This window comes from Sinohyriopsis cumingii, chromosome 11 (genome assembly GCF_028554795.1).
Source record: "Sinohyriopsis cumingii isolate HCF-2022 chromosome 11, ASM2855479v2, whole genome shotgun sequence".
Lineage (NCBI taxonomy): Eukaryota > Metazoa > Mollusca > Bivalvia > Unionida > Unionidae > Sinohyriopsis > Sinohyriopsis cumingii.
This window is the reverse complement of record NC_142971.1, coordinates 74,532,417-74,820,774: the sequence shown is the minus strand read 5'-3', so window position 1 is coordinate 74,820,774 and position 288,358 is coordinate 74,532,417. Positions and strand designations below refer to the sequence as shown.

The following is a 288,358-nucleotide window of genomic DNA, read 5'->3' as shown; positions in this document are numbered from 1 at the left end:
GAAAGTGGCAAATTACGAACACTTCTAACAGCTGGTATCCCATGTCCAGAGCTTTGAACAATTCTACGCTGACCCACGTCCCGGTCAAGGCCCGTTCATACTGGGTGTGATGACAAGATTGATCTTGGTTGCACGTTTAAGCACAGGTACGGCACAAAGGAAACATCAGTTTGTCTTGACAATGGTAAGGTAGTACGGGATGGTACAAGTCCGTGGGAGGCAAAACTTTACATTTGATCAAGCCTTCGTATTTTCGAATGTTTTTCAGGTCGATGTGTTCCGTCAGCAATCGCGGGTGCTCTGCAGGAAAGCGACAATATTTGCACATGTAGGGATACAGCGAACAGACGTCCAAGTATTTAATTTCTTCTCCTTTCTCTTCGTCGGCTTGGTAAAGCAAACAGGTAGCATTGGTCCTTCCTCCGTACAAACTATCCCTCGGGTTCAGGGGGTCCATGAACTGGTAACTTTCCACGAGGCGTTTAAACTCCGGATCGGTTTTCAAACGGTGATCGTATTCGTGTTCCCACATTTCCACCACTTGGTATCCTTCCTGTTAACTTTAGGCGTAGCTGACAAGTGGCCTGGTACAAGTCTTCCATTGTTCGATGTAAAAACTGATTTTTAGTGCCATTTTCAGGGTAACAGACGGGACATCCGTGAAATAAGCAACCGTTAAACTCGTACACGATCTTGGGCTTTTCTAAGCCCCAGCCATCGACCGAATACGTTCCGATTGTCTTTTCCCCCCTACTCCTTTGCGGACATTCTGAATCCATTTGTCTTCCTTGCCGCACAAGTAATGTAACCAGCGTAGGGCTTTGACCGAGTATTGACGTTTGACATAGTTGGTCGATTGAGGACTGATGACAGCCACGGTGTTTTCAGGCATGAATCGTTGGCGGTACACTAAGGAACACGCTTTGGCAATGGTGCAAGCTTCTTTCAAAGGATCGACCCCTCCGTATTCCATGAACAGTTCTCGAAATTTTCCACAGCAAAGTCATAAAATGTCCACGTCGGAACGACAATACTTTAACATTTCTTCCTGAAAGTCGAAACGGTCCGAGGCATGGATCTGGTACCAAACGTAGAAAGCTTCTCGTTGTTCGGTAGGCATGTTGTCGGGGTCATAGTCTTTAGCCTCAGGCAAATGGGGTAGAACAGCATGTTGATTGGCATCGGTATTGAAAAAGTGAGGAAAATACGCTTTAGCCATTTCTGTCATTCCAAACGTTTTAGGCATTCGACTCAAAAGCATGGCTAAGTAACTCATGGAATTTTTAAACTGTACTTGTCCCACTTGCATGAAAATGATTTTGGCTCCGTTCAAAGTCACTTTAGGACGCTCGGTGCCTTGTTCCGTATAGTATCTCAGAAGAAACTGTCCATCGTATTCTGAGAAATTGTGTGCCATGACTGTGGCATGACGATGACAATCTCCGTAACGTTCGATATCCTCTTGGCTCCACGTCTTGTCGATGGGGTCTAAGACCCAACGGGCGAAATCGGCTAGCGTGTTCGGTCCTTGAAAGATTTTTTCACTTCCTCCAGGAATCTTACTGCAGTGAGGGCAATGACTGAAGATAGGTTCTTGAATGCACTTCTCGCACGCTCGATGAGCCACGCAGAAATTAGGAATGTGAATGTCGGTCTCTTGCATGCATTTAAAATCGAAAAAGATGAAATTGCCTTTTTTATCCTTGTGACCATTCTCTTTATCTTGCTGGGGTTGGTATTTTTGCACGTAGCATTGATATTCCAAGTCCATGATGTGGTGACAAATGTGACATGTTTTCTTTCCTCGACATACGTGTGCCTTGACATTATTGGTACATAGACCTTGTCCACAGGTAGGGCACAATCTCAGGAGTTGACACGCACATTTCTTCTGTGAACCTTGCGTCTTCAAATGTTGTTGGTAACAGGCAGGGCTGACAAACGTGCGCAGACAAGCAGGACAATGCACTCGTTCTTGCCCTTCGTTCAGACAGGGTTGAGATGCCAAACATCCTGAGCATTTCGATCAGCAATGCTTGTGTTGCTATCCATTGTTATAGCCATATTCACATTTCTCACAGTAATAACTGTATCATAGGAATGCGGTGATACTGGTAATGGTAACGAAATGTTCATCGTGATGATGGAGGTGAATGTATTTTCCATCCTTAAAGTCTTTCCCTCGAAACAACAGAGGCCAGCGCACTTCTTGAGGATGCACTTTCAAGGTGTAGAGTGGAGCTAGGATATCTTGCAATTTTTGCATCTCAGGAATGCCACAGGGTGTGTCTTTGGACAGGCCAGCTTGTTGTAACAGGAGTTCTGCTTCGTTTCGTTGTTTGGCTCGGTCCGATTGTTGAATAGTTTTCCAGGCTTCTTTCCATTCTGCCGTGTTATTTTTGTTGGTATAGGTTCGTCCCACCACGAAAGCCCTGGCTAAACACATCTGGTCTTGAGAATTGTGAATTTGGACGAGGCTCTTTTTGGTGCTGCGAAGACCGTTCACCAATAACACCTTACTGCGCTGTCCGGTCCCTTGAGGAGGAGAGACGTGGGTCATGTCCAGTGTGGCTTTTCCATCGGTGATGTCAAACTGGCCATTAGATTGTTGCACGTGTTGAATCTTGTCCATGACTTTGGAAGCGGTCAATTCTGCAGGGCTGCTAAACTCGATCCAAACAGGGGATTTCAAACCGTCGTGTTGTATGGAAAGTCTCAAGCGATCGTATTCTTTGGGTTGACGTTGTCGCTTGAGTGAGGTGAGCAAAGAATCCCACATCTCGGTGATGAACCCTTCTGCTTTCTCTAACGGTACTTCGGACTTGAAATCTTTAAACTTCAACGTGTATTTGTAAGCCGTGGTTCTAAATTTCTAGAGGGACGCTTTTCCGTCTCTCTAATGGAATAGCATTTATCAGGGTTAACTAGGGGTGGTGAACTTTGTTTAGAGGAAAACTCTCTGGGTTTGGATTCTGGTTCACTCATGTCCTCTTCAAAATCACTGGCATGAATCTGTGCCAAGACTTCAGCCCTGGTACGAGGCGATAGATCACGTTTCTGCCTCTTACTTTCTTCTTCTTTCTTCTCAAATGAATTGGATCGTTTCATCTTGATAGCAAAATGTCAGATGACTAAAGTTTAAACACCATGGGTTACTTTATAGTCATGGCAGACCAGCGTATATAAAGGGTATGTGTCTTGTCCTTTCATTATTCATTTCACTCTCAAACCGAGCACAACGATGGAAGAGACTACACAGATCGAACTTTTCATCAGAGCTTTGCGAGAGATCATCCGAAAATTCTCTTCAGACCAGCCGAGGGACTACACACCCTCCTATCGAGATAAAAGTCAAGATACTTCCTATATCTGTCAGAAGAAAGGGCATTGGTCTTGAGAGTGTCCAGACCGTCAAAAAAGCAAAACAGGGGTTAAAAGAGAGAAAAGTCAAGATACCTGTTATCATTGTCAAGAAAAAGGACACTGGTCTCCAGATTGCCCTAAGAAACAAGAGGAGCAAGAAGAAGAAGAGGAGAGTGATAGAGAGGAAGAAGAGGAAGAAAGCAGACAGGTAAAGAAAAAGAAACAGGAGAAGAAAAGAAGAAGGGAAGAAAATGAGGAGGAAGAGGAGGAAAAGACTGTAACTGTGACGAAACTGAAAAAACAGAGAGAGAGTGAAAAATGAGACAGAAGAAATCTATGAACATTTTAAAGTGTTATGTTGTGAATTGTGAATTGGATTGTAAATATTTATGAAAGAATAAATTAGGTACAAAAGGTAAGTGTCTTTTGGTTTTGATTTTAAAAGAAGAACCTACACTCACGCACAAACACGTACTATAGGGTTAAATTTTCTTTTTTTTCTTTTTTTTTTTTTTAGTTATTGGCAATTGAAAGTTGAAAGTCTATCTCTTTTCGAGAGACATGGGTGGCCCTGAAAAGGTCCTTTTTGGTGTAGGGGTGAGTTTAAGCAATCAACTTTAACTGCCTTAAGCCTTTGCCACGGCCGAGGCCTATTTCTGGACTGCGTACTGTTGATGATGATGATGATTTGGTTGAAATCACTAAGGGTGGTACGGTAGGCTTAGTCACAGAGTTGGAGTGTTTAGCTTGGGAAGGTCGTATTCTCTTCGGTCGTAATAAAGAAGTTTGATACAACTGTTTCAGACTTCTTAACTCTGCTAAAATGTCTAACAGTACCGTGACCGTTTGACTTTCACATCCTTGTTTCTTTGCTGCTGTTGCTTCTTCTTGTTGTTGTTTTCTTCTTACTTCTTCTTCTTGCTGCTGTTGCTGTAGGAGAAAAGCTTGTTCCGCTTCCTTTTGCTGTTGTATAAATTTCTCCAATTCTTCTTTCTGTCTCTGTCTAAAATTCTCCACGTGCGGTAATGAAGGAGAAGGTGACGAAGGTTCCGGAACAAATTCTTGCGAGGTAAGAAAATCCACAAAATCCCAATTCACCTCTTCTGAAAGTAAGTCCGGGTTCCATTGGGTAGTCTCCACGGCTGGTGCACCCCAATTTATCGTTTTCTGAGTTTCCGTCATGTTGAAAAACTGTCACATGGATTGACTGCGCACAGGCGCTAGCGAATCTATATAGGACATGTGACGTCACAGACTGCTCTCTTCGGATTGGACGTGGACTGACTGAATTTTGTAACGCATGTTTGGATTGGTGAACTAACTCAATCCGTTTCAATCCTTCCTCTCCCTATAAATAAGCGCAGTTCACTGCATTCCTTCACCTGTTCTCGGCACTCCAACATGTGGACTACCGTGGAGTCATCAACTATCATTTCATCCATGATGTTCCGGACGGACATACCGATGTATGTCCGATCCAAGTGGACAGTTGTCCACAGGACAGACACCAGCCTGTGGATACGAAGGATACATGTGGAGAGGCAAGGATGCCTAAAGAGAGTATTAGTATATGGCCCTGCAGTCAGGCGCAGCTTGAGAAGAAGAAGATCTCACAGATGCCCTCTATGTTAATATTAAGGGTATATTAACATAAAACCAAAAGCCCTTTTCAAGGCCCCTTCATACGTCTCGAAAAGACCTTGACTTTCATTGCCTACCCCTTTTTCTTAAAAAAAAATGTCTGTTGTCTATAGTGTGTGTGTGTGTGTGCGTGTGTTCTATCCCTCTCCCCTGTTCAATTCCCTTGACGCTCAACAGGCCCACCCTGTTAAATTTCCCTTGACGCTCAACGGGCCCAAGATCTTTTTCCCATATCAAATTCCCTTGACGCTAAACAGGCCCAGGGGTTTTTGCCCATGTTAAATTTACATAGACGCTAAACAGGCCCAGGGTGGTTTGTAATGCTAATTCCCCTTGACGCTGAATCGCCCCACTTCACTACTACCAGTCTAGCATAAAAAGAGGCCAACATGGTGGTGGCAAAGCGTAGCCGCTTACCGGATGGTCTAGCCAACTTTAAACGTTAGATCGAGTGATACATGTATGAAATTGATATGAAAATTATTTGTTTTCTATGAAATTGCGAGTATTAAAATCGTTATGCCTTTAATCTGCTGAAAGACCAGGTGAAATGTGACCTGGTACTCTCGATTCGTATTGATAGTGGCACAAATCTAACAATCCACATTTTCAAATGTTGTAGAGATAAAAATATATTTAAAAATATTAAATGAAAGTCATATATTGGTTGTAATAAAAATACAAAAACGAAACGACACAAATTTTTACATTTATTTTTTCAGAGAACAACTTTTGGAGTTTTGTTATATCACGTGACTACCAAATTGACACGTGCTCTCTGCTTGATAAATCAGAATGGCCAGATTGCTGGTTTTTACAAAAAGTATTTGACTTTTATTTAATATAATTGAATTTCGATACAATAACAATACAACAGAGTGTGTTGTGTGTTGTTGATATCAGGTGACTTCCGATGTCGTTGTTTGAGATTTGAGAAGTTATGTGACTAATAGTGCAAATGGCGAGTACCGAGTAAGATTTCATCTATGCCTTAGTTTCGTCTAGACTGTCAACGGATTAAAGGCATAACGGTTACAATACTTGCCATTTCCGAGAAAATAAATAATTTTCATATCGATTTTAGTTAGGTATAAGTCGATAAAACATAAGTTTAACTTTTTAGGCCCGCTGATATACGACTATCATATGTACAAATAACAACAAACACAATTATAACAAAAAGAACCAAAAACAAAACAAAACTAAATTTGTATATAACCAATTCGTACTGATAAGAAATCATATTCTGCGACGTTGAGTTTATCATTAACTTACCCTCACTGTTACAAATGGGGTTTTCAAATAAACATTGCGACACCTACTTAAGTACTAGTAAGCTATGGATTTTTACTTCGTAAACCCCCCCCCCCCCACACACACACACACATCCACCCGCCCCCCACAGAAAACTCCAAATAAACATTTAAGTAAACTGCAATTCACCTTTGGCCCACCTTAACAATCAATAGCAACAATACCAATATTTGAAACTCTCTGCAATACAAGTTGCTACGTGTTCATGTGGTTGGTTTGTTGTTGGCGTGAGTGTCTTTTAATTTTTTTATTGTCCCATTCAGCATGCGCTCACGTGTGACGATCAGGTCAAAAGTAGTAAAGCCATGTGGTACAGAAGGAGTTGATCTAGTTCAGGTACTGAGATCTTAAAGCTCCAACTGTGTTACTACTTAGAGAATGCTAGTGTCGATAAACACTTCCCACCGTTATGCGTGATAGTATGCTTTTATCTCTGTTTTAACGTGATTATATGTGTGTGTGTGTGTGTGTGTAAGTATTCCAACACTTCTCGTTGAAAATGCACGGATGTTTGTTTGGATATTGTGTGTGTGCGTGTGTGTGTGTGTGTGTGTGTGTGTGTGTTTGGATATTAATAAAAATGTGTGTGTGTGTGTGTGTGTGTGTGTGTGTGAGGATAGTATATGTACTGTGTTGTATTGTAGGGGTGTGCGCTGGAACGTAGATACTATTTCAAAAAAAAATAAGATTAACATTCCAGTTTGAGATTATTAAACCGTTTGAAGCCATGCATTCTTAGACCTAATAGCTTTTTATGCAAGAACTTCTATTGCCTGAAACCTATGACGTAATGTTAATTTCTCGTTTGTGGCGATAAACATTAACACTTTGATGCTAAAGTAGTTTTTCATGTTAAAACTATAAACCATTTTATAAATTACCGTTCCCGTTTGAGGCCATATCGTCTACCACATGTTAACCCATTGGCGCTATATAAATATATTTTGAGGCCCAGTCACTACTTGTATGCATTATTCCGTCTCAACGTGTATTTATTAAAATACCAGATATTTGATAAACATAACATAGAAATTGTTTTGATTTAATAATGAATTTATGAAAATCATTGAGAATATCCTTTGCCAGACTTGGCTATTAAAGTTGTATATTATTCAGCTTGTTTAATAAATTCATTATTATTAAATAGCTATTCCTATGAGATCAACTATTAAAACAAAATTCTTGGTGCGTATGTTTTTGTCTCAAGCCTTTATTTATTTATATTGCATTTCAAGACATCTTGGTTTTAAACACACGATGACGACTGTTTCAGTTGTTTTTGTTTGGTATTTAAGTTTGGCGACTTTGCCAGCACCATCAGTACACAGTAGAACCTGAGTGTTTGATTATCCAGGTAGAAAAATGAGCCTACCTTTTCATTTGTGTGACAAGGACGACTCGTCAAATATCTTACGCATGCCCAACAACGTATTTTGAAAAGTCGCGTGTACATCTTCCTGTGGGACTTAAAATTACAACCAAATTGAACACTGACCTCTAACAATGTGAACCCTGATAACATTTACCAAAGAACACGTTCCTTAGTACCGTCTGCTATTGACTGTAATTTCGACATGGAAAGTGTTAAAGGAGAACAATTGTCAGATTTGTTGGAGAAAGGAGCTGAGAAAAATTATACAACGTGTCTTGTGTGCCAAAAAAGAGTTGCTGATTACAAAAGTCACAAAAGAGTCCACCTGAGAGAGACACACAAATGTGAACTCTGTAACAAAGTGTTTCTGAATTGGAGGTACCTCACCAGACACAGGGAAAGGCACTTTGGCAAAAAAGTGGCGTGCGAAATCTGCGACCCAGAAATTGCTCCAGCGTCAATTGCAAGGCATATGAGAACTCATACTGGGGAGAAGCCATACAAATGTGACATGTGTGGCAAATCATTTTCAGGTCATGCTAGTTTGAAGGGACACATTATAAGTGTACATATTGATGAAAGAGCACACAAATGTACAACATGTGACAAGACGTTCAATATGCCTTCTCACCTGCAGAGGCATATAGACAGGAAACACCCCATTGAACAATCATATAAATGCGATGAGTGTAGCAAAATGTTTGCTAGCCAAAACCTTCTTCGTACCCATATAGAAATGCATGAAAGACCATACCGATGTGATGTATGTGGTAAAAGGTTCGGCACGATGCAACGACTGAAAGTGCATGCACAGACTCATAGAAAAGAATACAAGTGTGAAGTTTGTGGTAAAGCATTCGCCGACATCTCAAAGTTGAAGGTTCATGAGATGACACATACCGGTGAAAGGCCTTTTACATGTCATGTGTGTGGACGTTCTTTTCGTTCTTTGATTAATTTAAAGATCCATGAAAAGATTCACTCAGGAGAAAAGCCATACAAATGTGAAGTTTGTGGAAAGGCATTTAGTCGTAAAGATAATCTCCATTACAAGCACATGAAAATTCACACAGGGGAAAAGCCATATGATTGTCAAGTTTGCTGTAAAACTTTCAATCGAAGTGAAAATTTAAAGTCGCATATGAAAAGGCATATTAAAAAGGACGCTAATATTTAACTGCCAAAATTTCATTCCCAATGCATTTTTTAAAATCTGCACTCCAGTCCAATTAGATACTGCAAAACAAGTGTGTCATGTTATTATGCTTCCTGATTGAAGTTTTCATTTTTTGCAGTCAATACAGAATTTGTAACTGAGCTACTGTGGTTTATGTTTTATTTACAAACATATTCAATTTAAATATTTGTAGCTTGCCTGGTTGTGAGGCAAAATGAGGTTATGCTAAGACCTTGCATCCATTGTGCTTTTAACACCTGTCAGCAATTACTTTAATCTTACTGAACAAAGTTTGACCAAATTTGGAAGAGTATTCTGAGATGAAAGGCTTTCAAAAATTTATACAAACAATTTCTATGTGCTATCAAATATGGCTGATATTACTAATACTTTTAAATTGCATCTCCAAAAGTACTTAAAAGAATTTAACAATTTAAAAATAAGAAATCAAGCATGCCGGCTTGAAGGCCTTTGAAATGTGTACATATTATGTCTCCTTACCACAAAATATTCACATTGTTAGACAGCAGTGACAATTTTCAACTTTATCTCAAATACCACTAGTTTAGTTTAAAGCAAAATTTGCACAGGACATCATGATATAAAGAAAAAAATGTTTTAAAAGATCAGCTTGCCTGTGTCCCATCCTATATTCTATCTGAGCTTGTCAAGAAAAGAAAACAACATACTCTCATAAAGAAACCTTTGAGCACACATATTAAATACAGCATTTTTGATTTGAAGTTCTTTAATGAAACTGATAAATTATTTATATTTCATCAGCAGAATTGACCCTCGACCAGTATGCATACAATACCAGTTTCCACTGATAGTTTTTACTTGATAGCATTTCCAAAACATAATTTTACATTTTTGTTCATGCTGATTTTGATTCCATTTGTGTTAAAGCTATGTTTTACTTAAAGATAATTAGAAAAATGAAATCACTTGTTCTAGTGTCATTTGATTAACAATTAACATCTGTTTGTAATTGGCATAATGTAATCCAGGTACACCAATCAGTTAGAATTAATTACAATGCACATCATCTGCTGTGGTCGTTTGAAATCACATGGCCAAATTATGTGTTGTAATGACCAAGATGGGCACTTAACCTTATTCCAGCCCTTTAAGACACCTGTAAATTATAGGGCGGAGACCAATGGCTGTGTAATTATCCATGCACAGATCAAATCAATCAAGTATAACATTAAACTCACTGTGAAGAGGATACTAGCAATAAAATCATAATACCAATGGTAATAAATGCATAGAATAACAGACATTCATTTGACCAGATTTATAGACCATGTCAATTGCTGCAGTAATGAATTACTGACTGAGGCATTATTGTCCTGATGGCAGTCTATTAAAATGGCACTGACATGCTGATCGTATTATTTAGTTAGAAAAATATGGTGCATAATAGTCAAGGGAGAAATAGGCATAGCCGCATAAATATGACCAGATTCTTTGTGTAGGAATAATCCCATGATCAGTCAGATTGTGGAAAGTTTGAAGTGAATGTGAGCCAGGCATTATACAGAAGAAACAAACAAAACACCCTCAGGTCCTGGGGTTTATTTAGCATCAACAATACAAGACAAAAGAAAAACAGGAAATAGAAAACAGACACGAAGACTAGAAACATCCAGATACCACAATTTTCTTGAATTGCATTCATCATAATAGGAATAGACACAATGAAAAATGTGTTGTTAGTCAAGAGACAACACGATGAATGCCTAGAGCATTTATTAAGTGCATGGTGCTCAATGGTATCATCCCTTTCATGTGCCTCGTGCACCGATTGATCACTCAATCATGCACTCACTCATGACAAACACGCACCTGGGTCACATGAATATTTGTTTTGCAAGGTCATAGAAAGGATCATTCTTCTAGCAGGAGTAGAAGTAGTAATTGATGCATGGACAGAAATAGGTGCTACTCACTCAACCCATAGAGATACTGACTTTAACCCGGTGTCCAGACAACTTTTAGCCCTGATGTCACTAAAACTAGCTTAGGAAAGATTAGTGGTCATACTGTTCATTAAGTTTCATAAATTCCAGATAGTCATGTGACTATTGTAGGTGAATTTTCAGTCTCTGTAGGTACATTTTGGCACTGGTGGCTGTAACTGCCACATGCAATTATTTCACATTATCTTGGTCAATTTAATAATTAGATAGGATTTCATGCATCTAAAAAAGTTTTTTATTTGGCTGCAATGTCTTGGTCAGTGCCAGCACTCAGAACTTGTGTTTCATAATCATAATTTAATGACAATTCACCTAGTTGACATTTGGGTCAGAACTATGACAAAATTGCAATGCCTTGCATTTTGATGCCCTAACAAGGCATTTTCAAAAGTCCTGTATAGTACTGCAAGCACAATTTGACATTGCAAGCAAACTTAAATACAAAACTTAACAAGAGAACAATTACAAATAGATACACCCTTGTTTAGCACTCTCTGCTGTTGAATAGAAATTCCCAAATGGAAACAACATAAGAAATGTATAGGTTTATTATACAAGAAAAGTGAAGAGAAAGTATAATATATGGTGTGCCAAAAAGAGACTTGGTGATTATAAGATTTATACAAAGTACACCAAAGAGTGATAGAAATGTGAATTTACCAAAAAAAGCCTTATTAATTGGGGTAGGGGTTAGGTTAAGATTTTTTTTTCTTTTCTTTCTACGGACCAAAGCAATAGTATTTTTTCCTAGCTCTTCGGAAGCCGGGATGTTTTTTTCTTCCAATCCCATGATCCTTCCCCCGACTCCAGTCAAGCAATTTGGACAAAAAAATGGCATGTGAAATTTGCAAGAAAAGAATTGTTCCAGTATCAATTCCAAGATACCTGGGAATTTATACTGGAGAGAAGTCATACAAATGCTACATGTGACAAGAGACACATTTTGCATACATGCCAACCATCACTCTTTTAGCGTAATCTTTGCCCTTTTTTCAGCAACTTATAATTTCCATGAGACTGGATATGGATTACACATTTTTGCTAAATTTAAAACTAAAATAAACATAAAGCAGTAAAAAGTTGTTTTTGTCATTGTTTTTATCATCTCTTTAATTCCACTCATATAAATTTGAGAATATTCTTAAAAAAGTGACTGCTGCATAAGAATAGCGTAAGAAGACTTTCCTTATTTGCTTTTTATACCAACTGTATATGACTCCATTTCCAAGAAAACAGACAGGTTTCTTCAAAAGTGCACAATGCCTAACAGATTCAATTCTATTGATAATCTAGTAAAATAGTGAAGCATTCTATATTTTTAAAGAAAATGGTGTCAGATGTTATGGTGTGAGTCATAGATGTTACCTGGAGGAAACTGATAGAGCAGATGGCTCTTTTCAAATTTTAAAACTAGTCAGATCAGAAAAAGTGACAAATCGACACCATTCTACAAACTGTAAAAGAAGAATATGTGAGTAATGTAATACAGCACTGAGCACCTGACCATGATCATAAAGAAGTCTAGTTTTCGATCATTAAACAAAAGTTGCACATGTAGAATAATAGAGGTGAGTGCCGAATATAAATAATTTTTCAGTATGTTTTGTGTTTTTATATTGGTTCTAATCCGTTTGGATTTTGCCCTATGTGACAAGAAGTTTGACCAGCTGCAGAACCAGATTCGACATAAAAATGTGTCTTTTCATACATACTGTAATTCTGGCATGTACTATATAGATTTCACTTTTAATGCCCTAATTACACTTCTTGACACTTATGATAGGAATAATTATGATTATACCTCTCAGGGGGTTGCCATGTACGATATGTTTACATATAAATGAAGAGCATACACGTTTGGAACATATTCAGGATGCCCTCTCATCCACAATGACTGCTATATAAGTAAACCAGCCACTGATAAATGTTAGAAATATATGCAAAATTGTTAATGTAGCCAAATATATGCAGAATTAGTCATAGTCGTATAGACATTCATAACAAAATAACAAAACCCATAACACCAATAAGATGTTTGATGTTTATTGTAAAAATTACAGTAGGTAATAGCATGTGCAAACTTTTGGAAACAAATAGCACTATATGTCATACGTGGTATAACATGGTAATAAACGGCACTATAGGTCATACGTGGCATAACATAGTAATGACACTGTAGGGTCTAATTGGAATGGCATTCTGGCCTAAAATAAAGTTAACATGGTGGGGCTCTTTACCACCTGGAGTGACCAACACCCACTTGTCTACTGACCTCACTGGCTAGAATGTGAAAGAAGTGGTATAAAAATAGTTACCAAATCATTTATAAACAAAACTGCCTTATCCCTCTACATCTTCCCCATTATTCCATTGTAAACATAGCATGTCTTCCGTACCGCCCTATTTTAAACAAAACTGACATCCACAGCCACCCATATAATACCTATATAACCATTACCAGTGAAAAGTAAGGAGAACAGGAAGATAGAATATACACACTCTACACACAAGCGTGCTTACACACTCTCACACATGGAATGAAAATATAGAAAAGTATAACAGTCTATAGTCATTTAACATGATGGGAAAAAACACAAGGACAGGCAGTGGTTTATGTTTATAATCGAAGCATATCCATTATTGTAAATCATACATAGATGGAAAAAGGGTCTTGAATTTGTAATACTGTCTTCATGTTTTGCCATCCTAATCATTTGAGGCGGAATTTTTGTTCTTCTTTTTGTGAAATATGTTTGATTTGCCCGCCTTGATTTAATACACTGACATACCTTCCTTGATTTAGTACACTGACAGACCTTCCTTGATTTAGTACACTGACAGACCTTTGCTTACCCAATGTTTAAAAAAGTGTTGTTTCTTTTTCTTCTGTCTGTTTTTTTAGATACATTTTTGGGGGTCATAGATTAACACAAAACCACTACCTATTAACGCTTTTCAACACACTGACTAACCTTGGCATGTTGAATGTTAGTACACTTTTTGAATGGTTTTATTTTTGTCCTAAATATTATACACAGAGTGGAAATATTACCTATGAGCTGTTGAGACGGAGTTTTTTATACTACTTATAAGATTGTGACATCAAATTACACTATGTAGCGTAATTTTTGTTCCTGGGTAGTAAGTGTTATTTCGTAATTGCTTATGCCTAAAGAGTATAGAAAATGGCTATTATTCCCCACAAACTTTGCTTTTGAGACAAGGACAGTGATATTTTAAAATGTACATATCTCCAATGAGAAAACGGCTGAATTTTGTTTTTTTCGTTCACATCAAGTCAGAAAACAAAACATATGATTCAAAATTAACATGTATTTATAATAAACTAATACAAAAAATAACCACAAAAGATATACGATTATACTGTAATCATTTTCACGAATCGGCCCCCAAATGTAGTCTCCCATCACGTTCTCATTACACTGTCCTTGGTAACGGTGTTCAAAGTCCAGCATATCCAGGTGGAAGTACTCGCCTTGCTTCTTCGAGTACGCTCCCATGTTCTCCTTGAATTTATCAAGATGAGCATCAGGGATATGGACTTCGAGGGACATCCTGCAGCTCATTCTGCCGTAGTTCTTCGCCAGAGTCTCAAGCAGCTCCACATAGTTTTCGGCCTTGTGAATGCCCAGGAAGCTCCAAACCACTGCGACAAAGCTGTTCCAAGCCGCTTTCTCCTTACTAGTGAGCTTCATGGGGAAGAAGTCTTGAAGGTGCTTGAAGGCTGCCGACTCCTTATCTAGAGCTCTGACAAACTGTTTCATAAAGCCCAATTTGATGTGTAGTATTGGCATCAGCACCTTCCAGGGGTCCACCAGTGGCTCCCACTCGAGGTTTTTCCTCCCCACAAAAAGCTCGGTCAGCTGTGGCCAGTCCCGCCTGTGGTAGTGCGCATTGGTGTCCCTGCAGTCCCAAAGGCAAAGCTAGCAGGGAAACTTGGTAAAACCGCCTTGGAGACCCATCAGCAATGCCACCATTTTGAAGTCTCCGATGACGTCTCAGCCGATCTCATCATACTTTAAGGCGTCCAACAAGGTCTTGATGCTGTTGTAATTCTCTTTGAGGTGCACGGATTGAGCCTAGGAAAGAGACGTGTACTTGTTTACGTTATGCAGCAGCACGGCTTTGAAGCTCTCGGATGAGCTGTCAATGAAAAGGAGCCACTCGTTATGGTTACAGTCGATTCCGATTGCCTCGAACAGACTGGTCACATTGTGGCAGAAGCAGAGCCCATCATGACGGGTGAAAAGGCTGGGAAAGCTTGGTGACGCTTCCTCTCGTCAGCGAATTCACACTTTCATCCTACAAGTTCCACTGCTTGAGCCTAGACGTCAAAAGCTCGGCATTGGGTTTAGTGAGACCAAGATCTCTGATTAAGTTGAGGTCTTTTTAGTTGGGTTAGTATGTGGTTCTCTCCTCAGCTCTACCTCTAAAATTAAGGGGCCCCGAGTGGCCGAGTGGTCTAAAGCGCTCTCCTTCACGGATCACTGCCATCTCACCTCTGTCTGCGTGGGTTCGAGTCTCGGATTTGGCTAATGTGGGTATGTGAGAAAGCTTGCCAGTAGCTTCTCGTGGGTCGGTGGTTCTTTCTGGGGTTTTACCATGTTCTTCCTCCACCATTAATACTGGTCGCCATGTATAGCATATCGTGTGCTGAAAATGGCGTTAAACCCTACAACAACAACAAGCTCTGAAATTGTCATCTGGATATACGTCTTCCTCGCTCTCTGACTTGCTCCTCTTTTCTAAAGACGGCTTCTCTCTCACCGGAGGAGTGGGTACGGGGAAATCAGGAAAGAGTGGCACCGGATGGATGAAGGAAGGTCCGGATACGTGATAGCAAGTGCATTCTTGCCAGTTCGACGTTTGGAATGGTCTACCATGCAGAAGTAGCAGTTGCCTGAGTACTCAGTGGGTTCCCGCCAAATTCCTCGGATAGCAAACTTATGGCTCTCTTTTCACCCTCTGTACCATCCTACAAAAATACATTTATTTCACCCATGACTAATATGTAAGAGACTCTCGCAACATTTTTCACATATATTTTTTCAATAACATTGATAATTGTAAAACATTTTAAAATTAAAAACGTTTCCAATTTTAAAAAATGTATAACATAAAATTCCGAGTAACGATTGTCCATCTTACCTTCCAGATTTTTTTTTTGCACTGCTCGTATGTGAATTGAGGTGCCCAGGGTTTGTTTTGATCCCGGACAGGCATGCCGAAATATGCCTTGTTGGCCTCACACATATTAGCAAATGCTTGCACTGAGTACTATATCGCTCTTAACTTGATGCCGTCTCAGAAAAATGCAGATACGTATCCACTTAGGCAGCTGGAACTAAACTGAATTGGTGTGCTTAAGGCCCCTGTATTTATACTACTATTTATATTACTGGAAAGTTCATGAAAGTTCTAGAAGTTACTGAGCACTGAATTTATCAGGAATGTTCTGGAAAATAAGTAAATTTCAAAATGGTACTGTCCTGGTCACAGAAGCAAAGTTTGTGGGGAATAATAGCCGTTTTCTATCCTTTTGACACATATACACTTAGGAAATAACACTTATTAACCAGGAAAATAATTGTTACACGGTGTTATGAATCATGCTTATTGAACAGGATATACGTGGTTAGAGCGTACACCTCGGATGCAGGAGGTCGCAGATTCGAACCCCAGCCGAGTCATACCAAAAACTTATCAAAATGTAACTAGCAGTTGCTTTGCTTGGTGCTCAGCATTAGGAGGCTAGTGTTAGGATTGATCAGCCTGGTTTCAAGATAATGTGACTGGGTGGAACATCATGCTTCATGTCTACGGCATGATGCCCCAGTGCTCGACATGACTATACACTGCCACACTGCAGACATCATAGCGATATGACTGGAAAATTGTTAAAGCTATTTTTAAATTATCCAAATCACACACCCAAATTCAACAATATGGAAAGAAGAACAAAGAAAGTAAAAAAGTGAGACAAAGGCTCTTTGGAGAAACCAGTAAAACCCAATGTTTTAAAATAAACTATGCCATCACACCAGTACAGTAACTTGGATGTAGAAATGTGTAAGGCAGTTATTACTAATGTTGTCAACATGGATTCAACGCTACCGGGAAATCGGGAAAAAGTCGGGAGAAATGATCACTTTTTTTGACCGTGAAAAGTCCAGGAAATTCGCAAACATTGATGAAAGTCGGGGAAAAACCGGGAATTTTCCGCCACCACTTGACGCACGAAACAATCACGTAACTGAGTCGTAACTAAACTGATCGCGAGTTAAATTTATCGAGTTCTAACCAGAATATTCGGAGTGTACAGTTTGGATCATTTGGGTACTTGCAATAAACATATATGCTGAGTCAATCCAAACGCTCAGTGGATTAGCTTCGTCTAGTAGACTTTTAGCTTCAATGTGAGCAAGATATCCATAAATTTCCTGATATGGAAGGTATGAAAACCAGTAGTAGTGAAGTGGGGCGATTCAGCGTCAAGGGGAATTAGCATTACAAGCCACCCTGGGCCTGTTTAGCGTCTATGTAAATTTAACATTAACCACCCTGGGCCTGTGAGCGTCTATGTAAATTTAACATAAGCAAAAACCCCTGGGCCTGTTTAGCGTCAAGGGAATTTAACATGGGAAAAAAAATCTTGGGCCTGTTGAGCGTCAAGCGAATTGAACAGGGGAGAGGGATATAACACACACACACACACACACACACACACACACACACACACACACGACAACAGACATCTTTTAAAATAAGGTAGGCATGAAAAGTAATGTCTTTTCGAGGCATTGAAAGGGCCCTGAAAAGGGCCTTTGGTTTCATCATCATCTTCTTCTTTTATTTCCTCCACTTCTTTAGCCATCTTCTAACTTTTGCCAGTATTCCTGTCTTCTTCTTTATTTCTGACTCAGGCATCCAGTCAGGATGACCTATCGCTCGGAATTTCTCCTGTATTCTTATCCAGTTATTGTTGAGTTTCTCAAAGCTTTCTTTTCTCTTTCTGTTTTCTTCTTCTTTTCTTTCCTTAGTCCACTTTTCTTTGATGTTCTTTACCTCTTCTGTCATCACTTTCCTCATTACTTCTTCCGTTTTTGTCAGCTGGTCGAACCCCCATTTTATGTATCGCCACTCTGTCCAATTCAATATCCTTTCTAAGAAGCACCTAATTTCGATGACATTTTCAAGTGCTTCCTTTAAACTTCCCACTCTTACATAAGGCGGGTCAATCAATCCTCTCAATCTCTTTTCCTCTTCTTCCATCATTCCTTTTACTATCTCTTTTGCTTCCTTCAGACTATTAACACAGTCAAGACACTTTTCTAACTTGAATTCTTTCTCTATCTTTTCCTTGACAAACGTAACATATATTATCCAATAACAAATACCTATCAAATGATTCAGTAACTCTGTTGCTACCACCATTTTCCTTGTCTTTATTCCGTGGAATGGGTTCTAATGGCTAACACTGTTAGTTTTATAGTTAAAGCGCGGACGTGAAGGAAAACATCCCCTAAGACCCAAAACGTATATTACCTAGATCAGCACTTAAAACGCGCGGACGTGAAGGAAAACATCCCCTACTTTTCTCTTCTCATATTATGTACTATTCACACAGTAATGACTAGACAAATAACATAACCATAATCTACTATCCACACACACACAAAGCAGCCAAATCAAACCAAAACTATACTATCCACACACGCCAAGCAACAAAAACATAACCATAATCTATTATCCACACAAACTTACTATAACGCTTACAAAATCCAATAATCTACTATCCCCACATACGTACGTGAGCTAATACACACACACACACACACACACACACACACACACACACACACACACACACACACACATAAATACATACAACCACACCAGGAAAGGAGTGAGTGTTTATTTTCACACTACTCCACATTCACACATTGGCAAATTGATTGCTATTTCTTTTCTAGAGAATTGGATAGCCCTGAAAAGGGCTGTTTGTTTGAACTCCAGATGCACCAATCTAATGCTGGCACCTTCCTGGTCTGGCACCGCACACACATCTCCAATTCCAGTCTCCATGTCAATTCACCCTTGTGACTGGAATCGCAGAAGGGGGATGATTGGCTTCAGAATCCCAGTCTTCAGTCTCTGGGGCCCTGAAGACTTCCCTCTGTCTGTGCTGAATTCGTGGATGCTGTTGTGGCTGTATCTGTGGTGGAAGAGGTTGTGCCTGTGGTTGTGGTGTAGCTACTGGCTGGGGTGATGTCCTCACCAAGGGTTTCACCTCACTTTTTAGTCTCATTATTATATGAGGCAGGATTCCTATTTTCTTTTCCTCCTCTTCCCTCTGTCTTCTCTCGTCCTCTTCCTTCTTTATCCTTCCCTCTTCTACAATGGCCTCCGCGGCCAGTTCATTAAGTAAGCGCCTGGCATATTCCAGGTGCATCTGGAGTTCTAAAAGTTTTTCAAGTCTGTTACTCATTTTTACTGTTGATCAATCAACAAGTGTAGCCAGACTGCCGAGCGATTTTCAATTTATACGAAAAGCGCGGACGTGAAGGAAAACATCCCCCTAAGACCCAAAACTTATATTACCTAGATCATGACCAAACAACGCGCGGACTTAAAGGAAACACTCACTCACTTTTTTTATACTACCCATCACTATTCTAAAACATGTTGACAAGCCACTTAAAGAAAATACTTATACTCTCTCTCTCTCTCTCTCTCTCTCTCTCTCTCACACACACACACACACACACACACACACACACACACACACACTTTCTAAGCAAGATAAAAAATTCATGTGCTTATACACACACTTGTATTTTTTTGAACTTATTATAGGCAATCGATTGTTATTTCTTTTCTAGAAGTTGGGGTAGCCCTGAAAAGGGCTGTTTTTTTGTGTGTGAACTTGAAGCTATGTCCATCTTTTAGGTTCTAAGATTACGGCCTCCTCTAACGATAGGCTTTCTCCCAGGATAAGGTCTGCTTCTTCGGAAAGAGAAGAATAACTTTTTGGTATCGATACGACAGTCGACAAAGCCTCTGTCAGGTTCAAGTTGCTGCTGCTGCTGCTGTTGTTGCTGTTTGCTGCTCTCTCTGCTGTTTCTGAAGTCTGTACTTCTCTGTCCATTCTTCTTTCTCCCTGTTAATTTCTTCTCTGAAGAGCTGTTCTATCTGGTCTTCAGTGACTTTTAACATTCTCACATTCTCTATCTCTTCTGGCTTCGGTATATGACGCTATGCAAATTTACGTAGGCTTCGTTTAGCTTAGCTAGTCTGGAGCACATCTTCGTAGGAGGATGAGTCGATAATGGATATTTAGACTGGAGATCACCCCGGTTTTAAAGTCAAAGCGCGGACGTGAAGGAAAACATCCCTACACGCTTTTCGAGTCGGACCGTTCAATGAGTGTCATGAGAGGGATAGTAAGAAGTCAAAGAGCATGAATCAAGATTCCTATAGCAAAACAAACCACAAAGACATATTTTTTCTTCAAAACACAAAATTTGTATTCAAAATTACTTGACACTAACAAGTAACTATAACATTTTAACAATAATCAAACAATATAGCATCAAACATTTTTTTTTCAAATCACAAACATTTTTTTCAACTAATACATTATTTTGGACAGGGCTGACAACGTTGTGAATGAAATTGTGATTTCCACTGCTGGAAGTCATTAGGCCATTGATGAACACTACCTTTCCTAGCTTGAGACAAAAGATAAGTATAATGGTCACAAAACCATCTATCTACTTTCACATCGTTTCTAGAAGAAGAACGAGGATCAAAATGAGTCACTAAATGTTCTAAAGAATAGCCCAGACTGCGATGATGCAGAAAATGCACACAGTACTGTCCACACACCAAGGAATCTGTGCCTTGTAATTTCACATTATTGAATCGTGTGGTCTGAGCATTTCTTCTCATAAAGTCAATGATATCGTCTTCCAAAGGAGGCAATCCATACGAATCGAAATATTCCACACATCCTTCTTGAGGAAAATAAACGGCTACCCAGTGGGTTCCTGGGAGATGACTGTCGTCCGTGTTGATAACATAAGCTTGATGGTCTTGAGGTTTGCGATGAGGGAGTTCATCTTTAGCACATACAACAGGATTCCAAGAAGCAGTATACGAACTGTGGTTCAAAAGATAATAAAGTTCCCAGGTAACCATGTTTTGTTTTCTTGGTTTTTTCTTCTTCACATTTAATGATAAGTGATCAATTCGATCCTGACTTTTTCTTCGAAAATGTCTGAGAAGTAAAAGGCGTCTAGCTCTGACTTCTTACTCTGGTCAAAGAGAGATTCGATGCGACGGATCTCCAGAGGTGTTAATGAAGGAGAAGAATGTTCATGCAAGTCTTTATACCACTGATGCAACACGTCTTCTTCCGAGATTAGACTCCAAGCTTCGACCAGATACTCGTCCAATTTTTCTTCTTGACTCAGCATCAGACATTTGTCGTGTTGAGTTTGACTGGGATGATCGTTGTGACATCCATAGCACTCTTCCTTGATCAATTCTTTCATTTTATCTGCCATGACTGTAGCAAAACAGGAGACTAAATGGGCTTCTTGTTCTAGCCATCTCGACTTCATCATGATGACTTCTTCGTCTTTATCTTGGGATTCTTCTTCTTCCACAGGCTCCTCACATTCCATGTCCAAAGTTTCTCCACTAGGTAAAGAGGGATAACAGTCTTCCATAGCTTCTAATAATCTAGAATGACTTCTCTCAAACTGTTGATTTCTATCGTATTATCAAATTCTGCATACAGGATGACGTTCACCGTCTCAGTTAGAGCTTCTGCAAACTGTAGTTCCACACGAATCTGTCCGGATTTTATAGGGTGGAAATGTCCCTCGTCACTACCTTGGTCTGGAGTGAAATCAAAAGCCCACAAAGCATAACCTCCTGCATAATATTTGTATGTAATGCCATGACTGGTGTTGGTCCCTAACTGTCCCCTGGCTTCGTACAGGGACAAGTACAACCTCAAGCAATTCTTCTTGTCAAAGTCAGGTTCGAAAGGTCGTGTACACAAGGTCTTGCCATCGCGACTGATTTCAATCTTGGACACTTTGTAATGTTTAAACTCAAAAGGATTTTGATTGTGGACTCCTTTGAAGGCTCTATTCTCGACCATACCAAGGATTAAACGTTTGGGTAACTGCCCTTGGAACAGATGATCTTCGATCATGGATCGCTGTCCAGCAGGAATGGTGAAGGTTTTCACTTCCACGCGTCGTATGGGATACTTGGCGGTCGTTCTGCTCAACGTGTGACTAATGTCGTTTCCCACTTTAGGTAATACTTCAACACGTAGTACGTAGAGTCTGGCTTCTTGGATTATGGTTTTGTAATTGTCACTATGAGCCACTAAATGGAAAGCGGCACTGCTACGATTCAGTCTCAGGCGAACATTCACCCCGTTCAGCAAATACTTTTCTTGCAACCACATGTCCAAATGTAAACGATCCATCAATTCTAAACTCTCTCCATGTTTGATTTTGTCTCTTCATTCTACAAATCCCTCATTGTGTGCTTTGGTTGTATCAATTTCGGTTTCATCAAACTCGCCTGCATCGTCAGCTTCCCATACCACACAAGCATTGAGATGAGTATTCTTGACGTCTATTCCGTACGTCAAGAGATTTTCCAGGTACGCTCGATAAGGGTAAGTATCCATGCTGCTACTGACTAGTTTGTTATTCAAGTACAAGTCCACTCCGCTAAACAAGGAATGCATGAAATTGTTGACGGGAGCTACTTGATCGTCATCTATAACACCTCCTGTTTTATCTAGAATTTTGACTTTCAGGTACAAGTAACTGCTGTTCAGATCGATGTAATCTTCGGGATGTCCTTTGATTTCAAACTCGATGGGAGTGGAATCCGTCAAAGAGGAGACAGGGTGAAATTCCACCCATTGGGATTCTTGCATGGTCATCATAGTGGGTGGCATGGCATACAGATCCAATTCCGACTTGGAACAGACGCAAGACTCTCGGTGCATAATTTTTTCTGTTTCTCAATACTTTAATAATCGAAAACGTCTAAGTCTCGAACGGTTTTTCTTTTCTTTGTCTTTCTAGCTTTAGAAGTGTGAAGTATGGTGAAAGGGTGTTTTCTTCGTCGTCTTGTTCTGCCTTGTCCTTGCTGTGGAATGCCTGATTCGGTAGCGTGCAGGGTATTTATAGGCGTTTCTCGTCGACCCAAAAGGTCTTTGCCTGTTTGTAACAATACATTTTTGCCTGCCCTCAAGAAGGCTTCTTTAGGGTTTTGTTTGTCAATGATGACATTTTGGAGAAATTCTTTGCCGTGTGTCAATGCTGCATCTTTCAAGGCGTGCAATCAGCGTGTCACCATCGGTTTCAACACGGGGGTCACCGAACGAAAGGCTGATTTTAACATATCTCCTAAACCGTGTCCTCGCTGTCGAGCAACGCCTCGGTACACTGGATACATGACTTACGAGTCGTTAGAGAACCGTTTTGGAAAATGGAGTTTCACCATGACTTTCCCTTTGGTGAATGGAATATTTTGTCCCAGATTTCCTTTTATAGCAATGTTGACCGTGTCCAAATACGACTTGCTGACGGGCAAATAGTGGGGATGTACAAATTCGCGGTGAACGTGATAAGTGTTTCCACCTTCCTCGTCAGCGAGCGTGGCAGAATCCACTTTGAAAGGAATGACACGCAGTAACGGTACGGAGGTGTGTCCCACCACGTTGTACTACATCGGTGCACACAAAGATCAAATTCAGTCCTTGGTTCAGTTCTACTGGATAACGAAATAACTTGCTAAAAGAATCGTTGTCGGAAATGACTGGTAATTCGTTTTTCTTCATCATGACCATCCTCATATCCATATCCCCGCCCAACATGTCAAACAATTCAGGACAAAATAAGAAAGACAAAATTTTGTGCCCCTCAGGAAATTTCATCGGGAAGCGACGAGCTACTTTATGGTACTCCAGGGTGACGCTTTTTCTGACATTCTCAAAAGCTTTCAGAAACACGACATTAAACCTGGAGCTAATGGTGCTGACCAAATGTTGACCACTAAAATAATACCCTGGAGGAATGATCAAGCGATAGGTCGTCTTTTGAGTTTCTGAGTCATATATTTTGTTATCATATTTGAGGTTGGTATTCATGTGCTGTTGCATTTGCTCGTCATGAACTTCCACTGAAAAAAATTTTGGGTGGGAAGGACATTGAGGACTTGGTTCGGGTGAATTATTTCTACTAAAGCCACTTCCCAATGGGCTTCGTGATCTAATTGGATGGCCTGAGGTAATTTGGCCGTGTAACAGCACAACGTGTTATTGGGAAACACCTCCATGGAACTGTCACTGGGTAAGGTTAAGTAAAATTGGTTAATGTAACTCATAATTCCAGAGTTCTGTGGCTGTCGGAGGGGTTACTGGAAGTCAGAGGAGTGTCTCCGCCCAAAATGGGGTTATTGTTGTTGTTGGAGTGGTGACTGACACTGGCACTGGACACAAGGTTCCCGTTGTTCCCGTTTGAGGTGAATTTCAGGGAGGGATTGGGAAGCAGGTAACCGATGAAACTGTTTAATAAAATGGTCCACAATTGTTTGTCTCCTTGTTGCAAACTCAAATTGGCGATGGCTGCCCCGATGACACAATACACCACGAAGATTTGGCAGAAAAAGACGATTTGCGTTTTAGGCACACGTTCTCCACACCTACAAGGGTTGTTTCCGTAAATCTTGCAGAGATGAACTGGGTGAAGGAGTGGTCGCCGTAGCTGCGTCTGTGTGAAAGGGCATGATGGTCACTTCTTTTTATAGTTGATGACTTGCGAAGCGTCGATCCAAGAATCAAAACTGGGTGGATATCCTTTCCAACGTTGTTTGACTTCTTGGACACGTCGTTTGCCCACTTTACGGGTTCTGCTTTCGAGAATGCTTTCGATGTCGTACACGTCGTCTCCCTTTAAGGTGACACGTTGTAACTCGGACAAATAAAACGTTCCTTTGAGCACTTCTCCGTTCATGTCTTATAATTTATAGACGGCAGGATCACGACCATGCACTCGTCCAGTGACACGAAACAATTCGGTGTCCAGTTAGGTAAGTAACCTTTGTCAAAATTGCGTTTGGTTTTGCCAATGCGCACCCAATCTCCTACGGCCATCACTCTACTTTTCTTGGGGACAGCCCTCGTCGGGGACGTACCAAGTAGACGATCAGACACAAGCACTAAGTTGTCGGGAGTCACATCTTCGGGGGCACGTCCAATGCTTCGATGGTAAGATTGGTTGTACGCTTGCACCAGGTGCGGTAAGATATAGATGTACCTCAGAGTATGGTAATGCGTAAAATATTTCCACATGCGTTCTTTCAAAGTGCTTTGAAAACGTTCCGCGATGCTGGCTTTGGTTTCAGGATTCTCGGTGGTAAAAAAATGAATGTCACGTTTCTTTAATTCTTTTTGGAAAGCTTGATTCAGAAATTCGGTGCCTTTGTCCGTTTGCCATCGAAGAGGGTGACGACCACCTTGTTTCAACACCCGTTGCAGAGCTCGCACTAACTCGCTGCTCGATTTGGAAGTCAAGGGCATGATCCAGGCAAATTTGGAAAAGACGTCGATGACACAAAGCAAATATTTGTAGCCGCGATTGTAGCTGGCCAAATGAGAGACATCGGCTAAATCGGCTTGCCATTGATGATCGATGCCTTCCACTCGGGTGCGACTTCTGGAAAACTTGCGTCGAATGGGTTTGTGTAAAGTGTAGGTAGCATGTTCTTGTAACCATCGTTGCACTTGAGGTAAACGGAGACTTTTCCGTCGAGTTTTGGTAGCACGATACAATTTTTGAACTCCTGCATAACCTACAGGATGGGAGGGATCGTAGTAAATGCTAGCCAACACTTTTTCCATTTTTCTGTTTGTTTGTTAATAAGGTACCCACTCTTGGAGGATGCTACTCTTTTTCTCTTGGGGTATTTTCTTGGATTGTAATGCTTTGCGTGTGCGACCAGCAATAGGTGTCGCAGAGGAGGATGTCTGAACAGAAGATATCTTTTCCTGTTTCACTTCTGTCTTCACCTACTTTTTCTCTTCTGATGTAGAAGGGGTGGTCATCATCTTTTTAATCCATCCAATTCTGGATGTAGGTGGTGTTAACTTGCGTACTTTTTCTGGTGGAGTTTGAAACCCTTCCTCTTCTTCTTCTCCTTTTTCTGTCTTGGCCACTGGAGCACATCTTCGTAGGAGGATGAGTCGATAATGGACGACCTCTTTGGAGGCCGTTTGAATGAGTTCTTTTCGCAGGGGTGGAGAAGCTCTGGACAGGACAGATAACATGTCCCCATGTTTGACTAAACGTGGAATCAGTCCTTTCCTTTTCTTTCCTTGGGGTTTAGAAGAGGAATGTTTTCTGGAGGGTGGCATCTTTGCTTGTGGGTTCCGGGAGATTCACCAAACATACACTAACGTCGATGACTTAACACACGCCCTTTTTTTGGGGGGGGGGGGCTATCGCTTTGTCATAAAGGTGACAATGTTTTCTCCAAAATCGCCAAGGAGTCCTCCCCTTTGTTGACGCCTCTTTTTCTTTGAACGAGTGTGTCTTTTCTTAGGGTAACGTCGATGCTTGGCTAAGCGCTTTGTCGGATGACGAGTCTGCCTTTGTCTCTTTCTTTTTTGACGATAGTGACTGTGTGCACTTCTTGGAGGTGACATCTTTTGGAAGTTCACTGATACCCTACTTTGTCGCAGGCCTTTTTTATACTGGAACGCGTCGCCACTGATTGTCTTTACGTCGTATCAACTTGAGGACAGGCATGACACGTCGTGCAGGGGTACGCAACGGACTAAATCGAACCATTTCTTGCTTGGACAAATCCAGTAAACTTTGTAACATGCCCGATCTCTCTTGGACTTTGATTTTGGGAGAAGGTACTTTGTGAGCAGCGGCCACTGCCGCTAAATTGGAGGGTCCTGCCACTGGGGAAGTTCTTGGGGTCATCAACGGAGAAGTTCTTGGTGTGATCAAGGTCTCCAAGTACTTTTCAGTTCTTGGTGTCATCAACGGAGAAGTGGATGAACCTGAGGATACCGGAGACGCGGTCACCGCCCCTGCAGGTCGTGGTTTGCGAGTGTAAGGTTGCGTCCTGGCCGAAGTGCCTCTCTTGCGACTAGTTTTCTGTGGGCTTTTCTTTTTCTGGGGACTTTTTCTCTGTTTCCTTTTCTGGGGCCTTTTCTTTTTCCGGGGTGGTGACTGGTAAGAGAAGGGTCCCGCCACTGGAGAAGTTCTTGGAGACACGGGTCTCCTTGGGGACCTGGTCTTGCCACCTTGGCTCTTTTTCTTCTTCTTGGAGCTTCGTTTGGCTTTTTTCTTGGGGAGAACTTTGGGAGCATTAGGATCCCATCTTAAGAGAGAGCAAATGATGACACCTCCTAGAGTACCGCTCCCTCCAGGTTTCAAAATGATTTGTTTTGTGGTTTGAGTGTCGATGCGGGGATCGGCCAGTTGGGTCAAAGCGACTTTGCTTCGATCACAAAAGCGTTTGGTTTGATGAGGAATTTGAATGATCCCTTGTAGTAATTGACGTGCTGTCACCGTGAACCATCGTAAGACTTCTTTGAGACTAGCTTCTAAGACACGAGCCCGTATTTGTGGATTTTTTTCTCGACTGATGCCATACAAGGCACGAACCAATTTGACGGGAAGATGCGACTGAAGGGACATCATGTTCAAACTGTGTGAGACAGACGAAAAGTGTTTGAGGTTTTATAGATTTTTTTGTAGGGATTCAGTCGAGGACGGAGACGTATACAGGACAGGCCCTCCGTCTTGGTACCAGTGGTGAAACAATTGGGTACGAAATCGCAAATCATCGGGAGTCGTAGGTTTCAAATCGACGAGTAAATAGGCCTGTGGAGTTTGAGTGGCATCGTCGTACGCTTGAGTCAGCCAAGGCGTTCCTAACTGTTTAGCTAAGACTTGCACTTGCGATTTATCTCGAGGGCTATTAAACAAGACCACGTCATGCGCATTGAGACTGATGGTGCGATGGGCTTTACTTTGTTGAAACAAATTTTGGGTGATGTAAATGACACTGGCATTACGATGATGCCCTTTGCGCGTGAACCAAAGTTTAATTTATTCTTCGTCTTCTCCTAACATGTCGTCGAAAATGACCAAATGGGTTTGACAGGAGCCAGAGATGATTCCGTCGTCTTATTTAGGAATGCCTTCCAGAAAAACGATGGAATCGCCTTGACTTTCTCGCAAGAGGCTGTACGCCGATTGCCACTCTTTGTAACACCACACGATGCGATGAGGTGGTCGATCGATCAAATGATGTTTATGTTCGATCAAACGTTTGACGAATTCGGTTTTGCCTGAACCGCCAGGTCCAGCAATGAGCATGTTAAAGGGATGGCGAAGACACAAAACCTCCAAACTGACAAGATCTAAGTGTTCGTCGATGACTTTGACAGTGGAGGAAGAGGGAGCAGAGACAGCAGAGGTAGCCATAGTGTTAGGAATGTCACTTGCGACACGAAAACAGACAAGACAAGAGTTTATATACTTTCTACAGGACACGTTTATTGAATGTTTTAAACATGAACACGAAAGACAAAAATACATAAAAGCCAAAGGCTTAAGTACAACGATAAAAGGCACATGAATACCATCAAGGTGGAAAAGAAACAAGTTTCTGTACAACATGTTTTGGGTAATGTTCTGACCAGTTCAACAGGAGGTAAGGTCACACAAGTGTCCTCCCGAAAGGGTCTTTCAGGAATGTCCACGACAGTCCTGTCCTGAGAGACGAGTTCTTCTTCTGGCACTGTCACTAACACAGGTTGAAAAGTAACTTTTTTCCTTGAACAACTCTCGTGCATACTGGGCCACTTCTTGGGTCCAAGCCTCAAATCCCCCTTTTTTCCAGGCACGTACATCTGTCCAATGGGGGTGTAAGTCACAAGCTACACACACATCGTCTTACACGTCTTCCGTAGCTAAAAGTTGACGAATCTTTTTTCTTGTTGAGGTCGAGAAGTATCCAGATGACAACGCAAGGCTTTGAGCAAAAGGAGTCTTTCGTGACCATTTAAGGCCATTTTGGTGGTAAGTGCTGTTCGTAAAGAGTCCACAAGAAATCGGCTGTTAACGAAATCCCAGAAAACAAGTCACTAAGACACACACCACTTGTCGACCCAAATTGAACGGAAACAGTTCTTGCAATAATTGATGGTAATGATCCACGGTTTGAATATGGTCATTGAGTTCTTTCCACGGAATCTATTCAATCACATGTGATTAAAGTCGTGGCATGGCAGCCTGTTCTATACTCTCTTTGTTTCGGAAGCAATACACGTACTTTCAACCCAGAGATCTTCGTTCTCCAGTTGGAAATTTAAATGCTCCAAACTGTAACATAAACTTCAGAGTTCGTTTAGAAGTTTCCTCTTCCGCTAAGTAGATTCCACGTAAAATATGTTGGTAATCCTTTAACTTGTCTTTCTCAATGCGTTGCACTAGGTGAATCTCGAAGTAACCAAAATCACAAACATGTCGATCATTCACTAAATCAAAGTGTTGAAAAGGTCTGACCACTGAAACAATTTCTGACGAAGCAGTTCTTTTATACCATTCAGGTACCAGTGGTTAAACATCTGGTGACGTAACGGATGCAATTGTTCTTTACGTTTGACTTGTATTTTGACCAGTTCTCGGTAAATGCGTTCTCTCAACTCCACAGGCAAAGCACGAATGTTCTCTTGTAAAGTATCCATGAATAGGTCAGTCAGTACAATTCACAATCTTCTCCTAGAGCAAAAGTAATCCACATAGTAAGTGATTTCTGACCGCTGCCATTCAGGGTAACGTCCAAGAATCTCTTTTGATGTAAACGGTCTAGAGTGATATAATAGGATGAATGCACACTTGACCCAGAGAAATCAAACACACTGGTTGACTTTTTCACTTTCCTCTTGGGAATTTCTCGGCACAAAAGTTCTACAGTTACCCATTGAGATTTCACTCTGGCAAGTCCCTGCCAAACTTCCTTGTAAATCTTCTCTTGCAGTTCTTTAGGTAATGATTCAATATCGTTTTTGAAATGGAGGTTAAATACTGGTCTCGGTGATGTCCAACATTTGACTCCTAACCAATCTGGTTTCTTCTTCAACGACATGGTAAGTTACTTCAATGTCTCGGTCCCACTAAGGGTAAGTAATGACAATTCGGTGACCATCGAGCATGTTCTAGGTAGGCCGAATCTTGTGGTTCCGAGTGGTGAAGTGACACACCGCAACTGAAGCACTTGACTTTATCCCCTTCGCCCAAGTAGAAAAATCCGGCTCTGTCTAATTCTTCGGGGGGTCGGCCCTCCCAGATACTTAGGCCATTTTCCTTTGAACAACTGAAGACGAATTTCAAAGTCACAGTATTCCGACAAACGCACAGGGAATGAATATTCGTCTTTCACAGGTTCGTTTCGATGAGGGTAGGGTGACATGGACAGGAGTTTGCCCAGGGCTGGATGACATCTGTAGGGGGGTAGACGTGAAGGTTGACATCCACATTTAAAATGAAACCCAGTAAAGTGTCCAGAGGACGATTGGCATCGCTCTCGCATCCCTCAGGTTTGACACGCACAGCATCACTTTCCTTGATAGGAGTAGTGAGAACAAAGTTCCCATGATGCTGTACGGCATCGCTAAGGTCACAACGTACAGCATCGTTCCCATCGAAGGCTCACAATCGCACTCGTCTGCAAACTCCGTTATGCAATTACAATGGTAACCGCATGTACACTTGCAGTTTCCTTCCGGACATTTTCCGTCGCAATGCATGGGTCTTATCCATCCAATATTAGTCAAACTAGGAGAAAATAAAACTTTTTTACAATCCCCAAACTGGAATGTTGTCTCTTTCAAAGGATTCATCTTGTTTGCTTGGTCTTAGTAGTCACAATGAACTATGGATCTTGGACATTGTCCCTTTTTATATACAGACCAATACCAACATGTCCATACGGCAACGTAAAGTGGTTGGGAAGCCGCACTCGCTTCTGGTACACGATTTGATAGACTTTTTCCAAGGGTCGACTGACGATGTGGTGAGTGGGTAAACGCACAATCTTGATGGGTTGATAGGTGGTCACTTTAAAGTGTTCATCTTTTCCAGATTGCAAGGCTTGTTTCAATATGCCAAAGTTCCCCACTCGACTGGTACGATAATTCAGAGTCAATCCTTTCACTTTACACTTCGTGTGCACTTCTCCTTGTTAGTCCCGGTATTCGTAGCCGTAATTTTTTGGACCGCCCCTTGCGAAACTTCGAATCTTGCCATCGGGGTGTTCGTCTGTCCAGGCTCCTAAACGGTCTCCTTCGATGTCAGGGTGCTGTTGACTCGGGTGATAGATGTAAATGCAACTATCCGTATCAAAGTACAGGACGCGTTCCCGTAACAGTTCTAAAGCTTCGTACAATTTTAAGCGAGCATGAGCTGTCACGTAAGCCGCAATGATGACATTCCAAAGGGGTCGGCTTCTACAAAGTCCAGATCTTCTTCGTAACTGACTAAGATCAAATCCTCGCGAACGACGTCCACGTGTTTCATAAATTTGGTTTTGTCGTGAATCATCTGAAAGTAGCGGGAAGGTTCTGTCAAAAATTCCGTCTTGGGTAAACACGGTCGTTGTGCCATTTTTCCTCACAAGCAATTTAACATCACTTTGGCAAACGATCGCCTGCCTTCGTTTTTCTCGATGTGATCTAAAGTAATGCCTTCTTGTGCCCAGTATTTCTCTTTGAATGTCTTTTGGTCTTCGGGAGTGTGACACCAGGACGGATAGCCACTGGCTTCTTGCTTCAGTTTCAAAAAGGCATCCACGTAGTTTGCGAAAATGCCTTTCTGACTGGGGTCACCCTTGTAGTATTGTTGTGTCTTGGGAAAGTGGCAAATTTCGTACACTTCTAACAGCTGGTATCCCATGTCCAGAGCTTTGAACAATTCTACGCTGACCCACGTCCCCGTCAAGGCCCGTTCTTCCTGGGGGTGATGACAAGGTTGATCTTGGTTGCACGTTTCAGCACACGTACGGCACAAAGGAAACATCAGTTTGCCTTGACAATGGTGAGATAACACGGGATGGTACAAGTCCGTGGGAGGTAAGACTTTGCACTTGATCAAGCCTTCGTATTGTCGAATGTTTTTCAGGTCGATGTGTTCGATGAACAATTGCGGGAGCCCTGCAGGAAAGCGACAATATTTGCACACGTAAGGATACAGCAAACACACATCCAAGTATTTGATTTCTTCTCCTTTCTCTTCGTCGGCTTGGTACAGCGAACAGGTGGCATTGGTCCTTCCTCCGTACAAACTATCCCTCGGGTTCAGGGGGTCCATGAACTGGTAACTTTCCACGAGGCGTTTAAACTCGGGATCGGTTTTCAAACGGTGATCGTATTCGTGTTCCCACATTTCCACCACTTGGTATCCTTCCTGTTCCAACTTTAGGCGTTGCTGACAAGTGTCCTGGTACAAGTCTTCCATGGTTCGTTGTAAAAACTGATTTTTAGTGCCACGGTCAGGGTAACAGACGGGACATCCGTGAAACAAGCAACCGTTAAACTCGTACACGATCTTGGGGTTTTCTAAGTCCCAGCCATCGACCGCATGCGTTCCGATGGTCTTTTCGCCCCCTCCGTTGCGGGCATGCTGAATCCATTTGTCTTCCTTGTCGCACAAGTAATGTAACCAACGTAGGGCTTTGACCGAGTATTGACGTTTGACATAGTTGGTCGTTTGAGGACTGATGACAGCCACGGTGTTTTCAGGCATGAATCGTTGCCGCTACACTAAGGAACACGCTTTGGCAATGGTGCAAGCTTCTTTCAAAGGATCGACCCCTCCGTGTTCCATGAACAGTTCTCGAAATTTTCCACAGCAACGTCGTAAAATGTCCACGTCGGAACGACAATACTTTAACATTTCTTCCTGAAAGTCGAAACGGTCCGAGGCATGGGTCTGGTAACAAGCGTAGAAAGCTTCTCGTTGTTAGGTACGCATGTTGTCGGGGTCATAGTCTTTAGCCTCAGGCAAATGGGGTAGAACAGCATGTTGATTGGCATCGGTATTGAAAAAGTGAGGAAAATACCCTTTAGCCATTTCTGTCATTCCAAACGTTTTAGGCATTCGACTCAAAGGCATGGCTAAGTAACTCATGGAATCTTTAAACTGTACTTGTCCCATTTGCATGAAAATGATTTTAGCTCCGTTCAAAGTGACTTTAGGACGCTCGGTGCCTTGTTCCGTATAGTATCTCAGAAGAAACTGTCCATCGTATCTCGAGAAATTGTGGGCCATGACTGTGGCATGACGATGACAATCTCCGTAACGTTCGATATCCTCTTGGCTCCACGTCTTGTCGATGGGGTCTAAGACCCATCGGGCGAAATCGGCTAGCGTGTTCGGTCCTTGAAAGATTTTTTCACTTCCTCCAGGAATCTTACTGCAGTGAGGGCAATGACTGAAGATAGGTTCTTGAATGCACTTCTCGCACGCTCGATGAGCCACGCAGAAATTAGGAATGTGAATGTCGGTCTCTTGCATGCATTTAAAATCGAAAAAGATGAAATTGCCTTTTTTATTCTTGTGACCATTCTCTTTCTCTTGTTGGGGTTGGTATTTTTGCACGTAGCATTGATATTCCAAGTCCACGATGTGGTGACAAATGTGACATTTTTTCTTTCCTCGACATACGTGTGCATTGACGTTATTGGTACATAGACCATGTCCACAGGTAGGGCACAATCTCAGGAGTTGACAAGCACATTTCTTCTGTGAACCTTGCGTCTTCAAATGTTGTTGGTAACAGGCAGGGCTGACAAACGTGCGCAGACAAGCAGGACAATGCACTCGTTCTTGCCCTTCTTTCAGACAGGGTTGAGATGCCAAACATCCTGAGCATTTCGATCAGCAATGCTTGTGTTGCTCTCCATTGTTATAGCCATATTCACATTTCTCACAATAATAACTGTATCATAGGAATGCGGTGATACTGGGAATGGTAACGAAATGTTCATCGTGATGATGGAGGTGAATGTATTTTCCATCCTTAAAGTCTTTCCCTCGAAACAACAGAGGCCAGCGCACTTCTTGAGGGTGCACATTCAAGGGGTAGAGTGGAGCTAGGATATCTTGCAATTTTTGCATCTCAGGAATGCCACAGGGTGTATCCTTGGACAGGCCAGCTTGTTGTAACAGGAGTTCTGCTTCGTTTCGTTGTTTGGCTCGGTCCGATTGTTGAATAGTTTTCCAGGCTCCTTTCCATTCTGCCGTGTCATTTTTGTTGGTATAGGTTCGTCCCATCACGAAAGCCCTGGCTAAACACATCTGGTCTTGAGAATTGTGAATTTGGACGAGGCTCTTTTTGGTGCTGCGAAGACCGTTCACCAATAACACCTTATTGCGCTGTCCGGTCCCTTGAGGAGGAGAGACGTGGGTCATGTCCAGTGTGGCTTTTCCATCGGTGATGTCAAACTGGCCATTAGATTGTTGCACGTGTTGAATCTTGTCCATGACTTAGGAAGCGGTCAATTCTGCAGGGCTGCTAAACTCGATCCAAACAGGGGATTTCAAACCGTCGTGTTGTATGGAAAGTCTCAAGCGATCGTATTCTTTGGGTTGACATTGTCGCTTGAGTGAGGTGAGCAAAGAATCCCACATCTCGGTGATGAACCCTTCTGCTTTCTCTAACGGTACTTCGACTTGAAATCTTTAAACTTCACCGTGTATTTGTAAGCCGTGGTTCTAAATTTTCTAGAGGGACGCTTTTCCGTCTCTCGAATGGAATAGTATTTATCAGGGTTAACTAGGGGTGGTGAACTTTGTTTAGAGGAAAACTCTCTGGGTTTGGATTCTGGTTCACTCATGTCCTCTTCAAAATCACTGGCATGAATCTGTGCCAAGACTTCAGCCCTGGTACGAGGCGATAGATCACGTTTCTGCCTCTTACTTTCTTCTTCTTTCTTCTCAAATGAATTGGATCGTTTCATCTTGATAGACAAATGTCAGATGACTAAAGTTTAAACACCATGGGTTACTTTATAGTCATGGCAGACCAGCGTATATAAAGGGTATGTGTCTTGTCCTTTCATTATACATTTCACTCTCAAACCGAGCACAACGATGGAAGAGACTACACAGATCGAACTTTTCATCAGAGCTTTGCGAGGCATTATCCGAAAATTCTCTTCAGACCAGCCGAGGGACTACTCACCCTCCTATCGAGATAAAAGTCAAGATACTTCCTATATCTGTCAGAAGAAAGGGCATTGGTCTTGAGAGTGTCCAGACCGTCAAAAAAGCAAAACAGGGGTTAAAAGAGAGAAAAGTCAAGATACCTGTTATCATTGTCAAGAAAAAGGACACTGGTCTCCAGATTGCCCTAAGAGACAAGAGGAGCAAGAAAAAGAAGAGGAGAGTTATAGAGAGGAAGAAGAGGAAGAAAGCAGACAGGTAAAGAAAAAGAAACAGGAGAAGAAAAGAAGAAGGGAAGAAAGTGAGGAGGAAGAGGAGGAAAAGACTGTAACTGTGAAGAAATTGAAAAAACAGAGTGAAAAATGAGACAGAAGAAGTCTATGAACATTTTAAAGTGTTATGTTGTGAATTGTGAATTGGATTGTAAATATTTATAAAAGAATAAATTAGGTATGAAAGGTAAGTGTCTTTGAGTTTTGATTTTAAAATAAGAACCTACACTCACGCACAAACACGTACTATAGGGTTAAATTGGATTTTTTTTTTGTTGGTTTTTTTAGTTATTGGCAATTGAAAGTCTATCTCTTTTCGAGAGACATGGGTGGCCCTGAAAAGGTCCTTTTTGGTGTAGGGGTGAGTTTAAGCAATCAACTTTAACTGCCTTAAGCCTTTGCCACGGCCAAGGCCTACCTCTGGACTGCGTACTGTTGATGATGATGATGATTTGGTTGAAATCACTAAGGGTTGTACGGTAGGCTTAGTCACGGAGTTGGAGTGTTTAGCTTGGGAAGGTCGAATTCTCTTCGGTCGTAATAAAGAAGTTTGATACATTTATTTCAGACTTCTTAACTCTGCTAAAATGTCTAACAGTACTGTGACCGTTTGACTTTCACACCCTTGTTTCTTTGCTGCTGCTGCTTCTTCTTGTTGTTGTTTTTTTTCTTACTTCTTCTTCTTGCTGCTGTTGTTGTAGGAGAAAAGCTTGTTCCGCTTCCTTTTGCTGTTGTATAAATTTCTCCAATTCTTCTTTCTGTCTCTGTCTAAAATTCTCCACGTGCGGTAATGAAGGAGAAGGTGACGAAGGTTCCGGAACAAATTCTTGCGAGGTAAGAAAATCCACAAAATCCCAATTCACCTCTTCTGAAAGTAAGTCCGGGTTCCCTTGGGTAGTCTCCACGGCTGGTGCACCCCAATTTATTGTTTTCTGACTTTCCGTCATGTTGAAAAACTGTCACATGGATTGAATGCGCACAGGCGCTAGCGAATCTATATAGGACATGTGACGTCACAGACTGCTCTCTTCGGATTGGACGTGGGCTGACTGAATTTTGTAACGCGTGTTTGGATTGGTGAACTAACTCAATCCGTTTCAATCCTTCCTCTACCTATAAATAAGCGCAGTTCACTGCATTCCTTCACCTGTTCTCGGCACTCCAATATGTGGACTACCGTGGAGTCATCAACTATCATTTCATCCATGATGTTCCGGACGGACATACCGATGTATGTAAGATCCAAGTGGACAGTTGTCCACAGGAGAGACACCACCCTGTGGATACGAAGGATATATGTTAAGAGGCAAGGATGCCTAAAGAGAGTATTAGTATATGGCCTTGCAGTCAGGCGCAGCTTAAGATCTCACAGATGCCCTCTATGTTAATATTAAGGGTATATTAACATAAAACCAAAAGCCCTTTTCAGGGCCCCTTCATAGGTCTCGAAAAGACTTTGACTTTCATTGCCTACCCCATCTTTTAAAAAAAAAAATGTCTGTTGTCTATAGTGTGTGTGTGTGTGTGTGTGTGTGTGTGTTCTATCCCTCTCCCCTGTTCAATTCCCTTGACGCTCAACAGGCCCAAGATTTTTTTTTCCCATGTCAAATTCCCTTGACGCTAAACAGGCCCAGGGGTTTTTGCCCATGTTAAATTTACATAGACGCTAAACAGGCCCAGGGTGGTTTGTAATGCTAATTCCCCTTGACGCTGAATCGTCCCACTTCACTACTACCAGTCTAGCATAAAAAGAGGCCAACATGGTGGTGGCAAAGCGTAGCCGCTTACCGGATGGTCTAGCCAACTTTAAACGTTAGATCGAGTGATACATGTACGAAATCGATATGAAAATTATTTTGTTTTCTATGAAATTGCGAGTATTAAAATCGTTATGTCTTTAATCTGCTGAAAGACCAGATGAAATGTGACCTGGTACTCTCGATTCGCATTGATAGTCGCACAAATCTAACAATCCGTATTTTCAAATGTTGTAGAGATAAAAATATATTTAAAAAATATTAAATGAAAGTCATATATTGGTTGTAATAAAAATACAAAAACGAAACGACACAAATTTTTACATTTATTTATTCTGAGAACAACTTTTGGAGTTTTGTTGTATCACGTGACTACCAAATTGACACGTGCTCTCTGCTTGATAAATCAGAATGGCCAGATTGCTGGTTTTTACAAAAAGTATTTGACTTTTATTTAATATAATTGAATTTCTGTACAATAACAATACAACGGAGTGTGTTGTTGATATCAGGTGACTTCCGATGTCGTTGTTTGAGATTTGAGAAGTTATGTGACTAATAATGCAAATGGCGAGTACCGAGTAAGATTTCATCTATGCCTTAGTTTCGTCTAGACTGTCAACGGATTAAAGGCATAACGGTTACAATACTTGCCATTTCCGAGAAAATAAATAATTTTCATATCGATTTTAGTTAGGTATAAGTCGATAAAACATAAGTTTAACTTTTCTAGGCCCGCTGATATACGACTACCATATGTACAAATAACAACAAACAAAATTATAACAAAAAGAACCAAAAACAAAACAAAACTAAATTTGTATATAACCAATTCGTACTGATAAGAAATCATTGTCTGCGACGTTGAGCTTATCATTAACTTACCCTCACTGTTACAAATGGGGTTTTCAAATAAACATTGCGACACCTACTTAAATACTAGTAAGCTATGGATTTTTACTTCGTAAACCCCCCCCCCCCCACATCCACCCAACCCCCACAGAAAACTCCAAATAAACATTTAAGTAAACTGCAATTCACCTTTGGCCCACCTTAACAATCAATAGCAACAATACCAATATTTGAAACTCTCTGCAATACAAGTTGCTACGTGTTCATGTGGTTGGTTTGTTGTTGGCGTGAGTGTCTTTTAATTTTTTTATTGTCCCATTGAGCATGCGCTCACGTGTGACGATCAGGTTAAAAGTAGTAAAGCCATGTGGTACAGAAGGAGTTGATCAAGTTCGGGTACTGAGATCTAAAAGCTCCAACTGTGTTACTACTTAGAGAATGCTAGTGTCGATAAACACTTCCCACCGTTATGCGTGATAGTATGCTTTTATCTGTTTTAACGTGATTATGTGTGTGTGCGTGTGTGTGTGTGTGTGTGTGTGTGTGTGTGTGTGTGTGTGTAAATATTCCAACACGTTTCGTTGAAAATGCACGGATGTTTGTTTGGATGTTGTGTGTATGCGTGTTTGCGTGTGTGTGTGTTTGGATAGTATATGTACTGTGTTGTATTATAGGTGTGTGCGCTGGAACGTAGATGCTATTTCAAAAAAATAAGATTAACATTCCAGTTTGGGATTATTAAACCGTTTGATTTGTGTCACGAGGACGACTCGTCAAATATCTTACGCATGCCCAACAACGTATTTTGAAAAGTCGCGTGTACATCTTCATGTGGGACTTAAAATTACAACCAAATTGAACACTGACCTCTAACAAGGTGAACCCAGATAACATTTACCAAAGAACACGTTCCTTAGTACCGTCTGCTATTGACTGTAATTTCGACATGGAAAGTGTTAAAGGAGAACAATTGTCAGACTTGTTGGAGAAAGGTGCTGAGAAAAATTATACAACGTGTCTTGTGTGCCAAAAAAGAGTTGCTGATTACAAAAGTCATCAAAGAGTACACCTGAGAGAGACACACAAATGTGAACTCTGTAACAAAGTGTTTCTGAATTGGAGGTACCTCACCAGACACAGGGAAAGGCACGTTGTCAAAAAAGTGGCGTGCGAAATCTGCGACAAAGAAATTGCTCCAGCGTCAATTGCAAGGCATATGAGAACTCATACTGGGGAGAAACCATACAAATGCGACATGTGTGGCAAATCATTTTCAGGTCATGCTAGTTTGAAGGGACACATTATAAGTGTACATATTGATGAGAGAGCACACAAATGTACAACATGTGACAAGACGTTCAATATGCCTTCTCACCTGCAGAGGCATATAGACAGGAAACACCCCATTGAACAATCATATAAATGCGATGAGTGTAGCAAAATGTTTGCTAGCCAAAACCTTCTTCGTACCCATATAGAAATGCATGAAAGACCATACCGATGTGATGTATGTGGTAAAAGGTTCGGCACGATGCAACGACTGAAAGTGCATGCACAGACTCATAGAAAAGAATACAAGTGTGAAGTTTGTGGTAAAGCATTCGCCGACATCTCGAAGTTGAAGGTTCATGAGATGACACATACCGGTGAAAGGCCTTTTACATGTCATGTGTGTGGACGTTCTTTTCGTTCTTTGATTAATTTAAAGATCCATGAAAAGATTCACACAGGAGAAAAGCCATACAAATGTGAAGTTTGTGGAAAGGCATTTAGTCGTAAAGATAATCTCCATTACAAGCACATGAAAATTCACACAGGGGAAAAGCCATATGATTGTCAAGTTTGCTGTAAAACTTTCAATCGAAGTGAAAATTTAAAGTCGCATATGAAAAGGCATATTAAAAAGGACGCTAATATTTAACTGCCAAAAGTTCATTCCTAATGCATTTTTTAAAATCTGCACTCCAGTCCAATTAGATACTGCAAAACAAGTGTGTCCTGTTATTATGCTTCCTGATTGAAGTTTTCATTTTTTGCAGTCAATACAGAATTTGTAACTGAGCTACTGTGGTTTATGTTTTATTTACAAACATATTCAATTTAAATATTTGTAGCTTGCCTGGTTGTGAGGCAAAATGAGGTTATGCTAAGACCTTGCATCCATTGTGCTTTTAACACCTGTCAGCAATTACTTTAATCTTACTGAACAAAGTTTGACCAAATTTGGAAGAGTATTCTCAGATGAAAGGCTTTCAAAAATTTATACAAACAATTTCTATGTGCTATCAAATATGGCTGATATTACTAATACTTTTAAATTGCATCTCCAAAAGTACTTAAAAGAATTTAACAATTTAAAAATAAGAAATCAAGCATCCCGGCTTGAAGGCCTTTGAAATGTGTACAGATTATGTCTCCTTACCACAAAATATTCACACTGTTAGACAGCAGTGACAATTTTCAACTTTATCTCAAATACCACTAGTTTAGTTTAAAGCAAAATTTGCACAGGACATCATGATATAAAGAAAAAAATGCTTTAAAAGATCAGCTTGCCTGTGCCCCATCCTATATTCTATCTGAGCTTGTCAAGAAAAGAAAACAACATACTCTCATAAAGAAACCTTTGAGCACACATATTAAATACAGCATTTTTGATTTGAAGTTCTTTAATGAAACTGATAAATTATTTATATTTCATCAGCAGAGTTGACCCTCGACCAGCATGCATACAATACCAGTGTCCACTGATAGTTTTTACTTGATAGCATTTCCAAAAAATAATTTTACATTTTTGTTCATGCTGATTTTGATTCCATTTGTGTTAAAGCTATGTTTTACTTAAAGATAATTAGAAAAATGAAATCACTTGTTCTAGTGTCATTTGATTAACAATTAACATCTGTTTGTAATTGGCATAATGTAATCCAGGTACACCAATCAGTTAGAATTAATTACAATGCACATCATCTGCTGTGGTCATTTGAAATCACATGGCCAAATTATGTGTTGTAATGACCAAGATGGGCACTTAACCTTATTCCAGCCCTTTAAGACACCTGTAAATTATAGGGCGGAGACCAATGGCTGCATAATTATCCATGCACAGATCAAATCAATCAAGTATAACGTTAAACTCACTGTGAAGAGGATACTAGCAATAAAATCATAATACCAATGGTAATAAATGCATAGAATAACAGACATTCATTTGACCAGATTTATAGACCATGTCAATTGCTGCAGTAATGAATTACTGACTGAGGCATTATTGTCCTGATGGCAGTCTATTAAAATGGCACTGACATGCTGATCGTATTATTTAGTTAGAAAAATATGGTGCATAATAGTCAAGGGAGAAATAGGCATAGCCGCATAAATATGACCAGATTCTTTGTGTAGGAATAATCCCATGATCAGTTAGATTGTGGAAAGTTTGAAGTGAATGTGAGCCAGGCATTATACAGAAGAAACAAACAAAACACCCTCAGGTCCTGGGGTTTATTTAGCATCAACGATACAAGACAAAAGAAAAACAGGAAATAGAAAACAGACACGAAGACTAGAAACATCCAGATACCACAATTCTCTTGAATTGCATTCATCATAATAGGAATAGACACGATGAAAAATGTGTTGTTAGTCAAGAGACAACACGATGAATGCCTAGAGCATTTATTAAGTGCATGGTGCTCAATGGTATCATCCCTTTCATGTGCCTCGTGCACCGATTGATCACTCAATCATGCACTCACTCATGACAAACACGCACCTGGGTCACATGAATATTTGTTTTGCAAGGTCATAGAAAGGATCATTCTTCTAGCAGGAGTAGAAGTAGTAATTGATGCATGGACAGAAATAGGTGCTACTCACTCAACCCATAGAGATACTGACTTTAACCCGGTGTCCAGACAACTTTTAGCCCTGATGTCACTAAAACTAGCTTAGGAAAGATTAGTGGTCATACTGTTCATTAAGTTTCATAAATTCCAGATAGTCATGTGACTATTGTAGGTGAATTTTCAGTCTCTGTAGGTACATTTTGGCACTGGTGGCTGTAACTGCCACATGCAATTATTTCACATTATCTTGGTCAATTTAATAATTAGATAGGATTTCATGCATCTAAAAAAGTTTTTTATTTGGCTGCAATGTCTTGGTCAGTGCCAGCACTCAGAACTTGTGTTTCATAATCATAATTTAATGACAATTCACCTAGTTGACATTTGGGTCAGAACTATGACAAAATTGCAATGCCTTGCATTTTGATGCCCTAACAAGGCATTTTCAAAAGTCCTGTATAGTACTGCAAGCACAATTTGACATTGCAAGCAAACTTAAATACAAAACTTAACAAGAGAACAATTACAAATAGATACACCCTTGTTTAGCACTCTCTGCTGTTGAATAGAAATTCCCAAATGGAAACAACATAAGAAATGTATAGGTTTATTATACAAGAAAAGTGAAGAGAAAGTATAATATATGGTGTGCCAAAAAGAGACTTGGTGATTATAAGATTTATACAAAGTACACCAAAGAGTGATAGAAATGTGAATTTACCAAAAAAAGCCTTATTAATTGGGGTAGGGGTTAGGTTAAGATTTTTTTTTCTTTTCTTTCTACGGACCAAAGCAATAGTATTTTTTCCTAGCTCTTCGGAAGCCGGGATGTTTTTTTCTTCCAATCCCATGATCCTTCCCCCGACTCCAGTCAAGCAATTTGGACAAACAAATGGCATGTGAAATTTGCAAGAAAAGAATTGTTCCAGTATCAGTTCCAAGATACCTGGCAATTTATACTGGAGAGAAGTCATACAAATGCTACATGTGACAAGAGACACATTTTGCATACATGCCAACCATCACTCTTTTAGCGTAATCTTTGCCCTTTTTTCAGCAACTTATATTTTCCATGAGACTGGATATGGATTACACATTTTTGCTATATTTAAAACTAAAATAAACATAAAGCAGTAAAAAGTTGTTTTTGTCATTGTTTTTATCATCTCTTTAATTCCACTCGTATAAATTTGAGAATATTCTTAAAAAAGTGACTGCTGCATAAGAATAGCGTAAGAAGACTTTCCTTATTTGCTTTTTATACCAACTGTATATGACTCCATTTCCAAGAAAACAGACAGGTTTCTTCAAAAGTGCACAATGCCTAACAGATTCAATTCTATTGATAATCTAGTAAAATAGTGAAGCATTCTATATTTTTAAAGAAAATGGTGCCAGATGTTATGGTGTGAGTCATAGATGTTACCTGGAGGAAACTGATAGAGCAGATGGCTCTTTTCAAATTTTAAAACTAGTCAGATCAGAAAAAGTGACAAATCGACACCATTCTACAAACTGTAAAAGAAGAATATGTGAGTAATGTAATACAGCACTGAGCACCTGACCATGATCATAAAGAAGTCTAGTTTTCGATCATTAAACAAAAGTTGCACATGTAGACTAATAGAGTTGAGTGCCGAATATAAATAATTTTTCAGTATGTTTTGTGTTTTTATATTGGTTCTAATCCGTTTGGATTTTGCCCTATGTGACAAGAAGTTTGACCAGCTGCAGAACCAGATTCGACATAAAAATGTGTCTTTTCATACATACTGTAATTCTGGCATGTACTATATAGATTTCACTTTTAATGCCCTAATTACACTTCTTGACACTTATGATAGGAATAATTATGATTATACCTCTCAGTGGGTTGCCATGTACGATATGTTTACATATAAATGAAGAGCATACACGTTTGGAACATATTCAGTATGCCCTCTCATCCACAATGGCTGCTATATAAGTAAACCAGCCACTGATAAATGTTAGAAATATATGCAAAATTGTTAATGTTGTCAAATATATGCAAAATTAGTCACAGTCATATAGACATTTATAACAAAATAACAAAACCCATAACACCAATAAGATGTTTGATGTTTATTGTAAAAATTACAGTAGGTAATAGCATGTGCAAACTCTTGGAAACAAATAGCACTCTATGTCATACATGGTATAACATGGGAATAAATGGCACTATAGGTCATACGTGGCATAACATAGTAATGACACTGTAGGGTCTAATTGGAATGGCATTCTGGCCTAAAATAAAGTTAACATGGTGGGGCTCTTTAGCACCTGGAGTGACCAACACCCACTTGTCTACTGACCTCACTGGCTAGAATGTGAAAGAAGTGGTATAAAAATAGTTACCAAATCATTTATAAACAAAACTGCCTTATCCCTCTACATCTTCCCCATTATTCCATTGTAAACATAGCATGTCTTCCATACCACCCTATTTTAAACAAAACTGACATCCACAGCCACCCATATAATACCTATATAACCCTTACCAGTGAAAAGTAAGGAGAACAGGAAGATAGAATATACACACTCTACACACAAGCGTGCTTACACACTCTCACACATGGAATGAAAATATAGAAAAGTATAACAGTCTATAGTCATTTAACATGATGGGAAAAAACACAAGGACAGGCAGTGGTTTATGTTTATAATCGAAGCATATCCATTATTGTAAATCATACATAGATGGAAAAAGGGTCTTGAATTTGTAATACTGTCTTCATGTTTTGCCATCCTAATCATTTGAGGCGGAATTTTTGTTCTTCTTTTTGTGAAATATGTTTGATTTGCCCGCCTTGATTTAATACACTGACATACCTTCCTTGATTTAGTACACTGACAGACCTTCCTTGATTTAGTACACTGACAGACCTTTGCTTACCCAATGTTTAAAAAAGTGTTGTTTCTTTTTCTTCTGTCTGTTTTTTTAGATACATTTTTGGGGGTCATAGATTAACACAAAACCACTACCTATTAACGCTTTTCAACACACTGACTAACCTTGGCATGTTGAATGTTAGTACACTTTTTGAATGGTTTTATTTTTGTCCTAAATATTATACACAGAGTGGAAATATTACCTATGAGCTGTTGAGACGGAGTTTTTTATACTACTTGGGCAAACTGTCAGAGTTTGCCCTGAAGCGAAAAGCATACTTATAAGATTGTGACATCAAATTACACTATGTAGCGTAATTTTTGTTCCTGGGTAGTAAGTGTTATTTCGTAATTGCTTATGCCTAAAGAGTATAGAAAATGGCTATTATTCTCCACAAACTTTGCTTTTGAGACAAGGACAGTGATATTTTAAAATGTACATATCTCCAATGAGAAAACGGCTGAATTTTGTTTTTTTCGTTCACATCAAGTCAGAAAACAAAACATATGATTCAAAATTAACATGTATTTATAATAAACTAATAGAAAAAATAACCACAAAAGATTTAGATGCAAGTAGTGTTTTGAGATATACGATTATACTGTAAATCATTTTCACGAATCGGCCCCCAAATGTAGTCTCCCATCACGTTCTCATTACACTGTCCTTGGTAACGGTGTTCAAAGTCCAGCATATCCAGGTGGAAGTGCTCGCCTTGCTTCTTCGAGTACGCTCCCATGTTCTCCTTGAATTTATCAAGATGAGCATCAGGGATATGGACTTCGAGGGACATCCTGCAGCTCATTCTGCCGTAGTTCTTCGCCAGAGTCTCAAGCAGCTCCACATAGTTTTCGGCCTTGTGAATGCCCAGGAAGCTCCAAACCACTGCGACAAAGCTGTTCCAAGCCGCTTTCTCCTTACTAGTGAGCTTCATGGGGAAGAAGTCTTGAAGGTACTTGAAGGCTGCCGACTCCTTATCTAGAGCTCTGACAAACTGTTTCATAAAACCCAATTTGATGTGTAGTGTTGGCATCAGCACCTTCCAGGGGTCCACCAGTGGCTCCCACTCGAGGTTTTTCCTCCCCACAAAAAGCTCGGTAAGCTGTGGCCAGTCCCGCCTGTGGTAGTGCGCATTGGTGTCCCTGCAGTCCCAAAGGCAAAGCTAGCAGGGAAACTTGGTAAAATCGCCTTGGAGACCCATCAGCAATGCCACCATTTTGAAGTCTCCGATGACGTCTCAGCCGATCTCATCATACTTTAAGGCGTCCAACAAGGTCTTGATGCTGTTGTAATTCTCTTTGAGGTGCACGGATTGAGCCTAGGAAAGAGACGTGTACTTGTTTACGTTATGCAGCAGCACGGCTTTGAAGCTCTCGGATGAGCTGTCAATGAAAAGGAGCCACTCGTTATGGTTACAGTCGATTCCGATTGCCTCGAACAGACTGGTCACATTGTGGCAGAAGCAGAGCCCATCATGACGGGTGAAAAGGCTGGGAAAACTTGGTGACGCTTCCTCCCGTCAGCGAATTCACACTTTCATCCTACAAGTTCCACTGCTTGAGCCTAGACGTCAAAAGCTCGGCATTGGGTTTAGTGAGACCAAGATCTCTGATTAAGTTGAGGTCTTTTTAGTTGGGTTAGTATGTGGTTCTCTCCTCAGCTCTACCTCTAAAATTAAGGGGCCCCGAGTGGCCGAGTGGTCTAAAGCGTTCTCCTTCACGGATCACTGCCATCTCACCTCTGTCTGCGTGGGTTCGAGTCTCGGATTTGGCTAATGTGGGTATGTGAGAAAGCTTGCCAGTAGATTCTCGTGGGTCGGTGGTTCTTTCCGGGGTTTTACCATGTTCTTCCTCCACCATTAATACTGGTCGCCATGTATAGCATATCGTGTGCTGAAAATGGCGTTAAACCCTACAACAACAACAAGCTCTGAAATTGTCATCTGGATATACGTCTTCCTCGCTCTCTGACTTGCTCCTCTTTTCTAAAGACGGCTTCTCTCTCACCGGAGGAGTGGGTACGGGGAAATCAGGAAAGAGTGGCACCGGATGGATGAAGGAAGGTCCGGATACGTGATAGCAAGTGCATTCTTGCCAGTTCGACGTTTGGAATGGTCTACCATGCAGAAGTAGCAGTTGCCTGAGTACTCAGTGGGTTCCCGCCAAATTCCTCGGATAGCAAACTTATGGCTCTCTTTTCACCCTCTGTACCATCCTACAAAAATACATTTATTTCACCCATGACTAATATGTAAGAGATTCTCGCAACATTTTTCACATATATTTTTTCAATAACATTGATAATTGTAAAACATTTTAAAATTAAAAACGTTTCCAATTTTAAAAAATGTATAACATAAAATTCCGAGTAACGATTGTCCATCTTACCTTCCAGATTTTTTTTTTTGCAGTGCTCGTATGTGAATTGAGGTGCCCAGGGTTTGTTTTGATCCCCGACAGGCATGCCGAAATATGCCTTGTTGGCCTCACACATATTAGCAAATGCTTGCACTGAGTACTATATCGCTCTTAACTTGATGCCGTCTCAGAAAAATGCAGATACGTATCCACTTAGGCAGCTGGAACTAAACTGAATTGGTGTGCTTAAGGCCCCTGTATTTATACTACTATTTATATTACTGGAAAGTTCATAAAAGTTCTAGAAGTTACTGAGCACTGAATTTATCAGGAATGTTCTGGAAAATAAGTAAATTTCAAAATGGTACTGTCCTGGTCACAGAAGCAAAGTTTGTGGGGAATAATAGCCGTTTTCTATCCTTTTGACACATATACACTTAGGAAATAACACTTATTAACCAGGAAAATAATTGTTACACGGTGTTATGAATCATGCTTATTGAACAGGATATACGTGGTTAGAGCGTACACCTCGGATGCAGGAGGTCGCAGATTCGAACCCCAGCCGAGTCATACCAAAAACTTATCAACATGTAACTAGCAGTTGCTTTGCTTGGTGCTCAGCATTAGGAGGCTAGTGTTAGGATTGATCAGCCTGGTTTCAAGATAATGTGACTGGGTGGAACATCATGCTTCATGTCTACGGCATGATGCCCCAGTGCTCGACATGACTATACACTGCCACACTGCAGACATCATAGCGATATGACTGGAAAATTGTTAAAGCTATTTTTAAATTATCCAAATCACACACCCAAATTCAACAATATGGAAAGAAGAACAAAGAAAGTAAAAAAGTGAGACAAAGGCTCTTTGGAGAAACCAGTAAAACCCAATGTTTTAAAATAAACCATGCCATCACACCAGTACAGTAACTTGGATGTAGAAAGGTGTAAGGCAGTTATTACTAATGTTGTCAACATGGATTCAACGCTACCGGGAAATCGGGAAAAAGTCGGGAGAAATGATCACTTTTTTTGACCGTGAAAAGTCCAGGAAATTCGCAAACATTGATGAAAGTCGGGGAAAAACCGGGAATTTTCCGCCACCACTTGACGCACGAAACAATCACGTAATTGAGTCGTAACTAAACTGATCGCGAGTTAAATTTATCGAGTTCTAACCAGAATATTCGGAGTGTACAGTTTGGATCATTTGGGTACTTGCAATAAACATATATGCTGAGTCAATCCAAACGCTCAGTGGATTAGCTTCGTCTAGTAGACTTTTAGCTTCAATGTGAGCAAGATATCCATAAATTTCCTGATATGGAAGGTATGAAAACCAGTAGTAGTGAAGTGGGGCGATTCAGCGTCAAGGGGAATTAGCATTACAAGCCACCCTGGGCCTGTTTAGCGTCTATGTAAATTTAACATTAACCACCCTGGGCCTGTTAGCGTCTATGTAAATTTAACATAAGCAAAAACCCCTGGGCCTGTTTAGCGTCAAGGGAATTTAACATGGGAAAAAAAAAATCTTTGGCCTGTTGAGCGTCAAGCGAATTGAACAGGGGAGATGGATAGAACACACACACACACACACATACACACACACGACAACAGACATTTTTTTAAAATAAGGTAGGCATGAAAAGTAATGTTTTTTCGAGGCATTGAAAGGGCCCTGAAAAGGGCCTTTGGTTTCATCATCATCTTCTTCTTTTATTTCCTCCACTTCTTTAGCCATCTTCTAACTTTTGCCAGTATTCCTGTCTTCTTCTTCTTTATTTCTGACTCAGGCATCCAGTCAGGATGACCTATCGCTCGGAATTTCTCCTGTATTCTTATCCAGTTATTGTTGAGTTTCTCAAAGCTTTCTTTTCTCGTTCTGTTTTCTTCTTCTTTTCTTTCCTTAGTCCACTTTTCTTTAATGTTCTTTACCTCTTCTGTCATCACTTTCCTCATTACTTCTTCCGTTTTTGTCAGCTGGTCGAACCCCCATTTTATGTATCGCCACTCTGTCCAATTCAATATCCTTTCTAAGAAGCACCTAATTTCGATGACATTTTCAAGTGCTTCCTTTAAACTTCCCACTCTTACATAAGGCGGGTCAATCAATCCTCTCACTCTGTTTTTCTCTTCTTCCATCATTCCTTTTACTATCTCTTTTGCTTCCTTCAGACTATTAACACAGTCAAGACACTTTTCTAACTTGAATTCTTTCTCTATCTTTTCCTTGACAAACGTAACATATATTATCCAATAACAAATACCTATCAAATGATTCAGTAACTCTGTTGCTACCACCATTTTCCTTGTCTTTATTCCGTGGAATGGGTTCTAATGGCTAACACTGTTAGTTTTATAGTTAAAGCGCGGACGTGAAGGAAAACATCCCCTAAGACCCAAAACGTATATTACCTAGATCAGCACTTAAAACGCGCGGACGTGAAGGAAAACATCCCCTACTTTTCTCTTCTCATATTATGTACTATTCACACAGTAATGACTAGACAAATAACATAACCATAATCTACTATCCACACACACACAAAGCAGCCAAATCAAACCAAAACTATACTATCCACACACGCCAAGCAACAAAAACATAACCATAATCTATTATCCACACAAGCTTACTATAACGCTTATAAAATCCAATAATCTACTATCCCCACATACGTACGTGAGCTAATACACACACACACACACACACACACACACACACACACACACACACACACACACACACACATAAACACATACAACCACACCAGGAAAGGAGTGAGTGTTTATTTTCACACTACTTCACATTCACACATTGGCAAATTGATTGCTATTTCTTTTCTAGAGTATTGGATAGCCCTGAAAAGGGCTGTTTGTTTGACCTCCAGATGCACCAATCTAATGCTGGCACCTTCCTGGTCTGGCACCGCACACACATCTCCGACTCCAGTCTCCTTGCCAATTCACCCTTGTGACTGGAATCGCAGAAGGGGGATGATTGGCTTCAGAATCCCAGTCTTCAGTCTCTGGGGCCCTGAAGACTTCCCTCTGTCTGTGCTGAATTCGTGGATGCTGTTGTGGCTGTATCTGTGGTGGAAGAGGTTGTGCCTGTGGTTGTGGTGTAGCTACTGGCTGGGGTGATGTCCTCACCAAGGGTTTCACCTCACTTTTTAGTCTCATTATTATATGAGGCAGGATTCCTATTTTCTTTTCCTCCTCTTCCCTCTGTCTTCTCTCGTCCTTTTCCTTCTTTATCCTTCCCTCTTCGACAATGGCCTCCGCGGCCAGTTCATTAAGTAAGCGCCTGGCATATTCCAGGTGCATCTGGAGTTCTAAAAGTTTTTCAAGTCTGTTACTCATTTTTACTGTTGATCAATCAACAAGTGTAGTCAGACTGCCGAGCGATTTTCAATTTATACGAAAAGCGCGGACGTGAAGGAAAACATCCCCCTAAGACCCAAAACTTATATTACCTAGATCATGACCAAACAACGCGCGGACTTAAAGGAAACACTCACTCACTTTTTTTATACTACCCATCACTATTCTAAAACATGTTGACAAGCCACTTAAAGAAAATACTTATACTCTCTCTCTCTCTCTCTCTCTCTCTCACACACACACACACACACACACAAACACACACACACACACACACACTTTCTAAGCAAGATAAAAAATTCATGTGCTTATACACACACTTGTATTTTTTTGAACTTATTATAGGCAATCGATTGTTATTTCTTTTCTAGAAGTTGGGGTAGCCCTGAAAAGGGCTGTTTTTTTGTGTGTGAACTTGAAGCTATGTCCATCTTTTAGGTTCTAAGATTACGGCCTCCTCTAACGATAGGCTTTCTCCCAGGATAAGGTCTGCTTCTTCGGAAAGAGAAGAATAACTTTTTGGTATCGATACGACAGTCGACAAAGCCTCTGTCAGGTTCAAGTTGCTGCTGCTGCTGCTGTTGTTGCTGTTTGCTGCTCTCTCTGCTGTTTCTGAAGTCTGTACTTCTCTGTCCATTCTTCTTTCTCCCTGTTAATTTCTTCTCTGAAGAGCTGTTCTATCTGGTCTTCAGTGACTTTTAACATTCTCACATTCTCTATCTCTTCTGGCTTCGGTATATGACGCTATGCAAATTTACGTAGGCTTCGTTTAGCTTAGCTAGTCTGGAGCACATCTTCGTAGGAGGATGAGTCGATAATGGATGGTTAGACTGGAGATCACCCCGGTTTTAAAGTCAAAGCGCGGACGTGAAGGAAAACATCCCTACACGCTTTTCGAGTCGGACCGTTCAATGAGTGTCATGAGAGGGATAGTAAGAAGTCAAAGAGCATGAATCAAGATTCCTATAGCAAAACAAACCACAAAGACATATTTTTTCTTCAAAACGCAAAATTTGTATTCAAAATTACTTAACACTAACAAGTAACTATAACATTTTAACAATAATCAAACAATATAACATCAAACATTTTTTTTTTCAAATCACAAACATATTTTTCAACTAATACATTATTTTGGACAGGGCTGACAACGTTGTGAATGAAATTGTGATTTCCACTGCTGGAAGTCATTAGGCCATTGATGGACACTACCTTTCCTAGCTTGAGACAAAAGATAAGTATAATGGTCACAAAACCATCGATTTACTTTCACATCGTTTCTAGAAGAAGAACGAGGATCAAAATGAGTCACTAAATGTTCTAAAGAATAGCCCAGACTGCGATGATGCAGAAAATACACACAGTACTGTCCACACACCAAGGAATCTGTGCCTTGTAATTTCACATTATTGAATCGTGTGGTCTGAGCATTTCTTCTCATAAGGTCAATGATATCGTCTTCCAAAGGAGGCAATCCATACGAATCGAAATATTCCACACATCCTTCTTGAGGAAAGTAAACGGCTACCCAGTGGGTTCCTGGGAGATGACTGTCGTCCGTGTTGATAACATAAGCTTGATGGTCTTGAGGTTTGCGATGAGGGAGTTCATCTTTAGCACATACAACAGGATTCCAAGAAGCAGTATACGAACTGTGGTTCAAAAGATAATAAAGTTCCCAGGTAACCACGTTTTGTTTTCTTGGTTTTTTCTTCTTCACATTTAATGATAAGTGATCAATTCGAACCTGACTTTTTCTTCGAAAATGTCTGAGAAGTAAAAGGCGTCTAGCTCTGACTTCTTACTCTGGTCAAAGAGAGATTCGATGCGACGGATCTCCAGAGGTGTTAATGAAGGAGAAGAATGTTCAGGCAAGTCTTCATACCACTGATGCAACACGTCTTCTTCCGAGATTAGACTCCAAGCTTCGACCAGATACTCGTCCAATTTTTCTTCTTGACTCAGCATCAGACATTTTGTCGTGTTGAGTTTGACTGGGATGATCGTTGTGACATCCATAGCACTCTTCCTTGATCAATTCTTTCATTTTATCTGCCATGACTATAGCAAAACAGGAGACTAAATGGGCTTCTTGTTCTAGCCATCTCGACTTCATCATGATGACTTCTTCGTCTTTGTCTTGGGATTCTTCTTCTTCCACAGGCTCCTCACATTCCATGTCCAAAGTTTCTCCACTAGGTAAAGAGGGATAACAGTCTTCCATAGCTTCTAATAATCTAGAATGACTTCTCTCAAACTGTTGATTTCTATCGTATTATCAAATTCTGCATACAGGATGACGTTCACCGTCTCAGTTAGAGCTTCTGCAAACTGAAGTTCCACACGAATCTGTCCGGATTTTATAGGATAGAAATGTCCCTCGTCACTATCTTGGTCTGGAGTGAAATCAAAAGCCCACAAAGCATAACCTCCTGCATAATATTTGTATGTAATGCCATGACTGGTGTTGGTCCCTAACTGTCCCCTGGCTTCGTACAGGGACAAGTACGACCTCAAGCAATTCTTCTTGTCAAAGTCAGGTTCGAAAGGTCGTGTACACAAGGTCTTGCCATCGCGACTGATTTCAATCTTGGACACTTTGTAATGTTTAAACTCAAAAGGATTTTGATTGTGGACTCCTTTGAAGGCTCTATTCTCGACCATACCAAGGATTAAACGTTTGGGTAACTGCCCTTGGAACAGATGATCTTCGATCATGGATCGCTGTCCAGCAGGAATGGTGAAGGTTTTCACTTCCACGCGTCGTATGGGATACTTGGCGGTCGTTCTGCTCAACGTGTGACTAATGTCGTTTCCCACTTTAGGTAATACTTCCACACGTAGTACGTAGAGTCTGGCTTCTTGGATTATGGTTTTGTAATTGTCACTATGAGCCACTAAATGGAAAGCGGCACTGCTACGATTCAGTCTCAGGCGAACATTCACCCCGTTCAGCAAATACTTTTCTTGCAACCACATGTCCAAATGTAAACGATCCATCAATTCTAAACTCTCTCCATGTTTGATTTTGTCTCTTCGTTCTACAAATCTCTCATTGTGTGCTTTGGTTGTATCAATTTCGGTTTCATCAAACTCGCCTGCATCGTCAGCTTCCCATACCACACAAGCATTGAGATGAGTATTCTTGACGTCTATTCCGTACGTCAAGAGATTTTCCAGGTACGCTCGATAAGGGTAAGTATCCATGCTGCTACTGACTAGTTTGTTATTCAAGTACAAGTCCACTCCGCTAAACAAGGAATGCATGAAATTGTTGACGGGAGCTACTTGTTCGTCATCTATAACACCTCCTGTTTTATCTAGAATTTTGACTTTCAGGTACAAGTAACTGCTGTTCAGATCGATGTAATCTTCGGGATGTCCTTTGATTTCAAACTCGATGGGAGCGGAATCCGTCAAAGAGGAGACAGGGTGAAATTCCACCCATTGGGATTCTTGCATGGTCATCATAGTGGGTGGCATGGCATACAGATCCAGTTCCGACTTGGAACAGGCGCAAGACTCTCGGTGCATAATTTTTTCTGTTTCTCAATACTATAATAATCGAAAACGTCTAAGTCTCGAACGGTTTTTCTTTTCTTTGTCTTTCTAGCTTTAGAAGTGTGAAGTATGGTGAAAGGGTGTTTTCTTCGTCGTCTTGTTCTGCCTTGTCCTTGCTGTGGAATGCCTGATTCGGTAGCGTGCAGGGTATTTATAGGCGTTTCTCGTCGACCCAAAAGGTCTTTGCCTGTGTGTAACAATACATTTTTGCCTGCCCTCAAGAAGGCTTCTTTAGAGTTTTGTTTGTCAATGATGACATTTTGGAGAAATTCTTTGCCGTGTGTCAATGCCGCATCTTTCAAGGCGTGCAATCAGCGTGTCACCATCGGTTTCAACACGGGGGTCACCGAACGAAAGGCTGATTTTAACATATCTCCTAAACCGTGTCCTCGCTGTCGAGCAACGCCTCGGTACACTGGATACATGACTTACGAGTCGTTAGAGAACCGTTTTGGAAAATGGAGTTTCACCATGACTTTCCCTTTGGTGAATGGAATATTTTGTCCCAGATTTCCTTTTATAGCAATGTTGACCGTGTCCAAATACGACTTGCTGACGGGCAAATAGTGAGGATATACAAATTCGCGGTGAACGTGATAAGTGTTTCCACCTTCCTCGTCAGCGAGCGTGGCAGAATCCACTTTGAAAGGAATGACACGCAGTAACGGTACGGAGGTGTGTCCCACCACGCTGTACCACATCGGAGTACACAAAGATCAAATTCAATCCTTGGTTCAGTTCTACTTAATAGCGAAATAACTTGCTAAAAGAATCGTTGTCGGAAATGACTGGTAATTCGTTTTTCTTCATCATGACCATCCTCATATCCATATCCCCGCCCAACATGTCAAACAATTCAGGACAAAATAAGAAAGACAAAATTTTGTGCCCCTCAGGAAATTTCATCGGGAAGCGACGAGCTACTTTATGGTACTCCAGGGTGACACTTTTTCTGACATTCTCAAAAGCTTTCAGAAACACGACATTAAACCTGGAGCTAAAGGTGCTGACCAAATGTTGACCACTAAAATAATACCCTGGGGGAATGATCAAGCGATAGGTCGTCTTTTGAGTTTCTGAGTCATATATTTTGTTATCATATTTGAGGTTGGTATTCATGTGCTGTTGCATTTGCTCGTCATGAACTTCCACTGAAAAAAATTTTGGGTGGGAAGGACATTGAGGACTTGGGTCGGGTGAATTATTTCTACTGAAGCCACTTCCCAATGGGCTTCGTGATCTAATGGGATGGCCTGAGGTAATTTGGCCGTGTAACAGCACAACGTGTTATTGGGAAACACCTCCATGGAACTGTCACTGGGTAAGGTTAAGTAAAATTGGTTAATGTGACTCATAATTCCAGAGTTCTGTGGCTGTCGGAGGGGCTACTGGAAGTCAGAGGAGTGTCTCCGCCCAAAATGGGGTTATTGTTGTTGTTGGAGTGGTGACTGACACTGGCACTGGACACAAGGTTCCCGTTGTTCCCGTTTGAGGTGAATTTCAGGGAGGGATTGGGAAGCAGGTAACCGATGAAACTGTTTAATAAAATGGTCCACAATTGTTTGTCTCCTTGTTGCAAACTCAAATTGGCGATGGCTGCCCCGATGACACAATACACCACGAAGATTTGGCAGAAAAAGACGATTTGCGTTTTAGGCACACGTTCTCCACACCTACAAGGGTTGTTTCCGTAAATCTTGCAGAGATGAACTGGGTGAAGGAGTGGTCGCCGTAGCTGCGTCTGTGTGAAAGGGCATGATGGTCACTTCTTTTTATAGTTGATGGCTTGCGAAGCGTGGATCCAAGAATCAAAACTGGGTGGATATCCTTTCCAACGTTGTTTGACTTCTTGGACACGTCGTTTGCCCACTTTACGGGTTCTGTTTTGGAGAATGCTTTCGATGTCGTACACGTCGTCTTCCTTTTTGGTGACACGTTGTAACTCGGGCAAATAAAACGTTCCTTTGAGCACTTCTCAGTTCATGTCTTCCAATTTATAGACGACAGGATCACGATCATGCACTCGTCCAGTGACACGAAACAATTCGGTGGTCCAATTAGGTAAGTAACCTTTGTCAAAATTTCGTTTGGTTTTGCCATTGCGCACCCAATCTCCTACGGCCAACACTCCACCTTTCTTCGGGACAGCCCTCGTCGGGGACATACCAAGTAGACGATCAGACACAAGCACTAAGTTGTCGGGAGTCACATCTTGGGGGGCACGTCCAATGCTTCGATGGTAAGATTGGTTGTACGCTTGCACCAGGTGCGGTAAGATGTCGTTTTACTTCAGAGTATGGTGATGCGTAAAATATTTCCACACGCGTTCTTTCAAAGTGCGTTGAAAACGTTCCGCGATGCTGGCTTTGGTTTCAGGATTCTCGGTGGTAAAAGAATGAATGTCACGTTTCTTTAATTCTTTTTGGAAAGCTTGATTCAGAAATTCGGTGCCTTTGTCCGTTTGCCATCGAAGAGGGTGACGACCACCTTGTTTCAACACCCGTTGCAGGGCTCGCACTAACTCGTTGCTCGATTTGGAAGTCAAGGGCATGATCCAGGCAAATTTGGAAAAGACGTCGATGACACAAAGCATATATTTGTAGCCGCGATTGTAGCTGGCCAAATGAAAGACATCGGCTAAATCGGCTTGCCATTGATGATCGTTGCCTTCCACTCGGGTGCGACTTCTGGAAAACTTGCGTCGAATGGGTTTGTGTAAAGTGTAGGTAGCTTGTTCTTGTAACCATCGTTGCACTTGAGGTAAACGGAGACTTTTCCGTCGAGTTTTGGTAGCACGATACAATTTTTGAACTCCTGCATAACCTGCAGGATGGGAGGGATCGTAGTAAATGCTAGCCAACACTTTTTCCATTTTTCTGTTTGTTTGTTAATAAGGTACCCACTCTTGGAGGATGCTACTCTTTTTCTCTTGGGGTCTTTTCTTGGATTGTAATGCTTTGCGTGTGCGACCAGCAGTAGGTGTCGCAGAGGAGGATGTCTGAACAGAGGATATCTTTTCCTGTTTCACTTCTGTCTTCACCTACTTTTTCTCTTCTGATGTAGAAGGGGTGGTCATCATCTTTTTAATCCATCCAATTCTGGATGTAGGTGGTGTTAACTTGCGTACTTTTTCTGGTGGAGTTTGAAACCCTTCCTCTTCTTCTTCTCCTTTTTCTGTCTTGGCCACTGGAGCACATCTTCGTAGGAGGATGAGTCGATAATGGACGACCTCTTTGGAGGCCGTTTGAATGAGTTTTTTTCGCAGGGGTGGAGAAGCTCTGGACAGGACAGATAACATGTCCCCATGTTTGACTAAACGTGGAATCAGTCATTTTCCTTTTCTTTCCTTGGGGTTTAGAAGAGGAATGTTTTCTGGAGGGTGGCATCTTTGCTTGTGGGTTCCGGGAGATTCACCAAACATACACTAACGTCGATGACTTAACACACGCCCTTTTTTTTTTGGGGGGGGGGGCTATCGCTTTGTCATAAAGGTGACAATGTTTTTTCCAAAATCGCCAAGGAGTCCTCCCCTTTGTTGACGCCTCTTTTTCTTTGAACGAGTGTGTCTTTTCTTAGGGTAACGTCGATGCTTGGCTAAGCGCTTTGTCGGATGACGAGTCTGCCTTTGTCTCTTTCTTTTTTGACGATAGTGACTGTGTGCACTTCTTGGAGGTGACATCTTTTGGAAGTTCACTGATACCCTACTTTGTCGCAGGCCTTTTTTATACTGGAACGCGTCGCCACTGATTGTCTTTACGTCGTATCAACTTGAGGACAGGCATGACACGTCGTGCAGGGGTACGCAACGGACTAAATCGAGCCATTTCTTGCTTGGACAAATCCAGTAAACTTTGTAACATGCCCGATCTCTCTTGGACTTTGATTTTGGGAGAAGGTACTTTGTGAGCAGCGGCCACTGCCGCTAAATTGGAGGGTCCTGCCACTGGGGAAGTTCTTGGGGTCATCATCGGAGAAGTTCTTGGTGTGATCAAGGTCTCCAAGTACTTTTCAGTTCTTGGTGTCATCAACGGAGAAGTGGATGAACCTGAGGATACCGGAGACGCGGTCACCGCCCCTGCAGGTCGTGGTTTGCGAGTGTAAGGTTGCGTCCTGGCCGAAGTGCCTCTCTTGCGACTTGTTTTCTGTGGGCTTTTCTTTTTCTGGGGACTTTTTCTCTGTTTCCTTTTCTGGGGCCTTTTCTTTTTCCGGGGTGGTGACTAGTAAGAGAAGGGTCCCGCCACTGGAGAAGTTCTTGGAGACACGGGTCTCCTTGGGGACCTGGTCTTGCCACCTTGGCTCTTTTTCTTCTTCTTGGAGCTTCGTTTGGCTTTTTTCTTGGGGAGAACTTTGGGAGCATTAGGATCCCATCTTAAGAGAGAGCAAATGATGACACCTCCTAGAGTACCGCTCCCTCCAGGTTTCAAAATGATTTGTTTCGTGGTTTGAGTGTCGATGCGGGGATCGGCCAGTTGGGTCAAAGCGACTTTGCTTCGATCACAAAAGCGTTTGGTTTGATGAGGAATTTGAATGATCCCTTGTAGTAATTGACGTGCTGTCACCGTGAACCATCGTAAGACTTCTTTGAGACTAGCTTCTAAGACACGAGCCCGTATTTGTGGATTTTTTTCTCGACTGATGCCATACAAGGCACGAACCAATTTGACGGGAAGATGCGACTGAAGGGACATCATGTTCAAACTGTGTGAGACAGACGAAAAGTGTTTGAGGTTTTATAGATTTTTTTGTAGGGATTCAGTCGAGGACGGAGACGTATACAGGACAGGCCCTCCGTCTTGGTACCAGTGGTGAAACAATTGGGTACGAAATCGCAAATCATCGGGAGTCGTAGGTTTCAAATCGACGAGTAAATAGGCCTGTGGAGTTTGAGTGGCATCGTCGTACGCCTGAGTCAGCCAAGGCGTTCCTAACTGTTTAGCTAAGACTTGCACTTGCGATTTATCTCGAGGGCTATTAAACAAGACCACGTCATGCGCATTGAGACTGATGGTGCGATGGGCTTTACTTTGTTGAAACAAATTTTGGGTGATGTAAATGACACTGGCATTACGATGATGCCCTTTGCGCGTGAACCAAAGTTTAATTTATTCTTCGTCTTCTCCTAACATGTCGTCGAAAATGACCAAATGGGTTTGACAGGAGCCAGAGATGATTCCGTCGTCTTCTTTAGGAATGCCTTCCAGAAACACGATGGAATCGCCTTGACTTTCTCGCAAGAGGCTGTACGCCGATTGCCACTCTTTGTAACACCACACGATGCGATGAGGTGGTCGATCGATCAAATGATGTTTATGTTCGATCAAACGTTTGACGAATTCGGTTTTGCCTGAACCGCCAGGTCCAGCAATGAGCATGTTAAAGGGATGGCGAAGACACAAAACCTCCAAACTGACAAGATCTAAGTGTTCGTCGATGACTTTGACAGTGGAGGAAGAGGGGGCAGAGACAGCAGAGGTAGCCATAGTGTTAGGAATGTCACTTGTGACACGAAAACAGACAAGACAAGAGTTTATATACTTTCTACAGGACACGTTTATTGAATGTTTTAAACATGAACACGAAAGACAAAAATACATAAAAGCCAAAGGCTTAAGTACAACGATAAAAGGCACATGAATACCATCAAGGTGGAAAAGAAACAAGTTTCTGTACAACATGTTTTGGGTAATGTTCTGACCAGTTCAACAGGGGGTAAGGTCACACAAGTGTCCTCCCGAAAGGGTCTTTCAGGAATGTCCACGACAGTCCTGTCCCGAGAGACGAGTTCTTCTTCTGGCACTGTCACTAACACAGGTTGAAAAGTAACTTTTTTCCTTGAACAACTCTCGTGCATACTGGGCCACTTCTTGGGTCCAAGCCTCAAATCCCCCTTTTTTTCCAGGCATGTACATCTGTCCAATGGGGGTGTAAGTCACAAGCTACACACACATCGTCATACACGTCTTCGGTAGCTAAAAGTTGACGAATCTTTTTTCTTGTTGAGGTCGAGAAGTATCCAGATGACAACGCAAGGCTTTGAGCAAAAGGAGTCTTTCGTGACCATTTAAGGCCATTTTGGTGGTAAGTGCTGTTCGTAAAGAGTCCACAAGAAATCGGCTGTTAACGAAATCCCAGAAAACAAGTCACTAAGACACACACCACTTGTCGACCCAAATTGAACGGAAACAGTTCTTGCAATAATTGATGGTAATGATCCTCGGTTTGAATATGGTCATTGAGTTCTTTCCACGGAATCTATTCAATCACATGTGATAAAAGTCGTGGCATGGCAGCCTGTTTTATACTATCTTTGTTTCGGAAGCAATACACGTACTTTCAACCCAGAGATCTTCGTTCTCCAGTTGGAAATTTAAATGCCCCAAACTGTAACATAAACTTCAGAGTTCGTTTAGAAGTTTCCTCTTCCGCTAAGTAGATTCCACGTAAAATATGTCGGTAATCCTTTAACTTGTCTTTCTCAATGCGTTGCACTAGGTGAATCTCGAAGTAACCAAAATCACAAACATGTCGATCATTCACTAAATCAAAGTGTTGAAAAGGTCTGACCACTGAAACAATTTCTGACGAAGCAGTTCTTTTATACCATTCAGGTACCAGTGGTTAAACATCTGGTGACGTAACGGATGCAATTGTTCTTTACGTTTGACTTGTATTTTGACCAGTTCTCGGTAAATGCGTTCTCTCAACTCCACAGGCAAAGCACGAATGTTCTCTTGTAAAGTATCCATGAATAGGTCAGTCAGTACAATTCACAATCTTCTCCTAGAGCAAAAGTAATCCACATAGTAAGTGATTTCTGACCGCTGCCATTCAGGGTAACGTCCAAGAATCTCTTTTGATGTAAACGGTCTAGAGTGATATAATAGGATGAATGCACACTTGACCCAGAGAAATCAAACACACTGGTTGACTTTTTCACTTTCCTCTTGGGAATTTCTCGGCACAAAAGTTCTACAGTTACCCATTGAGATTTCACTCTGGCAAGTCCCTGCCAAACTTCCTTGTAAATCTTCTCTTGCAGTTCTTTAGGTAATGATTCAATATCGTTTTTGAAATGGAGGTTAAATACTGGTCTCGGTGATGTCCAACATTTGACTCCTAACCAATCTGGTTTCTTCTTCAACGACATGGTAAGTTACTTCAATGTCTCGGTCCCACTAAGGGTAAGTAATGACAATTCGGTGACCATCGAGCATGTTCTAGGTAGGCCGAATCTTGTGGTTCCGAGTGGTGAAGTGACACACCGCAACTGAAGCACTTGACTTTATCCCCTTCGCCCAAGTAGAAAAATCCGGCTCTGTCTAATTCTTCGGGGGGTCGGCCCTCCCAGATACTTAGGCCATTTTCCTTTGAACAACTGAAGACGAATTTCAAAGTCACAGTATTCCGACAAACGCACAGGGAATGAATATTCGTCTTTCACAGGTTCGTTTCGATGAGGGTAGGGTGACATGGACAGGAGTTTGCCCAGGGCTGGATGACATCCGTAGGGGGGTAGACGTGAAGGTTGACATCCACATTTAAAATGAAACCCAGTAAAGTGTCCAGAGGACGATTGGCATCACTCTCGTATCCCTCAGGTTTGACACGCACAGCATCACTTTCCTTGATAGGAGTAGTGAGAACAAAGTTCCCATGATGCTGTACGGCATCGCTAAGGTCACAACGTACAGCATCGTTCCCATCGAAGGCTCACAATCGCACTCGTCTGCAAACTCCGTTATGCAATTACAATGGTAACCGCATGTACACTTGCAGTTTCCTTCCGGACATTTTCCGTCGCAATGCATGGGTCTTATCCATCCAATATTAGTCAAACTAGGAGAAAATAAAACTTTTTTACAATCCCCAAACTGGAATGTTGTCTCTTTCAAAGGATTCATCTTGTTTGCTTGGTCTTAGTAGTCACAATGAACTATGGATCTTGGACATTGTCCCTTTTTATATACAGACCAATACCAACATGTCCATACGGCAACGTAAAGTGGTTGGGAAGCCGCACTCGCTTCTGGTACACGATTTGATAGACTTTTTCCAAGGGTCGACTGACGATGTGGTGAGTGGGTAAACGCACAATCTTGATGGGTTGATAGGTGGTCACTTTAAAGTGTTCATCTTTTCCAGATTGCAAGGCTTGTTTCAATATGCCAAAGTTCCCCACTCGACTGGTACGATAATTCAGAGTCAATCCTTTCACTTTACACTTCGTGTGCACTTCTCCTTGTTTGTCCCGGTATTCGTAGCCGTAAGTTTTTGGACAGCCCCTTGCGAAACTTCGAATCTTGCCATCGGGGTGTTCGTCTGTCCAGGCTCCTAAACGGTCTCCTTCGGTGTCAGGGTGCTGTTGACTCGTGTGATAGATGTAAATGCAACTATCTGTATCAAAGTACAGGACGCGTTCCCCTAACAGTTCTAAAGCTTCGTACAATTTTAAGCGAGCATGAGCTGTCACGTAAGCCGCAATGATGACATTCCAAAGGGGTCGGCTTCTACAAAGTCCAGATCTTCTTCGTAACTGACTAAGATCAAATCCTCGCGAACGACGTCCACGTGTTTCATAAATTTGGTTTTGTCGTGAATCATCTGAAAGTAGCGGGAAGGTTCTGTCAAAAATTCCGTCTTGGGTAAACACGGTCGTTGTGCCATTTTTCCTCACAAGCAATTTAACATCACTTTGGCAAACGATCGCCTGCCTTCGTTTTTCTCGATGTGATCTAAAGTAATGCCTTCTTGTGCCCAGTATTTCTCTTTGAATGTCTTTTGGTCTTCGGGAGTGTGACACCAGGACGGATAGCCACTGGCTTCTTGCTTCAGTTTCAAAAAGGCATCCACGTAGTTTGCGAAAATGCCTTTCTGCGTGGGGTCACCCTTGTGGTATTGTTGTGTCTTGGGAAAGTGGCAAATTTCGTACACTTCTAACAGCTGGTATCCCATGTCCAGAGCTTTGAACAATTATACGCTGACCCACGTCCCCGTCAAGGCTCGTTCTTCCTGGGTGTGAAGACAAGGTTGATCTTGGTTGTACGTTTCAGCACAGGTACGGCACAAAGGAAACATCAGTTTGCCTTGACAATGGTGAGGTAACACGGGATGGTACAAGTCCGTGGGAGGTAAGACTTTGCACTTGATCAAGCCTTCGTATTGTCGAATGTTTTTCAGGTCGATGTGTTCGATGAACAATTGCGGGTGCCCTGCAGGAAAGCGACAATATTTGCACACGTAAGGATACAGCAAACACACATCCAAGTATTTGATTTCTTCTCCTTTCTCTTCGTCGGCTTGGTACAGCGAACAGGTGGCATTGGTCCTTCCTCCGTACAAACTATCCCTCGGGTTCAGGGGGTCCATGAACTGGTAACTTTCCACGAGGCGTTTAAACTCGGGATCGGTTTTCAAACGGTGATCGTATTCGTGTTCCCACATTTCCACCACTTGGTATCCTTCCTGTTCCAACTTTAGGCGTCGCTGACAAGTGTCCTGGTACAAGTCTTCCATGGTTCGTTGTAAAAACTGATTTTTAGTGCCACGGTCAGGGTAACAGACGGGACATCCGTGAAATAAGCAACCGTTAAACTCGTACACGATCTTGGGGTTTTCTAAGTCCCAGCCATCGACCGAATGCGTTCCGATGTCTTTTCGCCCCTTCCGTTGCGGGCATGCTGAATCCATTTGTCTTCCTTGTCGCACAAGTAATGTAACCAACGTAGGGCTTTGACCGAGTATTGACGTTTGACATAGTTGGTCGTTTGAGGACTGATGACAGCCACGGTGTTTTCAGGCATGAATCGTTGCCGGTACACTAAGGAACACGCTTTGGCAATGGTGCAAGCTTCTTTCAAAGGATCGACCCCTCCGTGTTCCATGAACAGTTCTCGAAATTTTCCACAGCAACGTCGTAAAATGTCCACGTCGGAACGACAATACTTTTACATTTCTTCCTGAAAGTCGAAACGGTCCGAGGCATGGGTCTGGTACCAAACGTAGAAAGCTTCTCGTTGTTAGGTACGCATGTTGTCGGGGTCATAGTCTTTAGCCTCAGGCAAATGGGGTAGAACAGCATGTTGATTGGCATCGGTATTGAAAAAGTGAGGAAAATACCCTTTAGCCATTTCTGTCATTCCAAACGTTTTAGGCATTCGACTCAAAGGCATGGCTAAGTAACTCATGGAATCTTTAAACTGTACTTGTCCCATTTGCATGAAAATGATTTTGGCTCCGTTCAAAGTGACTTTAGGACGCTCGGTGCCTTGTTCCGTATAGTATCTCAGAAGAAACTGTCCATCGTATCTCGAGAAATTGTGGGCCATGACCGTGGCATGACGATGACAATCTCCGTAACGTTCGATATCCTCTTGGCTCCACGTCTTGTCGATGGGGTCTAAGACCCAACGGGCGAAATCGGCTAGCGTGTTCGGTCCTTGAAAGATTTTTTCACTTCCTCCAGGAATCTTACTGCAGTGAGGGCAATGACTGAAGATAGGTTCTTGAATGCACTTCTCGCACGCTCGATGAGCCACGCAGAAATTAGGAATGTGTATGTCGGTCTCTTGCATGCATTTAAAATCGAAAAAGATGAAATTGCCTTTTTTATTCTTGTGACCATTCTCTTTCTCTTGTTGGGGTTGGTATTTTTGCACGTAGCATTGATATTCCATGTCCACGATGTGGTGACAAATGTGACATTCTTTCTTTCCTCGACATACGTGTGCCTTGACGTTATTGGTACATAGACCTTGTCCACAGGTAGGGCACAATCTCAGGAGCTGACAAGCACATTTCTTCTGTGAACCTTGCGTCTTCAAATGTTGTTGGTAACAGGCAGGGCTGACAAACGTGCGCAGACAAGCAGGACAATGCACTCGTTCTTGCCCTTCGTTCAGACAGGGTTGAGATGCCAAACATCCTGAGCATTTCGATCAGCAATGCTTGTGTTGCTCTCCATTGTTATAACCATATTCACATTTCTCACAGTAATAACTGTATCATAGGAATGCGGTGATACTGGGAATGGTAACGAAATGTTCATCGTGATGATGGAGGTGAATGTATTTTCCATCCTTAAAGTCTTTCCCTCGAAACAACAGAGGCCAGCGCACTTCTTGAGGGTGCACTTTCAAGGTGTAGAGTGGAGCTAGGATATCTTGCAATTTTTGCATCTCAGGAATGCCACAGGGTATATCCTTGGACAGGCCAGCTTGTTGTAACAGGAGTTCTACTTCGTTTCGTTGTTTGGCTCGGTCCGATTGTTGAATAGTTTTCCAGGCTCCTTTCCATTCTGCCGTGTCATTTTTGTTGGTATAGGTTCGTCCCATCACGAAAGCCCTGGCTAAACACATCTGGTCTTGAGAATTGTGAATTTGGACGAGGCTCTTTTTGGTGCTGCGAAGACCGTTCACCAATAACACCTTATTGCGCTGTCCGGTCCCTTGAGGAGGAGAGACGTGGGTCATGTCCAGTGTGGCTTTTCCATCGGTGATGTCAAACTGGCCATTAGATTGTTGCACGTGTTGAATCTTGTCCATGACTTTGGAAGGGGTTAGTTCTGCGGGTCTGCTATCGCTATGCGTGCATGACACACTAGATTGTGTTGCTTTAAAAACTGTTCCATTGTTTCAATTTATTGTGAAAATTTCTGTTAATGCAAGTAAAATGAATAAATGCTGGTTTCCCTGCGTCGGCAGACTTTATTTGAAGAAAAAAAAAAAAAAGAATCCAAAGGAACCAAACTTTACTTCCCTTTGTCGTCCGACTTCATAAGATAAAAATCGGCACATTAAAAAGATACCAAAGTCAATGTCCGATGTTGGTTGGCTTTGTAATAAAATTACCCATGTATTTTATATCCTGTCGGTAAGTTTAAACAATGCGTTTATTGCTCCCTGCCAATTGTGTTTATTAACCGGGCTTCTATTTGTTTGCCATGTGTAATCATAATTGATGTTTGCAAGGCAAATACTATACACACTAATAACTTGCTTTAATAATACTTTTGTTACCCATGCTACCAAAAAGATTATCATTTGCGCTCATGTTGAACGTATTTTAAAATGATTTTTGTATCTGAGAGATACCGTCATATAGTTAACCTGGATACAATACAATCTGAGTCAGTTTGTAATAAGTAACCTATCATGCGTAAATATCAGGTGCCTACAACCAATCGGGTGATATTTTCGTCTCATTTGCGATTTTGTTATTTGGCATAAGTGATACACACTACATTAAGGATGCATACGCAAGCCGGAATCCGCTACATATAGATATATATATATATATATATATATATATATATATATATATATATATATATATATATATATATATATATATATATATATATATAATATTCGCATGATGAAGAAAAAGGAATATATGATAACAATGCAAGGCTAATTTCTTTCATTTTATTTTCAAACAAGTGTATGTTTATCAATTTCTTTTGTGGGGGGGGGAGGGACAAAAGATCAACACAAATGTATTTCCTTTCTAACTTGTACGGAATAATGGAGCAATTATGATTGACGACATTGACCAGTAATGACAAGCTTTCAAATTTCGCGCGCACACATTAAGACAACTTGAAAAATAAAAACAATAAAATAAACTGGTAAGAGCCTCATATTACAACGACTGAATACAGACAAAATACCCAACATTATTCTCTCTCTCTCTCTCTCTCTCTCTCTCTCACGTGTAATCGATTGTGTATTATGCAACAGTGTTACAACCTGAAACCTAAAATTAAATATAGTTCTTATAGTATCTCATGTACACTACCTTTGAAGCCTAAAATGAAATATATTTTTCATAATATCTCATGTACACTACCCTTAGAAAAAATGTATACGTATTCTGTAGAATATTATATGTTAAGTAGTATTGTTTTATAGATGATTATTGATAATTTGACCCGAAGGCTTTAATTGAGAATGTCATTGTGCAGATGCATATATTTGTTAGCATAAAAAAATGTATATAAATATTGTAATTAGAACATGCAAGATATGTCAGTTTGTGTTTTCTCTCATAAATATATATGTTACGAAATATGTTTATTTTCGTTCAAAGAATATCAAAATAGTTTGCTTAAATTTAGTTATTTTCCTAAAACCTATTTTACATTGCATCTGCTTGTTTGCTGAAGAAAAAGAATATGCAAACTATTGTTAAATTTAGGCCAAATTCACTATAATCTGGCATAGACGATACAACTTTCTCATTCCTCCCCATTTCTATCCCACAGATTAAAACCACTTTTTTTCTTCTTCTGGTAAACATGGTCTTTCGGAAAAAGAAAGAACCCTTTTCCCCATCATCACTCTTTTGGTTACGTCCGTAAGCAACATAGTGCACTATATTTGCTGTACAAGGCACCATATCAAGATATATCACATAGACATTTACGTAGGGAAATTAAACACTTGAATGGCTAGGTTGAATATCAGGGATAAATGTACGTCATATCCGGTTTTGGCACGCGGAAACTACCGATTATTTACAGAGATTGCTGAATAATTTTTTCATTTCTAAAAGCGGAGTTTTAAGTCTAATTAAACATTTTTAAGGCGTGCATACATAACCAATGCGTTTTGTTTATAACTATAATAATATCACACGTTTGTACAATACATGTGGCCAGTGACCTTTAAGTACCTTGTCTACTGAACTTAGATACTACAGTACATGGGCATTCACCCCACCACAATCTCTATACCTTATTTTGCATTTACTATCAGTAGTAGTAAATGAAGAAGTTAGTACAGTAGTAATGGTAGGAGTAATACTAATAGTGATAATAGCATCATCAGCAGTGGCGCAGCAGTAGTAGTACAAAATGGGTAGCTATAGCAAAAGCAGGAGTAATGCTAATAGTAGTAATCAAAACAACACGAGTAGTAGACGAAGTAAGTAGCAGTAGTAATAGGTAAAATACCACTAGCAGAAATATCAATATCAGTAGTAATGAAACAGTAGAAAACGAAAAAACTAGTAGTAGTAATAGTACAAGGAATACTAATAGTATTAACAGCATCAGCAGTCGCAAAATACAATAAGTTAGTAGTGGTAGTAATAGTGGAATTAATTCGACTTGTGGTTGTAGTAGTAGTAGTAGTAGTAAACGTATTTTTATTGTAGGTAGTCGAGTCGAGGCAGTTAGATATGAGATTTTTCGTTCAAAGAGAGACAGTCAGATGCCAGACTTGGTATATATCTATGCATTGTTTACAGCAATTTATCTTTCATGTGTTTTCATTATTGCATGTGTTTTCATTATTGTATACTAATCAGTCTTGTGATGTAAGAGACAAATCCACTTGGAGGCGATACACCTGTCTCAGTATATCACCTTAAGTTTGCAGTAAATTTTTTCCACTGATGAGACAACCGCTAGGATCAGGCCAACATTGAATGACGTAGCCCGTAGTTATGTACTCAAAAATAATTATGCAGTGTTTAGACGGCTTGTTTATGGCAACAAGACTTGGTCTGGGGAAAAGACACAAGTATCTGAACACTCAAGAGATCACGGAAAGCTGACTCTAGGGATTGATATAAATTGTGTAAGTATTATTTCTTTGTATTTGAATTTGCAACAAGCATGTGTTTTGGTATGGTATATATTCTACACCAAATGTCACTGATAATACCTGTGCGCTCAGGTGTGTAAATTTCTATGGAGTCAATGTATGAATTTAAACTGCGATTGCGTATTACTTAGTTGGCTCACCCATGACTGCACATGAAATTATGGGGAGCGGATAAAATTAACTTGCATTATTTGGACAATGAAAATTGCCCCGTCACCCAGCTATACTTTCAGTACAATTGTGAAAGAACCGATGTTTTGCAGCACTATATCCTGGCTATTGTCATAGTCTGAAAGGCTACATGTACCTTTCACTTGTAGTGAACGAAACCGCACCTGTGTAATTCTATTTTGAAGCGTTATAGTTAAATAAAGCAATTTGCTCATAAGATATGTAACTTTGAAAACCTTTCGCATTCTTGTGTTAGGTAGACGTGAGTTGCTTTCCAGTCTTTTCATTGTTAGCACTGATGCCACCATTCGTTATGACATCACCTTAGTGTAAATGGAATTGATGAACACGTCGCGGTCATCGCCACCAAAAATACCATTTAGATGAGCAGTGCTTGATTGCAAAAGAGTATCCTGATTTCAGCCTGACAGTTAGTTGGTCGCCTACATTTATTGTACAGATCTTAGCAGCATCCCAAATTATTATTTAAGGCTCTATATAAAGTTGCCTTGGACTGTAAACAGGTTTGAAAATTAAATCGGTCTGGATTTGGCAACTCTATTATTTCTTTAGACAGGTAGTTCACATCAAGCTATGTTACCATACCAAATGTAAGTTAGCTAACCATATGCAGAGATATTTAGATACTAAGAGAATGGTTGGAACGTTGACAGCTACTCTACAAGCGACTACCACTTCACATCTACCCGTATCTAGGTATACTGGTATTTAGTTTTCTATTGTGTACACTAATAGCTACTATGCATACTTGATTTAATTTATGTTGGATTTGGTTTAATTGTTTGTAAGTTTAAAATCTTTTTATTTTAATTTTATTACATCTCAAGGTAATGTAATTTTGTTTACTAGGAATTTGATACTTTCCAGAAATTAGTTAGACCTGACTGTTCAGTTGAAAATACCTAAAAATAGAACTTTGTATCTTTTTGCTGACCGAGTTCCTGGCCTTGACTGAGAATCAAGTAAACTTCTTTCTTTTTAATTCATTTTTAGTGTGTGAATGATAATAGTGAAATCGAAGTTGTAATGGAATACGTGACCTTACACATGTAAATAGCTTCTAAACTTTTCCGGAATGTGATCACCTGACCCTCATTCGGGCATCTATTTTGCACAGTAGCCAGGTATTATACCGATGTCTATAGAGAATTTATTTAGTTTGGGCTTTTATTTTGGACACTGGAAAGTGTTTTGACCAGTTTGGAGTTACATTTTAATTTTTATTCAAATTATTTGGATTCTAAAAGATTAACTCTTTCTCGTGGAAATATTTGAGTGCTCGTACAGAATTCTTGGACAAAGACATTTTCTAAATTTTATTCGGAATTGAAACGCCGGAATATTATGTTCTGTGGTTCACAAATAACTGTAAACTCATCAGCGCTATACTGACTACAGTATACGTAAACGCCTTCTAATTTGGATTTTTCGTCCGGATTCGAACTTGAATTCATTAGAACATTTCAATACTAGGACTTCTAAAATTTAATTCGTGGATTATTCTTGGTGTATTTTTGGATTTAATTTTTAAAACCTTAAATTCTTATTGTTTCATTGTTACATTGTTTTCTTTTTCAGGAAAATAAATTATTTGTTAAATTTTAAAAAGCTTGTTGCTTTTAATTTTTCTTTGTTACTGTTTATTAGAGACTAAAAGCGTAACACTACATAATATTGTATTTACTTCGAGACACCGGTTTATATTTTAAGCCAATTTACTATACAACTCATTCACTCTCCCTTTGATCTGTTTTACGAATCTATCACCCAATACACAAAAATTAAATCAATGAGTCTAGTTTGCAGTATGATCATTATATGTTTGTACTGTCTGCCTACAATTGGCCAACAAGATGTTCTTGTTCCTTTCCATTGCATGTTTTATTCAAGGTTGATTTTAATCTGACAAACATATAACAAGGCGTTTTCGTTTCTTTGTAACAGCATGTTTATATCAAAAGTAATTTTGATCTATGACAATTAGCCACTATGACGATATCGTTTCTTTTTAACTTGATGTTTTCTTTTCATCAAGGCTTATTTGGATCTATTGTGCTATTCTGATACTAAACCAGATATATCTTGTCCAAAGATACATGGTGCATTTGATGCAGGCTTGGACTTTAGAGTCCCACAACATAAGGTTTATTTGATCCAGACTTGGACTTCATAGTCCAAAGTTGCGACGTGTATTTGATTCAGACATGGACTTGAGAGTCAAACTTTACAATGTGCATTTGATTCAGGTTTGGGAATCCGAGTGCCCGTTTACAGGGTGGTGATTTATTTGCAATCTCAATGCGAGGCATAGCGTTATTTATTCATCTCTATTTTGAATAAGCATTGTTATTCATTTTCAGTATAATTTGGGTTTTTTTCCTAGAAGAATGTTTTTCGACAATACTTTGGAAATGGGTCACGTACTTACTATGCATTGTCTATGATTATGTTGAGTTTGTACAATGTCAAAGCGATCCATAGATAATGCCCTCATTGTCTGTGTTTATGATGACTTTGTACAATGACAAAGCGATCCATAGATAACACCCTCATTGTCTGTGTTCATGATGACTTTGTACAATGACAAAACAATCCATAGATAATGCCCTCACTGTCTGTGATTATGTTGACTTTGTACAATGACAAAGCAATCTATAGATAATGCTCTCATTGTCTGTAATTATGTTGACTTTGTACAATTACAAAGCAGCCCATAGATAAAGCCCTCAGACTATGCACATCGTAACTGTACTTGCGAATAAAATAATTAACGGACATGACCGGTGTTCCATGCCGATTTCAAAATATTAGAACAGAACATATATTGTGTGCCAAATATGTACAAAAATGTAAAAATAGTGGAGTAGGAATAACAGTATTATCATAATCGTTGTCATGATATCACCACCACAATCATCATGACCAAGCTAACCGCCATGACTGCCACAGCCAATAAAGGTCTAAATTGACAAATCTGTAATAGTCCTCTTTAGGAAACACAGCGGGATCAATGTCTACAACGTTGTAATGGCCCAAGTCAGCAAACACACTGGAGCAATGGGTACTACTCTGTGATGGCCCACGTCAACAAATACACTAGGGCAATGTGTACAACTCTGATGGCCCACGTCAGCAAACACACTGGGACAATGTGTACAACTCTGTTGTGGCCCACGTTAGCAAATATAACAGGGTCACTGTCTACAACACTGTAATGTCTACTCGAACAACAAAGCAATGGCAGCAACTCTGGTGATTATATTGGTGGATTTAATATATTGTTTAGGTTTTCTAATACATCACCTAGAATCTTTACCGGCTGTGCTGGTGTCAGCAGCACAAAGAACAGTAACAACGTAGAGGAGCAAATAGAAATGGTTGCGTGTTTATGAATATCAATGAGGAGTTAATAGCGTTAGCAGGCAAAGAGATTGTATAAAACATAGCATATCCTTAATGTAGGAGGAAAAGCGATAAATGGAGCATTAACAGTAGTTGTAGTTCTGATCATACTGTTTGATGAGATGATGAATGCTGATTTGATATTTTTGGTAGCGACAGCGAGCTAGTCTTAGTGTTAGCTGCATTGGTGTTAGGTAATGATGTAAGCATGGTGGTGGTGGTAATATTAGCATTAGTAGGAGAAGGAAAAGAAAGCAAAATGAGCAGGTGGGTTTCAAGCCACAATAGTAGTATCTGGCAGAGTGAAAACTAGATAGAGAGATAGATAGATAGATGCAAATATTCGAGTTACTAAATTCAAATAAACAGAACGACTTGTATGCAAACGTCGACTCTTTGTTCTCATAATACGATCTTTGCTCATTATTTCATGTTATTTTATTTTAGCTGCCTGTCTTAGTTTCAGCAACGCATGTGAACGAGGGATACAAATCCTTCAAATGTCCTTGAGTTAATAGTTCCAAACAGTATAAACCTGCCAGGTATGATGTTACCTATTCACTATCTGGCTTATTGCTTCATCCTTCAGAAATTCTCTTCATTGAATCATGGGTTTGTCTATAGAGTCGCAACTTTGCCTGGGAAGGTAAAAAGAAAATACATGAAAAAAATACATGTCAAAAATGACATTCCATGTATTTCAAGAAACGTACATTTGAGGGATTTATATACATGTTGTGTCACTCTTCTTTATACTGTTATAAAACAACGTAAATATGTATTCATGGTACATGTGTTCACAATGGGTGTGGGGTAGTTATCAGCTGGTTTAAGTCTAACTACATACAAACTTAGTCATATTAAGGTATTAACAATTAAGGCAACTTCTATTTAGTCAATGTAGTTTGCAAATATCATTCTGACTACATAAATACGCATTCATATTTCCTGTGTTCACAATCACGGAAATTTATATCCAGTCAGTAAATAAAATGCTACTAGAACGACACTACTTTCAAAGGTATTTATTATCCACTATTGACATAAAAACATATCATTGTTGAGTTCAGACTTTAAACAGATGTATCAACTTACAATAGTTTTGGTAGAAATTTGTGTGGAGAACGGTAGTGATTCTAAAAAGCTCTCTGGTGTGTACATTTTTTTAAAATGACATTAATTTTGGAAGCTTTAATATTTTGGATACAAATATTTTGGAGAATGAAATATCCTTGAAGTAATAGTCTGCAACACAATCAGCCAGGTACGGTGTAATCTATTTGTTACCTAGCTTGTTTATATATGCTTCAGAAATTCACTGCAGTGATTGGAGGGTTCGTCACTACTTCGCTTGGGAAGGTAGAAAATACATGCCGAATGTGGCATACGAGACAAGTCAGGAACCTTACATTTTAAGGGATATGTATACATTTTGTAAAGATCAGTCTTCTTTGTCTCATTAATAAACTACATAAATGCACATTCATATTACTTGTATTCACAGTGGGTGTGGGGCAGTTACCTGTCAGTATCAGACTAACTATATACAAAACCAATCATGCTACCTGTGTTCACAGTGGGTGTGGGGCAGTTACCTGTCAGTATCAAACTAACTATATACAAAACCAATCATATTACATGTATTCACAGTTACGGTAACTTCTCACTTGTCAATGTGTTTCACAAATATCAGTTGGGGGCTCCGAGTAGCCTAGTGGTCTCGAGTGCTTACTGTTCCAGATCACTGCCATCTCACCTCTGCATCTTTTCGAGTCTCGGGCTCGGCAAATGTGCATAATACTAGCCGCCATGCTTGGCTTCTCTTGTACCGAAACATAGCGTTAAGCCCCATAACAACAACAACGACAGCAAATATCAGCCTGACTACACAAATACGCATTCATATTGCCCGTGTTCACAATTACGGAAATATCTCAACTGTTACTGGAATGACATTACTTTCGAAGGTATTTATTAACTAGTATTGACATACCTATCATAGTTGAGTTCAGACAATCGTTTCGTAGAGACTTGAGTGTGGGAAGGTAGTTATCCCAACAAAGATTCTGGTGTATGCACTTTTGAAATGCCATTAATTTTCTAAAATTTGATATTGTGAGAACAAAAGGAGTAACAGAGTAAGAATAGGTAGTTTAGTATGTTTCTTCTAGTTTGAAATAGCTAGTTACTATTAACTGGTTTTACAATAGATAAAATAAATATATAAATAAGTAAACAATAAAACCTATGATACATCACATTCATTATGCAGGTGTTTAAATATAATTTTATTTGATTTTTTTGTTTTCAAATATACGAACTGAATTCAAATTCTGACGTGGGACACATTTCTTTGGCATCAGTGTGCTAGAGGTTCTATTGAGTATCGCGTACGACAGAGTCATTGGTAGAAATGTGGTAAAGTTTCTAGTGACTAACGCGTACGACACATTTCAATGATAGTAATGTGTACAGTTTCTAGTGACTATCGTGTACGGCACATTTTATGGACAGTAATACGGTACAGTTTCGAGTGACTATCGTGTACGATACATTTCATCTAGCTGTAATACGGTACAGTTTCATGTGACTATCATGTACGACTACTGGTGACTAGAAGCAGCTGAAAATATACGACGGCTTGCTGTCATTATTCATAAGCAATGACCCGGATATGTGAGAAGATTGTGTATGAAAATGTAAGTACATAGTAATCTCTTGGTAGGCTTGTCGCTTGTATATAAATTTAGTTTCGTCTGACCGCTCTCACCCCCATCTTCGGAAGCCAAAGCTCCGATAAGTTAGCCGCTCTACACCTAGAGGGATAGTTCAAATACTTGAGTGCATTACAATAGATATGATAGAGACATCGGTTGGCTTGGAAAGTTTCTTCCCTTAGTATGCAATACCAATTAACCAATAACGTGTAAAAGCTGCGGCCGCAGATGGTGTAGGCAACTGTCTTCAAAGGGATACTTTGTAGGTTTTAATGTCAAACGTCTGACTAAATACCAGAAAGAAGCCATTGTATGCGTATTTGAGGAAAAGGACGTATTTATACAAACACGGACCGCAGTGGCAAATCGTTTATTTATGAATTCATTCCAGTTGTGTGCACCCTTTGTCTTGATCATGGAGAAACAGTATTCAAAGTTGAACAACTTGATTTTCATTGGATGCTGTGGGTTGTTATCCCATCCACTGAAATTCACAGACTTAAAGCTGTGAAATATCTGATTGATCCGTCAAGGTGTAGATTTGCTAATATATCTGAACCTTAACTTACAATGTAGATCTCATCCCATGTTGGATCTAAGGGTTGTAAAATTATTATGGTTGACTCACCCCATAATAACTGTAAAAACTACTACTATCCAACACGGGATAGGAAGAAGGAGATGCCAGAGAAACTCACATACAGGATAGGAAAGTCAGAGGATCTCCGACAGGGGAAAAATATATCAGAGGATCTCAACCCATGATAAATTGAACTCAGCTGCTGTTAACCTGATCATTATGTTCAAAATATTATCGGATGCTGTATCATAATTCAGTTTTTTCATCGCGTTCACATCAGAATAATTCTGCCATATAGGGTGGAAGTGTACATACTCGAAAGTAATGTGTTCCATTGCCAGTGTCCACCAGCAGGACGCCCAGTCTGGTCGAGGTCCGCTCTTAAGGAGATATGGATGAGTCCGGTATATGTGTGGTCAGAAACGTGCTCGGCACAATGCTATCTAATTTTGTTTTATACGATGAATGCCACTGTCCAATGATGGATTAGATGTTCTAAAGTTTGCAAGTGGAGTTTGAATTCCACATCTTTTGCCTAAGACAAAGAACGTGATGAATTTAAGGAAAAGCTTACTTATAATAACTGATGCGTAAATGGACAAAAGACTTTGTAGTCGTCCTTAGGGCGGATGCATACATGCATACCTGGTTGTACTATAGGTATGGGTCCAAACACAATTTTCAAACGAATGCAGTGTATTTCTATAAAATGACTAATTCTGACTAATTGTTGCATGGTGCCCCACCCAGTCACATTATCCTGACACCAGGCTGACCAGTCCTATCAATAACCTCTAATTGCTGAGCGCCAAGCGAGGCAGCTGTTAGTACCATTTTTATGTCTTTGGTATGATTCGGCCGGGGATCGAACCCACGACCTGCCTCATTCGAGGCCGATGCTCTAACCACTAGGCCACCGGAGCGGTCATTTACTTACAGAAAGACTAAAATACGCAAATACACAAGTTGTCATTTAATTCGTGATTTATTAATTTGAAAAGATACACAAGAAGGAAAGCACGGATATTCATTATAATAAATGCTGGTGGCAAGGAGTGAACACCAAAGTTTGATGACAACAGGATCCATAACGGAAATTTCTTTGATACAGCTCATTTTAGCTTTGCTTGATATTAAAAGATGTTAACAGTTCCATGAGTTACTTGAGCACATGATACAATGTTCAATTTAATCAAGTAAATGTCCAACGACGATATGATAATATGGAGCAGACATAAAAGTTAAGGTTGCAAAGCCATCAAATTGGAATGTATCAAATAAGCAAGACATCATTATTGACATGATATATACTTTACATACATAATGAAGCTCAAGTGCTTGAAATTTTGGGCTCCGACCGTCAGAGAGGGCCATACACATCCAGCGTTCTCTGTGTGGCCCAAAATGGAAAAAAAAAAAGACAAAAAGGGAAGACCCGCAGTAATCAAGCAAGGAAAAAAAACATGGAGCGAAAAGAAAGCATAATAATCAGATACAGCCGAACTGTGCACACCATATCGCGAAATGGTTGTATTACATTTCGCAGAACCCTACTGGAAGAATGTGTTGCAAGATGGTCACGCTTTCAATGAACCCATCTGAAGTGAGGTGCTCTTAAATGAACCCATTTGAAGTGCAGTGCCTGTATGATCTAGTCGGCTGTATTGGTTTACATGCGAGACCTGGAAGAAGAAACATTAGAAAACAGAACAAGACAGTAGGAAGTTATATGATGACATGTACAACAACGGAAGTCAGCACGAAATTACAAACTGAAAATTCTATAGCTCAGGAGTATATATTTTTTAAATGCATCGGAGCTCCACCTACCCAAGACCAGAATAAGACTGTCAGAAGGACCCTGCTTAGCACCCTATGTGGCTGCCCCAATCCTAAAACTATGAATCTTGAATAATTAAGGATTAAAACCACATTACAGGAGCGATGTGCGCAGGGTATGGTTGAACTCTTGCCTAGTTATTGGCAACCTCCCAAATGTAAGGGAAGAGTGGTCCCGCCTGACAATCCCATAGTTGCAAATATTGACGCAGCGTGTGGATAGGGCACTGGCCTTGCACGTTTTGGGGCAAGACAGTTAGGCAAAAAAGCGTACCCTTGGAGTGTTTGTAATTTGTAAACTAGACAATTAAACCATCATCACCTATCTGAACCTGAAAGAACTGAAGCATGTTTGGATTGCTGCAACCAGGTTATCTAACAGTCTTTTCCCCTACCCGCTGAAATGCATTAAATGTAAGAAGAAACATAGACTTAAATAAAGCCCCAAGAAAAGTATTGTAAGTAATTGTCGGCACGATTAGAACGAGATTTTGTAGCATGCATTTATCAATTGGCAGTCTGCCATCTGAGTACCGTAAGTATTTATGAAGCGTTTGCAGGAGGTTTGAATAAAAAAATGAATTGGTTGGATCAGGGATATGTTTTAGTTTGTGCACATAGCCAGCAGCCGAGACATAGGTAATTATGGTTGATGGAGCATAATTTTGTCAAAAAGATACGAGATTAAAAGTGCAAAATCGCTTCTTGAAACCGGAATACTGCTGTGGAGTTTTAAAGCGATTAAAATTCTATGTAATGCTTCCAGCTGCGCCTGTAGGATTCTACCTAAGATGGAGAAAGAGCACTATGTAATAGCATAGACAAATTACTCCCAGTCTGTTAATATCGATAACTCCGGGATCTGTTTTGCCTCTGCAAAAGTTGAGAGCTTAGAGAAATCTGTACACCTGTTGGCCAGAAAGAACATCCGCTAAATCGTTTTGAAGACCCGGGACGTGACGAGCACGGAACAAAATAATGTAGTGGAGGCAGGTGAGGACTAGTCGCCGAATCAAATACATAATATTCGATTCCCTGCACGATTGCTTGTTGATGATGTGAACTAAGGCCATGTTATCGGTATGGACATGAATACAATTGTTAGCAAGAAAGGCCTCAATATCTGAATAGCAATAACAACAGGGTGAAGTTAAAGAAGAGTAATGCTTTTATCTTTCCACTTCTCATTCTAAACTCCATGAAACCATCTAGAGCCCAAAAGATTCCCATTGCCCAAAGTACTAGCAGCGTCAGTGAAAATATTCAGTGTGTCCGAGTTCAACCAGCGATCTGGTAAGAAGAAAGAACGACCATTGAAATGCTGAAGAAACCGACTCCACAAAATCAAATAAGACTTTACTGCTTTATTTAGTCGAATGTGGTGTTGGGCATATGAAACTCCAAATGTGAGACGAATGAGTCGAAGAAGGAATGCTCGTCCCGGGAGTACCACGGCACAAGCAAAATCGAGGGTACCGATTATGGACTGAAGATTTATGAAGTGTCATCTTTGCTTTCTGCATGCAGCTTTGTATCAGTTCATGACATGTACCAAGTTTGTCAAGCGGAAGACTCACTGCCAAGTCCCGACAAATGATTTGCCAGTGAAACCCATGTGACCACTACGGGGCAATTCAGTTGGCCCTTCCATTATATCATAACAGAGTAAGGTAAAATTTAGACCCAACCTCATTACACCACCCATAAATGTACTTACACAAGCGTAAGTAGACTTACATACATTTTATATTCAGTTGGCCCTTCCGGGCTTACCTCATTATCGTAATAGTGTAAGGTAAAATTTAGAACCAGTCTCACTTCACCACCAATAACCATAAATGTATTAACGCAAGGGTAGTTAGTTTTACAGATATTTTATATTACTTAATTGAACAATTTTTCTTTTAGTTGATTTAAATCAAGGAAACATGTTCTTTCAGTTACATATGGTCCACTTTGAAAACAAAAAAACTAATTGGAACTTTCAACCTAAGCTTATTACATAGCTACAACAATTAGTAAATTCCTTAACCAGTTACTCATAATACATTAACAGTTCCAGTTAATCACAGTCAACAGAGCCTTTTAAACAGGGTATGAACTGTTAATATTTACAGCGTAATCAGATCTTCTTCTTTCCAAAATCGATGGAAACTTACATGTTACAGTTGCTGACGCAAAGATATTTCCAACTTGTTTTTGCATGAAGTCTAGGCATACAATCCACCTTAAATTATTTTGCTACATTTTCGCCACATAATGCAGTAATTAGTAGCAGTTATCAGGATCATTTTAAATCAAAGTTAAAACGTGTGTGCCACAACTGTCCAAAAGAAAAAGATGTCGAAGCAAATGTCGGTGTATAACAGTCAAATGATTACTTTAATAGTATTGATATAAAAGAAGCTGGCTCCTATAATACCCTAAGTGGTAAGAGCGTCCACCACAGATGTGGGAGATCATAGGTTCGAACTCTGGCCAGGTCACACCAAAGACTTAAAGAAGTGGTACTAGTAGCTGCCTCGCTTGTCGGACTGGTGTCAGGATAATATGACTGGGTGTGTCATGATAATATGACTGGGTGTGTCATGATAATATGACTGGGTGTGTCATGATAACATGACTGGGTGTGTCATGATAATATAACTGGGTGTGTCATGATAATATGACTGGGTGTGTCATGACAATATAACTGGATGTGTCATGATGATATAACTGGGTGTGTCATGATAATATAACTGGGTGTGTCATGATAATATGACTGGGTGTGTCATGATAATATGACTGGGTGTGTCATGATGCTGCATGTCTGCAGCATAATGCCCCAGTGCAAGACATCACTACAAAATACCACACTGCAGATATAGCGGTATGTGATCATCTTCACGACAAATGTCAAATATTAGCAGAGGCTGTCATTTTACTAGCACAGGTCAATCCACATGGTGTCAATGCACAACTTGTTATACTGGAAATATAATTATTAACAAACCGTGTAAAAAACGAGTATGTTCCGATTTATGACGAAAATTCAGTTCCTTGCCCTTGATGATATTGATTGTTGGGTTATCGTCAATCAGTATCAAAACAGATTTGGTGAGTTGATTTATTGGACTAGTTCCGATTGTTTGAAGGGAAGATTTTATACAACACTATCCGGTCATTCAACTATTGACCCCTTCCCCCTCAAAACAAAAATGGACGTTTTTAGTCTAGATATTGAGAAGTGGGCATAAATGAGATAGATATTCATATCCTTTGAACTTTGCTGCAAAGCAGACCAGTTTGTTCCTATTGGATTCAGTACAGGCATTACGAATGCAATGTGCAGTGCACATTGAGATTGAAGTTAAAATAGCAATACAGTTTTGAAAATTATATAGGCCCATGCAAAACTAAATCTAACTAGAATGCATATATCTTAGTTTAATTAGAAATGCCGTGTCTCCGCTAGGTATACGCTGACCATAAAATATTGCTCTAGTACGCTAATTAAATGTTTATCGTCGTTCTTAAATGACCTATTGAATGAGCTAGTAATGACTAATTGCGGGATAACAGTGAATCAGATGAACATACCTGGCATGCTTTTGGCAGACGACACTACTCTACTAAGCTCTACGCCGAATGGATTGCAAATACTCGTGAATACAGCTTATCAGTATGCACGGAAGTGGAAATTGAAATATAATTCTAACAAGAGTAATTGGATGATATTTAGTAAAAGAAAGGAAGTGTACTCATCAAATGGAATTACTCTGGGATCACAGAATATTCCTAAAGCAAAAAAAAAAGAAATATGCAGGAGTTACCTTTTCGCAATCAATGAAAACTAATGATCGTATAATCTATTCCTACGATAAAGCTAAACGTGTAACAAACTCACTATACTCAATTGGATTAAATGCAAATGGAATGAATCCTATAGTCTCTGTGAAAGTCTGGGAAAGAGTTATATTGCCATCTGCTTTGTATGGCTCAGAACTCTGGTTTAATATGTCATATCAGGGCATTGAATCAATGGAGAAAATACAACGATATTTCGCCCGGAGAGTACAAGGTTTCCCTCAAAGATCGCCTATTGGATCTACGACATCGTGCTTGGGGATGATATCAATGGAAGCTCGCATAGATAAGCAAAAACTCGTATTCCTTGGTCGCATGTGTAGAACAAAGGCAAATTTAACGGCTAAAAAGGTTTTCCTCTGGGCTGTTGGAAATTTTATTTTTGACCCCCAACATAGCTACAACTCTTTTATATATGATATAAATACTGTACTAAAAAAGTATGATTTAGAAGACTATCTCAACGACTGTATTTTCACTGGAAAATTTCCAGACAAAATAACATGGAAAAACTTAATTGGGACAAGAATACAGATATTAGAGGAGAGAAAACATGAAATGAGTATCAGAAATCCATCAGAGGGATTTGGTAGATTTTTAAAAATTAATCCAGGATTAAAAATGCATCATCTATGGAAAATAGCTTACACTGACTCAAGCAGAAAAATGGAATATGGGACATTAATTCGTATTGGAGGAATGCAAGCAAGACCTGGACTGTGTCCCCTATGTGGCAAAATGAGTCATGACCGTATTTTGCACATTTCGATGAATTGTGCCTTAACCTCAGACGACAGAAACCACTTGATGGAAAGTCTATTTTCGTATATGCCTCCAGTGATTTACCGTGATTTTTGTGATCAGATCGATGATGTTATACTGATTATACTACTTGGTGGTTTAAATGATATATCAGAACGTTTAGAATTTGAGGCATGGATAAATATGATCAGACTATCTACCAAGTATTTCATTAAGATAAAGGATATTATATATTCGATTCAATAGAGAACTCACTCAAACTATAAGGAAAGAAATACTTGTACTGGATTGCAAAGAGAGTAGGAAACTATTTTTGTTGTGAGGATACATTTTCAAATGTTTTATCGTATATATATATATATATATATATCTATCCAGATTAGTAATGATTTTAATTTACTTATTCGTTTGCTATTGGAAATAATTCAATAAGTAACGAATCTACTATTTTTGTGATTCTATGTATTTAAATGCATTTCTTTTTTGTCTTAAAATCTTCAGAAAATGGAGGAATAAAAGAATATCATCATCATCATCATCTCTGAGACTCGGGACTTAACTACCCGGTAGTTCTGTTCCCTAAAGTTTCCTTTACATAGCTTTCTGTCCTTAGAATACACTATTAAAAAAAAAAAATTGGGGGCGGGGGCACCAGACAGATGCCCCCGCCCTCTACGTATAAAAAAAATAAATAAAAGGTGTTTTATGTGTAAGTGTTACCCTCCACAGATATGATGTTTGTTTTACTTTATGATAGAATTTAGATCAAATATTTATTTAGATTAAATTTTAGATGGGGTATTTAAATCCCTAGTGTTATCTATAGGGTTGTTCTTCCGAGTGGGTTTCTATCACCTAACTCGAAATCCCTTCCCTAGATTCCAAGTAGACCTTGGCTAAAGGTTGCCTATATCCCGTGTGTGCTATATGAGTATATGCTATATTGTATGTGTGCTATATATATAGTTTTCGTGTAGGGATAGCCAGTTATTGTCAAATCGTCCCCAGTTATCTTGCGATCCAGATGATAATTGGATCAAAACTTTACTTTTATATTAATTCATTTTAATTTTGAATTTAGGTGAAGTAACGGTGTAATACTGGTTTGATTGAAGAAAGAAAAAAAATCCCTATTGTTTCATGTGAGTGTTAATCTGTGTCGTTCTTCGCTTAATTGATTTATTGATTAAGGTCGGCTGTGCTCAAGTTGGGGTCCACACATTCTTTCTTTATTCATTTGTATTTCTCTCAACTCGAGTTAGGCCGCCTCTAATTATTTATTGGATTATTGCCAAAGTTCCAAGAGGGTTTAAGTTTCCCCCACACAAAGGGGATTACCTGTACAGTACGGGAGCTGAACAGTTGAAGGAAAGAAATAGAAGAGAAAACTAAACGAGAGTCTTTGTTTTTATGTTATGCATGAAAGTTTTCCTACCTGGGGTAGTTTTCCAAAACTCTTTCATAGACCTGTTCACTTCGCGTTTATAAATTTTTAGAATATTTAAAACTTTCCCTAATCTAAAAAGATAGTTTTTAAGGTACACACAGTGTCTATGTTTATATTAATTTTTTATTTAGTTTTAGAATTGTTAAATTTATTATAATCTTAAAACACATCTAGAGATTCCTGTTGCCTCACGGCCGAGAGAGCCTCAGAGTCAGGGAGCAAGATTGGGATCTCCGGTCCGTTTCAAGGTGACATCCATAAGGGGTACCCTCCGAAGCGTCCCCTCCCGCCCCCTTATCCTCACCCCCAGTCCATAGCCCCAAAAATCTTTAAATGAACCTTAATTTAGTTATTATAATGTATTATTTTTTAATTGTTATGACTTGGCCACATGCCATCATTGTTTTAGTTATATAATCCGTAATCTTCCTTATTAAATTTTTACCGAAGTTGCCGCCTAAATATAGGATTTGATTTCTTCTGTATTTCTCCTTCTTATAGATTTCCATTATCAATTGAATTCTTTCATTTTTCCTTTCTTCGCACTGTGCTATAGCATGATAGTTCTTAAAATTTGCTTTTTTGCACATGGGGCATTTAACATTTGTTCTAATCATTCTTCTTCGTAGTGCGACTTCTCCAGTTAACCATGCGTTATGTAACTATTTGAATATTATACTTTGAATCTTGGGTGAGCCGATATTGGCCCAGTGCCTCCAAACGCTATCCCAATTAACGGAGATATTTTCTTCTTCTACTTTAATTTTTATTCTTAGGGTTAAATTTTCCCTTCTCCAATTATGAGTTTTCTTCGTTTCAATTCCCCATAGTTCATCAACATCCCTATATTTACATAAAAGTTCTTTTAAATTCCTAAAATTCTTTGGCACTTTCAGTTTTTTGACTAACTTATTATTTTTGTATATATCACTTCTATTCCTAATCGTAAAACCAAACCAATAAATATATACTAAGAGTTTTCCCGCCAGTTCACGAGTGGCTTCCTCGGAGTAGATTGCTGCTTGACCATTATGATGGCTTAGAATCACTAATTCGTTCCCAGCCCAAATGACTGTTAAATTGTGGTTTGAATTCTACCCCAGTCGGTCTACCTTAACAGACGAGCCTCAGGCCATCTGTCAACGCGGGGAGATTTAAGCAACCTGTACTACAAAAACTTGACACTATCTAGAGAAAAGCCTTACTATTATGCACAGGAACACTCCCCTCAACATCCTTAGACGAACTACAAACACTAACAGGAGAACTACCCTTAAAATTACGTAGGCAAGAACTGCTCATCCGATACTCCATTCGATTAGATACCCACCCAGACAACCATCAAATCGATCCAAAATCACAATACTCACTCTAGGGAACAATTCCTCGACAGAGCATGCCAATTAATCGAACATATCACCACAGCACATCAATTAGTCGAGCTCATGTGGATACCGTCGCACATTGGAATCTCTGGCAACGAAACAGCAGACAAAGTTGCACAAACCAAACTAGGATATCAAAACTCTATCAAGCTTAACTATAGCTCTACAGAAGCACAAAGCTTCGCACAAACATATATAGACCAAAAATGGCAAGATTTTTGGAACTCCTCCACAAAAGGTAAAACGCACCATGAAACCTCAAAAACTGCAGATATGAACATACAGCTACCTAAGGTACCTATTTAGAATAGAAAACCATAAACAGGATTATAACTGGAAAAACTAAACTAGCAAGCAGTTTTGGAAGGTTTATAGGTCCCAAACCAGCAACCATTAACTGCTTTAACTGCCACACCACCGAAGATCTACACCACGTATTCAATATATGCCCAAAATATCAACCCGCTCGGAAAATATTCATCAATAAACAAAAAGAGATTGGATCACTACACACATATGCAGAGTTACTTATGGACTCTAATAAAAATAAACAAGCAGCATATAAAAATATAAATAAATTCATAGACTCAGCAGGACTTAGGAAGAAAATATAATTACTATCCCCACAAAACCAAAAGAACCAGTAACTAGCTAAATAAATTTAGAAGCCACCACACAAAATCCCATATCATATCATTCAATTTTATAAAAATATTAATAAATAATTAACTTACGAAGCACCTTTCAAAAACTAAGGAAACCGCAAAATCGGATGTCCTAGATTTCCTTACCGAACCGAGTAATCAGCTAGGACTCCGGTCCTACATGTCCTTAACGAACTGTGTAATCGGCTAGGACTACGGTCTCTTGCTAAATAAAGTATAAATAACATTCAATCTCTAAAAACATTAATAAATAAATAACTTAAAGAGGCAATATCTAAAAACTTATAAATAAGATAACGTAGGAAGCACACCCTAAACCCCTCGACTAGTAATACCATAAAAACCTTGAAAATCTCTATTCATACGCGATTTCTACTAACATCCCCTATAAACAACATAGAACACCCCCCCCCCCATTTAGAACATCATTTTGACCAACAAACAACCCCCCCCCCCCAAAAAAAAAAAAAAAAAAGAAAAAAAAAACCCGCAAGAAACACCAGGCAAATGCAACAAGAAACCAGCGATGTGAAGCAACCAGGATCGTTCCCGAGCTCTTCTTCCCACTAATGACAGCCATCTATTCACCTGTAAGGGACTTTTATGGACCCACAGATTGAGGCCAAACTATCAGGGTTCCTTGAACCCATAAAAGCCTGGGGGAGGTGGCACCATCCCCTTCCCCAGGAACAACTAGCAGGCTGCGGTGAAGTCAGAAAAAAGTGGCACATGCACAATTGTGCGCACAACACTATAATTAAACTCAACAACAAATCGCTGTAATGGCCCACTCCAGCAAAAAAAAACGGGGTCATTGTCGACAGTGATGTAATGGCCTCGTTAACAAACACAACGGGGTCAATGTACCTAACGCTGTAATGACTCACGCTAGCAAAGTTGACAAGGTTAGTGTCGCGAACGCTGTAATGGCCCACGTTAGTAAGCATAGCTGGGTGAATGTGGCCAGTGCTGCAATGGCGCACGTTAGTAATCATAGAGGGGTCAATGTCGATAACGCCGTGATTGCTCGTTTTAGCAAGCACATCGGGACTTGAGGCAGGTGGGTATATCGCATAATTTTGTTTCATACTATTTTGCTGTAAGACCGTCCTCAACGCCGTTATTTCAAGTGGACTAAGTAATATATTAGACCCAATGTGTCATATGAGCATATTTATTTATAGTATATATGATACTGGTCGTATTTTGAAAAATGGTGAAATAAATAAAGCGGATGCATCAAATCTAGTGATTTTATTGCTGGATTCTATATTATTGATCAGTAAGAATCTGCATCAGCTTTGCTCGTGTCAACAACAGAAAAGAAGAGCAAAACATGAAAGAAAAACTTTGAAACCGTGGCGTTTTTGTGAATAGCAACAAGGTGTTAATAGCGACAGCAGGTAGATATGTTGTGCCAAACATAGCATACAGTTAATTTAGGAGTAAAAGCAATAAGTACATCATTAATAGTAGTAATGATTCCAATAATATTACTTGATGAGATGATAAGTGCTGAATTCATTATAGTGAGAGAGTCACGCTATAATCGCTGGATTGGCAGTGCTAGTGGCTCGACCAGAGTGGGTGTCCTGCCGGTAGTTCTTACAATACTATTTGGTGTGATGCTGAGTGCCGTTTGTTGTGGTAGCAGCAGCGGCACTCTGAGTAGTGGTAGCTGCAGTAGTATTTGTTACTTTTGCAGTCATGGTCGTGGTGGTGGTGGTAACATTAGTAGAAACGGAAAAGAGAGGAAAAGGAGGAGGATGGTTTTAATTCACTGTAGCAGTATCGCGCAGACGGACAACTAGAAAGAAAGAAAGATAGAAAGACAGAAAGAAAAAAGAAGATAGATAGATAGAAAGATGCAAATATTCGAGTTACTAAATTCAAATAAACAGAAAGACTTGTATGAAAAGGTCGAAGTTATGTTCTCATAATTTGATCTTTGCTCATTATTTCATTTTTTATTTTTATTTTAATTTTAACTGGATTTCTTAGTTTAAACAAAGCACGTGATCGAGCGATACAATTCATGTTTATCCTTCTGATGTCCTTGAACTAATAATTCTCAACAGCATAATTTAGCCAGGTACGGAGTTACCTATTCAGTACCTAGCTAGCTTGTTGCTGCATGCTTCAGACATTATGTGCATTGACTGGCGGGTTTGTTTATAGCGTCACAACTTTGCCTGGATAGGTATAACAAGTACATGTCGAAATGTCAAACTCCAAATAATGCAGGAAGCTTACAGTTTAAGGGATTTATACAAATTTTGTAAGTATCATTTTTTTATATGATTACTATACTACACAAACGCGAAGTCATATTATACGTGTTCATAATGGGTGTTGGGTAAACCTAACTGCACACAAACTTAGCCGTGTTACCCGTGTATACAATTACGGTAACTTCTATTTAGTAAATGTATTTTGCAAATATCATTCTGACTACATACATAGGCATTCCTAATATCCGTGTTCACAATTACGGAATCTCATATCCAGTCAGTGTATAAAATGCTATTGTAATGACATTACTTTTGAGGGTATTTATTATCCACTATTTACATATATACATATCGTGGCCGAGTTAAGGCTGTAAACATATCTATCAACTCATAATCGTTATGGTAGAGATTGTAGTGGAGTACGGTGGTGATTCTAAAATTTGCATTAAACTCGATAAAAACATGTATACATTTTTTTTAATGACATTAATTTTGCAATTTTTTTTTTCTTCATATTTTGTAGACAAATATTTGGGAGACTGGAACATCTTTGAAATAATAGTTTGCAACACAATCAGCCAGGTATGGTGTAATCTGTACGTTACCTAGCTTGTTCATACATGCTTCAGAAGTTCACTGTAGTGATTGGCTTGTTCATTTAAAACATCACAACTTCGCCTGGCAAGGTTGAAAAAGACATAATGCCAAATGAGACATGCCATCTATTTCTGGAACCTTACATTTTAAGGGATTTATATAAATTTTGTAAGTATCAGTCTTCTTTGATTACTAAACTACACAAATGCACATTCATGTTACCTGTGTTCACAATGGGTGTGGGGCAGTTAGCTGTCAGTATCAGACTAACTATTTACAAACTCGGTCATATTACCTGTATTCATATTTACGGTAACTTCTGTCCAGTCAATGTTATTATGCAAATATCAGTCGGGGGCCCCGAGTGGCCTAGTGGTCTCAAGTGCTCACTGTTCCAGATCACTGCCATCTCACTTTTCTGCGTGTTTTCTTGTGGGTACGTGATAAAGTTTGCCAGTAGATTGTCGTAGGGTCGGTAGTTCTTCTTGGACTTTTCCTGGGTTCTTTGTCCACCACTAATACTTGTCGCCATGTATGGCCTATTTTGTACCGAAAATTTGCGTTAAACTCCATAACAACAACAAAAAAACAAATATCAGTCTGACTACACAGATACGCATTCATATAGCCCGTGTTCACAATTAAAGAAATATATCAACTGTTAATGGAATAATATTACTTTCGGAGATATTTGTTATCCAGTATTGACATAAATATAATGGTTGAGATTAGACAACGATGAATAAACTTCCAATCGATTTGACAGAAACTTGAGTGTAGTACGGTAGTAATCCTAATAAGTACGCTAGTGTATGAACCGCTCCGGTGGCCTAGTGGTTAGAGCGTCCGCCTCGGATGCGGGAGGTCGTGGGTTCGATCCCCGGCCGAGTCATACCAGAGACTTAAAAAAATGGTACTAACAGCTGCCTCGCTTGGCGTTCAGCATTAAGAGGTTAGTGTTAGGACTGGTCGGCCTGGTGTCAGGATATTGTGACTGGGTGGGACATCATGCTACATGTCTGCGGCATGATGCCCCAGTGCTAGACATCACTATAAACTGCCACATTGCAGACATCGTAGCGATATGACTGAAAAATTGTTAAAGCTACTTTTAAAAAAATCAAAATCACAAATCAAATCACTCTAGTGTATGTAATTTTGAAATGCCATTAATTTTAAGATTTGATATTGTGGAAATGAAAAAGAGTAATTGAGTATGGATAGGTAGTTTTGTATGTTTCTTCTAAATCGCTAGATACTATTAATTGGTATTACAATAGATAGAAGAAATATATAAATAAACAAGCAATACAGACTATGATGCATCACATTTATTTTGTGTGTATTTAACTATAAGTCTTTCTTAAATTATAATGGTTATTGTTTTCAAATATACGAACTGAATTGAAATTCTGACGTACAACACATTTCATTCGCAGCAGTGTGGTAGAGTTTCTAGTGAATATCGTGTACGGCAGATTTCATTGGTAACAATGTGGTACTGTTTCTAGTGAATATCGTGTACGATACATTTCACTGATAGCAATGTGTACAGTTTATAGTGACTATCGTGTACGATACATTTCATTGATAGCAATGTGGTACAATTTGTAGTAACTATCGTGTACGACATATTTCATTGGTAACAGTGTGGTACAGTTTCTAGTGACAATAGTGTACGACATACTTCATTGATAACAATGTGTACAGTTTCCAGTGACTATCGTGTACGATACATTTCATCTAGCTGTAATGCGGTACAATTTCGAGTGACTATCATGTACGACTACTGGTGACTAGAAGCAGCTGAAAAAATACGACGGCTTGCTGTCATTATTCATAAGCAATGACCCGGATATGAGAGAAGATTGTGTATGAAAATGTAAGTACATAGTAATCTCTTGGTAGGCTTGTCGCTTGTATATAAATTTAGTTTCGTCTGACCGCTCTCACCCCCATCTTCGGAAGCCAAAGCTCTGATAAGTTAGCCGCTCTACACCTAGAGGGATAGTTCAAATACTTGAGTGCATTACAATAGATATGATAGAGACATCGGTTGGCTTGGAAAGTTTCTTCCCTCAGTATGCAATACCAATTAACCAATAACGTGTAAAAGCTGCGGCCGCAGATGGTGTAGGCAACTGTCTTCAAAGGGATACTTTGTAGGTTTTAATGTCAAACGTCTGACTAAATACCAGAAAGAATCCATTGCATGCGTATTTGAGGAAAAGGACGTATTTATACAAACACGGACCGCAGTGGCAAATCGTTTATTTATGAATTCATTCCAGTTGTGTGCACCCTTTGTCTTGATCATGGAGAAACAGTATTCAAAGTTGAACAACTTGATTTTCATTGGATGCTGTGGGTTGTTATCCCATCCACTGAAATTCACAGACTTAAAGCTGTGAAATATCTGATTGATCCGTCAAGGTGTAGATTTGCTAATATATCTGAACCTTAACTTACGATGTAGATCTCATCCCATGTTGGATCTAAGGGTTGTAAAATTATTATGGTTGACTCACCCCATAATAACTGTAAAAAACTACTACTATCCAACACGGGATAGGAAGAAGGAGATGCCAGAGAAACTCACATACAGGATAGGAAAGTCAGAGGATCTCCGACAGGGGAAAAATATATCAGAGGATCTCAACCCATGATAAACTGAACTCAGCTGCTGTTAACCTGATCATTATGTTCAAAATATTATCGGATGCTGTATCATAATTCAGTTTTTTCATCGCGTTCACATCAGAATAATTCTGCCATATAGGGTGGAAGTGTACATACTCGAAAGTAATGTGTTCCATTGCCAGTGTCCACCAGCAGGACGCCCAGTCTGGTCGAGGTCCCCTCTTAAGGAGATATGGATGAGTCCGGTATATGTGTGGTCAAAAACGTGCTCGGCACAATGCTATCTAATTTTGTTTTATACGATGGATGCCACTGTCCAATGATGGATTAGATGTTCTAAAGTTTGCAAGTGGAGTTTGAATTCCACATCTTTTGCCTAAGACAAAGAACGTGATGAATTTAAGGAAAAGCTTACTTATAATAACTGATGCGTAAATGGACAAAAGACTTTGTAGTCGTCCTTAGGGCGGATGCATACATGCATACCTGGTTGTACTATAGGCATGGGTCCAAACACAATTTTCAAACGAATGCAGTGTATTTCTATAAAATGACTAATTCTGACTAATTGTTGCATGGTGCCCCACCCAGTCACATTATCCTGACACCAGGCTGACCAGTCCTATCAATAACCTCTAATTGCTGAGCGCCAAGCGAGGCAGCTGTTAGTACCATTTTTATGTCTTTGGTATGATTCGGCCGGGGATCGAACCCACGACCTGCCTCATTCGAGGCCGATGCTCTAACCACTAGGCCACCGGAGCGGTCATTTACTTACAGAAAGACTAAAATACGCAAATACACAAGTTGTCATTTAATTCGTGATTTATTAATTTGAAAAGATACACAAGAAGGAAAGCACGGATATTCATTATAATAAATGCTGGTGGCAAGGAGTGAACACCAAAGTTTGATGACAACAGGATCCATAACGGAAATTTCTTTGATACAGCTCATTTTAGCTTTGCTTGATATTAAAAGATGTTAACTGTTCCATGAGTTACTTGAGCACATGATACAATGTTCAATTTAATAAAGTAAATGTCCAACGACGATATGATAATATGGAGCAGACATAAAAGTGAAGGTTGCAAAGCCATCAAATTGGAATGTATCGAATAAGCAAGACATCATTATTGACATGATATATACTTTACATAAGCAGCAGGGGGGGGCGAATCCGACATTTTGTCCAAACGTCATTTGGCTTAATTAATACTTTCTGCACTCAGCGGATCCGGTGTCGTCAGCGCCTGGTAAAAAAAAAACGACGTCGTCGTCGTTGTCATCGTCGAGGGGCCAAATCGACAATTGTCCGGACGTCATTTGGTTTAACTAATACCTTCTGCGCGCCGATCCTAGCGTCGTCAGCGTCCGGTAAACACAGCGACGACCGCGTCGATGTCATCGCCCCCCTTGCTGCTAAGGGGTTATTTACAACTAACCGAATATTTGGTCAAGTCCGATACGATATCGTGTCCGAGGATCATGTAAATTTATCGTTACAAATCCATGTGGGGTCGACTGAGCATGACTAAAAAAGTTTCGAAAAACATTAAAGTCCATGTCACCGCCGCACCATGTCTGCCAAATATTTCGTAGCGTGTGTGTATCAACGCCGTTGAATACAGCAAGAATATTACAGTTGTCTCTGATTACTTTTGGAATCTGAGTGACATATATCACGTCAGTGTTTTTATGCCTGCCTCTGGAAAATATCCTAGCTGGGTTTTTTTGATTGTCTAACATAACATCATCGTACACGACTAGATTGTTAACGTCGCCATCAATATCATCGATACCCGGTGCATCATTGATATCTGTAATAAACTCGATGACATTTTTTTTAGCGATCGCTGATGCATTCTCGTTGAAATCTTTCAACACCTCGTAGCATCGTTGATCATCTACGCTAGGAGCAACCAAATACAACTTATCCCACTTCATCCATCTCATTATTAAATTGAGTAACAATTGCGTCTTGCCGGATCCAGATGGTCCGATGATAATCATCCGGATCGAGTTTGGTAACGCTGCAACATGCTTAACTGGTTCTCTTGTTTTAGTCGCTGAAAAGTCAATTATATTCATGTCTCTATACATAAATTATGGATCTATATTGTGTAAAGTCTAGAGTGCGTACTGGCACAAATGATATGACAACCGTTACAACAAGAAATAACAGATCGGCGCTTACTGGCAAGTGTGCACAATGCGGTATAAAGAAATTTAGATTTATTTCTATTAAACCCGGGGATGTTTTAAAAAAAAGCGAGGAGGTGATATTGCAGCCAAGTTATCAAAACTCCCCGGAACCCCGTGGGCAAAGTATCCAGGAGAAAAACACCTCCCAGGATATAGCTACTGTGGCCCCGGAACACGATTAGATATCAGACTCGATGATCAAAATCAACCCCGGCCCGGTGAGTATCCAATAAACGCTATCGATAAGGCGTGTCATGCTCATGATGTTGCTTACAAAAGTAGCGATCTGCAACAGCGTCATATCGCGGACGTAAAATTAATTCACGCGCTAAATGCTATTCCTGATAAATCCTTCAAAGAAAAATTAGCCTCATGGTTGGTAAAATCGGCTATGAAAGGTAAATTAATGATTGGAAGCGGAGCTTCTCGCGCTGGTAATTGAAAACGCTAGCGTTTATAATAACAACATGGAATCCATCTATTATTCTCCGAGAGGATACTGGAAGGGAAAGGCCGCAATTGGTAAGCTTGCAAGCGCTGCAAAGGTAACAAAGGCCACTGCGGCTAATTGGTTATCCAGACAGGCTATATGGCAAATCTATCTACCACCGCCTAAACAAATCAACTTCTCGCGCTTTGATGTCAGCGTACCTAATGAAGTTCATCAGGCTGATATACTATTTTTGCCGCATGACAACGGTTACAAATACGCGCTAACCGTAGTTGATGTTGCGAGTCGATACAAACAAGCGGAGCCGTTTAAAACAAAGTCAGCAACTGAAGTAGCCGCTGCGTTTGAAAGAATTTATCGAAGAGGTCCTCTGCGCTGGCCAAATTTATTACAAGTTGATCCTGGTAGTGAATTTCGCGGCGCTGTTTTATCAACGCTGAAACATCATAGCGTCGCGATACGACGAGGTCATACTGCGCTACATCGTGATCAGGCAATTGTTGAACGATTCAATCGGACTGTTGCTGAACGGTTATTTGGATATCAATACGCGAAGGAATTCATCCAAGAAAAACGATCTCGTGAATGGGTCAAAAGGTTGCCAGGCGTAATTGCAGCCTTAAATAACGAGATTACCCGAGCAATCAACATGAAGCCCAGCGACGCGATTAAATACGAGTATATACCCGGAAGATCAAAAATAGATAGCGTTTCCAAGCCGATTCTCGGCGATGTCACCGTGAGATATCTATATGAACCAGGAGAGCTTGAAGGCGGTAAAAAAAGAGCTACTGATCCTATCTGGAGTGTTACCACACATAACATATCAACGATAACACGATCAACTGGTAGACCACCGATCTATAGACTGGATTCAACTGCTCCTCAGCGCGGATTTACACGCGAGCAACTACAAGTGATACCTGACGATACTCAATTACCCCCGCGTGGTCTTAACTAGCGCCGTTGCGTCTATTGCACTCAAGACAGGTCAACCTCACATTGTTTTTGACATGACCGAGACTGTTATCGATCCTGTCCACGGTAAATTGGCGAGCGTCTTTATCCGAATAACGCCAGCGCATTACACAATTACAACTCGCGCAGTGATTATTCTGTTGTTGTCGTAACGCAATTATTAATTCGGCATCAATATCAAAACGCCGCTGTTTTTTTTTATCCTGTTGGCGGTAACCCGAGAGTTTTCTATCAATGACGCTTGCATCGATGATGTCGTTGTCGTCACTGACTCCGTCAATAACAATTCTTCGAAGCTGATTTATCCTCCGTACTCTGGACACTGCAAGATAGACTAGATTCGACCATTCGATGCGATTATCAACCATCCAAACAATTGTGTCCGTGATGGTTAGTCCCTGCGAGGAATGTATTGTTGTTGCGTATCCTAGCGTCCACGGGGATTTATCAGCACGTAGCGCGTCCTCGACGACGCTGATATCAACGAGCACAATATCATTCAGCACGAGAATTTGTTTTTCTGTCCGGCCTGGAATTTCAACTTCAATGTTCTGCCGCCGTGTGTCCGCGGGTCTATAGCATAACGGCACTGGACGCGTTGGAAACTTTTCCTTATGCAACGTAAACAACTTTCGCTGAAGTGTGTCTCTGACTATCTTTCTACTCGCTACAATTAAATCGTTTGGTCTCCATGTTTCCCAGAATTCATTTAACGGCGTTTCCGGAATCACCTCGCGGATTATTTCACATTGAATTCTATCCGGCTGTAATCTGATTAATTTTTTAACCCCGCGCAGTTGTTCATCAAGTGCCCGGTAATCAGTATCGGTTTCTTCATAATAGTCCACAAAACCCTTTAACCAATCATGTGGACCCTCGCCGACAAATGGTGGTGGTTGGCCATGGTCGCCACACATGATTACCGCTGTATTCGCGAGCAGCAACCAATCAAGAAACATTCGTAAAACATCTAACGAAACAGTACATATCTCATCCCAGATGATAACCCCAGGAATAAATTTTTCCCCCATTCGATCAGGAGTCCACTCACCGCCGCTGTATCGAAAAAAGCTGTGATAAGTAACGGCGTCAACATTTCGTTGTTTTATCTCTCCCGCTAGTCTATGGGTCGGTGTAAGCACGATCATACTTGCCCGCGTTCGAAATAATTCAATTGCCCGAGTCGTCTTTCCTGACCCGCCACAGCCGCTTAAATAAACCGTATTGTGCCTACAAATTGGATCAGAACACGGTGGTGCATTAGACCATTCTGACAATTCATCACCGCGTAGGTAATTGTTTTCAACGGTGACATCTGCTGACGGGGAATAATCGCGTCGTATTTCATTTTTAATTCTCCATGTACCCCAACTCTCGTCCGGACTAGTAAACTCGGCTACGTTTTCCTTATACGCTACGTCAACATAAAACGAATCAACGGCTACTCTAACGGCGGTGTTAGGAAATCTATTTATCATCGAGAATAAATTGATAGCGGCGTAACCCAGCATAGACGCCCTCAAATGCGGGTATGCTGGGCTGTCTCCATCGCTGTAGGTAACAACTGTACCCAACCTTGTTCCATTGGACAAGAAAGCTGTTTCGCAGTTCACGTATCTATTTTTCGCCACTGCGTCCTTGATTACGAAATCATATTCTGCGTCATCTATAATCAGCCGTGAGCAATATCGTTTGTAGTCGCAGTTTTTTCCACCTTGTGTGAACTTACCAATTATTCTTCTACCGAGATCTTTTGCCTCGCGGTTTCGTTGGTTGAATATCCTCCTGGACCATTCGATGATATATTCCTCGTCGGCATCAATGTGTTTTCTGGATTCGTCAATTATGCTATCTAGACGCTCTGGTTCTGGTAACCAGACTTCAGTCTACGCCCGGTATGATATAATCGCGTCACTGACAATCAACGAAACTAGCATGCTACAATCAATCATATACCGTAGCAGCGCTATTGGCAGCCACTTCTTTTCAGCCATGTGTCTACCGATCCAAATATAGCAACAGCGATGGAGTCCTGCCGCGAACTCAAATGATACTATGCGAGCGAATCCGGTTAAATCAAAATCAGGCAGTGGTCCATTAATAGCAACACGAGTCATTTCATGTCTGGGGTGTCCAAATCGTCTAAAGTACTCAGCGGCGGATCCATACCCGAGAAAACTCGCTGGATAACAGGCAACCATATCAACCGAGATCATAGCGTCGCGGTTGTATTCAGTGTTCCATAGTCCACCGTGATAGTATTCCAGACAACTGGATTGTACATCCGGTAGAAATTCCTTGCGCGTTGGACTCCACGCATTTTTCCTTGCTGCAACATGAGCCGCAACCGATGAAATCGTAAAACAATTTGTTAGCAGTTGTTCATCATGCTCTTCAAATTCCATGGCGGTTTTTTTCATCCTGTTGTGAAATGCTTCAGTGCGATATAATTCACCGTTTGGTCTTACAAACTGATCAAAGGTATCAGCGCTGAGAAGTAACCACACTGATACAGGGTCGTTTTTACACAAACAAGCAATAGCATCAAATAGTTTCCTCTCCGCGAGAAACCCGTTCTCTTCCAGGAATTCCCCCGGGATATACTTTACCGTTCTATCCCGTGGAAACACTGTGATCGCGGGCGTCCATGCGTGTTCGTTATGATCAATAATTTTGATTGGGGCCCCATTTGATTTATACTTTGATTCGTATAATACTTCACCGGTTATCGTTGTAACGGTTATTGGAAATCTCAACGACGTTTCTAATCTCGCTATGTCGCTGATGGTTGCTCCACGCTCTTTTACGGTTAGTTCCCACTGGTTGATTTTGCTACGTCGTAAATCAGTCAATTTGTTTCCTCGACATGCATTTGTAAAATGCTCTGTTACTCGTTCTGCTACACAATTTATCCCCGTTGACTGTTTCATTGGTTTCAGTTTTCCGATATCAGGTTTCTTATTTAACGGGTATATTCCATAAACAACTGCTGTTTCAGGATACGCCCGTTCATAGTATGGTCTGTCAATTCCGGTTAACAGCCCCGGCTTGGAGTCGCGGCTAACAATGACTGTTTTCTTGTCGCTGAGAACTGGTTCAAATTTATCACGTATGATCCAATTACCTGATTCCACCCGGACAATGAATTTTACTCTGAAGAAATACTTTTTACCGTCAAGTTGTGATATTATCGTTGCTGCGCGGTTGTCGTTCATGGTAGCATCAACAACGCCATCAATTCGAAATGTTGACCAACTATGAGATGCGCCATCACGCTTGAATTCATCGATACAATCGCGTATTTTACTCAATAGGGTTCTATCGTTTATTAACGCTTTTGGTGCGTCCTTGAGGACTCTATCGAGATTGAACTTAATATTTTTCCAGGGCTTAATTGCTGCTAATCTCTCGAACTCATCCATATAATTAAAACAAGTATTTAAATGAAAGAATATAGTATAATGAATCACTGCAAATGGTTGATGATTGGGTCGACAACCCCGTGCAATAAATCATGTAGAGGCGAATTCTGCGGGTATCATTTACAAAGCGTTCGTAATGGTTCTCTTGGCCCCCTCCCGTGCTTGGTTTGTCACGTCGGTGTAAGAGGAAAATCGCAGTTGTGTATCAATTGTGGCGGAAAGTGATACAGGGAACTAAAACGCTATTATGACAAGAGAATTAAAAACGCCGTCATTGACCCCACCGCCGACTTCGTCATCAAAACCCCCCAAGACTACGTTGAAAGATTTATAATTAAACCAAATAATAAATTAGACAAATAGTATTATTATACAAATGGACCAAGAATTTCAGCCGCATCCTGTGCTCGTCAATTACGAGGCATCTCGCGACGGCATTGTTAGAAACCGCAAACTGAAGAAGCCGGTTGGTACCGTAAGTAATCAGGGGTATCTGATGTTTGGTGCCGGAAAGAAGAAGTACCATGTTCATAGGGCGGTATTTGAGGCATTCAACGGATTAATCGAAAATGGACTTGTGATTGATCATATTAATAATAATAAGACTGATAATTCTCTTATAAACTTGCAAGCTGTCTCGCAGAGTCAAAATACCAAAAAAGGCCAAACCGGTAAATACCCAAAGAAAGCAAAACCCGTAAAGTCATTTGATACAAGAACTCACGAGGAAAAAATATTTCAGTCGATGAATGAAGCCAGTAGATACTTTGACATTTGTATCGCCTCAATACGAAAAGTAGCAGAACGAGTATATCAAACAGCAATCTCAAAAAAGACCGGGCATAGAATTCGATTTTTATATATAGATACGAAGTCACCGGCGCCTATGGCGCTGACGAAGTCGCCATGACAATAAATTGTCCATTCCGGAAGAAAACAAAGTATTCAGTATTGTTGAACACCTCGGGATTGATACACGGGGTTTCATTTTTTTTTTATTATTTAAAAACAAGATGTTCTATAAGAATAATGAATATCGAAGACATCAATAATATATTAGCCGAGATTTCAAAATTAAAAAATCAAGGAATTGAATTATCTGATGGTCTCGACAGTGAAAAAATATTATCCGATTATGAGATTATTAACGAACAATCGAAACGGGGGCGTTTTACCCTGGCCCGCGAGTACTTTTTCATAAAACGATTACAACATACGATCAATGAAAACTTGTACCACAATGACGCAAATGCATTCATTGGACTATTCACTGCCGTTGAAATAATACGAAAAAAACTCGGACGTGTTTATGAACGACGCCGGGAGATTTCTAGTAAGATCAAAAACATTAGAAGGATTATAGACGAAAACTCCGGCGAGAAATTAGAAATTGCTTCGCAATTGCAATAATGGTAGGCGAATCACTTACTACTCGGCTAGCCAGAGAGCGGCTAGCAGCGCTTAAAAAGTTCATACCGTTACGAGACAGGGTCCGAGAACAACTTCAAACGCGGCAGCAACTACAAACCGATTTTACTGTTGGAAGCGAACAACTCTTTGCCCCGGTAACTAAAGCGACCAAAGATGTTACGGCGGCAACTGTGCCCGTCCTCGATGCGCTTGAAAAGATAGCGGCTCAGACCGAACAAACAAAAAGGTCTTTAGAAACACTAGCGGCTGCTACAACACGGAGGCCACCACCACTCGCTATAACCGAACCACAAGAACCTTATGTTACAATGGCCGACGAAGAAGAACTAGGTGCTACCGCAAGAGAACCAGAAGAAGAAATACCGGAAGAAATACCGGAAGAAGAAATACCAGAAGAAGAAAAAGAGAGAGAGAGGAATATACCCAGTAATGTACTCAAGAAGGACACAATAGATCAAATCAGGTCCTTCAGCGATGAAGAATTAATTGATTTTGCCGCCAACAATTTTGCTAAGAATTTACGAGATAGGCATATCAATAGCGGCTACGAGAAAAATATAAAGTCGTTAAGGGATTGGACAAGAATGGTGTATTTAGCGAGTAAACACAAGAGTGCATTACTACGTGGTGATGGCCCCGATTACGACGCATTCCACAATAAAGTAAAAAGTAGAATACCAAAAAAAGGAAAAGGATACTCTGTTGGTAAAGAATCCTACGGCGTTACCTGTCCTAACAGTGTTCTCAGTGATATATCACGGCTAGAGGTACTAATCGGAGGAAAACGAGCCGGAAATAACTCTCCGGAAATAATCAATGAGGCCGCTGATATTTGCAAGCGGTTATTTACGGGCGGTATCATGGACGTTAGTGCGTATCGAACGCTCATAGACGAACTCGTGGATGATTAAAAAAATTATCGTTTTTGTTAATTCTGGCCGTTTTTGGTCGTTTTTTGACCGTTTTTGGTCGTTTTTTGCCATTTTTTGACCGTTTTTTGCCATTTTTTGACCGTTTTTGGTTGGTTTTTGAGGGCAAAAACCCCAGGAAATCATTTAGAGAAAATCGATGTTTTTGCTGAAAAATCGAAAAAAAACGACTATAGGCAACAAAAAATGACCAAAAATCAAGAAAAAACCGGAAAAAACCGGATTTTTATCGAGGGCAAAAACCCCAGGAAATTTTGATAAAATTTATTCCGGTTTTCCACACGGCGGTGGGAAGGGGGTGATCAATCACTGGTGATCACAATCACTAATTGAAAAACCGGTGTTTTTATAATAAAGATGATCATACACTACAACCACGATAAACCAGTACTCGTCTACGTGGTAAACTCGCGATTGCCTGTTTACCGCGCGTACTATGGAGATGGTCTCGGTAGCACCATTGCGGGGTTATTTACAAGAATGGCTCCAAAAGTAGCGCCGTTAGCCAAACAATTAGGAATGAAGGCTATTGATGTTATTCGTGATAAGGGTATTAGTGCTATTGGAGACGTTGCCGGAAAGGCGCTTTCTGCAGCAAAGGACAAACTAATGTCGTTGGTGAGGAGAAAAAAACAGAAACCACCGGTGATGCCATCAACGACGGTGATGCCTGCAAATGTCAGTAAAGTAATAAATAACGCCGTGGAAGAAAAATTAGAGTCGTTGGCGGCTCAGTCATCCACCAACGCGCCCATAAACGCAATAGCGGGAGAGTGGTCTTAAACAGAATTCAAAGAATTTACGACGAAAAAATCGCAATTGAAAACACCAACATGATAAATAATAGAAATGTTTGCGCGAACCTCTGATCCCGCGTTTGATATGGATGCCCCAGTGCGCAGGGATGATTCTGTCCCGCGATTATCAATATTATTCTTATTATGCAGCGCAACCTGACCTACGATCGCGAATTGAACTTCAAGTCCAAGATACCAGTAGATACTTTCTGCCATGTGAAGCGTTTATCGAAATTGAGGGAGAACTCGTGACAAATGCCGCCGATAATGCACCATACGCAGATGACAATCATGTTCGAGTTGGTTTCGTCAACAACGGTATCATGGCGTTATTTGAGAGCGCCAGATATCTTATTGACGGGCGAGAAATTGAATCAATAGAACGCGAGGTTGATGTTGCAACGACGATAATTGGGTTAGCGAGATACTCGGACGATTATACGAGATCGGCGGGCCCATCTATGATGTTTGCGAAGGACTCCGCCGATAACGCTGATCATTTTCAGTACGTTAACGTGCTGACGAAAAAAGATATCGCAGGTGATCAGGCTGAAGCAGCCAATCCAGACCGCAGAGCAAAACCGGACACTGATTTCACTGTTATAAAAAGTCTTAACGATAATTACAATATGGGATTCGCAGCACGAATGTCGATGCTAAAAAGACCACGCCGGCAGTTTTCATGCGTGATTCCACTCCATCACATATTTGGATTCTGCAGAAATGTCAGGAGGGTTATCTATGGGGCCAAGCATACAATCGCGCTAACGCGAAGGGGCGATGATAACAATGCAATATGGCGTGCTGCTGGCGTCGCTGCCGGTAAAGTCATTTTAACTAAAATGGCATTGTGGATGCCGGTGCTGACTCCATCAGTTACCACGGAAGCACGATTGTTATCATTTATGGAACAGGGAGGAAAATCGTTGTTGAGTTGGCTAGCGGTAACAACTGATGCTAAAGAGGATAACGTCGCCGATACATTTACATGGCACTTGGCATCAAAACAGGGTGTTTCAGCCCCGCGTCATATTTTTATAGCGCTACAGAATAGGGAACGATTGGGTAATCAAGAACGCAGCCATATGATATTTGATCAATTAGGAGTCAGGGATGTTTCGCTGAGAATAAACGGACAACAGGAACCATCCGAGGATATACAGCTTAATTACGGCGACAACCATGTCGCACGTGTGTACCATCGATTGCTGTCATATATGGGTCGTGATCAAAACGTCGACACTGGTTTGCAAATATCACAACATGATTTTAAAAAGCTGTATCCGATTTATTATTTTTCGTTGGAACATCTTGATTTAACGAGACAATCCGTCGTTGATATACACTTCCGAGCTCGTATAGCCCCGGCTGGTGTTAATTATAGAGCGGTTGCTGTCATTCTCAGCGATAAATCAATGCTGTTGGAAGGTGTTGGTGGACGAATGAGAATCGTTGATGCACCAGTGGAAAACATGTAATTGAAAGCACAAACACGTTTACAATAAAATGTCGTATAGTGTCGTCAGTGTAGAGTTGACTGATGGTCAAGTCAAGAAATTACGATCAAAGTCGGCTAAACAATGCGGAACCACAATAACGCTGAAGCCGTCACAGATGGCGGGTGGTAATCATAAGATATCGTTGACGGCGCGTCAAATAAAACATTTCAATAATGCGATGAAGAATAAAAAGGGCGTTCAAATAGATTTCTCGGCCGCAGCGATTAAAAACATGGAAAAGACAGGTGGGATATTTCCGCTGTTAGCTGCGATTCCGGCATTGATTGCCGCGGCGGCCCCAGCAGTGGCTAAGGCGGCTGCGTTAGGAGCCGTTGGTACCGCGGCGGGGATGGCATTGAAGAAGGCAACCGGGAAAGGCTATAAAAAAAAACGATCCGTGGCCGGAAAGGGTCTAAGACTACCGGGAACTCCGTATTCATGGTACTCGGGGAAGGGTCTAAGACTACCGGGGACCGTTTATTGACTCGGGAGTCTATGACTCCCATGTCTAATTTTGATTTAATAGACGCCGCAGACGCGCTAGCGATAAAAAACTTCAGAGGTGTTTTTATGAGGGATCAATTACCGGCGGCACCAAGGAATATTGAAACCGGCATAATTAACCTCGATGGGTCCTCCGGAGCGGGAACTCATTGGGTTGCATACGCGATTGATCCGCGTGCGATCGTCTATTTTGATTCATACGGGTTAGCCCCGCCGAACGAGTTTATGCGGTATATCCGGACGTGTTCAGCCCGGGTTTTTTATTCCACGCTGCCAACACAGCAGTTAAGCGACCCGCCGATATGCGGCCGTGAAGTATTGAACGTACTCGCGGCGATTTCATCATCGCGAAAACCACCTCATGTGGTTGTAAACGAATACACTAGTGGGGTCGTAGAGGCCCGGCGGGTTAATTAGAAACGCTGTTTTTTTTACAATAACGATGATTGATATTTGGGGACGACCTATTTCGGCGCTGAAAGGATCCACGGAAACGCCCGCCACCGATGACATAAAAAAACTAATCGAGGATGAAATCGCTGATACGTTGAATTTAACAAGTGTTGACCCAGGTGAAATAGTTGTATTTCAAGACCGCCAGGGTAAATTGAAATCCAGTAATGTGTCGCTGGATGACGTTTTAACACGACGGCGTGATGCCGCCGAGGACACTATCGCGCTGTATACCAGCGACGGACGACTCAAGCCGGGTGAACATCTGTCGACGATAACATTAGTCAAAGACGGTTTTATAAGGTTGAATAGATCGGTGACCGAACTTGACGCGCAGGTGAAAAAATCTGTCACCGAGGTGAAAAAATCTGTCACCGATATACAACTCACTACCGCTAGTTTTTTCGGGACCCCGACGGTAACCGAACCGAATCTTGCAACAATAAAAAATACTATTTCGGAGTTTATAACGCTGTCGGGCCAATTTTACACGTTACGAAAAAATGTTAACAGGATCGATGACAACTTTGATAAATTCTTTGGTAAAAAAAATACCAAGCTGGATGAAATCACAACAACTATAAATGATATCACTGCGTATGGACAGGAAATAAAAACAATCAAAACTGATGTTGCAGCGAACAAAGGGAGTGTAGACGTGCATGAACGGGAAATAGAAATAATCGGCGCTAATGTTGCAACGATCATAAATAATGTAGACTCGCATACAGGGGAAATAGGAACGATCAAAACTGATATTGTAGTGAACAAAAGGAATATAGGCGCGCATACACAGGACATAATGACAATCAGAGCTGATATTGAAGCGAACAAAAAGGGCGTAGACGTGTATAGAGGGGAAATAGGAACGATCAAAACTGATGTTGCAACGAGCAAAAGAAATATAGACGTGTATGGACAGGAAATAAAAACAATCAAAACTGATGTTGCAGCGAACAAAAGGAATATAGACGCGCATACAGGGGAAATAGAAACAATCGAACTTGATGTTGCAGCGAACAAAAGAAATATAGACGCGCATACAGGGGAAATAGAAACGATCAAAACTGATATTGTAGCGAATAAAAAAGGTATAAACGTGCATGAACAGAGAATAGGAACGATCAAAACTGATATTGTGGCGAACAAGAATAATATAGACGCGCATGAATGGAGAATAGAAACAGTCAAAACTGATGTTGCAGCGAACAAAAAAGATGTGGACGCGCATACACGGGAAATAGATACACTCATTACTAAGGTTGCAGCGAACAAAAAAGATGTGGACGCGCATACACGGGAAATAGATACACTCATTACTAAGGTTGCAGCGAACAAAAAAGATGTGGACGCGCATACACGGGAAATAGATACACTCATTACTAAGGTTGCAGCGAACAAAAAAAATGTGGACGCGCATATACAGGAAATAGATATACTCATTACTAGGGTTGCAGCGAACAAGAATAATATAGACGCGAATTTGCGGAGAATAAAAATAATCGAAACTGATGTTGAAGCGATTAAAGACAGACTACCGAGAGTAGCAGAGCAATTCGAAAAAATAAAAATCCCTCATGAGAACATCATCAACACAGTATACACAATTCGGCATGGATCATTCGATTGGACTCCTACACAGAATACAGTAAATACTACCGCAACTGTTAAGGGCATTTATCGATTGACACTGGTTTCAATGATGCAGTTTAATATATTATCGTCGAGTTCATCCGGGTTTAACAATACAATATCAACAATTATAGACAAGAACGCAACTGAACAGTTTACAATTTATGCCGTTGATGGAAATTTAGCCCGGGCAAACATCACATGGTATGTGGAATTTGTAGCGAATCTAAGTAATTAAAAACACCAGCTCTTTTAGAATAAAATGACCACCAGGGTAATTGAATCAGAGGTATCACCGACGTCACATCAATATCGATTCGATACCGCAAAAGAATTCTCCGCGAATTTGAAAACGCTTTCCGAACAATACCGCGCAAAAATAAAAAAATACCGCAGAAAAATAACCACCATCGACGCGGTCGTGTACTCGGTGTCGGGTATAGTAGCCGGTACCGGTGTTATTTTATCCACGGTGACCACGATAGCCCCGATCGCTGTTCCAATCGCTATCTCCGCGATGACAACAATTGCTGGAGTCGCCAACGCAATCACTAAAAAGATATCATCGTGTTTTCAGAAAAAACTCGACGAGTATACAGTAAAACATCAAATAGTATCCGACGCGTACTCGAAATTATCCGGGTTGATCTCGTTGTCGATTGATAATTTGTTCATATCCGATGTTGAATTCTCCACGATGGTCCAGTTGTATAGCTCCGCGATGTCAAAAATCGAGGATTTTCAACTGGAAGCCGGAACCACCTGGTTGTTAAAATTAGACACTAAAAACAACGAATAATAATAATGTCGCTGAACCCCGAAGGGTCTCAATTACTTCAGCGGATCGCGGAGAACACCACTCCGGTACAAACAAATATGATATCGATAACGTCAACGAAGCCAGAATTCAGTGTGAACTTCCCGTCGCCGGTTCCAGTGAAGGAAATAGCGCTGGCAAAATTGCGAGTATATCACAGTTGGCCTAATATCCGAGAGGACGCATTTAACGGACAACAACCTAATAACTCGCTGGTTTTTGCATGGACAAATAAGCCCGATGGGACCCCAGACTGGAATGAGGTTACAATACCAACTGGGTCATACCAAATAGAACAAATCAATAAGGAATTTCAACGCAGGATAAAATCGATCACAGGAAAAGAATCAAAAATCGCTATTACGGTTCATGAACCGACGTTATCGTCGACGATTGAAATAAGCACACCGGGCTATATGGTTGATATTTATAACAGTTCAATAAGAACCATACTAGGATGGCCTAAGAATCCACCCGCGGACGCCCCCCCCCCCACCCCATCAACTATCCTCAGATACGATAACGGAGATGGTGGTAGGCATATTGCTCCATACAACGTAAATATTGCATCGGTGATAGCAATCAATCTGGTGTGTGATGTTATCGAAGGGAGTTACCAGGTGGATACCAAGCAATCAAATCAAGCTCAACAGGGGTATATCCTTTATTCATTTTCACCAACAGCCCCCCCGGGATTTTTGATCATTGAGAGTCCGATTAATCCGGTCTATATGCGATGCCATAATCGGTTTTTAACGAGAATTAATTTTAGAATTACCGATCAGTCAAATAACCTAATTGATCTGCAAGAGGAGGAGTTAGTGATCACTCTGTTTGTAAGATCATAGCAGCAGGGGGGGCGATGACATCGACGCGGTCGTCGATGTGCTTACCGGACGCTGACGACGCTGGGATCGGCGCGCAGAAGGTATTAATTAAACCAAATGACGTCCGGACGATCCCCTCGACGACGACGTCGTTTTTTTTTTACCAGGCGCTGACGACACCGGATCGTTGAGTGCAGAAAGTAATAATTAAGCAAAATAACGTCTGGACAAAATGTCGGATTCGCCCCCCCTGCTGCTACATACATAATGAAGCTCAAGTGCTTGAAATTTTGGCCTCCGACCGTCAGAGAGGGCCATACACATCCAGCGTTCTCTGTGTGGCCCAAAATGGAAAAAAAAAAGACAAAAAGGGAAGACCCGCAGTAATCAAGCAAGGAAAAAAAAACATGGAGCGAAAAGAAAGCATAATAATCAGATACAGCCGAACTGTGCACACCATATCGCGAAATGGTTGTATTACATTTCGCAGAACCCTACTGGAAGAATGTGTTGCAAGATGGTCACGCTTTCAATGAACCCATCTGAAGTGAGGTGCTCTTAAATGAACCCATTTGAAGTGCAGTGCCTGTATGATCTAGTCGGCTGTATTGGTTTACATGCGAGACCTGGAAGAAGAAACATTAGAAAACAGAACAAGACAGTAGGAAGTTATATGATGACATGTACAACAACGGAAGTCAGCACGAAATTACAAACTGAAAATTCTATAGCTCAGGAGTATATATTTTTTAAATGCATCGGAGCTCCACCTACCCAAGACCAGAATAAGACTGTCAGAAGGACCCTGCTTAGCACCCTATGTGGCTGCCCCAATCCTAAAACTATGAATCTTGAATAATTAAGGATTAAAACCACATTACAGGAGCGATGTGCGCAGGGTATGGTTGAACTCTTGCCTAGTTATTGGCAACCTCCCAAATGTAAGGGAAGAGTGGTCCCGCCTGACAATCCCATAGTTGCAAATATTGACGCAGCGTGTGGATAGGGCACTGGCCTTGCACGTTTTGGGGCAAGACAGTTAGGCAAAAAAGCGTACCCTTGGAGTGTTTGTAATTTGTAAACTAGACAATTAAACCATCACCACCTATCTGAACCTGAAAGAACTGAAGCATGTTTGGATTGCTGCAACCAGGTTATCTAACAGTCTTTTCCCCTACCCGCTGAAATGCATTAAATGTAAGAAGAAACATAGACTTAAATAAAGCCCCAAGAAAAGTATTGTAAGTAATTGTCGGCAGGATTAGAACGAGTTTTTGTAGCATGCATTTATCAATTGGCAGTCTGCCATCTGAGTACCGTAAGTGTTTATGACGCGTTTGCAGGAGGTTTGAATAAAAAAATGAATTGGTTGGATCAGGGATATGTTTTAGTTTGTGCACATAGCCAGCAGCCGAGACATAGGTAATTATGGTTGATGGAGCATAATTTTGTCAAAAAGACACGAGATTAAAAGTGCAAAATCGCTTCTTGAAACCGGAATACTGCTGTGGAGTTTTAAAGCGATTAAAATTCTATGTAATGCTTCCAGCTGCGCCTGTAGGATTCTACCTAAGATGGAGAAAGAGCACTATGTAATAGCATAGACAAATTACTCCCAGTCTGTTAATATCGATAACTCCGGGATCTGTTTTGCCTCTGCAAAAGTTGAGAGCTTAGAGAAATCTGTACACCTGTTGGCCAGAAAGAACATCCGCTAAATCGTTTTGAAGACCCGGGACGTGACGAGCACGGAACAAAATAATGTAGTGGAGGCAGGTGAGGACTAGTCGCCGAATCAAATACATAATATTCGATTCCCTGCACGATTGCTTGTTGATGATGTGAACTAAGGCCATGTTATCGGTATGGACATGAATACAATTGTTAGCAAGAAAGGCCTCAATATCTGAATAGCAATAACAACAGGGTGAAGTTAAAGAAGAGTAATGCTTTTATCTTTCCACTTCTCATTCTAAACTCCATGAAACCATCTAGAGCCCAAAAGATTCCCATTGCCCAAAGTACTAGCAGCGTCAGTGAAAATATTCAGTGTGTCCGAGTTCAACCAGCGATCTGGTAAGAAGAAAGAACGACCATTGAAATGCTGAAGAAACCGACTCCACAAAATCAAATAAGACTTTACTGCTTTATTTAGTCGAATGTGGTGTTGGGCATATGAAACTCCAAATGTGAGACGAATGAGTCGAAGAAGGAATGCTCGTCCCGGGAGTACCACGGCACAAGCAAAATCGAGGGTACCGATTATGGACTGAAGATTTATGAAGTGTCATCTTTGCTTTCTGCATGCAGCTTTGTATCAGTTCATGACATGTACCAAGTTTGTCAAGCGGAAGACTCACTGCCAAGTCCCGACAAATGATTTGCCAGTGAAACCCATGTGACCACTACGGGGCAATTCAGTTGGCCCTTCCATTATATCATAACAGAGTAAGGTAAAATTTAGACCCAACCTCATTACACCACCCATAAATGTACTTACACAAGCGTAAGTAGACTTACATACATTTTATATTCAGTTGGCCCTTCCGGGCTTACCTCATTATCGTAATAGTGTAAGGTAAAATTTAGAACCAGTCTCACTTCACCACCAATAACCATAAATGTATTAACGCAAGGGTAGTTAGTTTTACAGATATTTTATATTACTTAATTGAACAATTTTTCTTTTAGTTGATTTAAATCAAGGAAACATGTTCTTCCAGTTACATATGGTCCACTTTGAAAACAAAAAACTAATTGGAACTTTCAACCTAAGCTTATTACATAGCTACAACAATTAGTAAATTCCTTAACCAGTTACTCATAATACATTAACAGTTCCAGTTAATCACAGTCAACAGAGCCTTTTAAACAGGGTATGAACTGTTAATATTTACAGCGTAATCAGATCTTCTTCTTTCCAAAATCGATGGAAACTTACATGTTACAGTTGCTGACGCAAAGATATTTCCAACTTGTTTTTGCATGAAGTCTAGGCATACAATCCACCTTAAATTATTTTGCTACATTTTCGCCACATAATGCAGTAATTAGTAGCAGTTATCAGGATCATTTTAAATCAAAGTTTAAACGTGTGTGCCACAACTGTCCAAAAGAAAAAGATGTCGAAGCAAATGTCGGTGTATAACAGTCAAATGATTACTTTAATAGTATTGATATAAAAGAAGCTGACTCCTATAATACCCTAAGTGGTAAGAGCGTCCACCACAGATGTGGGAGATCATAGGTTCGAACTCCGGCCAGGTCACACCAAAGACTTAAAGAAGTGGTACTAGTAGCTGCCTCGCTTGTCGGACTGGTGTCAGGATAATATGACTGGGTGTGTCATGATAATATGACTGGGTGTGTCATGATAACATGACTGGGTGTGTCATGATAATATAACTGGGTGTGTCATGATAATATGACTGGGTGTGTCATGACAATAAAACTGGATGTGTCATGATGATATAACTGGGTGTGTCATGATAATATGACTGGGTGTGTCATGATAATATGACTGGGTGTGTCATGACAATATAACTGGATGTGTCATGATGATATAACTGGGTGTGTCATGATAATATGACTGGGTGTGTCATGATAATATGACTGGGTGTGTCATGATGCTGCATGTCTGCAGCATAATGCCCCAGTGCAAGACATCACTACAAAATACCACACTGCAGATATAGCGGTATGTGATCATCTTCACGACAAATGTCAAATATTAGCAGAGGCTGTCATTTTACTAGCACAGGTCAATCCACATGGTGTCAATGCACAACTTGTTATACTGGAAATATAATTATTAACAAACCGTGTAAAAAACGAGTATGTTCCGATTTATGACGAAAATTCAGTTCCTTGCCCTTGATGATATTGATTGTTGGGTTATCGTCAATCAGTATCAAAACAGATTTGGTGAGTTGATTTATTGGACTAGTTCCGATTGTTTGAAGGGAAGATTTTATACAACACTATCGGGTCATTCAACTATTGACCCCTTCCCCCTCAAAACAAAAATGGACGTTTTTAGTCTAGATATTGAGAAGTGGGCATAAATGAGATAGATATTCATATCCTTTGAACTTTGCTGAAAAGCAGACCAGTTGTTTCTATTGGATTCAATACAGGCATTACGAATGCAATGTGCAGTGCACATTGAGAATGAAGTTAAAATAGCAATATAGTTTTGAAAATTATATAGGCCCATGCAAAAATAAATCTAACTAGAATACATATATCTTAGTTTAATTAGAAATGCCGTGTCTCCGCTAGGTATACGCTGACCATAAAATATTGCTCTAGTACGCTAATTAAATGTTTATCGTCGTTCTTAAATGACCTATTGAATGAGCTAGTAATGACTAATTGCGGGATAACAGTGAATCAGATGAACATACCTGGCATGCTTTTGGCAGACGACACTACTCTACTAAGCTCTACGCCGAATGGATTGCAAATACTCGTGAATACAGCTTATCAGTATGCACGGAAGTGGAAATTGAAATATAACTCTAACAAGAGTAATTGGATGATATTTAGTAAAAGAAAGGAAGTGTACTCATCAAATGGAATTACTCTGGGATCACAGAATATTCCTAGAGCAAAAAAAAAAAAGAAATATGCAGGAGTTACCTTTTCGCAATCAATGAAAACTAATGATCGTATAATCTATTCCTACGATAAAGCTAAACGTGTAACAAACTCACTATACTCAATTGGATTAAATGCAAATGGAATGAATCCTATAGTCTCTGTGAAAGTCTGGGAAAGAGTTATATTACCATCTGCTTTGTATGGCTCAGAACTCTGGTTTAATATGTCATATCAGGGCATTGAATCAATGGAGAAAATACAACGATATTTCGCCCGGAGAGTACAAGGTTTCCCTCAAAGATCGCCTATTGGATCTACGACATCGTGCTTGGGGATGATATCAATGGAAGCTCGCATAGATAAGCAAAAACTCGTATTCCTTGGTCGCATGTGTAGAACAAAGGCAAATTTAACGGCTAGAAAGGTTTTCCTCTGGGCTGTTGGAAATTTTATTTTTGACCCCCAACATAGCTACAACTCTTTTATATATGATATAAATACTGTACTAAAAAAGTATGATTTAGAAGACTATCTCAACGACTTTATTTTCACTGGAAAATTTCCAGACAAAATAACATGGAAAAACTTAATTGGGACAAGAATACAGATATTAGAGGAGAGACAACATGAAATGAGTATCAGAAATCCATCAGAGGGATTTGGTAGATTTTTAAAAATTAATCCAGGATTAAAAATGCATCATCTATGGAAAATAGCTTACACTGACTCAAGCAGAAAAATGGAATATGGGACATTAATTCGTATTGGAGGAATGCAAGCAAGACCTGGACTGTGTCCCCTATGTGGCAAAATGAGTCATGACCGTATTTTGCACATTTCGATGAATTGTGCCTTAACCTCAGACGACAGAAACCACTTGATGGAAAGTCTATTTTCGTATATGCCTCCAGTGATTTACCGTGATTTTTGTGATCAGATCGATGATGTTATACTGATTATACTACTTGGTGGTTTAAATGATATATCAGAACGTTTAGAATTTGAGGCATGGATAAATATGATCAGACTATCTACCAAGTATTTCATTAAGATAAAGGATATTATATATTCGATTCAATAGAGAACTCACTCAAAATATAAGGAAAGAAATACTTGTACTGGATTGCAAAGAGAGTAGGAAACTATTTTTGTTGTGAGAATACATTTTCAAATGTTTTATCGTATATATATATATATCTATCCAGATTAGTAATGATTTTAATTTATTTATTCGTTTGCTATTGGAAATAATTCAATAAGTAACGAATCTACTATTTTTGTGATTCTATGTATTTAAATGCATTTCTTTTTTGTCTTAAAATCTTCAGAAAATGGAGGAATAAAAGAATATCATCATCATCATCATCTCTGAGACTCGGGACTTAACTACCCGGTAGTTCTGTTCCCTAAAGTTTCCTTTACATAGCTTTCTGTCCTTAGAATACACTATTAAAAAAAAAAAATTGGGGGCGGGGGCACCAGACAGATGCCCCCGCCCTCTACGTATAAAAAAAATAAATAAAAGGTGTTTTATGTGTAAGTGTTACCCTCCACAGATATGATGTTTGTTTTACTTTATGATAGAATTTAGATCAAATATTTATTTAGATTAAATTTTAGATGGGGTATTTAAATCCCTAGTGTTATCTATAGGGTTGTTCTTCCGAGTGGGTTTCTATCACCTAACTCGAAATCCCTTCCCTAGATTCCAAGTAGACCTTGGCTAAAGGTTGCCTATATCCCGTGTGTGCTATATGAGTATATGCTATATTGTATGTGTGCTATATATATAGTTTTCGTGTAGGGATAGCCAGTTATTGTCAAATCGTCCCCAGTTATCTTGCGATCCAGATGATAATTGGATCAAAACTTTACTTTTATATTAATTCATTTTAATTTTGAATTTAGGTGAAGTAACGGTGTAATACTGGTTTGATTGAAGAAAGAAAAAAAATCCCTATTGTTTCATGTGAGTGTTAATCTGTGTCGTTCTTCGCTTAATTGATTTATTGATTAAGGTCGGCTGTGCTCAAGTTGGGGTCCACACATTCTTTCTTTATTCATTTGTATTTCTCTCAACTCGAGTTAGGCCGCCTCTAATTATTTATTGGATTATTGCCAAAGTTCCAAGAGGGTTTAAGTTTCCCCCACACAAAGGGGATTACCTGTACAGTACGGGAGCTGAACAGTTGAAGGAAAGAAATAGAAGAGAAAACTAAACGAGAGTCTTTGTTTTTATGTTATGCATGAAAGTTTTCCTACCTGGGGTAGTTTTCCAAAACTCTTTCATAGACCTGTTCACTTCGCGTTTATAATTTTTTAGAATATTTAAAACTTTCCCTAATCTAAAAAGATAGTTTTTAAGGTACACACAGTGTCTATGTTTATATTAATTTTTTATTTAGTTTTAGAATTGTTAAATTTATTATAATCTTAAAACACATCTAGAGATTCCTGTTGCCTCACGGCCGAGAGAGCCTCAGAGTCAGGGAGCAAGATTGGGATCTCCGGTCCGTTTCAAGGTGACATCCATAAGGGGTACCCTCCGAAGCGCCCCCTCCCGCCCCCTTATCCTCACCCCCAGTCCATAGCCCCAAAAATCTTTAAATGAACCTTAATTTAGTTATTATAATGTATTATTTTTTAATTGTTATGACTTGGCCACATGCCATCATTGTTTTAGTTATATAATCCGTAATCTTCCTTATTAAATTTTTACCGAAGTTGCCGCCTAAATATAGGATTTGATTTCTTCTGTATTTCTCCTTCTTATAGATTTCCATTATCAATTGAATTCTTTCATTTTTCCTTTCTTCGCACTGTGCTATAGCATGATAGTTCTTAAAATTTGCTTTTTTGCACATGGGGCATTTAACATTTGTTCTAATCATTCTTCTTCGTAGTGCGACTTCTCCAGTTAACCATGCGTTATGTAACTATTTGAATATTATACTTTGAATCTTGGGTGAGCCGATATTGGCCCAGTGCCTCCAAACGCTATCCCAATTAACGGAGATATTTTCTTCTTCTACTTTAATTTTTATTCTTAGGGTTAAATTTTCCCTTCTCCAATTATGAGTTTTCTTCGTTTCAATTCCCCATAGTTCATCAACATCCCTATATTTACATAAAAGTTCTTTTAAATTCCTAAAATTCTTTGGCACTTTCAGTTTTTTGACTAACTTATTATTTTTGTATATATCACTTCTATTCCTAATCGTAAAACCAAACCAATAAATATATACTAAGAGTTTTCCCGCCAGTTCACGAGTGGCTTCCTCGGAGTAGATTGCTGCTTGACCATTATGATGGCTTAGAATCACTAATTCGTTCCCAGCCCAAATGACTGTTAAATTGTGGTTTGAATTCTACCCCAGTCGGTCTACCTTAACAGACGAGCCTCAGGCCATCTGTCAACGCGGGAAGATTTAAGCAACCTGTACTACAAAAACTTGACACTATCTAGAGAAAAGCCTTACTATTATGCACAGGAACACTCCCCTCAACATCCTTAGACGAACTACAAACACTAACAGGAGAACTACCCTTAAAATTACGTAGGCAAGAACTGCTCATCCGATACTCCATTCGATTAGATACCCACCCAGACAACCATCAGATCGATCCAAAATCACAATACTCACTCTAGGGAACAATTCCTCGACAGAGCATGCCAATTAATCGAACATATCACCACAGCACATCAATTAGTCGAGCTCATGTGGATACCGTCGCACATTGGAATCTCTGGCAACGAAACAGCAGACAAAGTTGCACAAACCAAACTAGGATATCAAAACTCTATCAAGCTTAACTATAGCTCTACAGAAGCACAAAGCTTCGCACAAACATATATAGACCAAAAATGGCAAGATTTTTGGAACTCCTCCACAAAAGGTAAAACGCACCATGAAACCTCAAAAACTGCAGATATGAACATACAGCTACCTAAGGTACCTATTTAGAATAGAAAACCATAAACAGGATTATAACTGGAAAAACTAAACTAGCAAGCAGTTTTGGAAGGTTTATAGGACCCAAACCAGCAACCATTAACTGCTTTAACTGCCACACCACCGAAGATCTACACCACGTATTCAATATATGCCCAAAATATCAACCCGCTCGGAAAATATTCATCAAGAAACAAAAAGAGATTGGATCACTACACACATATGCAGAGTTACTTATGGACTCTAATAAAAATAAACAAGCAGCATATAAAAATATAAATAAATTCATAGACTCAGCATATAATTACTATCCCCACAAAACCAAAAGAACCAGTAGCTAGCTAAATAAATTTAGAAGCCACCACATAAAATCCCATATCATATCATTCAATTTTATAAAAATATTAATAAATAATTAACTTACGAAGCACCTTTCGAAAACTAAGGAAACCGCAAAATCGGATGTCCTAGATTTCCTAACCGAACCGAGTAATCAGCTAGGACTCCGGTCCTACATGTCCTTAACGAACTGTGTAATCGGCTAGGACTACGGTCTCTTGCTAAATAAAGTATAAATAACATTCAATCTCTAAAAACATTAATAAATAAATAACTTAAAGAGGCAATATCTAAAAACTTATAAATAAGATAACGTAGGAAGCACACCCTAAACCCCTCGACTAGTAATACCATAAAAACCTTGAAAATCTCTATTCATACGCGATTTCTACTAACATCCCCTATAAACAACATAGAACACCCCCCCCCCCATTTAGAACATCATTTTGACCAACAAACAACCCCCCCCCCCCAAAAAAAAAAAAAAAAAAGAAAAAAAAAACCCGCAAGAAACACCAGGCAAATGCAACAAGAAACCAGCGATGTGAAGCAACCAGGATCGTTCCCGAGCTCTTCTTCCCACTAATGACAGCCATCTATTCACCTGTAAGGGACTTTTATGGACCCACAGATTGAGGCCAAACTATCAGGGTTCCTTGAACCCATAAAAGCCTGGGGGAAGTGGCACCATCCCCTTCCTCAGGAACAACTAGCAGGCTGCGGTGAAGTCAGAAAAAAGTGGCACATGCACAATTGTGCGCACAACACTATAATTAAACTCAACAACAAATCGCTGTAATGGCCCACTCCAGCAAAAAAAAACGGGGTCATTGTCGACAGTGATGTAATGGCCTCGTTAACAAACACAACGGGGTCAATGTACCTAACGCTGTAATGACTCACGCTAGCAAAGTTAACAAGGTTAGTGTCGCGAACGCTGTAATGGCCCACGTTAGTAAGCATAGCTGGGTGAATGTGGCCAGTGCTGCAATGGCGCACGTTAGTAATCATAGAGGGGTCAATGTCGATAACGCCGTGATTGCTCGTTTTAGCAAGCACATCGGGACTTGAGGCAGGTGGGTATATCGCATAATTTTGTTTCATACTATTTTGCTGTAAGACCGTCCTCAACGCCGTTATTTCAAGTGGACTAAGTAATATATTAGACCCAATGTGTCATATGAGCATATTTATTTATAGTATATATGATACTGGTCGTATTTTGAAAAATGGTGAAATAAATAAAGCGGATGCATCAAATCTAGTGATTTTATTGCTGGATTCTATATTATTGATCAGTAAGAATCTGCATCAGCTTTGCTCGTGTCAACAACAGAAAAGAAGAGCAAAACATGAAAGAAAAACTTTGAAACCGTGGCGTTTTTGTGAATAGCAACAAGGTGTTAATAGCGACAGCAGGTAGATATGTTGTGCCAAACATAGCATACAGTTAATTTAGGAGTAAAAGCAATAAGTACATCATTAATAGTAGTAATGATTCCAATAATATTACTTGATGAGATGATAAGTGCTGAATTCATTATAGTGAGAGAGTCACGCTATAATCGCTGGATTGGCAGTGCTAGTGGTTCGACCAGATTGGGTGTCCTGCCGGTAGTTCTTACAATACTATTTGGTGTGATGCTGAGTGCCGTTTGTTGTGGTAGCAGCAGCGGCACTCTGAGTAGTGGTAGCTGCAGTAGTATTTGTTACTTTTGCAGTCATGGTCGTGGTGGTGGTGGTAACATTAGTAGAAAAGGAAAAGAAAGGAAAAGGAGGAGGATGGTTTTAATTCACTGTAGCAGTATCGCGCAGACGGACAACTAGAAAGAAAGAAAGATAGAAAGACAGAAAGAAAAAAGAAGATAGATAGATAGATAGATGCAAATATTCGAGTTACTAAATTCAAATAAACAGAAAGACTTGTATGAAAAGGTCGAAGTTATGTTCTCATAATTTGATCTTTGCTCATTATTTCATTTTTTATTTTTATTTTAATTTTAACTGGATTTCTTAGTTTAAACAAAGCACGTGATCGAGCGATACAATTCATGTTTATCCTTCTGATGTCCTTGAACTAATAATTCTCAACAATATAATTTAGCCAGGTACGGAGTTACCTATTCAGTACCTAGCTAGCTTGTTGCTGCATGCTTCAGGCATTATGTGCATTGACTGGCGGGTTTGTTTATAGCGTCACAACTTTGCCTGGATAGGTATAACAAATACATGTCGAAATGTCAAACTCCAAATAATGCAGGAAGCTTACAGTTTAAGGGATTTATACAAATTTTGTAAGTATCATTTTTTATATGATTACTATACTACACAAATGCGAATTCATATTATACGTGTTCATAATGGGTGTTGGGTAAGCCTAACTGCACACAAACGTAGCCATGTTACCCGTGTTTACAATTACGGTAACTTCTATTTAGTAAATGTATTTTGCAAATATTATTCTGACTACATACATAGGCATTCCTAATATCCGTGTTCACAATTACGGAATCTCATATCCAGTCAGTGTATAAAATGCTATTGGAATGGCATTACTTTTGAGGGTATTTATTATTCACTATTTACATATATACATATCGTGGCCGAGTTAAGGCTTTAAACATATCTATCAACTCATAATCGTTATGGTAGAGATTGTAGTGGAGTACGGTGGTGATTCTAAAATTTGCGTTAAACTCGATGACAACATGTATACATTTTTTTTAATGACATTAATTTTGCAATTTTTTTTTTCTTCATATTTTGTAGACAAATATTTGGGAGACTGGAACATCTTTGAAATAATAGTTTGCAACACAATCAGCCAGGTATGGTGTAATCTGTACGTTACCTAGCTTGTTCATACATGCTTCAGAAGTTCACTGTAGTGATTGGCTTGTTCATTTAAAACATCACAACTTCGCCTGGCAAGGTTGAAAAAGACATAATGCCAAATGAGACATGCCATCTATTTCTGGAACCTTACATTTTAAGGGATTTATATAAATTTTGTAAGTATCAGTTTTCTTTGATTACTAAACTACACAAATGCACATTCATGTTACCTGTGTTCACAATGGGTGTGGGGCAGTTAGCTGTCAGTATCAGACTAACTATTTACAAACTCGGTCATATTACCTGTATTCATATTTACGGTAACTTCTGTCCAGTCAATGTTATTATGCAAATATCAGTCGGGGGCCCCGAGTGGCCTAGTGGTCTCAAGTGCTCACTGTTCCAGATCACTGCCATCTCACTTTTCGGCGTGTTTTCTTGTGGGTACGTGATAAAGTTTGCCAGTAGATTCTTGTAGGGTCGGTAGTTCTTCTTGGACTTTTCCTGGGTTCTTTGTCCACCACTAATAATTGTCGCCATGTATGGCCTATTCTGTACCGAAAATTTGCGTTAAACCCCATAACAACAACAAAAAAACAAATATCAGTCTGACTACACAGATACGCATTCATATAGCCCGTGTTCACAATTAAAGAAATATATCAACTGTTAATGGAATAATATTACTTTCGGAGATATTTGTTATCCAGTATTGACATAAATATAATGGTTGAGATTAGACAACGATGAATAAACTTCCAATCGATTTGACAGAAACTTGAGTGTAGTACGGTAGTAATCCTAATAAGTACGCTAGTGTATGAACTGCTCCGGTGGCCTAGTGGTTAGAGCGTCCGCCTCGGATGCGGGAGGTCGTGGGTTCGATCCCCGGCCGAGTCATACCAGAGACTTAAAAAAATGGTACTAACAGCTGCCTCGCTTGGCGTTCAGCATTAAGAGGTTAGTGTTAGGACTGGTCGGCCTGGTGTCAGGATATTGTGACTGGGTGGGACATCATGCTACATGTCTGCGGCATGATGCCCCAGTGCTAGACATCACTATAAACTGCCACATTGCAGACATCGTAGCGATATGACTGAAAAATTGTTAAAGCTACTTTTAAAAAAATCAAAATCACAAATCAAATCACTCTAGTGTATATAATTTTGAAATCCCATTAATTTTAAGATTTGATATTGTGGAAATGAAAAAGAGTAATTGAGTATGGATAGGTAGTTTTGTATGTTTCTTCTAAATCGCTAGATACTATTAATTGGTATTACAATAGATAGAAGAAATATATAAATAAACAAGCAATACAGACTATGATGCATCACATTTATTTTGTGTGTATTTAACTATAAGTCTTTCTTAAATTATAATGGTTATTGTTTTCAAATATACGAACTGAATTGAAATTCTGACGTACAACACATTTCATTCGCAGCAGTGTGGTAGAGTTTCTAGTGAATATCGTGTACGGCAGATTTCATTGGTAACAATGTGGTACTGTTTCTAGTGAATATCGTGTACGATACATTTCATTGATAGCAATGTGTACAGTTTATAGTGACTATCGTGTACGATACATTTCATTGATAGCAATGTGGTACAATTTGTAGTAACTATCGTGTACGACATATTTCATTGGTAACAGTGTGGTACAGTTTCTAGTGACAATGGTGTACGACATACTTCATTGATAACAATGTGTACAGTTTCCAGTGACTATCGTGTACGATACATTTCATCTAGCTGTAATGCGGTACAGTTTCGAGTGACTATCATGTACGACTACTGGTGACTAGAAGCAGCTGAAAAAATACGACGGCTTGCTGTCATTATTCATAAACAATGACCCGGATATGAGAGAAGATTGTGTATGAAAATGTATGTACATCGTAATCTCTTGGTAGGCTTGTCGTTTGTACATAAATTTAGTTTCATCTGACCGCTCTCAACTCCATCATTGGAACCAAATATCCGATATTTTAGCCGATGTACATATAGGCGGATAGATCAAATATTCGAGTGCATTGCAATAGACATGATAGAGACATCTATCGGCATTACGAGTTTCTTCCCTTAGTATACAATGCCAACTAACCAATAGCGTGTAAAAGCGGCGGCAGTAGATGGTGTAGGAAACTGACCTCAGATGGATACTTTGTAAGTTTTAATATCGAACGGCTGACTAAATACCAGAAAGAAGCCATTGCAGTTGTATTGGAATCGGGTCACAATTAATACTTCCAGTTCAGTACCCACGAATGTAATTCTAGTCTATTTTTAGAACATTTTTTTCCTCTCTCATTTTGGTGGTGATAGAAGAGTTTATTTAAGCAATTTTGGTAGTGATTTAAAGGTATCTGTTTTTTCTTGATAATATGAGCTCAGGGTGTTGTTGTCTGTGTGCACAGTGAGTAATAAAGCATTGCTGAAGATCCGGAAGTGAAATCTGTGTTCTGTTTACATGTTGCTGTGTTGACAGTCCAGCATCTCAAAAAAGAGCAGGTCAACTTTTGACGAGAACTTCACCGTGAAGTCACCTTTGAAGGTATTTTAGATTAACATATGCTTTGTATTGATTGTCACACAGTGGAAAGGTCAGTACTGAGAAACAAATGTAGAGAACATATAGTAAAAGTAATTGTTTTCTATGTCCTGTCAGGGCAGCATTGATTCAACTTTAAATTGCTTTAAAAATTGTATTATCAATGATAGACACATGAGATTTTCACACCATGTGCATATTGACTGTAGCAATCAGAAAATATAATTAAAATTTAAGAAATTTAATTAATTGTTTAAAGAAATGGTATCTGTTGGAGATGACACTCATTATTATCAGCAGCAATGTATTCCTACACCATATAGAAGTTGCAATAAACGATTTTTTCAAAGAATGTGAGCGAGAATCTCATTAAATTCTGTAATATCACATACTATTATTTGAAACGTATGGACAGGAAATGTAACAGCCAATGGATTATATGGTATATTGTCATATAAGGATCCCGTGACAAACACATGGAAAAAAAACTTGTTCACAGACTGGCACTGATGGTGAAGTTGAGAAGTCTGACTATACCAAAGGAGCTAGATACATCCCATTTATGTCATACTAGTTTGTGTGTGAATGTGGATCATCTGATTCTAGAGCGTCATTCCGTTAACAATAATAGGCAATATTGCAAAGGTTATGGTCATTGCATTGGCCATGGTGACTATCCAGACTGCATAATAAAGTTGAAATTGTAATATGGAATAAATTCAGATATATCATGATATATCCTTTACACCCACCCACATCCATATCAATTTATGTCTGGCATGGAAGGAAGGATGGATGGATGGATGGATGTGTTAAGTAGCAAGGTGAAAGGAAAGTGTTGTCTTTATTTTAGTAGACCATGCTGGTATGACAGTGCTCTCTTAAATGCATTCCTCCCTCCCTCCCTCCCTTCCTTCCTTCCTTCCTTCCTTCAGCTAGTCTAGTAAGTCATGTCTTGTCATGTCATGTTATTTTAATTTTAATTTTTTAAATCTTTATTTATTTTGCTTTTTAATTTCTTTATTTGTGTTTTCATATTCAGAGAAAACTGTTTCGACCTCTCCATAGGTCTCATCAGGTGGTAGTAAGTAACACAACTGCACATAACATGCGTTGTGTTACCTACGGATTTCCCCACTACAGTTTTCCCTTCTGTACAATGTGTTCTTCATGGTGTCTTTGAGCACTTTCATTTTAAACATGGAATTAAGATAACTTTTTCTGTCTGTAGTGTCCGTTGGCTCCTGCTAAACCTTTGCATGGGAGTGATCGCCCTTCGTGTCTAGCTGTCCTTTGCAGTAGTCAGACTTCCTATTGCTTTGCTGTGTCCTGTACTTCAGATGGGCCTGTATCATATTTCCTCGTCTTGCTAGAATACGTTTCCTGGTTTGTGGATGCTTTTGATACAAATGATGGTAAGTGCAGTCTTTATCAATTGTCTCCAGTGATCTCAGAGTTCTTGTTGAAAATTTACCTCCCAAGTGTGTCACTTTTATTTTCAGTGATGATCCCAGGCTGTTATTGAGTCTGTGTATTGTTGAAAGCACTCTTGCCTCAACGTTTCTGGAATAGTTCACATTTTTAGGTAATGAAAAACTGATTGTTCACCGCCTCACATTTCTGTGTGTTTGTGTTCAGTCGCTGTCTTTCTACAACATCACAGATGAGATTAATTTTCAGAACTTCTACCAGAATTTTCTTATCATTTTCTGTCATGTGGAGATGAGTAACTTGATGAGGGCCCAGGTATGAAGATCGCATCTACCGTCCGTTAGTACTTCCTCCCCCACAGACCTTTGAATAATTCTGGCATTTGGGGAAGTCCCCTGGGTAACAGCGCAGAGTTGCATCCATTACTTGGGGAAGTTGACATTTGATTTTTGTAACATCACCACTATTGTCCTCCATCATTTGATTGAAGATTAAACCGCAACGTGCTTTAATGTCTTTCTGACAATTTTCTGTTTGAGCCTTTTGCCTTCTCTTGTTCTTATTCATGGAAACATGTTTTCACTAAATATTGCAGAATTACACCGTTTGAATTGTAAACGACCCAAATGGATAGGATCGGACAGTCTTTCTACTTTCCACATTGGATGCAGAATGGTGTAAGCATTTTGGAAGCCAGCAGCAGCCGGTGCATCTCCATCTGTTGTTGCATGTCTAATGAAAATCTCTTGCAGCACAAACTTGTTTCCCATTTCTCTTGCCATTTCATACTCTGAATGTGGTGCAACTAGTGACCATTTGCTGTGCAGTCAACGTGGCCTCCTGGACATTTCTAGTCAGAACCTTTCCCCCTCAGCCATGCTCCAGTTCAACACAGTTTGTTTTCTACTGTAGTCCTCAGAATGTATTGCTTCTCTGTAACAGTTTCGCAGGCAATTCCAACAGCTTGTGATGAACTTTGGCCAGGTTTCTTTTCATGTCCAAAGCTAATGGCATTGTATCTTGCATCAAAAGCAACATTTATTTGGTCAGAATGCTGAACATCACGCATAACATTAACTTGTCTTACTAGTTTCAGCTTGTCTGTCATGTCCATTTCATTGAGCTGTACAGTTGCTTTGCCTACAAGGTTGGAGGCCCTTTGCATACTGTTCTGCTAGGTGGTGGAATGTCAGTGGCTGCAAGCAAATATCTAGCCCTGGTATTGCACATTGGTGTATCTTGTAGTCCAGCTTGAAACATCATATTTACAGCAGCAGGATTTGGCCCAGGTTTATTTGTTTTTATCTCATGATACAACTTATGCTCTGGTGACTTAAAGCTGCAGATTTTACACATCATGGTATACTTTCAAGCAAGTCCCCATTTTATTTCATGAGCAATTGGGAACTCTGGTCTGCCATATATGTTGACTTGATTACCATGGTTATGAATGATATCATTCCACATTTCAACATTTTATTTCATACAGATCATACGTGTCCCATCGTGCTCATTCAAATTTGTCTCTTTCAGGTCTAGTTTTGCTTTGGATGATGGTCGTAGAATTTTTGCAGACCCAGGTGTGCCATTACAGTCTGGTGCTTGAACTGACTTGAGACCCCCATTTGTCGGCTTTGCAACTGGTATGAGAGAGAACTTGTCTGCATCAGTTCTTCTGGTCACTGGAACAAATGCAGCACTGGAACTTGGTAGAGTATCATCAGTCAGATATGTGACTTCTTTGTTATGTGGAATATATCCAGGTTTAAAAAAAGTTGTCTTCCTCTTCGTGTACCCTTTCATGGTTTCAGTTACAATAACTGCATGTAAAATACAAGAATTATCCTCTCTCTCACTTGAATAACTAGGAGAAGGCATGCTAGCTTGGTTTCAGAGAACTTCACGAACTCTTCAATACTACTGGAAGCATAACATCTGAAGACTCATCCCCTTCATGGGTGGAAATGATGTCATATACTTGGTTATACCCAGCTTGCATATTTAGATGCTACCAGATTTCAGGTGTTACCTTTCATTGACAAGCTCTGGTTTAATTGCTTCAAACCTGACAAGGAAAACCACTGATGCTTATCACAAAAGAATGCAGAGACTTTGTCATAGAACAAAATTTGTCAACTTCAGGTTTTAAATTTTTATTAAAATTTAAGTTCAATTTAAATTTTCATATCAAAATATGTATCATTTTTTAAAATTAAATTTTCTAAGAAAGTTAAACAGTCAAGTTTTTTTTTTTCTAGTAATTTCCAGATTGGTGTTAGAACTAAAAACTAAGTACAGTGTTTTTGAAGTGTTTATCTTGGTTAGCAAAATCACAATTAAACTTTAAGTTTTGTGCATTTTTGAAATTCGGCCATTTGGAATTGGCTTGTGCTTGCATTACAACGGTGTCAGCCAAAAGCCTGTAACTGTCCTATTCATGGATGAAATTCCTTAAAACTTTGCAGCAGTATTTAAGAGACATTTATTTGATCACGGATGAAAGTTTTGTCCATGGAGGTGAAATTTTCTAACCCTGTCAGGAATCGGGTCACAATTAATAATTCCAGTTCAGTACCCACGAATGTAGTTCTGGTCTATTTTTGGAATATTTTTCCTCTCTCATTTTGGTGATGATATAAGAGTTTGTTATGCATCTTGGTAGGGATTTAAAGGTATCTGTTTATTCTTGATAATATGAACTCAGGGTGTTGTTATCTGTGTGTATTTCGGCAATAGTGCACAGTGAGTAATAAGGCCTTGGTGATGATCCGGAAGTGAAATCTGTGTTCTGTTTACATGCTGCTCTGTTGACAGTCCAGCATCTCCAAAAAGAGCAGGTCAACCTTTGACGAGAACTTCACCGTGAAGATATATTTGAATGTATTTTAGAATAACATGTGATTTGTATTGATTTTCACACAGTGGAAAAGTCAGTCCTGAGAAACAAATGTAGAGAACATATAGTAATAATAATTGTGTTCTATGTCCATTTGAGGAAAAGGATGTATTTGTGCAAACATGTACCAGCAGTGGAAAGTCCTTTAATTATGAATCCATTCTAGTTTTGTGCGTCCCTTGTCTTCATATATGTTGTTTGCTTTGATTTGTGTGACTTCAAAGGTATGTGTTCGCATGACTGGCTTTTGATTGGTGTGACTTCACAGGTATGACTTCATGACTGGGTTTTGAAAGACGTATGTGACTGCAGCGGAATGTATTTGTGTGACCGGCTTTTAATATACAAGTGTGACTTCAAAGGCATGCGTTTACAGGATCGGCCTTTGATAGACAAGTGTGACTTCAAACGTATAGGTTCATATGAGCGGCCTTTTGTAGATATAGGTGTGCCTTTAAACAAGAAAGGGATTTTGAATTGAAACCGATCATTTTAAACTGTTTTGGCTACCCAATTCATTGTCATTAAAATTTTATAGAGTTACAAATATAAAAGAAACAAAATGGAAAGTGTTATCCGTGGATTCTCCAGTGAATGCTTAATATATCTCTAATTCTTTATACCTTGATTTCAGTTCGAGTAGTTAGATTAGAATTAGTTACTAGGTCAAAATGCGAGTGTGTCTGCAACTCACGAGTGCATATACCACCGGCTCTGTATTATTATTTTTAATATATCTTTGGTCGTGATGGCGAATGAAATGGTGCGTGCAGCCAAGGCGACGAGTACCATTTACCCGTGGACCTGGGTTCGAATCTCCGAAGAGTTAAAAGATATTATTCTTGCGAAATTTCAAATCTCTTTAAGTAGGTATTAATATCTTACATCTATATAACGATCCATGCGTTAGATTATTAATTGTATGGCCTGTATGTAGAATCACCTTACAGTTATATAGTGATTCATACTGGGGATTATTAGTTCAGTGACCTGTATGTAGAATCACCTTACAGTTATACAGTGATTCATACTGGGGATTATTAATTATTTGGCCTGCATGTAGCATCACATTACAAATATAGTGATTCATACTGGGGATTATTAATTCAGTGGCCTGTATGTAGAATCACCTTACAGTTGTATAGTGATTCATACTGGGGATTATTAATTCAGTGGCCTGTATGTAACATTACCTTACAAATATAGTGATTCATACTGGGGATTATTAATTCAGTGGCCTTTATGTAGAATCACCTTACAAATATAGTGATTCATACTGGGGATTATTAATTCTTTGGCCTGTATGTAGAATCACATTACATTAATACATTGATTCATACTGGGGATTATTAATTCAGTGGCCTGTGTGTAGAATCACCTTACAGTTGTATAGTGATTCATACTGGGGATTATTCATTCATTGGCCTGTATGTAGAATCACCTTACATTTGTACAGTGATTCATACTGGGGATTATTAATTCAGTGGCCTGTGTGTAGAATCACCTTACAGTTATATAGTGATTCATACTGGGGATTACTAATTCTTTGGCCTGCATGTTGAATCACCTTACAAATATAGTGATTCATGCTGGAGATTATTAATACAGTGGCCTGTATGTAGAATCATCTTACAGTTATATAGTGATTCATACTGGGGATTATTAATTCTTTGGCCTGCATGTAGAATCACCTTACAGTTATACAGTGATTCATACTGGGGATTATTAATTCAGTGGCCTGTGTGCAGAATCACTTTAGAGTTATACAGTGATTTATACTGGAGATTATTAATTCTTTGGCCTGTATGTAGAATCACCTTCCAGTTATATAGTAATTCATGCTGGGGATAATTAATTATTTGGCCTGTATGTAGAATCACCTTACATTAATACATTGATTCATACTGGGGATTATTAATTCAGTGGCCTGTGTGTAGAATCACCTTAGAGTTGTACAGTGATTTATACTGGGGATTATTATTTGGCCTGTATGTAGAATCACATTGCAGTTATATAGTCATTCATACTAGGGATTTTTAATTATTTGGCCTGTATGTAGAATCACCTTACAGTTCTATAGTCATTCATACTGGGAATTACACGGAAAGAAGCACAAAAAAAAGAAAAACACCACGCATCAATAATCCACACACAGGAAAGAAGAAAAAACTAGTCCCACATCTACTATCCACACACGCGAAGAAGCAAAAACAAACACAAAATATACTATCCACACACAGAAAGCTGCCATAGCTAACCACAATTATGCTATCCACACACGCTAAAATGCAAAATCAAACCCAACATATAGTATCCACACACGCGAAGAAGCAAACTCAAACCCAAACTATACTATCCACACACGCGAAGAGGCAAAATCAAACCCAAATTATACTATTCACACACGCGAAGAAACCAAAACTAATCACCAATCTACTATCCACACACAGGAGGGAGCAAAAACTGTCCACAATATTACTATCCACACATGGGAAGGAGCAAAAAACAAACTACACATCTACTATCCACACACGGAACGGAGCACACAAAAAAACACATCTACTATTCACACAAGGGAAGGAGCAAAAAACACACCACACATTTATTATCCACACACGGAAAGGAGCAAAAGCTACACCACATCTCTACTATCCACACTCGCGAAGAAGCAAAATCAAACCCAATTCTACTATCCACTTAAGCGAAGACGCAAAATCAACACATGCGAAGTAGCAAACAAACACAAAATATACTATCCACACACGGGAAGAAGCCATAAAACACACCACACATCAATAATCCACACAATGGAAGAAGCAAAAACTAGCCACACATTACTATCCACACACGGAAGATGGCCATAACTACCCAGAATTATACTATCCACATACGGAAATGTGCCATAACAAGCCACTAATTACTATCCACACACAAACGCGAGCTGATACCAACCCACACACACAAACACACACTCTCTCTCTATCTCACTATTACAGCAGTAAATGAGTGTTTGTTTAATTTGAGGGATAGAGAGAAGTGAAGGAGTATGGTTCATGATTAACATGGCAAACAAATGACACACGCCTTTTTTCAAAACACATTTTTATTTAAATAATTAATAACTAACAATTAAGAAATTTTTAAATTAACAATTCAATTAAAAAAATAAACATTTCTTCAAATGACAATCAGTTTTGGACATGGTTGACAACGTTGTGAGCTGAAGTTAGACTTCAATTGTTGGAAGTCCTTGGGCCATTGATGTAAACTACGTTTCCTAGCTAGTGACAAAAGATAACCATAATGGTCACAAAACCATCGATCTACTTTCTCTTCATTTCTAGAAGAATGACGATCAAAATAAGTCACTAAATGTTCTAAAGAATTTGCAAAACTGCATTGATGAAGGAAATACACACAATATTGTCCACACATCATGGAATATGTGCCTTGTAATTTCGCATTATTGAATATTGTTGTCTGAGCATTCCTTCTCATAAAGTCAATGATATCGTCTTCCAAAGGAGGCAATCCATACGAATCAAAATACTCCACACAACCATCACGGGGAAAGTAGCCGGCTACCCAATGGGTTCCTGGGAGATGACTGTTGTCCTTGTTGATGACATAAGCTTGATGGTCTTGAGTTTTACGATGAGGCAGTTCATCTTGAGAGTACACGACAGAATTCCAAGAAGCAGTGTACGAACTGCGGTTGAAAATGTAATAAAGTTCCCAGGTATCCATTTTTTTCCTTCACATTTAATGATAAGTGATCAATTTAATCCTGACTTTTTGCTGGAAAATGTCTGACAAGTAACCGTTTCTTCATTTTGTCTCTGCACTCTGAGCTAAGAGAGCTTCGATGCGATGGATCTAATGAGTCGTTAATGGAGGAAAGGAATGTTCATGCAAGCTTTTATGCCACTGATACAACACGACTTCTTCCGAGATGAGACTACAAGCTTCGTCCAGATACTCGTTCAGTTTTTCTTCTTGACTGAACATCAGATATATATCATGCTGAATTTGACTGGGATGATCGTTTTGACATCCATAGCAATTTTTCTTGATCAATTCTGTCATTTGTTCTTCTATGTGTTTGGCAAAACAGGAGACTAAATGTTGTTGTTCTGGCCACCTTGACTCCATCACCACATCCTTTTCGTCTTTGACTTGTGGTTCTACTTCCACGGTTTCCTTCCATTCTATGTCCAAAGATTCTTCATTATGCAAAGAGGAATAACAGTCTTCCAAAGCTTCTAATAGTCTAGAATGGCTTCTCTCAAACTGTTGATTTCTATGGTATTGTCAAATTCGACATACAAGAGGACGTTCACCGTCTCAGGTAGAGGTCTAGCAAACTGAAGTTCCACTCGAATCTGGCCTGATTTTATAGGGTGGAAATGTCCGTCGTCACTTCCTTGGTCTGGAATGAAATCAAAAGCCCACAAAGCGTAGCCTCCTGCGTAATCCTCGTACGTAATACCATGACTGGTGTTGGTCCCTAACTGTCCCGTGGCTTCGTACAGGGATAAGTACGACCTCATGTAATTTTTCTTGCCACTAAAGTCAGGTTCGAAGGGTCTGGTACACAAGGTCATGCCATCGCGACTGACTTCGATCTTGGACACATCTTAGTGTTGAAACTGGAAAGGATTTTGATTGCAGATTCCGTTGAAGGCTGCATTGCTCACGATATCAGCGATTAATTGCTTGTGTAACTGTCCTCGGAACAGATGATCTTCGATCTTGGATCGGAGTCCAGTGGCAATGGTGAAAGTTTTCATTTGCACGCGTCGTAGCGGATGCTTAGCGGTCATTCTGCTCAAATTGTGACTGATGTCGTTTCCTACTTTAGGCAACACTTCCACACGTCGCACGTAGAGTCTGGCTTCCGCGATGTAGGTTTTGTAATCGTCAGCACCAGCCATCAATGGAAAGTGGTACTGCTGAGATTTAGTCTCTGGCGAACATCTACGCCGTTCAGTAAATACTTCTCTTGTAACCACATTCCAAATGCAAGTGGTCCATCAGTTCTAAATTTCGGCTTCCAACAATTGTCTTTTGACGTGCGTCAAATCCCTTATTGGTGCGATCTTTATCTGCCACCTTAATGAACTTGCTCGCTGTATCAGGTTTCCATACCACGCAATCATCCAGATGGGTGTTTTTGGCTTCTTTTCCGTACGTCAAGAGATTTTTCAGGTACGCTCGATAAGGGTAAGTATCCATGCTGCTGCTGACCAGCTCACTCTTAACACTTATTTTTACTCTATTCAGGGCTTTGGCAAAGGCTAAGTCGAACGTGTCCGCAACGGCGTCCAGCAGATGCTGACCACTAAAATAATAGCCTGTTGGAATTTTTAACATATAGATGCTGAAGGATGGATTGATTGCTGGTATTGTGTCACCTGAAACCCGATTTCATTTATTTCTTCTTGCAACTGGGCATTTTGGATTTCGACCTGGAAAGTGTTTTGTTTTTCAGTGATGTTTTTGATTTGTGTAGGGTAAATCATTTGTATTTGGGCTTTGTGATCTAATTGGATAGACAGAGTTAATTTGGCCGTCTAACAACACAAAGTGTTATTTGTAAACACTTCTTTGGTACTGTCATTGGGTAAAGTTAAGTAAAATTGGTTGTTATGGTTTATAATTCCAGAGTTCTGTCGCTGCCCGAAGGGTCACTGGAAGTTAGAGGAGTGTCCCCACCCAAAATGGGATTGCTGTTGTTGTTAGAGTGGTGACTGACACTGGACGCAAGATTACCGTTGTTCCCGTTCCAGGAGTATTTCAGGGAAGATTGGGAAGAAGGTAACCGATGCAACTGCTCAATAAGATGGTCCACAATTGTTTGTCTCTTTGTTGCAAACTCAAATTTGCAATGGCCGCACCGATGACACAATACATTACAGAAATTTGGTACAGAAATATTTGCGTTTTAGGCACACGTTAACCACACCACACCAACAAGGGTTGACTTTGTACATCTTGCAGAGAAGAACTGGGTGAAGGAGTGGTGGCTGAAGTTGGTAGCGGTAGCGGAAGCTGTTGTAGCAGGGCATGATGGTCACTTCTTTTGTAGTAGATGACATGTGAAGCGTCGATTCGAGAATCAAAACTGGGAGGATATCCTTTCCAACGCACTTTGACTTCTTTGACAGGTCGTTTTCCAACTTTACGGCCTCTGCGTTCGAGAATACTTTCGAAGTCGTACACTTCGTCTTCCCTTTTGGTGACACATTATAACTCGGGCAAGTAAAACGTTTCTTTTAACACTTCCCCGTTCATGTCTTCCAATTTATAGGCGCCAGGATGACGACCATGCTCTCTTGCAGTGAAATGAAACAATTCGGTGGTCCAGTTGAGTAAGTAACCTTTGTCGAAAGTGCGCTTGGTTTTGCCAATACGCACCCTATCTCCTTCGGCCAAACACCACTTTTCTTGGGGACAGCCACTGTCGGGGACGTCCCAAACAGGCATTCAGAAATGGTCACTTTGTTGTCGGGAGTCACTTCATGGGGGGGGGGGGAGGGCACGTCCAATGCTTCGATGGTAAGATTGGTTGTACGCTTGCACCAGCTGTGTCACTATGGCATTGTACTTGAGAGTGTGGTGATGTGTAAAATATTTCGAAATGCGTTCTTTCAAGTGCGTTGAAAACGTTTCACGATGCTGACCTTGGTTTCGGGATTCTCGGTGGTGAAAATATGAATGTCATGTTTCTTTAATTACTTTTGGAATGCTTGGTTTAGGAATACGGTGCCTTTGTCAGTTTGCAATCGAAGAGGGTGTCGACTACTTTCTTTAAACACCAGTTGCAGGGTTTGCACTTACTGACTGCTCGATTTAGGAGTCAATGGCACGACCCAGGAAAATTTGGAAAAGACGTCGATCACAAAAAACAAATATTTGTAGCCACGATTGTAGATGGCTAAATGAGAGACATTGGCTAAATCGGCTTGCATATGATGATCGATGCCCTCCACTAGAGTGCGACTTGTGGAAAAATGGGTTTGTGTAAACTGTAGGTGGCTTGTTCTTGCAACCATCGTTGCACTTGAGGTAAACGGAGACATTTCAGTTGAGTTCTGGCAGCACGATACAATTTCTGAACTTCTCCGTAACTTGCAGGATGGGATGGATCGTAGTGAATTCTGTCTAACACCTCCATTTTCGTTAATAGAGGACGGTAGTGGCGGTGGTAAAGGAATGGCTTTGGTCTTCATTTCTTTTTTCACTTCTGGTTTCCCTTCTTTCTTTTTTACTTCTGTTGAAGGAGGAGTGGACATCATCTTTTCAACCCAAGCTTTCATTTCTTCTCGTTGGGGTGTGTGGGAAGGAGTTAACAAGGACGCTGCAATCTTACTAGGAATGGGAGCTGCTGACGGTGTTTGAAAGATTTATCGTGCCTCTTCTTCCTCATGCTTTCGTGGGGTGGCGCCTGTCTTGACCGCTGGGGGTAGTGGTTGTGTGGGTGATTGACTTTTCATCAAGGTCTTAAAATCTTTCAGACTGGGTAGAGCTGTTTCATCTAAAACTTTCTGGTGAAAGAGTTGTAGTCCTTGCAAGAGTTGACCGTACTTTTGCGATTTTTCTGTTTCTGACAAATCGTGGCGATCCATCAATGACTGCAATTCGTGTTGTAACTGGGATATCTCGGTCAAATTTGGATTGGGAGGCAAATGCTGGGTCCGTTGTTCTTGCCAACGATGGTATTCCATCTATCGTTTGTAAGGCACTAAAGCCAGTTTTCGTCCTTCCATTCGATGTCAAGGATCACGTCTGAGATCTTTGAACTTCAGAGGTCCTTTTTATCTTGCTCCCACGAGTCCTCCTAACATGGTTCCTAATACTCCTTTCAACAAGGGTCCTAACAATAGAGGAAACATTCCTTCACGTTGTACCAACATATTCTTCTTTTGACGAATGGATATTTTATTTTGAACCATTTGGAGAAGAACGTGACGATGTTCGCCTAAGCATTGTTTCTGGTGTTTTTACAAAGGTATCGTGCCTTTCAAGACGTTCAGACAACATTCGCGCTCGGTATCGATGACATCTTTGGGGGCAGTTTGAATGAATTTTTCTCGCGTGGGTGGAGAAGTCTTGGACAGGACAGACAATATATCCCTATTATTGACTAAACGAGGAGGCATTCCTTTCCTTTTCTTTCCTTTGGGTTTAGAAGAGGGATGACTTCTGGGGGTGACATCTTTGGGCTTTCAGGAGCACAAAAACATTGATACCCATGCCTTTTTTATACTGGAACGTGTCGCCACTTATTGTCTTTGCTTCGTATCAACTTGATGACGGGCATCACGCGTCGTGGAGGGTTTCTCAAAGGAATAAATCGGGACAGTTCTTGCTTGGACAAATGATGTAAACTCTGTAACATGTACGATCTCTCTTGGACTTTGATTTTGGGAGCAGGTATTTTGTGAACAGTTGCCACCGCAGCTAAAGAATAGGGCGTCGCCGCTGGAGGGAAGTTCTTGGAGACGCGGGTTTCCATGCTTTCATCAGCTGAGGAAAAATGGGTGCCAAAGTGGTTTGGACTGGCATCCCCAGCAACGGAGAAGTGGAACAACCTGAGGCTAACGTAGACACAGTCACCGTCGTTGCAGGTCGTGGTTTGCGAATGTAAGGTTGCGTCCTGGCGAAGTGTCTCTCTTGCAGGTAGAAGTTGTTTTCTGGGGGACTTTTATTTTTCTGGGGCGGTGACCTGGTCTTGACACCGTTGCTCATTTTCTTCTTGGGGCTTCGTTTGCCTTTTTTGGGAGTGTTTTATTTCTTGGGGAGAAATTTGGGGGCATTAGGATTCCATTTTAAGAGGGAGCGAATGATGGGACCTCCGAGAGAATCGATCCCTCCAGGTTTCAGAATAGTTTGCTTTTCGGTTTGAGTGTCGATGCCAGAATCGGTCATTTGTGTCAAGACTATCTTGTTTCTGTCAAAAAAGCGTTTGGTTTGATGAGGAATTTGAATGATGCCTTGTAGTCATTGATGTGCTGTCACCGTAAACCATCGTAAGACTTCTTGGAGACTGGCTTGTAAGACACGATTCCGTCCTCTTCGCGAGGAATACCTTCAACAAACACGATGGAATCGCCTCGACTTTCTCTCAAGAGGATGTACGCCGATGGCCACTCTTTGTAAGACCACACGATTCGTTAAAGTGGACGATCGATCAAATGATGTTTATGTTCGATCAAACGTTTGCCAAATTCGGTTTTGCCTGAACTGCTAGGCCTAGTAATTAACATGTTAAAAGGAAGACGAAGATACAAGGCCTCACAACTGGCACGATCTAAATGTTTATTGATGACTTTGAAAGTGGATGAAGACGGAGCAGAGACAGCAGAAGTAGCCATAGTGCAAGGAATGTCACTTGTGTCACGAATACAGACAAGAGAAGAGATTTTATACTTTTTTCAGGACATATTTATTGATTGTTTAAAAATAAACACGAAACACAAAAATACATGAAAGCCAAATGGTTATGTACATCAATAAAAAGCATATCAAAACGATCAAAGTGCAGTAGAAACAAGTTGCTGTACAACATGTTTTGATAAGCAAGACATCCTAGGGACAGTGTGTAATGTTCTTACAGGCTCAACGTGGGGAACAGTCACCAGTCAAACCACGAATGTTCTCTTGTAAATTGTCCCTTCAGGGATTACTGATATCGTCCCACTAAAGGTATGTAGTGACAATTTGGTGACAATCGAGCATGATCCAGGTACGCCGAATCTTGCTGTTCCCACTGGTGTAGTGACACACCACAACTGAAGCACTTGACTTTTCCCCTTCGCCCAAGTAGAAAAATCCGGCTCTGGCTAATTCTTCGGGGGTAGGTCCTCCTAGATATTTAGGCCATTTTCCTTTGAACGATTGAAAACGATTTTCAAAGTTGCAGTGTTAAGGGAAACGCACAGGGAAAGAATATTTGTCTTTCACAGGTTCGTTTCGATGAGGGCAGGATGGCATCGACAGGAGTTTGCTAAGTGCTGGATGATATCCGTAGGGTGGTAGACGCATGGTCTCGTGTGAATGTGGACATTGACAATGAAAACCAGTAAAGTGTCCACGATCACGAGTAGCATCGTTTCCGGATCCATCAGGTTTGACACGCACACCATCACTTTCCATGGTAGGTGTAGTGGTAGTAGTAGTGATTACAAAGTTCCCATGATGCGTTACTGCATCGCTTACATCGCAAGGCACAGCATCGTGGTCTTCTTCAGAGTCCCCAAACTTGAATTGTGCCTGTCTGAACTTGTTTTGTGCTTCCATGAAAGAATTCATCTTTCTCGCTTAGCAATGGTAATACAATGAACTATCGATATTGGACATTGTCCCTTTTTATATGCTGACCAGTATCGACGTGACCGTATGGTAAAGTGAAGTGGTTTGGCAGTCACACTCTGTTCTGGTACACAATTTGATAATCTTTTCCAAGGGTCAAGTGACGATTTGATGGGTGGGTAAACATACAATTTTGTGAGATTCATGGGTGGTCACTTTAAAGGTTCCATCCTCTCCAGACTGCAAGTCTTCTTTCAATACCCCAAAGTTTACCACTCGACTGGTGCGATAACTGAGCGTCAGTCCTTTCACTTTACACTCCGTGTGCATTTCTCCTTGTTTGTTCCCAGTATTTGTACCCGTAATTTTAAGACCGCCACTAGCAAAACTTAAAATCTTCTCGTCGGGGTGTTCGTATGTCCGGGCTCCCAAACGGTCTCCTTCCATGTCGGGTTGACGTTAACCCAGCCGATCGATTTAGATGCAACTGTCCGTGTCAAAGTACAGGACACGATCACCTAACAGTTCTAAAGCTTCGTACAATTTTAAGCGAGCATAGACTGTAACGTAAGTCGCAATGATGACATTTCCAAATTAGTCGGCTTGTACAAAGTCCAGATCGTCTGAGTAATTGACTCAGATCAAATCATAAAGAACGACGTCTACGTGTTTCATGAATTTGGTTTTGTCATGAATCATCTGGAAGTAGCGGGAAGGTTCTGTCAAATACTCCATCTTGGGCAAACACGGTCAATGTGCCATTTTGCCCCACAAGCAATTTAACATCATTTTGACAAACGATCGCCTGCTTTCGTTTTTATCGATGTGGTCTAAAGTGATGCCTTCCTGCCCCGAGTATTTCTCTTTAAATGTCTTTTGGTCTTGGGGAGTGTGGCACCTGGACTTATAGCCGCTGCCTTCTTGTTTCAGTTTCAAAAAGGCATTTACGTAGTCTGCGAAAATACCTTTCTGAGTCTCGTCTCCCTTGTCGTATTTTTGTGTCTTGGGAAAGTGGTAAATTTCGTACACCTCTAACAGTTGGTATCCCATGTCCAGAGGTTTGAACAATTTCACGCTGACCCATGTTCCCGTCAAGTCGCGTTCTTCCTGGGTGTGTTGACAAGGTTGATCTCGGTTGCATGTTTTGGTACAAGTATGACACAAGGGAAACATCAATTTTCCTTGGCAATGTTGAGGCAACACGGGATGATACAGGTCGGTGGGAGGCAAATCTTTGCACTTGATCAAGACTTCGTATTGTCGAGTGTTGTCCAGGTCGATGTGTTCCGTCAGCAATTGCGGGTGCCCAATAGGAAAGCGACAATATTTGCACACGTAGGGATACACTGAACACATGCCCAAGTATTTGACTTCTTCTAATTTCTCATCGTTAGGGTGGTACAGTAAACAGGTGGTATTTGTCCGTCCTACGTACAAACTGTTCCTCGGGTTCAGTGGGTCTATCAACTTGTAACTTTCTACGATGCGTTTAAACTCGGGATCGGTTTTCAAACGGTGCTTGTATTCGTGTTCCCACATTTCCACTACTTGGTATCCTTGCTGTTCTAAGTTCAAGCGTCGCTGACAATTGGCCTGTTACAAGTCTTCCATAGTTCGTTGTAAAAATTGATTTTTAGTGCCACGTTGAGGGTAACAGAGGTGACATCCGCGTAATAAGCAACCATTAAACTCGTACACGATCTTGGGGTTTTCTAAGTCCCAGCCATCCACTGAATACGTTACGATGGTCTTGTCGCCTCTTCCGGTGTGGGTGTGCTGAATAAAATGTGTCTCCATTGTCGCACAAGTAATGTAGCCAGCGTAGGGCTTTGACTGAGTATTGACGTTTGACAAAGTTGTTTGTTTGAGGGCTGGTGACAGCCGGGGTGTTTTCGGGCATGAAATGTTGGCGGTACACTAAGGAACAATCTTTGGCAATGGCGCAGACTTCTTTCAAAGGATCGATCCCTCTGTGTTCCATTAACAGTTTTCGACATTTTCCACCTGCAACGTCGTAAAATGTCCACATCGGAACGACAATACTTTAACATTTCTTCCTGAACGTCAAAGATATCCGAGGCGTGAGCCTGGTACCAAGCGTAGAAAGCTTCTCGTTGTTCGGTACGCATGCTGTCGGGGTCGTAGTCCTGAGCCTCAGGAAAATAGGGTATAATGACATGTTGATTGACTTCGGTATTGAAAAAGGGAGAAAAATAAGCTTTGACCATTTCTTTCATTCCAAACGTTTTAGGCATTCGACCCAAAGGCATGGCCAAGTAACACATTGAATCTTTAAACTGTACTTGTCCCACTTGCATGGAAATCATTTTGGCTCCGTTCAAAGTGACTTTAGTATGTTTGGTGCCTTGTTCCGTATAGTATCTCAAGAGAAACTGTCCATCGAATCTCGAGAAATTATGAGCCATCAGTGGCATGACGATGGCATTCTCCGTAACGTTCGATATTCTCTTGGCTCCACGTCTCGTCGATGGGGTCTAAGATCCATTGTGCGAATTCAGCTAACGTGTTCGGTCACAGAAAGAGTCTTTCAGGTCCTCCAGGAATCTTACTGCCGTGATGGCAATGACTAAAGATAGGTTCTTGGATGCACATTTCGCACGCACGATGAGCCAGGCAGAAATTAGGAATGTGAATGCCGGTCTCTTGCATGCATTCGAAATCGAAAAAATGAAATTGCCTTTCTTCTGGACATCTTCCTCCTGTTTAGAATGGTATTTTTGAATGAAGCATTGATATTTCAAGTCGACGATTTAGTGACAAATGTGGCATCGTTTCTTTCCTGAACATACTTGCATTATTGGTGCATATGCCTTGTCCACACGTAGGGCACAATCTCAGAAGTTGACAAGTACTTTTCTGCTGTGAACCTTGCGTCTTCGAATGTTGTTGGTAACAGGTAGGGCTGACAAAAGTTCGCTGACAAGCAGAGCAAAGCACTCGTTCTTGTCCTTCGTCCAGACAAGGTTGAGAGGCCAAACATCCTGAGCATTTCGATCCACAATGCTTGTGTTGCACTCGATTGTCATAGCCATAGTCACTTTTCTCACAGTAATAACTGTATACCAGGAATCCAGCGATATTGGTAATGGTATCGAAATGTTCGTTGTGATAATAGACGTGAATGTATTTTTCGTCTTGGAAATATTTGCCTCGAAACAACAAAGGTCCGCACACTTCTTGAGGGTGCTCTTTCAAAGTGTAGCGTGAGATAGGATATCTTGCAGTTTTTTGTATTTCAGGAATGCCACAGCGTGTGTCTTTGGACAGCCCAGCTTGCTGTAACAGTAGTTCTGCTTCAATTCGTTGTTTGGTCCGTCCCGATTTTTGAATGTTCTCCCAGACCATTTTCCATTCTTCCATGTCGTTCTTGTCGACGTATGTTCGTCCCACCACGATGACACGGGCGAAACAAATCTGGTCTTGAGTGTTGTTAATTCGATGGAGGCTACGCTTGATGCTACAAAGGTCGTCCACCAATAACATCTTTCTGCGTTGTCCGGTCCCCTTGAGGAGAGGGACGTGGGTCATAAACAGTGTCGCTTTTCCATCGGTGGTGCGAAATTTATCGTTGGATTGTTGCACGTGTTGAATCTTGCCGATGACTTTGGAAGGTGTCATTTCTGTTGGGTTGATAAACTCGATCCAAACGGGTGATTTCAGACTGTCGCGATGAATGGAAAGTCTCAAGCGATCATCTTCTTTGGCTTGACATTGGCGTTTTAGAGTGGTTAACAAAGAATCCCACACCTCAGTGACGATGCCCTCTGCTTTTTCCAGTGGTACGATTAACTTGAAATCTTTAAACTTCACCGAGTAAGCAAAGTAAGCCGTCGTTCTAAATTTTCTAGAGGAACGCCTTTCCGTCTCTCGAATGTGATAGTAATTTTCAGGGTTTACTAATGGTGAACTTTGGCTGGGTGTAGAATCTCTGGGTCTGGATGCTAGTTCACTCATGCCATCTTCAAAATGGCTGGCATGAATCTGTGCCAAGACTTCAACTACAGTATAAGGCGATAAATCACATTTCTGCCTCTTACTTTCTTCTCTTTTCTTCATCAATTGATGCGATCGTTTCATCTTGATTGAGCAAAGTCCAATGTCTACATTTTAAACGCCATTAGTCACTTTATATCCATGACAGACCAACGTATATATAAAGGGTGTGTGACTTCCCTTCCAATATTCATTTCACTCTCAAACCGAGCAGAACGATGGAAGAGCCTAGTCAGATCTTACTTTTGATCAGAGCTTTGCGAGGTGTCATAAGAAAATTTTCTTCAGACGAGCTGACGGACTACTCCCCCTCCTTTCGAGATAAAAGTCAAGATACTTGCTATATCTGTAAGAATAAAGGGCTTTGGTCTTCAGAGTGTCCGGACCGTCAAAAAAGTAAAACAGGTGCTAGAAGAGACAAAAGTCAAGATAACTGTTATCATTGTCAAGAAAAAGAACATTGGTCTTCAGATTATTCTAAGAAACAACAGAAGCAAGAAGAAGAAGAGAGGGCTACAGAACAGGAAGAAGAGGTACCCTCCCCAAAGAAAAAACCCAGACACGCGCAGAAAGAGAAACATGAGAAGAAAAGAAGAAGGGGAGAAAGTGAGGAATAAGTGCAGGAAAAAATTGTGAAAGTGAAGAAATTTAAAAAACAGAGAGAGAGTGAAGACAGAAACCAATGAAGCCTATTACCTTTTTAAAGTGGTGTGTTGTGAATTGGATTGTAAAATTTGTACTAGAATAGACCAGGCATAAAAAGTAAGGGCCTCTTGGTTTTGATTTTTAGAATAAGGACCTACACTCACGCACTCACTCAGACATTCACATACGTACATGATGGGTAAAAAAGGCATTTTTGAGTTTTAATTGAGTTTGGCAATTGAAATTCTATCTCTTTTCGAGAGAAGTGAGTGGCCCTGGAAAGGACCGTCAGTGGTTATGCTTTTTGCTTTTTTTGAGTGTGTGGATAGTAAATTTGTGTTTAGTTATGTCATCTCTCCGTGTGTGGATAGTAGATGTGTGTTTAGTTTTTTGTTTCTTCGCGTGTGTGGATAGTAGATTTCAATTGTGTGGAAAGTATATTGGCGTTTGTAGATAGTAATTAGTGTTTTATTATGGCACATTCCGGTGTGTGGATAGTATAATTTAAGTTTGATTTTGCTTCATCGCGAGTTTGGATAGTAGATGTGTGGTGTGTTTTTTGCTCCTTCCCGTGTGTAGATAGTAGATGTGTGGTATCTTTTTTGCTCCTTCCCGTGTGTGGACAGTATATGTGTGGAGTGTTTTGTGCTCCTTCCCTTGTGTGGCTAGTAATATTGTAGATAGTTTTTGCTCCCTCGCTTGTGTGGATAGTAGATTGGTGGTTAGTTTTGGCTTCTTCGCATTTGTGGATAGTATCATTTGGGTTTGATTTCGCTTCTTTGCGTGTGTGGATAGTTTTTTTGGGTTGGGTTTTGCTTCTTAGCGTGTGTGGATAGTAAAATTGTAGTTAGTTATGGAAGCTTTCCGTGTGTGGATAGTATATTTTGTGTTTGTTTCTGCTTCTTCGCGTGTGTGGATAGTAGATGTGGGGCTAGTTTTGGCTTCTTCCCGTGTGTGGATTATTGATGTATGGTGGGTTTTTTTATCGTCTTCTCGTGTGTGGATAATAGATGTAGGGTTAGTTTTGGCTTCTTCCCGGGTTTGGATAGTATATTTTGTGTTTATTGTTTTGCTTCCTCGCGTGTGTGGATAGTATATAATATGTGAAGTGAATGTAAGGGTCATTCATATGCCTCGAAACGAATTGCTTTCTTGCCTCAATTTGTTTTAAAAATGTTGTATAAGTGTTTCTCCATTGTCTGTGTTATATAAATCTAAGTCCCATGTAGGTGCACCTGTTCCTACTCTTGTTGCAACATTGTTACCAAACTCCCCTATCGTGATGTCAGACGCTATAAAAACTCCACTTTCCCTTGTCCTTCAACAAGCCCAATATTCCCCATGTTAAATTCCCATTGTCCCTATACAGACCCAGGGTGTTTTTTCTTCTTTGTTCTCATTTGCCCTATATCGCCCCACTTCACTACTATCACCTTTCAGTTGTATAGTGATTCATGCTCTAGATTATTAATTAAGTGGCCTGTATGTATCACAACCTTACAGTTATATAGTGATAATTACTGGAGATTATTTATTCAGTGGCCTGTACGTATAATCACCTTACAGTTATATAGTGATGCTGGAGATTATTAAATCAGTGGCCTGTATTTAGCATCACCTTACAAATACAGTAATTTATACTGGAGATTATTAATTCAGTGGCATGTATGTAGAATCACCTTACAGTTATATAGTGATTCATACTGGGAATAATTAATTCTTTGGCCTGTATGTATAATCACCTTACAGTTATATAGTGATTCATACTGGAGATTTTTAATTCAGTGGCCTGCATGTAGAATCACCTTACAGTTATATAGTGATTCATACTGGGGATTATTAATTGAATGGCCTGCATGTAGAATCACCTTACAGTCATATAGTGATTCATGCTGGGGATTATTAATTGAATGGCCTGCATGTAGAATCACCTTACAGTCATATAGTGATTCATGCTGGAGATTATTAATTGAATGGCCTGCATGTAGAATCACCTTACAGTTATATAGTGATTCATACTGGGGATTATTAATTGAATGGCCTGCATGTAGAATCACCTTACAGTCATATAGTGATTCATGCTGGGGATTATTAATTGAATGGCCTGCATGTAGAATCACCTTACAGTCATATAGTGATTCATGCTGGGGATTATTAATTGAATGGCCTGCATGTAGAATCACCTTACAGTCATATAGTGATTCATGCTGGGGATTATTAATTGAATGGCCTGCATGTAGAATCACCTTACAGTTATATAGTGATTCATGCTGGGGATTATTAATTGAATGGCCTGCATGTAGCATCACCTTACAGTTATATAGTGATGCTGGAGATTATTAATTCAGTGGCCTTCTCACTTTGTTTGCAAACGAATAATACATGGTGTTTCAATGCGCACATGCATATAGTCTAGACTTAGTTTTAAGCACTACATATTTAATTGATTCCTAAGACATTGTTCTTTTATACACAAGGTGAAAGTTCAATAAGCATTTCTAAATTAAACAGTAGTTATATATTGGATGTTGGTTGGAAGTTCGTTCCCTTTCTTTTGCAGCTGAGTCCTAACATTGGCAGTGTGTTAGGTTGACAATTCATTTCACCTAGATTCACAGTAAATTAAAACGTCACGATGGCGGCATCAAGATCACAATATGCTGCTTGCAGATTGGTCGAAGACAGGACTATGAAACTAGAAACGAAAGGTATGTGATAGGTAAACTGAATATAACAACTTGGACACATATAACATGATCTGGTCGAAGATAGGACTATGGAACTAGAAACGACAGGTACGTGATAGATAAATTGAATACAACAACTTGGACACAGATAACATGATCTGGTCGAAGATAGGACTATGGAACTAGAAACGACAGGTACGTGATAGATAAATTGAATACAAAACTTGGACACAGATAACATGATCTGGTCGAAGATAGGACTATGGAACTAGAAACGACAGGTACGTGATAGATAAATTGAATATAACAACTTGGACACAGATAACATGATCTGGTCGAAGATAGGACTATGGAACTAGAAACGACAGTTATTTGATAGATAAATTGAATACAACAACTTGGACACAGATAACATGATCTGGTCAAAGATAGGACTATGGAACTAGAAACGACAGATACGTGATAGATAAATTGAATATAACAACTTGGACACATATAATATGGTTTGGTAGAAGATAGGACTATGGAACTAGAAACGACAGGTATGTGATAGATAAATTGAATACAACAACTTGGACACAGATAACATGATGTGGTCGAAGATAGGAATATGGAACTAGAAACGACAGGTATGTGATAGATAAATTGAATACAACAACTTGGACACAGATAACATGATCTGATCGAAGATAGGACTATGGAACTACGAACGACAGGTATGTGATAGATACATTGAATATAACAACTTGGACACAGATAACATGATCTGGTCGAAGATAGGACTATGGAATTAAAAACGACAGGTATGTGATAGATAAATTGAATACAACAACTTGGACACATATAACATGATCTGGTCGAAGATAGGACTATGGAACTTGAAACGACAGGTATGTGATAGATAAATTGAATATAACAACTTGGACACAGATAACATGATCTGGTCGAAGATAGGACTATGGAACTAGATACGACAGGCATGTAACAGATAAATTGAATATAACAACTTGGACATAGAAAACATGATCCACCCCTAATCGTTAAACACAGAAAAGTAGCATTTAGAAGCATACTTTTAAATTCACCAGTGTAATGTCAATTATGTATATTAACCACCACATTCACGTAATGTATTCCTTTTCATACCGACAAATTTTATCAATCTTATTATCAGGTTTGATGCAGCTTATTTCACTGTTATCATCACTTAATTTACTATATAAATGTTCATGTTTTCTAGAATATTGTTTGATATATTTTTGGTTTAAAATTGATAAACCAACATTTCATTCTCCTGAATGTTATATTGTAGCACATTTATCTTTGACCACACGCTTATCCCATCGAAACTTGTAAACAAATACACATTATCACTTAATATTCACAGTGTTGTTTTTATGTTAAACTCGTAAAATATTTTCATCAGCTCCCCCAAAAAATATTTGGAATTTCACAATATTGTAATGAGTCATTATTGTAATATGCATAATTTTTCTATTTATTTTTTGGTCATCTAAATGTAAAATGAAGATTATTATTTAGGTCCTGTAACTGCAGTGAAACATTTTTAAAAAAATCACTGATCAATGCTTGAAATAATGCTATGGGTGGGGCATGGTATGGATTTGTGTTTTCTTAATAAACACTACGATTTAGAAATGCCCTTGTAGGGAATGAAGACGTTCAGCAACTTTAAAAAAAAATTGATCGAGCAACTCGAGTCTTTTCTTTTACCTTTGTGGCTTTGGAATTGGCGTATTTTAAGTAAAGACCGTCTATACCATTCCCGATGCATTTCAAATGTACCTACGATTTAAACCTTACGTTAAAGAGACAGTGTTATTTAGAAATATTAAACGTGCAGAGACTGTCAATTGTATGCCTATTCCTTCCGTGTCCATGCTTAATATCATGTGTGGTGCTGGCTGAGGAGAAAATTGTGAGATGAATATATTTTGGGAACTGCAATCTCCACGGAGCTTCAATGGACAATCCGTTAATTATCCAACTGTAAATGATTGTGCTTGGCACCTTTAAATCATAGTAAAACGTGATTGTGCTCTTTATATATAAATACAGCCATGGTTACATGTGTTATAAAATAAATCAGTGTACCTATCATTGCCAGGTTAAGCAAAGTTACGAAAGTTCACCAATCAATATTATCGAAAATATTTGATATAAAAAAATGTTGATGAATTTAAAATACCATATGTTAAAAAATATGATCTATATACAATTTATAATATCATAATTTAATTTACGAGAACACATATTCACGTTTGGGTTATCAGAAATATTTTCAATGTGTAATATTATAAATTTAACTATATGTCATACAATCATTCCTTCATATCGTAAAATAATATATCATAACTTCGATTTAAATTATCAAACTCGGAAAGAAATACAAGAAAATCTTTTATTTATTTATTTATTTATTTATTTATTTATTATTGGACGTCACCTATATGAAAGTTTCTTTTGTGGCCTCAAGTATTGTCCTGGAAAGCGAAAGTAACTAAATGACAAGTTCAAGTATACGAGATCAATGGTAAACTGAAAGAAAACGTAGATAAACTGAAGCTAGCATAAAGGAATTAGTAGATCAATATTCAACGAGTAGAGGAAACAATCACGCTCCCTACAGAATAAAAAAAGAAATACTGATACATGTAAAATAGGACACACTAAAAAAACCAAAAAAAATTGTTCACACAGTTCTAATATTAAAATGGTCTATTGCATACAACTTTAAAACTTCTCTAATTAGTAGCGAAGTTGTGTATTCCACAACCCTAATAATTATGGGGAAAAATTGTATATTTTATTTCTGAAATAAAAATAATAGGGAAAAAATACAATCTCGTGAAAATGTAAAAATTGGAAAAAGGAAAACGTTTTCCGAAGCAAGATCGTGAATGATGGAAGCGTCTGTAGCCAGATAAATTAGGTAGTCCTCCTCCATTTCACAAACTAACACAAATGTACGCGCAAGATGATCTTAAGTTTCAAGCATAAGAAAATGTTTCACGCTTTACTGACTTATTTCTTGAGAAAATTTCGTACGTCTAAAAAAAAACAAAAAAAAAAAGAATTTGGGTAAGCCTATCTTTCGTGTGAAGGCTATGGGAATGAGCATTCGTACGTTATTTTTTTTAAATTGTTTTTTTTTAGAATACACAAATACCCCACCACCTTCAATCATAGCATGACTGATAGCAAGTTCTTGGACAAGAGACTTCACACTATTGTCTCCGTGTTAAATCTATCAGTGTAAATGGCATTCAGATTACCCACACGCACTCTCAAACACACCCCACCCCAATCTCGGCAATTCACGATCCGAAACTTTCCTTGTTATCTACCCATCCTCTTGAAACATGATACCCATTTATGATAATCCTCTCTTAATCAGTGTAACAATTCAGAATACAAGAACAGGGGAATGACAGACAGACGGAAACGAAAATCAATCTTTGCGAAGACACTTTACCCAAATTGTTTGAGCATTAAATAACCTACTTGTGTTGCTGTGCGTAAAAAACACCAAATCAAACTAAACTAAATATCTGGCCAAAAATGCAGATGGTTTTGAAAACAGAAAGTTCACTGACCTTTAATTTGCTACACAATATCATTTTCGGGTGGCAAACAAATATGATTATAATGGAGGCGAAAGATAAATGGAACATTGCTTTTCGCACAATTATTTTTTTATATTTGAAACAATGGTGCATAAATCATGTATTTTATCATAAAACATCTCTGAAACACTTTAAAACTGCATAACAAAAAAAAGCGCGGTTAGCCGTTGAAAGCCCCCACCTCCACCCCTCGAACATAAAGAAAACACTGGAAGGATAAGATTAGCAATAACATCGTTTCAGAAATAATAGAAATAACGATCATCGTACATGACCATATTAACAACGATAACGATTATAAAAATTTGGTGGCAATGATGCAGGTACTGTTATTCTTGTGATGATTATTTTGATAAATAATTTGACAATGATGATAACGACGAGGATAATGATAACATTTTTTAAAAACGTTCCTACTCAGTTATTTTGATACCCAACTCGTAAATCCAGAGTTCCAGTTATTTGTTCTTGTTAAAGTTTAGAACCAATCTATAAATAAACAGTTAATGTACGTTACATTTGATAACCCCATTGCCCTGACATTCGGTTCCATTGAGTATACTTATCACAGTACAGCAGTACTATGAATTGTGCAATAAAATGCCAATGGAGAAAATCACACCCTTTGAAAAATGCAGCACACGTAGTTTAGATTGTATATGGTGCCTACAGTGGTTATGATGCAGAATGGTAAGGTTTTTCAAAATTCTTTGGTTTATCAGCGAGTAATTTTTTTCTTGCGGCGATGGGACACAGGTCTGACTATGTTAAACGTCACTATATCCTGATGACGTCACAATGAACAGCCTCTGAGCCGACAAGTAGACTGGATCCTTGTCGTACTTTAACAACGGGTAGGAGCATTGATCAGCCTTGACCTTTCCTAAAACATGGTCACGAACCTGTATCTAATGTAAACAAGATGGACGATGCGTAGATGATCACGCAATTTCTATGCCCTGATGCAAACGTAATATAAAATGTGAAACTTTAGATATAATGCTGCATGGTTTTATGTTTTAACTGTTTAACTAAGGAATGTGTTTAAAATTGGCGGGAAGCTCTGGAACACAGCAATGGCATTCGGGATGTTAAAAAATAAAAACGGTTTTGTTATATTTATCTACTGACAATAACTCGTTCACACGTTCGAAGTGCTATATTTAACCTATTTTGTATTGCAGGACACAAAATGTTTTACGTAACAGTAATTTTCGTTTGTTATATATATATATATATATATATATATATATATATATATATATATATATATATATATATGGCTGAAAGCATCAGGCGATGAACCCAAGTGTGCGGATCTAACACCCACTGGTTACTCCATCAAGTCGTTCCACCGTAATTCTCGCGGAGGTGGAATTGCTGTCATCACAAAGAACTCCATGATAAAACGTCTTAACTACACCACAACATTCAATTTCGACCACACATCGTCTGAACTAGAGCAAACCACACTCATACTGGAGCACAGGTCAGTCCATTTTTTCTGCCTATACCACCCTCCTCCTAGTAGAAAAAACAAGCTGGCTGACTATCTTTTTGGAGCAGTTTCCGAATCTTTTGGACTATGGAAATTCGATAGGTGGCAACCTGATTATTCTTGGAGATTTCAACTTTCACTTTGACTGTCCTGGAAACTTAAATACATCAAAACTCGTAGATTCCATTAATGATTTCGACCTCAAACAGTCCATTAACCAACCCACCCACAAACATGGTCACATTTTAGACTGGATTCTTTATAGACCTGATGATAAGATTCTATGGTCCTCCCTGGTATCCCATGACCTTGCATCAGATCACCTCTGCATTATATGCCATCTTGACGTATTAGTCCCTAACCCTCCACTTTATCTGCTACTAAGAGAAACCTCTGTATGATAAATAGAACCAAACTAATGCACGACATCCAAGCTAACCTAACAACTTGCTCACCTCCTACCGCAGAACAACTTGATAACTGTCTGCGTTCATTGCTTGGCAAACATGCCCCACCTACCAAGTGCAGAGTATCGATTCAAAAGTGTTCTCCATGGTATAGCAGTGTTAGGGACCAGCTTCGTACTGATAAAAGAGACCGCCGTAAAGCTGAGAGGCTCTGGCTTTCCACCAGACTCACTATTCATAAGCAAATCTATGAAGTCGCTAAGAAGAATGTCACAAATATAGTCCATGCAGCGAAATCAGCCCACTACACTATTAACATCATGGAAAGTTACAGCTGCAAAGAGCTCTTCGAGATTACTAACAAGCTAATGCCAAAGAACAAATCAACACCACTTCAAACTAACTTCTATCAAGTCGTCCTTCCGGACATGTTTGTAAATTTCTTCCATGACAAAGTACAAACCATTAGAGATAAGCTTGACACCACAATTTCAATTGACTCATCATCACCATACAGCTGGGATACCAAATTTGAGCGGCAACCATTAGGAGCATTTGTACCTGTCTCTATGGATTTTCTACGTACAATCCTGATGAAGAGTGCACCAAAGTCATGTGAACTTGATCCAATTCCACCATCACTGCTGCTTGAGTGCTTAGATCCAGTATTGCCTTCACTAACTGATGTTATTAATGCCTTTCTCTCATCCGGGGAATTCCCATCATTTTTCAAAACTGCCATTGTAAAGCCTCTGCTGAAGAATCCAACACTAGACCATAATGATTTAAAGAACTACCGCCCAGTTTCTAATCTCCCATTCATATAACAAATTGTAGAAAAGGTTGTTTTATCCCAGCTTGTATCTCATCTAAATTCAAACAATGTTTTTAGCAATGTACAATCTGCATATCGCCCTTGCCACAGTACTGAACCTACTTTTCTAAAAGTAGTTAATGACATTCTCTCTGCTTTGGATAGCGGAAATAGTACAGTCCTCACCCTCCTTGATTTGTCTGCAGCATTTGACACAATGGACCATGATATATTACTTCACCGTCTCCAGCATGTATTTGGCATTCAAGATACAGCCTTAATATGGTTGAAGTCCTACTTGATGAACAGGACACAAATTGTATCTGCAAATGGAATACACTCCAGACCAGTTGATCTATGTTGTGGTGTTCCACAGGGGTCTGTTCTTGGACCTGTTCTCTTCATTCTGTACACTCAGTCGCTCTCAAGTGTCATAGATCATCATCCAGTGTCTCACCAATTGTACGCTGATGACATCCAAATATACAAGTCTAGCCACCCAACTGAAGTTGATGCTACCATCCAAGCTGTAGAGAGGTGCAGTTCTGATGTGAAATCATGGTTGACATGTAACAAGCTGCAGATGAATGATGATAAAACTGAGGCCATTGTGATCACAACACAAGGACTTTCTCATTCACATCCTTTGCCTCAAACAATAAATATCAGCAATGCCAACATTAAATTCACACAATCAGTATGAAACCTAGGTGTTACTCTGGACAGTACTCTCACATTGCACCAACATGTCATGAACATATGCAAGGCTGCATATCTTGAGCTGAAACACATCAGCTCAGTTTGCAAATATCTTTCAGCTGATGCCACTAAAACACGTGTGTTCATCAGTACTTTCAAGACTGGACTATTGTAACTCACTCCTTGTGTTCATCTCAATATCTACTCTAGAAACTTCAAAAAGTTCAAAACACAGCTGCTCGGATCATACTTAGAGTACCACGATCAGAGCACACCTCCCTGCTGCTCTGTACCCTACACTGGCTATCCATTTGATCCAGAATCAAACACAAAATGTGTTCTCTGTGCTACGTTTCACTGTCGGACTCTAGTCCAACATACCTATCCGATCTCACCCATGTGTACACACCAGCAAGATACTTATGCTCCTCTTCTGACAATCGTATACTCATTATTCCCACTATGAAAATAAAGTCATGGACAGCGTTCTTTTGCATACCAAGGCCCAGCAATGTGAAATGAATTGCCCACTGAACTTAGTCACAAAGACACAGTGATCACATTCAAGAGGGCTCTCAAAACTCACTTATTTCGACTGCAAGAACAAACTTAAAGACCTAATAATGTTTCCTACCTGAAATATTCTCAGCATGTGTTTTATTTTTTAATGTTTTTCTAATTTCATGGTGTTTGTTTTTGTAATAATATTATATGTTTTTTATCTTATAGGTGTTGTCTAATGTTGTAAAGTGCTTAGAGCTTTTAAGGAATAGACATTATACAAAGTCCTCATTATTATTATTATTATCGACCACCACCCCTACACATTATGTAAACAATGAACATGGGTGTTGATTTTTACAGAGGGATAATGTTAACAATCATTTGGACAGAAACAATAATGGAAAAACAATGGATGCTTTATACATTGCTTTTATTGTATACTGTAGATTATGTTGCTTTGATACAGTTCATTCGCAAAATGAAATGGCAGTGAAAAAGTCAGTATTACTTCTGCTAGGTTTAATAGGCCTATATCTAAACTATTGATCTTATTGGAAATACAATTCTACATTCAAAATACAGTCCAATACACACAAAAACCCCAGGAAAATATTTTTGCTTGGCCCATGGAGGCCATTGGCACAGATAAACTTGTTTTCTTTTCAGTTTCATTCATTACGTTTCAGTATAATTAATTTGAGTGACAAATATGTGAAAACAGATATCAATAAAAATACCAGCAATTGTGCAAACGATGTTGTTGTGTGACCTATTCTAAACATGATGATATGTGTTCCACTTGATAAATCTGTTCATTAAGTTTCCTCAATATCCAAAGTTCAGTGATCTAAAATGAAAAGTTTTAACTGTGCAAGTTATTAAAAGTAATTTGTATGAATTGTTGTGATGCTGATTTCAAGTTGAAGACTTAAACATTTAATTTCATACCTAAATTGAAAAATCATCTCTAAAATAAAGCAACAAGAAAAAAATGGAAATGTTAAAAAATCAAAAATTAAGGAAAGGAAGTCCACATGATTAACTTGCTTTTATAGACGTCTCCAACTTTAGACATTGGTCTACCTTAATGAGATCACCAACATACAGACAAGCATGGCACTGGAAATGTAGACCATAGTGATGGTGCAGTTGTATTCCCTGTAAAGAGGGGGAAGCATATTACAATGTAACAGCACTCTGTTCAAACCTTGCACACTCACAGGGGCACAAAAAGTCACTGCAGACTTCACTTTAGCAGTCAGAGTCATATACCTTAGTGATGGTACAGTTGTATTCCCTATGGAGTCATAAACCCTAGTGCTAATACAGCTGTAACTCCTGGGAATATGGAGTCATGGTCATACACCTAGTGATGGTACAGTTGTATTTCCTGGGAAGGTGGAGTCATAGACCCTAGTGATGATACATCTATTTCCCCTGGGAGGGTGGCGTGAATTGCAATGAATCAGCACTATGTTTAATATATTATAATAGGTTTAAGAAACAAACACAACAACAACGTCATTAAATACATCACAGTATGTGTACCACGTAACCGAGAGATTTACCATACAATGTCAACAGGGTTTGCAACTTTGTTTCATTGATTATATGAACACTAGATATAGCCCAAAGAAAGTGCATACACACCATTACGACAAACTATATTCTTGTAGATTACTTGGAGTATGTTCAGTTCCAAGGTTTTTGTCCAACCCTAAACCTTTTTCTCTCCTACACCAGATTTCTTCATAGCTTTTTTTATTATGCATGACAGGGGAGGGTGGAACAGAAAGCAGAAAGTATTGCAATGAAATTGTGTACCATGTTAAATGTATATAGAAAATGGGAATTATTAACACTTTTATCATTGTTTTCATACGTCACTAATGATCAATGTTTGAAAATTCATCGTTGATCTAGAATCTATAGGACATGGTTTTACTTATGCAAGAATGTTTGTATATTTGGATTATTGCACCATAGGTGGGTCACAATTTGATATACTAATATTATTGGTATATCAGTTTGCTTTATACCAACACCTTAAATGCCATGTTATTATAATGTATGTGGTATGTATGTATAACACACCAAGATATTTAAATGAACCAAATCATTTGATGTTTTAGAATGCATTCATCTAGCAGAGCATTGACAGCATAGTCTTACACTTTGGAGAAATTCAAGGGAGTTGTTTTGGAAGAAAAAATGTATTTCCATTCTACCCACATAATAATGACATTCTTCTATACTGGTACTTGATACACGGAAAGGAAACATTTACCAAGGTGATGTTATGGGAACGTTATTAATAGTGTAGCAAACAAATGCTGATTTTGCAGTTCCAATGGAAATATTTTTGTTCCTAGAAGTAAAATATGTGAAAAACTGGTATAATAACATATTGCACATATGTATATCAATATATATACCTCAAGTAGTTGTTTTTAAATGGCGCTAACAGTTTTTGGTTATAAATGTCAAATTAAACACTTTACAAAATGTGTACACATTTTAATGGCATGAAAACCTATTCAAGTCATCTACATACTATAACAAAATATGCTTACTACCAGTATGTGTTATTTGTCTGACATAAGTGATTGTTGATTAACCATGACAGCAAAATTTCTTGAAATAAACCTCATTGTGTTTTCAATAGGTGCGCAAAATTAAATGACAAGAAAAGAGTCACCAGAACTTAAACAGATATTAATGCCTACTAAATATATCTAAATATCTGATATTGCCTGGCTTGATTAAATTTTCTTTTTTCTTTTTGTTGATTGGTTGCTTACATGTAAATGTTAAACAAGGCTTTGGTAAAAGAAAATCCAAGAATATTTTTTTAAATATTAAATGAAATGCTATAAAGACTTCAAATTCCAATCAGATTATCTGTATGCTATAAATATGCCTACTAAATTTCATTTTCCTGCTTCAAATGGTTTTGACTTAATCTTCATTTCAAGGTTGTGTGCAACGATTCTAAGGCTCAACAGTTTAAAAATGGGTAAATGATGAAAATTTACCAACAGGGCATGCAAGTCTGATCAGGTTATTTCATTTAAAGTTAATATGCCCATCAAATGCCATTTGTCAACCAGAAATGATTTTTATTATGTTGCTTATGAGGTTTTTCCCAACATATAAAAAAAAAAATGTATACAAATAATTTAGAAATAAGGTCAGTTACTGGAAGCAAATCAAGTCTTTCAACCCACTCAAAATATATAAATATCCAGTCTGGTTTTGTCTGACTTAATGATTGTTTTAAATAGGATGCTTACAAGTTATAACCAGAATGATGAATGGACAGACCCAAATCAATCTGACTCTTCCTTGGGTACAGACCTAAATTATGAGTGCAATTTATGCAATGCTTAGTACATATTGCATTGAAACATAAATATTTAAATCCGACAATTAATTACTGTTGATGCGCTTGTGGTATTAGGAACTATTGTGTATTTCTAGAGATAAATACCAGATTGAGTCATTTGTGAATTATGTATGATGTCAACAGAATGAAATGTCTTCCAAACACCCCCAATGAGAACAGTGGTTTGGGAAAAATGATGGAGTAGAACAACTTTCTTGAAAATAGCTACATTAATTAATGTTCTTTGTTTCTTCATAGAAAGGGTTTAGTAGGTCAAACACCTGAAGTTCCTGTTATTAGTTAAAGTAAAAAATGTATACTCCACCAATAAATAGACCACAACAAAGATGGTTCTCTCAGAATACCTTTATTTTCTTAATGGTAAGTATGACTGCAATTAATATATGTGATACAAGTATTATTGTGTGAATTAACTTGTATTGTTTGATATGGTAATAAAATATTTAATAGCATTAAAGTTCTCTAACAGACCACATGGTCTCCACCAAGTGTTAATTGGTAACCTGATTTGTTCTAATAAGACTTCTGTACTACTGAGTTGACTTCAAGTGAAAATATCTTTTTATTTTATAGTAAAGACATATTTATCATAAAAAAGTACATACCGGTATACAGTTTTTCCATTCCTCCATGTCAATGTATCAGTATTGAAAAAGTTATCTCCCTTCATCACTGTATTTACTGGAATGGAAGGGTGCTGATGGTAAATGATAATATGTTAAATGCACTTCTTTGATTGGATTGGGGAAAGTGGGTAAAACATTTTATCAACTAGTCCAAGAATAATACCAAAGAAACTTGTATCAAAGTATTATGTACCAATGTTTTTATTAGAATTGGCAATGGAATTGTATTTAACACATAGTATCTGACACTAAGGTATTTTTAGAACAGTTTGGAGTGGAGGTTGAAGAGGAGATATTCCTTAGAGGGTACTCTTCTTTGCTACAATTTGTGGAAATTCGTTCTCAAACAGTAAATAAAACACACCATTAACTTCTCTTTCATAAGCTGTTGTGGCTTGAAAGCCATTTTTCAGTACAAGATAGACAATATGTGTTGGCCATTATAACTGGTGCAGGAAGAACTTGGGTAAACTCTGATAAAACCCACTAACCAACCAAAAGCTACTGGCACGATTTCTCACATACCCACATTAGTCGAGTCCGAGATTCATACCTATTTAGACAAATATTAGATGGTAATGATCGGTAATGGAGAGCTATGTAGGTAACTCAGCAACGTGGGGCGATCCCAGTGGTATCTCATGATCAAAACTGATACAATTTGCAAGTGTAATTCAATAAATATGAAAATACTTCAAGTGATTTCAATTGGGGAAGACTGAATAATTTCTTTGGAATAAAACTTAACGAAGTCAAAGTACAATAATGGTAAGGGTTGTACAAAGGCACAGTCACTTGATTCCGGGGTAAACTAATGTGTACACTCACTAATTAACTGTAACTTGGTGAGTGTACAGATTAGTTTACCCCGGAATCAAGTGCCTGTTTAAAAAGGCACCAATTAGCCACATGGACTCCAGTTATTATCAGAATACAGCACGTGGTTTTAAGATATTCTTGTAGTTGCGTTCATCCTAGTCACGGAAATGCTAAAGGCATGTAATACAAATGCAAAAACGTCTAAAGGGTATAAGAATCTAACCCGTCTTTACAGTAAGCCAATTTGAAATCGTTGACAACATTCGCATAAACTGCTGCACACATGCTCTTTTTTACAATATGAGCATTCTATACATAAAATTAATGCGCAGTTTTATAATTCATAATCTAAAAGCTGACAATCGAAATAACAATATTTTTATTGAGATTGTATGAATAAACCTGTGCTCGAAATGTGTTGTGTGCTACCAAAGACGACCACCATTTTTGAGAAAGCGTCGGTAACTACCGAGCGTGTGGGAGCGGGACCAAAGCGTTAAAATAGTCGGGTTCTTGATTACTAACCTTTGATGCAATATGGCCCGGAGGTTCCAATGAACGTGGGTTGTGTATTAATGCGCTGAGAGACGGCCAATGTTAAGAAGCGCGAGCTATGAGGAACGCTTAGCCGGATTTTATAGCAGACGACAGGAATCATGGAGTGCAGAAGTTTACATGCAAACAGGACTTTTCTTTGAAGTAGTCAGGGTAGTATATACAAGTAATGCTGAACATCATTGGCAAATATTGGAGGATGATATAGCCTGCATATTTATGGATTATTTTTATTTTTATTTTACAAACTATTGTTTTAAATTCCACGGGTACTATTAGGGATGCGTGTTTACGTCAGTAAAAAGAAATATATTGGCTACACCCATTTCCATTCTATTAATTTTTAGAAGGGAAACGGGTGTTTTCAGTAACTGTTCTCTTTTCACTGACATTAACTAGTGCCTTAAATGAATGCAGATTCTTTATATTTTAGAAAAAAAAAGTTTACGTTTTTTAACAAATAATTTTTACTTATATTTAGTTCATCATTCGCCTGACATTCTATCCTTCATATACTTTTTCCCTGGTACTTTAAAATAGAAAACATAGTTTCAATTTACTGTCATACCTTGTGCATGATTTAATTTGATAATTTGATTTTATTTGGTAATTTTACCTAACAACAATCAACAGCTTGAATTTTGTATTTGTTAAACTTCTGTCATAATCTTAGCTTGTTCCAATTTTGACAGAAAGCCTGAAAATTGAACCTAATATTGTGTAGGTCTCGATCCCGTGGATAAGAACTGATCTAGATGCAAAGATTAATTGTGCTTGTCTTTACATTTGTATTTCATTACCAGCAAGTAACGTTATGCCATTTATATGTGGTTATGAGGTGGGAAATGTCTAGAGCTAAGTCTACTGTAGTAAGGGCTATTTCGGTTGCATATATTAATTTGAAGTTTCATGCATACTGTAGGTATGTGGTGTTGATCTCAGTGGTTTCCAAGTTATCATGCAGGGTCACAAAATAAATCCATTGGAGTAGGGGCGGTCTGTGTGGTCGAAATACGTTACAAACACGAATCTCCTTTCTCATGAACGCCAGGTTCTGAATATTTCCCAATTAATTACCCAAGGATGAAGTCTCTTTATAAGTAGGGATTGACCATCGTTGTAAATACCGGTTGTACGTGTAAATTTGTCTTTTCGTGCCGAATAAGTGTGTATTATGCGTTTAGGGTGGATTTCTCAATAGTTTCTATAATATGACCCGGGGGATGATTTTTTTTAGGGTGGGGATAGACCCCGATCTGTCACATCACGAGGTTTCGTATTGACACTTGGGCCATAAATCACATATGTCAACTTCTCATGCGTTACTTGAAATTATGTAAATTCACTGCCACCTGTTTATCCCTCCTTTGCTTTGACCGATGTTATTTTTCAGTTTATTTTATAGTTAAGTCATATAATATTTATATCAGATTGAAGCAGCAGATATCTTACTCTATTACCGTTTATTTACTACTGTTTTTCTTTCTCAGTTAAGCCACTAGGTATGAGAATTAGGTATAAATATTTGTCTGTTACGATTGAATAACGGATATATTTCATCTCGTGGACGAAAAACTTGTTATTTTCTAGATTCGCTACTGTTAAAAATACAGTTTTTCACGCACCTTTTAAAAGATATCTGTTATTCACTCGTTTGAAGGAAATATTCTCTATCTATTGACTGACAATGAAAAACAACAACACGTATTTCACTCTATTCAGTACTGACTTAACAAAGTTATTAAATGAGAAAATCCAATAAGTTTATTCCTTGCAGATACGAACATTATGACACTATTGTTATTATTATAATTAGTAGTAGTACTTGTTGTTTTTTATATTATTATTATTATAGTTGCAAAACAATATGAAATAGCAACTATGGTAATAGCAATAATAATACAAATAATACGACTATTACGATAATGGTGGTGGTGGTTAAATTTAGGATAGTATACAACTGTTTAGGTCAGAAGTGGGTGTATAGATGTTTACACATTTTTTGGCATTGTTTACTATAAGTATATATGTCTGTATTTTGTGTATTCCGTTTCCTTACGTCTGAAATTTTTATCAACAGCCGGCAGTGAACCCGTCTACAATGACGTTGTGGTGACAGAAGACAAGTTGCTGGTCATAGACAGGAATGCGTGTAATCTCCATCTTTACAGACTCCATGACGGCAAACTGTTTACATCACACGAACTGGAGTCCCGTCCCTGGGGTGTCTGTCTTATTAGCAAGACGGAAGTTGCTGTGTGTCTGTTGGACAGTAGGATTGTAATCATGTCATTGAAATCTATACATGACGTAAAACGGGTCAAAACATTAAATGTAAGGACAGGATTTGATTACTGTCATTCAGTGGCAAAATTGAATTCAGACAAACTCGTTGTCAGCGGTTGGAAATGGGACGACGGCATGTTGTCATGGTGTGTTGTAAACCTTACAGATGGACGTGTAGACTCAACTCACGAGGTCTGTCAAGGGAGCATTGATAGTCACATGGCCGTAAAAGACAACACTGTCTACATCTCGTGTTGGACTCCTGACTACACTACTAGAGGTGTGTATGCATATGATATTTTTAATCGACACACACCAAAGTTTCTGTATCAACATGATGGATTTACACCGGACTCAATAATGGTTGATAGGAGGAATTTCATTTACGTGTTTGACAGATACTCTAACAGAATTCATCAGCTGACATACAGCGGTCAACTAGTGACCATACACACAGTGTCATCAAGGCCCAAAGGAATATTCTATGATGACCAGCATGGAGTTATGTACACCACAAGCATGTACAGTAATGTGATAACAGTGTACAGACTGGAGTATTCACATCAACCAGGTATGAATTATTTATTTCAAATTAAATCAAATTTTACATAACACGAAAACTCAAACTACATACTTTATTTTTTTTTTTTTAAAGTCGTGAAAGATTTCAATTCACCATTGAAAAAAAAATGAATTATAAATGTTACACATGTAACTTTATTATAAGATAAATATGTTTTAAAGATGTAAAAATAAATTAAAGTGGAATAAATAACTCATTTTTAAAATTCTGATTTAAGTGTAGGGCAACGTCGGCATCTTTATTCATTTTAAGTATAAATAAAATGTTATTTGTTGATTTTAAAATATATTACTAACATGTGCAACAAAGTATATTTATTCATAATTGTTCAGTGTTGTGTACCTTGCTTTTCATTACAAAATATTGATATAAAAATTGAAAATCTCCATGGACTGTCGTAATGGCGGCATGATAATCATTCTCGCTTAAAACACATCTTTTTCCCAGAAGGTGGCGCTTTCATTGATATCTCCTTGCACGCGACATTGCCTAGGCTTAGACCGGTTCACAGTCTTCGGTTACAGCGTCCGAAATTCTCACGTAGTTTAACATAGTTTTCATTGCATTGATATTTATGGAGCGATTCTTTACGAATTTTTCAAGGAATATTTATCAACTAACAAAACAAAATAAACTGAAAATAATAGCCATTTAAAGGTATGCCTAGTCAAATTTAAAGAAAAAAAAAATATACCGCCAGGTACCGCGTATACAGGGTACGATAGAGGACCAGTCTAATATCTGCTATACCATATTTGGATATTCTACAATCGATTATTCAGTGCGCCATATTTACTAGGATTTGTTTACGTTTCGAAAAAGGATGCAATGGCCTTACATGGCACACCGAAATGACGAAGCTGAAAATGTATGTAGTTCTTAGCACAGAGATGAGCAAATACTGCTGGTGATTCAAAAAGAACATCTCTTTAGAATTAAATATTTAAACTAAACTTGATTCCCTCGGCTTTTTTTTCTTCTTTTTATATTTGGAAAAATTGAACTCGTCAATGCAATGTTGAATTAAAGAGACGGACAATCGTAAGTTGCATGGTTCTGAAGAGTATATTTTCGCAGTTAATGTTTTTGACTAAGTTTGAAATGGCAAGTAGTTCAGACATTATTATTATTATTATTATTATTGAAAACAAAACAGAAATGCATGCTAAAAGGTAGTATTACTTTTCATGTACTCAAACCAATAACATTTTAAATGCTTAATTAGGAATTTAAAAAAAAAAGTTATAAAGCAGTTTTTATTCAGAAAGCGTTATTTTTGATTAGGTTGCATGTAATTAAACAAATTATAAAGTCCGTATTTTATTTCTTTTTTATGATGCAGGGAATTTTGTTATTGTACTTTTATCATGCTTGGTATAACAGTTGGTATATTACACACTGTATACATCAGCCCCACGATCATTAGTCCCATAAATCAGACCCCCAGATTTGTGTTGGCACTGATGGATGATCCAAAAATTGAATTTTTCTAGCCCATGATACAGCTAGACCTATTTTAATATTCTTGTGAACGTACTTTAGCAAACAACATGGATATTGCTGTTGCAAGTATACATTCCTCTCCATCCTTTGATTAATTAACATCTGACAGGACACAAAGGTTTTGAATGAATATTTTGCATAGGTTAAGGGTAGATACATGGTTGTTGTCAATACGAAGTGAGGTCTAACTTAGGGAATGAGCATTTAATTTTTGTATGATGGGATAAATAAAATCTGCCCCTGCCTCCTTCAGATAAATGGTTATTTCTAATTTCCTTTCACTTTTAGTAGGACATTTATGGAAATTTTGAAGAAAAAGAAATAGAAACTTTCTGAAAAAAGATATAGTTATAAACCCAATGGCTACACATCCTCAAATCTGCAAATGATATTCTTATATTTTCATTTTTTGCAAGGGTACTAAGGAGGGATTATGTATATTTGTTCTTGCCAGAAAGAAAGAAAACACAGTTAAGGACAGTGACCACATTTACAATTAGTATTTTATATATTAGAGATTATAATGTATTTATGGATTGTGTTACATGCTTAGGAAATGCATGTACAGTTTGTAATCTCTGCAAACTGATAGTAATATTTTCTGGAATACTTTAGGTCAGTGTTAAAGCTCAAGTTTTTTTTTTATCTGACAGACACTGATATGAGGTTATGTCCCGATGACTTTTCGATTAGCCAATCAGAGTCATGCTTTTGCATATATGGAAGTGAAAAACTTCCTTTGGAATGGTAACATAATTTTCTATAACATAAAATGCAGTGATTGATTACTATAAAGCAATGAAGATAAATCCAATAATGGCACATCAGGAACCTTTATTGCTTTATTGGTCATTGTCAGGTCTTTAGGTTACTAGAAACATATATGGACTAGGAATTCCAAAGTTGGCAGAGACAGGAACCTTTAGGTTGGGATCTGCAGATTTATCATTTGTGTTGGGTTTGATTTAAAAAAAAAAAAAGAAAACACTATTCTTTTTAAAAAAACAAGGTACTAAATATTATAGGAATAATTAAAAGAACTTTTAATTCTCTTTATTTTGGTGTCTGAGTGATGGGTGTATCTTCTGTTTGACACGGAAAAGATTTGCCTTGCATCAGATGTGCAACTTTAGAAAGACTTCCAGCTCTGAGTTGTCATTTTCATTTCTGGACTGACTGCTCTGTTGGCCATAGTGGTAGTGCATCCATCTTGGTTGCAGGAGGTTGTGGGTTTGAACCCCAGCTGAGACATACAAAAGACTTTTAAAAATGGTACTAGCAACTGCATCACTTGATGCTCATCATTAACAAGGTTAGTGTTAAGAATGGTCTGCCTGGTGTCAGGATAATTTGACTGGGTGAGACATCATGCTATAGTCTGCAGCATGCTGCCCCCGGTGCTAGACATCACGATAAACTGCCACACTGCAGACATCATTGTGATAAGGCTGAAAAAGTTGATAAAGCTACATTAAAAGTCCAAAACCTACCCCCCACCCACTTCCTGGACTTCAAAGATCACTTCGAAATCACAAACAGGTTTGTTTAAAAATAGTTCTTTATATATTTTAATTTTTATTGCACTTTCAGAAGTTGATGTTGCCTACTCTGGCAAATATCAATTGTACTATTTTTAAAAAAACTGAAGCTTGTGCATTTTGGACTATTTGAACATACTGACACGATGCTGATAATATATATCTAACTTATCCATTATTTGCACAGGTGTTCCAATAGAAATTTTAAACATGGATGACAGATCCATCCAACTTTTTGAAGAGGCTCTAAAAGATGGAAAGGAGACAGTATACAACATACGAATCATGGTTGTCGGACACATTGGTGTAGGCAAGACAACTTTGGTCAAGCGTCTACTTGGGGAGGAGGTGGACATTTCTGAGAGATGTAGTACAGAGGGCATAGATGTCAACTGCTGTGATGTTTCTTTATCAAACTGCGAATGGACAAGGCGAGCAAAAGGTATATGGGCATACACAATGGTAAAAGATCCATATTTCTGTATTTTTACATATACAGCAGGGAAGTGGCCTTTCTAGACGGGGATGACAAATACGAATAGTAAATACATATGAAAATGTCACAAGTACATTTAATTTTAAATATTTAATATTTTAATTAAAAAATCACATGCATGATGTGAAATAAATGTAAAACAAACTTTGTCATCATTTGCAAAAGAATGCTTTGAATAACCATTGATACAGTTTTAAAACTTTATAATTATGTTACAGTTCACATCATGTCACTTTGTTGGTAACAGTCTAAAAAACAAACCAGTCTCATCGCATTAAAAATATCCTTGCTGTCATATCCCCTGCATATATCATTTAGTCTTTTGTTCCAATCTTCGACAACTTCATTATTAACATCAGCTGATTTGCCGCTAATAACTGAGCACTTGATACTGTGTCGCACTTGAAATCTGTGCAACCATCCGTTACTTGCAGTAAAGTCGTCATATCCCAATTCAATTGACAAAATTTTTGCTTTTTCTTGTCTTTCAAATCAGGATACAAACGTCTCCTGGCTCAAATAATCTTCCTTTCTCTGTCCATTCCACCTTTCCACTTCTGCAGAATTGTTTCATTATCTTTCATGATATTGTTTGTCTGAGTCTTCCCGACGTTAGTTTTCTGCAAGGATCCTCGACGACCTCCCCCCCGTCAGTTGAATTACTTTCACGTTCTCCTCTAAACTGAGAATTTTTATTTTCCTTGATGACATGTTGATCTTTTTGTAGTAAGTTATTCATGTTGCCAACTACAATACTGATAAAACAATTTTGTATGCATCTAAACAAATTGCCGTGTATTTTTAAAGGAAGTGATCTTGTCACGTGATTCGTTAGTCACAGTCTGGTACCCTATTGTTTTTATACATTTCTTGAAATTAAGTGAGAGAAGCCAAAACGGCTTCGATTTGTACCATTAACATCACGCAGATTTGACCTCGTGGCTAATCGGATTACATGTACGTACCCTTTTGTATGGATTAAAATTTGAGTCTTTCTCGGTTTTTATGGAATAAATTTGGCTTCTGGTGAGGCGTAAATGATATAATATTAACCTTAGTGGTAAATGTACTCTACTCAACACTTCTTTCAGTAACGAAAACCTGACATCGGGAAACAGAAATCGGGTTACTTAACACACGTTATGAATACAATACTGGTTCTGGATGCATAGTCAAATAAAATGCAGCCGCTTGTGAGGGGTAAATTTTATAATTTTGCACTAATGTGCTGGTCGTGTTAGCCGTGTGGCCTTTCACGAGGGGTACTTTTGAACACAAACTCATCGGTGCCAACGGATTCTGACCGTAAGGAGCTGGTGGCCACTGGTCAGGGGGGCCGTTTGAGAGGGGGACTACTGTACTGTGAGGTAAAATGTATTATGTTATACTGTTATCTGTCTTGTTTTGTGGCAATTTGTTTTTGTCGTGCTATTTTATATAATGCATGGCTTCCAAGTGTGTTTTTTCCGTACTTGTCCCGTATTTTGGACCTGAATACGGATATGTTTTCTTGTTAAAAATCTGGTTTTTTTTAAACAAAAAAAAACAAAAATAAAAAAAAAATTTAATTTTCTGTTTTGAACTGGCACCCAGTTCCATTCTGAGAGTAAATGTATCGCATGTATATAGGGATATAGAGGCACTGCATCCAATCAAAGTTCAAATTTGTACAAATTTGAATGCTGTTCCTACATGATTGAGACAAGGGGAGGACACAACTTGAATGGACTTATAAATAAGCAATTGTCCACTGCTGGTCCCCGTTTGTACAAATACCCTATACGCAAATAGACCTATAATGGCTTCCTTCTGGTACATAATCATATTTTGATGTTAAACTCATAAAATATCCTTTTGGAATTAGGCAATTGCCTTCACCATTCACCATTTTGGACTTATGTACAATGCACCTCTATTACACTCTATTGGTTAGTTGCCATTACATACTAAGGGAGGCAAGTGATGAAATCCAGTATATGTTGCTAGGACAAAGTGCTAAAATATCTGCTTGGCCTGCCAAAGTGTAGATAGGGTTATCATATTGGAACTTTTGTTAGCGAACATGGAGATTAATTTGAAAAATACTCCTGTTGATCCAGTCGCACTAAAGGTGGCCATCACACTTTGAGTTTTGAATCAAAGGAATATATGAATACTTACTTTGAAATATGCATGTCAGAATGGCTGGCCATATGTGATGACTAACAAAATCCTGGACAAACTGTCCACTGCCAGTTTTTGTAATATCATAGACATTTTATTTCAGAAATCAGAAATTTTGTATGCAAGACACTGCCAATCTTGAATGATTGATGTGCACTTTTTCTTGCTCAGATTGTATCCATGGTTGAAGCAGTCTGTATATTAAGCAGTTAAAAATGGCTTAGATAATTTGGTTGAGAGTTAGAAGAGCAAATATGTAGCAGGTAGCTGTAATGGTTCCAGTCTCATGATGGGACACACATCACATGGTTCATACCGGTCCTCATAAGTATGCTTATTTTTTATTAAAACTTAGTAAGGCCAGGAATGGTGGTTACTTTCAAAAAAAGGAAAATTTGTTTGAAAAATCCAAATTTTTTTCAGTATGGAGGTATGGAATTGACCAAGTTGTGATTATGTTTGGTCCTTACATTCAAGACATTTTTACTTATAATGACTTTACAAAGTCCTTACCCAGTATTTTCCTAAAATGGTACTCCAAAATACATACATCAGATGCAAGGATGCATCCACTGAGTTTGGTAACTAGATGATGGAAGAGTCCACTTATTGAGTGGAAACTATTTGTTGACCTTGGCTTTTGAGCCCAAAATAGATTGGATTCTTTCCAACCACAAATACTAGCCATGCACAAAATTTTGGTAACTGTATATTGTGAAGAACTTGAGTTACTAGCAGAAAACTGTGTTCATCTGTCAAAGTAATCTCGACTTTTAGACCCTGAAATCAGTATAATTCTTCCTTTCCCCAAGTGCAAACTATATGCAAAGTTTCATAACTGTAAACGATAGAGAACTTGAATTAATGTGTTTAGAAACTTATTTTCTTCATTCAGTCACAGCAACCGTAACCTTTTTACCCCAAATCAGTAGGGTTCTTCCTCCCCCCATTTTAAGATATCGATAGAGTTTAGTAATAATAGACGTTGACAACAATGGTCACTCTGTGGTAGTTAAATTGGTAATGAATGGAAAGACAGATAACATGAAAGCATAATACACTTTGCTTAATGGTGGTTACACAGATCTTTTTTAGCTATGTTGAGGTTGATCAAACGTTCATTTACAGGCAAAAGGTAGCAATATGGCAGACAAAAATACTAAGCATAAATTGTTTGGAACAAAAATAGAAATTCTAGATTTTAGATGCATAATGGACAGATGTTGGACAGATTTATGTAAATATACTTTGAACAATGTGCACCCATACATTTTAATTGTAGAACATATTTGGTTAACAAAATCAAATTTAACAGTCTTTATTAAATTACAGAACAATATTTTCAAATGGTTAACTTCCCACCCGTAGAGCAAGTGTCATATAACATTTTGTTGTCCGGGATACCACATTGTACATAATATTGTATCTGCTTAAATTACACTCATCCAGTTGTATGAGTATCTTGAAGTGACCTGTTCTTTCACAGACACCAAACGTACATATGAGCAGACATGTGGACATTTTTAAGCTGATATTTACCTTTGACTGCATTGAGGGGCTTTGAGTGGCCAAGTGGTCTAAAGCTCTTTCTGTTATGGATAACAGCTATCTCACCTCTGTTTGCATGGGTTCGAGTCTCAGATTCGGCCGATGTGGGTATGTGAGATAGCTTGCCAGTAGCTTTTTTTTGGTCGGTGGTTCTTTCCTGGGCTTTCCTGGGGTTCTTCTCCACCATTAATACTGGCCGCCCTGTATAGCCTATTGTGTGTTGAAAAATGGCATTAAACCCTACAACAACAACAACAAATTGACTGCATTGTATGTTAGTAACACAGTTGTTTGATGTGTGTATTGTATCTTTTAGTGTGCTTTTTCGCTTGGTTTGTGTAAATGTATACGTGGCTTTCATCCTGTATGCACCTTTTGGCTTTTAGTCACCCTCTGTTGCATGCTAACCTGCTTTGTAACATAGCTACATGGTGAGTAGTATCTGTACTAACACTATATAAGCCATTAACCAGGCAATTTCATTTACAGAAAGACCTGGGGGTTCTGGTTAGAAGGATCACACCAAATAATTTGTGTGAGAACATCTGTATTTTTTATCATTGTTAGCTAGTTTAAAGACCAAGGAAAATATTTCCTCTGTAATAGATTTTGTTAAACACAATCATACAGGTCTTGTCTTTATACAATGGCTTGAATATTTTCATGTTTATTTACTGATGTTTCTCTGATAATATCCCAGAAGGTCATGCAGTTCTGGCCCAACTATATAGGTGAACTAGGCAATTGCCTAGAACTCAAGGGTTTAAGGGGTGCTAAATTAGATGCCGAATTAGATGGAAGTTATCTTTATTTCTTGGGATTAATGATGGTACTTCAAAGTCACAGTTAGCCCGGGGTAAGAAAAAACCATTGGGTCATGCCTGAGGTCATAGTTAATATTAGCACCATATTGTTAATAATAATGATAATACCATTTTTAACAATAAAATGTCATGAAAGATTTACAATGTTTGGATTTAATTGCAACACAATTAAGAAAGAATAACAGGATTTAATGTTAAAATGCAAATTATTATTTAACTTTACACTATAACTATAACTTGGTATATGTGCTTATTTGAATTGAATTGAAATGCATACTAATATTTGAATGCATTTGTGTCACATTTGAACTGAATTGATATTAAGTGGAATTGAACTGAATGTGTCAGGTCAGTGAAGATAAAACGATGTGGAAAAACTAATAAATTAAGAAAACTTAATTATATTCATGAATTGTTAAATTATGCAATTATAGGGTTGAATCTAATCTAGCTTATTAAGTCAGTGAAAACATTGTTGACAAAGTCTTAAATATTCTAGCTTCTTACAAATTTCTGGAATTAATGCATACAATTTGTTGGATTACAGAGTTACTGAGTTGAAATGAGATTGTCAAGTCAGTGATGGTTATGTTCACAATGACTTTAATGATTTAGCTTCTTGTGATAATTCTATTACGATGTTTTGAAGTATTGAATTAAATGGGATTAAAATTTACAATGTCAGTCATGGGAAATCTTGCATTTATTATTTAAGAAAATAAATCATCTTTTTGCAGCATTTAGACAATTCTGAGTTATGGAATTAAAAGAAAATTAGATTTAATTCAGCATAGAATGACATCATAAAGATGCATGTAGCTTCCTAGAAATAATTCAAGACAGAAATTAGTTAATACAATTATTAGAAATGCTGAAGGCAACAATCAGTTTGACCTAGGGTGGCCATTTGTTTGCTTCTATACTGGACATTGCAATTTTCAACTGTTATTTACCATGTCTTGTACTTATAATGAACCACAATTAAATGTTATATGTATCGCCATTGGTTAATAATGTATATAACATCATAGTTATATTGGTGCTACAAAGATTCTATTGGACCTATCCATGTACGTGTCCTCAAAACACCCTAACATAGATTGGGTCAGGAATATATTACACCTAGCGACCTAATTATCCTTGTCTTTAACGAGATAATCTTTGCATGTGTGTATTGTGCTGGGAAGGAGAATGTCCAGTTTTGTTATGTTCTGTTGGTGGTTATCCAACTTTGACCATACAACTCAGTTCTTTTGAAAGAGAGATAAATGTTATCGTTCCCAAAATAGATAGTGTTTTTTTGCATGGTGGCTATGTACTGAAATTTGAAAGACTATTTGTATGACTGCCGTATACCTGCTGTAGAAATGACAATTCCCACAGCAACCAGCACATAGGAGATTGAAATGTTCTGAACTTGCATGAAATCATCTAATAAACACAGACACATTTACTCATGAAATTAAGAGTACCCATGAACTGATAGGCTGATGGTGGGGTGAGTGGGTTCACAACCTGTAGTGATATTGTAACAGGTTTGGACTACTCAACCATCTTTTATCCATTGACTAATATTTGTCAGTGCTTTTGTAACAAGAGCCTATGAAATGAAGAAGCGTAACGCTATAACAGTGTTTGACATTTACTTGCAAATTTGACCTTAAAGGAATTCTGGAGATTTTTTGTCCAAAATATTTTCTAAACTTCAAATCTTGTACAGAAAGGTAATAAATTCAACAACAACAACCATAATGATAACAATAATAATAATAATAATAGAAGAATTTAGAAAAGGTCATACAGGAAATCTCTGAGCTGAATCCTGACAAGCAGCCTTCATTATTATATACTGCCAAGGAAATCCCCGAAATTAATTTTTATTTTCCAAGAAGCATGAACTATAATAACAACAGTACGTTTTAAAAATTTCCATAAGATTTTATATCAAAATACCGTGTTTACTGAAATTGCTAACAGCAAGAGTTCGGAACATGTATTAGGTGGTGTACTCATGAACGGTACTGAAGTAGACCGCATGACAAGGAAGTGAACATGTGCTCGAAGACAGATAATAAACTAAGAGGAAATAAGAAGTTAAGCACAATGAGATGGCAAAGCTGAAGAACGGATAATTTAGTCACCTTCATTAGGTATTGTGTAGACTGAAATGGTTAAGTAAAAATAGGTATTTGGTCAAATCAAGCATGACAAAGACCAAGGAACGGTTACTCCCTATTTTCGATAACCGTCAAAATTTGTAGACTATACGAGTTGACAGTGATTCGAAGCAAATAAGAGACATAAAAAGAGGAGAATTGTAATTTTGTACCTTTTCTCCCATCTCTGGCACATCTCCCAATCTCTTGCCAATTGCTGAGAATGCTCTTTGGGCATCCCCAGTGAATAACGATATCTATATCACTGATTTGGATCCTCATTCTGAATGCTACCGTAGCAACGAGACAGCGAATTATGCTTTCGGGTCTTCGAAATTCCTTGATAATTCTCCCCTGTGTCTCTATATCCATGGTGAAATTATACATTTCAATCAAACGTGTCTTTGCTGATTTTTTGTCTTTGTATACTTGGTCTCCCATTTCTTAAACCAACCAGGACCAAACATTAAAAACAGCACTGTATGTTCTGAAATAATAATAATAATCCTTTTCATATCAAATATTCCCCCGTACTGCTGGTATCAGACCATGTACATCTGACAACAACAATACTACTACTAGTGATAATAATAAAATAAATAATAATAATGCTAATAATAATAATAATATATATTTTCTGTTGCATTTGTGGTGGTGGTATTATATATGTACCTGCAATAAATAACTGTCTTTTTGGCTGATAGCCTCGTCTCTTTGATGTGATGAAGAAACCACTTGAGTTCTTCTTCACAGTCTGCAGATGCTTCAGCAATGTCTAGGAAAATGTTAGGCCTGCAAAATTATTATTGTTATTAGTACTAGGAGTACTTCAAACTATTTTATTACTATTTGTCGTAATAAAGAATGATTACAAATTGCCTGAAAAGTTTATCCTGTGTATGACTACTACATGTTGCTCAGGTTTAAAGTTTAAATGTTAGTTTTACAAGTTTATCAAACATCGTACATTTTATTTGGCTCCACTCAGATCACATAAATGAAATTATAATCGATTTTAGATGTAGCAAGGGTATTCTTATTTAGTTATTTTAATTTTTGTTTTTTCTTTTCACTTATCTTTAGTGGGGTTGGGGGTGGAGTGGAGGGTGACGGTGGGGTCAGGCAATGATGCCCAAAACAGTCCAGTACGACTTACTTAATTTGGATTATACCCGTATGCTGCCATTCGGCTATGTGCGAGTGGCTGAGTATTGAAGAGGACATGTATAGATAATTGTATTTCTTTTCCTGTCGCCCAAAATTAGGTGTACAAGGGTGGAAACATTGCCTTTGATCTCCTGTCCTCGCACTGCACAACAGAAAGCATTAATCTGTTTAATAGCTGGAGAACACTTCGCATACACCTTGTAATATACACTCCACCCTTTTATAAATAATTTGGATAGTTGGATAATAACAATAGATGCTTTCCTTTATTCTCTATGGAATAACAGTTTTATACTCAAGATTATATTGTTGTATCTTTGTCATTCATTTTATTCCCAAGGTAATTAAAGAGCACTTGGTTCTGATAAGTCAACGCAGAGAGAGAGTGTGCAAAATAGGTGGGAGGTTTGGGCATCTCTCTACTCCAATATAGGAAAACTAATATTGCCTTAAATAGGATAAGAAATGTGAATAATGGGAAAAATATGCATGGACAGCGTTATACATTTATTTTTATGGATATATGTTAAGTACTCTACCAGAAATCTACAAAAACAACAGAATGACCAAACTCATAGAGCCACCAAGAAATTTGAACCATAAAAAAGATATTATGAGATGCAGAAAGAATAACAAAATATGGACAGAAAAGAAAGATGAGATTATATATACAATCATAATACAGGAGTTTCATAAGAAAACTCAATTTAGAGTAGAAATCACAAACCCAGTGATACAATATGTGACAGTATGGGCGAAATGGAGAAATATTGATATATTTTAATAATATTATTGATAGGAAACACTTATGATGAAATTATAAACTATATTACTGATGCAATGATAAGATGCAGGAAAGAAATTCTAAATTAAAGTGGTTACTATAGCAAACATACAGTACAGGCTTGTATATATAATATATAAATTAATAATAATACCCCCTGCATAAATGTCTTCATTTGTCTGTGATTTTATTGTTATTTTATATTGTTTAAAAAATAAGTTAATATTGTTATGTCAAAAAATGCCAGCACAATCCAACTGTGCAATAAAGCAAATGCACAAAAAATAAGTAAATAAATAAATAAAAATAAAAAGTATATACAGTACTGTATTTAACTTTTCACAGGAAATATTAGAGAAAAATAAATATTTTATGTAAACCTTCAGTCATAAAAGCAATATTTTTAGATGAATTGGTCTAAACAAATTCTAATATGGGTATGCATTTAAAAGGAATAGATACCTGGATTGTGTTGTTACATTGTCCTTATAGATATCTTTTGAAACGTAAGGAGGCAGATGTTACCAATCCCAAGGAAATTAGAAGAATTTTGTAAGTTCATTAAAAACAGTTTTTGGAGAGATGTAATTTTGGCAGTATCTAAATGGAAAGAAGAACCGCAAAATCCTAACGAGTATCTATCCATGAGTATTTTAAATTTTGTCCCCCCTAAAATGATCTATCAATACAAATCCTGGACAGAAGCTGGTTTTGAAATTCTGAACGATCTATTTGATGTTTACGGTAATTTAATACCTTTTGAGATAATAAAACAAAAAACTGGAAGCGATGATTTCTTGAAATACTTCTCCTTAATATCCAGAATTCCTAAAGCATGGAAAGATGCCATAAAAAACCACCTAGTACATAATAATTTTGATAAGCAGGAGGATAAAAATAACGAACTTGCGAAAACAAGATTCACTCAAGTTTATTTACAAAGATCTTTTACAGGAAGCTAAAAGGCGACACACTGCGAAGCAAGAAACTTGGATGCAAGTATTAAATACAAATATAAGTAGTGAGGAGTGGTCTGATATATATAGCCGGGCAAAATGCTGTACCAAGGATACCAAGTTGATCTCTTTTAACTTTAAATTAATCCATAGAATAATCGCTACTAATGATTTTCTTAAAAGAATTAACATATTTGATGACAACAAATGTACTTTCTGTAAGAGTGAAACTGAAAGTATTGAGCATCTCTTTTATGACTGCAGTATTACTTCACAGTTTTGGTACCGTTTTATTGAAGTTTTTGCACCTTTTTGCCCAAATATTGTACATCTGTCCAAAAAAGAAACATTTTTAGGAAGTGAACAACTGGACAGTTTGGGTAATTTTCTGCTTATTTTGGCAAAATATTATATTTATACTTGCAGATTCAACATGAAAAATCCTTCTATTTTTGCTTTTAAGCAAATAGTTGCAATGCATAAGAACATTGAAAATTACACTGCCAAGGTAAATAAAAAAGAGGACCAATTTCTTCAAAAATGGACCTCAACAATGAACATTTAACTTGTCTCTGACTTGAGGGTAAACAGGAACAAAATACTGTAATATCACAAAAGCCATGTCACCTAGATTTTGTGCCATATGCATGTGTATATGCGTGTGTGTGTGTGTGTGTTTTTCTTTTTTACTTTCTCTGTAGATTATATTTATTATCCCTAGATTATCTGATAACCAGAAATGTTTGATTGTAAGGTGATCCTGGGATGGTTCCCCGACCCAGTGGTCAACCTATTAAAAGATGTTACCAATCCCTCTTGTTTTTCACTTTCACATGAATAAAACATGAATAATATGGTTTTTGGATTGGATATACGCTCATAATTGTAAATTCTGAATAATTATAGCTGCTAAGTCTGGATTGGCTGAGGCACATTTCCCCAAAATTTCCTTTTATATACATTTGTAAATTATGCCTCAAGAACAGTCTGGCTTTATTCTCTAGTGACTTCTTCATTAATTACCCCTCCAAAAGTTTCCATTACTGGATTTGTTTTCAATAATTACTCTGTACAAAAAATGCTTACTTTTGGGAGAATTCTTTTTTTTTGCAGGCAATAAAATAATTTTGCAATTGCTATGAGCAAAAACCATGAAAAGGAGTATGCTTTATTTGCTAATTTCTTATTTCTGATGCGTTGACCTTCTTAAACCATATTTATTAACCTGAGATGAAATTTTAAATTTGGCCTCATATCCCCAATGACTGGTTATTGATGGATCTATTTGTTTATGAAAGAATAACAATGTAGGTTGAAATTTCAAAGTCGCATTATCAGTAAAGTCTGCTGTTAGACTTCCATGGTGATTTCTAATGAATAATTCATTGTGCATCTTTAGAATTAAACACTAGGATTCAGCCAAGGATTTGGCTTGATGGGACGTCCCATCACAATTTTTAAACAGGGCCAACAAGAATTTGACATGGGCCATAGCTTTTTCCTGATGACTCTTTTATTATGCTTCAGATATTTATTATTTCTGAAGTAATCATATTTGTGCATCACATTTTAACATGTAACAATCATCATTCTTATAATTGTACTTCTTTCTGATTGATTTGGTAATGTTATTGATTGAACACTGCTTGGATAAGATTTGAATGTGTTTGGAATTTTAAGCATACCTGATTTCTTGTATATTTTTTAACATTTTAGTATCCTGTTACATTATTAAATTGAACAGTATTGGTGTCACTTGCAGGTCACATAGTGCAATTTCTTTTTCTTAAAATTCTTTCTAATTATTGGAGAAACTGGCTCTATCCAACGTTCTGGAATATAGGCATTCAGAGGTTAAAGTCAACAGGCTGAACTTAATAACCATCTTGTGTTTATTTATAAGATTTAACATCATAGTCTTCAAAACACCCTAACATAGATTGGGTCAGGAATATATCACACCTAGGAACCTAATTATCCTTGTCTTTAATGAGATAATCTTTGCATGTGTGTATTGTGCTTGGAAGGAGAATGTCCAGTTTTGTTAAGTTCTGTTGGTGGTCATCCTAATTTGACCATACAGCTCAGTTGTTATAGCAACTGATATAACAATATCTAGTTTGCTTATAAATTTTATAAGAACTAGAATTTTTGTAATTTAAAATGGAGAAACATTAACATTCCCAAAATAGTTTCGTGTTTATTTGCATGGTGGCTATGTACTGAAATTTGAAAGACTATTTGTATGACTGCCATATACCTGTTGTAGAAATGATAATTCCCACGGCAACCACCACATATGAGATTGGAATATTCTGAACTTGCATGAAATCATCTAATGAACATAGATACATTTACTCATGAAATTAAGAGTACCCATTAATTGATTGATAGGTTGATGGTGGGGTGAGTGGGTTCACAACCTGTAGTAATGTTGTAATAGGCTTGGACTCCTCACCGTCTTTTATTCATTAACCAGTCTTTGTCACTGCTTTCATAACAAGTGCCTATGAAATGAAGAAGTGTAATGCTATGACAGTGTTTGACATTTACTTGCAAATTTGACCTTAAATGAATTCAGGAGTGAAAATTAATATATTTATTTTTTAAAGAGCACCTACATTTATTTTACTGAAGAATATAAAATGCATGTTTGTCAGACAGTTTCTAATCTATAATGCCAAAACTTGCTGTCATTTCTACAAAATACACAACTTGTATTAGGCTAGCTATTGCCACGATTCCAACACATGGTGAAAAATAAGATATACATGAGGTGTATCAGAGCTATGCAAATTGTCTATCACCCATTAAGGTCAACATCATTTCTAGTATTATATAGGATCTCTGTGAATAGCCTCTGCCAATTAAATATCTTCTTGTGCTTTAAATAAATTAAGCAAAGATTTTCTGTCCAAAATAGTTTCTTATCTTCAAATCTTTTACAGAAAAGTAATAAGTTCAACAACAATAACCAGAACAACAACAGTAATAATAATAGGAAAATTTAAAAACAAATCACACCAAGAATCTCTGAGCTGAATCCCAACAAGCAGCCAACAATATCATTATATATTACCAATGAAACGTACAAAAAATTCCTTTTCCAAGAAGCATGAACTACAATAACAACTATTATTTGAAAATTTCCTCCAAGATTTCACATCAAAATACCGTGTTTACTGAAATTGGTAACCACAAGAATTTGGCACATGCATTAGGTGGTGTACTCATGAACATACCAAAGTAGACCGCATGACAAGGAAGTGAACATTTGCTCAAAGACAACAAACTGAGAGAAAATAACAAGTTCAGCACAATGATATAGCAAAACTGAAGAAGGGATAATTTAACTACCTTCATTAGGTAATTTGTAGACTGAAATGGTTAAGTAAAATTTGGTGTTTGGTCAAATCAAACATGTCAAGGGCGGGGAATGAATTACTTCCTATTTTTGATAACTGTCAAAATTTGTAGATTATAAAAGGGGTTGAAACAAATAAGAAACCTAGAGGAGAATAATAATTTTTAATCATATAAGAAATTCCTTATCGATGCTGTCATTAATGAAAATCATGACTGACCATATATATTTATATATATGGGTTGTTTTAACAGACTGTATATGTCTGTTTATTGATGTTATTGATGGTTCTATTTGTTTATGAAAGAATAACACTGAAGGTTGAAATTTCAAAGTTGCAATATTAATAAAGCATGTTGTTACACTTCCATGGTGATATGAAATGAATAATGTAATGTGCATCTTTATGATTAAACACTAGGATTCAGCCAAGGATTTGGCTTGATGGGACGTTCCATCACAATTTTTAAACAGGGCCAACAAGAATTTGACATGGGCCATAGCTTTTTCCTTATGACTCTTATTATGCTTCAGATATTTATTATTTCTGTAACAGCAGTATTATTTTATAATCAAAATACTACTGCTATTAATCACAAGAATGACAAAAGATCATGCAATATATGCATATCGTACTAAAAAAAATTGACTTTGCTTTTATTGGATAGGTTAGCATGATCATCGATAATGAAGACATCAGTACATGTCTTTGAGCAGGGGAAATATGTCACAGAAATGGCTGTGGTGCATTAAGATGTCGCAGATAGCAAAGTGACTATCTTGAATTAGTGAGGTCTTGAATTTGAGCCTTGGTCTGGGTGTGAATATTTTCCTAGTGAGAACACATATCAAAAGTCCAACCTGAACTTGGATTTGAATAAAAGGTCATAAAAAGCTACTTTCTTGCTGTTGTTTTCATGATTAAAAAAAAATTAAAACGATTTTTGTATATTTTTTAATTTTTTAAAAATTTTATTTGCCTGTTAGACTTCAAATTGGACAAATCCAAAACAGACCTTACTTGACAAGAGATATTTTTTTTGCAAAGTCTGGGTAATGCCATCTTGCATAGTATTTGCAGTGTCTGTATGTGGCTGGGATGGTAAAGTGTGCCTAATTTACTTTTTCAATTTCATTTACAGCTTCATTGCTTGGTGCAGCTTAAAATTCAGCTGTATTTGCTGTTTCTGGTGTTTTCAGATTCCGAACAGGATTATCGATTACAGCGCCTTGCCAGAGTCCTGAACGAGCAGCAGTCAATGAAGGACAAGGCCAGTCATGAGGAACAGGTGATAATTCCTCCTCAAGGAGAGACAACTCATAAGGGCCATGATGTGGCTGATATTACCATTGAAGGCAAGAAATTAGAATTACTATACATTCATTCTCCTGAACATGATGTTGGACAAGATCTTCCATCTACTGCTAGTCAGCAAGAAGAATCCCCCCAAGCATTAACTCAGAGGGAGCCCATACAGTCAGAAACAAACATGATAGCCATGCTAAAATTGTTGCAGGAAAATGTTTATAAATTAAAACAAGATACAGACAAAATATCACCTCTGGCAATATGGGACTTTGCGGGGGAGTATGCCTTTTATACAACACACCAGACATTCTTGACAAGACGAGCCATATACCTCTTGGTTTCCGATGTCAGCAAACAGCTTACTGATCTTGTAGCTGATGAGTGCTACTTTGATAGTGATGGGATAATGAAGTGTAAAGTTCATGGTGAGTTGTGATGAGACTTGTTTTGATAGGGAAGAGATAATGAAATGCATAGTTCACAGGGAAGGGAGAATGAAGTGCATAGTTCACAGGGAAGGGATAATTAAATGCATAGTTCACAGGGAAAGGATAATGAAGTGCATAGTTCACAGAGTTCTACTTCTACTCTGCCAGAATTAAATAAAAACTCTTTGCCATTAGTTTTTTTTTAGACAATAATCCACAGTCAGCACTGTTTTGTTCCCCAAGAGGAAAGAAACAACAATAGAAAATGAAGAAAAACATTTAAAAACACTTGTTAGTCCTAACTTGGATGAACCTATGCATGACAGTTACTTTGGCATCCGTGTGCTTTCCTTTTAATTCTATGCCATTTTGTTTCATCCTTTTTGCATTTGGAATGTTGCTTCATTGTACACCTATCTTTATCTAGATAAAAAGTGTAAATTCTCTGTAACAAGTTATATTTGAGCTAATGAGAACAATTTGGGAGACAAATTAGGTTTGTTTCTAACAAGGGAAAGCAACATTTGATGACAGAAGAACACATAAGTGAGTCCTATCAGTCCATGCTAAATATATATAAATCGATGAATTTTCAATGCAGAATCCCATCATATAAGTGGGTTAGAAAATGTGTCAAGCCTACCTGTCTATCATCATATTATATTGAAAGTTGATGTTTGGACACCAACCAGGCACAGGCAGGGTTCATGAAAACCACTCCTCCTACTCATTGTCCAGTGCCAAGGAAATTTTACTACTTGTCCCTGCATCAAGTAGATGCAAATTGGAATGTTGAGAATGTCTGTGTGCATTTTCTACCTCAAGCAAGCTATGAAGCTGAGTGTTTCTTAATAACATCCAGCATAGATAAAATTTGCCAATTTGTCAGTCTACAAATAGGTCACAATGATCGGTGACATTTCATTTTACACATGAATCTGTTGCAGACTTGTTACTAAAATCAGTTCCTGTCGTTCAAGTAATGTGTTCAGAGTGATGACAGCAAGTGAAAACCTATTCTAGTGTCAAGCTTGTGTTGGGTAGCAGTGTTCATTTTAGTACAGGGTTCACATGGTCATTGAAGGTCATTGAAAGTCATTGAGAAATGAAGACCTCAATTCAAGGTCATTGAAAGTCATTGAGAAATGAAGACCTCAATTTAAAGCCTTGATATTTCACCTCGGTGATTGAAACTCATTGAATTTTAGATATTTTGCTTAAAAATAAAAATTGATTGCAAATTTTACTTTTGAGTCATTTATTTTATGTTGTGTGATGATTGGAACTGCTATTTGATTTTCTGTCACATGCTAGCAATTCCACTATTATTGTAATCCATGTGAAGTAACCAGATATCACACATAGCTCCCCTTTGACACGTTGTCATTAACACTCTTTAACTTCCCTAAGTTTAATTGTCACACTGGCTCCAGGACAAGACATTCTGTCGTAGTTTGAACATGCAGGTGAGGAAGTTTTACAAGTGCATGTTTTAAATTTAAACTTTTAAATACAGGCTAGGCCTACCTAGACAATCCTAAAGGACTCAGTCCCAGCATGGTTCATCTTAGATGATTCAGTTTGGCAAATAGGCCAACTGGCTGAAGATATTGATGGCAATTTGTTTTAAAGCTGTGAATTATATCAGGGTATTGAAGCTAGAAAAGTGTTAAAAGTGAGAATTTTAGTGGATGCAGCTTGACTGAAATTGAGCTTTGAATTTAGTGGGTCACACGTATAATCAGAACTGACCAAATGTAATTTTGAAAGCTCAAAAATATGTTACGCTGGAAATGTATGTCAACTTTTTGACCACTCTCGGCAGACTATTTAACAAATTCATAACTTTTCAAACAACAGAAACGTAATTTTAATAGGTCTGATCACCAGCATAAGAGGTGTGACCTTCTGGGCTCTTCATTTGACAATTGTTAGCACCAATCTATAGCCTTATAAATATGTATTACCTCCTTATTCTTGAGGAGTGTTTTAAAATTTTGGCTGATATTTTATTTACTGCTCAGTTTACTGGTAGAGGAATGAGTGCAATTGAAACAGTAGTACAGTGTACCATGGATTTGTATTATTTGATTCAACTGAATTTTGTTCTTTTCGGAGTAAATCTATGCAAGGTGAATTTTGATGTACATTGGGGATTATTTACTGCCAAATTATCCTTGATAGGAAAAGCATGGGGTTATACGTTTTCACTGTCTTTTTAAGTCACTTGAAGAAATGTAGGGATATTACAAATTTATTTAATATAGGGTACAATAAAAAGTGTTTATATTTTTAATTTGTTTGCAAATTCCCAAAGTCCAGAAAATTGTGACGACATGCTATTTTTAGATTTCATTTTTTTATTCATCTTTTGGCATATCATCTTGAGGTTTATAAGCGGGAAAAAACAAACGAAACAAGACAAACATAATAATGAGGGTAAATCCAAAAGCGTTATCAGTTCTTAAAAATGGATTATTCCAAATACAGTGTGACCCCACTAGCGCACTCCATTATAACCCGAATTCAGATAAAACGTGGTCATCGCATGGCTCCTGAAATTTCATGTACATGTATTTTTCTTGTGCACAAAAAAAAAATTCTTAAAAAGTACAACAAAAAAGTAAAAAGTTGCTTATTATTTTGGGGAAGAGATTTGAATAATACAAGACGATTGTGGCTTGGCTCATGAAATTTTATGTGGCTTTTTCTTGTACATGAAAAAGTATATTTTTTTTCTTCTTAAAAGTAAGAAGAAGAAAAAACGCTAAAAAGTTTATTCTGGGATCGTATATGTCTTTGCCAATGTCACAAACTTGGATTGTTTTTCCGCCTGCAAAACATACCATGTGGCATTTTTTATTTGTTGGCGACATTGTTGGCTGTTTAAACTTTTATATACAACCATTGGTTTGGAGTGCAGAAATTCAGAGGCCCCATGAGAGGAAGCCGCAAACTGGATATAAAATGCACTGAAATTTAGCTATTATTACATAAACAAATTCTTTGTCCATACTGACAAACAATCTAAACAGTGCATTGTTATATCATAATCCGCTTATCATGACAGCATGTGTTCTGTATGTTGTGAAATATCCACTTTTAGTTGCTGACATTTCTGGTAACAGAGATCAACTGGACGAGGCATTGTCTTGTAATCTATCTTTCATCGGATTTTCGGCCGCTGGCTAGTAGTTAATATATTTACAAAGACTGACATTTGTATGTAGATGGTAAGTAAAATTCCTCTTCTTTTCACTCAGAATTAAATCTATCAGAACACTCACGTTTTCTGTAATAATTGCTGTCATCAGAACACCTGATGACCCTATCGTCCGTTGACCCTTTGTTGATTTTCATACACATGCGTGGAAGGCAGCATCATGCTGCTACCGCAGTGTAAAAATAAAATTAAAAAAATACATCTTACTTATTGGTTTATTCAGTAGGCATGGATGGACAGTAACCAGAATAGTCTAAACAACGGCCATTTCCTTTTTAAAAATGTACCCAGATAAAATAGTTTGCTGAAATTGTAAGGGAAACAGATTAATTTGAAACACTGACTGTTATGAAAACGCACACAGCAAATGGAAAATACCTGTGAAAGGTGAAGAAATGTACATAATAAATATAAGGAACAGTTTCCAGGTTATCCAAAAGACATTATGATAAAATGTACATAATAAATATAAGAAACAGTTTCCAAACATGTTCCAGCTGGCTAAGCTAGTTATTTATATGCCCCATTATCAGGGTTGTCTCATCACTATTCAATCACTGTTGAGGAACAGATTAAGCTCAGAAAAATCAACAGATTAATGTGTTTAACACTACATGCATCATCCTTTAAAGATTTTGATTTCATTAGGACTCTAACAGAGTGTAACTGGAAGAAAGATATATAGATATAGAAGTGTTATGTATATATTGAAATATGGCCATTTCCTCCTTTCCCTCTTTTTTGTACCAATTCCCCTTTATTTTTATAACAAGTGCCCCCCCCCACCCACTGGATAAAATCTTGGCAGCATCTCTGAAGTGCATCTGGAGTAGAAAGTATAGAAGCTATAGGGCAGTGGTTAACATCTAGGTTACATTGTCTTTCTTTCAAAATATTATTTCCTTTTCATATTACATTTATTTATTTCTGTATTGTATTTGTATTTGCTTATTATATTTAAATTAGTAACTGAAGCAGAGCATTTAATACCGTCACTAGTCATTGACAACTGAAAACTGGTCATTGAACAGTCATTCAATTTCAGCTCTTCAGATCTGTATGAACCTTGTAGTTGGAGTGTAATTAGCATTGTGACAGTCTACTGTATTGGGTAAAGTGATAACCTTGTAGTTAGAGTGTAGTTAGCATTGTGACAGTCTACTGTGTTGGGTAAAGTGATAACCTTGTAGTTAGAGTGTAATTAGCATTATAACAAATCTACTATGCTGGGTAAAGTGATAACCTTGTAGTTAGAGTGTAATTAGCATTGTGACAATCTACTGTGTTGGGTAAAGTGATAACCTTGTAGATGGAGTGTAATTAGCATTATGACAATCTACTGTGTTGGGCAAAGTGATAATGTTGTAGTTAGAGTGTAATTAGCATTGTGACAGTCTACTGTGTTGGGTAAAGTGATAACCTTGTAGTTAGAGTGTAGTTAGCATTGTGACAGTCTACTGTGCTGGGTAAAGTGATAACCTTGTAGTTAGAGTGTAATTAGCATTGTGACAATCTACTGTATTGGGCAAAGTGATAATCTTGTAGTTAGAGTGTAATTAGCATTGTGACAATCTACTATGTTGGGCAAAGTGATAATCTTGTAGTTAGAGTGTAATTAGCATTATGACAATCTACTGTGTTGGGCAAAGTGATAATCTTGTAGTTAGAGTGTAATTAGCATTATGACAATCTACTGTGTTGGGCAAAGTGATAATCTTGTAGTTAGAGTGTAATTAGCATTATGACAATCTACTGTGTTGGGCAAAGTGATAACCTTGTAGTTGGAGTGTAATTAGCATTGTGACGATCTACTGTGTTGGGCAAAGTGATAATCTTGTAGTTAGAGTGTAATTAGCATTGTGACAATCTACTATGCTGGGTAAAGTGATACCCTTGTAATTGGAGTATAGTTAGCATTGTGACAATCTACTGTGTTGGGCAAAGTGATAATCTTGTAGTTAGAGTGTAATTAGCATTATGACAATCTACTGTGCTGGGTAAAGTGATAACCTTGTAGTTAGAGTGTAATTAGCATTGTGACAATCTACTGTGTTGGGCAAAGTGATAATCTTGTAGTTGGAGTGTAATTAGCATTGTGACAATCTACTGTGTTGGGTAATGTGATAAAATGATGTGGATAAGTATCTGTTGAGGCTCACATGCCTCGATGAATGCTTTATAAATCAAATTGTCTTTAGCTTAAAAGAGATTAGTTGCATCCTGGAAAACACCAGTAAATTTTTATTTCAAGTATTGTGTATTTTGACTGCATGTATTATGAAAATTTTGAAACTTAAAAAAATAGCCTTTTGTATGTACACTTTAAAGTGTAGAGCATTTTATTATCACTGTCCATCTGTTAGAGCATATTTTTTTCCAAGTTCAGATAGCTCACATCAAATATTGAGTCCTTCACCTTCTTACTCTTGATTTTGGTCTTAAAGGTCAAAGTCATCGATTCAGGGAAGATAGCTATCTCCTCAAACTAATTCAGGTTTTCCATAATCTACAGTTATCAACTGTTGTGGATAGCTTACATGAAGGATAAGAAATAAATTTATTAATATTGAGATTAAAAGGTCATGGTCAATGTTATTGAAGGTACAGAAATTGTTTCCACTCAGTAACTTGAGTTTTCCAACATATACTGCATCAATTTTTAGCCAAGTACTTAAAGAAAACCAATAGTCAAGAAAATAATGGTTTCTGTGCAATAATTGGAGTTCTTTGTGGTTTTCAGTTACCATGTTATGTAGATGGTTGATACTTGGATTGGAAAGAACCCTATTGATTTGAAGTCAGTAGGTCAAAGGTCACGGTTACTGAGGCTGACATAGTAAAAATGTTATTTTGCACAATGACAAAGTCTACATCACATCCTTCAAAACAACAGCTGTAGATGGCTTGCACTTAGAGTAAGGAGAAAGGTAATTCATACTGGGGTCACTGTTACTGAAAGAAGAGAATGTATTTTGTACTAAAGTATATTTATTTATATAGACAGTTGACTGACTTGGGGTGGGTGCATAATGTGCCATTGACACTAAAGTGTATATATTTATATAGACAGTTGATTGTCTTGGGGTGGGTGCATAATTGTGCCATTGACACCCCTCTTGTTTATAATTTATTTTCAGAACTGATTGAGGTTTGGCTAAACTTCATACATTCCTGTGCAGCATCATCAGAAGCCACAATCCCCCCCGTGATTTTGGTTGGAACACATGTGGATAAAATTTCACAGGTACAAATTATACTCATTAATGTCAGATATGCTTGAGTTTTTGTTTTCTGCCTGTTTAGCTCTATTGGTCATAGATCAGAAGAGCTTATGCAATGGCCTTTTGTCCATTGCCTGTCTATAAGCATACGTTTGTTCTCGTCACTAATTTTAAACTGCTTGGGGATTGCTATGAAACTTTACACATGCATTTATCTCATGGCCTGGTTGATCCTAAATGGAACTGATGCCTATTGGACATACAGTATGGCCAATGCATTGTCCAGTTTGAAAATCTTGTTATCACTATTTCTACTGAATGGATGTTAATATCATAATGGGCTTTTCATTAAACAATTTCTTACATTGTTCTAAATAACAATAGTGCCAATCTGATTGCCAATATGGCTGCAACAGCAATCAACTTGAAAATTTTACAGTCACCTCTCTCATGATGTAAAGTCCTGAACAACATGGAATGTTCACCAAAATTGGCCACTAATGGAAATGTTGCCTATCCGAGATCCAGTATTGCTGTCCCAGTGGCCATCTTGAAGATCTTGTTGTCACCCTTAAAATACAGACTTACGTCATACAGTAGTCACCCTCATATAAGGCCACCACTATTGCAGCAGGGGGGTAATTCAAATGATAAAAACATTGCAAGGCTGGCGCATCTTCAAAAAAGAGGATTTGGGCTACTGTCAATCCAGAAAGAAAGCAAGGAAAATTTAGCTGGTAGGTTAAAAATATTACCTATTAAAGACCGAATCTGTTTGAGAAAAGCCAAATTAATGTACAGGATATCTCATAATAGTGCTCCTGAATATTTACAGTCGCTGTTCCAGTATAGGCTACCTGGTAATACTCCCCACCTGTGAACTATGTCTACCAAACAGTATAAAATTCCCAAACCAAATAAGGAGTTGTTTAAAAAAAGTTTCCAGTACTCAGGAACTCTGCTTTGGAATAGTATTCCAGTTGAGATTAGAAATGCCCACTCTATTTCCTTCTTCCAAACCCAATATATCCAGTGGCTTCAGCGTTGCAGCTAAAATAAACAAATTTCTTTGTATGAGGGCCTCAAGGTAGATTAATATTTAGCTTATTGTGTTACCCTATTTAAATAAGGTCATTATAAGTGACCTTATAATGAGGGTGGCCTTTTTAGCTGGGGCTGACAAATGCGAATAGTAAGTACATATGAAGAAAGTCACAAGTACATTTAATTCTATAACATTTAATATTTTCATTAAAAAAATCACATGCATGTTGTGAAATAAATGTAAAACAAACTGTTTCATCATTTTCAAAAGAATGCTATGAATAACCATTGATATAGCTTTAAAACTGTCTTTATAATTATGTTATAGATCACATTATCTGTCTGTTGGTAGCAGTCAAAAAAACAAACCAGTCTCGTCACAATTAAAAATATCCTTGCTGTCATATCCCCTGCATATATCATCTAGTTTTTGTTCCAATCTTCGACAACTTCATTATTGACATCAGCTGATTCTCCACTAAGGACAGAACACTTAATATTGTGTTGCACTTGAAATCTGTGCAACCATCCGTTAATTGAGGTAAAGTCATCATATCCCAATTCAGCTGACAAAATTGTTGCTTTGTCTTGTAATTAAAATCAGGATACAAACATCTCATCGGGAAACATAACTCGGATTACTTAACACACATTATGAATAAAATACTGGTACTGGATACATATTAAAATAAAATGCAGCTGCTTGTGAAGGGTAAATTTTATATTAATATGCTGGCCGCTGGTCGCATTAGCTGGGTGGCCTTTTATGAGGGGTACTTTTGAACACAAACTTGTTGGTGCCAACATATTATGGCCATAAGGCGCGGGTGGCTGCTGGTTGGGGCGGGGGGCATTCAAGAGGGGGACTACTGTACTAGCAAAATCTATGGAAAAATGATCATTGCTGAACAATCTGGATAATTGGTTCAGCCATGTTTTATTTGGATCCAGGTTTCATCTTAGAATTAGTGAATTTAGTTAGGGAACAAGACTAACTTTACAGCATCACCCCAGATGCTTTAAACTGCACCTATTTGTTCATGCAAATCATCTGCATGATCATACTGTTGATTATAGAAATTTTAAAAATGGCATCCTGAAAGCAATGGTGGCGCTCTACAGTTTCTCATTTTGCATAGGGTTAGGATTTTAAAGAAAAAGAATTTCCCCGGCTTTCCTCACTGGTTATACTGGCTATTTAAAAAAGACCTTGTATATCTTAGGTATAATGCAAAGAACCTTTAATTCCCTTTATTCTGGTATATGATTGATGGACGTACTATGGGTTATAGAGTATACAGCTTGGCCTTACTTCAGATGTGCACCTTTCAAAAAAGTGCTAGCTCTACTTGGTCATTTTCACTTCCTGAACTTCAGAGATAAATTGTATAAAAAGGAGCCAATAACTTTTTTTACATTTTATATATTTGGTAATTCATTCATTGCACTTTCAGAAGCTGGTATTGTCTAGTCTGGCAAAATTCATTTTCCCTATTTTAATAGCTGCTATGTATAGTGTACTTTAGACTAATTCGGGCTGATTTTTTAACACAAGGGAGCAGTCATTTTAGTTAGCAGTGTGCTTAAATCATGTAAAATATCCAAAAGAAATATCATCCACATTACATTAATGTAGCATAGAGGTATGCCAACATTCTCTCCATTGTGCATGTTTTAAATGCGAACTACTTCACCTATACATCACTCTGTCAAAAGTACATATTACCTGGTGAGCGCCCTCAATAGGGAAAGACGAAATTAGTCGGGGAACCAGACTAACTTTACAGCAGCATCCCAGATGCAAGGGAAAATAAGCTTCTAGACAGTGTTAATAATCAACACAGAAGAAAAAAAGGAGTATTCAGATTCTTGTGAATAAAAGCTGGAAAGGAGACAATTAATTTTATTGTACATCACGTGCCAACTTGAGTACATCTTGTGGCAGGAGATACGACTGTACCGTCATCATGTGAAATGAAAAAGAATTTCCAAGAATTATGCCAAGTGGAGATAATGCAACAATGCAACAAGCCATTGAGCTGTATAGGGTTTGGAACTAGAATTGTGCAACTGTTCTAGTGGTAAATAAAGTCTATGCATACTTTACAAACATTTTAGTTGAACATAATGTTTATTCTTGATGCTGCGTTTTCCAGCTTTACAATAGCAGTTATTGATATTTTGTTATGCCTTACTGAAAACTGGTCAATCTTACTGAAAAAAATCAATTGCCTTACTGAAATGAACTCATCAAGGTTAGCAGGTCTACCAGTATTGCTGCTCTGGTGATGAAGATCTTGTTGTCACTATTCCTCCAGAATGGGTTATATGTTGACATGGGAAAACCGTTTTAGGACATATTATTGTGTCTTTTTGCAGTTATTCATGTTGCCAACTACAATACTGATAAAACAATTTTGTATGCATCTAAACAAATTGCCATGTGTTTTTAAAGGAAGTGATCTTGTCATGTAATTCATTACTCATAGTCTGGCACCCTATTGATTTTATAAATTTCTTTACACTAAGTGAGAGAAGCCAAAACGGCTTCTATATGTACCATTAACATCACGCAGATTTGACCTTGCAGCCATTAGGATTTGTAATTTTGACAATTATTGTCAGTAGTAATATCCACTAATTATCAAAGTGAACAAACCCAACATCTTACTAAGGGAAGCCATAAAGTCTATCAAACCATTTTCCTGCTGACTTGTGTATTGTACATGGATGCTGCCACTTCTCAGCTGTTACTACTCACAAGTGACTAAACCGGACATCTTATGATAACACAGCAGATAGGCTAATTGGATTACATGTACTTACCCTTTTGTATGGATTAAAATTTGAGTCTTTCTCAGCTTTATGGAATAAATGTGGCTTCTCATGAGGCGTAAATGATATAATGTTAACCTTAGTGGTACTTGTACTTTAGTCAACACTTCTTTCAGTAACGAAAACCTGACATAGGGAAACAGAAATCGGATTACTTAACACACGTTATGAATAAAATACTGGTTCTGGATACATATTTTTTAAAAATTCGGCTGCTTGTGAAGGGTAAATTTTATATTAGTGCACTAATATGCTGGCCGCTGGTAGCATTAGCTGGGTGGCCTTTCGTAAGGGGTACTTTTGACCACAAACTCATCAGTGCCAACAGATTCTGGCCGTAAGGAGCGGGTGGTCGCTGGTCAGGAGGCCCATTATTGAAGATCTTATTGTCACTATTCCTCCTGAATTGATTATATGTTGACTCAGGAAAATCGTTATAAGACATATTATTGTGTCTAATCAGTCCTAAATAAAACTAGTGCCAATCTGATATCCATTGTGACTGTTTTGGGAGCTATTTTTAAAATCTTGTTATCTCTACTCCCCTTGAACAGAAAGTCATATTGACATGGGGTGTCACCAGAACATTTTATTAATTCTAGTTGCTTTTTGTGCACATGTATTGTTGTTGCCATTCTTCATAAATGAAAAGTATTATCAGTATGGGGTTTTCACCAGAAGACTGATGAATAGTTTAACTTAAATAAAAAAGATACTGAACTGACATCCAATATGGCCATTAATGTTGCCATCTTGAAGATATTATCACTACTCCTTCTGTGTGGATGATCACAGTCACACTGAGTTATCACCAAGAGACTTGCCTCAAATAGGGCCCATATGAAAATGGTTTTCATTACAATGTTTTCTATACAAATATCATGCAAGAAAAAATCAAAAGAGTGACAATATTGAAAATATATCTTTACAGGTTTTTTTTAGGGTAGCCCATTCAAGGGCCACTTTAAGGTTCCCTGCCTTTGGGTTCAGTCCTTTGCATCATGATGCCTCTAAATTATGTCACAGTGCTGAGATAGAATTTGCCAATACATCGTAATTATTCTCGGCATATTAAAGCTTCTGCTGGCACCAGTTTAAAGGCACCATGCAGAGCGAATTAAATTTTGATTACCATATTGTACTACTGATGGTTCAATTACTTTGGCTTAAGATGAAAAATAGAGCAAATAACCCAAGTTTATTTTCCAAAGAAAAGGAAATTTAACACATTTACATAGACAAAACAGTGTAACTATGTTTATTATGTCAAAACTTTAGCCAGAACTGATTACAATGTAAAGACCACTCTGAGTCAGTGAAGTATTGATCACCGTATAATTGCTGATTAATGTGAAAAGACCACTCTGAGTAAGTGAAGTATTGATCACTGTATAGTCACTGATTAATGTGAAAAGACCACTCTGAGTCAGTGTCTGGAGTCACTTATTAATGTAAAAAGATCAATCTTGATTTAAGGTGAGTAATGCAGCTAAGAATTAACATGGCTAATATTTAATCCATAACTTTGCAATTATCTTATGAAAAGGACTGGATCTCCAAATGCTGCTCTGATGTACCTCCAAGAAACCATGTTGTATTGAGTGTGTATGTAAGCAATTGCAATTGATTGGCAAATAAACGATGCCCTCTTTTCTTGTACCAGTGTTTAAATTAAATGTGTGCAAATATCAATCATGAATGTGATCAAAGCTTCTGCAGATCCTGATCTGGACAATATGCTGTTTAAGTGTGTGTGACTTATATAGGGCACAACAGTATCGGTAGAAACTTTTTAAGAGTGAATGAGTTGGCAAAAATGTTTTCATCTTTCAGGAAAGGACTTGTGATGAAAATGAAAGCAGAAGCAAAAAATGTAAAAGGTGAAAGTTCCATTTCTTTGGTAATATTTGCCTGTCATTACCTAAAGCTTGTGTAAATTCATCTTGACAAGAGTTCTAATCTGCAGTCTCAAACTACATGTAGTTAGCAGACATGATTTTTCTCCATTTTAAAGTGGAATTCCACTTTTCTCCTGACTTGAATCAGATTTTTCTTGGTATAGTCCATTTTTTATATCATCTCCAATCCATTTTTTTTAAAACGGTCTGTTTGGTCCCATTCTGCAACGACCCTTGTAAATTTTGCGTTCCATATATTAGCACACAACTCTCATAAAAAGTATTCTGATTGGTCAAAGGTTTAAATTCATCCAATGAATCTTTGTGTAATGGAAACTGATGGTAATGGAAAGAAGAAGCATGCTTGCAAAACATGGTATCCCAAGTTGTTGAGAGATACCATGACATGGAAAGTTTAGACAGAGGTTTAAAATATATTTATAGAAATCGGAATGGCTGGAGCGAAAAGTTGATGTAAATTTTAGTTCGTCAGTTTATAAGAAAACTGAATACTAGAGGACTGGCATTTTTGTGATCTCTGCAAGAAAGATCAGAGTTATAGTAATTGTGGTTGGAAGAATTTGGAACAGCACCTACAGAAGAAGCTGCATACAGAAAAATTAAAGCTCAGAAGGCATCTGGAAGAAGTGCAGTTAATTGCAATAAGAAGAAAGATATCTTGCATGAGACAACAGATGTAACTCTCTGTCAGAATATGCGCACTGCATGTCACCAGTACAAGCACCAGCTTGAAAAATAAGGGTTTGTTTAAAAGAAAATTGGGAATCTAACCTGTATCAATACAACACAAGGGAAGACATGATTGTGTCTGCTAATTTCCAATTTAAGGAAATTGTAATCGAGAACAGTTCAGTTTTAAAAACAGTTCAACACACTTTGTTCAGTTTGTGACTGTGGGGTTTGGTTGAGTTGGGGTGGGGTGCTCCCAATATATTATTTAAATTACTATGGAAAACCACCCAGGCTTGATGTTGTAGGAAGTGAAATTAATGGTAGAGAGAGGTAAAGCTCCGAGCTCCCAGCCAGCAATGCCAACAGTTAAATTATTGAGAACACAAAGGTGAAATTCAAAAGAATAACAATTTAATACAATTCAATATTCAAATGATAATAATTTCCCAATCACTCTTCTTCCTCTCGACCAAGGGATAGCCTATTGCATACTATGATTTATAGTGTGAGATTGCATTTCCACCTGTCCTTGTTTTCTACTCATCTGTATCTCTCCTATCCCACCAATTCCTTCCCTCCTTCTGACTTCCCTCCTAACTCCTCCTTCTCCTTGACTGCTCTTCTCCAATTTGTCCTCCTCGACTCCTTTTCCTCCTCTTCTTGACTCTGCTCTCCGACTAGCCTTCGATTCACAATAGACTTCTCCACTAGTCTCTATTCCGTTTCTCTCCTAGAGACTCGGAACTAACTACACTGGAAGTCTGTCCCCTACAAGCTCCCTGTGAAAACACAAGGACGTTAGCATATTTGCTTAGCCATCTCAGCTCACACTAAACCAACAGTCATCAGATGAAGGCTATTATATTTTAGGTCATGCATTTGTGCACATTGAAATACCCATGCGCTCTTATATGGTAAACAGTGTCATAATAAAAGCACGGTATCAACTACTTAATCATACAGGCATCAATAATTGCATCAAATCCGTATATATATATATATATATATATATATATATATATATATATATATATATATATATATATCTCTTCTTAATTTTAGTATACTGAATAGTACAGCAATCAGACACATCTCTGTACATTATATTATTACACTCCCACAAGTGAACACAAATATTCAAATATCCATGTTAACTAATTTTACACACTGCAGCCATTTTCCAAAGTTACAATTCAATTCAACAGTTGCAAAATATAGAATATCACATGAATAAATGCACTAGTTTACTACAAATTAACCAAAAGTGAATTACAATTTTAATTCTAACTACGAGCTATCAATCTACATAATTCTTTACATAATCATAGCTCATTTCTCAAATACATGTAAATTAAACATTACCAAGGTAATTATATGTACTAACGATTCTAGTAATGAAGTATACATACTGCACATAGTTAAAATTACAGTGCCGTAATATTCTGCAACAAGCGAGCAAATAACTCACTGACCTTTACAAAGCTTTGTCTTTCCTTAGAATTTCCTAAGTTTTCCTGCCAATTCATGAGTGGCTTCCTGGAGTTAATTGCTACAACTTCTCAGCACGATGTTTCACAATTACTGGGGGGTTTCTAATCTACTGTATTCAGTTAAATTCAGGTTGAAATGGTGACCACACCCTCTCTTAGTTCTGATTGGATATCAATTCTACCCTGTTCTATTCAACTTAGCAGACAATGCTCCAGCTGTCTGTCAGCGTGGTGAGATTTACAATGCCAGTAAGGGTCCATTGTTCTTGAACAAAGCTTTCAATGCCCATCTGTAATTTTTGACACCCAACAAGCTTGGCTCTCGTGACAGTTCCGAACAGGACCACAATAGCCGCGGGATCTAACACATACACATGGCTTCTAACCAATTTCTTTGTTCTTGATTTACGTAATCATGGCCAGGCAATGGGACAGTGACATAATGAAGAAAATGCAATAATACACAGATAAACAGTTTCATAGTGTGAATGCATACACTATAGAGTTGCACAAGACTTGCTGTTCTTGAATTGTGAATACAAAAATGGCATTAGTGTGTGCTTTGAAGCTTTAACTGTAGGAAGTCAAGTCTGTTTTAATTAGGCTAATAAAATAAATAATAAAAAAATGTTTCCAGTTGTGGGATGTCTCTGTTTCTCATTGCCGACCCTCGACCTTTTGCCCAAGGTATACAATGTTTTTAAAAAATCACATTGCCAAAATTGATTTGTGTATCTATAGTCTGACTATAGTTTGTACCCCGTACTGTTTTCAATAATGAAAACATTTAATGTGGTAAAAAGTGCACAGAACTAAGTCAACTGAATCATTTATTTATAATTTCTAACCTGACTGTGACCAGAATGGCACTAATACTGGCATCCCCTACACCTTTCATGCTTAAAAAACTTTCTAAACAAACAAACGGGTTGGTATTGTAAGACTATAATTGAGCCAGTTTTGCCCAGTACTTTTAATTTATAGATAATACACTGTATTTATAAAAATGAAAAAAAAAATGCCTAACCTAATTTTAAAATCAGTGAAACAGGAAACACACATCACAGCCTTTTTCCGTTAAAAACAATATTTTATTGCAGAAGTCATTTTTTTAATACTAATTTGTGTCTAAATTGCTTTTTTTTACTAGTATTTAAAACTGAATTAAAAATTACTTTCATGTATCATGAAGTTTTTTGTTTTCATTTAGAACTAACTGCAAGATGACAAGTTAACTTCTTGTTTACTGGCATGTTATACAGAGCTTGGAAAGGTTACTTGTACATCTGTGCTCTACTAAGCAAATGGCGGCACTGATGAAACTGTTCAGGGCTGTTTTGCTCGCTGATTTTGACTTCTGGACAAGGACTGTCCCTGGCAGTGCTGTTTGCATTTGGATAGTCTTGGATTTCACCATTGAACTACAGATTCGAGGTTGTTCAGATCTTACATTTTGGTCAATGGTGAAATCCAGTATGTTGTTTATGTTATGTTGTTTGAGGTTAGACACCTATTTTTTTTGTGTAACATACCCATGTGACTTGAAAGGCTAAAGGCTCTTATTGAAAAGGAAAAGAAATAATTGCACATTGAACTTAATAACGTCAGTGGTGACAAAAAGGAAGATTAAAGAAATCTTTTCTAAAGCCATAAAAAGAGCTTGACTAGCATATCAACAGGTTGTGTCCATTGGAGAAAGAGACAAGTGAATGTATGGGATTTTTTTATATAGTTGATGAAGTTGGGTGTTTATTTTACAGATTTGCTATGAAAAGAGAGAAGTTTAATATTTTTGCTGCAAAAATTTACAAATTATTGTGACTTATTACAATGTGAACACTGACATGCACATAGATAACTTCAGCATCAACACTATTGGAGAACAGATTCATGTGACAATAAATAGTGTGAAATTATTGAAGTCAAATTGAACATTTTTTGGTAAGTTTATTAGTTTTTCAAATGATTATTTTGGTTTATTTTATGATCATAAGTTGCACCAGGAGCAGATTTTTATGAGTGTAAAATGCATTTTTGGTCCCCCCCCCCCTCGATCAGGGGCACTGCCCTTTAAGACCCAGTTCGGGGAGGACCCCCAAATTCCCCCTTAAAATGTTTTCAGCTTTTTTATGGAAGACCAAAATCATGCCTGAACTGTTAGGTACCTTGCATGTACAAAGATTAATTCCTTTATTCCGGGACATCGAGCATATCCCACTTTTGTTCCTTAGGGTCAACTCTTAAGGCATTAGCACTGTTTACTAATTAACACATTTATTCTAAATTATATTTTTGGCACAAATTCTGCTTGGTGTACTTTTTTCATTCCTCCTTTTTTAAGTTAATAATGGTAATTCATGTTTATAATTACAGTACAGTGTACTGCCAGATGTTTGCTTGTGTAAGTTTCCTTGGTGGGAATGGAGTAGCTAATTTATTTGTAGAGAAAACTTACATCATTGTAAGCAAACATTCTTAGAGTTCAAACTAATTCTTAATACTTTTTTGTTGTATATATATAATTTTTATTTCATTGTCGTTTTAGGGGCCAAGCTATATAAATTTATCTGTATAATGTCAGACCTGCCAGCCCTTACGATTTTGCCGTAAATCTTAGGAAAATGCCCCATCAAATACTGACTTACGCATAACTGCAAAAACTATGGAAGAAAATATTGTTGGTGGATAAACCTGGATATTTGGTTCATCTGTGCTTGATTTGGATCTGGGTTTCATACTAGAATTAGTGGAATTAGGGAATTAATCTGGTTCCCTGCTTCATATGCTGCCTGTGTTGCAATCCGACATCATATTGTCACATGATCAAAACAAATGGCCTCATATAGAGAGATCTAGTGAATCTAACTGCGGGATATTTATTCCTTTAATATTCTGTTTGCTAGTGAAACAGTGTGAACTTTGCTAATACTAACAATTAGACCTATAGCAGTTGTTATGTTTTGTTCAAGCTTAATCACCAATTCGGTCATATAAATATTTTTCAGATATTTTTTCTCATAGGCAAAGATGAAGGAAAAGGGTACACACAATAATATTTTGTTAATATTGCGTATTTATATAGCATCATCAAAACAATTCCTTCTCAGTTTTATTCTTTAATCAATTTTAGGTCGGAATTAATATGAGTTGTATGACAGCCTAAATATAGCCAAAGATTAAGACGAAAATATCACCCCTCTTTTACGAGTGGGTGAGGGTAGCGATTATTTTGCAAATATTGCACACTTCACACCATGTCATCTAAAATATTTTAGATGCAATAAATTCTTTGACCAATTTACATCAATATTGATATCTCTTTGTAAATGACACCTCAGACTTTGTGAAATATTATGATCGAAATAGCAACCTTATTCCATGAGAGGGTTGAATGTCATGATATTTGGTCACATATTTTACTTTCAGACTGCATCATGTAAAAAAAATTGATTTGCAATCGATTCCTTGATACCTTTCATGTCAGAATTGATGCAAGGCGATAAATGACAGCCTTCATTTGTCGAAGATTTAAGACCAAAATACTATTTCTTCTATGAAGGTGGGTGGTTGGGGGAAGAGGCGTGTACTGGGTTGCAATACAGATCTTTTGATTTTCTAAACCCCACATGTCTTGGTGGGGGACATAATCAGCACACACTGGTATAATGCTCCCTGTTGGATGGATGAATACCTACAAATGATCATGGCACCATGTCGGGCACACTGATACCATATCCACCATGGAGGGGCTGTTGGACATTACTTATTGATATTTGAACAGCCAGTGAACGAAGAACACCATGAAAAGATCGAGACGTCAAGCGTAATTTAAAATCAGATTCCATTTCAAGAATCAGTGATCATTATTTTTGTCATATTTTGGACAGTAAAAATAATCAGTACATTTATGTATAGAAACGTTTGATCAGCTTATATTGCAATAACTTAAGTTTGCACTTTTAGTGTACACACTGAATGTGACAGTGAGCAACCTTGCACACAGACTTTATGAGGGGCACTCCGTGTTAAGCTTCTCTTGAACAGTATAAATTTATGCTACTGTTTAAACATGAAAAGTAATCCTCAGAGGTATGGACAATTAAATTCTAAATAGACAACCCATTCTGTTTTAAACAAACAATTAGAAAAAATATGAATTTACTCTTGAATGCGAACCTTAAGCATTAATGATTATGTCACAAGGCTGAATATACATGTGTACAACTATGACATAATTAAGTTCTGATAGTTAAGTTTCGACTTCTGTGTACTGTAAGGACTGGCCATATCATTTATGGGGCTAGTTTATTCTTTCTGATCATGATACTTTTGCTTTTAATTATCACAAGATTCATTTGTGTCAAGTAAAATAAGCAATGGCACAATGTCCTTTTTTATATACCAACCAGAGTATGATAGTCGTTTTCTTGTACTCCCCTCATTGAAAATAAAATTCTGTCTCCCTAATAAAGACTTGAGTTTAGTGTACATTCTGCTGAAATCAAGGCAGTGGTAATTGTCATCACTGTTATAAGATATTGGTGTCAGAAGATGTTAATTTTGGCTTTGGAAAGTACATTTGTATCAAACTTAGTATGTTGTACTTGACAGCTTTAATTATGGTCCTGCCATTAAGAACGGAAGTTTGATAATTTCTCGTAATTAATCTGACTTCAACTTATTGTTGAAGTTAATAATGTAGAAATTCATGAAATCATAGGTGTTTAGATACTTAATTTCCAACAAATTTAAATTAATTAGCATGGATGTTTTCACATGTATATGCTCATTTTTTAAAGTGAGAATATAGCAATATTTGAAACAAAAATCATGGAAATGATTTTGTCAGTAACCATCAAATGATCTTAACTTATATGTATTCTAATTATTTTGACACATATTAAAGTATGCAGTTTCCTCATTGGGGCTGCTGGGGCATGTAACTATTGAGACAAGAAATGGAAAAATTGTGCAGACTAATTTGTTGAATTGCATTTGATATGTTTTTGTATGTTTCACATAGTTTTGCAGCTAATTCCTATAGCCAGTTGGATAAAGTATGTGACTTGTAGTTGTAGTTGTTGTAGGGTTTAGCGCCATTTTTCAGCACATGATAGGCTATACATGGCAGCCAGTATTAATGGTGGAGGAAGAACCCAGGAAAATCCAGAAAAGAACCACCGACCCACGAGAAGCTACTGGCAAGCTTTGTCACATACCCACATTGGCTGAATCCAAGACTCGAACCCATGCAGACAGAGGTGAGATGGCAGTGATCTGTAACTGAGAGTGCTTTAGACCACTCGGCCACTCGGGGCCCCTGTGACTTGTAGCACACACTTGACTTTAGAACACTAAGTTGTATGTTTGCATCCACTGACAGGAAAGTTCTTTATTTTCCCTCCAAGATGCCATGATATCTCATATGTTATTAATTTTCTGACCACTCATGAACATTTCCAGATTACAGTTTGTGTATGTGTTTACTTGATATCAGTTTAAATTTTAATGTCTGAATTCCTTAGATTTCATAAAAATGTCAGGCATGGAAAAGGTAAAATTAGGTTAGCATTGATAAGCATTTTAGCATTAGTTTTGAAATTAACATTGGTGAAAAATTCTTTAAAGCCTCAGAATCATGGCAGTAACATGTAACCAAAAGCTATAAATCTAGACATTTGGGGAATACTGAAACTTTTACCAAAGCATACAACAAAATACTGATTATAAGTGCAACTGATTTCATTAGCTTGTGCAGTGGTGATTTATTATTAGATTACCTGACTAGATCATGCATGTGGTGTTATTACTATCTGTTCAATGTTTTGCAGCTAATGCATGTGGTGTTATTACTATGTGTACATTGTTTTGCAGCTGATGAATTTGGTGTTATTACTATGTGTACAATGCTTTTCAGCTCATGCATGTGGCGTTATTACTATGTGACTATATTTGACCCCAATGGCCTGAAATATTTTCAGTTGGAAGCATTAAATCCAACTGAAGAGTCAATGATTAAAGTTTCATCTGTCATTGATACAGCAGTGAAACATTACCTGATACTGTTGCTTGCTTGTGTGTGTGTTTTTTTTTAACATAGCCTCTAAGAATTTTTCAGTTTATCTCTATGATTATCTGCATTGTGACAGCTTATAGTGATGTCGAACGCTGGGGCATCATGTGTCAGACAAGGAGCATCATGTCCCAAACAGTCAGATTGTCCTGACACCAGGCTGACCAGTTCTAACACTAACCTCTTAATGCTGAGTGCCAAGCGAGTCAGCTGATGCTCTAACTGTTAGGCCACTGGAGAGGTCTATGGTTGCACTACATTACATCTTTTCATGGCAGTAGTCACCAGTCCAAGGACAATACTACATCCTCCGAACAGTAATTGGACACAAAATGGCATGATCTCATCATCCTTATCCTGGGCTGAGACTAAATGACATCAGATCCAAGTCTGATGACATAGTCCACTTAAGACAATGGGTTTGTCATTCTTGTATTGCTTGGACTGAGACTGAATGACAGATCCAAGTCTGATGACATAGTCCACTTAAGACAATGGGTTTGTCATCCATGTTTTGCCTGGACTGAGACTGAATGACAGATCCAAGTCTGATGACATAGTCCACTTAAGACAATGGGAATATCATCCATGTTTTGCTTGGACTGAGACTGAATGACAAATCCAAATCTGATGCCTTAGTTCACTTAAGGCAATGGGAATGTCATTGTTGCATAGCTGGTATAGAGACTGAATTACATCAGATAAATGTCTAATGCTTTAATCCTCTTCAGACTATTAAAGTAATATCCTTCTAGTCCATGAACTCCTTGCACTTCTACACTGGTCTCATTTGTTCAGGACAGCTCCGGTGGCCTAGTGGTTCGAGTGTCCGCCTCAGATGCGAGAGGTCGTGGGTTCGATCCCTGGCCGAGTCATACCAAAGACTTACAAAAATGGTACTAACATCTACCTTGCTCAGCATTAAGAGGTTAGTGTTAGGACTGGACCGGCCGAGTGTCAGGATAATGTGACTGGGTGGGACATCATGCTACTGATGCCCCATTGCTAGACATCACAAGAAAATGTTGTCATCCCTTTAAGCTACTGTCATATACTGTGACTTTATTTTATTTCTATGTAATATCTTTACATGTAATTACCTAAATCCTACACTATTAAAACGTACAGCTTTTCAAATTGGTTCCTCCCATGTGCTCAAAAAATGAGTTAGTGATACTAGCTTAAGAAAGTGTAGTCACTGAGTTAAGAAATATATAAAAGGTAATCAGAGTTTGGACAATTTATTTTTAATTTAATTGTAATATCCAGAAAGTGAAATTGACCAAGCGGAGCTTGCAGACTTTTGGTATGTGTCTGCTGACAAAAGGCCATGATGTATGATATCCAGCCCAATTGACACCCCTTAATTGTACACCAAAATAAAAGGAATTATTAACTGTTTTTCAAAAGTACCTAAATCAGATGAGATCCTTTCTTAAAGCAGTGTTATCATTGAGGAAAATATGGGCAATTATTGTCTTTAAGAAGCATACCCTATACAAATTACAGAGCTATGATGTGGAACCTTACTTATCTTCCTATATTTCTAGATCAGTCATCATGAGATCTGTGAGAAATACTTCAGAAAGATACGCACTTATCTAAAAGACAAACCTACCAGGTTTCACTTAGTTGATGAGGACTTTGCCATTGACAACACTATTGTAGACAGCAAATTGCAGGATTTGAAGAGGAAAATTGTTGAGGTGGCATCACAGCAGCCATACTGGGGGGAACAAATACCTGCACGTTGGCTCCTTCTTGAACAAGAGCTGATGAGGCTCAAGGCTGCTGAAATCAAGGTACAGCTTGACACACAATTTAAATCAGCATTATTTGGTGTTACTAATCACACACTGTAGACAAGTTCTGATTTTGCCTTTTTTATATGTGTATTGTTTTTTTAGCGTTTCCAGTAATATGTTAAAAAAGGTAACAAGTTCTAATGAAACACACATATTTCTAACTTTATCTTTCTTTTTCTGTCTGTATTTTGAAACTCTCATATAAGGGGTCCTGGGACATTGACAAATAACACATTTACTTATCAGTACAAACATTGGACTTGTATTTTCTCATTTCCATCAGCTATTAATGAACAAATCTTGAGTGCAACCATACAGATGTGTTTGGATCCAGAGGTTTATGAGCCGAGTGGCTTTAGTTTAGTTGTGTTTGTTTATAATAGATACACATGGTTTATGATCAAAGAGGCTTTAGCTCATTTGTGTTTGCTTACAATAGTTATGCATGTTTTTTATCTTTGAAGCATTAATTCATTTGTGGGGTTGCTTACAATAGATATGTATGTTTTATTATCTACAAAGCTTTAGTTTATTTGTGGAGTTGCTTACAATATTTACTTCATCTTTTGTTTTGTGTGGCTTGAATCATACAAGATAAATGCACTTAAATCATTTTCATCCAATATGAAGTTTTCTGGATTTGAATAAAGGTTGTTGCTGTATTAATATTTGTTTAGCTCAGGCCTTAAACTTGGTTTGATGCACAGTACTTTGTGTACAATTTTGAAACTGACAATTGCTTTCCCCCTCTATCTTGTATGTAATCTGTTCGGTCCCCAAAAATCAGCTTAGAGGATTTTATAGTCTCTTTTAAGTTAGTGATGTTTTGTTTTAAGTTACATAAAGCACAATTGCATGCTGTGGTTGGCCACTAGAAACGTCAGGTGAAGAGGGGCACTTCTGTGGAGTAACGGAAGAATTTCTAGCTGGAAATACTTGTTTCTCCTTTGAATAAATTCCCCAACCACATTAATATTAGGAATATAAGCCTGTTACCTCCTGAATCCAGTGAACTAAAAGAAGAAAAGTCAGTTCGAAAAATTGTTGTCATGGTCTTCAATGCTGGATCTAGTCTCATTAGCAATATTCCAACTGGCAGAAAAATGGCAACCTAACATGTGAGTTGATGGTCCAAATTGCTCAGGTCATTAACAATGGCTAATGTGGTGACCGCCTCTGCCAATAATAATAGGATACGTCATGATGTGTTTTTGCTCTACATTACTAAAACTGCATCCTGCCATGGTTTTAACAATGACTCCATTTAGTTCACCATTGTTGTGTGGGGGCAAATTTGAACAAGTTTGACAGCATGCAGCTCAGGAACTGTTCCTCCAACTGACCATTCCACCCACAGTCCCAGCCACAGTAAAGAGATGATAGGTAAACCATGCAGAAAAGATCATTTATGCCCCAAAATTCAGTAAGATTTCCAGCCTTATTCCAGCAGATATCAAATGAATCTGTTTGGGTGGCTATCTTACATGGGAGGTAATAAACTAGATTTCTCTAACATTACGCCTTCCACTTCCCAATGATGACTTAACACCAATACTTCCCATAGACAGCCTAACTATGATCCCTACAGTACTGACCACGTTGGGTAAATCTATTCCCACAAAAAGAATGGGTGACCCCAGTCACTTTGGAGGAGCTTCTGATTTTGTTTATCCAAATCCCTCTTCTTTCTTCATCTACCCCTTCTAAGGGATGTGCCCTCAGGTCAGTAAAGGATCATATTCTTTAACAGGAGATAGTCACTTGTCAGCAAATGGATGGTGGAGATTGTACAAAAGCAACAGTTTTCAGGTTCTGGTCATTTATAGTCCTATCACAAAGAGGCAAATCATAGACTTGATATGCCTGAACGAATTCATTCTTCTTCTGAAGTTCAGAATGGAGACGATGAGGTCCATCTGACTGTCCATCCAAATGGATGAGTATGCATGAAGTCTCAGTCTCAAAGATGCCTACTTTCCCGTCCATGTTCACCTAACATCGTAAATGTTTCTTGTTTACTTACCTCGTCATAGTGTCCATTTTTCAATTCCTTCCTTTTCATCTGAATATCAGTTCCAGGGTCTTCACCAGAATTATGTATTCCCATTGCATTATCACCCTTTTACAGTCAATGTCCCCAGTGGCAATGGGAGTGCATCAGGATGATGTCCAACAAAAATGTATGGTAATCTCTTTTGAATCTCAGTTTTTAGTGAACTGTGAAAAATCTGTCCTTCACCATCCCAGCATTTTATGGATTTGATGACCAATCTAAGTCTTATTCATCTCTCTGATCTACAGGATTGTCAGACATAGAGTCTGTTTCCAGCAGGATGTAGATTTCAGAGAGAATTCTTGAAGTGCTTTGGGTTACTCAGTGTCTTTTTCATTCTTGGCTCATATCATGACATCTTTGTGAAAAAATGAAATCAGACCTTTGATTGCATAGAGAATTTCAAGCAACTTTCTTAAGAAAGCCCTCCACTTTGAAAGCTTATGAAGGAAAGTGGCTTGATTTTTTCAGGGACTGGTGTAGAGTCAATAACATCATCTCTTTGAGTGCCTGGATCCCTAAACAGGCCAATGTTATTTTCTTGGTCTACAAGAAAAACAATTTGGCACCAATTGCCATCAAAGGCTACTTCTCCATGATATCTAACACAATTACGCACTTTAACAGAGATGTTGGTCATGATAAAGGTTTGTCAAGCATATTAATTAATTTTGATTTGAACAGATTAAAGTCCCTCATGCTATTTCCAAATTGCAATCTGTTGCTATTTCCAAATTGGGATCTGTCCTGGGTTTGAACATGGCTCAGCTTGGTGATGTTCAAGTCAGTAGCCAGAACCTCATAAAGCTGATATCATATGCTACCTATGTCCTGATAGGTGTTAAACTTGTTGGGTAAGCAAATTAAATGCCCTTTCAGTTGACCCAAACTATCTACAGTTCACATTGGATGGTTCAGTGATGCTCATGACACAACTATGCTTCGTGGTGAAGAAACAGTTGCCGTAATTGGGCAGTCATAGAGTTGTCATATGCTTCTTGTCATCTGTATATACATCTAGAGCACCAGCCATGCAAGATCCTGTCCATGCCCTTGAGCACTACTTGAAACACACAGACACAGGTCATGGTAACTGTATGAGACTGTACGTGGCAGGAGAGGATATTGCCTCTCAAACCCTGTCCTTGTGGCGTAATTAGGTTATATTCTCTGCTTACTCTGACATCAAGATATCAAAACCACCTGATGAGGATTTCAGCTCATGAAATTACAGCAATATCGGCATGCCTCACATTCACATGCAAATGTCTTATCCAATACATCATAGAAGTTTTTGGCTGGCATGCAGATTCAACCCGCTTGAGTATGTATCTCAAGACTTTAACAGAGACATAATCTGAATATTGTTGGTCCTGTGGATGCAGCCCAGATGACCACCAGACCTAGTTAAACTAGCACTTCCTCTTAGCTTCACTAAATTCACCATTTAAGTTTGATGTTATGAAGATTTAATTTTCCTAATCTGATAGAGCAGTCATGGATCATGTCGACATAGGCTGTATTGTTCGAAGCAAGAAAATGGGTTATCATTCACGTGGGGAATCCAAACATTCTTCCCTAGAAGGATATCCCAACTATAGGTCAGATGCTCGTTATCATTCACATGGGGAGTTCAAACATTCTTCCCTAGAAGGATATCCATACTATAGGTCAGATGCTGGTTATCATTCACATGGGGAATTCAAACATTCTTCCCTAGAAGGATATCCATACTATAGGTCAGATGCTGGTTATCATTCACATGGGGAATCCAAACGTTCTTCCCTAGAAGGATATCCAAACTATAGGTCAGATGCTGGTTATCATTCACATGGGGAATCCAAACGTTCTTCCCTAGAAGGATATCCAAACTATAGGTCAGATGCTGGTTATCATTCACATGGGGAATCCAAACGTTCTTCCCTAGAAGGATATCCAAACTATAGGTCAGATGTTGGTTATCATTCACATGGGGAATCCAAACGTTCTTCCCTAGAAGGATATCCATACTATAGGTCAGATGCTGGTTATCATTCACACGGGGAATCCAAACGTTCTTCCCTAGAAGGATATCCAAACTGTAGGTCAGATGCTGGTTATCATTCACTTGGGGAATCCAAACGTTCTTCCCTAGAAGGATATCCAAACTATAGGTCAGATGCTGGATATCATTCACATGGGGAATTCAAACATTCTTCCCTAGAAGGATATCCATACTACCGTATTTTCCGGCGTATAAGTCGATACTTTTTGACTTGAAAGTTCGGTCTTCGTCTTATATTCCGAATCGACTTATATATGGATTGTGTCATTGAAATTGCATCGACTATATATGGATTACAGTATCCGGTATGCTATTGACATTGCTGTATAATCGGCATAATCGAAAACAGGTCACACAGAAGTACAAATTCATGTTAAATTATTATGTCAATAAATTGTCATAAACTAATATGACTGATGTTTATATTTGTAAGTTTTGTCATTATTTATTTTGCATTCTGCGTGTTTTTTCTTATTTCTCAAATATAAAATAAAACAATTTAACGTACCGGTAAAAACTTCACCGGGCCGCATAGCACACTTACGGTCTATACTTTATAGTGTACTATACTAATTCAAAGCATATTGTTTGTTCCTAAAAAAAAAGATATGAAATAACTGGTCCATTAATATTTGATTTTCCAGTATAATGTTGGACACACGTGAGCAATTACCGGCATAGCTTTTTCATTGATCCAATTGATCCTACAAAGGGATGTAATCCATATTAACTCGAGCGTTCTATGATTATTTATAAAATAATGTAGATCATGCATTCTACTGAATCCCCCAAATCATATGTTTCTAATTGTATTTGACAAAGTTTCTCAAATAAATTAGGTTTAAACTACACTAAAATCAGATATATAGATGGACTACCAGTACTCGTAGATCATCAGTGATCCATGATTTTTAGTTTCGCAATTCATTTTAAAGCAAATTGTAATGTCAACACTTCACCTATATTCATTCTTAACCAGCTGACGATTCGGTGTCTCTCTTTGATTATACCGGTTGTTGATAAATTGGTCTTTGGTTTCCAACAACAATCAAAGCCAGTTGCTGCAATTGTTTAGACCTTGATATTGGCTTTAGCTACCGATACTAGTTACCATATTGCTGGTACCCCATTGTTCTTTATCATTAATCCGCATCAATTACGCTACCCGTTTTTAATATAAATGGGATTAAGTACAACAGGAAATGATGCCCACTCCCTTCTCTAGATGTAAATAATGAATTTAGCCATGGGTGTTGTTTTCATTGCTATAGTACGGGCACATTTTAATGAGTTCGGTATATTTTGATCAATCTTTTCAGTCATAATCATTCATATAAATATCCCTGTACAAATCATACAACTTATCTCACAATGCCTCCCGTCAAATCACGCAAGTCTTACACAGCGGCTTTTAAGCTGGAAGTTGTAAAGTTCGCTGAAGAGAAAGGTGGGAATATGGCTGCTCACAGGAAATATGGTGTAAGTGAAAAATATGTCCGGGATTGGCGTAAAGCTAAGGTTGCATTATGCGCTACAAAAAAAACAAAGAAAGCGAATTGTGGCTGCAAAGCAAGATGGATTAATATTGAGGATAAATTAGAAGAATATGTTTTGACACAACGTGCCGCGTGACGTGGAATGAACTCTGTTGATCTCAGACTCAAGGCAAAGGAAATCGCAACTGAATTAGGAATTGAAAGTTTTAATGGAAGTGTGTCATGGTGTTATAGGTTCATGCAAAGAAGGGGACTTAGTATAAGACAAGGCACTACTATGGCACAGAAACTACCAGTAGACTTTCTGGAAAAATTGAACAATTTCCGTGAGTATGTCCAAGACAAGATTAAGACTAACAATTTTGAAATGTCTAACGTGATAAACATGGATGAAGTGCCGTTAACATTTGACATTCCAATGAACAGAACAGTTGAGCTTAAAGGATCTAAGACTGTTACTATTAGGACAACAGGTCATGAGAAGTCAAACTTCACTGTAGTTCTCTCCTGTAGTGCCGATGGTGGAAAGTTGCCCCCAATGCTGATTTTTAAAAGAAAAACTATGCCAAAGGAGAAATTCCCCAGTGGAATAATGATTGAAGTTAATCCAAAAGGATGGATGGACAATACCATGATGGGGAAGTGGTTAGATAAATGTTTCGCACATCGAGTTGGTGGATTTTTCCAAACTAAGAAGTCTCTCCTCATTATGGATTCTATGCGTGCACACATCAGTGCCGAGACAAAGTTGAAGATTAAAACCAAGAACACATCGTTAGGCATCATCCCAGGTGGTATGACAAAGTTATTACAACCACTAGACATTTCCGTTAATCGATGTTTCAAGGCTGAGCTTCGGAAGTTGTGGGAACATTGGATAACGGCAGGTGACCACAGCTTCACAAACACAGGATGTATGCGGCGCACTACATATTGCCAGGTTGAGCATTGGGTTAAGGATGCATGGGACAGGGTTCCTGAATTGGCTATTGTGAATGGCTTTGCTAAAGCAGAAATTGTGAGCAGGATAGAGAAGCCAGATGAGGATGATGAGCCAGATGAGGATGATGAGATGGAGTCAGACGATAATGAGAACATTTCTAACGATATGAGCCCCGATATAGCTGCCATTTTTCATTCTGATACAGAAGACGAAGACTTTGAGGGATTTTCAGATATTGGAGATGATTAATTTTATTTTCTTAATAATATGTATTATAAAACTGTACATTTGTGTAAATTTGATACTGCATTTCACAGATATGTTAAAGTATAATAAAAAGTATTTTTATTTATTTTTTGTTTGCAACTTTTGTTTTCTGTCTCCTCATTTTCTTCACATTTCTGATTTCCCTATGAATTGCCTTATTTCCCTATTGTTAGCCTCACTGAGTTTATCTCATCTGTTGAATCTTGCACTCAAGACTGGTTTCAACTGGAAGGAATAATCATAGCATGCACAGCCACATGGCTCTTGTTGCTGTTGTTGTTTTGGGGCTTAATGCCATTTTTCAGCACACGATAGGCTATACATGGCGGCCAGTATTAATGGTGGAGGAAGAACCCGGGAAAACCCCGGAAAGAACCACCGACCCACGAGAAGGCTCAAGTTGCAATGGATATCATAATTAAAACAAATATGGTTTAAACTAAACTAAAATCAGATATATTGTGAGTGCGTGCGTGCTTGTGTGTGTGCGCACGAGAGAGAGAGAGTGAGAGATGAAAAAAATTGTCTGTGTACAAGATCGTTCTTTTCTTCAGGGCGTTTTTTATTTGTAGCTTTTGCAAAGAGAAAAAAGACGGTATTTTGAGTTACCTGACAATTGTGATAATCCTTATGTATTACGAGCCTGCTATATTTCATTATCAATAAACACCTCTAAATCAACAATTCATTCTTGTTTTAATTACAATGTACATTGTCACAACAACCACATGGCTATGCAGTGTTATTTACACGGTAATTAAACATGCTTAGCGCTTTGGCTATAATTGAAACCAGACTGAGGGCAAGAATCGACAGAATAGGTCAAGTCAGCAAGGCTGCCAGTATGGAAATGAGGCTTTTTTAAGGGAAATGAAAATCTGTCAACATTTTGTTGAAGTCATTGTCCATACAAAATTTGTTATAAGGACAAGAGATCATACCCATTACTTTGTATTCAAACTCGCCGATAAAGATAATAGTGGGGTATATCATTGAATAGATTAGTAATAAAATGTTAATTATATCCAAGTCCAAACAGAACAAACACTTAAAAAATAGTATACCGGTATGTATATATATATATATATACGAATCGATTTAACGGAGTCCGTGACTTTCAAACTTACGATAGAAAATGACAAGTTTGTATAAGTTACGTTCGTAACTACAGGTAATAAAATGAACTACAACATGGATGTGCTTTCAATTATAATAAAACAAGCATGGACTGTTTATTCAGCTGTGTCAATTGATAACAAAATATAGCAGTTCAGAAGTAAAATCACAAGCATGTTAGCATCGGTAATGCAATTTCACGATTGCCGGTAATATGGAATATCATACAACGATACCATCAATATTCATGCAACTGGAAGTTAATAGTATAAAATACAAAGCCAAGTTATTGACCTGGCCTCGTCTTATACTCCGAATCGACTTATATATGGACAAAGGATGGAAAATTTACAAAATTGGTCAATTTGACTTATACTCCGCATCGACTTGTAGGCCGGAAAATACGGTATAGGTCAGATGCTGGTTATATCATTCACATGGGGAATCCAAATGTTCTTCCTTTGAAGGATATCCATACTATAGGTAAAATGCTAAGTATTTCCTCCACATATTACATATTCTGTTGTTAAAGTTATTGGAGAATGTATGGAAAGGAGAAATCAAATTTTGTTGTAAATTATGTTTGACCGGGAGTACTTACTTGTCACATTACTTCAAGACCCTGCCAGAAAACCTGCTATGTGAACATCCTCATTACTGGTTTTCTCAGCTTAAAACTAATAACACCAAACAATGACAATGGGAGGTAGTGGGCAAGCGTTACTGCCATTTTGTCTGTTTGGTATAGGCAGAAAGGACATATTTTCATATTTTAAAAGGGCTGAATGCAGTTGGTAGCAGGCTTACAGAGACTTAAGATTTCTAAGAGAAACATAATTTGCTATACAGCTGCTTTTTTCACATACATCAAGGATTGTTTATATTTTTGAGATGGCTGAGCTTTTAAGATCATTATAACTGCAAAATATATCCAATTTATTTTGCAAATGTTTATATACTTGTTCTTGTTGATAGTGTTGGAAATAATGTAAATTGGTATAACATTTGTTCATGAGCATCTGAATTGAGTAATCTGTCCATGAGTAGATGGATTGAGTAATCTGTCCATGAGTATTTGTATCAAGTAATTTGTCCATGAGTAGATGGATCGAGTAATCTGGATTGAGTAACGTTTCCATGAGTATCTGGGTTGAGTAATCTGTCCATGAGTATCTGGATTGAGTAAAGTTTCCATGAGTGTCTGGATTGAGTAATCTGTCCATGAGTATCTGGATTGAGTAATGTTTCCATGAGTGTCTGGATTGAGTAATCTGTCCATGAGTATCTGGATTGAGTAATCTGTCCATGAGTATCTGGATTGAGTAATCTGTCCATGAGTATCTGGATTGAGTAATCTGTCCAAGAATGTCTTGGTTGAGTAATCTGTCAATGAGTATCTGGATTGAGTAAAGTTTCCATGAGTGTCTGGATTAAGTAATCTGTCCATGAGTATCTGGATTGAGTAATGTTTCCATGAGTGTCTGGATTGAGTAATCTGTCCATGAGTGTCTGGATTGAGTAATCTGTCCATGAGTATCTGGATTGAGTAATGTTTCCATGAGTGTATGAGTAATCTGTCCATGAGTATCTGGGTTGAGTAATTTTTCCATGAATGTCTTGAATACGTAAACACAGTAGTATCAAGTCATTTAAAAGACTGCTAATCTAATTGAACATATCAAATTTGTTTTGCTTTTAGAATTTACTTGATTGATAATTTGGTCACTTAGTTCCATATGCAGTAAAGCAGGAAAAGAACTTGCACACATGTGACATTTGTTAACAACTGTTTATATGACAGGATGTGAATGAATAAATTGAAATAACGAAAACCATTCAGTATGCCCAGAGGGAATGAGTGGCCAGATAAAGGTAGATAAATTGATTAGGTTATAACAATTAGCACTTGCCAGATTTGTTTATGCATAGGAGAAAAGCACACGTCCTGGACTAGTGGCTTGGAAAAGTTTAATTGTCCAACTTCATAAATACATAGTCTGGAATGTTGTGCAAAGGATTTGATTGATTCAGCCCTGTACAGTTCCACTCATAATTGGGCTGGGGAACTGAAACGCCAGTGTTAAAGCATATATAATCTGTATCCAGGAAGGTAAGAAACAATTTTTAATGCATGATTAATAAATGAGAAATTTTAACACTTGAGGTTCCAAACTTAGTTTTTATTCATGATCATGTAACATCAATGCAGTTTATTAAGTGTATTGTATAAAAGACATATATTCGCAGTTTAATAAATTTGCATGAAGTCATTATACAAACGAGAACAATATAAAATAGTTCCACCTCAATATTTATTTTGTAGTTTTCACATATGCAGATGAAAATCTTTACTGCTAAATTCTTACTTTGTATATTTTTTTTGTCAGGATTTTTATTTGCATATGTGAAACTATTTTGTATCTTATTTATCACTTTAACAAAGGTAAAAACATTGTATAAATTATATTCTTTTATTTGTGTTTGTTTTAGGTGATTCCCCGTAGCCTTGTAGAAGACTTGAGTAAAGCAAGTGCTGTTAAGATATCCACAGATGAATTGGAATTGTTTCTTCGATTCCAACATGACGTTGGAACAATCCTTTACTTCAGGTGAGATTGAAATTAGTTTTCCTCTCCAAACAAAGCATTATTTTTTACGTTGGGTAATTCTTGAAATTAGAATACATATGGTCATTACAGGTATTTTCAGACTGTGTAATTCTTGAAGTTAGAATGGACATGGTCATTACAGGTATTTACATAAGCAAATAAATGTCAGTTATTAGAGACAGGCATTTCTCCTTCAAATGTTCCCCAATTACATTATTTTAGGAATATTACCCTGCTATCTTGCAAATCCAGCCCTACTAAAAGATGAAAATCATTGTTTAAGTCAATCTCAGATAGATAAAAGACAATAAATCTTGCCTATTACCTCCCCTTTCTGCTGCACTGTGTCATTAGGTTTTAGCTTTGTTGCTGTACTTATAACATTGTACATTATACCTCCAACATTCCAAACTATTTTAGTGTTTAAATTGAACCAACCAATATTCATTTTTGATTTATTGTGTGGGACAATTATTCTTCTGTATACATTATTGTAACAGTTTCTGCCAAATTTTTGAGTGACTTTGTCACCTTTATGGACTTAGTCTGTTCAACACCAAATTATACCATGGTATTGTTGACCTCATGTTCTCATTTTTGAGGTAGCATGAAACTGTTTTTGCTTGCTTTGTTAGTAGGAAAAATGGTTTTATCGAATTAATTACACGCTACATTGCTAATTTATGCTTTGTTTTCACTTCATGTGTCAATTCAGTAGAAATGTCAACTAAATGTATACATGCATATGTTCAAAGAATAGGCTCAAAGACATAAAATGTGATTATAAAAAATTTGGATTGCTCGTTTAGTAATGGAGATGATATATTAGTGAGCTAGTAACAGAATTACTAATTTATGCTGTTTTCTCATCTTGTGTTACTTCAGAAATGTCAACTAATTGCATGAAATGCCAGTTTCAGTACAAGGGAGTCAACCATGAATCTTGTTTTGTATTTACTAAGCATACATCATTTATGACATGCAGCATGTGTAATAAGTGGTCAGAGACAATATCGGCTACAGTATTAGAGAGTAAGTACCAAGCTGAATTGCTAATTTACGCCTTGTTTTATCTTCTTTTAATATTTCAGTAGAAATGTCAACTCAGTGTATGAAATACAAAGTTCAAAGCAATAGTCCATAAGGCATCAGTGGAAGAAAGACATAATAAGTCGAGAGAGACAACATGTATATCCAAAGACAACCTTAAGTTCATTGCTGGCAATTCTCACTTATTGGGGAAGTGTTCCCCCAATATTAGGCAGCCTGGTGGGAGTAAGTCTTCTCCTATGTATGAGCATGGCCATCAGGTCTGTGAGTTGGGATGCATGGGGTTTCTAACGGATCCATTGTATCCAACTCATAATATAACTGCACCATCACTAGTCATCCACTATCACCAGCCATCACAGCATCGGGCCCTTTTTCTTGAAATGGTTCAACCAAATATGAGTTATTGGGATCTTAGTGACAGATCTGTCCATTGAGGTACACTATTTGCAAGATAACCTTATTATGGCTGAGATTTCAGTGGCAAATCTCTCCATCCAACCAAGCCCCTTCAACTGGCTGGTACCTGCAATAGCCATCCAACCATCCAAGCACATACATGGTTTTGATCAGCTCAGACAGTCTGGCCAACAAGGATTTTTGGCAATCTTAGTGACAGATCTATCTGTTTAGATCTGCAAATCAGCTTTACTTAGATCTGACCATGTAATGGAGTAAATTTAGCCTCAAGGCCACAGTTGAGGATATTTATAGGTTGTTGGCATCCTCAGAATGCCCTCAACCTCCTACCACTTCTCAGGACTATTAAGTAAAAGCATCAGCTGATTTCGACAAGGAGGAAGAGACACCATCCTTTTCGACTTTTTCCACAGTGAGCTAAATTAAGGTGAATAATGACCTGTCTGGTAGAATTGTGGACCTGGGAATTCTAAGGCTTTCCTTTCAGGAAACCAGGTAACCTCATAAGGTGTTACTGTGTAATGATTGCTTCAGACAACACAATGGTGGAAGCTTACCTCAGTGTCAAAGAGATACACATGCTCGTACTCTTTGTTTGGAAGTCTGAAACCTCATTTGATCCTCAGATTCTTTGCATATCACACTTGGAGTCTGCCATCTTCCAGGCAAAACAAAGCATCCTTTTGAATAGCCTGTCCAATGGGGATTATATTGACTTCATATAATGCTCACTGCACCAGTTAGTTGCAGAGGCAAACTTTCTGTTATGGGGGAGGCCTATAGTAAACATATTTACTACAAGACTGAACAACAATTGCTCTCTTGATGTCTATCCACTGATAGATGAGAAGTCCTGGAGGTGAATGCTTTCAGTCTGATATGGGGTCTTGTGTATGCTTACATCTTTCAAATTAATTCTGCATATTCTCCATGACTTGGCTCATTTTGATAACTCCTTGTGACTCCAGTGGTCATGGTTCAGTGATCTGCTTTACATGTTTGCTGATGAGCTCAGGAGATTACCACAGACGAAGGATCTACTGTTGTAACACAGTGGTTACCTATTATACAACAATCCACAGATTCTCCAGCTTCACCTTTGGCTCATCGCTAATGATCTATATGCCAATACCAGTTTTCCAACAAGGATGTCAACCTCATTGTCCAGTTATAGAAGCAATCCATTTCCACACTTAATCTTACCAGTTGGAGAATCTTTAGTACATGGAAACACCTTGGTCCAAGCTGTCTGTCTTTAAATGCATTTGCAGACTTGAAAGATATAGGGCAGTCATTTCTAACACTAAAATTCTCTAGCAGTTCTGCTGATGCGTAGGACCATTATCTTTATGATCTTATCATGTATTTCAAGCTGCAGAGATTTGCATCTGGTTCATTAAGGCCTAAATGGAACCTTTCATGTCTTTGAAGAGAAGAAATGAAATTCTTGCTTTGTCTGTGGACCTGATTGTTTTTATGGTTCAGTGGTAACATTAATTTGGATTTTCTTCATTGCCAACCTGGAATTCTGAGTAAGAATTAGCTACCTTGAGTAGTTCCTCTTTCTACTGAGTTTCCAAGTGTATACCATGTGTGTGCTGGGTATTATCAAGATAGGTTATTGTTGCCCAGATAGGACTTTAAGATTCTATCTGGCTTCTTTGAAAAAAGGAAAGGTCAGAATTGGCTCAAGGGTTCCTCAGATATTTTGGCAGCCACCAGTTACAGGTTGAGTGACATCACTGCGAAGAATGCTTATCAGTTTCTCATAGAAAGGGATCTTGTTTTCATGAGAATTAAATCCCATGTAGTTAGGGTTGTTGCTGCATCATATGACTACATTAATCACTCATCTTTGAATGTAGATATGAGAGTTTTCTTGTATTCTCTCTATACCGTTTCATCCTTTTACCGTCATTTTTGTTCATGCACCAGATAGAAGGCATTTACTCATATGTCCAATCATGACAGAACAACATATGACCAAGCCATCTTGTCAGTAGGGAACACCCTTACAGTAAAGATAAGTGAATTTGTTTTCTTTTACAACTTTTTCTTTTCAGGACATCAGCCTCCTTCTAACTGGTAAATTTGCAATATAATTATAGCAAGTGTTGCATTACCAAACTCGGTTTTTTGGAGTTTGTTTGTGATTTTAATTTTTAATGTAGCTTTAACAATTTTTCAGTCATATCGCTTCGATGTCTGTAGTGTGACAGTTTATAGTGATATCTAGCACTGGGGCTTCATGCCGCAGACATGTAGCATGATGTCCCATCCAGACACATTATCTTGACACCAGGCCAACCAGTCCTAACACTGACCTCTTAATGTTGAGCACCAAGCGAGGCAGCTGTTTGTACCATTTTTGTAAGTCTTTGGTATGACTTGGCCAGTGATCAAACCCATGACCTCCTGCATCCAAGGTGGACACTCTAACCACTAGGCCACTGGAGCGGTCAGTTTTTTGGAGTAAAATCAATTTTAATTATTTAATGCCTACTGTTGCAAAGATTTTTCCTTCCTCTACTAGATGTCTTGTGTGCTTAAAGTTCTTGAGGGAATCAGATCTGCTTTGATAAGAAAAGCACTTTTGTTAATTATCAATTAGTTCAGTGTCTTTTGGTGCATAACATAATTTTTGTCAAACAATGTAAAATTGCAGAAAACAAATTGCTTTGAATTGGATGCTGCCATCACTGAGTTATTATTTGTAAGCAATGCACTTGATATTTGAGACTTGAAATTTTAAAGCCATACAAGTTTGTGACTGTTATTAAACCAGATGGAAATTAAATCTGAGCCTGCATTTCATCCCTAGACCCATTCTTACTGTATGGATTACCCGCTTCATGACAGAGACTGACAGGAACTTCTTGGAGTTAAGGTCTAAGTTTAACTGGGCCTTTACTCTAATGAGAGTTTACTGGCCATAGAGAGTATAGTGACCAAGTTAACGGCTAACGCTACCCCGTAACAATATATATTTAATTTTATACATGTGATTTCCTCACACACATCATCTGCAGAAAATGGAATCCAATTTATTGACACACATTACAGTCTCACCAACTGTTACTTGGTTTCTTTGATGCACAATGTAATTTTCACACATTGACAAGACACAGCTTATATGAAATCTTTTCAAAAAACTGAATTTTTCTCAAGATGGCAGCATCCAATTCAAAGCAATTAGTATTAGTAATACCATTAGGCTGCTTAACCAGCGGAGGCTTTATGATAAATGAACTTAATTTGAAACTGTTTTTTTTTTTCTTCTTTTTTTAAATAGAGGCTTGACTTCCTGCCCATTACAATATAGTTTGTATTGGTAAAGGTTCTAGTTGCTTGACATCATTTAATAGTAGACAATATATTTTTTCTATTTAACATCAACAGCTTGGAAATATTGAAAGGCAAGATTGTATTGGATCCACAGTGGATGATTGATGCCCTCAAGTCCCTCATCACTGCTGAAATGTTTGTTCTGAGAAGTATCCCAGCTGTCGCTGACAAGTGGACTGCATTTAAAAAGAGTGGAAAACTATTTCCAGAACTAATTGGTTTGAAATTTTCTTATTTTGTGTCAAAGCATTAGCTACTTATTAAGCCTGTTATTATATTCCATACTTGACAACCAAATATTCAATATGTTTCTAAATTTCCATTGCATCATTGATAAATAATTGCATTGAAAAGTATTGCCCTCTCAAACGTTGGCACAGGTATTACCTCCCCCTGATATGAATGCAGTAATGACACACATGTACTATCTCCTCCGATATGTATGAAGAATTGAGATATAACTCAGGTATTCCCCCCTCTGATACATATGAAGTATCACTTTAACTAAGAACTCTCTTTTGTAGAAATTATAGAGTATAGTATTGTGATACATTGTTAAAAAAAGAGAGATTAAAAGGAAATTTAAGAAATTAAAAATCTAATAATTACCAATACTGTAACCATAGTTATTATTCCCCTGATCATGAAAATTAATAATGAACATTATTGGAAGTAAGTATGAAAATAATATGCATTTGAACATAAAAGCATGATCACAACATATTTTCACATTTTTATATTATAAGCCACATTGACCAAATGAAAAGTCTAATCAATATTTATAGTGAAAATTGTCAACAATAACTCTTGGAAAATGAACTGCAGTTCTTGAAATGATACATGGGGACCATGTCCCCTTTAATTGTAATTCCTTATCTCGTCACATGATATTTCATCATGATCAATACATGGAAGACCCTGCCCCTTTTAATTGTAACCCCTTACCTCCTTACATAATGTTTCACCATGATCAATACATGGAAGACCCTGCCCCTTTTAACTGTAACCCCTTACCGCGCCTTATATAATGTTTCATCATGATCAGTACATGGAAGACCCTGCCCCTTTTAACTGTAACCCCTTATCGCGCCTTACATAATATTTCACCATGATCAATACATGGAAGACCCTGCCCCTTTTAACTGTAACCCCTTACCGCGCCTTACATAATATTTCACCATGATCAATACATGGAAGACCCTGCCCCTTTTAACTGTAACCCCTTACCGCGCCTTACATAATATTTCACCATGATCAACACATGGAAGACCCTGCCCCTTTTAATTGTAACCCCTTACCGCGCCTTACATAATGTTTCACCATGATCAATACATGGAAGACCCTGCCCCTTTTAACTGTAACCCCTTACCGCGCCTTACATAATGTTTCACCATGATCAACACATGGAAGACCCTGCCCCTTTTAATTGTAACCCCTGACCTCCTTACATAATGTTTCACCATGATCAACACATGGAAGACCCTGCCCCTTTTAATTGTAACCCCTTACCTCCTTACATAATATTTCACCATGACCATCACATTTAAAATCATCATACTTTATCTCCTTAAATGTGATATGTTTAAATCTTTAGTCATTATTGAAATGGATTTATAAAGATTTGATTTCTTGTAAAATAGTTGGAAATAAGATAATTCACTTCTGGGCCTCTTCAGAAAGCTGTTATAAGAATTCCCAGTTTAACACATTATAATGAAAGAAATCATGATTTCCTGCAGTTTTCTTTATTTAAAAATTATTAAAATGAAAACAATAACCTTTTCATATTTTTGTCACAGTGTGTGACCATTTACTGCAGAGAATCTGTTAATTGTATCTGAAATGACCATGCAATCAATAAACATCTACATTAGTGACAGGTCAGTTTGTTCTAAAATGATATGGTACATAACAGCAAACTGGGCCTTGGTCAAGGGAATTAATGCAGTTGGTAATTTTAGATAGTACAAATTAGTTATTAATTTTAGTGGTATATTTCAGATGTATGCTTGAAGTAACTTTCACTACAGAAATTTTCAATGTACACAATGTTGTACTGAAAGATTGAAAAAGTAACATCTTGAAGATTTTCTCCATAATTGATCTTTACATTTCCTATTAGTCTAAGTAACTTCGGAGTAGCAGAGATCTTTTACATGTTTGTTTTCTGATGCAATTTTTGCCCCCATGCTATCAAGGTGAAGATAAAAATTTCATCATGATGTCTTTCTCTGTATGTATTTTTATAATATACATAGACACTTACTGTGATGTAGTTATCTACTGTAATTTAAAAGTATTTGGTTTCAAGGAAGTGCACATTTATTGCCCTGATTCTATACTGAGTGTCTTTGTCCATCTACTCCTGTTCATTTTCAACTCAACAACATTTGACAGTTTTAAATGTCTGATGAAAACTTGGATCAGATTTGCAGGAAGGTGTTCTATATATATATGATACTGACATTAATGTCATTAACTTGTTATATCTCAAAGGTTATTACAAAATTCAGCATTATTATAATTTGCAATATTTATTTCTGTGACCAGGTGTACAACAATGTTTTAAACTTGTTTTCATCTTTAGAGTTTACTCGGTTAATTTTGATCATTGGTTGGATTGATACACAGGACATGTACTACCAAAAAATATGTCAGAGGTGGTCACAACACTAAAGTAATTATATATCTTACATAACAATAACTGTAAGCCCTGTTTTCAATCGATTCTTTAAAAACACAAAGAGACCAATTGACATGTCATATTCTTCCTTAATGAACACCCTGCTAAAATTATTTTTGTGACAGGGTGTAAAATATATTTGTAGAACTGCTGGATAAAGAACAGTAAAACACTACAGGCTTATGTGAGAGCTTGTCAGCTTCATATTTTATCTATCATTCCTTGAGCACAAATTTCTTTTTACCACTTTTACTTAAAATAGAGGGATGATTGCCATGAATCTTAACATTCCCCCTGATTAGTTGGTCATATGGACTTGGGATTTTCATTGAAAGACTTCATATACATGACATTCAATTAAAATGGTGCCAGCTTGGATATTTTAGCAGCCATCATGAAAGTCTTGTTAGTGTGGCTTCACCTGATCAGATGATCTGATGAAGATTGGATTTACCAAAAAGAGTTCTTGTGACATGTAGTTGTTTCCAAATGAAATTGTACTGATTTTAGATTACAAAATGGCCACCATGACACCCACCTTGATAAAAATTGTTATATCTCTTTCACTTGAATGGCCATATCTCAGTGGGGTTCCTGTGACGTCTAGTTGACTGTTAATAAAATTGTTACCAACTAGACTTCCAACATGGGCACTACAACAACCATCTTGAAAATATTATTGCTACACCCAAACTATTCTAAACGGATCATTGTATTGATAGTCATTGTTTTTCCTGTTGTCATTTGTCTACTTGTTATGAAGTCTAGTTGCTCTGATAAGCCCTGTTGAGATATCAGTCTTGTTATAGTGTTTGCCTGTCATGACATATACTTGTTATGATGTCTAGTTGTTCTGATAAGCCCTGTTGTGATATCAATCTTGTTAAAGTGTTTGCCTGTCATGACATATACTTGCTATGATGTCTAGTAGTTCTGATAAGCCCTGTTATGATATCAGCCTTGTTATAGTGTTTGCCTGTCATGACATATGCTTGATGTCTAGTTGTTCTGATAAGCCCTGCTGTGATGTCAGCCTTGTTATTATGTTGTTTGCCTGATGTGTTATCAAGTTTGTTATATCTACTTGGTCTAATTTCTACTGATTATGATATCTACTTCTTATGATATCAGTCTTGTTTTGTTATCAGCTTGGTATGATATCAAGTTTGTTAAATCTACTTGTTCTTATGTCTGCATATTATGATATCTCCTTTTTATGATGTCAGTCTTCTTAGGGCTAATACTCAGGAAATAATAACTATATCAGCATCTGGTATTCACAGAAACACAGTGTTGCATAGTGTTGATTGGTTAGCAGGCAAAGGCATAGATGATGAAGCTATGCAATGTGTTGATGGGTTAACATGCAAAGACTTTCAGATAATGAATCCATGCATGGTTTGTATTTGTTAGCATGTAAAGAAAACATAATAAACCCATGCATAGCGCTTATTGGTTGTTTTTTGTTGCTGTTATGGGTCTAACACCATTTTTCTGCACAGGATAGGTTATGCATAGCAACCAGTATAACTGGTGGTGGAAGACCTTCAGAGTGCCTGTAAGAAATACTGACCCATGGGAAGCTACTGGCAATGTTGCTCATATATCCACATTGGCCAAGACAATATTCAAACCCAAGCTGATACAAGTTAAATGGCAATCATCACAAAAGCATGTGCTTCAGACCATTCAGCCACCTTGTGCCCCAGTACTGATAGCTTAACAAGCAAAGACACATGTATAATGGACCCATACACAGTGTTTATTGGACAGCGTGCAAAGACACATTATAATGGACCCATACACAGTGTTTATTGGACACCATGCAAAGACACATGTATAATGGACCCATACAGTGTTTATTGGAGAGCATGCAAAGACAACTGTATATTGGACCTATACACAGTGTTTATTGGATAGTATGTGAAGACACATGTATGATGGACCCATGCACATTGTTTACTGGACAGCATGCATAGTCAACTGTATAATAGACCCATGCATAGTGTTTAGTGGACAGCATGCAAAGACACTTGTATAGTGGACACATGCAGTGTTTATTGGACAGCATGCAAAACAACATATTTAGTGGGCACAATTTTGGTTGGGCAACATGCACAAACACATGTATAATGGACCCATGCACAGGGTTTATTGGATAGCATGCAAAGACATATACATGATGGATCATGCACATTGTTGATTGGGCAGCATGCATAGCCACCCATTCATAGTGTTTATTTGACAGCATGCAAAGACATGCATGATGGACCCATGCACAGTGTTTATTGGGTGGCATGCATACACACCTGTATAATTGACCCATGCATAGTGTTTATTGGACAGTATGCAAAGACATGTATTATGGACCCATACACAGTGTTCAGTGATTAGGCTGCAAAATGACATGTATAATAGACCCATGAACCGAGTTCATTGATTAGGCTGCAAAAAGATATGTATAATTGGTTGTGCAAAGTGTTGATTACTTAGTATGTTAAGACACAGATAATGAATCCAAATCCACCGCTCCCTCGATAACCCGTGCACAACAGGGTCCATAAACATCGACCGCACTATAAGCGAGGGCGCGAGTTACCGAGGGACCTATAAAAAAAACTAATAAAGAGATGGAGATCGACAGAGAGAGGCGAGGGGGGGGGTTGCATTGTTAAATGCTTGTTTTATAATAGTGCTGACAATAACTGTGAATAAATATTTCTTTATAAAGGTGTTGTTCGTTTTTCTTTATAAATTACCATTAATTTCTGGATAAAGTATCTTGAAAAGATCGTAAAAACAAACATTATTCCACGAGGTATCAGTACTCTTAACATGTGTATCGCTAAACACATTGTGTATTATGTCACTGCTTTTTGTGTTGATTTGGATACATTCTAGTTTTATTGTTTGTTCAAAATGAATCAAGATTTCTTTTATCAAAAAAGATAACATTCATATCAAAAAACGACAACATCGAAACTTGTGTTGCTCTAAAAAAAAATCTGCTATCACTAGATAGATAGATAGATAGAGTAAAATGTAAAAAAATAAATTCACAAAGATAAACCATTACCAACCATGAATTTAATGGGTCTAAACGTCAGACATGTAAAAAAAAAAAAAAAAAATATTTAAATACAAATACGCGAGTGAGAATACGACAGTATTTGCTGGGCAATTGTCTAATAGCAGTAGAGCTTTCTCCTCTAAGCCCCTGGGTCACAGGTGGTTTCTGACGGCGGGGACAAACATCTTAGAAAACCACTCCGTAAATATTTGTTGCAGTCATCCATGCATTTCCACTATTTCTATATACAATTGGAAGGCTGTCCATATTCATGTGATGAAAACAACGGGGAGACTTGTATTTGCCAACACATAATGGTTTCATTTTATGTGTGCCAGTTTTGTTAACGCAAAACAAAAGTGTTAATCTCTCTTTGTTCAGCTTGAAACCCTCCTTTTTGTGTATATCATCTCTGGTAGCTAGAGTTTTGTCTGGCATCATCCGATAGCACAGACCAGCCTCATCACAATTATAAACTTGGTCGTCTGTATGTCCATCACGGGTCAGTATCTCTCGGAGTTAGTTGGGATAACTAGATGCGGCCGCCTGATTTGCGGAGCGTATCTCTCCAGACAACGAATTTTGTTTTATTCCATGTCGGCGCTGGAATCTCCAAAGCCATCCATGGCTTGCCATGAAATCTGAATCAGTATCCATAGTTTTGGCCATTTTCTCTGCCCGGGCCTTGAGAATTGTTCCCGAAATCGGAACACCTTGTTCACGTTGCTCTGTGAACCAGGTGTACACAGCATCATCTAATTCTGTGTCGTTTGCAGTGCGTGCCCGTTTCCGTTTAAATCCATCATCAGAATCAACTTCATGCAAATAATCCTGAAATTTCTGCTCATCCTTGAGCCAACCTCTGAGTGTCGACTCGGCAAGTTTAAGTTCACTACAAACTTTTGATCTTGATTCACCATTACGAACCCTCTCTATGACAGTAAGCTTATCATTCACCGAGTACGCCTTTCGCTTGATTCCTTTGCTCTCCATGATCACATTTACAAATGATTAGGATAAATTACTGATTAATATATACTTTAATGACAATAAGTACATACTATTTGAAACCATGTTCGATTGGTCCAATTAAATTGATTGATGTTGAGACACGATATTAACCACAAGAGTTTATGCATGTAGGATTTGCATTCCTTTGAACTTTTGTATTGTACGTCTTTTACCTGATTTGATACAAAAGACCAACTTAAGGTGATAAAACAATGCAGGTCTATTTTAATTGATTTTTACAATGCAACAAACACTTCCCCAAGTCGTCGATCAAAACGCAGCCAGCACTTAATTAGATTCTCACAGATATGCTCGCTGGCATCGATGTGACGGTCAATTGACTCTTTTCATGTTTGAATAGAAGAGAACATGCAACGATTATACTGCTTACACTGCAACACAATGAACAGATTAAAACACTAATTTCCCCTGACAAGACATATTTAATTGGTGTTCATTTCATTCAGTGTTGCCACCTGTTAGCATTTACTATAATTCATTGATCGCTGTTTTGCCATATACATATACAGTATTATTATTTACAGTGAACTGAGAAAATATTTTTTCCGATAAAATCTAACAAGATATGTGATTCCTTATTAAAACCTGAAAATTTCACGATGTTGATTCTAACTTTTCGGGCACTAACCGCCATTTTCGACGATAAAACGGGCGATATATCAAGGTTTCATTCACCAGTTCTGATCACGATTTTCTTCATTTTTTAAAAATATTTTCTTTTTAAAAAAATGGGATCCATGCCGGACACCGCATTATAAGCGGGTTCGCGAGTTATCAGGGCGCGAGTTATCGAGGGAGCGGTGTACAGTGTTGCATAAGATGTATAATTTCTATCAGCGTTTCAAATGTATATACAGTGGAGCAAAATAAAAATATAGCCATGTTGTATTTTATACCAGGCCAGCTCAAATGAACCATATACTTTCAATTTTGTATGTTACTGAAGTAGACATTCATCTTCTATAGATCACATTGCTTGGATATACACTGATCCATAGTAAATTGCTTAAAGACATATTTCTCGCTTGGATGCACACTGATCCATAGTAAATTGCTGAAAGATATTTTTTGGCTTGGATGCACACTGATTCACTGTAAATTGCTTAAAGACCTGTCTGGCTTGGATGCACATTGATTCATAGTAAATTGCTTAAAGGCAGATGTCAGGCTTGGATGCACACTGATTCATAGTAAATTGCTTAAAGACATATTTCTGGCTTGGATGCACACTGAGTCATAGTAAATTGCTTAAAGACATTTCTGGCTTGGATGCACACTGATTCATGGTAAATTGCTTAAAGATTTTTTTGGCTTGGATGCACACTGATTCATAGTAAATTTTTTAAAGACTTGTATGGCTTGGATGCACATTGATTCATAGTAAATTGCTTAAAGGCAGATGTCAGGCTTGGATGCACACTGATTCATAGTAAATTGCTCAAAGACAGATTTCTGGCTTGGATGCACACTGATTCATAGTAAATTGCTTAAAGGCAGATGTCTGGCTTGGATGCATACTGATTCATAGTAAATTGCTTAAAGACAGATGTCTGGCATGGAGCCCACTGATTCATAGTAAATTGCTTAAAGACATTTCTGGCTTGGATGCACACTGATTCATAGTTAATTGCTTAAAGACAGATTTCTGGCTTGGTTGCACACTGATTTATAGTAAATTGCTTAAAGACAGATTTCTGGCTTGGATACACACTGATTCATAAGATATTACTTAAAGACAGATTTCTGGCTTGGATGGATACTGACCCTTCAAAACTTGCTTGACAGAAGTCAGTGATATGGTTGCACTAAACTTTTGATTTAGTTACAAGATGAAAACATGTTTGGGTTATCATTCGATAGTTCAAGCATAGTACAGCATATTTGTACTAGAGGAAAATTGATGGTATACTGTTATAACAAGTTTCGCATTTTAGAACATTTGTTATATCAGATTGAAAGATATCTGAATTAGTGTAGCTTCAATGCCTTGCAATTTAAAATACCCACATATGCTCTCACCATCAATCCCCATTCCATTCTCCACACCTTGCTGCTGGAGAGATATTTGAAAGCCAGAATTAATTGCATATACAATACGATATGTCTTCAAATTATGATGCAGTATGAAAAAATTGGTAAAACAGTTCTTACATGAAATTGTCATTGCGGCAGCAATCAGTATATATCACTGTAATAAACTCTTTAAATCTGTGTTATTTTCCAGCCTTTCTTCCATTTGTGAAAGTTAAAAAATGAAACTCATTCCATGTCATTGTCATTTGATTTGACACTGTAGGTTGTTGTTTTTTGTTGTAGGGTGTAATGCCATTTTTCAACACAAAATAGGCTATACATGGCAGCCAGTATTAATGGTGGAGGAAGGAACCAGGAAAAGCCCCAGAAAGAACCACCGAACCACAAGAAGCTACCAGCAAGCTTTCTCACATACCCACATTGGCCTAATCCAAGACTCGAACTCATGCAGGCAGAGATGAGATGGCAGTGATCCATAATGGAGAGCGCTTTAGACCACTCAGCCACTGTAGCAATATCATATGTGTGTACACCCACCATACGGATGGTGGTATTATGTCAATCATCTAATACCAATATAATCATGTACAATAACCTTAGTTGTCGCTGATCTAAAGTTATAAAATGTTATGGATAGCTTGAACATGGGCAAGTAATAGCTGTATTGATTTCAGGTTGACAAGCTCTTTGGTCCATGTTACTATGAATGAACAAGAGAAATCATTTCTGCATAGTAACTCCAGTTCTCCACTATCTACAGTAACCAGACTTTGTGGGTGTCATGCACCTGAGGTTGGTCCAGGTTGCTATGATTTACAGTAACCAAACTGTGGGGGTGTCATGCACATGATGTAAGAAAGAAAGACTTTTAGGCATAGAGGGTCAAATGCCAAAGTCATTCTAACTGAAAAAATACAAATGGTTTCCCCAAAATAACTGGAATTCTCCATCACCTACACTTACCAAACTTTGTTGATTGCTTGTACAAGAGACAAGGAACAGCCAGTTAAGAGGGCAAGTGTCACCATATCATGACAATTTTAGACTGGTACAATAATAAGCACAATTCAGGCAAACGAAGTAGGTGTTCTTGTATCTGATTGGCTGAGCTTTTTACTATTCTTGAGGCCATTTTGATCAAACTTACATATTTGCTTCTCAGATCAGGATGGGCACAAGTAATATCAGGAGTGAGATGCATATTAATAAGGTAGTGTGCTTTTTATTGGATGATCTTGTTGCCATTTTTACTGATCTTATTTTGATTAGTCTTGGAATATGTTCTTATATCGTCGAGATCGTGAATAATATTGATGCATATTAATGGGGTGATCTTGTATGTGACTGGTTGAGCTCATTGCATATTAATTGGGTGATCTTGTATGTGTGCCTGGTTGAGCTTATTGCATTTTAATGCAGTGATCTTGCGTGCGACTGGTTGATCATATTGCGTTGTTGGAGGGGCCCCGAGTGGCCGAGTGGTCTAAAGCGCTCTCCGTTACGGATCACTGCCATCTCACCTCTGTCTGCGTGAGTTCGAGTCTCAGCCTCGGCTAACGTTGGTACGTGAGAAAGCCTGCCAGTAGCTTCTCGTGGGTCGGTGGTTCTTCCCGGGGTTTTCCAGGGTTCTTCCTCCACCAATTATACTGGCCGCCATGTATAGCCTATCTTGTGCTGAAAAATGGCGTTAAACCCTACAACAACAACAGCGTTGTTGGAAGTTGTATTTCTGATTGATTTTGATGAAAATTGTAATATGAGCTGTTACCATCAAGATCTTCGATAATTTCAGAATCAAATGGGATCCTTGTAGGTTAATGAGACAGTCTCACATCTGATCGTGATTAGCTGACATTGTTACTATTCTTGTAGCCATAGAGTTGGACTGTTGGGTGTATTATTATCATGATCATTGATCCCTTAAGTTCTGAGCAAGAGATAATGCATGTTAATTATGGCTATATCTTTTTTCATCATGGCTTAGTGAAAGAGATAAAACTAACATCATATGAAGTTTGCAAGATAGTTTACACAGTATGTGTTCTTGCAATACCACACAAGACTGCATTATCAAATAGTCAATTGTAGTATGTTTTGCAAGACAGGTGAGTGGTGTCAGGCCCATGTCTGCCTCCTGTTTAATCTTATTATTGGTATATAACAAACTGCAAGTTTTGATATTATATTCTTCAACGTTTTATTATCTTATTTTAAGATGCTCTCTGGACAAAAGAGAAATATCCAGACTTCCATGACAACAAGGCACACATTTTGCTGCTCATGGAACAGATGAACATCATTGCAAAGCCAAAGTCATGGAGTGAGGATTCGTTGGAAACGAAGGTCAGTTCATACTATAATGCTAAATTTTCTTACAACTACTGATGCAGCAAGTAATGTGTAAGACTGGCTTCTGTGTGAAACAATGAGTATTACACGGTGTGTAATGTGTAAGACTGGCTTCTGTGTGAAACAATGAGTATTACACAGTGTGTAATGTGTAAGACTGGATTCTGTGTGAAACAATTAGTATTACAGAGTGTAATGTGTTAGACTGGTTTCTGTGTGAAACAATGAGTATTACACAGTGTGTAATGTGTAAGACTGGCTTCTATGTGAAACGAATATTACACAGTGTTTAAATAACAATTCTTACAGTGTGAAACAATGAGTATTATACAGTGTTTAATCTGTAAGACTGGCTTCTATATGAAACAATGAGTATTACACAGTGTGTAATGTGTAAGACTGGCTTCTATATGAAACAATGAGTATTACACAGTGTTTAAAGTGTAAGACTGGATTCTGTGTGAAACAATTAGTATTACAGAGTGTAATGTGTTAGACTGGTTTCTATATGAAACAATGAGTATTATACAGTGTGTAAAGTGTAAGACTGGCTTCTATATGAAACAATGAGTATTAAACAGTGTTTAAATAACAATTCTTACAGTGTTTAAATAGAAACTTCAACGGTGTTTAAATACAAATGCTGATTGTGAGGTCTTTTTTATTGAACTTAAGTTTTCAGGATTAAATATGTTCCACAACATCACCACTTGGGTGGTGTATTGGGCATTATCTTAAGATCATTTTCCATCATGAGCTTTATCCATGTTCTTTTACTTAGACACAACACACATTCACACACATACACATTCACTCAAAATATTGTACAAAAGAACCACTCATTTACCAACCACAAGTTGTTTACATTACCTAATTTTTTCTTTTGATGCAAAAGTAAAGAAAAACTTTGTTCATGTTCCATTACTTTGACACAACACACACGTCCACATACATTCACAGACCAACACTTTAACTCTCAAGTATTGTATGGAAGAACCATTCATTTACAAGCCCCAAGGTGTTTTACATTGCGTGTTTGTTTTGTTGATGAAAAAGTAGAGAAAAAGTAAGAAGTGAAAACCCAAAGTTGACAGAAGTATCCACTTTTTCTTTAAACTCCTCAGTTTTGTTATTCACGTTGGCAACATATTTTTTCCAGTCTTTAAGTAAAATGCTGATTATCAGGTCTTACTGCTGTACCTAAGGAACACTTTAAAGGGCGTGCCAGAGTAATGTAATTGGTAAAAATAATTGTTGAAAAATAATTCTTGGGGAAAAAAATGTGGAAAAGATAATAAAACAACAGCATAATGAATTACATGGTTCTAACTAGTTAATATGTCAGTTGGTTATTGGAATGAAGGCAGTGATCAAACAGACAATTATCTTGTTTTGACTAGTAATGTGTAAAGAAACAATTGGCCAAGCATGAAATTTGCAGGCTTATGTTTGAAATACTGGAGATTGATCTAACCAATATTTATAGCCCAACGTATTTTAAAGCTGTGTAGCTTCAGTTCTAATTGAATTACATGATTAATTTGATGTCAGTGTTAAATTCCATATGTAGATCTGTTGACATGACTGAACCTGTGTTTTAAACTTTTGTACATTTTATTAAATGCCATTTTATCTCATGCTTATTAGATTTGGAATATAACATTGTTATGCACTTATCTTTATGTAGCTAATTACAGTGTGCACATTGTGGCTATAAGGAACTCCATGTTTTAATAGCTAAGTCAATCATACCAAGCTTGGGTCTGTCATGGACTAATGTAGTGGTCATTGTGGATGACCACATCATGACTGAGATTGAATGTGTTATCCCCCTTTTTGCAAGGTGGCAGCAATATATTTATATAAGTATAAAATACAGGATATCCATTACATCAGGTTGAACATAGTTGTCATTTGTTCTTTAATCGACAGTGCACATGCTGTTTTGAGCTCTACACAATGTTTTTTGATATTCAGAACTCTCTCACTAAACATGCATTAACAGAAAGTTGTTTTAAGGTATGAAGGAGAGATTTCTTGGAGAGATGCACTGTATAAAATGTCTGTACCAAATAAACATATAACACATGGACTATCTGTGTAAAAAACGTTTGGCACAAATGATGAATAAATACCACTGTTACTGATGTCGCCTTTATTTAGTTGGCTGATTTAGTTTGGTTTGGCTATTTGGGGTCTCATGCCATTTTTCAGCACATGATAGGCTCGACATGGCGGCCAGTATATTTGAAGGAGGAAGAGCCAGAAAAACCATCAACCCACGTTGGTCAATATAACACTGACATAGGTGAGATCTGAATGATCTGTAAAGGCAAGCATCTAGACTAATCGGGCAGGTGGGGCTCCAGTTGATTTGGGTTTTATGTCTCTCCAACACTTTGGTCAGTTAGAGACAAGACCTCAGGTTGCTGGCAGATCATTATGGTGGCACTCTATGGTTTCATATTTTGCATAGGGTTAGGATTTTAAAGAAAAAGAATTTCCCTGGCTTTCCTCACTGGTTATACTGGCTATTTAAAACATACTTTGTATATCTTAGGTATAATTCAAAAAACCTTTAATTCCCATTTTTTTGGTGTATTATTGATGGGTGTACTATGGATTATAGAGTATACAGCTTGGCTTAGTTCAGATGTGTACCTTTCAAAAATGTGCTAGCTTTGCTTGGTCATTTTCACTTCCTGAACTTCAGAGGTAAATTGTATAAAAAAGAGCCGATAACTTTTTTTGCATTTTATATGTTTGGTAATTCATTCATTGCACTTTCAGAAGGTGGTATTGTCTAGTCTGGCAAATTCATTTTCCCTATTTTAATAGCTGCTATGTATAGTGTACTTTAAACAAATTCAGGCTGATGTTTTAACACAAGGGAGCAGTCATTTTAGTTAGCAGTGTGCTTAAATCATGTAAAATTTCCAAAAGTACAATATCCAAAGAAATATCATCCACATTACATTAATGTAGCATAGAGGTATGCCAACATTCTCTCCATTGTGCATGTTTTAAATGCGAACTACTTCACCTTACATACGTCACTCTCTCAAAAGTACATATTAACTGGTGAGTGCCCCCTATAGGTTTCACACTAATTTTAACTCTTATATATGAAGCCAATTTTATTGTCAGAGGAAACCCAAAGTACTTTTTCAAACACCATATACAGTGTGACCCCGCTATAGCACACTCCTTTATAACATGAATTCAGATATAATGCGGTCATGGCGTGGCTCCCGAAATTTCATATATATGTCTTTTTCTTGTGCACAAAAAAATTCTTAAAATGTACGAAGAAAAAAAAAGTAAAAAGTTGCTGATGAAGAGATCGCCTATGAATAATGCATGACGATCGTGGCTTGGCTCCCAAAATTTTATGTAAATTTTTTTCATATACAAAAATGTATTATTTTTCATACACGAAAAAGTATTTTTTGTTTCTTAAAAGTAAAAAAATGCATAAAAAGTTTATTCTGGGATCACGTAGGTCTTCGCCAATGTCGCAAACTTGGATTGTTTTTCCTTATTGGCTGCAAAACATACCATGTGGCTTTTTCTATTTGTTGACGACATTGTTGGCTGTTTAAACTTTTATATGCAACCATCGGTTTAGAGTGCAGATATTCAGAGGCCCCATGAAAGGAAGCTGCAAACTGGATATAAAATGCACTGAAATTTATCTATTGTTACATAAACAAATTCTTTGCATATAGTGACATACCATCCAAACAGTGCATTGTTATATCATAATCCGCTTATCCTGACATCTGCTATGAGTTCTGTATGTTGTGAAATATCCGCTTTTTTGTTGTTGACATTTCTGGTAACGGAGATCAACTGGACGAGGCATTCTCTCGTAATCCGTATTTCATCAGATTTTTGGCCACTCGCTAGTAATTAATATATTTACAAAGACTGGCATTTGTATGTGGATGGTAAGTAAAATTCCTCTTATTTTCACTCAGAATTAAATTTTTCAGAACACACATTTTCTGTAACAATCCATGTCATCAGAACACCTGTGTCTCTATCGTTCATTGGCCCTTTGTTAATTTTCAGACGCATGCATAGAAGGCAGCATCATGCTGCTACCACAAATGTATTAAAAAAAAGTAATAATATAAAAATTCTTATTGGTTTATTCAGTAGGCATGGAGGGACAGTAACTACAAAAGTTTAAACGATGGCCAAATCCTTTTAAAAATGTATCCAGATAAAACAGTTTGCTGAAATTTCAAAGGAAACAAATTACCTTTGAAGCACTGACTGTTATGAAAACGTACTCAGCAAATTGAAAAAATCCCCATCTCAATCATGCAATACAATTATTTGATGTTGCCGCCACAATAAGAAATGGGCAATCGTTTGGTTCTCCAAAGCTGTTCTTTAGCGACGACTTCAAAAGCGCATGCACCCTTCATCAAAGAAAGCTGACTACAATCTTTCAATAACAGTAAAGAAGTTTTCTTCAAAGAAAATCAGTACCAAACTTAAATAAAAGTGATGGAATCTGATGGATTTTTGCATTTTCCAACGTGACTGGAACACTTAAACCTGTGCTGTGAAAGTTTACTTTTTGTAGGGAAAAAGTTTATGCCAACGGCGGTTTAAAATGCAAACTAACTTTTACCGACTTTGAACGTACTTCAAAGTAAATGTGATTCGTCATTCGTTACCTGATTGTACTATGTTTTTCCACTGAATTCAGACCAATATGACCTGTTACAAAATTAACAATAATTTTAAAGCTGTGTATGGATATTTTCGATGGAATCACTTGCATTGTGGATTCATTGTATATGATGAGGTTCGCAGGTAAGTACACGGCATTGATACTCTATTCATGCTATACATTAGACATTTATATATAAACAGTATTCACGTATATGTACCAATTCATGGTTCTCTAAATAAAGTAAACTATTATATTATGTCTTCTCTCTTTTCACTACAGGTGTATTTCTCATTTAATATGCATTAATTCAAGATAGCAACTGTGCCGATGAAGCACATATTTTACCACCCGCATTTATTGCCACCCCTCCACAATTTTTTTTTCGGGGGGGGGGGGGATCCATTTTCTTCAGCTAACTGACTTGGTTGTATATAACACGGTTTGGTTCATAACACGGTTGGATTCTATGGCTCCCAACTACTGTGTTATAGCTGAGTCCTACTGTACCACCTTGGTAGAACCAATGAATTTCTGCAAGTGAATGGCAACATTTTATGTCTGAGTAGGATACCACTCTGCAATGGAAGTCCAACAATCCTAGAGTACAAGTCTCATGCTAAGTACTAGAAGTGGGAGATCGCATCTGCTACTCCTGGATTCAAAGTCCATAGTATCACTGAAATAAAACAAAATATGCATTGGAATATATGTTCTTGAAGAATTCAGTAGATTTTACGTGCAGTCAGCTGTCATTAAGTCACTTATGTACCCAACCCAACATTAAAATCACTTCCACTTCCCTCTAAACCCTAGGTAGAAATGATGTAAAATAACAAGCTCTTGTAGGGAGCAATGTTTTTCAAGTAAAACAAATCAGATTGGGGGTTGGTTGAATTTGAAAGTGCCTTCCCTACATTTATATATATATTGCTGGGACAATCCTTAGTCATATTTATTAGTTTTAAAGTTTATGTTAATTTTTAAGACTGACATGTATTTAAGTAGTGAAATTGAATTACAGTGTTTACTTAATATAAAATTGTTTCAGTAAGTGATATTGCACGAATGTAAACTGATGCATTTCAACTAGCTATTCTGGTCAAGCACCAGAAGAGTTTATGGGATCACTTATTGCCAATTGTCCATATTTTTTTCTTCTGTCTCTTTCCTAAAGTTTGTTATCATACACATTCTAAACTACTTTCAAGATTGGCATGAAACTTGATATCCACACAAAATATGCACACACACACACACACATGCATGCACATTCATCTCACATTGGTTCCGAATTAAAATAATGCTGCTTGGTTGTCTAATGTATCCATCACAGCAGCCATATTGAAAGGCTTATCTTTTCTCCTCCTGAATCTGTAGTCAAAGAGAGATGCTGCCAGGCCATGTGACTTTAGGTTTCTTGCAAACATGATAAAGAGTCACACAAATGATAAAACCTGGTAAGGAAAGTTTGTGAACGTTATCTGTGCTACCCATGGTTTCTCCTACCCAAAGCGCAGCTTTTTAATTTTCATTTGTTTAAATTAGATTGATCAGATCATTGTGTTTCTTTGCCTTTTCTCCTTGATCTCAATTAATCAAATATTAAAGGAGAATATTATTTGAATACAAGCACCTTTATGATGGAGATCTGTTGGTGCATTGCATCTATAATGGACGTATTCTGATGGAAATATTTCCTAGAGTAGTATAGTAAATTGATCCAAGGATCATTAATTTGGGAAATTCTAATGCACAACAGTAATGTGTCGTGTTGAAACAAAAGATAACTGCTTTCTTTAGGGATGTCATCAAGGCGAAAAGATCATCTGTTAAAGTCCTAATGCTGCCATTATGTGCAAAAGTCATATGTATCAATCATCTGAATAAAACTGAATCTTGAGTTCGAGTCTCGGATTCAGCCAATGTGGATATGTGAGAGAGCTTGCCAGTAGCTTCTCGTGGGTCGGTGGTTCTTTCCGGAGTTTTCCCGGGTTCTTCCTCCACCGTTAATATTGGCCATCATGTATAGCCTATCGTGTGCTGAAAAATGGTGTTAAACCCTACAACAACAACAACTGAATCTTGAAAGAGGATGGTCATAAACATTGTTGGTATTCATTAAAACCAGATAAAATCCAGGTTTCTTCACATCATGAGCCATTTAATTTCTTTCTCAAACTGAGACACCATGCCATTTTTCACTTGAGTACGAATTAATCCGATGTTGATTGGTTATATCTATGGGTCAACCAATTTCAGTTGACAGTAAACGTAAGTAACCAACACCATGTTATGTTTGATTGTCTTCAGTCTAAGTTAAACCCTTCTAAATAGTCCAGCATCCCAGCTGATCATTAATATTCACTCTAGTCTTACCTTTATCTCTATTACATGCATTTTTTTCTCAGATCCATTTTAAAAATCAGGCATGCCTCATCTAATTTCATCTTGAATTTATTTGTGTGCCACATCGAAATGTTGTTATTATTTGATCAGTCAGTAATGGAATTTGTCAAATATATCATATCACTACTTTTGGAGCTGTCCTAAATAATATGAGAATTCCTATTGACTATGTTGCCTGGATTTATTGGCAGCACCTTTTAATTCTGAACTGAATATTTTACAGCACTTAATCCTAATATTTCAAAGAATGGTCTATGTCAGATGGTTTTTCTAGCAAATCATTTCATTCCTTCCCATCTTTAGTTGGATTGGAAGAAAGGTGAAATTTATGATAACACCCTCCCAACCACCCAGCATACGAGTACCCTTATTAGCGTCTTGCTCAGCTAAAAGCTGGTGACTGTGGTATCAAGGGGAGGTAATGGACAAGATTTATTGCCCTTCGTCTATCAATATAGATGATGGGAAAGACAATTTTTCGTCTTTTTATAGGGCTGGATTCATGAGATAGCAGGCAAATATTCCTAATGTAATGTGGTTGGTTATGTATTCTCAGAGAAACAAGATTTACTTAAAAATTTGATTCCATGATTTTTATATCAGTCTCAACAAAATGACTGACTAAATGATTGCTGAAAAAGATGTCAGCTAAATGAGTTCAGCAAAATGAAATTGATGAAACATTTTTGACAGAATAAATTTGATGAAATTATTGTTGATGATATGAGTAGTCACCCCCAAGAAGGTCTGATGGTAGACTGTAAGGCTTTCCTGGTGCAGGTTGGTGCATCACCTTGTCTTCATGATACTGTTTGTTAGATTGAAATTGTCATAAACTAAAAAGAAATGGTCCATACTGTGTTGCATGTTAGACTTAGATTTGTCAGGGGGCTAACCATTCTGTATGTAAGGGAAGTGGTTCTTGGTGTGTATATATATATATATATGTAGACACACACACACACACACACACAGTGTGACCCCACTATAAGACAGTAGCTGGTAGCCATAGATCCCGACCATGTTATAGACCAAATCGTGTTATAAGTAACCAGGTCAGTCAGCTGAAGAAAATAATATATGTACCCAAATAAATTTGCAAGGGGGTTTAGGTAATAAATGTGGGCAGTAAAATACATGCTTCATTGGCACAGTTATCATCTTAAATCAATGCATATTAGATGGGAAATACACCTACAGTGAAAACAGTTGATACAGAACCAGTCCGTAGGTATTTGGCGCTAAAAGTCAAGTCCGATTTATTCTAGTTGATGCATGTGTTAGAGCAAAAATGTGTTTCAAATAATTTCACAGATGGATTAGAAAAAGAAGAAAAACTGATTCAGAGATGAATATATGAATTACACTACAGTGTCCCACTCTAGGGCCCCTTCAAGCCCAATGCAAGCTATGTGTAAAGGATTTTAATATTATTTCTGGTGATAAATTTGATGTGGAGTAACGCTAGCTGTGTACAGGGTATTTTGAAAAATATGTCCATCATATTAAAAAAAAGAAACCTTGAATAAGCTCATTTTACTAACTCCAGTACTAAAGAACTTTTTTTTTTTTACAGCAGAGCTAAATTATGGACACAAATTTTATAAATGTAGAGGTGTTATTTACCGAGTTCTTAATAGAACACAGATTGCCCCTAGCAGCAGAAGACTATATTGGTCCTTTGTTCAAACTGATGTTTCCTGATTCCAAAATTCTGATTGCAGAAAATATGCATGTGCATTAGCAAAATTATCTGATATTGTTTGGTGTTTAGCAGAAGATAATTCACTTAAAACTGCAGAAGCCATGAAAATTGGGCTGTTTAGTATTGCAGCAGACAGGAGTAGTGATTGTGACAAAAAGTTTTACCCAGTCTGTGTAAGAGACGTTGACAACGAAAAGGGCAAAGTCAGAGTGCTCTTCTTTCATTACCAAATTTAACAGTAGATTCCACTGGATAAATCATTTTTGACATGCATAATAATGGTTTGAATAAACATAAGTTGGCAGAACTGTATGGGGTTTTCAGCTGATACTGCATCAGTGATGACTGGAATTCATAAAGGAGTTGCATTCTATATTTTGACAAATGTCTCCATCATTGTTCATATCATATGATGCACCATGCTGCAGGAAAGGCTGCTGATAAATTAGAAGGAGAACTCCTGTAGTATCAAGTTGGCATTCTACCTGACGATGTGCTTCATGCAGACAGAGCTGTTGTGCAATGGTATCTTATTTCCCAGCTAAAATACCCAGTAACTGGAAGATATAAATTTCCTCCTCTTTGTCAGGTTATGTAAGGAATATTGGTTCTTTACCATTCTAATGCAAACTGTGAGTGATTGTTTAGTACTGTTAACAAAAATAAAGCCAAAAATTCAGATCCAGGTTCTGCAGTCCAGTACTTAGTGCTCTGTTGATGTGCAAAACATTCATAGTCTCAGCTGGTGCAAAGTGTTTTGAAATGCAGTATGAGAGACTGTAGATTTTTAAAGCTGAAAGTGCTATATATATAAAAGTGTGAAGCAGTAATTGATATTAAAAGAACAGAGGGGTAAATAAATCATTTTGTACATATGCTCATTAAAACTGTGCTAAATCTGAGCTTGACAGGATTTATAAACTTTAGAAACAAGCAGCACGCATAATTTTAGATGCATCTATTGATTATCCCTCAAAAGCATTATTTACAGAACTCAGATGGTTCACAATATATAACAGGATAGATATTCACAAGGCAGTTCTTTTATATAAACGGCTACATGGAACTGCAGCAGAGTATCTTCAGGACTTATTCAGGCCTTTTTCAACACCATACCAGTTAAGATCAATATCACATGGAAACCTACCACCAAAGCCAAGAACAGAAAAATTTAGAAAGAGCTTCCAGTACTCTGGTACAGTTCTGTGGAACAAGCTTCCACTACATGTAAAATATGCAGAAAATATTAGAGTATTTAAGAAGAGATATCATTAGCATAGATAATGGAATTTAGTATTTTAATACTATATATGTTAAAATAAACAGTAATTATTGCTATCTTCATATAATGTGCATTGTTATACTCTCCTTAAGAGGGCCTCAAGGGAGAATAGTCCTTGACTAACGAGTCACCCTCTATAAATAAAGCATTATTATTAATATTATTATTATTATTATTATGTGGATTACTCTTTTTCTGCTTGGATTACTCCGTGTACTTGGATTACACTTTTTCCTTGCCAGGGGTTGGCATGTATGAAGTTTTTACACAAATCAACCACACTAAACTGCCCACTCTGAATAACGTCAAGTTTTTGTATAATTCCTCTACACTGGTCAGTTTACTATGAGTGATGTCAGGGATTTTACAAATCAGTCACACGGAACATACCATTCTGAATGATGTCAGGGATTTTACAAATCAGTCATGCTGAACAGCCCACTCTGAATGATGTCAGGGTTTTTACAAATCAGTCACACTGAGTAGCCCACTCTGAATGATGTCAGGGTTTTTACAAATCAGTCTCACTGAACAGCCCACTCTGAATGATGTCAGGGTTTTTACAAATCAGTCATGCTAAACAGCCCACTCTGAATGATGTCAGGGTTTTTTACAAATCAGTCATGCTGAACAGCCCACTCTGAATGATGTCAGGGTTTTTACAAATCAGTCACACTGAGCAGCCCACTCTGAATGATGTCAGGGTTTTTACAAATCAGTCACACTGAACAGCCCACTCTGAATGATGTCAGGGATTTTACAAATCAGTCACACTGAACAGCCCACTCTGAATGATGTCAGGGTTTTTACAAATCAGTCATGCTAAACAGCCCACTCTGAATGATGTCAGGGATTTTACAAATCAGTCATGCTGAACAGCCCACTCTGAATGATGTCAGGATTTTTACAAATCAGTCACACTGAGTAGCCCACTCTGAATGATGTCAGGGTTTTTACAAATCAGTCACACTGAGCAGCCCATTCTGAATGATGTCAGGGTTTTTACAAATCAGTCACACTGAGCAGCCCACTCTGAATGATGTCAGGGTTTTTACAAATCAGTCTCACTGAACAGCCCACTCTGAATGATGTCAGGGATTTTACAAATCAGTCACACTGAACAGCCCACTCTGAATGATGTCAGGGTTTTTACAAATCAGTCACACTGAGCAGCCCACTCTGAATGATGTCAGGGTTTTTACAAATCAGTCACACTGAACAGCCCACTCTGAATGATGTCAGGGATTTTACAAATCAGTCACACTGAACAGCCCACTCTGAATGATGTCAGGGATTTTACAAATCAGTCATGCTGAACAGCCCACTCTGAATGATGTCAGGGTTTTTACAAATCAGTCACACTGAACAGCCCACTCTGAATGATGTCAGGGTTTTTACAAATCAGTCACACTGAGCAGCCCACTCTGAATGATGTCAGGGATTTTACAAATCAGTCACACTGAACAGCCCACTCTGAATGATGTCAGGGTTTTTACAAATCAGTCACACTAAACAGCCCACTCTGAATGATGATAAAAAGGACAAGATAGCAAGAAGCATACAGCAGAATTTAAACTGAGTACATGTAAATGCATGTATATAACAATGTTTATCAATCATAAAGGAGTGGATTAATCACCCAATGAATAAATTTGATGATCTTTTTTTTTCTTTCTACTGTGTCCACTACTATGATTATTATTATTAGAGAAATATGTTAGCTTATGTACGCTTATGTTCCATTCAAACTGTACAGTTATTTTTATAATTCCTAAAAATACAGGAAAGTTTACGTTGTGTTATGGTTCATACACACTGTACATTTGTTTTTATTATTGCTACAAAAATATTGGAAAGTTCATGTGTTCAATGAATGCTGTGCAGTAGATATTTTGATGCATATTCTATATATTGTACAGCATGCTGAGTGTTGTGTAACATCTTCTTTACAATCTCTAACTATAAGCCATTTTATATGAAAATATTGGTTTAAAATGTGCTCTGAATGCAACATTTGGGTGTCCTATCCTCAGGGAAAAGATCATGGGTTGATGTTTTAAATTGTTGTCACACTTTCCTTTTTACTTATCTTGCAACAAATTAAAGTACACTTGTGTAAACTCACCATGATAAATGGAGGGAAAAAAAATGAAATAAAAATAACAAACTTTGAATGCACAGTATGTATTTTGTACCTGTTATTATAGTATCATCATGTATCCATAGTTCTTGAGAATCATCATTTATGTTGACTTTTTGCATGTTTGTAATGCATTTATGTTAAACTTCAAGCTTTATTCTGTACTGTCAGACTGTTACTGTATATACTCACTTATGTGTCAAGTCGAACTGCAAACTGCATAGACACAGATGTTCCATCACATAATGTGCTGGCAGATCTTGATTTGTGCAGTTTGAGTAATCATTAGAACAAAACAACATTGACCCTTATCTACATATACATTATGCTATGGCAGATCAGGATTTGTGTTGCCAGAAGTTTTAACGGAGGTAATAAGCGAGTATAAATGGTACTTGAAGAGATTAGACACCTTACGTAAACTTCAGGCTTCATCTGTTACTGTTACTTAAATTTTTTTAACATTAATGTTCAAGTCCAAGCTTCATTTTGTACTTTTACATAAAGAGATCTAACACCTATGTTAGACTGACAGCTTTTTTCTGTACTGTTACTTAAATTTAGCACCTATTTTAAGCTTCAAGCTTCATTCTGTATTGTTACTTGAACAGATTTACAAACCAAGTTGCTACTGACTTTGTTCTAAGTGACCTTCCTATAGATAAAAGTGAACGAATTTTAACTCGGTTCAAGTCAATGTTTATTTATGTGTAACTTGACCTGACATAATTTTGCAAATAAATGGAAGGCAAGAAATGTTCAACAAATTATAATTTTTATTATTATTATTATTACAGCAATTATGTTGTTTTATTATTCTTAATAATATTAGTTTACATAAAATATTAAAAATATACCCTTTCATTTTAATGGCTCTAGTTACACCGAGCAAAAGTGACAGATGTAAGGAAAACCACTCATTCTCTGATCCTGACTAGGAAAAAATGGTTGCATTCACTATAACTACCAACTTGTCACTGAGAATTTTATATGTGTGCATTTTCTACAATTTACATTGGGACACCCTGTGACTGCACTGTCTCAGGCGCTTACCTATACTGATCACTGCCATCTCACCTCTGTCCACATGGGTTTGAATCTAAGCCTGAGCCAATGTTGGCATGTGAGAAAGCTTGCCAGTATCTTCAGTAAGTTGGTTCTCCTTGGATTTTCCCAGGTTCCACCTCTGCCATATGTACTGGCCAGCATGTATAGCCTACCAGAAATGTCAACAACGAAAAAAGCGGATATCTCACAACATACAGTACTCATGCTCGATGTCGACATCTGCATATTATGATATAATGATGCACTGTTAAGATGGTTTGTCAATATGGACAAAGAAATTGTTTATTTAACAAGAGATAAATTTCAGTGCATTTTATATCAAGTTTGCAGCTTTCTTTAATGGGGCCTCTGAATTTCTCCACTCCAAACCAATGGTTGTATATAAACATTTAAACAGCCAACAGTGTCGCTAATTAAAAAAAATTCGCCAGATGGTATGTTTTGCCGCCAGTAAGGAAAATAAAATCACAGTTTGTGACATTGGTGAAGCCTGATGCAATCCCAGAATAAACTTTTTACATGTTATTTTTCGTACTTTTAAGAGGAAAATATTTTTTTGTGTACAAGAAAAATACATACAAAATTTCAGGAGACATGCCACAGTCATCTTGTATTATTCATGTGTGATCTCTTTCCCAAAATGATAATAAACTTTTTACCTGTTTTTCGTACTTTTAAGAAAACTACATGTATATAAAATTTCAGAAGCCATGCCATGACTGTGTTATATCCGAATTTGTGTTATAACGGAGCGTGCTATAGTGGGGTCACACTGTATATTCAAAACTGTATCAATTGTAGGAAAGTGATTTTTTTTCTTCAGAGTTCAAAATGTTCAAGAGCTTGATCCAGTTAGCAACAGAAGTATATGTTTGATTAATAGGGGACCTTCATGCGAAATGGTTGTGGTTATCTTGAACAAGTTTTGTCACAGGGACTTTCCTATCAGATTAAAAAATGAAGACAATAAAGATCATCAGCATTATGTGAAAAACTGGTAGATTTCAGTAGATTGTTCAAGTTTTTTTTCTCACATTGGTGTATTGTATATTTACTGCAAATTACACACTTTAATTTCTATGAAATAAGCCCATTAAAATTGATTCCATTCATTTACCAGGAGGAGAATTACTTCCTTGCCCCATTCATGCTTCAGCAGAAAACACCGGAAGAGGTCATCTGCCCCAAACCAAATGATCAGATGGAGAGTTCTCCAGTCCTGTGCTATGTCTTCACAGGGAAATTCCTACCCAGTCCGATCTTTCATAGACTCATTGCTGCCTGTATTGCTCACTGGCCAATAGCCACAAAGAAGAAAGAGGCTGTGCAAGAGAATCTGATCTTTTGTGGCTGCTGTGTTTTTGAGCTTGACCAGAATCACAAACTGATCCTGTACTTTAGAGAGTACATTATCTTTTTGAGAGTCACAAAAATGGGAATCAAGGTCAAGACTCCATCTTCAAAGCTGTGCATGGGGGTAAGAGAGTTCATCACTACCAACCTCAATAACATCATTGGATACCTGGGTCAGAGTCTGAAGTTTGAGTACTGTATACAGTGTCCTGAATCCAGTGGTGTCAGTATCGACAGCCTGATTCCTGTAGCCCTTCTCAAAGACAATGCGGAAGTACACTGTGATTTACATGATCACATGATTGAGTCATGCAAAGTTTTGGGCTTCTGGTTTGAAGATCAGGTGAGTACGAGCAAATTAGATGTTAAGTTTAATAAGAGATTTTATTTAACACTTGGAAATACAATGCATTATGTTCTTTAAGTTGAAACCAATTTTTTTGTTCAATATTTTTTTGTTATTTTGCTTTTCAACTGGTCCTAAACAAGATGGAGCTTGTTGGATGATCTTTTTTGTGTCAACTGACAACCGTCTCTTGGTTATTGCTAGTCTTGGAAAGTCACACATGGGGTTTTCACAGAATACTTCAGGTATCTAGTTGGTCCTAAATGAAAATGGTATCAATCCGATGTCCAATATGGCCATTACAGTGGCTAGCTTCAAATCTTGCTATTGCCAGTCATCGTGATTGGATGATCATATAGGCTTCTAACTGGAAATGTTGCTTCCTTGCTCTGGATAATTCATAATTATTAGGAATTTCCCAGACTTGCAGCATAAATGTCTTAAAGGGTTAAACACTTTTGGCAATATCGCACTGCCTTCATTAGTACTAATGTTAAACATTTGGCTAGAGTATTCAGACAACATGGGAGTAATTTTTATCACAAGCCATACAACTATTTAAGAAAACAATTTATACATGTGAAGGGCAAAGCAAACAAAATTTGAAAAAAGTGGCAAGGTTTATCATGTCAAACTGTACTGAATGTGAGAATGACTACATTTGTGAAACAGTGTAAGAAACAAAGATTAAGGAACACATCAGTAGAGATTCATCTGTCATACATGGACATTGCAGCAATATGGGACATTCCAGTGTCCCCAATCAGCCTATGGTCATCACATCTGGGGACAGCACATGGAAAGGAAGTGATTGAAATACAACAGTGGAAGCCAATACTAAACAAGGACTTGGGGCTTGAATTACTACCCATCTTTACCAGTCTTCTCGTTATCATGTGATCATTATAAGTCACATGATCAATGCTGATGAAGGCAGTGTGATATTGTCCAAAAATTTGAACTTTTACAATATTTATGCTCCAAGTATTGGAAATTACTAATAATCATATTGGTTTTCACTAAAAGACTTCTTCATACATGTGACAGAACCAGGCTCTCAAAACAGTAGAGTTACAAATTTTGATCAGTATATTGACTTATAAACCAGTAGATTTTTATAAATATAAACTTGACATTTTTCAAAGGGACTATGAAACAAATAAGTGCAATGTTTGGCCATAATATGTATTCTTTTAATAGTATATAACAGCAAGTTTTGAATATAAATTGGATTTTGTTTCTGATGTAGCTATAGGCAATACGAGTCAGTACCAGTATATTGTCAATTAATGAATATGCAGGATTGCTTATGTTATAGTTCACTGTAAAGCTTTTTAATAGCATCCAATTTAATTTTTAATTTCCTTCACAAAATTACTGTTTGGTGACCACTGATGGCATTCACTGTGGTTATCATGTTTCACACTTAGCATACTCTCAGTAGTTCTCTGGTCCAGATTTCCCCATGAATCACTTTGTATTTAGCGGTGAATTTTTCAGTCATTGGAGCATCAGCTCGTTCGAGGGAGTTTTGTTTAAACTTGTGTTGATCTTCAAAGATTACCATTGATTTTACATCTACACTACATTTCATCTACTTCAAGATATAGGGTTTTTGTTTTAAATTGTAAACTAGGACATAACAGTCTTTAAAATCATCTCTGATGTAATTTTGCATAGAATATTATTAAGATTGAGTAAGGGTTTGATACATAATGCAACAAATATCAAATGTAAGTAAAAGTTGGGTTTGTTTTAATTTCAGGAACAATCTGGAGATGGTGATCCTTGTAAGTATATTACATTTTCTATTTCATAATAAGAAACTAGTATGACTAGGGTAAGTTTTTGGTCAGGGTCATCTGTTTTTGTCTCACCTGCAGTTAATATTATAATAAGCTTGAAAACAAAATAGCTTAAAGATGTCTTAGCCCTACTAAACCAAAATAGTGTTCTGCATCCCTGATAAATAAAGCAGATGAAGAGATAGTAAATGAGGAGAATTTTAATTAGATGCATTGATGTTAAGATTGTCTACATACAGTCATAAATATTTGTTTTCTTTAGGTGTATTGGTCATATGTCAGAAGAGTTAATTGGTTGTTGTCTGGTGTCTGTCATCAAACATACATCCATCTCTTAGCATAAGTTTGTTTTCATTTCTGTTAAACTATTAGGAGTATTGCCATAACTGTTTCATGTCAAAGTCTAGTAGGTCATACATGAAACTAGTGAAGCTCTGACATCCACTATGGCCACCATAATCAGCCACATTGAAGGTCTTTTTATTGCTACACTATCTGAATGGATAGTCTTAACAACCTGGAGGTTTCAGTAAAAGACTAATTATGATGCCCAGTGGTTCCTAAATTAAACAGATGATGATTAAACAACTAATTTGGCTGCCATTGAAGTCAGCTTGAAAATATTTTTATAGCTACTTCTTCTCACATGAAAGTCCTGTGAATGGAAGACTTATTATGATGTCTAGTTGGTCCCAAATGGATATAATTCCTCTCGGACATCCAATATGGTCACTGTGTTGGTCATCTTGTGAATCTTTTGATCTCTACTCCTCGATAGAAAATTATATCAAAATAGTGCCAGTCTGACTTCACAATATGGCTGCTGCAACGAACATATTGAAAGTCTTGTCACATTGCCTAATTTGAAAATCTTATCAATCAAAAATATTAGATATGGTATTAGACAGCGAAAAGTTGAAATGAATAGCCTTTTCTTGAATTCCTTTAAATGTGTAAGTTTTGGATAGTCGAGCATCAGTCCCTTCAAAGAGCTTTTATTTTGTATTGATTTTGTTTATGGATATATTTGCAGCATGAAAAGCAAAAACAATTGTTTGTCTTTATTTCTAAAAACTAAACTACTTATCACATTCCTAAATATCTGGAAGCAAGTTTAATATCATTGGTGAATTTTTAGTATTGCCTTATTAAAACTCATTGAGTATTTTTAATTTATATGCGTATCTGTAGTATGCATTATTACCATTCATTGCCAGAGAAATTATTTTAGTTTTTTGTACAAAAGGTACACAACATGCTTTTCATGTTAAACAACTTTAATTACAAAGAGTAAGGAAACCCATTATTTTCAAAAAGCATATAAAGAAATTGGAATTCATGCTGCATCTGTAAACTTAATATTTAAAGGTCTTGTATGTCATTGGTTTTGAACAAGGTAATATGCATAGTAATTGTTCATTCATTATTTGGATTTTTTTTATTATCAGGCTGTACTAAAATAGGTACATGTGTACTGATCTTCCTGATAAAAGAGTCTTTTCAGTATTACCAGTATTTTCCTTTGAAAAGACAACTGTTCATAGGAAACAATATCATGATTATCCCAAGGACATTTTTCAGTTGGTATTTTGCCTAAATTGTCAGGTATGTTCATACAAAAGTCAAGTCTTACAGGCTGAATCCAGCCATAATAAGTGGCGAAAGATTGCAGCATGTGAAACATTCACAAGTTGAACAAGATAGGGCTTATAGATGTTGACTATTTACATAGAAGTAGCTGTCATCTATAAGTCAAACATGCAGAGATGGGGGAAAGGTCAAGTTTAGAATTGTTTCAGTTAAACAGCATGGTTTCAGTCATTGCACACCGTATGTTGATGTATTTTTTTGTACCCTTTAATTTTTCATACACAATCCAGTAATCAAAATAATAATTACTTAAAAGTATCATAAGTTTTTGTACATATCACTTTGTATTTTTCAAAAAATCCAATAAATTATCGGACATACAAATTTTACTAAGAAGATTTACGTTTGCAAAAAATATCGAAAATTCCGTATTGCCATATTTTAAAATAAAAATTACTAATTAATTGTTGGTGAGAAAATATAATGATTGATGAATAAGCATGGGTGCCTGCAGCAGAGGTCACATGACCCCCCCCCCCCAGAAATCATACTGCAAATATATATATAATTTCCGACAAGTTTAATTATGCAAATGAAGCTGAAAATATGTCACAAGAATCTGTTCAAAACACTTAGTAAATATTAGCTTTAGTTTCAGACTGCTTACTATACTAACTCTCCCGGCCGTGACTGACTGACTCCATCCCTGCAAAAAATCTTGTGGGCACCCATGTGCATAAGCTCTCTTATTATCATTGCAATATCTGCTGGTGTTAACAAATGGACAGAGGACTTCACAGAACATACCTTTAAATATTATTATTAATTAGTTCTCCTAATTAAGTCAGTCACCATAACAAAATACCATGTGCATTTTAAAAAGATTTTCTTATCCAACAAAAGTTACATCTCAGTACATGCTAATTGGTCTGTTTTCTGTTTTGTTCAGTCTTATTGTTTCATTATAGTCATAAAAACATAAAATATAAAAACCTTGTCATTTTCCATCATAAATTTGAAAGTCACAGACAACATTAAATCGATATATATATATATATATATATATATATATATAATCTTATAAGTGCTTGTTCTGTTTTGACATGGATATAATTAACATTTTATTCTACAATATACCCCACTATTATCTTTACTGGTGAGTTCGAATAGCAAGTAATGTATGATCGCTTGTTGTTATAATATCTGATGTATGGACAATAGCACATTGACAAATTTTCATTTCCCTAAAGAGATCCTTATTTCCCTACTGGCAGCCTCGCTGATTTTACCTCTTCTGTCAATTCTTGCCTTCAATCTGGTTTCAACTGGAATAATCAAAGTGCTAAGCATGTTTAATTATTATGTAAATAACACTGGATAGCCCCGTGGTTGTTGTGATAATGTACATCATAATTAAAACAAGAATGAATTGTTGATTTAGCAGTGTTTATTGATAATGGAATATATTAGGTCCGTAATACACGAGGATTATCACAATCATCAGGTAACAGTCTTTTTTCTCTTTGCAAAAGCTACAAATAAAACCCACCCTGAATAAATACGGCCATCTTAATCATTTTGCCATCATTACACAACATAACAGCTACATATACTCTAAATGAAGACGAGCTTGCACACTGAGGCATAATCCTCTCTATCTCTCTTTCTCTTCATTCACTAATAACAACAAAAATCTTTTTGAGTCCTTTTATTTTTATTGTAATTAGATTCTTGAGTTGAGATCAGAACGAGACAGAAAATATATGTTTACTTTGCACGTTTGTACCGTTAGGTTGTCGAGTAGAACTTGTTCAAGTATAATCCCTTTATTTTTCATGCATGGTCAGTACCACAAATGATAATTATTTATTTTACATATAATTTTTCATACATTGAAATTAATAATTATTATTTTGTGTACAAAAATATACATGAACTACGTTACTGTGTGCATGTTTAGAAGTTCTGGGTCATGTTATACATTACATCGTTATGTTCATATTGTATATTTAAGTACTAATGTGAACGTTGCCAGGCCTGCTTGACCCCCCCCCCCATATGTCACCTCCAATATACAGACTTTTAATAGACTTTATACTTTAAGAAATTTAATGTACTAAGAAGTTGGTATTTACTGTGACATCAAAACAGAGCTTAGCACTGAAAAAAGGATGAAGGATGAATTACCATATATCAAATGAATTAGACCAATCTCAATCTCTATAATCAATAAAAGTAATATTGTGTGCTATTTACAGTCAAAAACAGTTTCATATAAGCTGATGACTATATGTAAAGCCTTGTATATTCTCATTGCTTTATACTGCATATGCCAACACCCTCTTTACAACAACCAGCACTCCAGGATGAGTGTAGACATGGGTTATAATGTATATTCCAACACTCACTTCATCTCCATCCCTTTCCCTGTTCACTGCAGACATGAGTGATAATGCAAAATCCATGTATTGCAAACTCCAGCACCCTCTTTCTCCTCTCATCAGTCCATGCTCACTGCAAACATGGGTATTAGTACAGAATGATTATTCATTTCTTCCCACTATGACTGCAAATATCAATTTAGTAAGAAAATATTTGCCAGTTGTCTTTGTACTTATAACATTTGATCCCAGGGGTTTGAAACTAAGGATGGTAGCCACTCCATGGTTACTCAGAAGAAACCATAACTTAACTGTTTTGTGAATCCCATTCATCAGTTCAGGAAATTTGGAAATGGACAGAATTTATCCCATGCCCAACTAGTTTATTGTGTTTTCATAGCTCAGGTCACATGAAGACCTGATATGAGACCAAACAGTCAGAAGAAAAGATACTAAGTTAGTGTGACATGATATTATGAATGACATTTTATTGGTTTATTAGCGATGCAGATTTATATAAGTCAGCAGAAAGTTTAAATTTGCTTGTTTCCTACTGTCATGCTATTACTCAGTAATGAGTCACTATCAGACCAGTCGTAATGGATCACTTACAAACAATAGAATCCATTTATTATGATATATTTTCAATGAATTTACTCAAAATATTAACACAACTTGAATACTTTTTAATACGATCTTTCAATGTTAATCACAACATTGAAAGATGATTCTACTTGTGGGCCACTAACACAACTCCACAAAGATATGACTAACTTTGATAAACATCGGCATCTGGCAACAATATCATCACTTCCCCCCCCCCATAATATATATGTTGTCCCTCCTTCAGTTCTGGAAGTAAATCAGTTTGGAGTTATATAACTTTGAAATCATCCTAGTCAATTCCTTCTCATTTAACACATTGGCCGCTACTGTAGAGTTGGTAATAGTATTTCAAATCAATATGGAAAAATAATTGAAAAATGTTTCCATCAATTTTCCATTTAAGCCATTGTCATTTCCACACATTTTTCAAACCATTATTCAAACTCTGTCTGTGTCGCTGGAAAATTTTGAATTGCCATGATATCAAGCATTGCTCATTCCCATCAGCTTCCATCATTAGAAGATTCACTGGGCTAGTACAAAATTTGACCAGTCAGAAACCTCTTGACAGCGATCACCTATGTAATATACAGTACAAATATTATTATAAGGATTGTTGCAGAATGGGACTGGATTGACCATTTTTTGAAAGCAGTTTTGGAGATGATATAAAATAGTCCATATCAAGGAAAATCAGACTCAGGTCAGGAGAAAAGCGGAATTAAAATGGAAAGCAATCTTGTCATGTGAGGGCCATTAAATCCAATCAAGCTAAACAAAAATGAAGGAAAAATGACAGGACAGTCTTCATGCACAGGAAAGGAACATATTAATCTAAAAAAACAATCAGCTTATTAATGCTTATAAAACGAGAACCATTGTCTTTTAAAGATTTTGATTCCAGTTACAGAATGAAGCATGAAGAGAGATGAATATTGAAATGTTATGTAAATACTGAACTATGGCCATTTCCTCCTCCCCCCCTTTTCTTCTACTCCCCCTTATCTTTGTGACAAGGAGAACAAAATTCCCCCTTGTGATAAATTCCTGGGAGCATCTCTCTATATGTTGTGCAGTAATTTAAAGGAAATGATACATTTTTTCACCATAAACTTCTCTAAGAAAGAGAAAGCCATTCTATTTTGACCATATAGTTATTTCTAGAACTGGATTGACTGTAAGATTGACCAAGTAATTATAAATATAAAACAAATAGTTTGACTATTCATAATTTCTCATTAAATCCTTGTTTCATAAACAGATGAAGTGGCCCGAAAGGGAGTTATTGATGTGCATTTGAGGTATGATCCACAGGATTAATGTCGAAGCTGTGATTGGTCCCCCAGTATTTGTTACATGTGTGTTAGTTATAAAATCTTTGTTTTGGTTTACTCATTCCCCATATGCTGACCAAAAGGACCAGGATAAATTTATAAATGTATACAGTATTGAATGAATCTCTTGAAGACAGTGATATCTAGGTAGAAGGACCAGGATAAATTTATAAATGTATACAGTAATGAATGAATCTCTTGAAGACAGTGATATCTAGGTAAAAGGACCACGATAAATTTATAAAAGTATACAGTAATGAATGAATCTCTTGAAGACGGTGATATCTAGGTAAAAGGACCAGGATAAATTTATAAATGTATACAGCAATGAATGAATTTCTTGAAGACGGTGATATCTAAGTAAGTCAAATTTTTTTATAAAGCATAATGAAAAGGTGTGTGCTGGTTGCAGTCTTCAAGGATATACTCAAAGGAGTCTTACATTTTATCAATAAAATAGGAGGAAAATGTTTGACAACATGAAATAAATCTATCAGTACTATTTGTAGTTACATCTGTCTTAATAGTACAGATAAGTTTATTTTGTCTTCTCACCAATTTTTATATTTGTATTTATAAAACATCACACTCCTGTGTATGTACTATAGGTCATGAACGTGGATAACAGTTAGTATATATCTCTTATAATATGATCATTTTTTCTTTGTTAACTTTACATTGTCAGAATTGTGCATTATTTCTCTATACTGTACAGCACACATCTAAAAATGGAATCGTGTATTGGGAACTACATACTAAACAATGTACGCACATATAACAGATGCTGTAGATTTTGGTTTATTAGATTTTTTGTTGATGAACCAAATAAGCTATTGTGTCCATGTGTTAGTAGAGATGATATAGTTAACAATGTGGACAAGTTCATCAAGTCACAAAAGACACTTTCAGACAAACAAATGAACATGATATTTGCAAATTCCACAACAATCATGAGAGATGCAGTATTGAAAATATTCTGATCATTTCATCAGTTATTTAAGGTAAATGTTCATAATTTTTTGCAAATAGAGTTGCACAGACTATGACCAGTGCTATCTAGGATCTATAAAATAGCATAGAAAAGTATATTGAAGTCAAGGGATGTCACATATCTATCAGAAATGTACCATTTTACAAATCAGTCAATGGTCTTGGAGTTATTCCTTTAACTGTTTGCTCCATGAAGTTACCATTTTAAATATTATAACAGTGACAAGGTATAAATGGGTTTGTTTCACAAGTCTTTGTGACCTTCAAGTTGATTTTTAAGTTAGATTTTGATCATGTTAATATCTACACACTGTCTCTTTGTCATAAAAGTTTGATATATTGATTTAATTTTGCATGAAGAAGAAATTTAGATACTATAAGGATGTTCCAGGAGATACCTTCATGTAATTATTACACGTGTTCAAAAATGTTCTCAGGCTGTATTTTACAGACATATTTTACAGAAGTATTTAGTTTGTGCAGGTATTAATTACTCAGATTTTAAATTAAATGTATTGGTTGGATTGCTAAAACTTTGACAGTTTGATCTCTTTATAGGTCATGAAGTTCCAGAAGTCCAGGAGAGTTATGAAATAAAACAGTCTGTCATTGAGAAACTTCCAGAGCTAGGACAGGGAATTGTAAGTAGTATCACATATCGTGTTCACTCCTTTGTATTGATAGCTTACTTTATAAACAATACATATAATGTTAATCAACTTCTAGTGCGTTATACAGTAAAATTTGTTTTGAAAGATTACTTTTATATGAGACCACCTGTCTTGAGAGACCATATTCTCAATAAACAAATTTAATGATTGTATAGTGTTATGACCTGTTAGGAGAGACCACCTGTCTTGAGAGACCAAAATATTATGGCAAATGGATTGTTCTTTCATGGCAGGTTCTACTGTATGTATTGATGTTTAATGCTATTCAGGTGTTTATCCTTAAAGTGCTGTTCATGGCAAACTTCAGCCATATTAGATTTAAATGTTCCATTTCCCATGGATATTGGAAGAGTTCTAACTGCATCATTAGATGCAAAGCTAAGACTTAGCTCTGTTGGTTGGCATCCGTTAGTCTCGAGAGAGAGAGAGAGGTGCGCCCATGAGATGTCCCGGTTGGTGGTTGTACAGTGTCTGCTGTGGCTATGTAGCCCAACATGGGAGTGGCAGTCCTTGCTGAACATGCTGCACTTGAAGTGTGGGTTGGAGCTGCTTCTTCCTCTGAGATCGCTTTTCATCAGCTAGCAAGCGTAGTTGGTCCTCGTCATCTTTCAGACCAGGTTGAACAGTCTGCAGTCTGACCATGTGTGCAGGTAGATCCCTTCTGGGGACCAAAGGCATGCTTGAGCAAGACAGCGAAGAATATGCTGAAGAGCATGGAGGCAAGGACTCAGCCCTGTTTCACTCCACTGTGGATGTCGAAGTGGTCGGATGTTGAGCCATCATACTGCACTGTGCCTTTCATGTCATCATGGAAGGACTGGATCATGCCTAGCAACTTTGTAGGGCATCCAATATTCACCAGGATTATGAAGAGTCCTTCTCTGCTGACCAGATTGAATGCCTTGGTGAGGTCTATAAAGGCCAGGAAGAGGGTCTGTGTTGTTCTCTGCATTTCTCCAGCAGGGTTGTTATTGCCAGGGGCAGATGTTGGAGATAAGCACCCACTTCCCTTGGAAATCCCCCAGTGGCTTGCATCTGATATAGCCTGTGACAACCATATCCAGCTCATCACGCGTGGTGGAACCTGTTTAAACTGACTGGAGAAGGGATGATATGCATAAAGAAAGCAATGGTTCTCACGAAGAAAGTGACAGCACCACTGAAGTCTGCTGCATATGATACCATCCACAACAAGGGCAAGCAGATGGAGCACTGGGTGGAGTACTACTCTGAACTGTACTAAAGAGAGAACCATGTGACCAACGATGCACTCAATGCCATTGAAAACCTTTCTCTCGTGACTGAACTGGATGAGAAACCTACTATGGCCAAACAAAAGAAGGTCTTAAAAAACTGTCCTTAAGTAAAGCCCCAGGGAAAGATGGCATCCCAGCAGAAGTCATCAAGTGCGGATGCAGCATGCTGCTCACACACCTACATGACCTCCTCTGCCAGAGCTGGAATGAAGGTGGAGTGCCTCAGGACATGAGAGACACCAACATCGTTACCCTTTACAAGAACAAGGGCGACAGAAGTAAATGCAACAACTACTTCCCTTTTCAGCATTGTGGGTGATGTCTTCACATACATCATCCAGAACAGACTGCAGATGCTTGCTGACAGTGTGGATTCCATGCAGAGAGGTCCACAATCGACATTATCATCTCCGTCTGGTAGCTGCAGGAGAACAACAGACCCCTCTTCCTGGCCTTTATTGATAGCTTTACTGCTTCATATATAAAACTGTCATTATATTCATTTATGCCTTTTATTGAATGTCATGTGTGATTATTTGTCAAGAGATTGTTGGAATTTTAAAAAGTTCCTATTGAATTTATACAGTCATGAATAATTATTCATTATTGTGTTGGTGTGTAATATCGATCTGTATTGTATTACACGCCATCATACAATTCATGATACTACTTTTTCCTAAAATTATGCATTGGATGTGCATCTGATACAGATTTAGATTACTTGCTGCCAGGATGACATCATCAAACAATGTCTTTCTGTTTTGAAATAACTGTTTAAGGTAGTTAATAAACACATCAGTACAGTAATTTGATATGGGTACTTTTATCACATCTCATTTCATACTGGAAGGACATCAAAATCATGCTTGACTGTTTGGTTCTTCTGCGACTGAATGTCATTCCGCATTCAAACTCTGGGAAATGCAAACATTCATATGAAGTTACTGTACTGACAACTTGTATATACCAGTTTATTAGTATACCAATTACTGACCTCACCTTAATCAGTAGATGTGACTTTTAGTTCACTAGTATAATAATATTAATGACAATAGACTTGATCAGATCCTTGTATTCCATACATTTTAAATTATTTTTATTTGATTTCTTTTTTTATTAAAGTATATAGTGTACAGATAACAGTTTTTTTGTATCTGTACATTTTCAAAGTGCTAGTGCCATTTATGACTAAAACAACTTTTACATGCCTGGTCTGTTTATATCTATATATCTACTACTTTTGAAACATCGAGTGCTGCAACTTTAAATAAATATGTATGTTGTAGAAATGTACTGTATCATGAATTTCATCATGATTCAGTGATCATTGCTGGGTTTATAAATATGTTTTTGAGATCTTTATTTCACTTTGTGTGCCTGATTTGCATTCAAGCTAGGCTAGGACAGAGAGACACCCCTATTGCATCCCCTGCATCTGCCAATGCTCCTTCCAGATAAGAATATCATCTCTCTTCTGTATTACTAGTACGCACATTTGTGGTGGTCTGATGACTGATTTAATCAAAAATTGGTTGCATGGAAATTTCAAACTCCGAATTGTCAGAATCAGCTTTCTTCTCAAAAAGATGAAAAACGAGATACTTCTAAGCAATCAGCAAATTTTTTTTTATCCAGAAATCATCAATAAAATAAGCATGTCAATTTAGCTTCATCTGTGGCTGCTGGCATGAGTTTATTAATTGGTCATTATCTTAATGGGTTGCTTTTATGACTTGAGCCAGAAAGTATAAGTTAGCTGAAAAGTGTATGTTAGAGGTAGATGTATCACATACATTAAAAATGTCAGACAAATAACATCAAGAATAGATGAACAACTACCTTTGGAACATGGGAATATAGCCCAATCTCAGGCTTGGAATTTTCTTGGCTTAACTAAGACTAACGAAGGTCCAGCAAACAAGGAAAATGGAAGAAATATGCATTCAAAATTTTGTTAAATACGTTTGTGCCATGTTGGTCCTTATTTAAAGTGGCATATATGTTTTATGCAAGATAATTTAAATTGTAATTCACCAAAATGTGACTGCTTTTGCTCCAATACATGTATGCCACCAACTTATTCAAAAGCAGAAACTACTGATTTATGGAAATCTACAGAAATAGGAAACCTGAAAATTTCAAGTGTTAAGTGTTGTTTCAGAACTTCAAGATGGACATGTTGACTATATAGTGGAAATGCAGCCAGATTCCCATTTGTCCTGGGCAAATGCTGAAAAAAACTCAACAAAAAACAATCTTAAATACAAAAGCTAATGAAAGAGAATATCAATTTTCTTTTTTTCTTGTTCAAGTGTTATTTTTAGGTTTCTTTATTGCTCTACATAGGAAAATGTTTAACTGACCTTTACTCCAAAGTGTTTGAATAAAATATAACCAATCCTGACAGAAAGCATCTAGGCATAAAGACTTCTTAGTTTTATGTGATTGATGTTCATCCACAATCAAATATTGGCAGCTTGTTACTAAAATTGGAAAAAACTTTAAATGATTTTCTAAAAACTTCTGATGATATATAGAATTTGAGCAGAAATAAAAGAAGGTATATTGGCAGAAAGGTATGTCGAATTGTTACAAATGATGCACATCTGCAATGAAATATAGGCACCAAAAACAAAATAGATGCACCTGTAATCATCTTCTTTGCCAAAAACCACTAAACAGAATTTTATCCATTTTGACAACAAGCATCTTGGGATAGAGTGTTTTCAAGTTTATTTTTTTCAGATGATGGCAACATGCAATCCAGTATGGCTACTGTTGCCAAAATAAAAGCATTTTAAAAACTTCCTCCAAGAAACAGCTCAATGGAAATATAAAAATATTTCATCATGATTGATACAAAAGATGCCAATTCACTATCAACAATTTCTGTCATTAATATGCACAGAAACAACTTTAGAAAATATTTGTAAGCGCTGTTTAGAAGACACTGAAATAATTTGAAGAGAGGCATGTTGGTACACAAGTCTTTCAAATTTTTACAAAATGCCATCAACAATGGCTGGTATTACTTAAAATATAAAAGCTTTGTTTCTTCTAAAACCAATTAATAAAATTAATGAGGAACGCTTAAAAAACGTCCAAAAGGTGTTATCAAGTTGATTAGAGGAAGATTTGCAGTAGCTCAGTTGGTAGAGTTTTGGGTTTGTAATTAAAGTGTAGTGGGTTAAATACCTCCCCATTGTAGCCCAGCTGGGTTGCTCTAATGTATCCTTGGGGCATGTGCTTTGCACCCACTTCTTTTTTGGTGTTGTTGTTGTTGTTGTTGGGTTTAACGCCATATTTCAGCACACGATAGGCTATGCATGGCGGCCAGTATTAATGGTGGAGGAAGAACCAGGAAAAACCCCGGGAAGAACCACCAACCCACAAGAAGCTACTGGCAAGCTTTCTCACATACCCACGTTTGCTGAACTTCTTTTTGTAAGTTGTTCAGTTTTATTTTTATATAGTCTTAATACTGTGTATAGACAGATTGTTAAATGTCAACGTATGCAAAGCATTTGAATAGAATTTTGCCAATCCTTAACTGAAAGCATCTAGGTGTCAGGTGTATGCATTTGATGCTGATCCACAATCAAATATAATAGCAGCTGTTATTAAAAAAAACAAATAGAAAAACCTATAAATGACTTATTCCTAAAATCTGCTGAATAGACTTTGAATAAATATAAAATAAGGGATGTCTGTCTCAGAAAGTAACATATGATGCACATCACAAATCAAATGTGGTCGCCATAAAAAAAAGAAACACCTTTAAAGATATTCAGTGCCAAAAACCACTGAACGGAAATTTACTAAATGTGACAAAATGCATCAATTTTATGTTACAAGTGATATCCACTAGCCATCCAATATGGCCACTTCTGCTGAAAATGGAAGTAGCGTTTATACATATCAAGGTGCTCAACAAAATTTATCAATCTTGACAGGGTTCCCACGCTACCAGGAAATCGGGAAAAAGTCAGGAGAAATTTTTTTTTCCCGACCGTGAAAAGTCCTTGAATTTTGCAAATATTGATGAAGGTCTGGAGAAATCTGAGAATTTTCCTCTACAACGTGACGCCCAAAACAGTTACATAATTGAGTCATAGCTGAACTGATCGTGAGTTAAATTTATCGAGTTCTGACCAGAATATTAGGAGGTTGCAGTATGGATCATTTGGGTGCTTGCCATAAATATATTTGTTGAGACAATCCAAACTCTCAGTGGATTAGATTTGTTGGACTTTTTCACAGACAGCTCAATATCTGTATTTTTTGTATGGAAGGTATCTAGCATCACAAGAGGCCAACATGGTGGCGCTAAAGCATAGCTGCTTAGCGGGTGGGCTAACAAATTTAAATGTTAAATTGAGTTATACCTGCATGAAATCGATATGAAAATTATTTTTTCAGAAATTATGAGAGTATTACAACTGTTACGTCTTTAATCTGCTGAAAGACTATGAAACAAATGAGTTGATGAAATTATAGTGATTTCGATAGCATGTCACATGAGCACACAGTATCTCAACCGTCATTTTAAAATATTGTAGAATTTTTTTAAAAAAAAAGTCATATATTGGTTGTAATAATAATACAAAAATGAAAGAGCACAAAATTCTCTATATTTATTCCGAGACCAGCTTCAGAGTTTAGTTGTATCACGTGACTACCACGTTGACATGTGCTCTTTCACAAAGGGAGCATACGCAGCAGGGAACCAGACTACTCTGCTTGATGAATCAGACTGTCCTTGAAATAAATATGTTGAGAATTATATGTTCTTTCTGGTTTTTACAAAAGGTATCAGACTTTCATTTAATATAATTGAAATTTTGTACAACAACATTAAAAAGGAGTTTGTTGTTGGTATCACATGACTATTGGACTTACAGTGTCGTTGCTTGAGATTTGTGAAGTCATGTGACTATTAACGCAAATGGCGACTACCGGGTCAGGTTTCATTTGTGCTGAGTTTCATCTAGTCTGTCAGCGGATTAAAGACATAACGATTATAATACTTGCCATTTTTGAGAAAATAAATAATTTTTCAATCGATTTCATGCAGGTATAAATCGATATAACCTAGTTTAAATTTGCTAGGCACACTGGTAAGCTATCTTATGGTGGCGGCAGATTCCAAGTCTTTGTTGTATAATTGCTCTGAACCCACACTCCATCCAAAATTTCCAAATGTGAAAAATGTGGTTGGAATATTTGGCGGAAACCTGGATTAGAAGAATTTCGAATCTCTAAGCTGAACTTTGGGGAAAACTATTGCACAGTGATGTGTAGCTTGAAGCATTGGTTTTAGAACTTAAATGGCAATCCAGGAGAAATGGGAAATTGTCGTTCCTTTTATTATATATTAAGAAACAATAAGAGCCCATGAATCAATACAAGTTTGGGGACTGGTTTATTGAACTACATGAAGACAAGTTGATTTTACAGAAAATTCAGTCCTTGTTTGTACAACAGTATATAATTTTGAAGGTCTTTTTTGTTAAAATTTGAGTCAGCCCTTTTGTAAATGTCTTTAAATGATTGAATTTTTAACCAAATCATCTTAAGGAGTTGAGGTTGGTTATAAAATCTTGTTTGAGATTTTATTGGCACACACTAATTCAGGGTTAAACTATTTTTTGTAACAAGATAAGATTCTAAAACTTTGCATTTATTGGGGTCTTTTCATACTGTGATAGGAAATGTTTACTTTGTATAACATGCACACATTGCTCTAGAAATCTTTGGAATTAAAGGTTCGAAAGAAAACAAAATAATTTATGCTTATTATGCTGTTTCCATGTAGCAAGATAATGTGGGTCAGCAAAGTAAAGTTAGAATTTGTATTCTGTACATTGAAATGGCTTTAAATGCCAATTTACGGGAATATAGTCAAATTTTTTTGTGTGACTCATTTTGTGGTTTTGTACATGATGATCTTTTCTGACATACGTTTTAGAGATTCGCGAAAGAGAAACATCGTCAGATTTGGAAAATACATGTTTTATAATCCAAAATGTTCTTTATTTCCATTCAGTAATGGTCATATGTTAACCTTGAAAAAATTAATTTCATCCTGGAAAAATCCTGGAAAAGACCTGGAAATTTATATTTAGAAAAGCGTGGGAACCATGGATAGAAAACTATTGTCAAGTTCTGCTCAGACTTGAAATATGACACCAATCCACCATAATATATGGCTATCATTACTGTGAATAGAAACAACTTAAAACTATTTATTTAAGATACGAATAGCAGATATGTTGCAAATTTAAGCTGAGGCGTGCTGGTATACAAGTTTTTAAAATTGATACAATCTGCGATCAACAATTACTGCTATTAGCAAAAAGAGAAAAACTTTTGTTTCTTCCAGAACTATTTAATAATGAATGATGCATGTAGGAGTAAATGTAATAGATTTTATCATGCATCACAGATGAAGAGTTACAGTGGCTGAGTTGGTAGAGGGTTGAATTCATAATTCAGTGGTAATGAGTTCAATACCTGCGAGCCCCAGGTGGACTGCCTTAGTGTGTATTTGAGGCATTTGCTTTGCTTCCATTTTTCTTTGCATTAGATCCCATTTCCTTTGCATGATACAGTCATCAAAGTGTTAAACGTGCCATTAAATCTAAAAAACACAAAACAAATTTTAAGAAATCAATGACAGTAGTGTATATTGGTATATACAAGTCCTCTTAAGGACAGCTTCTCCTGATTGGTTAGTTCCTAGGGCAATAAGTGGATGTCATGATCATATGATAAAGGATTGAACATTCTGATTTTCAATTTTTGCCATAGTTGACAAAAAATTTTGTTATGTGTCTCATCTAGGTAGATGAAGAGAAGTCAGGAGAGAAGGCGGGAATGCTTTCAGCTGTACCAGTGATTGGGGATTCTGAAGGTAATACATGACATTATTACACGTGAATAATTTCACATTTCTTCATCATGTTTGTTACCCAATCATATTAGCATCTATTACCTCACAAATCCAGCCCTCCCAGGCTTGTTTTAAGAACAGATTACCCAAATGTCTGCTTTCCAAAGTGGAAATCAGTCGGTCATCTGCTTGCCAAGATAAGAACCAGGTGTAGCGGTCTTGGATAATGTCGTCGTTACTAAATTCAGTCAGTTTTGTCATTGCTACTGGAGCCGATTTGCAAGCTTTTCAAGGTGTGCAACTAGCAGAAAAGTCTGAGCGAGCTTGCATGTAATATGACTGAGTAGGTATTATTGAAAAAACATCTCCACTAAAAATTTGATTTCTTCTTCAAATATGTTAATGTGTCATGATACATTAGGATAATAGGTAATGGGAAGTGAGAGTTGCATTCCCTTACCCCCAAGATGGTCCAGTCTCTGGTCTCCTACTGTACATATCATTTTGAGTCACGTATTAGATGCTAGCTAGGGTTGGCATATATTTGGACTTGTTTTGTTGAGATAAAATGTCAGTGAAAGTTGAGTAACCTGCATTACTAAAAAGCTTCTGAATGAATGATCTGAGAAGGAAGCATGCACTGCTGATGTAACTTTCACAAGGTCAACCTGGGCTCATGCGGATGAAAGGTCTTGGAGTAAAAGACAGCGAGGGTAATATCAGATATCAAACATACTGTTTGATGATGTTGGTAAGGGATCAGTTGTGCCCAGATATACTGCTACAGTACATCATGCAAATTTTCATTTCTCCGTTTGTCTTGGTAGAGGAGTAATCCCATTCCTGATTACTCCATGATGTAGCAGCCGCTGTTTCCACTAAATACTTACAACTCATCGCCAGACATGATTTGAACTTATTCATGAGGAGTTAACCATAACTTCAGTTATTTTTAGTATGCACCACTTCCTCGATAACTCATGCCCTGATAACTCGTGAACCTGCTTATAACGCAGGGTCAGGTATTGATCCCACATTTTAAACCAGAAAATACCCAAAAAATTGATCCCTACTTGTTTAACTTGAAGAAAATCACGATCAAAATTGATAATGGAAACTTTTATGCCGAGTGTAGGCAGTACTTTAATAAATAAATACAAATTAAATAATTTTCTTATAAATTGAAATTTGTGTTCTAGTTCTTTCTTTTAGTTCCTTTTAAGTGTATTCATCATAAATGCAGTATGTCCTCATGTAATTAAATGTAACATGCATCAATCTACCGCACCAGCTATGTCCGCAAGCGTTTCTCTGAGAATCCAATTAAGTGCCGACTGTGTTTTGATAACTGACTTGCGGAAGTATTTGTTGCATTGTTGCACTGAATTTAAAGCTGGCTTCCTTTGTATTTCATGCTAATTATGTACAGGTATTTTAAATCAAATAAAGGAGGTGGAATAAAAGAAAAGTTAAAAGGCATGAAAATCCTACAAACTTAAAATCTAGTGGCCCTGGTCGTATGTCTTGTGAACTCACATCATTTGATCAAGCGAACACTTATAAATGTTATCTTATAAATGTTATTGTGTATGAAACATAAACTACCTTAAATTTATGGGCTCTTTCTTAACTGTGGTCAAAGATAACGAAGCAGCAAAGAGAAATGAATACTTCGTAAAATAAAGAATTTGATTTCACAGAGATATCCTCAAAGAGGATAACAAGTTTCATTATTACTTCCAAGGAAATCACAGTATCAGTATTGTACTAATTGAACAATACAGAAATTGAGTTCCAACATAGTCGATTGTCTCACGAAATAAATGTTGCGTGTTTTTGTAAAAAAGGAATCTTGTTTGGTGGTGTATCAACAGTTAGCCTAGTTCCCTGCTCTGTGGACTCCCGATTTGGCAGGATAATATTAAACACCACTACAGGAACCAGGCTCATCAAGAAAACAAAAAGCAGTGATGTAATACACAGATTGTTTGCATACACATGATGGTAGTTGAAACCAGTTGGAGCAATGTTTCATATGTTGGACATTTTGAAAATAAATGTTATTTAAACAGAATAACGAACAACTTCATTAGAAATAGCATGTTATTAAAAATTATTATCGACGTGATTGTAAAATGATGATTCAGTCATTCCCTAACGCCACTTCACCCCCCACAGTTTTCTTGATGTCAAAGCGATTTTTTTTTTTAATTTTTGGAGGTCATTTGGTAATTTGTGCCTTGCTTATAGTGCAGTTTATATTTATGGACCCCATTGTGCATGAGTTATCGAGGGAGAGGTGTATCTTGAAGATGTAATCTTTCAGATATTTGTTGATACCTAAACATTCAAGATGGTACTTTCAACACATGTGATGCCAACATATTTTTATTAATATCCCAGCTCAACGTTGATGTGAAGAGCAACACCATATATTTTTATAATGACACTGTTTCGGTAGGTTTGCCCCTATAATAATAATAATAATAATAATAATGACCTTATTTAAAGAGGGTAACACAATTAGCTAAAAACTAATCTACCTTGAGGCCCTCATACAAAGGAATTTATTTATTTAAGCTGCATCTCTGAAGCCACTGAATATATTGGGTTTGGAAGAAGGAAATAGAGTGGGCATTTCTAATCTCAGCTGGAATACTATTCCAGAGCAGAGTTCCAGAGTATTGGAAACTTTTTTTAAATAACTCCTTATTTGGTTTGGGAATTTTATACTGTAAAACCAATATTTCTAATTTCTCAGATAGCTACCATTTTGAAAGAGAGTTATTTTTGTTTTAGCTGGATTAATTTCTATTCCTGTTTGAATGCAAAGTGCATATGTAGTGTTAATTTGTTCATTCAGTTTCAGCACAGTAGCTTCATCTGCATACAATAATGCAAAGTTCTCTGGTATATTCACTGTGATGAAATTGCCCCTATTACAGTTAGTTCCTAGCTTTTGAACTAAATCCTCAGTAAAAACACAAAAAATAATTGGGCTTTGAACATGTCATTGTCTTGTTCCTACATTGCAATTAAAATTGTGTGTGCTCTTACATGGCTCATACCTGCAAACCCTTACAATTTTGCTGTCAGTCTTATGAAAATTATTCTTAAAATACGGACTTGGGCATAAAAGCAAAATCTACAGAAAAATGATCATTGCCGAAAAATCGGGAAAATTTTTTCATCCATGTTTGATTTGGATCCAGGTTTCATAATAGAAGTTGTGAAATTTGTCAGGGAAGCAGGCTAACTGTACAGCATCACATTGGATGCTTTAAACTGCACAGATTTGTTCATGTGAACCATCTACATGATCAATCTGTAGATATTAGAATTTTTTTAAAATGGCGTTCAGCAAGCGATGTGTTTTTAAAGATGAAAGGGAAAATAAGGCACAGAAAAATAAAAAGGAATATTCTGATTCTTGTGAATAAAAGCTGAAAGGGACAGTTATGTTTTTTTAGGACATCACATGCCAAATTGAGTGTGTCTTAAGGCAGGAAATATGATTTCCATCATGTGAAATGGAAAAAGAAGAACTGCCAAGGATTACATCAAGTTGAGAGATAACAAGCCATTGAGCTGCATAGGGTTTGGAACTAAAATTTGTGGAACTTTACTAGTGGTAAATTAAAGTCTGCACATACTTTGCAAATGTTTCAGTTGAACATAATGTTTATCATTACTGCACATTCCGAATACCAAACTTTTAATTGTTTTCCAGTTTTACAATAGCATTTTATGATATTTTGTTACACCTTACTGAAAACTGGTCATACTTATAAAAAAATCACCTGGCTTACTGAGATGGACTTGTTAGATTTGGCAGGTCTGCATGGCTTTTCAAACAATAAGACATATTTTTTAAAACTTGTAAAGTATTTCCACAAGAGAAAAGCATAGATTACGTTGTTCAGAATCAAAAGCTTTTGAAAAATCAATAAATAGTAAAACCTACCACAGGATTTACATTTATGCTTCTGAACAATTCTGAGCAAACTGAATATATTATCACAAGTACTGTAGTATTTTCTAAAGTTATCTGAGACTTGGTAAATTATTGCTTTCAGCCCATCTAAGCTATTGTTTGTTTAAAATAGATTTGAATATTTTGCAGAGTGCATTGTTAGAGGAATTCCCTGTAATAGCTCAGGTCATTCATGCTCCCATTCTTAAATATCAGGCATATTATTCTGTTTACTACTTTTGCCACTCTTTTAGTTGTTGTTGGGTTTAATGCCATTTTTCAGCACACGATAAGCTATACATGGCGGCCAGTATTAATGGTGGAGGAAGAACCCTGGAAAACCCCAGAAAGAACCACCGACCCATGAAAAGTTACTGGCAAGCTTTCTCACATACCCATATTGGCTGAATCTTAGACTCGAACCGCTGCAGACAGAGGTGAGATGGCAGTGATCCGTAACGAAGAGCGCTTTAGACCACTCGGCCACTCGGGGCCCCCACTCTTTTGGAAATTCTCCCATATCAAGCCTCATATTAAAGAGTACATTAAGAAATAGAACAATGCATGGTAAGGTAAACCAGTAACAATTGACAATAATCTTCTTGGGATCTGGAGTGTTTTTTGTTTTAAAGAGTGAATAATATCATTTCCTGATTTGTAATTGGTTTCTTCAACTCAAAACTGTCATTCTCATTTCTTGCAATAACAGTATCCTCATCACCATATTTACTGTATTTGTTGGGATACGATACAATACTAATATTTTTTCCTGTCCCAGAACTTATGACGAAATATTTTTTCCATTTGGTCATATGTCCCAAGACTTAAGAAACAAAATAAATTTGCATAGCATTTGTGCTTGCCCCCCCCCCCCCCAACACACACACACACTGCACGTTGCAATAAAATAGATAAATGCTTAATTGATAATAAAAAGAAAAAATCTAACCTTGTGTTGTTATCATTTATTCCTTTTTTCAACATGAACATTAAAAAATATAATATATCCACGAAATCCGTATAAGTGGCATAGGCTTCCATACTGTAGCGTGTATCAATTATGTCCAATACCACACACCACGTTGTTCATTGACATGAACATTGAGAAACAATTGTGTGTGGTTGTGCTCATATATTTGAACATGTTATCCAACTGAAAACTGGAGCCAATAAAATCGCAAACAAGAGGGAAATGGTGAACCGATAACTTGAAGACGGCATTCATGCATGACACGGTGTTGGGTGCAGAATAATCAAGATTGAATTATATCGAGGACTATTGTATGACAGTATCTCGCAAATAAAAATCTTCATTTGAAAACACATTTACTTGAGTGCAAGTGACAATCTTTTCACATGTTCGGGTTACAAAATATCCTTTCTAATTACCCGCAGACATCAATGCTCCATTGTATTAATTGTAACCACAAATGCCAAGCACATATAAGCCCTGTTGGTGAATAAACATGACTGGCAGCATGCAGTTAACTCCTCCTTTGAACTTGCCAGCAGGACATCAGAGACAAAAGGTTATTTTTATTACAAAGCAAACCGATCTCAGAAGCCAGCTTTGGTTACTTTTTCTTTTAAAAGGATATCAATACAAAGGTTATTTTATAGCAAAGAAAGCCGACATCTAAAGCTGACTAGGGATTCTGTGAAGTGAGCCGATTTTTTTTGTTTTTGAATATACAAAGACGGCCAAGGTATGGAAGCAAACTTGAGTTCCTTTTCAACTGTATTCACGGGAATTTTGAAAATAAATTGAAATAATGGAACAAATTTTAAAGTGAGACGATACAGTGCTTTATGCACGGATGTCGATGACCCAGCATCACCCAGAATATTTGGAGAAAATAAAATCATGTGATGAAATCATGAAGGCCAGAAGAGAAGCAAACGATTTCCAAACAAGAGGGAAATAATCAACCGATATATTGAAGACAACTGCCATTCACACATGACACTGTGTTAGGTGCAACCTAGCCAAGATTAATTTATATCCAGGTCTACTATATGACAGTATCTCGCAAATAAAAATCAGTATTTGAAAACACATTCACTTGAGTGCGAGTGACAATCTTTTTGCCAGTGCGGGTTACAAAAGCATCATTACTATTTACCCGCAGACATCAGTGCACCTTTGTATTAATTATGACTACATATGCCACATACGTAGAAGCCCTGGTGGTAAATAAACACAACTGGCAGCCAGCAGTAATCTTCTTCTTTGAACTTACCGACAGGACATCAAAGACAAAGGTTATTTTTATTACAAAGAAAGCTGACCTAGGGAGCCAACTTTGGACTTGGAAGCCGAATTTTGTTAAAGGATATCAATACAAAGGTTATTTTATTGCAGAGCACGCTGACCTCAGAAGCCAACTATGGATTGTTTTAAGTGTGCCAATTTTTTATTTTTTAGCTTTGAATATACAAAGATGGCCGAGATATGGAAGCTAACTTTGGTTTCTTTTTCACTAGTATTTATGAAAAGTTTGAAAATAAAGTGAAACAATGGAACAGTTTTTAAAGTTACACAGTATAGTGCTTCTTGTGTGAGCATCGATGACCCAGCATCACCTAGAAGATTTGGAGAAAATAAAATCATGATGAATTAGTGAAGGACAGAAGAGAAACAGATCATTTCACCGACAATATGATCATTAACATGGATGAAACTCTAGTGTACTTTGATCACATTCGTGGATGGACTGATGATAAGATGGACATATAAAGTGTGAGAATTAGCAAAACTAGTGCAGATTTGAAAAAATCAGACTTTTGTTCTTGCTGTTTCCACTTCAGGTGGTGTGTTGCCTCTAACAATTTTGCACTGCATGTGAAAGCTAACAAAATATTCATGTACCAAAAGAATAGATCACACCTGTGCAGGATAAGGGTTGTGGTGATGAGATGCTGCTGCAGTGGATTAACAAGTTTTATCTCAAGTACACAGTTTTATATTTTTTACATAAAATTTCAGTTGGAGTGCATTTTCCGACATGTAATTTTCGAATGATTTAAAAGGTGTCCCACAAATTACATCTTAAAAAAAAACTGATGTGTCCCAGAATTAACAGTGCACAAAAAATTTACCTTTAAAATTAATTTATCATGTCCCAACAAATACGCTGTCCCAACATATACAGTAAATACAGTGCATACAATATCAGACTACCATACTGAATATGTTATGAATAGAAAACAGATTTACATGTAAAAAAAATATAAGCATGGTTCAGATAGGTATATGATACGAAGAAATAAGAATGGTTCACACATCCAGAATAAATATATAAATGAGTATGATTCCTAGAATCATGATACACAAAAAAAAATTATGGTTCACATATGATAAAAAGATAATAAGCATAGTTCATATAGGCACATGTCCTTGTTAATGTAACACAGTGTATACTGCCTTTATTTAGAGTTCAGAATTCATATCGCTATTCTTTGTTGTCTGGAATTCTATCTTACACATCCAGTCATGTAGTAACGGATGCACTGGCATTTGAATTTAGTTTAGTAGCTATGCTGACACACTGCAAGTCATGCCATTACCATTCTGGTTCTTCCAGCCCATCCGTCCAGCTATAAATATACCAAGCTGTTCATAAAAAGAAATAAACTGAATGCAGAGAGGAACTGCATAAATTCATGCTGTCATATTATTTTACATCAAAATCGAGTCCTCGGCGATGAATTATAAGAGACTAATAATTTTCTAGAGTTTTAAATCTGAAGAATCAAAAAAGTAGATGGTATATTGATGGGAGGCTTTTAAAATATATATATATATATATATATATATATATATATATATATATATATATATATGAATGATTACAAAATTGATTTGTATATTGTTTATCACTTGCCCCTATGGCTGTAGTAAGTTGTAAGAGTATTGACACTACAGTGGCCCCCCTCTTATGCGGTCACCCTTTTTGCATGGGGAAAGTGGCCTTATAAGACGGGTGGCCTTTCCATGGGGGACTAAAATTTTTCTGAGAAGTATATGTAATGTACATAGTAAGATAGCTTCATTTTAATGTAACATTAATTGTTTAAAAGTTCTTCTTGTCTTAAGAATAGACATTATTTCAACTGAATATACATTAATGGTTCTTATTCTTGATGGAAGCATGATATGTGAGCGGGTATTTTTGACATGCACAGTGCAAAATCATTCCAAAAGATCGTGTGAATCTTGGTTCATACATAATTCTCTTTCCATTTTCTCCACCATTTTCCCACTGCTGCTGAATAACCTCTGTATCGGTTACGACATTGTTTATTCGAGTCTTTTCAGCATAAAATTGTTTCATTTGAGTCTTTTCTGCATAAAATTGTTCAACAAGCCCCCTTCCTACCCCCGATGTTGTCAAGTAGAATAACCAACTTTCTTCTAAAGTAATACAGCTCCTTTTATGTGATGACATGTTAATGTTTGGTATTGAGTTTTTTGGGATGTTGATAACTATGTGATTCAAAAAATTTGCAGAAGAAACTTTTGAAGAGTGGATGAAATGCCTTCTTCGTAAAGGAAGTGATATAAATATTATCATGTGATTTTTCAGTCTTCGTCTGGTACCCTGTTTTGTTCAAGGCAAATTTCTTTGTGCATTTTAATCCACAAAATCTATATTTAGCCAATGCTGACACTGTTATGATCTTGACAATTACGTCTGGTTGTAATTATCAAAGAGAAGAACTGGACAGATGTGTGAAGCCCTAAAACTCCATCACAGCATTGTTGAGCCCATTTTCTGTAAATGTTGGCTTTTATAGAAAATGATATAATATTAATCTTAGTGGTACATGTACATTAGCCAACACTTCTTTCAGCAATAGAAACCTGACTTTGGGAGAAAGGTATCGATGGTAAAGATAATCTGATTACTTACCTAATGATATGACCGATCCAGTGGCCTAGTGGTTAGAGCATCTGCCTTGAATGCGGGAGGTCGTGGGTTCGCGGCCGAGTCATACCAAATACTTATAAAAGTTGTACTAACAGCTGACTCACTTGGGACTTAGCATTAAGAGGTTAGTGTTAAATCTGGTCAGCCTGGTGTCAGGATAATGTGACTGGGTGGGACATCATGCTATATGTCTGTGGCATGATGCCCCAGTGCTAGACATCACTCTAAAGTGCCACACAATATGACATGAACTTGTTAAAGCTACGTTAAAAATCCAAATCACACACACCTAACGATATGAATTAATTAGTGGTTCTGAACACATTTGAAATAAAAAGTGGCTGCTTGTGAGGGAACATTTTACATTTTCATGCTAATATGCTGGCCACTGGTTGCATTAGAGTGGTGGCCATTTTTGAGGGTACTTTTGAACACAACGTGTTGGTAACAAGGGATTCAGGCCATAAGAATCAGGTGGTTGCTGGTTAGGGGTCTGTTCAAGAAAACAAATCATTGTACTTTATGGGGCCCTGAGTGGCCGAGTGGTCTAAAGTGCTGACCATTCCGGATCACTGCCATCTCACCTATGTCAGCATGGGTTCGAGTCCAAGGCATGGGTATGTGGGAAAGCCTGCCAGTAGCTTCTCATGGGTCGGTGGTTCTTCCCTGAGTTTTCCAGGGTTCTTCCTCCACCAGTTATACTGGCTGGCATGAATAGCCTATCTTGTGCTGAAAAATGACATTAAACCCTAGAACAACAACAGAACAACAACATTGTACTTTACAAGATCCAAGTGATCATGGTTTTGCATAAGAAAATATGTCTCAAATAAATACCAAAAAAACGTACATGACCAGGTGTAAAGTACCAGTGCACATCGTGAAATATGGGTATCTTGCAGCAAGCTACCTATGACCTATGTATTGCCCAGTAACAAAAAAAAGAAAAAAATATGAACTACGCTTGGTAACGCTGTATGCATCAGAGAAACCATTTACCCAAATAGTTGTGAAGCATTCCCAAATTATTTTCTTGCCTTATTCCATGACAACTTGCCAGACATTTTTAAGGTCATTTCTTGATTGTCATTGACTTTTCATATACTGACTTTCTTTTATCGACACAAGCTTTAAAATGAGTTTCTGCTGTGAACGTTTTTGTCTGATGAATAATTTGGTTTATAAATCAATGTTTTCTTTTAAATTGAAATTTTTTCCTGTTTAGCATTAATTGCAGTCTTGATCCCACCATAGGGGTCGTAACTTCTACAGTAAAACTGGTAATGGTGACAAATGAATAAATACAAATTTCCTTTAGAAAAAGACCCAAACCTTTTTTTTACACAATCATTGAGATTTAAATGTAATAAATTGGTTATGTCTTCGACATGTTCATTAAATTTCTGCTCAAAAAGTTGGAGAAAAGATTCCCATGTGCATCTTTCAGTCAAAGAAAATTGCCCATCACTATCGTTATCAACATCATCAAAGTCATCACTAATTCCAATATCACTGACACATTTAATACATACATAATTTCTTGGGGGCTCTGAGTGACCGGCGAGTAGTCTAAAGCACTCACCATTCTGGATCACGGCCATCTCATCTCTGTCTGCGTGGGTTCGAGTCCAAGACTCGGCTAGCGTGGGTACGTGGGAAAGCCTGCCAGTAGCTTCTTGTGGGTCGGTGGTTCTAACCTGGGTTTTCCAGGGTTATTCCTCCACCTGTTATACTGGTCGCCATGTATAGCCTATCTTGTACTGAAAAATGGCGTTAAACCCTAGAACAACAACATAATCTTTTGCAATCTGGTCAGTTTTTCTACAATTTTGTAATTTATCAACAATTTTCAAGCTACATTAGACTGGAAAGCATGAGGATTCACCAGTTATCAGTACTAGATTTTGATATAAAAGTAAACAATTTTGTTTATTGATTGCTTTTTGTGCTGCTTGTAGTATACAGTAAACTTGGCTATGATTTATGAACAGCCCATACTCTGCATGCCTTGCCTATTTTGACATCTACGTGCCCTCTCTACATCCCATCCTTTATTAGCTCTGCCAGGTAAACCATGAAAAATAGAATTATTTCTTCAATATTGTTTTTCAACATTGACCATTGTTTTTTTCGTTTGCTTTATCCAATTCCCCAATTTCAAATTTTGATCCCAATATTCTTTATTCTCCTGCTGTATGTTATGGGAAAGATCATTAACTTTTTGGTTGCATTCATTGAAAGTATTGCTTGTGGTTTTCAGTCATGTTAAAATACTTGTCAGAATGTTGTCAATATCCATTAACGAAGTGCAGTTGTAGGGTTATTGACCCTGATTGTTCTAGAACCAGATGTTGATAGCATCGTTTGTCTCATCACAGCCCCTCTACTGGGCCCCAGGAAAGGGTTTTGCTCTTCACAACCACTAATAGCAAACTCGTGACAAGTAAATGCTTTAAAATAACACAAATTCCTGATCTTCCTATCCTTAACACTTACAACCTTGTCTTTACCTTTCTTGGTTGTACAAATGTGCCATTTCTAGTATGCCATTGTTCAATATTTAAAACTATTTTTCAGTCTATTTTGAGGTCTCTATCACTTATCTAGCTTGACATGTGCAAGATGGCATCCAACCAGTCGCTACATTCATGTGTGTGATTAGTGTTGAGCACCACATCAGTTCATTGTAAGATAGTATTCTTTATTACTATTATTATTGTTGTTATTATTTATTTATTTATTTATTTTTAGTAATCTTACCAAGAAAGAGTTTTGCTAATTATTTATCACAAGTGCAGAAAAAATGGGGTTCACATTATGCATGACTAAAACTAACAAAGTTCATCTATAAGCTCTCCTTTTTGAAGAGAAGCTTTAATCTGTTTCTAATAACAAGCAGCTTTTGTTGTTGTTGTTGTTGTTCAAGGGTTTAAGGCCAATTTTTCAGCACACGATAGGCTATACATGGCAGCCAGTATTAATGGTGGAGAAGAACCCTGGAAAACCCCGAAAAGAACCATCGACCCACGAGAAGCTACTGGCAAGTTTTCTCACATACAAGCAGCCTTTAACAACACACTCAAATTCTAAAAAGTCCTGGTCATTTGTGCAGATGCTCACAAAGTGCACTGGCCAGATATTTTGAGCTGCAAAGATTGATGTATTGTTTGCTAATGCCAACATGGTCATATGAACACGTGGTTTTCTCCAGAAGATTTCTTATGTTATCAAGTTGGTCCTATATGAAAAAAGTGACAATCTGACATTGATTATGGCTTCTATATAAACTACTGTTAGTGGTACTCCACCTCAGCAGAAAATCACATTGCCACATTTGTTTTTCCTTGGTCCTATATAATTTTGATTATTATGGGTTTAATACCATTTTTCAGCACATGTTTGCCTATATATGGTGGCAAGTATATATATATATATATATATAGACACACACACACACACACACACACCTGGAAGGAACCACCTTCCAATGGAAAGCTACTGGCAATTGGTCATCCTAAGACCCAGACTTGCACTGCCAGCATTTTTGTATGCTAATAGCTGGGTTGATGAAAATCCTCCCTGTCCTGTGGGTCAAAACTCCTGACTGCATGATGCAAATCACATGCTACATTTTAAGCTGACCTCATTTCTTATGTCACGTGTATGTGTATACACAATGTATTCACTAAAACACTATCATAGCAAACTAGCAGATAGCAGTAATTACATCAGCAAGCCAACATGGTTTCCATTCCTGAAACAGATGAGGCCTCTTAAATTATGATAACATTCATCTAAAAAATCTATTAAGCTTTTTGTTACCGAAATACATTTTCCATTTCAAATAATTTGTCAGCATCCAACAACAAGTTAACTTCTTCAGTTTGATTAAAATCTGCACTATTTAAATGTAAGTACTGAATAAAGTTTTGATTGAAGTTATACAAATAATTTATTGTTGTATGCCGAAAGCATCTGTGTTGCAAGATTTGTCCACAATGCTTAGGTGTTTATTCTCACTTGTGTCCTAATTTTTCTTTTTATACATACATGCATTCATTGTATTCTTGCATTCATACCTAAGGTCCATATAAGTTGGAACACCGCTCCGGTGGCGTAGTGGTTAGAGCATCCGCCTCGGATGCGGGAGGTTGTGGGTTCGATCCTTGGCTGAGTCATACCAAAGACTTACAAAAATGGTACTAACAGCTGCCTCGCTTGGCGTTCAGCATTAAGAGATTAGTGTTTGGACTGGTCGGCCTGGTGTCAGGATAATGTTACTGGGTGGGACATCATGCTACATGTCTGCAGCATGATGCCCCAGTGCTAGACATCACTATAAACTGCCACATTGCAGACATTGTAGCGATATGACTGAAAAATTGTTAAAGCTACGTTAAAAATCAAAATCACATCACATCACATATAAGTTGGAAGTTTTATAAACTTTAAACACGATTTAAATATAACATGATCAAATTATCTTAATACTGATATGATTATTATTGAAATTGATAAATCCATTAAAAAGGTGTGAAGGTTTGCAAGTAAAATTCATAGTCACACCATGTGATCAGTTTGTTATATTTGCAATACACCGTGAACCTCAAATTGTGTTTACAGTAACTCTACATGGAGAATGACTACAGCCATAAACTTAAGATCAATTTTGCTTAACAGATAAAGACTTATATCATTATGAAGGATTTGTGTCACTAGTGAAGTGATAGATGGATCATGGATTACTATTGCGTTCACTGGTACATGTACTGTATTTATGGAGACATTTTTTACTTATTCCATTAAGTATACAAACTGTATGTAAAATACAAGTGACATACAAGTGAATAGCTTAAACTTACGCTAATAACGAAACCTGTAGAAACCTTTGGATGTCTGATGCCATTGATCAGAAGTTATCTTCAGAATCATGCCCCACTACTTGCTTCATAGATGACTATTATACACAAGATGGTCATGTAGTGTACAGTTCATAATTCTCTTTTTTGCTGTAAATATATTTTTTGCCCAGAATATTTTGCAAAATTCATATAATATCCCAGTATTTATGTGGGAAATGCACATGATATTATCTTTACAACTCTTTTCTTCAGAAAAAGGATACAAACAACATGAATGATTCATCATATTAGATGGTTGCTCATTTTAATAGAAAGTACATAGCAATCATTAATTAAATATCCCTAAAACATTATTTCAGTCTCCTGTTTTGTTAATATTGATGATTTTCATGCATGTCATAATCCCCTATTTTATGTTTTGAAATCCCTGTTTTTGAAACCACATGCACCATAAAATCCTACTACTTGAAAACTGTGACTGGTAAGCTTGATGCCTTTACAGCCACACATTTGCTCTATTAAATATGTGCATTTAAAGTACATAAGAGGGTTTTTATCTTTCATAATTAAAATTAAAAAAAAACCTTGAACACTGTTATGATATTTTTAAAAAATTATCATTGAAACAATATAGGCCCACCTGTATATATCCTTCTTACTTGGGCTACTAATTTCGAATTGTATTTTTGCTAGTTGCATTATGACCAGTTTATTTTACAGAAATGCTACCAGTCTTGAATTTCACAGTAAAAGACATCCTTGAGGCATGGCAAGCAGTTGAAGACTATTTATTAGAAGAGCTTTCTCCAAAAGAACTTTTGACTTTCTTTGAGATGATAGATCTTTTGTCTGCAGAAGAGTGTGAAGACATGCGTCAAATGAAAAGAAAGCAAGTGGCAGAAACACTCCTACAAAAGATCAAGACAAAGCTTCCAGAAGCATTTTCATCTTTTCTTAATGTTCTGAATGAAACTGAGCAAGACGTAATATTGCAAGGATTGAGGCAGAAGATAGAGGGGACACATGACCCACAAACCATAACTCATGAGCAAGAAACTAATGGTATGTTCACATTTAGTAATATTACTTAAAGACTATAGAAGGCGGACTGTAAGGTCTTATAGAAAGTAACAGTAACAAATTGTAAATTGGCTAGCCTACACGCCCCCAGTATGCTTTTCTACCCATATATTCTGTTCATATTGATGTTTTTTGTTTTGTTTTTGTCCTTGCTCATTGTCTAAGCAACAGTTCCTTCTGGAGTGTGGTATTTCCAGTCTCTATGTTACTAGAGGTCTAATAAATTCACAAGTTTAAAAGTACCAGTTTGCAAGTTCAGTATTCAGAATTACTATCAAATGCCAGTGCAACAGGAGGTCAGTTGACTTCAGGCATGTAGTGATGTCATGCATAGATTATGAACTGCTAGTTTCTTTTGCTGAAAAGTTTGATACTTTTCCCACATGGAACCCTGATGTAAGACTGTGATTCATGCACACATTTTGTTCCCGTGCATTTTTATTTTTACGTAAAGGATTCACATAATGCGATCATGATTTATTTAATATCCAGTGCTTTGGATGAGGAATGGCATCATGTATACTATGAGCATGGGCATAGTTTGGTTCCCTGCTTCATATGCTCCCATATGGGGGATGCACTGCTATATAGCAAATACTTGTTACAATGTATGGATCAAACATAGTAATTTGAGATACTATCACACATTCAGCAAAATAATACACATGTTTTACATGAGCGAAAATAGCTTCACTATAAGCATTCTTATTTTAATGAATCCAAATATATTTCAGCAAAGGTGGCCTATATAGTCTGCTATACCCTGAAAATGGAGCTGTTCAAGGATGGAAACATAATGCACAAGACAGAGTCTGAAATTAGAGCTTGTTTTGACACAGGTTGCATTCTGTTTGACTATAACATGAAATCACAATGTTTGATGTGTGAAACTGGAAGTATACTCATACATTTAAAGCCATTGTGCAAGATTACAGAGAAGGGAATGCGATATTTCTTCTACCGTAATGGAATTAAAAACTTTGTGTCAGATTTATTAAGGAGAAAGTGCATATTCTCATCTCTTCCTGAAGGTGAAATGACCATACATGTAGAAGTTTATTGTGATGATAAAGATTCACAGTTTCAAGGTAATGTCAAAGCTGAACATGCATTTGTGTATTGTTTTGTTACATAAAAGTAGATGACACCCAGATAAGGTTTAGAATAGGTCAGTACATTAGAAAATAAAGAAACAATTATATTGTAAAATAAAAGCAATTAAAATTAACATGTGTTAACTGTAACTTTTTCTTTGGCTCTTTATCACTTGAATTTTTTAAATATGTTTGATCATTATCGAAGAATCAAAATTGAAAAGTCCATCTCAGGTAATATTTGTAGTCTATAACATAATGTGTTCCAAGAAGAATATTGTATTAAAGCCTTTGAGTAATCATGGCATATAAAGACTATTCTGATGATGTGGATAATATTATGTTGTGGTGTTTCACAATAAATTATATTGTAATAGACCTTTTAATATACTCAGTTTTTTAATAAAAATTGTTTATCTTTTATTTTTAATTTTTAATTTTAATCATGGCTTTCATATTTAGGTACAGATGGACAATGTACAGATTATGGACCGCTGAATTTGCAAAATAGATTTTTAGTGACAGATGATCCACAAATAATCAAAAGGAATCTGAGTCTTCGGTATGGTGACTTGGTGGAAGAAATTGACCCATGGTATTTCAAGAACACATTTGTAACTAGAGAAATTTTGGACAAAACTTTTTTTGAAGAACTAAAAAGCCTTAAAAGAAGAGCAAGGGCAGAGCACTTCCTGGAAAGAATTATGGATGAAGGCAACAAAGCAATTGGAGCTTTTATATTTGCTTTAAGGAACGATGAACATGATGACCTTGCTAACGATCTTTGTACTGTCAAGGAGAGTGCATCGCTATTTGAAGATGAGAGTAAGACTTTTAAAATACAAAATGTGTTTGAGAATAGAAAGCAGTTTTTCTAATGAATGATATAATTGAAGAGTGTCACTATCATACTCTTTTCTTTTCACTTCTAGGTGGTTTAAGAACAACATATAGGCATTCTATTTCACTCCCAAATTGGACTTGGCAGCCTCTGATGCATAAAGAATCATTATGGGATATGGAAAATAAATTGTATTATGGCTGCAGGTCCAAGGACAGGGCAACATAAATGGAAGCTTGTGGAGCATGTTTGCCATGTCAGAGACCATATTTTAAATAATCAGATTTTATTTACCAGAAAACAGGTGACAAATAATACAAATATTTTCATTGAAGATACTGTAATTAACAGGGAGCAGATTGAGAGTGTGTATTGGAGTCCATCCAGAACATTGGAAGAAACTATGAAACTGAGAAACTGAATATTAGACTAAAACCCATAAACCTTGATGACCTCTCAATACATTGGCATCAGAGTGAGATCATACTCATATCTTGGTATATAAAAAACCTGTTGAATGATTTTATATCAAATCAAGTACAAGTCAGCAATTTCATAAAAATCTTTATATACATACAAAGTGGGACAAGAACTTATAAACAGAGATGTGTGATTGAACAGACTGAAAATACATAGTCAATCACAAAACAAGTTATTCACTGAAATAACATCCAATTGAAATCTGTATAACTGTCTTTCATTTATGGTGTACTGTAGGTCTAGTGGACAATACTTTGACCATAGATGTTGAATATTCAGCAACCCATGCCCAAGAGTCCATGCTTTATTCGTGCCAGTTGACAGCTACAGTTGAAAGAAATGAGGATGGTAATGTACTTCATTCTTTTTATTATTGTATAACATCAATGCTTTCTTTAGAACATGAACGCAAAAGAGATAGAAAAGTTACTGTATTCAAAAATTCTGTGTACCCACTTTATTACTATTTCAAATTTGACAGGTAATATTTTGTGTTTTTTATCACCTCAAATTATATTGATTGTTATTACAGGTAAATACAGGAAAATATTGTTGTCATTACTCACCCCAAAATGGATGAATTATAGTGGGGTTTTACCAAATGACTTCATATGATATCTACCTAGACAAAAATGACAAAATAGTGCCAATTTGACATCGAGTATGCTCACAACAGCTGCTGATATGAAGATCTTGTTCATGGTGATGAATATCAGAGATGATTTCATTGCTCTGCAAGTAAAAGGAAGAAATGCTCTTATTTTGAATTAGCAAAAATTAATTTTGTCCAGTAAAGAATCAGTGCCTTTGCTGGGATATTGTTCTCTTTTAAGGACCGTTTAGCATGACAGGTTTGGGGTTCTTCCCCTTCCATATAAATTCAAACCAGAACTTTTAGAAAATAAGATTCATACATTTCAGTGGAATAAGTCACAAAAAATGGCGAACGTTTACACCTTAGTGATTCAAATAAATGATTTTGTAAGCTGCAACTGAACAAAGACACTCCTTGAAGATTGAATATATATATATATATATATATATATATATATATATATATATATATATATATTGAGTTCTCTTCCTCTCTCAGATGAAGTTATAAAACCATTGGATTATTACATTTTTCAGAGCATATAATTATTTAAGTGACTAACACCAATTGCAATTAAACCCTACCATTACAAGACAAGTGGTATACTGTGTTTTATGTCATGGCTTCTGAGCTGCAACATGATGACATATTAGAGGACACACAAGAGCACTAGATGGTCCCATTGCATTGTTGCATTCTCTTTCGCTAATGCTGTCTTCTAAAGAGTCCTTTCCAATCCAACCCTGCCATATGCCTTCCAGGTCTTTGAGCACCAGGATACTATCCTTTGTGGAAAAGCATATAGGGGCCTAGAGTAAGTCCAACACTCTTCTGCTTCCCCTACTTAGCTGTGAAAAAAGGCTAGCATGGAGATTTTCCCAGCAGGTAGCCAGACAGTGGCAGGTTTGGTCAGCTCACTAACCCATGTTGTTTCAATATCTAGCTACAAAGTGCATTCACCTAGTTGGTAACTTAAGCATCCTGCCATTAATTCATAAACATTGCAGGTGGGGATATTGATGGGGATATGGACCAGCAATCCATCAAATCATTTGAAGGTATGGATCATAAGGTGTTAACTCGGGTTACTGTATAGTTACATGTAGGTATGGATCATAAGCTAACTCAGGTTCCTGTATAGTCACATGGAGGTATGGATCATAAGGTGTTAACTCAAGTTACTGTATAGTCACATGTAGGTATGGATCATAAGCTAACTCAGGTTAGTCAGATGTAGGTATGGATCATAAGCTAACTCAGGTTACTGTATAATCACATGGAGGTATGGATCATAAGGTGTTAACTCAAGTTACTGTATAGTCACATGTAGGTATGGATCATAAGCTAACTCAGGTTAGTCACATTTAGGTATGGATCATAAGCTAACTCAGGTTACTGTATAATCACATGGAGGTATGGAGCATAAGCTAACTAAGGTTACTTTGTAGTTACATGGAGGTATGGATCATAAGGTGTTAACTCAAGTTACTGTATAGTCACATGGAGGTATGGATCATAAGCTAAATCAGGTTACTGTATAGTCACATGGAGGTATGGATCATAAGGTGTTAACTCAGGTTACTGTATAGTCACATGGAGGTATGGATCATAAGCTAAATCAGGTTACTGTATAGTCACATGGAGGTATGGATCATAAGGTGTTAACTCAGGTTACTGTATAGTCACATGGAGGTATGGATCATAAGGTGTTAACTCAGGTTACTGTATAATCACATGGAGGTATGGAGCATAAGGCTTCAATTCTGGTTCAATCTGGTTTACATGTCAAGCTCTTTGTAGCAGGAACCTTTAGACTTCTAATGCAGGAGTTTCTTTCATGTACTGCAGAGTTTTCTTGATACCAAGACATTAAAGAACTCAAAAGTCAATGATGATTTCACTTTTGGCACAACTTTGCCACCTCGACAAGGAAGCATTATTAGTTACATTGAATGCTATACTGTAGCACTGAAAGAATCTTTTGAGGGCAGATTTGTTTGATGTGGTGTCTTTATTTGGTGGATTAACCTATCCTGAGGCCTCTCGTAATCTCACAAGCCAACAACAAAGATTGCTTGCTATGGTAAAAGGTCCAGCTAAATTAGGGCACAAACATCCCAGGCAGGTTTCCTTCCATCACTGAATTTGGCGTGACTTTTTGGTTGATATATTTTGGCATTTTAACCTTGGGATATCTTAAAAACACAAATGCCCGAACTAATCCTGTTTAATGCAGCTTGAGCTGCAAAGTAATCAAGCAATAAACAATTAACATCTTAAATTCTTCTCAAATTGCATTTTATCACACATAGTACAGGCTCTAATCCATCTCAAAATCTTCAAGCATCAAAATTTAACCAGCCATAGGAGGAGAATCAAATTATTGATAATTGATTAATGCTTATTGAGCTCATTAGTAATCCAGCTGTGCTTAACATTATTTCTGATCAAAAATAGCATTATCCATGTTAAACTTTAAATACTAAAGCCAGATGACTCTACCAACAAAATCAAAGGGATGTTGTTATAAGATTACTTGTAATTAGCAGTTAGATGGTTTTAATGAGCTTACACCAGATCACAGGCATGTGAGCACATACATTATTTCCATAAATGTTATTACACTGATGTGAAAGGAAATGGGGGAAAATACATTTTTCATAATAATTTTGTGACATGCGAGATTTCTGTGAGGGTCAGGAGACAACCTTAATCTTGGAAGGAAAAACATAAGGCTGGGAAGTTCACATGTATGCAAAAGCTACAGCATTAAGAACATTGCCTCATTATGATATGATGGCATGTTAATGTTAATTGAATATGTAGCATCCTAGTTGTCTGTTGATAAAGCAGGTCTGATGACTCGAACTAATGTGAATGAAAGTTGCATCATTATGAACTGATAACATGTTTATGATAAGCAGACTTAATGATATAAAGTAATACGTTTATGAAAATTACATCATTAAAAATCAGGAAGGTTATGACATTAAGATATAATAATATTTTTATGCCAATTAGAAATGTACCCACTAAGGGTTATTGCAATGTTTGATACTATGTTCACTAAAGCATTGAGTTGCCGCTGTCTATCCCCATTTAGGAAATGTATTGCAAGTGGGATAGTCTACTGGCAATAGATCACCTTTAGTGACTGTCCCACAGAAAAACAATTTGTAAATGAGACCTAGCCACTACTGAAGACTGTCCCACAAAGAAACAATTTGTAAATGAGATGTAGCCACCATTGACGACTGTCCCACAAAGAAGCAATATATAAATGAGACATAGCCACCAGTAAAGACTGTCCCTTAAAGAAACACTTTAATGAGACCAAGCACTACTGAGACGATTCCAGTGGCCTAGTGGTTAGAGCATCCGCTTCGGATGTGGTAGGTCTTGAGTTGGATCCACGGTTGAGTCATACTAAATACTTACAAAAACGGTACTAACACCTGCCTCACTTGGCGCTCAACATTAAGAGGTTAGTATTAGGACTGATCGGCTTAGTGTCAGGATAATGTGACTTGGTGGAACATCATAATATGTGTCTATGGCATGATGCCCTAGTGCAAGACATCACTATAAACTATCACAGTAGACATCATAGTGATATGACTGAAAAATTGTTAAAGCTATGTTAAAAATCCAGATGACACCCACACACAAACCTAACCATCATTGAAGACTGTCCCACAAAGAAAGAATTTGTAAACGAGATGTAGCCACCATTAAACACTTTGTAAGTCTTGGAAGGCTGTTCCGCAAAGAAACGCTTTGTAAATGAGACTTAGCCACCTAGGAATACTGTCCAGTAATGAAATACTTTGTAAATGAGACATAGCCACCTTTAATGTCTCTCCCACAAGGAAACACTTAATACATGAGAGGCATCATTTTACTTTTATTAAATTAGTGTTTAGAAAGATATACAGTAATTTCAAGGACCCATAAGGCACTATTGGATGAAAACTAGGTAATATGCCAGTACCATTAAAATGGTCTCCACTTCTTGAAATGAATTCTAACTCTCTTGATGTCTACCATCTACTTATTACCTCAGTAGAGTGCATCTGTATTATCTGATTTCATATGAGTTTGTAAATTGGCTTTACGTCATCAAAATCCTGGAAGAAATTAATTATGATTGAGAGCCATGAATGCTAATAGAGTGATCATGCATAACATTGACTGAACTTTTAAACCCTCAGTAAACCATATTAACCATTTTGACCAAAATTATGGACTACATGTCTACCTGAATGTTCGGGTTTGATCAGACTTAGATTATATGTGTATGTGATGGAGGTTTTTATTATAGTATAGAAAGAGAACAAAAGAGAGTTTAAACTTTGGTTCACTATTATAGGTCAATCTTGACTGCTCCCTGTTCACAATAAAGATATATTCTTGGTAAATCTAATGTGAGCAAATGATGGAGGGTATGGTGCAGCAAGTATGACCTTTTGACGTATGATGTGATCAAAGGCCAGAATCTAAAATAATATTAAAACTTAGGATGATATTTCATATGTTCAGTGTAATTGGGATGAGATTTAATACAAGGATTAAGGTCAGTGTGCTCAATAGGTATTTTGAATGCTATTTGATATGCAGATTAAGGTCAGTGTGCTCAGCATGTATTTATATACTTAGGATGGCATTTGATATGCAGACTGAGGTCATTGTACTTAGGATGTACTTGTGATGATATTTGATATGCAGACTGAGGTCATTGTATTCAGGATGTACTTATGATGATATTTGATATGCATACTGAGGTCGTTGTATTCAGGATGTATTTTTTTGATATGCAGATAATAACAGTGTACTCACTATGTTTATTCAGATATATATTTGGTTCTAAAAGAAATTTATGTTGATCTGACATCCACTATTACCGCTGCAGTGTCTCCTTTTAATGTATTGTTATCACTGCTTTCCTAAATTGTACACGTTATTGTTCATGCTTTATAGAAGAAAAAACTTTTTTCATGCATGAGAAAAATAAATGTATATGAAAAAGCAGGAGTGACAGCCTGATAGTCTTGTATAAAAATTCATACACAATGTCTTCCCCAAAATGATAATAAACTTGTTAAACCTTATTTTTTCTACTTTTAAGAAAGGAGAGATATTTTGTAAATGAGAAAACGTAAATTTTGGGAGCCAAGCCACGATCATGTTATATACGAGTTTGTGTTATAATGGAGCATGCTGTAGCAGGGTCATATATATATATATATATATATGTATGTATATATATATATATATATATATATATATATATATATATATATATATATATATATATGTGTGTGTGTGTTTGTGTTTTTGTGTGTTTTCTTTCTCTGATTTGAATTATGTCCTCTATTTCTCAGTATGTATTTAACATTTGGTTTTAAGCAATGCTTTATACTAAGTTGAAATTTAAACATTTTAGTTTATTAGAAATATATTTTGCACATGTATGAAATTTATTCTATTTATGCCCATTGTATTCATACTTAAACGTATATGTCTGGATGGAGATACATGCAGTTTGTTTGGCCATATAACTTTAAAAGTCGACATTCTAATTACTTTTAACTAATTGGAATAATGAGGTTATAGTCTTGTAAGTCATTAAAATGCCTAATAAACTACCACTTAATCTTTTTTACTTTCTGAAATTTCTTTATAAAATGGCAGTCAAAAAGAGACTTATAAAGTACTTTGAAACAACCCCCCTGTAGCATGTACATGGAGAAAAGGCACAAGTAACTTCATACCATACTGTTCATCCTAATTGCATTGTTGCCAATTAGACATTACTCTAACTTTTCATAGACAACACATTAAAGCATTAATGTCGATATATGAACAAACTAGACTCTTCTTTCAAACCAATCAACACAGATAAGAAAACGTATTGCTCCATGCCATGAGTACTTCTATTTTTAGAAAAAGGGATTTTCTTAAAATAACCACTAACTGTATAGCGTCCTTACAACAATCCATTATAAGATTGCAAATGTATGCTTTTATTATTTTCCTATATCTTTGCAGTAGCATCAGGCATATTTGCTTGTAATACACTGTTATTGAGAAACAGAAACACCAATAACTTATATAACCTTTTGACATGAATGGTTCATAATCTTCCATATTAGATTTCGATGATGGTTTATTTGACCAAACCAATGCATTACTTTCAATACCAAACTGTGGCCTTGACCTCTCTGAGATAAGAGCATTTGGAATAGCTCTGTCTTTATTATGTTGTTGTGTTTTTTTTTTAAATCTGTGGCAGTCAGAAATATAACGTGCCCTTTCTTAGAATAAGTGCAGGAAGGAAAAACTACGGATTTCTGATGAGTCTTATTAGAAGCTTGATTCCTAAACGTTGTGCAGATTGAGACTTGGAAGTACTCTGTGAGACTGGGCTGAATTTTGACCACAGTATGGACGACAGGAAGATATAGTGAAACTTTGTGAGTTAAGAAATAATCATCAGCTGTATGAGCAGCAGCATCTAAAGTTTCGACCTTGTGGTCGTCAAAATTGGTCTTGACATTAGTATAGATTTAATTATTGAACTCTTCAGCCTATATGAGCTGGCTGAGGCTATCATGGTCTTTTATTAAATTTCTTGGCTAAGCATCGTCTATCAAGTAGTACTTTTTTCCGATGTGGATTGCACATATTTTCTACATTTCCTTTGTCAATGTGGCTCAAGTACCAACTCATAACCCTTCAGGATATATTACTTAACCACATCCTAATCAGCGCTGTGTTGTGCTGTTAGTCAAATATAGATATAACAAGTGCTGCCAGTATGTAAACTTTGTGACACCAATGCCTAATGCTTTTTGGCAATTTTCTCCAGGTTGAGCAATTTGCCAAGTGAAGAAAATATTTTTCAACTTATTTTTCTCCAAAAGAGGGTCTATTTCTGATAACATCTAAACCTGAATTTGTGTGTAACTGGAGGACATGTACTATGCCTGCCAATACTAATTTTATATATATGTTCAGTTGTATATTTCTCTCATCTCGCTATCTCACTTGTGCTCTCTGATTTTGAATTTTCATCATTTCGTTTGGAGGCTGAAGCTTTTCTCAACTCAGTTTGCATCTGCTTTTTAATTGCAATAATTTCCTATATGAATGTGCTAATCAAATCCAATGTACTTCCAATGTACTTCTACACCAAAAATTATTTTCCACTAATATTGAATCAATGCATTCTTTATCTTTTGCTTCGTTAAAGAAGCCCTCGCTTGAGCAAGATCATAATGTCTGGAATACTGGAGCAACTCATCTTATTTCAAGGAATCTAACCCTAATTGGGTGTGCATTAAAACAAGATTCTCCACTTTAGATGACACTGTGAAAACTTGTTGGTTTTACTAAAGATTTCCTAAATATGTGAAGTAATTTTAAAAGACCTGATCCTTAGAAAATTCTGAAACAAAGTGAATTTAAATTTCTAAAGCATTTTTAATTTCCCAAAGATATTTTAAAGAAATTCATATCCAGGACAAGTGCCCCCAATTTCTATTATGACTCAGTAAACTTGAATAGAAAAAATGAAACCTACAGGTTAAGTAAACTTCAGCAAATATTTTATTTCCCATTAATGGAAAGTGAAAATTTTAAAGGAACTTGCAGTATTGAGAATTAAATCTCAAACAGTTCAAAAATTAATGTCACATGTCTAAAAGTATAGAGAGTTCCAATTCTAGCAGCGAATGTGCTGATGTGCTAATGGTCTTGGATAAATTAATATCATCCAATTAATTCTGAATAATCTCAAAATTAGTGATATAGTCAAAAAGTCAATGATCACATTGTAATTCCAAGGAATAATGTCAACAACAAAAATGATTCCTCTTAAATTAAAGCATAACACAACTGAAATTAAAGATAGGAATAAATGTTTCTGATGAAAACAACCTTATATAAAAATAATCAGTTACAATAAGATGACCAGGATATGGGTCAACAGTTCATTTCTAGAAAATTCTAAGCTGTTAACAAGGTCAGTTATTCTACTTAAAGTTTAGCAATCAACATAGCAGCCATTTTGTAGACCATATTTTTTCCAAGGGAAAAAACAATGTATTGAACTCAGATAAGCAAGTTGTTTACAAATGATTATCTTAAAGTATCATCTACAATCATGGACAAACATTAAACAAGCAATATAGACGTACATAATACCAGATCATTTGTTTCCTATCTGATAAGTATTCCACAATGTCTTGGATGCAAGGTAGTTTAAATGTCACTTCAGTTTCCTTTATTCTTTTGATAGATTTCTCATTTAAATTGTTCTCAGTATTTTAATCCTTTTTTTTGTTTGCTATGCAGAAGAAATTTTGATAGGGGGAGAATCAGTATTATAATCCATAGTTACAACTGTTTTAGTCAATTAGACATTCATTTCATTTATTTCCATACTGTGTAAAGGGTTTGACTGAGAATGAAAATCAGCGGTGGCATTTATAACATTTGTTCTTAATGTCTTGACACCATTAAGTTAGATTGACAAATTGCACAACTTGCCAGATAGAAAATCTTCATATTTCCTTAAGACTTCTATTTGCCTTCTTGAGGACAATATTTTCTTCTTCCACTTTATTCATTGATGCTTCCTTTTAGACCTCTTCTGATATGTTCCAGTCTATTTCTCTCATCCTGTTCTTATCTAATTTTTACCAGATCAACTATTATTTTCCACACTTCCATTTCAGATTCTTGTTTTCATATCATAACATATGCCGTTAGTTAGTCCTCTTTACATGGCCTATCCATATCTACTACTGTGTATTTTTCCTCCCTCAGTTATACATTCTATGTATTTCTGCTTAACCCTTCGATTCGAGATTTGGTGTGACATTGCCACTTTCAAAATGTTTAATAACCATACACTGTGGAAGCACCTAAAATGGCTTTTCCTTTCTTGGAAGGACACTAAGTCTCACTATATTGATTTTATGCTGCTGTAATTTAATGCAATCTTGCCTTGCTTTGCTAAAACTGCAATTTTAGCTGGGGTAGTTCTTAGTTTTAAAATATTTGGTAATTGCATCTTGGACTAGATAGCTCTTTGTGTGGTTGGTGAGTTAGTATGAATCAAAAAATTATCATCGTATAAATGTAGTAACACCTACTACAGAACTCTGTCGGTATTATTTTGGATATAAATACACATAAGTCATTTTGTAAGCAGAATGGATATAGCAGATTTTATTGTTGATGTGACTTGACACTTTTGTTTTCGTCATTTATATTTTGTTTTTTTTTTGTTTTTCACTGTTTCATATAACCTTGTAGGTGCAGAGGGACAAAAGAGGAGATTAAAGGATGGCCAGGATGGAGCTGCATTGAAAAGAAGGCAACAAGGTACAAGCAGGACATCCTATACATTAAGCTATTGTTTCTATATGATTTCAGAAAGAAGATAATTGTCAGAAATATTAATGGACATTGTAGCAACTTTGTGCACCTAACTTTTCTTTCCCCTTCATATATAATTTTTTTCCCATAATGTAACATATGTCAGTTACCTTTTGAACAATGTAATGCCAACCTTGGTCCTCTTGTTAACAAGTTTTATTTGTTTGGGATGTAGATCTCACTAAGTTCGTCTGTTTTTAAACATTTTTACTTTTTTGGCATAACTCACAAACCTTTACATCAATCAGGGAGCAAAAGAGGATATTTCTTATCTAGATGTCTGCTGTTTCAATTAGTTTCAGCATTTTCGTAATTATATAAGAAACAAGAAACCTGTGATAATGAATTCTGAGCATGAGAGTTCCTTAATGAAATATAAGCCTACATATCTAATAGTCTACATTGTGACATTGTATTTAATACTGTTTTATCTTGTTACGGTTCCACAGTATGGAATATGAAACCTCTCATTAAATCCTACATTCTCACAGCCAAACTAATAGCCCGTAATAAGATCCCCACATCAGTAAAGAGACTATGTACATACAGTGCAATAGATCCACATTGTTTCTTAGTCAAATTAATATTTTCTGATACAATACCTAGAAATGTTAAGACTGTGTAAATAAAATGCTATAAATGTTCATTGTATGTAGCCAGAAACCAGTTATGGTATTTTTGTTAAAATGCAAGTAGTTTTGATGTTTGTTTTCATTTATATGTACTAGATATCTCTTTGAGTTAACATGCAATTGGTCAGTATGTATTTTGGCACAATATGTCTGCCTTTGCTCAAATAAAATTTATTAAGTGATTTCAATCTTTTGCTTAATATGGTCTTGCCGTTCTTTGCTGGTCCTTAAGAACTTGTTGTGGTAATTCTTAGTGACTATAAACATTTTGTAATTGCTTCATGGACTGGATAGTTTTAAGTGTGGGTGGTTGGATTGCATAAATCAACAACTATTACCAGAGAAATATATTATTTTCCCATTACAGAACTCTGTTGATATTATTTTAGATTTAAATACACAGAAGTCATTTTGTAAGCAGAAGACTGGATATAGCAGATTTTAAAGTCCAGACCATTATTCCTGTTGTGACTTGAAACTTTTGATTTTGTCATTTGTATTTTGTTTTTCTGTTTTTCACTGTTTCATATAACCTTGTAGGTGCAGAGGGACAAAAGAGGAGATTAAAGGATGACCAGGATGGAGCTGCATTGAAAAGAAGGCAACAAGGTACAAGCAGGACATCCTATACATTAAGCTATTGTTTCTATATGATTTCAGAAAGAAGATGAATGTCAGAAATATTAATGGACATTGTAGCAACTTTGTGCACCTAACTTTTCTTTCCCTTTCATATATAATTTTTTTCCCATAATGTAACATATGTCAGTTACATTTTGAACAATGTAATGCCAACCTTGGTCCTCTTGTTAACAAGTTTTATTTGTTTGGGATGTAGATCTCACTAAGTTCGTCTGTTTTTAAACATTTTTACTTTTTTGGCATAACTCACAAACCTTTACATAAATCAGGGAGCAAAAGAGGATATTTCTTATCTAGATGTCTGCTGTTTCAACTAGTTTCAGTATTTTCGTAATTATATAAGAAACAAGAAACCTGTGATAATGAATTCTGAGAATGAGAGTTCCTTAATGAAATATAAGCCTACATATCTAATAGTCTACATTGTGACATTGTGTTTAATACTGTTTTATCTTGTTATGGTTCCACAGTATGGAATATGAAACCTCTCATTAAATCCTACATTCTCACAGCCAAACTAATAGCCCGTAATAAGATCCCCACATCAGTAAAGAGACTATGTACATACAGTGCAATAGATCCACATTGTTTCTTAGTCAAATTAATATTTTCTGATACAATACCTAGAAATGTTAAGATTGTGTAAATAAAATGCTATAAATGTTTATTGTATGTAGCCAGAAACCAGTTATGGTGCTTTTGTTAAAATGCAAGTAGTTTTGATGTTTGTTTTCATTTATATGTACTAGATATCTCTTTGAGTTAACATGCAATTGGTCAGTATGTATTTTGGCACAATATGTCTGCCTTTGCTCAAATAAAATTTATTAAATGATTTCAATCTTTTGCTTAATATGGTCTTGCCGTTCTTTGCTGGTCCTTAAGAACTTGTTGTGGTAATTCTTAGTGACTATAAACATTTTGTAATTGCTTCATGGACTGGATAGTTTTAAGTGTGGGTGGTTGGATTGCATAAATCAACAACTATTACCAGAGAAATATATTATTTTCCCATTACAGAACTCTGTTGATATTATTTTAGATTTAAATACACAGAAGTCATTTTGTAAGCAGAAGACTGGATATAGCAGATTTTAAAGTCCAGACCATTATTCCTGTTGTGACTTGAAACTTTTGATTTTGTCATTTGTATTTTGTTTTTCTGTTTTTC

General features: G+C 37.5%; 3 protein-coding genes across 7 annotated transcripts; all 3 read left to right on the top strand.

Annotated features, from left to right (window-relative positions):
- The first annotated feature begins 38,849 nt into the window (after positions 1-38,849).
- LOC149788759 (uncharacterized) lies at positions 38,850-40,102 on the top strand. The gene has a single exon (XM_089975773.1). It carries the CDS (start codon positions 38,988-38,990, stop codon positions 39,960-39,962), a length of 975 nt encoding a protein of 324 aa, XP_089831899.1. The 5' UTR covers positions 38,850-38,987; the 3' UTR covers positions 39,963-40,102.
- A 67,080-nt stretch (positions 40,103-107,182) lies between these two features.
- LOC149788758 (uncharacterized) lies at positions 107,183-144,539 on the top strand. Of its 5 annotated transcripts, XM_089974847.1 has the most exons (6): positions 107,183-118,143; positions 118,619-118,677; positions 122,470-122,653; positions 124,203-124,378; positions 131,231-131,382; positions 143,099-144,539. In XM_089974847.1, exons 1-4 carry the CDS (start codon positions 118,104-118,106, stop codon positions 124,283-124,285), a joined length of 366 nt encoding a protein of 121 aa, XP_089830973.1. In that variant the 5' UTR covers positions 107,183-118,103; the 3' UTR covers positions 124,286-124,378; positions 131,231-131,382; positions 143,099-144,539. The 5 variants fall into 5 exon arrangements, with proteins under 5 accessions (XP_089830973.1, XP_089830970.1, XP_089830972.1 ...); XM_089974844.1 differs by having other exon boundaries at positions 107,183-118,677; XM_089974846.1 differs by lacking the exon at positions 124,203-124,378 and having other exon boundaries at positions 107,183-118,677.
- On the top strand, positions 143,174-287,833 carry LOC149788757 (uncharacterized). Its single transcript, XM_089973548.1, has 21 exons — positions 143,174-143,246; positions 158,281-159,057; positions 162,298-162,552; positions 176,769-177,302; positions 183,666-183,772; positions 199,333-199,584; positions 209,997-210,115; positions 214,985-215,148; positions 225,965-226,092; positions 240,510-241,085; positions 242,854-242,878; positions 250,353-250,435; positions 251,116-251,184; positions 258,565-258,634; positions 273,100-273,441; positions 274,194-274,547; positions 275,016-275,378; positions 276,112-276,222; positions 285,791-285,859; positions 287,086-287,154; positions 287,658-287,833. The coding sequence occupies exons 1-21, from the start codon at positions 143,174-143,176 to the stop codon at positions 287,831-287,833; spliced, it is 4,716 nt and encodes a 1,571-aa protein (XP_089829674.1).
- The last annotated feature ends 525 nt before the right edge of the window (positions 287,834-288,358 follow it).

What these genes read in the sequence shown, in the direction of transcription:
- LOC149788759 (XM_089975773.1), top strand. Translation starts at nt 38,988, where the DNA reads ATGGAAAGTGTTAAAGGAGAACAATTGTCAGACTTGTTGGAGAAAGGT.
- LOC149788758 (XM_089974843.1), top strand. Translation starts at nt 111,322, where the DNA reads ATGACTAATTGCGGGATAACAGTGAATCAGATGAACATACCTGGCATG.
- LOC149788757 (XM_089973548.1), top strand. Translation starts at nt 143,174, where the DNA reads ATGGCGGCATCAAGATCACAATATGCTGCTTGCAGATTGGTCGAAGAC. An exon ending in ACTATTTCCAGAACTAATTG is followed by an intron (nt 215,149 to 225,964) that starts GTTTGAAATTTT and finishes TCTTATTTTAAG; the next exon opens with ATGCTCTCTGGACAAAAGAG. An exon ending in AGTGATTGGGGATTCTGAAG is followed by an intron (nt 258,635 to 273,099) that starts GTAATACATGAC and finishes TTTATTTTACAG; the next exon opens with AAATGCTACCAGTCTTGAAT.